The sequence below is a fragment of the Rhyacophila brunnea genome, unplaced genomic scaffold (genome assembly GCF_057557595.1).
Source record: "Rhyacophila brunnea isolate RB1 unplaced genomic scaffold, BYU_Rbru_1.0 scaffold_22, whole genome shotgun sequence".
Taxonomy (NCBI): domain Eukaryota; kingdom Metazoa; phylum Arthropoda; class Insecta; order Trichoptera; family Rhyacophilidae; genus Rhyacophila; species Rhyacophila brunnea.
Window position 1 is genome coordinate 36091171 of NW_028232882.1, and position 288358 is coordinate 36379528.

At 34.8% G+C, this 288358-nt stretch overlaps 3 protein-coding genes and 1 non-coding gene across 5 annotated transcripts; 2 read left to right on the forward strand and 2 right to left on the reverse strand.

Moving 5' to 3' along the window:
• Nucleotides 1-9250: 9250 nt before the first annotated feature.
• On the reverse strand, nt 9251-223380 carry ckn (CRK like proto-oncogene, adaptor protein). Of its 2 annotated transcripts, XM_085949782.1 has the most exons (11): nt 223076-223380; nt 157514-158493; nt 33172-33426; nt 32134-32345; nt 31340-31531; nt 23330-23542; nt 22487-22750; nt 15532-15747; nt 13997-14575; nt 12335-12643; nt 9251-10984 (listed from the first exon to the last, which is right to left on the reverse strand). In XM_085949782.1, exons 2-11 carry the CDS (start codon nt 158352-158354, stop codon nt 10619-10621), a joined length of 3447 nt encoding a protein of 1148 aa, XP_085805908.1. In that variant the 5' UTR covers nt 158355-158493; nt 223076-223380; the 3' UTR covers nt 9251-10618. The 2 variants fall into 2 exon arrangements, with proteins under 2 accessions (XP_085805908.1, XP_085805909.1); XM_085949783.1 differs by lacking the exon at nt 223076-223380 and having other exon boundaries at nt 157514-159539.
• Nucleotides 38160-40081, forward strand: LOC147070510 (uncharacterized). Its single transcript, XM_085949788.1, has 2 exons — nt 38160-39305; nt 39616-40081. Exon 1 carries the CDS (start codon nt 38795-38797, stop codon nt 39176-39178), a length of 384 nt encoding a protein of 127 aa, XP_085805914.1. The 5' UTR covers nt 38160-38794; the 3' UTR covers nt 39179-39305; nt 39616-40081.
• Nucleotides 194435-194857, reverse strand: LOC147070511 (uncharacterized). The gene has a single exon (XM_085949541.1). It carries the CDS (start codon nt 194855-194857, stop codon nt 194435-194437), a length of 423 nt encoding a protein of 140 aa, XP_085805667.1.
• Nucleotides 223381-267920: 44540 nt separating the features above from the next.
• LOC147070512 (U5 spliceosomal RNA) lies at nt 267921-268037 on the forward strand. Its single transcript, XR_015071055.1, has one exon. It is a non-coding gene; the product is annotated as a U5 spliceosomal RNA (small nuclear RNA).
• Nucleotides 268038-288358: the final 20321 nt, after the last annotated feature.

Consider the following 288358-nt stretch of genomic DNA (forward strand, 5'->3'; position numbering starts at 1 on the left):
TAAATGCGTATTTTAAGATAGTATGAAATTACAAACAAAATATTAAGTAAGTTATCTGCTAAGTATAAATGTTTCAGTAGTTTGATTGATAAACTACTTAGGTACTGGGTGCCGGACGAAATCCCGAAGGCCAAAATCCCGAAAGCTGAAATCCCGAATACCGAAATCCCGAAAAATAAAAAAAATACAAACATCAATAATTGCGCAATTTTTGCAAGAGACACAAAAACCCATTTTTGTGGAAATATAAAAAAATGTAAATACAAACATCAATAATTGCGCAATCGTGAATTGCGCAATTTTTGCAAGAGACACAAAATCCATTCGTTCTACGAAATGGTCTCTCCTGAAAATATTGCGCTCACGATTGCGCAACTATTGATGTTAGTATTTTACATTTTTTTATATTTCTACAAAAAATGGGTTTTTGTCTCTCTTGCAAAAATTGCGCAATTATTGATGTTTGTATTTTTTTATTTTTCGGGATTTCGGCCATTCGAGATTTCAGAATTCGGGATTTTGGCCTTCGGGATTTCGTCCAGCACCCAGTACCTAAGTAATTTATCAATCAAACTACTGAAACATTTATACTTAGCAGATAACTTACTTAATATTTTGTTTGTAATTTCATACTATCTTAAAATACGCATTTATGCATAATAATATACATGTTTAAGCTTTATTATTATATTATGTCGATAAAACGCTGAAATATAATGTAATTTTCATTCTAACATGTAACATTATTTTTAATATTTGTTGTAAATATAAATAAGTAGCCATGTATAGACAATAAATTAATTGATTATGGACATCTTTAAGTAAGGTACAACTACTGAGAAGATAGAAGCATATTAAACTGACTTGCTTATTTACTCCAACAAATAGTAACGTACGTCTATTCCTTTGCGCATTTAATTCAACTGTGCGGCGTCCAATCCTCTCGGAGGCCAATTGGGTCGGCGTCGAATTGGGTCAGCGTCCAGTTGGGCCGGCGTCCGATTGTACCGGCGGCCAATTACCGGAGGCCAATCGGCGGAGGCCAGTTCGCGGTGCCAAATCGTCCTAGACCCCAGAAATAGTCAGTCAGACCTTTTTTAGGTACCTGCTTTGAAAGGGACTGCATTTCTTTGCTAGGTAGGTACATATTTTGAAATATTTGAACTAGGTACAAATACATATTTTTTCAAAGTAATCTCAAATCAGATATTCTAGGTGCTAGGTACATTGTATGGCTGGGAGCTTTGCTTTCAATATTTATGTAAGTAAGTGTATGAATTTAATACCTATTGGTCAAAATTGGATGAAGGCTAATGTAGGTAATAATATTAAAAATGATATTAATAATTACTATTTGCTTACGGGCTAGAAATTTGCCTCGCAGTCGATCTGTTCATGTTTGCATGAATCACCCCAATGATGATTCAGGCCTCATGGCCTTGGATCCTCTGAGGATGCCATGGTTTAGGCGGTATCAATGTATTATCCTGCAGTTGCAAGCTTGCATGCATGAATCAAAAAAAATTGGAAGCTTCTGAATTTTCATGTGACAGTAAGGATTTTTTCGATCTGCGCCTGCGCAGTAGACCAATAGTGGCGAACCTGCCGGGAAAAAAAACTATGAAATAATTTTCAGGTTGACCGATTTTCACTACCTGTCAAATAGTATGAAATAGTATGGAAATAATACCATAAAATGACAACATCGCGTCTCGCTCACTCTTAAAGAATGAATTGGAGAGACAGTCAGCACCTTTACATGTACAGGCGCTATTATAGCACCAGTACACGTGCATGGATTTACTTGTAGCAATAGTGTGTATTTTAAACTGTTTACATTTAATGTTGCTGATAGTCCAATCTCATTCTTCAAGCATAAGCAAGACGCAATATTGTCATTGTATGGTGCTATTTGACAATTCAGACAGGTTCGGACAAATTCGGACAGGTTCATAGATAATCGATGAATATTAAAATGTTCTGTGCGGTGTAGTTCGTATCTCTTCTGGCAGGTTCGCCACCATCGTTCTACTGCGCATGCGCATCCGCATCCATCATGGAAGTACCAATTATTGCGTGAAAATTCAGAAGCTTCTGAACTTTTTTGATCCATGCATGCAATTTTGCAACTTACACGATAATACGTGTTTACACATGCATTTTCTTGTTATGGCCGTGATAATACGTAGGTATTGTCAGCAGTAAATCCATGCACGTGTCAACGGAGTACCTATAATAATATGGTGTTGGATTTTAATACAATTGTGGAGTAAATTATAATGTAAATTAAATTATAAAATGTTAACGCAGGTTTTCGCAAGTGAATCTAATTATTACCTCAATAATAGCTTCGATGATGACCAAAACAGTTTCGGCACTTTTGTTCATCAAACTCGTCGGACCACCTTTGTCAGTTTTCGATCCTTCAAAATGTGTTGATTGGTGGTTCCTCAGAAGATTTCTCAGGTCCTTCAGCCATAGATACTAACACTAAAGCCGCGTTGACACGATCCGAGTACACTCGGACCAAGTGCACTCGTACAAGACAGTTTCATACTAATTACTCCTATACGAGCTAGCTCGGAAGAGTAGAACGCGGTCCGAGTAGCTAGCTCGTATAGGAGTAATTAGTATGAAGCTGTCTCGTATGAGTGCGCTCGGATCGAGTCAACACGGCCAGACGAGAATTGGAGAAAACTTTGGAAATCACTATAAACTTTTATTCGAATATACCTATTGTCATCTCCCATCAAATGCGAGAGAGAGAAGATACATTCTCCTTCTCACTCAGTATGCTGGTTGCTGGGCATCGTCTGTTATTTGGGACTTTGGGAGTGATCAAAATAAACACCTCGGAATGATAGTCGAAAAAACGGCGAAATTAATTTTAACTATACTGGTTACTACTACATTTTTATACAATTTTATCTGATTTTGCGGAGGGCAAGATTTATGCTGTTTACAGTTTCAATGGCTAAAAGATTCTCCCGCCAAAAATCTTTCGCGTTTCCTATATTCCGGAAAAAAAAAATTTATGCTTCTTTGAGATCGGAAAAGCTACTTTAAATTTCATTTAAATGATATTTGAATATAATTTTCTTTATTAAAAAGCTTGACAAGAATTGAGTACTGGCATCTTTTTTTTACTCTCTTACGGACTTATGACTGGTCTCTACCAGTGGCGCACCCAGAATTTTTTATTGGGGGGGGGGCCAAGTAGGAGGGTTAAATATAGTTTTCATGCAAATGAAAAAAAACCATTTAGTAGGATTTGAATATTTTATTTACAGAACAAAATCAAGTTTTCTTTTCTTTTTACAAAGCTCTTGAATTACTTCGGCCGTGATTACTTTAATACATTGGACGCTAAAGAGGCGCCCAGCGCGTAACGATTAAGGTGGTCATTCGATATAATTAGCATGTTATTTAAATGTGGTAATTATCTAGTCAGCAGTCAATGTGTTTTTGTGTATATAAAGTAAGGCCAGTCCATTTAATCTTGACTACGTCATGGTATGTCACGTTATGTGTGTCACCATGTACACCTTATATAATGTATGTTTTTAAAAGGCGTAAGGTTAAAAATGATCTTTCACTGACGCATGTTGTGACGGGAAGTGTTTCACATATTTTAAAAGATGTTAGGGTAAATCGTTTTGTCGCATTTTGATATGGCATCAACAGCGTTTCTGCATGGAATGACTGCATTTGATTTATCGAACTTTTTATACCATAATTTCACTTCGGCATTCAAAATTGCAAGATTTATAGAAGGCATATCACGGTCATAAAATTCGCACAGCTCATGAAATTCTTGCAATGCACTTTCGGTTGGAGCATCTTTTCCGTTTGGTAGAAGAGTTATAAACAACTGCTTCAGTACTTCGCGATGTCGCATGAGATGTTCATTGAGGTGATTTAATATTTTGTCAATAAATGGAACAATGATAGTTCTTCTGAAATACTCTTCTACTGAATCAGCTGGAACATTACACCTCAATGTTTGTTTCGATGTAATTCGCCGCTTTTTTATTTCAACATTAAAGTTATTGGCTTTGCACATGCTTCATCGCAATTGCCAAATTCAAACTGTGTGATGCACAATGAACATATAAAACTTGTGGATATAATATGGCGGATATATGAGATTGGACACCATTAAACTTCCCGCTCATTGGTATGGCACCGACATAACCATGGCATCCATGTAAATATGACAAATCAATTCCATAATTATGGAAACTTTCCAATATTTTGTCAGATAAGCTTTCTCCTGTGATGCTTGTTACAGGAACCAATTGAATGAATTGTTCACAAATTTTGTTGCTATTTTCGTCGTCTATGTATCTAATACACAAAAAAAATTGTTGCGTTGTCGAAATGCCACAAGTTTCGTCGGCAAGGATTGAAAAACATTTTTATTAAATTGGAGGCATAGTGGCGGTAACCGTGTCATCAGCGACTGGCGGATTGGAAGTGACTAACAGCAACCATGCTGGACATGTGCGCCTAGCATGCTAAACCATTACTCAAATAATATCGGCTGTATTACCAGCTTGGTCTAGAGCAGTGGTTCTTAACCTATTCGAAGTCACGGTGCACTTTTGATCATAAGAAAAAAAAGCAGTGCACCAAAATCAATCGTTTTTTCCTTGAATGCTTGTGTTAATGTTATTTAAGTACTTAATTAAAAGTATCTGCTAAATATGCCATTTTAGCACACCAATCATCATCATTCTGAAGACGTTTTACAAAATCATCCATACTTTGTTATCCATCCTTAATTTTGGAAAAAAGATTAACAATTCATTCTTAAGTTCTATGAATTGGCATAAAATTGAACCCCTAGATAACCATCTCACTTCAGTGTGAAAAAGCAAACATTCGTACTTAGCTTCCATAGAAATGCAAAGTTTTTTAAAAATGCCTGTTTTTAAAGGTCTGGATTTGATGAAATTTACCATATTTACAACTTCTAGTACAGGTTTTAGTGCTGCGGTAATGTTTTCGAAACTATAGATTCCCTGTGTAAAAAAACAGTGCGTAGATATAATATTAGGGTTTCTTGTCTTTGCGAGGGTAAAAAATCCTTTAAATGAGCCTACCATTGACGGAGCACCATCCATACAAATTCCTCCATGATATTTTAAATTATTCTAAATATGAAGAAATAGAATCAAAAACATCTTGTCATTTCGTACGCTCGGTGAGTTCTTTGCAGCATAGATATTGATTCACTATATTGTTTTCATTTATGAAACGAAAACCTGTGAGGCCAACGGAAAATGCGTGCGATCGATTCGGCAACATCAAAATCACATTAGATCTTTCATCGGCTTTCATAATTTCACGAAGGACTTTTTCGGTTTTCACTATTTCACGGATTGTTCTGCTTTTATCATTATTTTCGCGGTGCACTTGCAACAAGCCAGCGGTGCACTGGTTAAGAACCACTGGTCTAGAGCTACAATATTTATGCCGAATTCCACCGAAAAAAATGTTTTTTTAATTTACACCACCACCGACTGTGGTGGGCATGGCCCCCACATCATGAATCGGGCCCTTAGGCCAGGATGTTTGGCGGGCCGCCTTACTTATCACCAGGGTTAAGGGCAATGTGATGTTCTACAGTAGTGTTCCCAAATGGTACTCTGTGGATTTATCTATATTTTTAAATAATCCCCTTGAATTATTGATTTGTCGGACCTCATATCATATTATCGATCGTTATCATACTATGAATCACTGGTCGCGACCCCCTCTTGTGGTAGCAAAGTAGCTTCGACCCTTCGATATTGGATAAAATAACCATTTTTATTTTTCTAGAAACACTAAAAATAATTGTAATATAAAATGATACACGTGAAATATCATGTAGTTACGTATATTATATTTTCATCATATGACATATTTTTTATGTTAATTTTGATGAAGTAGCATAGCGCCACATGCGATTTTTTTAAAAATAAAACAAATTTCTGGTGTGTGTTTATCTCACAATTGGACGAGCCGCCACGCCGGACCCTCTTAAGCCCGGGCCCCCAGGCTGTAGCCCTGTCAGCCCATGGTGGCCATGTCAGCCATGGGCCATGGTGGTGGGTGTAGTCGTTCTTTTTGCCGAATTTTTATGGTCGATTTTGGATTTTTTACTAGTGAAGTTCAAAAATATTAATTGAAAATGGAAAAAAAAAGTATTATTGCATTTAACTTATACACAAACCTACCCAACAGAATACCAACAGATAAGATCGCCTTGATGGTGGCCGACCTCCGCTACGGGATGGCACAATAAGAAGAAGACCCAACAGAACACAGCCTAATTTCTCGTTTATCGGACTTTTGTCTATTGCATTGAAACCACTACGGAATTCGGGTGGACACCGAGAATTTTTTGACATTTCCATTAGAGATTGGGTTTCTAAAAAAACCCGACATTAGTGTTTTGAAATTTTTGTGTTAGAAATTAAAATCTAAGAAATTTTTCTAAAGAGGGTGCTGTTGTATTTGAAATCATTTTTTGCCATGTTTTTATTTGTCTAAGCTAATGGCTTTCAATTTCAATGTTTTTGGGGGGTGCCAGGGCCCCTTGCCCCCCCCCACTGGTCTCTACTACACATGTAAATTTTCATTTCCTTGGTTCCGCCTCGTGATTTCTGGCAATCTGGTTGCCGGAAACCAGTCGACAAGTGTATAAGGGACATTTCACTAAAATATTTTTTCTCATCCAAATTCAAGGACCAATTTTTTCAGTGAAAGTATGGAATGTTCAGCGGTGCACACTTCGGTAACCTCTATGTCATATCCAATTTTTATGATTCTTTAACTAAATAATAATGTTTCAGTGTAATAAACTGCAATATATACACATCTTGTTTGTATTATATGTTAAATACACATATTGTTTTTCAATTTGTGTTTAGAGTCGGAGTATGGATCTAATAGGCTGAGCAAATGGCTAATATTCATTTCTCGTAAAAAATTCTGTTAATGCAACCTCCACTCTGTGGATACCCATATGATCCTCTCAGGATTAAACATGGTGAAGTAAGTAATAAACTGCCTAATTGATGCAGCATGCCATGCAACAGGTATTTTTTTATACCATGTCCGACCCTAAAAAAAACATGAGCCTCCACAGTTATCACGAGGAATGGATGTTAGCCACTTCCTCAACCTATTACGTCCATAATCTGGGTCGAAACACACATTGAAAAACAACACGGGATTATTTTGCCAGACCCTTGATTCGAATCCGGGACCCACAATATCATAGACTGACACATTACTCACTCGGTTATGGTTATCAATCAAGTTTCAGGGTTTTTCTTGATAATGCCTGCACATTTGATAGTTAGCGGAATTGACTGTTTCAGTGAATCTTTTCGAGTAATACGGGTGCTAATGGTGTCTAAATTTGTTATGGATCAATCTGCACTGTGAAATGATTTGCGACTAATCTAATCATCAGTCTTAGTTTACTTTCATACAATTATTTAGGTTCCGTCCTCTTAAGAAGGTTTTCATCAATATTCTTTTTTGTACCATATTATTCAGGTCAGCAATTATAAAGAAAACAAAATCAGTTCAATTCTATAAAGTGTTTATATATTTCGTTACAAAATAATCATATAATAAAATTATAATGTAATTATTGGAAATCATAATTGTAACGACGCAATATTAAATGTCAAAGTTCCATGACTCGCTACGTCATAAAATTATTACATATTTCATGAAGTTTGTGTCGTGTCGTGGCAAAAACTCTTGACACATAATTTCATGCTCGGTACATTTGTAGCAATAGTCGTCGGTAATTAAAAAAATCTTCAAAAACTAAATTAAACATGTCAATTCAACATTATTTAATTTTCTGCGTTAGCACAATGAAATAAAAATTTAAAAAATCACTTAAGTATTTAATATTTAAGAACACAGTCTATAAAAAAAAAGATCATATTGAAATATATTCCACATAGAATACTATTTGAAATGTCTTTTTGCCGAAACAATCTTTAATTTTTCAATGAATTTCATTAAAAAAAAAAGCGAAATATTTTTACAACGCCATCTTTGCAACGTCCAATAGCCGATGGCCCGATTGTGAAACGTAACTCTTATTTTTAAATTCATACAAGGCTTTCATTCAGTTTAATGAATAGTTAAAGACAATAATATGATACTATTACAATCCTTTTTACGATGCAAAAACTAATTTTCTATCCACATATTATTTCATTACATAACCGTATACTAGATTTTTTATTATTTTTATTTCATTTCTATGGAAACTGTACAAAATCTATTGCAGGAATTCGTGAGTTAATGCTTTTGACATAAATATAACAATAATAGTCGCAACGCTATCATACATTATTAGTTTATTTTATTTTATTTTATTTTATTTTATTTTATTTTATTACATACAACAACTAATTATTTATTCAACTTTCTAAGTTAAACATAGTAGTACATTGTTATGTTTTAGTAAATTACAAATTTAAAAACTTATCCTTACAGTTATATGCTTATATGCTTATATGCTTACTAACGACATGGCCAAATCAATCACTAGCTACATTCAAGACAAAGCGAACATATTGTTGCATCTCGCGTCTCGCTAAAAAATTACAAGTCACATTCAAAGGTGTTCATTCGAGTGAACTCTCCACCAGAATCGATGACACAGTGTTGTGACATTATAAAAAAAAGATCTTAAAAAATATCAGACATTTTAATAGCTGTAAAATATTAATATAATAAACAATTAAAAAATAATTAAGTCATAAAAAAATTTATAAAACTGCATACCGTAGCAAAATAAAATCAAACATTTTTATTTGTAATATTTACAATATTTATTAATTGGAAGAGCTGCATAATAGAATAATTCATTAGTTACATGATTTGATTAAAAACTAAAAAAAAAAAAGCAGACGAATGCCTGCCGACTAAAAACCTAAAAAACATTAAAGTTAATATTTTACCTTTAATATTCACTTTAATTAAATTATAATAAAAAATAGTTTATTCTATTTAAGTAATAATCAAACATGAATTTGTAACTATATAATAATAGGTTCTTTTAATTATGTATTACTGAAAAAATTATATTAAAATCAAATATAAAATAAATATAAAATTACTAAAAAGGCTTACAGTAATGATATAATTATTATTACAGTACAAATGCTTACTCCAAGAATTGTGTTCGTCGTTTAAAAATAAAATTTCGCAATAATTTTTTGCATCATCAAAAAATACGATTTCAGCTTTGGTATGTTTCGTAGAACGAAAATAATTTCCACAAATAAATTTAAAACATAAAAACGGAGATCCTTTCTAGATTTACTGTTTTACGATCTATATAAATATAACATAATAAAATAAAAATATGATACAATTTGTGCAAGTATTCATTTATTTATAGATTATTTAGAATTGGATTCTGCGCTATTGCAACACTGATGAAAATGGTTGCAATAATAAAATAAATCAGTTTATTTTGTTTCTTTTGAGTAGGATGAAAAAAAAATAGATTTTGCACATTTATTATAGATTCAAAATAATCCAATCACTTAAAAATGGATTCTGTAAACAATATTAAATGTAATCGCATATTATAAAAACACTGGCAGCAAAAATATTTTACAGTAAATTGATAGTAAATTTATCAATTGAAACCGGGCTATAAATATCTACAAAACATATTGCGTGAACGATATAACATATTAGATTGTTAGCGCATTCACATTATGTTAATTTGATTCGATTTCATTAGTATGATTCATTACAATCTTTGATGTTCATTTTCTTATAAAACCTCCCTAGGTTAGTGATGGTGGACACTAATATGTACCGACGGATAACGTGTTATGTACATTTTTTTACGTAGTTCTATGGTTATGTCTGCATTTGATCACTTCAACTTTTAAATTCTGTTTTTAATACTTAGTAGTTTTGCGCATGCTTTATGTTGAAAGCGTGTTATGCACTGCGTAACTGTCTTGTACGTCAAATAATTTTTAATTTTTCGCGGAAAGCAGTGCTATCATATTTTTATAACGCTGATTTAAATAAAACAATATAATTATAGTATTTTGAAAAAATTAGAGTAGGTACACAGAACATTTCTCGTTTTGAATCCCTGTAGTAATTATAGTATTTTTGGTTTATTTGGCGTAAAATTGTAGTACAATTAACTATTTCATATATATTTTTCGTGGAATCCTTCGGTTGATGTTGAAAAGAAGTTCATCAGTGTTGGAGACAGGATTCCGGCTGGTTGCGCTTTGCCAATTTTGTTACCTGTGTCCTACCTAATTATGACAAAATTAACTAATAGTCTTGCATCTGAGCACTTGAAAATTGTGAATTATTCATTGAATAAAAAAAATAGTATGTTTTACTAAAAATGTTCTGGAATTGTCATCACGTATTGTAATACGAAAAGTTCATATTACTTCATCTATTTCAGTAATTTAATCTCTTTCGATTATTAATTAGTAGTAATGAATTTTACTGATGAAATCGTTCGTACAGTATAAAAACACATCCCTATTGACCAACAGCCATCACGGCTGACCGAGAAGAGTCTTTTAGCAATTGGGAGAGGCGAGATTCAGCCGTCAGCCAACCCTTGCCGCTTCTCTTCCTCCAGCATGGCATCCAGCTCATCGGTGAGGTTGGCCAACATGTTTCCGATGTCGTTCAACACATCCCCGGGCTCCGCTGACAGGTTCACCTTCTGCTTGATGGAGCCGGTTTCGGAGCCGCCGCCAGAGGAGTCATGCGAGTTCTGATTGGCGGGGGAATTGTTGGCAGGGGTGGTGGAGGGCGGGCGTGGAGGCAGAGAGGAGAGGGGCATCCCTGCGCGACCAAACTCCGCGGTGTGCGGCCTGGAGCCCATCTGACTTCGGTTCTGTTTTATGGTGCCGGCGTTTTCATTCGCGAACGGCAGACTATCAGATTCTGTGCTCGAACTCGACTGAAAATAAATAAATTACATTTGAATATGATGACTGAATTGTTTTGGATGGATTTTCACAAATGGCATGTGTCAGAACGTGTCGGAACTCGTCAAGTACCCACCTATATGTATATAATTTGATCACATTCACAAAACATTGATGCACGTTATATTATGGTATTCTGTATTTTCATGATTCTCTGAAACATTCTCTGCTAAATCCATAGGTATCTCAATTACATAGATATTCATTTAAAACAAGTACGTATGTGATAACGGAGTTGTTTATACTGTCAGTCTTTGAAAATGAAGGCTAGAATAACAATTTCATCATATTGTGGAAATATTACATCGACTATTATTCTAAGCCAAAGGTAAAGTAAATACATTATGATCACGTTATGCGACGTCAGTAAGCTGCCGAAACTGGAAAAAAGTATTTGTCGTTTTTCTTGGTATTTAAAATGATAACAGACTGATGTTCCCATCCCGTAGAACATTTTGAACCATTAAACCATTGTCAGTTGGCAAAATCTGCCGAAATCACCAGAACAATGAGGTCACCCCACGCAGACCGCTCTACATCGACACCCGCAAGACTCGATGAACGGTTTTTTATTATTTTCAACATGCGTACACATTATCGGATCGATCACGTGTTTTTTGTTTTTAGTGGTTGGCACTATGTATTTTCTATGAGAATATTGTCTATTATCTATCGACTGCAGGTTGGGTTGTGATCAAAATATTATCTATGGATGCAATATTCTGGAAAATTTTCATACTTGTTTGCGCCTATTATCTATGGTCTCACATAGAAACTGTTAAAATTAATTGAAATTAACATGAATAACGAATAATAATTCAAAATACTAATACATTACAGTTGGCACTCTCCATCATTGAATTTATAGAGATAGTGATCATTAAAATATTCTGCGGAATGACGAAACCATAGACTAATATTAATACTATCAACCGATGGTACTTGATGGAATTTGAATTTAAATTCTAATGGATTTAACACATTGATCGCCATGGGGGTCACCGGTGACCGGCATTGGATTACGTTAAGGGGGCCATGATGTGACCAGCAAAGAAGACCTACCTTAGAGTTGTTCTACATGATCATAATGTATTTGAACCTTTAATGACAAATCATTATTTTACAGGTCAATTTGAAATAAGAATATTATCAGTGTTGTCATATATTTTTCACCAACTACCCTGCCAAAAAATAGTTGTACCCTCTCATCACGGAATAATTCTTGTTGATGCACTTTTCGGACTAATCTAACTACATAAATACCATCTGAAACGCGCTATTTGACTAAGCGCCCTCGATATGTAATCATATTGCTTAGTCACCTTAAAGCTAGCGTCGGATCCATTCCGACTTTGCGCTGCAAGTGAGCAATTGACGGGGGTGTGGGATGAAGAAGAGGAGGACCAGCGCGGCGGGGAGGCGGGTGCTGGGGCCGGGGGATCGAGGCCGGCGGAGAGAGCTGCGCCCTCCAGAGAGACACTGCTAAGGCTGTCAGAGCTAGGGTAGGCAGGCAGGCTGAGCGGCAAGCCGCGCCGGACCCCAGGACTGGTCTTCCCGGAGCAGTCGGCGTGCTTCTCTGCGTGGATTTCTACTGTGGTTTGGTGTGTGTTCCCGTAGCCGTGTTGCACGTACTGGAGTCAGAGATATATCATCAGACATTAGTAAACATTCCACATTACTGTGTATAGGTTATCCATCCTCTATGTTGCTATATTACATTTCTAAATAAGCACTGTTGAAAATAGGTAGGTTATAAAAACTTTTTAACCATGCACCTATTATAGTGCATTTGGCAAATTTACCTCTTACTTTATGAGTAGCTGGATACAGAGTATGGACCAGACTAATTGAGTTAACAGCTAACAACCATTTCTTGTAATAATACCTCTTCGACGGGCAGCCAAGATCCGTATCAGATTGTAGAATGTGTTTTTAGGAAACCCAAACAACAAACAACTTTAGTTCAACATCACCGACATGATCAATGTAATATGTTATTATACCTACAGTAGATAGCAGTAGAGAAGGGTGGAGGTAGGCTGTTGATCCGCCATAAATAGTCCACATTAAACTTTGTTAGTTATACGTATTTGTTTTTATTGAACTAAGACTACAATTTACAGATGGTATTAATTGGTTTTTAAAAATCAATTAAACCCTGCCAAATCAAAACCATAATAGTTTTGGTATATTTTGAGTGATATGACAAAACTATGTACCCTTTTTAGTTCATACTTATTTGTTTTCATTGGATTAAACATTAAACATATTGTTGGTTATTTTTTTTAAATTCATTGAATTCACCAAACTATAATAGATAAAAAATAATATTCTATCTATAAAATATTCAAAGTTATGTATGATTTAATTGGATAATTTAAGATATTTTATAGATAGATGAGTATTTCTTGACGATTATTTATAATAGCTTGGTTTCGCAGGGTTTAATTGAATTTTAAAACTAACCAACACCATCTGTAATTTGTAGTCTTATTTCAATGAAAACAAATATGTATGACTGACAAAGTTTAGTGTGCATTATTTATGGCATATCAACAACCTACCTTCACCCTTCGCCACTGGTAGATAGTAACGCAGAGTAATGCACGGCAATTTTACCTGACATATATAATAAAATAATGTATTCAGTTTCTTTTAAATATTATTTTACTATAGAAACAGAAATGTGTGCCGCTAATTAATTACATACAAATATTAGTTGTGATTACAGCCTAATAATTTCAAACTATTCAAAATGTCTCTAGTTATAGAATAATTCACACTAATACTGTGATAATTGTAGTGTATTATATCCAGCAAATTCTGATTTACAAGTTTTAGAACCTACTTCTATGTTATTTATTAATTATTTCTATGTACTTGCTTCTCAATCTGTCGAAACATTCAAACCTTACAAACCGTCAATCTGTAATAATTAAATAAAGAAGATCCATTTGAATGTATAAAAAGAACAAGGGACTCACGGGATGAGTGTAGCAGCCCATGTTGGCGAAGGCAAACGGCTGTCCAGTGAGGGTGACGTGTTCCATCTGTGTGGCGACCTGATCGATACCAGGGTTGGAGCTCTGTCTTTTGGGCGGCTCGGGAGGCATCTTCTTGCCCATGTGCGGACTTACAGCGTACGCCATCCGCATCTGCGTCACATGCTGTGGCTGCATTACATAATCAATTTTCTCAGGATACACGTTCTGGAATCCGTCCATAGTGTACTTGGGAGATTTTTCATTTACGTCTTGGAATATGACGTTTTCTCGCACGGGTTTAGTGGTGGCAGACACCTTCGCTACGGGTCTGGGCTTGACGAGACCGCGCGGCCTCGGGAGAGTTCCGCCGCCTTCGTAACTTCCTAAAATCGCCGCTTCATTGGTGGGGGTAATGTCGCCGTCGTCGTAAGACCGCCGCCACGTCTGCAGGTTGGGTTGATTCATGTTAACGTGAGTACAGTAATAGGTCTGCGCGCTCTCCGGCGAGAACGTCATGTGTGTCGAACGTTCACTGGCATCTTCCAAGCTCTCCAGTGATTTACCGCGGGGTTGTCTGATCTATAATGTGAAAATTTACATTAATATCTCTCTCCAAACAGTTGTGTTCGTCTGAAATATTTAAATATATTTTTAATCTAAATTTAACTGCAATTTTTGTTAGTATAAAATTTAGAATTACTTTAATTATTGCGGGTTTAATATAGGTAAATCAAAGTTATCTAACGTATTATGATTAATTATATTAAACTACGGTTAGAAAAATCATGCCTCGCAAGCTCTATGCAATTAATTCAAAAAAATCTACAGCCATTTTAGTAGAAACAATTTATATTTTGTAATAATAGAAAAAAAACATTCCTTTAAAAATAATCGACAATGTTCATAAAAGCAATACATCTTTGAAATTATTTCTTGATATTATAAAATATTGAAATTACCTAAGTCAGACTTATGATAACATGAAAATGATTATGGGTAAAATATTTCATGAAATAATTGACGGTTTAAAGACAGAGAGTACTGAAAAGAATTCTGTCTCTCATTGAAATTTGACATAATAAAAACATTTTACTTTTGACTACTTTGACTGCGGTTTTACAGGTAATCAAATAATAATGGAGCACGGAAGGAAGACTAGTACAGAGCTATACAAGTTTTGCCGCAAACAAATTATATAATTGTGTAAAACACATCGCATGTTTTTCGCTTTAATAAAAACAACAGTGAGTGACAAAACATTTACACATGTTTTCCATCCGCCGTGGAATACAAAAAAAACATTGGCACAATACAAATGTTTATAAACAGTTTTTATACGTTTGTCTATTTGTTTGCGGGCAGTCTGTAATAGGCTTTATACTGAACATTTTACAAAGGCGGATGAGACATTCGTTATAAATCGATTATAAATATGGAGCGGGATGACGATGATGAAATAATAATAGTACGACAAGTGACATCCAGCCAACTAAGAGAGGGTGACGGGTGACGAGAGATGAGGGCGACCGGCATACCTGAATGGGCACCAGGTCGGCCCCCGTCGTGTTGAACGGGATCCCCGGGTGCTTGGACTGATAGAATTGCAATTGCTGCTGATGATGCTGGTGTTGGGTGATGCTGCGAGACTGCTGTACCTCCCACGGGTGCTGGTAAGCGTGCACGGAGCCGTGGACGTACGAGCCCGGAGTCACGTCGCCGCCGCTCATCGGCGAAGGCGTCAGGAGAACCTCCTTTAGTGGTGGCGTCATTGCCATTTTCAAATCATCCGATCCGTTCGTGATTTTGTCAATGTTTTTTGTTTTTTTTTTTTGTTTAGCCAATCGTGTTCGGTTTTTGTGGTGATGTGGGTGGTGATGAAAAAAAAGAAATAAAACATACACATGCAAACGGATGCTTTCGAGATTCTTTCCGGAGGTACACACACACATAGTTAACATTGTCGAGGTGGCAAATCTTACTTCAATATCAGGGGATCTATTATGTTTATCACGGGGTAGGTACACATTGATCAATAATATTTTACCAATAACTGTCAGTAGTAATAAGGAGATATTGAATCAGTTTTAGTATTGATAGTTCCAGTGGCGAAGGGTATAGGTAGGCTGTTAGGATCAACCATAAATAGTGCACACTAAACTTTATCGGTCATACGTATTTGTTTTCATTAAAAATAAGACCTCAATTTACAGACAGTGTTGGTTAGTTTTTAAATTCAATTAAACCATGCGAAACCAAGCCACAATAAATAATAGTCAAAAAAATACTCATCTATCTATAAAATATCTAAAATTATGCATTAATTAAATCATACATAACTTAGGATATTTTGTAAATAGAATAATATTTTTTATCTATTATAGTTTGGTTTAGGCAGGGATTAATGAATTTAAAAAAATGAACCAACAATAATACGTGTAATATACGAAAACAAATAAGTATGAATGAATGTGTCGCCCAAAAAAGTATACCAAAACTAATATGGTTTGGTTTAGGCAGGGTTTAATTGATTTTTAAAAACTAACCAACACTATCTGTAAAGTGTAGTCTTAGTTTAATAAAAACAAATATGTATGACTAACAAAGTTTAATGTGCACTATTTATGGCAGATTTTAACAGCCTACCTCCACCTTTCGCTACTGGATGGTTCAAAAAATTGCAGAGTGATTCTATCATCATGCAATTTTATCGCTTGCAAACTCTTTATTAGATTTTGTAGTAGTATTTTGTTTTAACCTGAAGATCATTGTGAAGAATTCTTTGTATTTTTTAAAAACAGATTTAATTAAAAAACAAAAACAACTCTATGAAATTCAATTATTTTCAATCGATATTCTATAACAAGAAAAATTTATTAACTAACCTGCACTATCAAAAAGGGAAATTGAATTTATAAGAATGTTGTATTTTTCTATAAAGATCGCATTTAGAATCCCATGTTTTTAGGAATAAGAAGTTTTGATACAACGGTATAGCGTCGCGCATTAAGGGGCAGGGAGGGTATCTGGTATAATGTGACGATTTGTAATGACAGGGATAGGGGGAGTCGAGAGGAAATATGTCCAAAATCAATAAAATTTAATATAAACATATTTTCAGCATGGAACATGCTTTTGTCTTGACCACCCGGGCGGATTCGTTACAAAAACATCGCACAGGTACACAGCAAAACGAAAAAATAAAGTCACGAAAGTAGCGCGGGCGAGTGGCTTTAGAGTTTAGTCGGCCGCGAACAGCGCTTCGGCAATGATGTGTAATCCGCGCCCAACAACCTCAATTTCTTTGACAAAATTGGTTCAAAAAATTACATAACTTATTTCAACTATCATAAACCCATGTCCATTACTTCTAACGATTATGTGGAGCAAAAAAAAATAAAACCATTTTACGTTTTTTTTCGAATTTGGACAACTAGCATTCAGAGAGAGAATCAGTAGGCAAAGCATGTTCCATGTTTAATAATTTTATCTGTCAGGGTTTAATTCATATCAATGATTTTTTTTATACAAATGGAAGGGGAATACAAAAATGTGACATAACTTGTGTGACGATGAGAGGTGAAAAACACCGAAAATCTCCTGAAGTCATCTATGGATGACCCCTCAGGTAAATTACCAATTTCGCTTCTAAGCATAGTAGTATACAGGCCTCCACAAAGTTGAGGTTTTTTTTTAACAAGCAATAGTTGTTAGCCCATTGTATTCTTGCCTTCACATTGAAAAAAACAACCCACATGGCTTCAATGACTAGCATTCTGGCACAACTCTATCGTTGTTGGAATATAGATGCCGAAAAGCAAAACCATGGTCGCTAAAATTGATGTTTATAGAAAAGTACTAAATTCTTAAGTATTCTTCCTTGGTCCCTATCAATACTAGGTGTAATCTAGATATCGGCTAGGCTATACATTTGTGCTACATGATATTGTGTATAAAAATTATCAAAACAAATGAAAACTAGACACCGACATGAATCAAAAGCCTCTGAGAAAAGCATTTAAAATAATCATATTCTTATGAGTCAATCATGAGATAAAGCGGAGAAGTAGAGAGAAAAGCTAAGACCACTCATCTAATAATTGAATCAGCACACTAGAAAATATCGGTGTATTGTTGCCAGCTATAAAAAATAGAGCCGTGAGAATGATTTTCAACACACAACAGCCATAATCATAAATAATTATTTTATATAATATACAGTACTCTCTCAGTAATCCGCCACCCCAAAAACCAGACAAGTGTCCAATTAGTGAAAGCGGCGAACAAATGGTAAAAGGTAATACAGGTACATATTTCGTAAAAACAGTGTTTATTGAGAAATTGGTACTAGCAAGTTACGGTTTTATTTATAATCAAATGAAATATGTATTAAATCATATACAACGTCAATCCCAGCCAGTGCATCTTCTGATTTGACTGTATGAGCTGCAGTCGGTTGACAATTATTGTCTTCATCCTCAGAATCCAAGCTTCTCTATATATTTATGAGCTCGTAGTGGCGCATACTCCGAAGAACTTTCGGCTCTATGTTACGACCGTACACCCTGGATAAACGTCAGATTTTTATAGTCAATACTTGAAAGCATCTAAGCGAGATTTTTTGAGCATAGACAATCATCGAAAAAACCGCTATTATATGGCGAAAACGCTATTATAAGCGTAGACAATAAGTAAAAATATAAAAATCATTTACAATGTAAGTATAAAATTCAAACATTTTAAATTAACAAAATTCGCTGTTTTCAAAAATCAGTATAGCATAATAGAGTTCGCCAATGCATTTCATAAAATTTAAATAATTATAAAGTAACCTAAAACATTCGTGCACACACCAAAGCGAATTATTCGCCAATCAAGCTCGTATTGGCTTACGGGAAAGAGCACGCGACGTTCAGATTTCCGAAAGGAATTAAGTTATTATCTTACAAAGTTCAATATGGAGAACTGCGATTGTTTGACGTTTCGGTATCGAGCATTCAAATAATATATCAATAATTTTATATTATCATTGATACAATTATTTGCTCCGACACTGCCATCCATTCGCATTTACCACGTCAAAATAACCCGAAAAATGCACCCGCATCGATATGGAAGGTCCGGTCAAAAGAGTCTCAAAAAATAGCCAAATATATGACAAATTGATGGCTTTCATTGTATCTTTTGATCCCCTGCGTGAATAAATGTTACGTTTGTTCATTAACAAGAGGTAAGTAGAGAGCATTACAGCGACATTGGCTTTTTTGAGACTCTTTTGACCGGACCTTCCGTACCGATGGCGGGTGCTTTTTCCGGGATATTTTGACGCAGTACTTGGTGAATATTCGCGTTGGTTTGTGCGAGCCTTACCTTCACATAAAAACGCTCTAAATAGATAAGTAGGTATGCGAAAATAAGGAACATTTTTCAAAATAACGTTATAGATAACAATATTTTATATATAAAATTGAGCCGTGTTAACACGTGCGACATTGTTATAATTTCTTTAATGGCTTTTATTTACTCTTTGATTAGTGATTGTTCTTATAAGATTGTAATATTTATATCTATAGTCAGTATTCCGTATTAATGCATAACCGAGAAAATTAAGATTAAAAAAAAATACGAGGTTAGTTTGGTATAATATTTAATATGAAAGATAACACGCTTCATGCATATTTATGATATGTATATTATGCCGAAAGGTAAGTTTTATGTAGGAAAAGTGGCATTTTAATGAAAACCAGTGACGTTTAATTTCAATCAGTGTGAGCTGTTTTATCGAGGCTATTTGACTGGGCCATTTGTTTGTGGAAGCGAAATGTTAAATATCATAAACTGGAGCCTGTTTTATTTATCATACATTTAATTAAATGAATACAAATTAAATACGGAATACTGACTATGGATAAATATTATTATCTTATAAAAACAATCACTAATCAAAGAGTAAATAAGAACGATTCAAGCCTTTTCAGAGCGTTTTAGACGAAGGTTTAAGCACGAGTGTCTTTGTGTCAAAGGTTACTTTATAATTATTTAAATTTTATGAAATGCAATGGCGAACTCTAATATGCTATACTGATTTTTGAAAACGGCGAATTTTATTAGGTAATTGAAAATGTTTGAATTTTATTCGTCGTAAAAGATTTTTATATTTGTCCTCATTGTCTACGCTTATAATAGCGTTTAAGCTTTAAGCCATATAATAGCAATTTTTCCGATGATTGTCTATGCTCAAAAAATCTCGCTTAGATGCTTTCAAGTATTGACTATAGAAATCTGACGTTTATCCAGGGTGTGCGGTCGTAACATAGAGCCGAACTTTCTGCTATCCATTCTTCTAAAACATTTGGTGTTAGCTCTGAGTTTTCAGTCGCCCTGTGAATCAATGCTTCTAATGGAACTAAGATCTTCCAGTTCTCAGTTTTCATCATCTTGATTCATGGAGGGCATCAGTTTTTTTCCATGATGAAACTATTGCTCGTCCCGGTAGGTTGTTCCATGCGTGAAATACGACCGTGGACAGCTGACATAGGCACGCGGCGGACTACTGAATTTGACATACAAATACCGGCAAATTATAGAGCTTGTTTTTGTGCTTTCAATAAGTAAAAATAACGGCGGATTATAGTAGTAGTCGGATAATCGAGCGGCGATTTACTGAGAGAGTACTGTACATCTAACAAGAACATCGGAGAGTTATAAAATAATAAATACAATAGGATTTGGGAGTAACAGGCGCTAGCAGTTTGAATTGAAACCCAAGAAATCATGAACAAAATTTATTAATATACTTGCATGGCTACTCACAACTAAGTGTCATAAATACAATTGTAAATGTCACATAATGAATCCATAGACTAAGTGGGTACGCATATAAAAATTCAATGCAATCATAACTCGACTTTATCTTTGAAATTAAAACACATGTAACTTACGCGCTGCTAATTACGCTATTCCGGCCATCGTGTGTTCGATAATTCGTATCAATATCATTTTCTTTCAGATTCAGATCAGGCAATTATATACCTTGGCTTCGTCCAGGATTTGAAACTGAGGCGTGAACACTTGTTTTTAAAAGTTAAGATTAAATTGAAAACGTGTCGAGAATGTGTGCCTTAAAATGACATTTTCTTTTTAAAAGTTTTGTAAGTTGGATATGGTGGTTTCCATATAATAAAGGTCTTACTCAAATATTCTATAGATAACAATATGACCAATTGAATCTAATAGAAATTTATCATTACTGACTTCACAAATAATCAGTGATCACCGGTAATTTATCAATTCAAACTGCTAAAGTAATCATTCAGAGATGCCGATTCAAGTCATGTGAGTTGAATAAACATCTCTGAATTAATATTAACATTTTTTAAAAAACGGACCAATGAAATGGTCAAACAAACATCATGGAATGGATACACGATAATAATAATTAGGGTTGCCATAATGACAGTTCGATGAAGTGGGGATTTTTTTATTTTTCACTGGGAAACCATGGGCAACACTGTAATATTATCATTTTCAAGAATGATTTCATTATAATTAAACACACACAATCAATATTAATTATTACATCACAAAACTAATGCCCTTATAGAGAAAAAAGTTGTGTATCAATACTAATAATCTGTGGAAGAAAAATGCAATAAATTAAAAAGAGCTGCGGTGCAAACAGTTTTCTGTTTTATCAACTGAAATAAAATAGGCATTTAGTATATTGTATGTCTTGCAAAAAGTCAAAAATTCATTCAAAAGCAAAATAATTATTTATCTCTGGCAATCTCATTATAAAGCGGTGTTTCTATAAAGAGGAAAAGAGTTCTTGAAAATATTTTAGTGAAGGAAAACCAGAAGAAACAGAGTAGTTAAGTAATTGTGACAAATATAAAATTGATTATGCAGCGTTTACCGAAAACTGCCCATGGTTAGTGAGTTAGGTTGGGTTAGGTGAGTAAAAGCAAACATATCAACCAGAAAGGACACAAGCTTCTCTTTAATCCAGTAAACGAAACTAAAGCGAACTCGTAAAGCACTGTTTAATATGAACTGAACCGTTTACTTACAGTCTGCGTAGAAATACAGATGCAATATCTCCTTCAAGTGTCATTATAAAGGCTAGCAGGAATAATACTTGGTAGAAAAATAAAGTCAAAGATCATCTTAAGCTATCTGCGTTTTTTTTGTTGCGTAGGTACATTTAATTAAATCAGGCTCTTTCAATGCTTGTAAAATATTTCAAATGGACTTAGACAGTATAATATGATAAAAAATGATACTGTAATGGAACACTGTCTCTATATTATAATCCCAAGAAAAGGATAGTACGTCACTTATGTCATTTGTGAGCTTCAAATCAGTTTGTTCATATGCATCAGCCAATGCCTAGAATCTGTGCTTTGAGAGTTCGCTGTAATGGATAATAAAGAAAGCCAACGAAAAAATCTACATTCTATATTGTAAAAGTGGATAAAATAAAATTGCACAAACATGAGTCTGCCCCGGATGGTGGTGGTGATGATGATGCTGGTGGGGATGCGGGGGGGCGACAGCGCGTTTCCCCGCACGGATGTCCTTCACCCGCTTGATGGCGAGCAGGAACTTCTTCTGGTGGCCTAGCCTGACGATGCCCGCGTCTTCCAGGTCCTCCCACGCCAGTTGTGTGGCATCTTGCACTGTCGTATAGCCCTGCGACGCCAGCGCCGGCCCGTACTCTTCGAGCCGCAGAAGGCGGAGCCACTCTTCTAATGAGCCCTAGAAATATATAATCCAATATTATATAACAGTTAGCGCACTCCCCGGCAAGCGGAAGATTTGTGTTTGAATCACACACGGTCCATGAGTTTTTGTAATTTTAGAAATAATACAGTTGAAATCAAATTTGTTGCAAATTTACATTCAAGGTCTTTTGTGACACAAAGTTTCATTCCTGAAAACGGGAGAGGCCATGTGGCTATAAAATTTCTATACACAATAAAATGGTCTCAGAATACGGCAATAATTGATGTATTATCACTATTATCGATCTACTTTCGAAGAGAATCAAAAAATAAAATAGCTACCTATATCAATTGTGAAATATTATTAGATACGATTTCGTACATATAAAAAACATGTTTCTCGCTTTTTATTTCCTTGCAAAATTTGATATTTTATTTGCAATGAGTTAAGATCTTCTGAATATTGGATAAATAAACAAATATATTAAAAAAAAAAAACTTAATATTGACAGAAATATATCTATCTTTTGAAACAATCATATTATTATTTTGATATATTCATAAGATGTTCGTTACATATATGTTGTATTCATGTTTTTTCTTTGAATCTCACCGGGATGAAGTCAGGCAAATTCTCAGGCACGTTGAGGTTGGCCATCTCAGCCTTGAGTCTCTTTCGGTGGTTGGGTTTTTTGATACCGATGGCGGTGAGGTCTTCGGGCGTCATACGGGTGATTGTGGGCAGGTCGTATCCAGCCGCCGCAAACAGACCTGCATACTCTTCAAAGTGCAGCTCCGATAGCCACTGGTGAATTATGTCGTGATCCTAGACAATAACAAAACCGATTTCAACATGACTTCCAGCGGACCTTATCATCTAAATGAGTGTAATAAAGAATGAAAATCCTAAGAAATCAGAAAGATAAAAGATTCTACTTTTGCTAATTGACACAGCGAATGATTAATAATGAAAAAACAATATAAATATTTTTTTTAACACTACATCAGGTCATGAAACCCAATGACAGTAATGTTGTGTTAGTAATCAATCACAAATTTCTCAGGCTTTGAGAAAATCACAAATATATTGTAACTTTAACGTGTAAATACACTAATGAAAAATTCTTATGGGAGAATTTGGCAAGATTAAGTCCTGGAAAAAGAATAAAACACTTTCGACAAAAATTATAACCATTAAGTCCTGGAAAAAAAATATAACACTTTCGACAAAAATTATGACCATTAGGGGAGAGCAGGTAGGATTCGTACACAGGGAGCATTCGTACAGTGGCGATATCTTCACTATCCAATTCATTGGCGTGCTCACGTTTGTGTGTAAGACTCCCGCTCATACGCATAGTGTAACCGCGGGGCAGGGCATCAGTGCGGCCAACAGCTTCGACGGAGCACGCCGATAGGTGTTTTTGCTCTACGTAAGTATTTTTTGTATTCACTTTTGAACACGCTTAACTGTTATAAGTTTTGCACGAATGTTATACGTGACTTAGTATAGTTTATGAAGTGATAACTTTGTTTAATATGTAAATAGTCATTTTAGGCTAACTATAGCGGTTATTTTTATTTTCAATTAATTTGTTGATTTCTCGGTTTGGGGTACCTTCGTGCAGTTATGAGTGGGGTAGATTCGTACTGTACGAATGCTCCCCATTCCTAACTGCGTGGCAGTAGAAAGATTGTTCACCAAAAATATTATTGTTACAGAACCATGCCGCGAATATATGTGAAAAAGGGGACCGGAACAGGAGACGTTGCCGAAGATACAATGATGCAAGATGGAGCCGTTAGAATCCACGTAAGGTGGACAATCAACTTCTACAGCGGGCCAAGATGCCAATGTGCCAGAAACTCTACTTGCAGAAACAGAGATTACTCAACAAGATCTTCCATGGAGCTCAGCGCCAGTATCACCCTCCTTGCTATCACCTACAACTGCACCTGCATCTTCATCAACTGTAGGATTAATAACTCCAGAAATTATCCGGCCCTATCCCAGAGTGGACAGAAATGCGTTAAAAAAGTCGAAGAAAGGAAAACTACCAGAATATATACCGATACCCCTGAAAAAAATAGACTAGAAGAAATAGAAAAAGCAAAACAGTTGAAGAAGCAAGAGCAAGAGAGGAAGCAATGGGCTAAGGAGATGAAGCGAGCATTACATTTACTGTCAGATACAAGAACCAAAACAAAGAGACAGAAGAAAACTTCAGGGACAACTAAACCAAAGAGGCAAAATAAAACTGTAAAGACTGATAGTCAGGATGAAACTGATTGTGAGGATGAGGCTAATATGAGTTTAAGAGAAATTTCTTGTTCTCTCATCGAAGAGACGTCTGAAGGATCGGATACTGACAATGAAACTCCAGTTACGTCAGGGAACATCAAAGAAGAACGCTTTGTGATAGTAGAGCTCAAGAAAACAAAGACCGTTTAAATTATCTTGGGCAGGTGCTTAAAATATATAGTCCCGTTGAATACAAAGTTTCATTTTTGAGGAAGAAGCCTCATACCTGGAAATTTGTCTTTCCCACTACCAAAGATGAAGGAATCGGAAGGAAGGGATGTGGTATGTGTTTTTCCGCTATCAAAATCTGCTTTTACAGCAAGAACAGCCCGGATAATATTTAGCTTCGAAAAAGACCTATCTATATATAATGTTGGATAGTACAACTATTAAATACGATTAAGACCTATTAATTACTCTAATGGTTAATTTTAAAATGTTGGTTTATTCGTTCCTTTATTAACAAAAAAATAAATAAAAGTGTTATGTTTTTATTGATAAGTAGTTATAAGCACTTTAAAAACAATAACTGTTAATTATTATTACATGAAGGCTGATTCTGTGTTAGCTTTGATCTCAATACATGTTTATATTACATTGAATAAATAGCATTTTCTTTGACTGTACGAAGGTTCCCCATTATGTACGAATGTGCCCCACACTATGTACGAAGCTACCCCACGTGTGGGGTAGTTTCGTACGTTTTCCATTTTTCAGAAAAGTTACCGTATCTTCGCCATGCTGATTTGTATCTAAACCATACTTCACTATTATTAAAGCCAAATATATTGGATATATAACAGCATTGAAGTTATTTAAAAATATCTTACAGTTTTGTTTTTATACGGCTTAGAGTAAAAAGTGTACGAATCCTACCTGCTCTCCCCTAAGTCCTGGAAAAAGAATAAAACACTTTCGACAAAAATTATGACCATTAAGTCCTGGAAAAAGAATAAAACACTTATTTTGACTATCAAATCCACTATATCAGTTTTTCTTAATATTCTATTAGTTATAGGCACAGAGACTTTCTATGCTTGATCATTGAATATCCATATCCATTAATGGTCTTCACTAACAATAATCTCGGTGGAAACAATATTGTATTACTTGATTAAAATAAAACAAAATAATGTAATATTACTTATTTTAATATGAACTTATACCCCCTTTACACGTGCATGGATTTACTGTTGACAGTAAGTATTATTGCGGTCATTACAAGAAAATGTATGGGTAAACATGTATTATCCTGCAGTTGCATGCTTGAACGCATGAATCAAAAAATTTTGGAAGCTTCTGAATTTTCATGCGACAGTAGGATTTTTTCGATCTGCGCCTGCGCAGTAGAACGATAGTGGCAAACCTGCCAGCAAAAATCGTACTACGAACGAATTTTCAGGTTGACCGATTTTCACTGTCTGTCAAATAGTACGAAATAGTACAATAAAATGAAAACATCGCATCTCACTCACTCTTAAAAAATGATTTGGAGAGACAGTCAGTACTTTTATGTGTAAACAGTTATTGTCACAATAGTTTAAAATACTCACTATAATTGCTGCCAGTAAATCCATGCATGTGTACAGGCGCCATTGTATTAAATAAAGTCATTTGACATTCCGCAAGAGAGATTTTATAATCAAATGCAAATTCTTGTTCGAATTTGGCTGTACAAAAACGGTATAGTAAGTTTATGAAGAACCGAACCTTTCTCATGGTAATAATATATTTGGCTGCAGTCGTGTCCAGACAAAGATGATTTGTTGAGATGCAGAATGAATAAAATATGAGTATGCCGGCCGTATCAAATATAATACGGGCATAATCACCAGACAATATAATCCACCGCGTTCGCATAACAAACTAATGTATGCAACGTTTTGCATATCAACATTTTTGGCAACACAATAAATTGTACACACTGTTTCAAAACAGAGCTCATTTTATGTGTGATAGGTATTAGAGATATCTAGTGACGGAATTAGAATAAATATATTTTAAATATAAAATTGAATATGCCACAACACTAGGCAAAATAATATGATTTCATTTCATGTTGTTTTTCATTGTGTGTTTGGACCCAGAGTATGAACCTAATAAGTTAAGCAAGTGGCTAATATCCATTTCACGTAGAAAACAAAATCTGTTATATATTCTTTTTAGCACTACAGCAGGCTATTAGGCCCAATGACTGTAGTATAGTAATAGAAGTAAAACAATCATAAACATCCAGATTTTGAGAAAATCACATAAATATATAGTGACCTCACTGGGAATCAAACCCAGATCCCCGGATGAAAGGCCAACACCTTAAGCACTGGACTACAAGGGCCGGTCCACTCTCAGCGAGACCTCACGGGTCGCGCCGGCATTGTGGACACCCATCTGATCTTCTTAGGATGGATTGGACATGGTTTTAAAAAAAAAATTAGCTATGTACGTACTAAGTATTAAATTTTTAAAACTGTTTGCATAATATTTAAAAGACGATTTTAAGGAACAATATTAGTAGAAATATTAAAACATGGGTTCTCAAATTTGTAATATGAAGGTTTCGGTTAAGAGGTCAGGGTTCAGTTCCCCTGCTGGGCCCCTCTGGTTCGAAAATTGAATTGAAAAATTGTATACATCATGTTGGTAGTGTAGAAATTCCCTATTGAATAATGTTGTAGGCCTTGTCAGATAAATAGCTTCTAATTTGGGATTTCGAAGTTTTGCACATAAACTTGAAACAGCAAACAATATAAATTAAAACAACATGGCTGCTGGGAGCAGAACAATGGGAACAATGCATGTTAATAAAAGAGAAATGCATGAGTAAGAAGCATATTGGTTAAGTGAAGTTCAACCAATGTTTGGGAATGATTTATGTTCAATACCATATGGAAACAGCTGCTCGCACATTTTCAAACACCCAACAATTTAAATGAGCTTTCTTATTGCCATTTTTTTTGGATTATTCATATTGATTCAGAATTATTAAAATGCTCTACTCCAGTGATTCTCAAAATATGGATTATCTCTTTTCATTGCTTACAGGAAGCCAACAAATATTCCAGTAGGTATTTGAAAAAATATCTGTTTGTTTAAAATCACCTCAGAGAAAATATTATATACTTTAAATAGAAATACTCTTATAAGTACTTTTCACAATAAATATTTTTTTATTTAAACAAACAAGCACTCTTTGTTGTTCGCATTAATGTTGAAAATTTACTATTTTTAGATAGGATTGTATGCGTACGTATACGTACAAATATACGCTCATCGGCTGCCAGGTATTTAGTATGGCTCCCCATCCGCACGCACACCATCGACCAACCGAATCATTGTTTTGTTTTTACTGTACCTGCACCTATATGAATTTCACCTGTTCATTATTTTTTTTAGTGAGTAACATAATAAAAAGTTTGAGAAGTCTTCTACTCATCATAAGCGACCGCTGTAGATTAGTGAAAGAGCATTTGTATCTAAAGCTGTGGGTCGCGTATTCAATTCTTGCATCTGGCAAATTGATAAGTTGATCTTTTACATAGCTTCACTTAATATGATAAAAAAATATGGTAATTTACCCATTTACTATTCATAATTATTATTGTGAGTGCGGAGAAATCCAAACCACTGAGCATATCTTTGCGACCTTTGTCCTGAGAAATTTCTGCCGCCACTAAGATAATGAAAATGGGCTCAGAATTTACCGATGCAACACCACGGTATATACACCTTGCCGGCACTGTAAGGCCCGTTTCAGATAGGACACCGGTGTCGCGCTTGATATAATATAGGAGGCCTTTGTATTATGTTAATGAACGCCCCAGAGCTAATGAGTCAACGCATAATTTCGCGTTATAAATTAGAACATAAAACTGGCTGCAGTAATAAAAACAAGCGTATCGGCGGCTTGAGAATGTAGCGGCCGACGGAAAAGTGTACCGGGCACGCGTTGACTCATTAGTACCGGGGCGTTCATAAACATAATACAAAGGCCTCCTATATTATATCGAGCGCGACACCGGTATCCCGTCCGAAAAGGGCCTAATATGTGAGTGAATAAATTGATTACTTAAAGTTGTACAACTTTGTTTATGAAACTGGCCCTGATCGTAAAGGATAAATAATTAATATGTGGATGAGTGTTCTTTTGTCCATAGATGACAACGGAAACATTAGACTAAAATGGGCCTCCAAGTTTCTACTTCAAAATTAATTGGGAGTTCAAGCCGCAGCTTTCAACCACACTCTCCCCAGTATGTCATCTCATCATATTAATAATGAAGAACAAAATATGATTTGATTCATATGAAGATATTCCATTTATTAAAATTTGATTTCTGGGCTGAAGAGAGAATGGAAACAATGACTCTATTGTTTATTGAAAGGTTTATGCATGAATTGAGTTTTTGGCAATTAGCCCAAGCAGAGCTTCATTGTTGGTGTTGTAAATATTGTAATGGATTCACAATTTATTATTTTATTTAGGGCAGGTTAACAACCAATAAACACATATTAATCTTTACATTGTGACTGGTGTTGGCCCAACTCAAATCATTTTTAGAAATATAGAGCCATTCAAGGTGGCTGAGTTATTTTACCTGTCACATTTTTGTCAAAATTACATCTACAAATAAAATCATTATGAAAATACACTTAGGATTATAAAACCCAAACCACAGATTAGAACAGTGTATTCCTGATTGACATATGATTGGTCATATGTTGGAATCTCATATACTGAGTTAAAATTTACTGTGTATTCACAATATTGATGAAAGAAGTCAAGGGAATGACTTACAATAAAATCTCACAAGAAAATTCAATTAAGATTCCTTGTGTTCATGCTCCATCTTGTAGTGGAAATAATGATTTATCTATGTTTTTGTATAAGAAAGTGTGGTTTAGAAATAAAAACAAAACCATAGGTACATAATATTATTATAATATGGAAGTATACCCGAGTTGGTACTTATTAGTCACTCTTTGGAAAAAATATTATGACAAAACCTTTAGAAAGTCTTGAGTTTGTCAAAGAATGAGTGAGGTCAGCTGAGCATTTCCATTCTGGAGTTAATCCCTAGTACTGAAAATGGAAAGTCAGACTGAGAAGTATGGCAGGGTTTGAGATATGGGAGATTTTTGATGACCGAGCCTGCAAGCATGGCGAAATACAAAGCATGGAACGCTTATTTTCATGCAAGGTATGCTCACTAAGATGAAATTTTAAAGGGATTTTGGGATTTTAAATAGTGCTGCCTTTGCTTCTGAAGCGATACCCTGTTGCCATTAAATACCTGAATACGTTTATATTCACATGGAATAATATCATATAAATTGAGAAGTTTACATGTAGAAATTGCTGAATTAAAAAGAGTCGTCCTACAAATTAGAAGGTTTTTATTTTACAATAAGAAATCATAATTAAATATGTCTCTTAAAATCTGAAATCATCTACTTCTACAAGAAAGTAACGTAATGTAAATAAAGTAATGTGAAGTCTAATGCCTGGTCCACATTGGCAACATGTCGCCGGCAACCTCGTTAAATTTTACAATAAGTATGATAATTATCGCAAAATTTCTTAAGCAATTATGATAATTATCGTAAAATTTAACAAGGTTGCCGGCGACATGTTGCCAATGTGGACTCGGCATAAGGATCCAAAGGGAAGATGACTTTCGACTGCTATTGAAGTTGAATAAAAAAATGAATAAAATATAATTTGACATATTTTCAAAAGAACAATCTATCAATCGAGTTTCATGGAGACAGCTATAAAAACAAACATGGTAGCAAGCAACTGGCAACATAGCTAAATAAGAATTATTGATTCAACCAATCATTGTTCTAAGAATTGTTTTCCTCGGGTTGATTGATGATTCTACATCAAGTCAAGTGAATAAACTGTCAAAGGAACATTATTATCGATCAAGACCAAATAGGAATAGTGATTATATCATTACATGATGTTTACTTTCTATGTTCAAATGTTGTTTGAACTTCAAAGCAATAATTACCATTTCCTGGTCAATATTGATCGTGGCAACACTGGTAGTTTCACTCTACACAGGCATAGAATAATATTATGAAAATATGAAATTTAATGAAGTGTATTGTTATAAATAATAGAAAATAATTAACAGTTCAATGTATTTCAGAAGATTCAAGCCTCAAAAAGGAAAAAAGGATCCATAAAAGTGTTGTCCACACATGTCATCAGATTTTAGTATCCCTCCCCCCTACTCTCCAAAACTGTCACATTTCAAAAAATATTAGGTACCATTGTTGATGTTTAAGTTGATGTGAACACAAAAAGGAACTTACGGGTAGTCCTTGGCAAAGTAATCTATCGAGTCGGGTGTGGTCAGAGCTGAGGGAACACGAGCTGAGTGAGCATCGGGCGGCAGCAGGGCATCCGGAAGCTCTTCCGCTGTCCAGCGACGCGCTGCTGTGGCGGGATCCGGAACCTGAGCCCGCAGACCCCGACGATGAGCCTGGACTGTCCCGGCCTGGGCTCTGAGGATTAAACGCAATATACAATTAAATGACAAGTATAATAATTTAAAAATTAAAATAAAATCATTTTCCTTGTGCAATATGGTGTTCCAATTATTAATCATAATCACAATTCTGATAAGACGTGGGGTGTCTCCTATCGTTGGCATAGTATCTGCATCCTACTGCAAAACCCTCTCAGTTCGTCTTCATACCGTTTTGTTTGTAAGCAGTATGCTACTGGGGCAAACGGAGATGCAGCGTCTTACGAGTTCTGTCCCAGAGTAGTATGGCGTTTTCCCATATCAATATATGCGTTGTATCTCTTCCAACAATTAATTTCGAACATTCATAATTTATCTATAAATATATTCTATAATAAACTAGGACAATGCAACAATTGAAGTCGATATATAAAGTTGGTGACATTCAAATATTAACAGTAAAAAAACATGATGATCTCTGATATATAATAGTACAAGAAGAAAACAACACAAACATAGAACCTTTCAAACCAATCCGGCCCGTACCACACTCGGTATTAATCGAGAGTATCACTAGGCCCTACGTTTGGCTGGGAATGTCTCAAGTGTGTGTTTATGTGTTTTATGTGTGTTTCTCACCTGGGTCATGTCGATTCCTTGGTCCTCTTGCAGAGCTAACTGGTGGTGGTAGTAAACAGCCGCCTTGTGCGTAAGCGGCTGCTGAGGCATTGGGAAGGTGAAAGTGGGGGGGCCCCCTCCGGGACCAGAGCTGACCACTCCTGGACTCTTCCCACTTGAACCACTGCCGCCACTCGCACCGCTCACCGTACTGCCATAATCTGAATGATCATCTGGAAAAGAAACATGAAAATTCCTTAGTCTTAGGAAGGAGGTAGCTACATTAAATTTAGTTCTAGCGCCCGGAAATTTTCGGTAATAGATGAGTTTCGTTAATCTTCGGTTTCATATTTGAGTTTGATTGGAAATAACGATGCGTGATCTTGTGGAATGTTATTTTGATTAAAGCGTGCATATTTTTACAGTGTGGACTACTAGTCTGAACTAATTTTTTTGAAATAAAGATTAAAATATTATAAATTTATTTTATGATGACGCTGTGATTGCAACTTACATTTACATCCTACATTTTTATTCAATGAATTCCCTATAATATTTTCAAATCATAAATGTCACCATCATCATCCTCATCATCATCAGTCTGAACCTATTCCACTGCTGGACAAAGGCCTCTCCAAACTGATTCCACTTCTCGCATTGCTTTGCCACGTACTTCCGCAGAACATTATCATTTCATCGATCCAGTGGCCTCTAGGTCTACCTTGCGGACGTTTTGTACCTCTTGGATACCACTGGATGACTAAATTTGTCCAACGATTGTCTCTTTTTCGAGCCATGTGTCCAGCATATCTCCATTTGAGGCTTTTAATGAACTCTATCACATCGCCAACCCTTGTCTGCGTCCTTATCCACTCATTCCTCTTTTTGTCCTTTTGTGTTATGCCCAGCATGCACCTCTCCATACCACGTTGTGCTACTCTACCAAGTTTCTGGATCTCTCTTTTACTTAGGGTCCATGTGTCACATGGGCAATTAATTAGGTCAAACTAATAAAATCTGTATAGTTTAAAAAAAACTGTCAGCAGTTTCATTACTGACCTCTAATAATAGGCAGGGGTGTATCTGGAGCGTGTCCCGCATACCCTGCATCTTCACTGCTGGCGTATCCTTGGGATGATCCGAAGCTGCTGCCCGACAGCCTGTGCTGGGGACCCACCACCGTCATGACGGTCATGGGCGTGAGTCCCGGAGGACCTCCCGTCGGCTGAGGCCCTCCGAAGGCGTCGGGGACAGCCGGAGGGGCCACCCGCTTCGCCTGCTGGGCGGGCTTGCCGCCTCGCGACATTCCGCCTACTGCAAAGAGAAAAATAAATGATAATCAGACTTTACGTGGAACTGAACATTAGAACATGGATATTATACAAATAAACACATTTTATAAAACTACATAACCGTTGAACGGTTGTCAAAGACACACATAAGATCACAATCCGTTCTCCCTGTATAAATGTTACAATAGCGATTTACGCGTTGCAGGGTTGACATGGCAAAAGACACGACTTCATGCTTGCGGAATGCTCGGAGACTGTTTTATGTGTGACGGTGTACGTTTTATTATGTGTGTTAAAAACAATGAATGAAATCTTAATATTTTGGTGGAGACTGGATATGTTATTTGACACCCACGATGGCTGCGCGGCATAAGCGTCGGCATATAGCGTCGTGGGTTCCAGGTTCGAATCCTGGGTCTGACAATTACACGTCATATTGTTTTTCAATTTGTGTATGAGTCAGAGTATGCTAATAGGTTGAGCAAGTGGCTGACATCCATTTCTCGTAAAAACAAAATCTGTTAATACAAACATCCACTCTGTGGGGGCCCATATGATCTTATAAGGATCGGACATGGTCGGATATGTTAAAAAAATTAACGTAATTTGCAAAAATCATCATGCAATGAAGGCATAGTCAATTACATAAAATCCTTACATTAATCGCGTAAACACGAAAACGTAGATTTGCCATGGGTCATAATTGAAATGCAGGTGATATTAATTTCATTTATACGTACTTATATACATAATAATGAATTTAAATGAGCAGATGTCTATTTATAGGCAGCTCATTTTTATATTTTTATGTGCTAGCTAGTAATACCTACAATGTCTCTAAATAACTAAAGAAGCCGAAACAGTATGTATCTCACGCCTTCGTGGCTGGGGGGAAGATCTCCTCAGTCATGATAAATTCGACGAAGACATTCATTGCATGACGGTAAGTATGAATCGACAGTCAGCAGCTTGAGTAGTATTCAAGTAGAGTAAAAAAATGCCTGGTATTTGATTCGGAGGGTTGAAATATTGTCAATATGAAAGAAGGGGTGAAAATGCGAGGAGTGACTGGGAGGGTGATAAGCTTTTGCACCGCCACTTACATCACTCTTCCCTTCAGTTGCAGATTTTTTATAAGAGTGGCTAATGTTAGGAGTAATTAACACACGACGTGATGATGCTCCAACTTTTCCGATAGAGTTTGAGAATTAGAGACGACTGATTCAACGGATTCTTATTAGGCTTTGGAAATGCTTCGCCAGGAAGTTAAGGAAATCGAAAATTACCGACTATGGAAAAATATTATAAATAGAGATTTATTCTTTTCCATTCAAATAAAAAAAAAATATCATGGCAAAAACAATATTACGTTAAGTTACAGGTCAATTGCAAATTCCAAATGAACGTTTACCAATAACAATTAAATCTAATGTATAATGCACGTGTTGATAAAAGAATAGATTATTATTTAATACGTGCAATAGCGACGCCCCGTAAACCAAAAATGGGTTAATATGTATTCTCAATTTTAGATCGACGGAGTTTACAATAATATTATTATAGGCCTATCTATGAGGAGAAAAGACAAGGCACCATAATGACATATACTTTCAAAAATACATATCGTTATCTCTACGGCATCTCAAAGCAAGAAAATAAATTATTGGCATATTCAAACGAGCTCAAATTTTCAAGGGCGAATAATCACTCGACTTAAAACGTTTTTAAAGTTGAAAAATATAATTACATATTATCGTCAATTGGAATTGATACCCAATATACCCAAAAAAATTGTCCCGTAGATTAAAAATGTCTATTCTCTATTATTATGTTTTGAAACTCGTCAATTACATTCTTGAGCGACTGGATAAAATTTATGAAACATCCAACTACAATAATATAAATATCAATTGATTTATTCGTATTTTAAGGATCTTTGGTGTAAACGTCGCAAGCAGCAAAAAAGCCTCCCTATATTTTTTCGAGTGGCAACCCTTTCCGAGTGAGGGTGTACAACAAAAGGAAGAAAGTTTTCCGATTTCACTCATTCCGTCCAGGTACACGGTGATTCAATAATCGCACTACACACGTATACATTTTGATTTAAATGTTGGTTGATACGAAACCGATGTAAACATGTAACAAACAAACAAAGGGCTTGTTTATCAATCAAATAAAGTAGATTTTACATTTTAGGTGTGTATTTCAATTGCCATAGCATGAACTATGAAAGATTGCTAGATTTGTTTATTGTATGATGTCAATAGAAACTGTTTAGTGTTTACTATGGATAGACGTGAATATTTTGAACTGCTTCACTAATTTTGGTTCTTCAATATCTCAGTTCATTACAATAATAAGTAATACCCACCTCTGTTCCAAACCGTAACATCAGTGTAATTCTTAACGTTTTTCATTAGTCGTTATCTGCGCCGTGTTGGCAACCGTACAGTTGGTACATCTTGGCGGCGCCAAACCTTTTTAGACCCGTTAATGCTTTTTTACCTAGTGGCCTGAAGAGTGTATCAAACTTCTGTGTCTTCGATAATGAACGCCGAGCCCAAAGAAAGACTCGTGTGCGGCCTTCGTAAATTCTATCAGTGTACCAATTTAAATCACCTGTAACTTCAAAAATGCGACCCTCGTAGCGTTAGTCCATTAGCTTCTCACACCGGGGCGCCGGGTTCGAATTCCAGTGAGGTCACAATACATTAATGTGATCTTCTCAAAGTTTTGGCGTTTATGTGATTGTTTCAATGCTACTACTACATTACTGTCATTGGGCCACAGGGCCTGTTATAATGTCATAAAATAAAAATAAGGGCTGTAAATCCTCGATGCCCAGGGTCGAGATATTGGTTCGGTGTACTTTCCACGATATCCCCTCCAGTCTTCGCCACCACGTAAAATAATATATTTTTTTCACCTACCACCCGTACTTTATGAACAGACTGTGGCACACACAATACTATAATATATTATTATATGAACGTAGGTATATACGTTCACAAATTCGCGCCGACTGTCTGGGCCGGAACAATGCATTTTCCGAACTTCGATTCAAGAGGCAGTAGTAAGTATTATAGCTTAGGTAGGCTTTAACTTCGACTGCAAAGCGTAGAGGCAGTAGTAAGTATTATAGCTTAGGTAGGCTTTAACTTCGACTGCAAAGCGTAGTAGTTGTTTTTATACGATTTAAAAGAATGAACGTGCCATCCGGAAGGTCCTTCCGCTAAGTGATTGATTCCACCGAGTACTCAACGAAATGCTGCAGCATCATTAAATTTATATGTTGAAATTATTTAGGCTAAGGTTGAAATATGGTTGAGATATGATTATGGTTGTATAGATGTATCTTTGAAATCCTTGAAACTGACACGGTAACTAGCGGGGACGTTGTCAAACGTATGGGAAAGGTTCTAGAAGTTCTGCTTGGTATCACATCTAGAAAATACAGTACGTTAGTTACATTATGAGAGGACGAAGATATAGTAATCCCTAACCCAGTATTCAAGGAAAGCTCAACGGTATGCGTGGCAGAGAAATAGGCTCCGTTTTGTGACTGAAGCTGTGTGAAGATGAACGCTATGGACGCCGACGTCTGATAGGCGATAGCACAAAAAAAGAAAATTATTTAGCACATACCTACCTGGTAATTTTAATAGTCAATATTCTTCATTAAAGTTTGATTTGAATAGTTAGAAGCTAGGTACAGTTGATAGCGTGACGTCTTATAAATATTCTTCATGACAAATTTAAAAAAAAGTTCGCTATTGTACGGACGACTTTTAAACTACATTTGATTGACAAATAATATGTAATTATAAAAAATAAATAATAACCGAACGACTTTCAAAAACTTTAATAACAGTTTTCATTTGAATTGACAGTTCGGTTTATTAAATTAAAATAATAGTTATTATTTTCCTGATTGTTGTATTGATTAATTAATTAAAATAATTCACGAGTAATTTCTCATCATCATCATCGTTACTATAACACAATGTGGGTCATGGCCATCTCTACTTCCTCCGTCTGCTTTAGCCTCAGGGTGTTGCGTGTTTTTCTACACGATCCAATCACCGCAGACTAATAGCGCCTGTACACGTGCATGGATTTACTTACAGCAATAGTGCATAATATTTAAAACTACACGTAAAAGTGCTTAACTATCTCGCCGATCTCATTCAGAGTAAGGGATATTATCATTTTATAGTAAGTACTATTTGACAGGTCGTGAAAGTCGGTTAACCTCAAAATGAGTCTGCGCGGTATAGTTCGTTTTTTTTACCGGCAGGCTCGCCACTATCGTTCTACTAAAAGGCGCAGATATAAAACAAATCCCATCTGTCGCGCGAAAATTCAAAAACTTCCGAACTTTTTTGATACATACATGCAATCTGACAACTTGCATGATAATACATGTTTACACGTGCATTTTCTTGTTATGGCCGCGATAATACGTACATTCAGCAGTAAATCCATGCACGTGTAAACGGGGTCTTTCCAGCCTATTTTTGCCGTTTCGATTTATTGAAGAGGGTCTCTTAGATGGCTGGGTGTCTTCCATCCTAGAGACACGGCCTACCCGATGGAGTCACTTATTACTTCCACGTGCTGGATGACAGCCATTTTGGTCGTATGTCTCAGGCTACCTTTCGCAATATCTTCCTTATAAATATAAATAGACTTCAACCGTCCACTTCGCTCCATGGGTCTGATGAGGATTTTGAGAGGTTTATTTTAGTTTTCTTTGATATGAGTAGATACTGTTAAGTAGTGCCTTTGTAAATCGTAGTACCCACCCACGATTTATTTGCCAGTGTAATTATTCTACTGACTTTATGGCTGAGATTGTGTTGGAGACGGGTTGCACGATTCTAGACACATACGTATAAGCATGGCCCCCACGAGGGGAGGCTCTAGCCTGGGTGGCTGGCGTGGCGGATTGACCTGATAAGTGAGATAAACACACATCACAAATTTGCTCCAATGGAAAAAAGTCGCCTGCGCTATTTTACTTTAAGAATATTAACATTTTAAAATATGTGGATTTGTGATGAAAATTTAAATTAGTGTGTCGATATTCGAAAACTCCACAATTCAAGTGGATTTATTCAAAGATACAAAAAATCGATAAAAATACACCGATGCCCTTAATTTTACCTGGAACACCATTTGGAAAACGCTTCTGTAGAGCGCTACACTGCCTTTAACCATAGTGATGGGTAGGGGGGCCCACTTCAGAATATGGGGGCCATGCGTATAAGTATAATATAAATTGGTATTTTTTTCGAAATGTGTATATACGTATTTTCATTTCTCGTAATTTCGTCGCATAAGTCTCTGTCTCCATATTGTACTTGATCAATGTCGGTTTCTTCTATGATATGGAAGTATGGACGCTAAACCAAGAGATGTCACGGAGACTTGAAGCTTACGAGATGTGGCTGTATAGGCGCATCCTCAAAATTCCTTGGACTGACCGGGTGACAAATGTTGAAGTTCTCAATCGAATGGGGAAGGAGCGAGAAGTTCTACGTAGTATCAAAACCTGGAAACTACAGTACCTCGGCCACATTATGAGAGGACAAAAATACAGCATTCCCCAACTTGTCATTCAAGGAAAGATCAATGGGAAGCTTAGCAGAGGACGGCGCCGCATTTCGTGGCTTAAGAACCTCCGTGATTGGTACGAGTGCAGCTCCACTGAACTGTTCCGGGTAGCAGACGACAAAGATAAGATCGCCTTGATGGTGGCCGACCTCCACTAGGGGATGGCACAATAAGAAGAAGAATGCCGGTTTAAAATTATATAATCCGATTTTACAAAGATACTATCATTATAAAAATGTTGGTGAACAAAACGTCTGGTGTAAAAAATAAAACCAATATAGTTCAGTGGGTCTATTCTATACTTATCGAACACTAAATTGATAAATAGTATCAAACTTAGGGTAGGTTTGTATCAAAATATTAGCACTTATTGTAACAATTACACGAAGCCGGTTTTTATTGTTGCAATAAGTGCGATATTTTAACAGCAGCAAGATAGGTGCTGTTAAAATATAGCACTTATTGCAACAATAAAAACCGGCTTCGTGTAATTGTTACAATAAGTGCTAATATTTTGATACAAACCTACCCTAAGTTTGATAATATTTTTCACTTTATCACTTTAGCGGTCGATAAGCATAGAATAGACCCACAGGAATGGCGCCTGTGCATTAATATCAAAGGAAAGAGAAAATTAAAGCAGTATTAAAAATAGCTGCAGCATAAAAATATGGCTTCACATTTGTCACTCATCTAAATAAAAAAGGGAGACAAAAATAAATAATAGGCATCCATTTAAGACCGAAACACGAGAACAGAAGCATCGTAACTAACTTCTTGCTTACATATTTCACTAAATATTATCTACACAAGACACTGACGAACTAAACTAGATAAACAGTGCCAAAGCACGGCGTACACACAACAAAATTATAGATATAATTAAATAGATACGTAAATAACGTTCAACCAAAGTTGTGCCAAAAAAAGAAACATGGAACCTCAGTAAGACGGTGCATATTGGACAAAGGTAATAAAATGGTTGAAATAATATAAGTTCAAAGAAGTACACCGAGTGTGTTAAGGAGACCCTATTTTAAGAATTTATAAACTAGCGTCCGCCTAAACTCACCCTCACGCAAGTGGTATATATCAACACCCGAAGTAATTTGGTTGAACATAGTTATCGCCCTCCAAATTAGCATTACCTGTGGCAGGTTGGTTCTGCACCTTGGGAGAATAAACAGCTGATGCTCCCTATTTCTAAGATAGTTATCAGGGACATACAGGACAATACTGCCCAGAATGGCAGAGTTCTCATTTATACCTCGTATAAGTCGAAAAAATACACAGCTGATATAAAATCTCTTCTAAATTGCAGACTGCAGTATGTAAGCATAGGTACATAAGATAAAGTCAGTTGGATAAAGCCACGAATAGTATCCATACAACCTCAAGTAAAGGAGTCCCAAGAATTTCTTCTGAACCCACTCGACTATAAGGTCATACTTCAAGCACCCTTATAACATTCAATGATATACCACAGTGCAGTGACGTCGCGTAGGGGTAGGCAGATTGAGCGTCGCTTGGGGGCTGCAGTTACTCAAAGGCCGGCAAATCGAGGAGCATCATATGGTATATATAGAAATAGCTAAAAAGTACACAATAATGAAAATATCTTTCCATAAAAAAATCAGCTCACTGGTTGGAAATAAAATGTATTAATTAACATAAAAGGTTTAACAGGACTATTTTTTTTGTCAGGTTCGCGATGGCTAGTTTACTTTCGTTGCCCTTCGACGTCCTTGGTGACCAGAAATGACACGAAAAATGGGGCGTTATGATGACGTTGCCCAGGGGCGGCATTTTGTCTAAGGACGTCACTGCCACAGTGGCACACTTCCCTCGGGATCGTTAGTCTCAACGGTGGTATTGAAATAAATAAAGTAACGTTACGTATGCACCGGGCATTACTTCCGTAACCGCCCATCCAGTATGACAGATGAGATGACAGCGATGGGCTAGCGAAGGAAAAATACCCATCCATTAAATATAAAATAAAATGTTGTGGCTAAACTGGCAGCCATTTATATTTTATTTCGGGCTCTCGGGCAGATGTCGGGGCAAAACCTACCAACTAAACGGCTCAAATAGATCTTGAACACCGCGCAAATTGGATACGGATGGAGGTGATTCGAGACATGGGAGCATGCCTAATTATCAGGTGTACAATTGAAAATAGTATACATTAAACATTACGTTGGGATATTTTAACTCGATTTGTTTAGTCTATTTTAAACCGTAGTTATATTGTATACATGACAAACTAATAATTCAGATTATCATAATATAATCAAGTTATAATAAAAATACAAAGCAAAGAACAATCTGAGAGAAAAAAAGTTAACGATATAAAATTTAAAAAAAACACGCATAAAGTATCACGGTACTGTTCGGTTACACCGGAGGCAGCGGAAAACGCATTTTGAAAATAGTCGATAAACTGGATTATTTGTTAGTTTGGGTTAGTTTAGGTTCGGTTAGGTTAGGTTAGGTTTGGTTAGGTTAACCTAACAAATAATCCAGTTTATCGGCTATTTTCAAAATGCGTTTTCCGCTGCCTCCGGTATAACCGAACAGTACCAGTATCACTGAAAATATATGGGTGTCTGGTGTCTACAAAGCCGACGATGTTCAGGTCGTATCACGCCTTGACTATAATAATTGATAGTGGGCATTGGGATTTCTAGGAAGTGGATAAGCCAGCAGCGCAGCCTCAGCCTCAGCCCTCACTGCCTGATAGCCTGGCACGAGGAAGCAGTTTTGATCCTGTAAGGGCTATTCTAACATACTATTATCAGTTAACTCCAAAATCAATAACAAAGTATATGTCGTATTCAGGCTGTTAATTATTATGCGTGATATTTTTTAACCGCGAGCTGTCAAATGTCGTTGACTAACACAGTTAACAAACAGGTCTTACTTGATTCCAAATGCATCCGATAAGATCAAGTAAGACGCAGTGCGGTATGTTAACAATTATTATTGTAAATAACGGCATTGTTTATGGAATTGTTCCGAGAGAAATTCGTGTTATTTTGAAGCAAACGGAAACGTGTTAACTATTTAGATTATTTAGAATAACCCACCCAGTAGAAAAAGAAAGTTCAACGTTTTTCATTAAACTAAGAATACAATTTGCAGATGGTGATTGTTAGTTTTTAAAATACAAAAAGTGAATCAAGCCCTGCGTTCAAATAAAGGTCTAAAAAAAATCTTTTGACCTTCGTCAAGCGGCATCTCGAAGAGTATCAACTTCTGCATCCTATCACCAAGGGAAGATTTCCGGCGATGCACTGTCAGTTGAAGAGCGTTCTGGTTCAAGAATATCGGAGACTAGTCCGAGATCATCACTACATAGTTGTTCAGAGCAGCCACAGACAAGGAAACTATGGTTATTAACCAATGTCCAATCTATTTGAGATATTCAGTGCTTTTTGCTTCTAGGGACATAAAATAACCGCCCCAACGATTCTTTTTTGTGAAATTTATCGCTGAATGCATCTCAAGCCATACGCAATAATGAATAAGCATTGTAGGTAACGTGACTTGCAAGAAAAGGAAACAAGTAATAATTATGGATGGAAATAAACTGAAAATGCTTGCACCTGGCATAATACAATATGAGAATGAGTTACAAAGTAAATTATGTATATCGTCGAATTATGTATATCGTCGAGACGCTTGCTGTTGATGTCAAGCACCGGACACGGACAAAAACGACAATGTATCAATATCACAATTAGAGCGAGAAAAAGAACCCTGCAGTAATGACAATTTACGCAAGTTTGTCTCTTGGCACATCTTTTTGTTATTGCATATAATAATATGTAGATAATCGATTTCCAAACTGGGAGGCGCGAAAAGTTTAACACAATTAATGTAGCCACAGGTTTGCAGTTTGCAAATGCATAGTTTATCAAACGGCCACTAGTAAGTTATAAACTACATAAAAAACAGTCGTATAAAAGTTGGATAATGTTGAAATTTGAAGCAAATTTGTTTAGGAACGATAATTTTGTTAAACTTTATTTGGTTGACATTTAAAAAAAAAAATGACTGAATAAATCAATGCAAGGACCACTAATGCATCCACTGATTTAAAAAGACAAAATGAAGGCATTCATAAAAATTGGAACTTTGGAAATCAAAATTACAAAAAAAAAAAAAAAAAGTTCGCCACGTTTCCACTTTTAAATGATTTCTGCGGCAGATATATTGAAGCAAACAAAAATCTATTTACCGAGTTCTTGGTTAGTTTGCTAATGCACTTTACACATTATTTTATTAATAGTAAAACAAAGTCGCATGCGGCGGTTTGTTTCAGGGCTATTAAATATTTTAAATATATGGTTGTGCGTACAACTTGATGTGATACCTAAATGATGATTGATATACTTAAATGATAACTCCCGTGTATAATTTGGGAAACCCTACATTAGAGCACCACACTACCCTTAACCTCAGCGATAGGTAGGTGGGCCCTTACAGCGATGGAACGGTTTCAACGATCGATAATATTAATTACTAGATCGCACTATATAGACACTTATGTGTTAACAAACCACCCTCTGGCTCAGGACGAATACAGGAGAGTCGTGGGAAAGAAGAGGTGGAATGTTTTTGGTGAAGGAGGGTTGTCAGGATGAACACTGATTTTTCAAAAATGATTTATTATCACATAGTCATTACAAAGTTTACAGTATAACAAAGCATATCTGTGTGCCAGTTGCGTTGGCTGGCATAATAGTGTGACCGTTATGAAAAAATCTCGCATTAGTTGAAATTTATGTCGAACTATTTCGTAGGTGATCCACCAGTATAAGGTGTAGGCTGACCGAGGGCGCCACATGCTAACATTAGACACATCAATCATTCAATACTTCTTATACTGTGATGAGGTTAGTTCTAAATTCGAACACCGGACAATTTATGATGGTAAATCTAGAGGATTTATCTACATATATGAACACTACAGTCTGTCTTTTATAAGCTGGCGTGCGGTTTCCCCTCACTTCAGCATCCTAACACTGCATTCCCTCTCATTGAAAACTTGCAACAGTCGAACGCGATGGCACAATGCTTTCCGTCAGCAAACGATGTGACATGAACGCCAGCTTATAGACGACAGACATTACATCAAGTTATTCGCTATATCAATGAGTATGAAATTCGTCTGCACATCGCGTGCAAAATGTCTAGCTTTAGGGCTGAGACACACTACACTGAAATTCGAGTGCGTCGACGCACGTACTTGATTCCAAACAAATCCGATTATAATTGAGTGAAATCTGTGTCGACGCACTCAAACTGCAGTGTTGTCCGTCTGCTCTGAACACAACACGATATGAATAACAAAATGCATGAGCATCTCGGTTTGGTCTCTTTATAATTTAATTTCCTGCACAAGTTTAAACGATTTCCTCGAAGCAAATCGCGAACGTACGCCTGTTTTACACCGACTTAATAACCGTGAATTATCCCAGCCGGCGTATTCCGCCGAACTGCATTGAAAATAAATCACGATGTCAATATTAAAATAAGTCGCAAAAAAAAAATAGAGGAGATTTGTCACTCTATTTCCTCTATCCTGAGAATCGATATCGATGTGTCATGCAAATTCTGTTACAATATCTTTTACACGTCATTTTTGAAAGACGGTCATACATTTTTATAGAACAGGATATTAAGGGGGGATATGCTCGTCGAAGGTCAAAATTGAGTTTTTATTGTATTTTCAAACCATGATCCTGGACACTCCTTAAACGTTGTAGATATTCTATTTATATAATTTTGAAGCCTTATTATCCTTTACAGTTATTTCAAACATTTGATGACTGCATGAAGTATTTTTGTTACATAAAATAGTATTCTTTTAAACCTCTCGCTCTAATGTTTTAGAATATAGTCATATTTCAGTACATAACTGTGCAGTGGTGTTAAGATTTTTTACATTTATTAATTTTTAAACGCATTTATAAAACCATTAGTATAATTTATTACGAGATAATTTTTGTAAAATATTCACGATAAAAAAATATTTTGATAATCTCTGTGATCCCAAATTTGACAAGAATTAGGCATTTTATTATTCAAAAAATCGGCAAGATTAACACATTTGAAGATAATTCTAAAGATATTTATTATAAGCTATGTTTTTGACCATTCAAGTGTGATAAAAATCTTATGAATAATGATTGCTTTATAATAATTATTGACCTAAGAATAAGGTAGTGTTTTTTTGAAATACGCCATTTCTTTTGTCATTCCCCAGTGGTTAAGCTACAACATACGGCCGTAGCCATAAAATGACAAACTATAATTAAAGTAGGAAGTAAAATTATGTTAACGCGCGTGTTTGAACATGTACCTAACCGAATTTTTTTTTATTTTTTTTAAAACGGTACATGTTCAAACACGCGCGTCAATATCATTTTACTCCCTACTTCAATTATAGTTTGTCAATGTATGGCTACGGCCGTATGTTGTAGCTTAACCACTGGGGAATGACAAAAAAAATGGCGTATTTCAAAAAAACACTACCTTATTCTTAGGTCAATAATTATTATAAAACAATCATTATTCATAAAATGTTTATCACACTTGAATGGTCAAGACATAGCTTATAATAAATATCTTTAGAATCATCTTCAAATGTGTTAATCTTGCAGATTTTTTGAATAATAAAATGCCTAATTCTTGTCAAATTTGGGATCACAGAGATTAGCAATATAATTTTTTATCGTGAATATTTTACAAAAATTATCTCGTAATAAATTATGCTAATGGTTTAATAAATGCGTTTAAAAATTAATAAATGTAAAAAATCTTAACACCACTGCACAGTTATGTACCGAAATATGACTATATTCTAAAATATTAGAGCGAGAGGTTTAAAAGAATACTATTTTATGTAACAAAAATACTTCATGCAGTCATCAAATGTTTAAAATAACTCTAAAGGATAATACGGCTTCAAAATTCTATAAATAGATCATCTACAACGTTTAAGGAGTGTCCAGGATCATGTTTTGAAAATACAATAAAAACTCAATTTTGACCTTCGACGAGCATGTCCCCCCTTAATAAAGAAACAAATAGTAACATGATTTTGTATTGCTTTGATGCCAGTGGCAGGGGCCCGTGTACGAAAGCTAGACTAATTATAAACATACATAATATTATCTAAGTAATTGAATTACAAGAATAATTTCAATCCCATTCATAATACCTATGCATTGAAATAATGTGATAAACTAGGGACATCTACAGATAAAATTAATAGTACAATATCATAGTATGTCACTCTGTATTGTAATCTCAGAGTAATAATATAAAGAGAGTCGGTATTGTTTGGCAAAATGAAGCCGCGAATCTTGCGTATAACGCACAGTCGAATCTCAATTTTATTATTATTAACTTAACTATGAAACGTTATACAATCACGTTGCTTCTCAGTACAGGTACCAATTTTTTCTACTAAATTAACTAAAAATAATTACTACTGACTTCATATTAAACATAAAAACAATAAATTTCAGCAATACGTGCTCGCAGTTTTTAAATGACTGTAGGTATTCATTCAAATCAATATTCATATTCACCAGCGACGTTTACAAAGAAATATTTAATTCAGCCGTACAGCTTCTATCATAGTCTAACGCATATTGCCGAGAATATAAGCGTGCGGAATGCTTTCTCACTCGCACGTATGGTTCGTTTGTGTTCAGACCTTGATTGTCATGATTAAATATCAAATGTATGAACATGAATTCTGACTCAGAATGTATGGAAACAACTTACTTGAGGGTTGGAGTGCTGTGTAAATAGGAAAAACGTATAGTATGATAACTTGCATTTTCTCATTTAGAAATTAACATTTAATTACCTATAATGACCACAAATTCGACGTGTTACAGTCGAGAGTCGAGACTAGTTTGTATATGCGACAGGGTTTAAGTTAGAATTAACATTCCTTAACACAGTATTTAGTAATATTCCTATATAAGAAATACTATATCTGTTAATTTACATTTAATTAGGTATGTACTACATAATAATATATAATGTCATCTATGGGCTCCAGCCTTGTTTATTGTATTCTTCGCTCTAAATTAGGCTATACTTGTGTGTATATACTTAGTGTCCTACTGTTTTATTTTAGATGATAATGAAAGAATTACATGAATATTATTACAATGATGGCAGCGGTTTCCCGGTGAGCATCGACCTCGTTTTGCGGCTGGTGCGCACCGACCCTTAGGCGACGATTCGGGAGCCGCTAACAAATAAAAAGTTAAAGGTCGAAAAGGCGATTGCTTTTTATGGAACAAAAACCTGCGAGACGAATAAAAGAATATTTTCGTCCGTTTTGTATCAAACAATTTCATCGGGAATACGCAAATGTGACGACTTCATTGAATTTCAACCCGCATAAAATTATACATAGTACAATATACCTACAGAGTACAGATCCAGCGGATTCCCAAAGAGGGGCGCGTAGGGCAGAAATAATTCATATACATATCGCACATGTATTAGAAAAGTGACTTAACTCAAAATTTGCAATTATTCAGGAGACATTTTAGTTTTTATTCGATCTTTGATTCTCCGTAGTTTCAAAACAATGAGACAAAAATATAATAAAAACAGTTCACGTTTTGAAGATATTTCTCACATATGCGTACTGGAAAAGCGACGCAACTAAATAAATGTCACTGTTCAAATTCATACAACGTCAAACATGGCCCAGTGGAAAAGTGACACTTGTGAAATCTAGGGATAAAAAATAAAATAAAATACTTTCGCATATACGCACATGTATATGGCGCTAGCGAGGTTCCAGTGATGATGATAACTGAAAATCGACTGAGTTAGGTCTCTTTTCTAATACATGTGCGATATTACAATATAGGTAAAACAACCAAACAACCATCACGATAAAATATTGCTTAAGTAGTTAACTAAATTCCATCAAGTACCTTCGGTTGATAGTATTATGAACTTAGTTAATTATTAATTAAATTAGAATTATTTTATTCAACAGTAAATAGGTAGGTACCTACTCTATATAAAGGATTTACGATTGATATAAAATTCATAATCATTCTCTGCTAAAAATAACACTACATATTATTATGTGCGAATAGTGCACATCATTATCAGTGTCACATTTTTATGGTATCTACCTAGATATTTGGGGAACAATAATTTACCGAAGTTTTGGTGGTTGGCAGTGTCACCTCAAGCGTTGAAATTTTGGAAAACGCTGTTTTACGGTTATAAAATAAATGCGACCTTTCTTCGTTCGGCCGAGGGAATTGTGATTTGTTCGAATAAAATTTCACGAAACATTTCATTTGGGAAGTTTTTTTTTGTTCGACGAGTAAGGACGGAACGACCCATTGTGTTCGCGAACTTTCGCAGGGAAGTTCATTTTCTTCGCGCGGAAAACTTTTCAAACGTTCACTCAACAAATCCATTTCTACACAATTAATTAATTAATTACTTATTACTTAACTGAAACGGACAAACATAATGCGTATCTAATCATATTGTGTTTAACGTTGAATACGTTGTTTGTCCACATCAATTTTGCAGATCCGAACCTTGGCCGTAAAGATTACCAATTGCGTACACTACTAATACGCTATTGACAATACCGAAAGAAGATCATTTGGCATGTATTTAAAACTATGTACGTACTATATTATATATAATAAATATATTAAGTATTAGTTTGTATTAATGATAAGAAATCAGGATTATTATGATAATGATAATCAATTCTTCTTTTCTATTTTCTTCTTCGTGGGTTCATTTAAAATCCGTCGATACAAGTAAGTATCCATTTTCAGGTTCCCACCAATATCACTCGTAATTCTGCGGTCTTCATGCTACTCCGCCGCAGGACGGATGTAATGTTTCATGATACTGTGTATTTGATTCCACCACAAAGGTTGATTAAATACATTACAATCATTACATAATATATTAGAAATTTCATGTTCTCTAAAATAATAGTTATACTTTTCGATATAATCATAGAAACGGGCAGATAAGCACTAAAATTATCAACCTACCTAATATTAAATGAATGGTAACGTCTCCCCGTCTTGTTCTGGTCTAATCCCGGGTTTGGTAAAAAAAACATGTTGTGCATTTGGACCCAGCGTATGGACCTAATATGTTGAGCAATTGGCGAACATCCATTTCTCTAATACGACCTTCACTCTGTCAATGGCCATGATATGGATCTTTTTAAAGATTGAACATGGTAAAATAAATAGTACCGATAGTATTCTTAATATATGTACCTACTTATGAATGTCGTACTATTGTCAATATGAATAAACGTTGTTTTAAAAAAGAAAATGTGTTACATAATATACATACCTACCTATGATTTATTAATGAACACCGTATTTTTTCGTCTGAAATTTCAAGAAGGGAAATAATGTGAAGAAGGCGCCGAACAGGACATTAAAGTATTTGAATACCTCTTACTAGGTAGACAGATGATATTGGAAGAGCCGCCAGACTGATATTATAGATGTGGAGAGCTCAGGAGAAGGCATATAATATATTATAATATATTCAGCAGTCTATGCCTACCAACACTCTACAGACTGAACAAGAAGACTTTAATTAAGCGCCCCTTGTTACAAGGCGATTGATAAGCACTTACCTAAACTATAATATTATTGCGTACCACAATAAGAACCTTCACCTTTTGTAAAGCCCGCCTAACGCGAATGTTACTTCTAAAGCTTGATTTATAGCCGCAAATAAAATGCTAACAGGTGAATAATAGGAAACAGACTGAAAAGGTTATGCAAATGTTTATTCATAAATGAGTATATTATACTATATAAATTATATGAATAAATGTAAAACAGTGATTATATTAGCTTCCGTGGCTCTATAGTGAGCGCTGCGAGTGTCTTAGCTTCTTTCAAAATCCACCTGCTTTTTATAATATATATATATATATATATAGTCAGAATATACTGATGTAATTTTGTAAAGGTATTTCGGATGTAAATTATTATTATTTTGATGGTGAAGGTAGTGATAAGAATAGGAGGGCCCTCGCAGTCCAGTGCGGAAGGCGCTGGCCTTTCATCCGTTCGGTTCGATTCCCGATGAGGTCATAATATTCTTAAAGCTTGTGTGATTGAATTACACTAGTGTCATTGGGCCCCATGGCCTATTGTGTTGTTAAAAAAATAAAGAAAGGAAAGGGAATGAGACATGGTAGTACATGCGGCGACCATAGTATCGTAGAAAAAAAATGGATAAATCTGAAAAGTGTTTTTTGGAAAGTGAAAATCAACTGAATATAAAATGGATTTACCTATATTTTATTATTAATGATTGCGTGACTAAAAATCTGGTAAACATCTGAAGTTTTATATACGGATTTTCCTACTATTTGTGATACTAAAACATTACATAAAACATTTACTAAAACATTATTGATTTCTTAGTAAAAAGAAAAAAATCTTATTGCTACTTTACTGTGTAACCCCCCCCCCCCCTAGATCCGTTATCCATCCACCATCTTCAATTTACAGTCCACTGCTGAAAGCGCCACCAATAGTTTTTGCATAACACAAAACGTTTTTTTTAATTTCGCGGAGTTTATATTAGCTCAGTGGCACGTTACTGGCCGACCGAGTGAAGGAAACCAACAGCGAGTCCTACAAGAAACGTAGGTAGGTACTAACTGACAAATGTAATCGATTAAAATTTGTTGTGCTGCATACTACATGGACTTTGATAATTTCATTCCTACTAGCTAAACTTTTTAAAACGTTCACAGGTTGTGCAAGTACGATTCAAAATATTATCAAAACAACTAGGCACCGGCCTAACCAAAATGGTAGAGTATAACGTAATATTATATAAGTTACTGATCCATTATGGAGATTAAAAAATTGTCTTTATCCAGGCACGAAATAAGTAATGTATTTGCAAATATCATACAATACTAATAATTCACATCGCAGATAACCGAGGAAATAAATAACGGAGAATTTGCATTACATAGCCGATAGCAGAAATGTCTCGGTACAAATTTGGTAGGCGAGCCGATGTGAGATTTACCGGCGAGAGAACGCGACATAATCGGTTAGGTACTTTTTTAGCGCAGAGAAACACTTAGGAGATAAACGACGTATTTGTATGCAAACTAAGCGACTGGTCTATATTATAATAACTAATTGCATACATATTTAAAAAAAAAAATGCTGAATATGCTTTCGTATCGTTCAGTTTGCCATAGTAATGGAAAGTTTTTTGTGGGGTTTAATCTCGTCCCGAATCATTTAACTTGTGTAATCTAACATGATACAATCTTCTTCCACGGCGCTACATCCCGGGGTGGGATTTGGCCTCCTCCACAACCGCTCTCCACTCACTCCGGTCTCTCGCCACACTTCTCCAGTTACCGGGTCTTCCTATACATAACTACTAATACTATAACATGATACAATCCAAGGGCTATATTATTGCTTTGCCATACTTACATAACTGCCGTTTTTGGAACTAGTCACTAGATCAGGGGTAGTCAACTTTTTTATACCTACCGCCCACTTTTGTATCTCTGTTAATAGTAAAAATTTCTAACCGCCCACCGGTTACACAGCAATGGTGATTTATAAAATGCGGAAGTAACTTTACTTTATAAAATTTTAAAGCAGAGTCACAGCAAGTTAAACCATATAATAATAATTACTTACCAAATACTCTATGTCAAACTTTCGGTAAGTTTGGCAGAATAAATCTTTATAACTTATTGTAGTTAAATCTATCTTTTTATTTATACTTTGCATACATAGAAGCATGCAGTCTGATGAAATTACATTTATTGAATTATTAATGAGATCGCTGAGGCTGATGCACAATCAAAATGTTTTTAAAACCCCTACCGCCCACCATGAAAGCTGGAACGCCCACTAGTGGGCGGTAGGTAGGGATCAGGTTGACTACCCCTGCACTAGATGAACCAAATAATAAACGTGGGAAAATAATGAATATGCACGCGACAAAAAAAACGGTAACAAACACCCTTTTACAAGAATTCATTTTTTGAAGATATATCAGATAGCTGATATCATAAGAAAAAGAGATAATAATTAATCAACGTCGTGTTTAAAACTCGGACGTCTAGGGACGACTGAGGTTAACAAAGTCACGCGCAGGAATCAGTGATAGCTGACTAGATTGACTGGTAATGGCTGTTAAAGCGTCAATTACGTTGAGCTTCTTTACGAGCTGTTTGCTGGCGAATTTAAAAGCGGGCGATTCAGCTACTGCGATTTGATGATTACACACAAAACTTTCCATTCGCTACGAAGCCACAAGCCAGCGACTATTTTGACAGAACGTAGTTCGTTTTTTTAATGGGAGGTTGCTACTGCGCTCTACTGTGCAGACGCAGTAGGCCCACACGCCGGCGTGTAGCGTGTAAAGTTGACCGGCTTTCAACTTTTCTCGGTAGAGTGTTTACAACCTGCTTGTTAGCTTGTTCAATGATTACACTTGGCGACTTTACAGGCAGATTGTAAATTCGCCAACAAACAGTTCGTAAAGAAGCTCAATGTAATTGACGCTTAAGACATTTAAAATAAGTTACGATCCCCAATGGCGAGGGTAGAAAGGCAGGAGAAATTTAAATATTAAAAAAATACTATTTATAAATTTTATTAAAATTTCTCAAATATAACATTTTATGATTTGATTCAATATGCGTAATGTTGTTCCATTAACAATTTTAACCTTTTTGCAAACTCCGTTTATACGGGGTACGCAGAAAGGGTTTCCAAATTAAGTCGCTCGTTTCTCTCATCAAGACTAAAGGAAAAGGGTCAGTAAATAGCATTTGAAAACTATTTGAATCGTAGATAGAAAGTATTTACTGACTTAAACTACTGCATAACTATACCTATTTGATGGGTTTAGACAGTTGAACGTAGATTTTAAAAGTAATACAAAAATAACTACATAAGGCTTGACCATCGCGTCAATCGCGCCATGGGTACATAGGAATATAATCGTGAAATTGGAAAAAGGGTGTACCAGGTACCTAAATTCCATCAGTTGTATGTTGTATGTAGTATTCGTACACTTGCGGTATATCGCAGGAGTGAGAGAAATATATAATTATGTGAAACCCTGTGCTTTATAATGAGGCGTAGTTTTTTTCTCATTGTCGCGCAATAGGCTCTTTGCACAGTACGATAATAGTTTGACAATGAGTGCCTAAAAGAAAATGCTTGTATTTTTTTTTATCTTAGTCGAACATAATATGTTCCAGCCAAGCCAAATACCTATATAGGGGTTCCGCGCAAGATTTTAATGCTTTCTCCAACTAAAAGCCGCTGGGAATTAATGTGGTAATAAAAAATCCAACATTCTTTTAATTTTCTATTCGTCAAAGCCGTAACAGCTTTGACACCCATGGGATTACAGGCACCTACATTTTACTACGAGATATCTTTGTTATATAGAAATTATAAACAGATATCAATAATAATAATTATTTGTTGGCTATTAAAAGTTTTATAATTTATTATTCATCGATTCGGTGCAGTTATACTGATTTAAAACTGATATCAGGCGCCATCGTTGTAAATTAGATCGAGAATAATATCAATAATATAGACGTAAAATGCTTTACGAGAGTGTTAATTTAATGGGCAGGCATGCCATTGGGCCAGCCTCTGTTAAAGAAGTGATGACCAACATTTTACGGTTCCACCGCAAATAGGTCATACTGCTCGCTGCTACCACAAAATAAATATCAACATAAAAAAGTCACATGCTCCCCATAATTCAGTCAAAACACTTGAGTGCATGGCGACCACGTCGTGAGTAATTGCTCCCGGGACATTCCCAGTCAACAAAATACTGATGCTTTACATACGAACGTAGGGTCCCGTGATACGCCCGATTATGACCGGGTGTCGTGTGAGGCGGATGTGGTTTGGTGGGTCCATTAACTTTAATGTCACATGTACAGTGATAGCTTACGGAAACAAGCCGTGAACTGCGTGATACCTTTGAGAGGAAGATTCGGCGGATAACGAACCCGTCATGTGAGGATGGGGTATGAAGAATCGGATATATTTATGAATTATGTTATGAGACCCGTCCCTGTACCGAGATGGCTAATTCTCTCACACCATTTATAAAACTCCCTAGCCTGAACCGTCCAGGCCATGTCAAGTGCATGCCAGAGATACACGTACCAAAATTTGTTCTAATCATTGAGAAACCAGAAAGGAAATCATCGGTCAGTAGTCCACCGATTCGCTGAGAGAACGGGAAGAAAAGACTCAATTGAGCTGTAGAGCAATATAAATAAACAATATGTACGTGACGTTCTTAATATTATATTATATCGTTTTACTAAAATTACAAAAAGGTGAGAGTCGTACTTATTTCAGTAACTTTTCTCGAACAAGCTCGAATAACTCTGGTTAGAGATCACTGCGTTATAGGGACCGCAGAGAACAAGATTTGAGATAATAGATCAATTTGCATAATTATGTTTTATTTTGAAGCGAATAAAATGCAACGCAAGAAACAGCATTGTTAAAATAATTATTAGCGAGATAATTTAATTTGTCACTTTAATAAAGGCGATTGGAGCCAATGGATTAGTGGCGCCACGGTGGACTGAGAAAACTTTAATTCACGTCTTTGCAAATTTACCCACAACGCATTTGCACGAATGACAGTTAGGATTATAAATACGAATAGGTTAAAATTTTGTATAAAAAGTATCGATACTCGGTATATGTATGGAATCGAAAGGATTAATATAATATATACCGAACCGATATATCGGACATAGTTCATCACTTTCCGTCGGGATAACCATTTGCAGTGGCTTAGTATTTTAACTTGGTTTAATTTTAATTATGGATACATATTTGATTAATAAACATAGAACTGTTTTTATGGTCGTTTTATTGTATACACTTGTACCACTGTATATGTATTACATTTTCGGGATGTATGTATTTAGATAATGTTAATTTAGTTATGTACCTATGTGAATTTGATATTATTTAATAGTTTTACGTCATTCTCGGATAAATACAGTATGCGTGGAATGACCATTAATTTGAGAAATTATTTGTGAACTGCTTGATTGAAAGGTTTGATATCGACTAAGCATTATAATATCTATTACAATGTAAGTTCGAGTGACGAGTATTTACTATATTTTGTGTTGATAGATGTTACTATATATCGCTCATGAGAAAAGAATATCTCGTATACCTACCACAAAATATGAGATGAAAAAACTCTCTATAGTCACTATTAATACATAAAAATTCTTAATTTTTTGTATTTCACTATTAAGATCAAAAGTCATGTGAGTCATGTGGCATACGAGGTATTCACGATCGATATATATATACCTATATGGAAATATGGATATTTATTAAATATTACAAATATATATAGGCATGCAATGTGTGTAAATATCCCAATTAGATTATCGTTTAAATGAGCTAACGTTCTAGAAATGATAAAAGAAAGGTCGATAATATTTTTTTTATAGCCGTGCAACGCGAAAAGATAAGTTATATAGAAATGTTATCTGCACACAAGTCAGACGCCATCACTCAAAGAGCATTGCAGTGACAGGTAAAGAGAGGTAGACATAACAATTCAAACCTCCAGACACCATTTTACTCAATGCAAAACACTAAGCAACGGACAAAGAGCTATGATAACTAGGATTGCCATAAACAATTTGCAAGGATACGGGGCTTTGATGAATTTGTGGATAGGGAGGTATGACTGTAGACGACTGTGGAAGCAATTTTAAATAGTAATTACTTAAATTTTAAAAGATTTTTTTACAGCGATCGTGGTTATATGTTTTATTCGGCAATGCTATGTTTTTATAAGGACATTCTCTTGGCAGGAATATTGCAATAATTGTTTTAATTTAAAATGTCACTAAATATAACTTAAAAAAAACATACATACTCGGATGGCGACTTAGATTAACAACAATCGAATCTGAAAGCAGCTGTTGACTCCAAAAAGTAATCCAGTAACTTACCTGAAAGAAGAGAGGAAAAAAAGAAATTAGTACATTAAGTAAGAAACTTTAATTTTATAATTTTAATTGAAAGTATACGCATGAAGAGAACCCGCATTTTAATAGATTTAATGCAATGATATACTTCTTCACATGTGAACACGAAGAAAGTGGACTATGTCTACAATCTACACAATATGTATATCGTGAATTAAGCTTCGAAGCTCACTCTTTGAAAATGAGCTTTCACCACAAGTAGACAGCGAAAAGCTTCCAAATGCGAATAGTCTTCGTACGAAGTTAACAGTTATTGATTCTAAAAGCTTAAGTGCTGCACAGCTCTTGAGACGGCCTTGCAATTGAAAGGAAATAAAATGCATTCGTGCCATTTTTTTACCAGAAGTCTTTTGTTTTATAGCAACATACCTATTATGCAGTATGTGGGTACATCGTAATAGGAATAGCAGTATACCGCACGACGACCAATAATAATTAAACCTAGTATTTGAACCAGAGCAGGGAAACAGTTTTTTCATTAAAACGGAATGATGAAGAAATTGGAGGCACCGACAGCTGTGATTTAAACCATTCATTATAATAATGTAGTGGTAAGACACAAAAAGAATTGCAATAACTTAAATTAATACAACATGAAGAAGGCTCTTCAGCTGAGGCATGGTCCAACTAAAAAGATCGTGACTGGGCGATGCGCGGATTGTGCAAATGACGCGAGCCGAACGTAATATAATTTGTCATAAAAATTCAACATGCGTCCTTTTAATGTTATGTTTATTATTATATTTGTAATAATAATAGTATATTCATTGACATGTTTTCTTTTTCAAGTACATGCGGAACGTATTTTAGTCATCTTTACACGATTTAAGAATATATTCCTCCGACTCCATCACAAAACAAATTGACGTGCTTAGACCTCCCTGTCAGTCTCCGATCGGCGACGGCTGCGAAATTTCGTCGCACCTACCAGGTCTATTCTCGGTTCAGCAAGAAACCAAGGAGTATGAATAAAGTAAGGACGGTGAACATTATAGAACGTATCATCAATTATTATCATCTCTGCCCAGCATCCATTGACTGTAAATATAGGCTTCTCTTCTGGCCATCTTTATGACTGTTCCCAGTCAGTCCCACGCAAGTGGATAAAATCGTCTTCGAAAATAATTATTTGATGCCTTTCATCCATCTTACCGGCGGACTGGCATTAGTACGATTAGCATATTGACCATTTCAACTGCAACCAACCAATCTTCTCAAATATCACAGAATATATTAATTAATTAATTAAATTAATTAGAACATTATAATATTTGGTAGGTTCTTGAATGACTTCCGCCACCCTCTCTACAGTCTACAATACATATCGCTAAATCTGAAGGTCATTATTTGTGTTAAAATATTATCAGATACGGACATAGTGATAAAATATTATGTAAATTCTTGACGTAAAGTATTTACAATTTATTACCCTTTTAGCTATCACATGTCCAGGTAGATATTTTTATTGATAACAACATTTAGCAACTGAGGTGGTGAATAAATTATTATAAGTAAAATAATAAGTTGCACGTAGTATAGAATAAATATTATAGAATAAATTAACGCTCACATTTTATTTGGCTAATTTAATACGGTTTGTTGATTGAATATTTTTATTTTTAATTATCCGATCCTAAGGATCGACCTATGCAATTGTATATTTACATTAAACGTATTAATTATTCTTGAAATAGGATTTGCCTATTTTTACACAATGCGATTTGTCATTTATGCATGAATTTCGTCGTTACCGTTTGCGCATCAATTAGTAAACATGATATGAAAAACTGAAGAAAATACGCATGGCTATTTCGTCATTATTTTGTAATATTATATATAAGTAGGTAATTATATATAACATTTTTTTAATGGGTAGGTACCTATAAGTATATAAAATATTAATTTCTTTTCTCTTCCAAATGAAACATCCACGTGCCATGCAAAACTATCTCGCGCGCCACTAATGGCACGCGTGCCATAGGTTCACCATCCCTGCAATATATATTACTGCTTAAAGTAATACAATGTAACATTTAATATAGAATTTAACGCAAGCAAACTTTAAAAAAATCACATTTTGTCAGGGGCAGATATGTTTGAAAGGACCACCATGGGCTAATACGTATTAAAGGGCACAAAAATTGTAGTTTTAAAATACTATTAATTTTTGGTCGGAAAATCACTAATTCATCAAAATTTATTATTTTTAACATGTCTATATTGACATTTATTTTGGTCAGGTGAATTTATTCGATTTTGGCCAATGGTGTTTCTAAAATAATTTTTATTTCGTGACAATCAGTGTAGGGAATGAATGATCTTTCGTTATTGAGCAAACTTCTTAAAGTGATTTAAATATTTTGAATTGTACTTAGAATTAACCTACCTCCAATCTTATAAAATTAGAAGATCGTGCATTTGAGCATTTCTATGTCCCTACTAATTTGGGGGGCCCTTTAGTCCTATGACAAACCTGGCCCTGCGTCTTGCATTCAAACGTTTTATCTGGATAAAACTTTTCAAACTTATCTGCAATCTGCGCCGGTACCTAGTCACACATTACACAAAGCAATTAATAGGTGTACCGTCAAAACGCGTAGTCAAATGTATACCATCATCATCATTAGACTTCCTCCGACAACGCACTTACACACCCGCCCTCTCAAAAGTTACCGTTTTCCAATACCCGAAGCATAGCATACGACATCATCTAAAGTTCTATCTGACCAACGATTTCTTGGCCCGCCTTTTTCTTTTGCCATTATCTGTACATACGATGCACGTGACAAAGCCAGCTTAAATCCTACCCTTAACACAATCATTACTGCTGACCTATTAATTAATTTGTAACTATCATGTTAATTATATCTAACGGTCAACTAATGCAAATGCGCCAGTCGCGTGCGTTGTCAGCACTAAATAAACCCTGATGCAATTTTCGTGCAGGGACCTCAGCATTGAATATACTCTACTAATACTTGCCACTCTAGCGTCTTTATTCCTCTGTACCCACCGCGAGTGGAATGTGTCGCGCCGGGATTATTGAGTTGCTGTTACCTTGGTTACACATACACACGCACCTATCGTAACCAAAGTAATAGCAATTTAATAATCACGATATATTCCACTTACGGTGACTACAATTAATGCAAGGCGCTGCTTGCCCATATACTTATACAGCGGAGAATTCCTCTTTTAGATATGTATTATGATTAGGGCTAGTTCTCTCAATGTCCAGTTTAACGAACCGTAGGTGAGTACAGTATTTACGATGTCATGTAAACCGTGTTTCAAGTTTAGCAAGATACTATGCGGGAATGAAAATATTTCCAGAGTCGCGTAATCGCAGTACGTATTTCATAATTAATACAAACATATTTAGACAATTATAACATTTTATTTGCATACAAATTAAGATGTTGATAGCAGTTGTCGCTATAATTTTGTGATTTTATTTGCAAACACATGCGTTTGCTGAAGAACATTGCAAATCCAAGAGCATTATTAATTTTAATAATAAAGACAACATTATACGGAATAAGATAACATCTGTAGATATTGGGACGCGTAGTCAGTTCAGTGGTCAGGCAGTCACGTAATAACTAACACGTGAATGAACAACAAAGTTAATACTTTAATAGGCAAAAACTTAACCAATAAACAATGGAGATAGCGTCTTTTATAACAACTTGATGGCTTAATGAAGAGAGGAGCGTGTGTGCATATTATTATCTATATGCAGCCAAGATGGCATGTTACATGCTACCTTGTTTATAAAACGCATTTTCGTGTGAAATGAGCTGTGAAAACGAAATTATCAATGTTTTTTCTCACCCTTGTAAGTAAACAATTTAAATATGTACAAATACGCTTAAATGTGTTGATATAGTCTTCTGACGTGTTTCACATTGAGATTAAAATTATATATTAAGATATTTTTATATCTAGCGTCGTCTAGATTCTAGAATAATGAAAGATGTTCAAGAGCACATTTAGAAGAAATGAAGGAAAAAAGACTCACTCGTGGTCTAGTAATTTCAATACAAACTGAAAAATTAAGTAAACCACGTACCTACGGTGCTATCTTCCGCATACATAATTTTTGAGAATGCAGTAAATATGTATACAACATGAACGAGCGTATGTCGCATGTGTACCTTTCATTGTTTCATTATATATGACAGTGTCACCCACCAAAGTTCTCTATAAGTGCGTCAATATTCGACAAGTATACCAATGGCTTATTAGCCATTCCTTACACATTTTAAAAGTTACATTCGATAACTGGGAAGACGTCATGATCATACCATATTATTATATTCGCAAGATGAGATTCATCGTATGAAAAAGTTCGTCCATATCCAACCTAATTTTGTTTTCTACCTCATTTTGCGGCTGCATTATGTCTATAAAAGCTTAATGAAATATTAGTTATTGAGATACCATTTACTTGGCGGAATTACATTATTAAGACAGTTATCGCAGGTACCTTGAACTCTATACACGCTTTGACGTATTAATGCTATCAACTACACTTACAAATTATTTTGTGGATACTATACAGTGTTGCCATTTTTTTCAATGCTGATTATAGTACAAAGGCGTAAAAATTATAGTATTTCTGTAAAAAATATAGTACAGGAACATTTTTCGTCTTGAATCATTTAAAATTATAGAATTTTGGCATATTTGGGGTAAAATTATAGTATTTTACATTTTTAGCGGAATCAAAATTATAGTATTGTACTATAATTATAGTACGGTTGGCAACACTGATACTATACTTATACTTGGCATAATTTTAATACCTACAAATTGTAAAACAGAACTAAATAGAAATGTTAAACTATTTTATGATCGATATAAGTAGACCTCAACTAGTGAAGGCGCTGTGCATAATTGATAATATAATTATTATCATTTAGAAATAATTTCTTGCAGGTATTCTAAATTAAAGAATCAGCATTTTAGACAAAAATAATACGAACGGTATTAATATTAATTAGCCGATGCAAACGATTCGCAATTTATTTTGGGATTTTTTGATAGTGTTGATTTTAGTTTTACTTTCAGTAAAGAAAAACAACTTCAACTCAATTAATAGTTCATTCGTTCTAAAAGATGATTTATATGACAAGTTATTGATAAATTACGACATCAAAATTCATAATCATAATGCACGACTATAATAAACAATAATGAACATTCGGTCATCATTCTATACAATTTATAATATAGGGCAATATACCATGTAATAATAATATCTCAATCTATTTTATACTGCGTTGACAAAGAATGCTATGAATTTATTTCTTTATGGAAGGTTCTAATTTAACGAAGAGGCAAACATTGAAATTAATACCGTAGGTAGATAGTAGATCAGTGCTTCTCAATTTTTCCCCCCATCACGGTACACTACAGTAATTATAACATTTTTACGGCAGTCGTAGAATAATAGCTATCAGTTTTTTCAACCATCAAATTAATTAGGGAACACAACATATTTCAATCCAAGACACGAATGCATTCAAAAAATATAGTCGGAAATACTCGTTTGAGGAATTAGCAAAAGAAAAATATTATATGAGTAGGTATTATATAATAAAAAAACCCATACTTATATATACCTAAGCATTATAATTGATGTTCAATATTATTATGAAATTCAACAGTGGCACCTGTGAACAAAAACTATAACTATTCTGTCAGTACACTTTGTCCACTGCAGAAAACTACAAGACTTAAAATATAATTTCATTCACACAAACAATAAGAAGAATAATACAATCTGTTGCTGAAAGGCAACAACATACAATTAAGGGTTAATTAGATACTTGCGCTCGTTGAAAGAGCATATTAGCTTTATTTGTGTCTGAGAGAGAGAGAGAGAGAGAGAGAGAGAGAGGCGCTTGTAAATTCTGGTCAATTTTTATGATCCATTTTTAATGGTATAAAAGTGAATCTCCAAATATATGGAAGCTTTTATTTTATAGTCTGATACCTATCTGACATATTGCAGTATACTTACCAATCGTTGGTAACACACCCGTGTTGGGAAGCTCTGTCATAGATAAATCAAAATGGCGAGTGTCAGGCCCGTTAAATTAACGTTAATAATCAAGAAGATAAATCAAAAGTATGCCTCGCTGTCACGAATGCTCTATGCATAATAAATGATTAGACCATTGTCCAAAATGCGCAGAGAATAATATTTTATATGAGGTAGGTGCGTTGTGTAAGGTAATGGTTTCGCTCGATCAAGCCTGGATTAGGTAAATGAGTGAATTGGTTGGTAATTTTCGTAGAAGCAAGGAGTAAACGTTCAGAGGAAGAATAACAATAGAGAGATGATATCGCACATGTATTTCTAAATTGGCACAACTCAAAAAACGGCGTTTTGAGAAAAGGGCCAAAACTGTTTATGAGCTATGTAGAAGAATATCTGCAAAATAAATAGTGTTTCCAAATGTAATGGACACTATGAAACATTGGTCAAATGTCATTTTTGAATATTTCGATTCATCAACCTTGAAAATTCCTATTTTTGAGATATGACGATTTTGATGTTCAGTGAGCTCACAAAGGACCAAATTATTTTGAGTTGTGACACCTTTGATTTTTATTTGTATCAGTTAAAATGACAGAATTCGAAATAAAACATTTTTTTTTCATGCTTCTACCAACAAAAATGTCTTAACTTTAAATGTTGCGTCTAAAAGTTCTACGTTTCGCCTATATAAATGACCAAACTCAAGATAATACAGTTTTGAACATTGATCTGAACACAATTTCACCACGGGTTTGAAACAACAAAAATGCCACATGCGCCATCTGTCCGGCTATTTCTGAATGTAAATTACTACGGTTTTGATGAGTCATAGAGAATCGTTTCGCAAACTCGTGCATAGTGATAAGATAACTGATGATAACAGTGATCACTAAAAACACGATTATTGAGTTGTGTCACTTATATATTATGTGCGATATTATTATTGTCTGGTTTATATGTGCGTATTGAGCGTAAAACCCACAATATAACCTTAATTAGCCGGATTTTGCGATGAAAGTAATGATCAAAGAGATTATACCTAATAATAAATTCGGACACTGGAAAAATAACTATAAACCATTTTTCATTGAATTTTTTGAAAATACTAATCTTTTTACAATGCATTTTAAATCAAACATTGTTTATTATACAAGTGATTATCGTAGTGCTGAAAACAACATAATCGACGTCCGCATACTCAAATATCTACAGTAATCTAAACTTCGCTACAGAGCGTAAAAATATAATCTACGAAGCTAAATAAAACAAAATCTATGATTTTTCATACTTTGTTGCAGATGTTGCAGTTGATTTTCCTCGGGAAAGCATTTGAGGTTGGGAGTTATTTAATACAATGTTTACTTGCAGAAGACCGAAAAATACAAACCCTAGTTCAGTGTCTTAAAAGTATCTGATTTATTGCCACAGTCAGATATTATAATTCAATTTCTTTTATTTTGTTAACTGACAATTCATGGTGGAACTGCATTGTATTGTTTTTATTTAATAAAACGCAATTTTATTGTAGTACTTTAGTGAAATAAGTACTACAAAAAAATGCGTTTTATTAAATAAAAACAACAATTATAATTCAAAATGATACTCATTAAAAACAATCTAAATTGAATTATTCAAGTTCAAAGTCAACCTTCCTCAATGTCTATAGGTTAAAAAACCAATCTACAAGCGGAAATTAATCCACTGCAAGCATAATTAAACTGGTATTGAATGAATGGCAAGTTTATACATCGAAATAATTAATTCCAAATACCAATTTTATTTTACTTCGACCGATTTACCTCAGCTCAGAATGCAGGGACAGGTTGTATTAGTAGAGGGCAAAAGTAGATTCTTTTAGATCCGTAAGTGACTTGATATACTGCTACGACCGGCCAAGGATATGGAGATGTACTTATTGCAAAAGAAAAAGAGTAAAATTAAATTCTGCCAAATAAATGTCATCGCAATCAACATAACACTAATTATCATTCATTAAACAATGTTATGTTGATAAAATATAAGTTTATAACTCGTATATTTATAGGTAAGTTTGCATAAATAAAAAAAAACTACTTTTAATGGTACACTGTGAGGTTGGTAATTATGCATCTTTCGCTTCCAGCCCACGTTTGGTATGAAGAGGGGACTACGCCCGAGGCCACAGCGAGGGCCTGCGACCGAATTTCGCCCACTAAAACCCTTTCCCTTTATACTTAATTGATTCAAAGTAAAATAATTACAAAAAGACCTCAAGTTTTTGGACAAGCGATTTATGAACGTTGAAAAGGGTTTCAAGTAAAAAGAAATTCATAATCACAATATAAAGTAGGTAGGCACAATATGCTTACCTGTATTTAAATAACCGGGTATAGTTAGCACAAGGTACCTACCAGCATAGCACCACACTACAAAAATGTACACACACGTCTCTTTTTACACAGTATTGTTGATCATGCATGAAAAAAGATGAGTATTATTTTATTTTTCCGAAAATTAAAAGGTGCAGTAGTTTTAACAAGCAGGTGTGAATTGTAAAAATGTTGCACAGCTAGCCATTCTTCAGGAGCCCCCCCCCCCCCCCCGCCCCTTGCAATGGACCAAACATTTTCACTTTCTTTCAAAGGAATCCAAAATTTCAGTAATTTCTGTTGAACGTGTATACTTTATTGATTTGATGTTGAGTTGTATCTAGTGTTAGTTATCGTACTGATTTACAACACACATAAAAACTTAATGAAGTAGGTAACTAAAATTTATTTCGAAGGGTAAAATAATCCTTTTGTGACATGTCTTCGCTATTGCAAGATAATATGCATCATTGCTAGCATAAAACAATGAAGCGCTTCAGACATGCGGGAAATATTCAACCTAACAAAATATAAAGTTCAACGCGTGGGAATTGAAACCTAAAAATTCACGAGCGATAATTTAGTAAAATATTAGCATAATTAGTATAGCGTCAAAAACAATATTCAATATTGCAGAGCCAAAAAATCAACATACATAAATCAGCATTCGAATAATCATCATTATTATGAGAATAATATTGACTGTAGATTATATTTTATGGCATTGCGTAGGTGTGTGCGTACTTGAACAAAACAATGAATTATTGTAAAAATAATTATAGTAGTAGTTAAATATAATTTTATAACATAAACAATAAACTATAAAATAATGGCATACTGTTTACTGTGAAAGTTATTGGGTTAAAATATAATATCTTAAAAAATCTAGCCACAAAGGAAGAGTTTTAGCAGTTTTGAAAGAATATTGAATATTCAATCTGTTTCATATAAAAAAAATATATTATGCAATTATAATATAGACTTCTTCTTATCGTGCTATCCCATAACCGTTAGCTGATCTTTGCATATCATCTAATACCTACCAGGATTTGGATGACAAGTTAGGGAATACTGTACTTTTGTCCTCTCATAATGTGACCGAGGTACTGTAGTTTTCTGGTGTTGATACTACGCAGAACTTCTCGGTCCTTTCCCATTCGATCGAGGACTTCAACACTCGTCACTGTCAGTCCAAGGAATTTTGAAGATGCGTATATACCAGACATATTACAAAAGCCTGAACTCTCCGTGACATCTCTTGTTTTAGCTTCCATAGTTCCATGATACAAAAGAATTGGGAGAACATAACAACGAACCATACGCAGTTTCAGACCTAGGTTAAGGTCTTGATTGCCAAAGAGGCGTCTCATTTTGAGAAAGACACTCTTTTCGATAATACTTGCACATAGGTATTATAGAATATTATTGATATTATGCGAGAAATTTCCAAGCAAAGACAGTCATGCAGGAGATGTTGTTAAAGTAGGATTTATTTAGGTACTAAGTATATCAATGCATTCGACCCACAAACTCGTTACATATAAAAAAGTTGATTGATATAAATGATGGACGATTAACTAAATAAATTGTATAGCTATAGTCCGTCTACTAAACTAAGGCTCGTAGAAATTACTATCATAATATCTACTAGCTCGATGGGGTTGACATAAAAGTCAGATACAAGATACAATCTTCATTCTGATTTCTGGATAAAATGCTTTCAGCTAATAGAAAAGTAATTAATTATGTACAAGAATAATTATTGTAAATGGACTTTGTAAGTGCACATTATTACAATCGTCGCGACGTTTTCCTGTTTTTGTTATCACATGTTTGCAAATGTCATATTGACATTATCGATTGAACTATAATATTTAGATGCATTCAAAACTAGTGTTGTATGCAGTGATTCAATTATTAAATAAACGATACGGGCGTGTTATCATTAAATAATACACAACTGAGTGATTTACAGTATGTATTTAATATAGGTAATAATCAATGCATTCAGTGATTGCATTTAGCCATGTATCTACTCTCGGTGAGAATATTTTAAATAAATATAACTTTATTTATTCTAAAATCTATACCTACGCAAGTTCGCAGCATAGTTATAATTTTAGCATGCCATTATCCCTGTCTAAATTCGTGAATTTTTTCGTTCGCTCAAAAGCGATATCGACAATGGCGGATATATGAAGTGAAGATGGGCAGGGCACATCGTTCGAAAAGAAGATCATTGCTGGATAATGGCCGGATAAAAGTAAGTGAAAGTGAAGCGGAAGTAGACATGTCAAAAGGAGACCATCATCCAGCAGTGTAACGAGAATAGCAGATAGTTTAAAATTATTGTATTCATTCAAAACATAAAATTGATAATATGCAAGTGACGAAAGTAGCTACGTGCATATTATCAAATGTTGTTTTTAATAACTACTCACCTGCCCGTTTTTCTCATTAAAAAAACTTCCTTCAAATTAAATTAAATGTCGAATGACATCAACGTGTAGGAAGGATCATGGCCCCCACAAGTGGAGGCTGATAGAGCTCTACCTGGGGGGCCAGGCTCAACAGGGACCCGACGTGGCGGGTCGACCAGATAAATGAGATAAAAACACATCATAATTTTCCTCTTATTGGAAAAAAAAGTCGCCTGCCATTTCACTTCAAGGATATTAACAGTTAAATAATTAATATGGTTTTGCGATGCAATTTATGACTGTTTTGTGTAGATTACCCGACATATCCATAATTCAAGTAGGTAGATGTATTAGAATACCGCTAAAATATACCTACTGAATACCCTTAATTTTACTTCAAACACTATTTTTTGGAAAACGCAACTGTTGAGTGTTACACTGCATTCAATCTTAGCGATAGGTAGGGAGGCTCGCCAAAAATCGTGGTCGGGGGGGGGGGGGCGTTTCAGGATGTGAGGGCCATGGTTAGAGTATAATTCCCAATGGACACACAGGCCGACTCTAAAATTCATAAAAAAATGTACCTATTGATGTGAAAGTAAAATGATCTTAAATTTCATTACTTCGAGTAAATTTAAAAACCATTCGAAAAGTTTTCTGAAATTAAAATCAGTATTTGACTAAATGTGGAAGTTTTTTCGTCAAATGAAGTCACACTGAAAGAAAATGCACCCATATGGCATGCTTACATATTACTGGTCAGTTGTAGGTAGGTACACAGTACACACGCCGTCTGAAGAGGGAAAAGTCGACGTTTCGGCAGAGGTTTGCGGCTCCGTCTTCAACAGAGAAGACCGGATTATTTGTATCGGATCGGAAACTGAACTGCAAATAATGCGCCAGCGCATGGCGTCTGTCAGGCGCCACCTCCCCTCCTCACCCTGCCCCGCGTACCCTTTACTTGTGACCTCCCGCAGCATCACAGAACCTGCACGTTTTCTTCTGAGGGCCACTAGAAGGGTGCAACACGCGTGCATGTGTCTCGCTCTTCTAGTCTTGTCATGTGGGCGAATGAATGTTGCTAATAATTCACTCTGGCTACGTGTGTTTCCATAATAATGGGCTAAGACAATAAAAATGTAAGTACATTGTACCTACATAATGTAGTTAATGACATAATTTATAATTCCTAAAAAAACAAATTCAAAACTGAATACAAATGCCATGATCTTATATTATAATTATTCGTCGACACTGACGCAATGAGCAAAGAAAGGTCCTCATCTATTGGGTGATGTAGGTACCTTCTTACGATGGGTAATTTATATCTATTTGTCTAGGGAAAAAATTCGTCCCACCTACTGTTGAAAATTATTTGCCGTTTCACTTATGTATGCTCTTAATAATTATTTTTACATAATATGAACATATTGATTAATTTACAAAATGGATGCCGAAACCAACGGTAATGTAGAACATGTTCCGTAATGGATAATTTTAGAAGTTCCAAATTAGAGGGTAGTTTTGGATTTGTTAGCGGCTACTAAATTGGAGAAACTCAAAATAAATGTCGCCATATAAAAATGGAACCGAAGACGATTAATTAATATACTCCGGTATAGTCAGTGCAAACAGTAGTAGGTACAGAGTGACAATACATAGGTAGTTGCAATTTGCAATGGACAACGCAATGATACTATACTCATACTGGCACGCCAGGCTTGGCGCTATATTATAGTGTTTCTGTTTACTGGACAATAATTGACAACCTGCCGCCATGGTCTTATGAATCATGGGTGTATTGATTGAAACACCTTTGAAAATGTATTTAATTAGTTAGATGTCTTGTACATAATTCCGTCGCCATATAATAAATTATGTAAATAATTGCTTATATGCTATTAGTAGGTAACTGTCGATACAATACAATAAAATCAAATGACATGATAATAAAATAATACCTATATAAACGAATCAATGTATATCAAGTGATGCTTTTTATTAATTTAATAGTATCCACCATCCAGTAGTCGGTTGCTTGACAATATAGTTAGCGATCGTACTATGATCGTGGTCTATTCATCAAAACTAGCTAGTCAAGAATCGTGCTCTCATTTTGCCAATTCATTGAACTGCATAATAATAATAATTTAGCAACCTGTATACGTAGTGGTTGCTGCTTGTATTTCGACAGACAATTTAGTATAGTAATTACATTTCAATTTCATTCAAAAAATACTAAATCAATCAATTGGATGCGATAACGAAAACCAACGACCTACGCCCTACATTAGTGTACAATTAAATGTATGTAGTAATAAACCGCCCTTTTGCTCCGGATAAATCGCATTAGGGCGGGGGGTGGAATATTTGGAGGGGGGTACTTCACGATGAACAGTTTTGGTGAACCGATTTATTAACAGTAGAATTTACAAAGAAGGTGTACAATATTGTTTTTACACAACGTGTGTGCAGATAAGAGTTTCAGAGGTCGGTACGGTCTAAAGATCGCGGCGTCAATACTACCTAATTATTATTTCTCTCCTGTACCCGCGGTGTATAAGGAGACAAATAATAATAATATGTTATAGGTAATAATATGCGACGACGCAAACTTTAAAGTGTACCTACCAACATCCTTGTCGAAGCAGCTATAAATGACACTCTTTCCCAGACACGCGTTGTGCAAACAAAATAATATATCCCAACCTTGTAATTGAGGCATGTATTCCACTTAAACAAATTTTTGGCAAAAGTCAAAAAACGGTGTTGATGTTACACATGCTTTTGTATTGTTGTACTAACACCGATTTTGAAGTTGATTTTTCTACTGGATTGAATGCTATTAGGTTATTCAATACAAAAAATACTCGTTCAAAAATTTATCCATTAAATTCTGGCATTCACAACTCATTTTCGTCAAAATTGCAAGTAGTGGAATAAGTTGACTTTGAAAACACACCGCTCAATTTACACTGTGACAGACATGACCACCCATTAAACATTCCACCCCTTCTATCCATCGATTCCACACGGTATTCGTCCGTAGTAAGAGGCGGTTAGTACGTAAACTATTTATATAATTACTTACTTACTAAATAAGCAGGAAGGGTAATTTGTAAAGCATTGAAAAGCCACTGTTTTAATATAAACACTAAATAATACAAAAAAACTACACCAAAGGCAGTCGCCGTGATCGTTATCGATCCGAAGATAGATATCGCGCGATGCGAATCGATCCAACATCCGATGTTTTTTTTTTGTTCCTGACCAGTAGTTGGGTCGCTTACCTTTGCCAGGTACAAAAGACTAGAATAATAGACACAAAGCGATTAAAAACGCACCATATGGTTAGCGAAGTAATAACATATAACATATAAATATAGAGATGATTACCATTAAACAAGGGAAATTTGATCGCTCAATTACTGTTACACGATTAACCCTAGACTTTTATTGAGAAAGGGGGCAGTGCGCCCACAGTACAAAAGAGTTTGGACTAAACACTAAATTATTTACTAGAGAATCTTATGAACTTTTTTCTATTACAACACATAGTAAAATAAATATTTTTTATACATAATTCTGAAAACACTTCTGAAAAAATGTATTATAACCAATAGAAAAAATCTTTTTGAAAGACACCCTGCAGGAATCGAACATGCATCTCTCGAACTATGAAATATTTTTTTTATTCAACGAATAAGACACAAGATTTCAGAATGTACCATTATAGTTATACTTACTGAATATACATAATTTGAAAACATACCATGGAGTAAGCCGCGACGTCGGTTAGTAATTAAGGAATCAATTGATACATACCTTAATTTAATAAACCAAAACCGATATCGCAATTCGATAAGCATTTCATGTAACAACTACTAGTTGAAATCGTCGCAATTATCCAAGGCGCCCGTAGTTTAATGGTAAAACATACTGACGCGAATCAAGCAGATCCAGGTACAAGTCCCGTCGGGCGTCGTATTTTTGTCTGCAAAAACGATTTTTTCTAGTGTGTATATGCATGAGATGTTCTCAAATTATATATATAAAAGTTTCGTCATTATAAAATACAAAATGCACAAGCACCAACCGGGTCTATTATTGTACATACGACTCATATGAGATATTATGCATCTGAATATACCTACTTCCTTCCCAATGATCGGTGCCGCTGAGCAGAATAAATGACATCAAAAGCTCATATATTGATACTAATATCAGGCCACACCATGGTTAAAAGATTTGATGTTCTCATGGGGAGAAGCCATTCGTAGGTCTGCGATCAGGGAAATCTGTTCTGTGTCTGCGATGAACACATAATGGTATAATGCCTTATATTTAACGACATAGAGTAGAGAAGCGACTGGCACATGTCAAGAACGTCGAGGAGCTCAAATGTGCACTGGCACTGGGAAGAATGGAGGAGCTGGGTAAAATTGTAAAGTTTTTTAAGAGAACTGTCATGGTTTTCATAAATGATCGATGAAATACCTGAGCCGAAAGTTGTTCTGTTCAGTTATTAAATTGTAGCTATCAATGTGATTGGTTATCAAAACTGAGAATTTATATTCACAAAAAGAAGAAAACAACATTCAATTATTACCGAATACAATGAATAACTAACAGAGATATTAATAAAACTTTGATCGATAATAAACAGTTACTCAGTCGGTGTTCGAACTCCAATCAACACAAAATTCAAATTAGAATCGATTACACTGTCGTACGGTTACTTTCGCAGGTAGGCAGGCGTATCGAGAGTGTACCATAGAGAAGTGATACGAGAACGTTCAAATAAAAGCAATGATAATAATGCAACCACAGGTAGAGGTGGTGAGAGACATCAAGGTCACGCGGGTTCGGAGAAAGAAACCGAACTCGATTTTCGAGAGAGTGCCATTGTCTGCTTTCCCATTGCGCCACACAGCCTCCGAGAACCACCTTTATCACGGACAAGCCCACACATCCATATTATGATATTATTTTAATTAAATTCGCCGAAGTACCTACCTGCCCGTATACCTTTTATTGTATTTATCGAAAGTACCGGCTAAAATCAAGCCATGCCCTCCTGAGATCGCACACGACTGACTATATACCCCATTTAGATTTACTATAACGAGCCCGGCGGGACCGTCCTTTTAAAGTGCTATTTTTGACGATTCATACGCATTACATTTCGCCATAACACAGTTCACCGTGAGATAAGAGATGGCTGTATAGCGATGGAAAAAACAACGCGTTGTTCGTGTATAGCAATGATACTCAACCTTTTTTTTCATCGGGCCAAATACATATATTTGTAAAGTAACGCGGGCCGCATCACTACTGGTGTGACGAAAAAAATCATGAAACCCCCCCACTTTTTTACAAAACATTTTTGAAATTTTAAAAATTATACGTGTTTTTTAAATTAATCTTGTGCAATAGCAACACTCTTATACCAGATCTGATGTGGACCATAATGACAATCCTCTTCGGGTGTCACTATCTGTTCGTCAAAGTCAAAACGAATCTCAAGATATACGAAATTCCTGATAATAAATGTGTTTCGGGCCGCAAATAAAAGCTTAAAGGTCCGCATGTGGCCCGCGGGCCGCAGGTTGAGTATCGCTGGTGTATAGTGTACACTCAGGGAACTCAGAAATAATTCTGTTCTGTGTGTATATTGCATACGGTTATGATCATGGCCCCCACATCCTGAAAAGGAGCCCCAAGCTAGTATCATTGGCGGGCCCCCCTACCCATCGCTAAGGATAAAGGCAGTGTGACGCTCTACAGCAGCGTTTTCCAAAATGATGTACGCAGTAAAATTAATGTGTATATTTAGTGGTTTTTTGTATATTTTAAATTTGAATTATGAGTTGTTGAGTAATCAATACACAAATAAAAATTGTTTCGTACAACCACATAATTTTAAATAATAATATTATCGATGGAAAATAGCGACTACATATAAACTTTTTAAATTTGTGATGTGTGTTAACATCTCACTGATCTGGCCGACTCGCCTCGCCGGGCCGCTCCTGAGCCCGAGCCCCCAGGCTAGAGCCCTGTCAGCCCCCTTGAGGGGGCCATGGTTATGATTGTAGTAATTTACTAACCCACCTATTTTCTTCTGTCCTTGTCTTTCACTTGTATTCCGGTAGGTTTAATCACGCATTTTAAGTGTTTTATTTAGACATTAGTTTGATCTCAATAGTAAACGGGAATAAGGTACACTACACACATATAAATTTCAGGACACGATACACACATCATAATTTTGCACGATTTATGAGTTAAGTGTTACGTTAGATTGTTAGACTATATTATATAGGTACCTGCTGGATTAACTAGTCGACACAATATAACGAGAGTAATAAACTAAATATGGTAAATATTTTGTAGATGTAAACATCGAGGTTGTATTGTTACCTAGGTATAATATAAAATATCCGTTCGCAGAGATCTGCAAACGTGATGCTGTTTCAATTTTGTAAAACAGCGTATAAAATCGGAATCAAAGTGTCCAAAACACTCTTGCTAGTTTGCTGGGGTCTATAGAGTGTAGTTTGGTGTGGTCAAAAAGAACAAACAAGTAAAGTAAGTAGCCCACAGCGAGACAATGACCCCCTTCTCGATATTGAGATCGAGATTCAAGACCATACAACCGAGCGGAATTGTGGAGAGTTTCCGATCTTCCATTATAAACAATGTTTCCTCTTCTTCTTTGTCGTATTCCTTCATGTCGAGGATCCCGACTCCATTCAAAATATCCCGTCATTGCAAACACCAGCGGTTACAAAAGAAATTGGCCGAAATCATTAGGCCGATTTGCAAAAAAACTGCAGAAAAGAATCCAAGCCGATTAGAATTTTCACCGATTAGCTGTTTGCCAAGCGTTAATTTGTACGAATTAAAAAAAAAAATGAGTGGCATTTTATTTAATTCATTTATTTATCACCTCATTATAACGATCAGAAATTATCAGAATTTATTAGCAAATTTCAATAATAGCATGTACCTACTTTAAAAATGATTTCTATTGTCACACAACACGGTCCCCTCGAGAGATCATCGAATCGGATATTTAGATCACGTCCTAATAATTCTTATCCGTAAAGTTTTTTTTTCGACCATGTCCGATCCTAATACTACCTACCATTTGGGCCCTCCACAGAGTGGAGATTTGTATTAACAGATTTTGGTTTTACGAGAAATGGATGTCAGCCACTTGCACAACCTATTAAGTCCATACTCTGACTCATACACAAATTGAAAAACAATAAGTATAATATGTACTTGTCAGACCCAGGATTCGAACCTGGGACCCAGTCCAACGCTTAAGCCGCGCGGCAAGTAATAGTAAATACTGAACATGAAATAAATATGCTGTACATAATTTGGAATAGGTACTTCAGAAACTTACCCATTAGAAAAAAAATATGTTTGATTGATTAAACATCAAAAAAGATGGTCGCCAATATTACAGACGCGTAATTATCGTAGGCGTTATTATATTAGCCGGAATCCGATTAATCCGACAGGTTCGAGGCCCGTTGGAGAATAATATTTTTTTTTCTCTAATGGGTAAATAAATGTTAGAGCTAAAACAATTGGGCGGTTAGTTGTTCAACGAATCTCGTTTTGTATGGCAGAGTATCTGCTGAATAGTCGCCAGACGGTACGGACATGTCGAAAGTCGAAACCATCTGTTCACTTTATTGAGCCGAAGTTCATAATATCACTGGACCCGACCCACTGTTTACGTTTACGTTCACTTGCTCGCGTGTGCATGATATCTACTCTTTCTTGATTGAGCATCTTATGCTATTTTATTCGCGCAATTCGGACGAATCGATTGTTTCATAAATTGGGAAGACAATAAAGTCTTGCCCGTTATGCCGGGTCCACACCGAAAACAAGTCGCGCGACAACTCGTTAAATTTTACGATAAGCATGATAATTATCGTAAAATTTAACGAGTTGTCGCGCGACTTGTTGCCGGTGTGGACCAGGCATTAGAATTACTGATTACCTTTCGCGTTTTGGCTTCACGTGGAAGTATTGCAAAATAAACCAATGATACGGAGGTACATAAAGTCCAGTCAATACATGCGGTAGCGGGTAGAATGTAGATAGATGACTGCTCAAATTTCAATGAGTTTTGCTGTCAAATGACGGGAAATACACGGATATCAGCTACACTTCTTTATTGCAAATATCATATCACAGAATTTGCAATACTGCCAAATGTTGTGTTTATTAGATTGTATCATCCCCAAAACCGAAGAACTTTAAGACAGTCGGATAATTTTATAGATTAAGATTGACTATTATTATTTTGGTCGTATCGCCCACATGCCATTTGATCAGGCCGAAGGTCGGAAGGGACGAGGAAGAGTTCCCTCCAGTCGGACCAAATCAAGACTGCCACGACGGGGTTTCCACTGACACAAGCAAGGCCTGAACAAAAACGATGCATGAGTGCGAGTGAGAAAGTATTCGGCACCCTTACAATCTCTGCGACACGCGCTAGAGTAAGATAAAAGGTCTACTAGCTACAAGCCAGTTTCCAATAGTATCGCCATCAAATCGGGGCAAAACGCTTCACGTAGCGTCGATAACTTGCGAGCTCGTGTTGCTAAAATTGATATTTTTGTGTTAAACATAAAGTCAGTGGTAAATATTTTTAGTTAATTAAGTAGAAAAGATGGTTCTGTGTGTTGTGTTAAAATGTGGTAGCCGTACTGATAAGCAAGAAGATGGTATTACGTTTCATAAGAAGTTGATACATGTTCGTGATAATTTATTTGTATTTTATTATATATTTTAATATCAGTGACCTAGTGTTTCTTTAAAATAACTTAAATTATGGATATCTTTATCTAATGGTTGCATTTTGACCGCTTAAAAATACTATATAACGTAAAAAAATAGAAAATTATATTTTAATTCTGAGCGTCTAGTGCGAGCACTTTGGGCGAGCACTAGCGAAATGGTCTATGGTCTCGAACATTTGTAGACGAATGCGTTCGCTCGCTCACAAACCGAACGCAAGGCACGCGGCTTCATTTAGCAATGCAACGGGTGGCGTCTATATGTATCTATAGTCTAAGGACACAAGCTTTGCCAAGTTAGTGCCAAGAGGGATATAGTCAAACCGTGGAGACATCTGTTAAGATTGCCAGATAACGACATTTAGCCATGTGTACCTACCAAAAAATAAAGAAACTAGGTGAACGTTAACTTTTGTCTCCATTTAATTTTGGACAAATCCGGATTTATAAATTTTATATTGTCATATTCCATCAGTCTGCTACAATGCGTATTGCAAATTCGTGTGCAAGTCTTTTTCTAAGTAATATAATAATAATATTATTAATTAAACATTGATTTTAATAAAAGAAAATGTAAAGTTAAATTCTTAATAACAGGTTTAATATCACGAGATGACTGGAGATCGCAACGACAGTTTTATGACGAACTACTAGTACATAAACATCAATAACTTACTCTCGTGGAAATCGATAACGTAACATACACATGTTCGTTTAACATACCAGTTACGGTTTAATTTTATTAAACGGACGGGAGCGTTTCGAATAAATCAGGCGTTGAATTCACTACAAATCGATCGGTTAACTTTTAACATGCAGGATTACAGGACAGGGAAGACATCAAAATTAGAACTCGTATGCACAAAACTATAGACATACCACACTGAGTTTTGTCACGTAACAAGACACAGTCAGGACGGCGCCGGGCGAGAGAAAGGGATGCAACGACTTGTGTACACGGTCGACAATATCAACCGCAACAAAAATCACATTAGCCCTGCTCAATTCCTGCGTACGAGAAAATGCGCATCTCCGGATATTCATGGTAAAACGGTTTCACTATAGTACGAGGGTGGGTCAATAAGTCCTTAGAAAAGCCGACAGGTGGCGCGACTAGTACTGTAAGCGGTTTGTTTTCATGCAGCGGCACTACCGATTCAGTATGCTGCGAAGTTTCAATCAGATTGGTCGGGTTGTTGTTTTTTATTTTCGTACATTTAAAAAAAAATTGCTTGTTTACAAAAATGGAGAAAATTGAGTTTAGAGCTGTTATTAAACATTTTAATATAAAAGGGTTAACAGCAAAGGAAATAAAAAATGAGTTGGATTTAGTTCACGGCATATCTGCTCCTTCACTTGCAACTATTTATAACTGGTTAAATGAATTTAAACGTGGTCGTACATCAACAAAGGATGAACCACGCTCAGGACGTCCTGTAGAGGTGACTACACCAGAAATGATCAATAAAATCCACGATATGGTGTTAAGTGACCGAAGATTAAAGTTGAGTGAGATAATTGAGGTTACAGGGATCTCAAAAGGTAGCGTCATTTCTATTTTACATGACAAATTGGGCATTAAAAAAGTTTCTGCAAGATGGGTGCCGCGTTTGCTCACAGTCGACAATAAACGCAATAGGGTGGTGGCCTCTAAAGCCCCGTTGTCGCTCATGCAACGCAATCCGGATGAATTTTTTCGTCGCTTTGTGACTGTAGATGAAACATGGATACACCACTATACTCCCGAGACGAAAGAACAGTCAAAGCAGTGGATTGCAAAAGGCGAACCATGTCCAAAGAAGGCGAAAACCGTAAAATCAGCTGGTAAGGTTATGGCTACTGTATTTTGGGATGCACGTGGAATTATTTTCGTTGACTATTTGGAAAAAGGAAAAACAATAACAGGGGATTATTATGCATCTTTATTGGACCAGCTAAAAAACGAAATTGAAGAAAAACGGCCTCATTTAAACAGGAAAAAATCCTCTTTCATCAGGACAATGCCCGTGTTCACACATGTTTACGATCAATGGCTAAAATTGAAGAATTGAAGTTCGAATTGGTCGACCACCCACCGTATTCGCCAGATTTAGCCCCCAGTGACTTTTTCCTTTTCCCAAACTTAAAAAAATGGCTAAGTGGACAACGTTTTTTTTTCAAATGAAGAAGTCATCGATCGGACAAATGCTTATTTTGAGGACCTTCCGAAAACTTATTTTTCTGACGGTTTAAAAAAAATTGAGAAACGTCTAACCAAGTGTATTGAGCTCCAAGGAGATTATGTTGAGAAATAAAAAAAAATACAAAAATAAAAACTGTTTTAATGCTTTTTTCTAAGGAATTATTGACCCACCCTCGTAAGAAGTCGAAGTACAACCAATATGCCATTATTATATTTTTATAATGTGTAGCCCGCTCCAAAAACAATTTAGTAGTGCAATCTATAAAAAATCTTATGAAAACGAAAATATGGCACGCGCCTCAATCAAGGTCAAAAAGGGGTAGATGAAACTCCCTGTGGAAACAGTGAGAGCATCCCGAACGTCAAACATGTGTGTGCTCGAGTAAAGGCGCCGTGCCGTTCCTTCGTTATTGTATTATATTAGTGACTGCAATCTGCACATGAGATTATAAGCTATTCTAAGAAAATGATTTTCTACGTTATTGATAACAATGTTTGATTATTACGTCAACCGTTATTTTACGCATTTACGGCATGTCTGCCTAATCGTAAACACTCACGCGCTATGTTTACGAGCAACCATAAGCTAACTAATAGGGCTCATTATTTTTTATTATTTCCAGATGCAAATATATTGTAAATTGGCGTTCAAGTTTTGACCTAATCTGCCAGCGTGTTCCCTGGTACCTATTGAGAATATAGTGTATGCACATTGCACTACCTATGTATGCATAAATTTGAAAACTGCTTATATATATCGTATTGAATGTAGATAGTGATATAAATTTACGATTTATGCAGTAAATGACATTATCATTCCGTGGAAAATAATTACAAGATAAAAATAACTTTTTATATACTTAAGTACCTACTACGTTTTTAAATTTTCTGTTGAATCAGATAAACTTGACAATTCTATGTATTAATAAAAACTTTTAATTGTACTTGAAATACTGAATAAATATAGAATACTGAAATGTTATTTTGACATTTCATATTGATCTCCATAGTAACGCACGTATATATTAATAATTTAATTGCTAGGACCCCCTTAGCAACCAACAATAATAACTTTCCATACAAAACAGAATTAACTGAAAATGAATTCAATTCTGGTTAAAAATTGCTAAAAGTATTAAAAGAATGAATTGTCGTCGTGTTCCGATATATTCTAAAAGTTTCAAATGTCTAGCTAGTCGGGAAGTTAGTTAAAAATCTTCAATCGTCCAATACAAATCTTGGACAAACAAGAAAAAAAATGTGCTGGAGACACAAGATAAAATCAGTACAGGACAACCAAGAATACAAGCTAATAAAAACGTGGTGATAATATGTAAGTATGTTGAAGAGTGGATTATTCCATTCAAAGATGTTCAATAGAGGTGGGAACTTAACCGCCATGATTGAAATGATCACTGATCTGATCACAAATTTTCATATAAAGAACACGGTTGTTCAGGGTTCCCTTTGTTTTTGCAAACTCAAGTGAAACTTTCATCAAAATGAAATTGCCTTCAGCTATTTTACAGGGAAATCAAAGTATGTTCCATCTTGAAGAAAATTCATCATCTTTGGATTCAATATTTTTTATACTTACAGCCAATGACATTAATATGGACGAATCATCTGGAAAAGAAAATGACACTCACTTTATTGTCGGGTCTGCCGAATGGCATAATCTGTTCTAACGCCATTACAATAAAGGTGATATTGCTATAAATTCCTGATGCTTTTTGTTGGATCTGCCGAATGGTTCGCTTCGAACGGGTTCGCTCAAATGAACATTGACATTAGAAACACTGCTCTAACGCCATTACAATAAAGGTGATATTGTTATAAATTCTCGGTGCGTGATATCGCATAATTGAATTGCGTGACGTCTACCTATACATGCGAATGCGCGAATTTAATGCTAGCTACTGTATTGAGTGCGTCGTCCATTAATAATGTCATTGCTTACAGCAGTCAGCAAGTAGGATTTGGTGTTGTCTACGGACTGTTCTAAGAGATGTGCAGTTATTGCACAGTGTTGCCATCTTTTCCTGCGCTGATTATAGCATAAAGGAGTAAAAAATGTAAGTAAGCTTAGTATCTATTTCCGGAAAGAAAACATAAACATTTTTCGTATTTTGGGCATGCTTTGTGTAAAAATATATCTGAACTGACAATTTTGCATTATTCGCGCGAATTCAAAATTATAGTACGTATTGAAAGTCCAGTAGAACACTGGTGCGGTTATAATATGGCTAGAAAGAAACAAAACTACAGGAAACATAACGTATACGTTATAACGGAAACATATAGATGACATTTATCAGTTACCACCAAAATAATATATTTTATGGAAATGTTATGTTACGTCTATAATGACGTACGGCGTCGCTAGAATTGCCAGCATGCCGTAATGCACGGTGTTATATTGGCGAAATGGCGTCTGTCAGGTCGTGACATATTGCGGAGGTGGCGCCAGCCGTCATCTGCGGCCGTTTAGTTAACCGTAATTAACTGCGGTTGGGCGGATTAGCTTTTACTTACCAATAAAATGATATGTATGCCTATGTCGCTACATAATAGTATAGCCTTGCGATTTGGATGTACGTAATTCTAAATCGCTTATTAATTCCACACAAACAACATAGATACATGGTAACATTTAGTCATACTAGATACCTGACAAAACTAGACCACAATTAAATTTAGTAAATTAATTTGCACAGTACGATAATTAGTCCTGTGATATTAACATTTCACCTGGAAATAATTCTCTAAAGAGGAAACTAACTGAATATGTATAGCGTGAGACAACATATAACAAGACGGGGGGCGACAGGGCTCTGGACTGGGGGCCCGGACACAAGAGGGATCCAGCGTGGCGGATCGACCACATAAGTGACATAAACACACGTCACAAATTTGCTATAATAGTAAAAATCCATCTCACTTGAGGGGTTATATTATATAACATTTTTAAAAATTAAAACATGTCGTTGTGCAATGCAATTTCTGATAATTATTGTGTGTCGATAATCGACTACCTACTTGAAGTGGATTTATTAAAAACACTGAATACCCTTAATTTTACCCTTTTGTAAAATTTGGTTTTTTTGGAAAATTCGGTTTTATAAAACATCTGCAATTACTACAAAAGTCGCAAATGGCTCCGTAATTCATGCTTAATACAATACCTACATAGATAATATAAATAGCGTGCCTAGTGGGATAATTTGAATTAAAAAAATAATACAGATCTACTATTTCTTAATTCAGGCGATCACCCCGAAATTTCTTGGCGGACCATCGGTGGATCACGATCGAAGTCTTGACCAGGCCCGATGTGGGGTGGACATATTGGTTTCATTGATCATAAAAAGGCAATTAATTACATTATAAAATATTTGAAATTATATAATAAAATTGTAGCTTTATAAAATCTTAATATGTATTGTATTAGTTAAGCACATAAATGTAGATACACTACCTATTATAATTTATACAAACATGATTGGAAAGGAAACTTGGTGAAAATAGATCGCCATGTACGGAAGTGGAAATAGATATCAAACCGATCGACATTCCCAACTTGCACTTCTGATTATTGTAAACTAGGCTGAGAAGTCGATAAGTAGGTTAAATAAAAGTACATTTTTGTCGAGTCCATTTTTATTGACACGGCAAGCTTACTTTTGTAACGTATTTACCAATTGACACGTAGTGACATAGAAAGTTGAAGAATTCATATATTGTATACATGGCGTACCTATACTAGGCACCGAGAAGAGAGGAAAAGATTAGCTATGAGGAGGCCTTCATACAGCAGTGGGGTCGATCCCGGATGATAATGAAGTAGTTATGTATAATATATACACTCACCGAAGCTTAGTCTTAAAATACATTACTAACTATGTATATAAAACTATAAATAAAATACAACACAAAGTTAAAGCCATTTGGTCCATATAGCAAAATAAATATGTGTTTTGAGTGAACTCTAGGGGCGGCAGGTTATATGAAAGTATGGTGAAGCAGGCTAGTATGGTAAAAAAAGTATGGTGAGGCGGGCTGGTAATCAATTTGTGGCAAAATTTCCACGTTAACATTATATAATATGGGTACGTTATAATGACCAAAGTAAATCCTACGTGATGTTCTGATTTTTTTTTATCGCGTCGCTATTTCTCGTAAGTTGTCAGCTATTGTTGGCCTGCTTCATTCAGTTGTATGAGAAAGCCGATTACTTGCCCCTCTCTTTATTTAATACCTCTATGGGTAAACTATATACTTAATATAATTTGAGTATAAAACATTCTTAAATCCTCCTTTGAATAATAATAATTAATAACTATCATCAAACACCACTAGAAAGTATTTTTTTTTTAAATTGAGGAGTTAATATAAATTTAGTCAAAGGATAAATTTAATATAATGCACGAGTCTCAAGATCGGCGTCAAGCGCTTTCGGAACCATGTTCAAGTATCGATGTGCGAAGCAATTTTAATTGTCCGTACCGTGACGACTACCCACGGAATCCAACACCTTCAATACGGGAGTAACCCTCGGCACTCATCAGTGTAGACGTGCAAGAAAAAGACGAGAAAACATTTTAGCAGAGTGTGATTTTCAAAACGCGAGGTCCAACCCTTTGGATAAAAACAATATTTGACTAAGCGGTAGGTATATAAGATATTATACGAACATAGTAGTACATAATTTTGAAACACTTCTGGAGAAATATATATTATAACCAATCGAACCTGCATCTCTCGGGTTTCGCGCCCATGCACATATATCATAATATGCTCTATGCGCCATACTTAATTGCGACAAAGTATAACTAATGGCTCTTAAAACTCTCTGAAGCACTTTCAAAATTGAAATACTATTGGCGATGGGACTTTAGGATGGGCAGCAACGAGCATTATGAACTGTTTGCGACGAATATTCTGTTTTACTTCTTCAATTTCCTTGTTTTCTTGTGCAACAAAAGAGTTATATTATTGAAATTACGCAAAAAGGCTAAATTGTGTCACGTCATACAGTCGAAATTTAATAAGTATGCGAGCCAGAGCGAGTGCGGCGGTTATTTATGTAAACATTATTATAATAATGCCAATAATCATAACATACAGGTTTAAGACAATTTATTCAAAATACTAACAACAAGAAAAGGTTGGTCAGGTGTGGGATGTGTCATTGGAGTTGCAAACCCACGTAACACATTTTTAAAACATTATAACACTTTTGCTATTGAAACAGAACCGGCAAAAGTAACACCGATCGCATTCATACTTTGCAATATAAACGTTATTGTAGTGAAAAATAGTCGTAACAAACTTTATTACGGCTCCAATTACTGCCATAAATGAAAATCACGTAAAATAAAAACTGTAAGTGTAAACAGAAGTTCAAACTATGTACAAACATTGTATAAAATTATCAACGATAAGTTGAGCAAAGTTTACTTATTGTCATAGACGGTTATATTTTTATCGTGTCCGTAAACTTGTACTTATGCAGTTCGTCGTATCACACTTCACCGTGGAATTTTAAATCGGAAATAATATGGCCGTATATTAAAGACCAACTTCTTTGGGTCTAAATAAAACGTGGTACTTGTCGGTTTACACTTTATAGGAAGTCAGCAGCAAACAAATTTTGAAAATAGCCGATATACTGGATTATTTGTTAGGTTAGGTTAGGTTTTCATTCTTCAATTCATGAATTTTGCCAAAATCAGCTATGTAAATTGAATTAATGTTCATATTGAATCAAATAAAATTGGAGACCGTATAGTATAATATGGTCATGTCTTTCCGATAAGAAAGCTGACGCCGAACTGTGCCACGGTGAAATGTTTTACGTACAATTTACATGTAACCACATTAAATTTTATTGCTAAGTAATCATTGCAGGCCGTACGTATGGCGAGGATGTGTGAAAAATAATGCAGATACCTGCTTACAATGTCAGCGAGCCGAAAAATCGCCTTCATGAATTTGCATGTATTTGCAGTTGTTCCCAATACGATCGTGTTCGTCACGCAAAGCCTTATTTGAATTAAGGTGAAGGAATATAAACACATAAAATTTATGTCGATTGCAACATCGGACAGAAGGGACAAGAGAAAAATATACCTTGTCACAGATATTTACTGCATTCGACAAGAAAATTGAGTTTTCATCTAAATGCATATACCTAGGTACGCTATAGATTTGTGTAGTCTATCTTTCTAGGTTAGATCGTTAAAAAAACTGAAAAACAGCGAAATAAGGCGAAAGTTTTTCTAACATTAAATAGATCTTTGTTTATTTATTCAATATACCTATACAAAATATTCACAAGATTCGAAGAGATCAAACCCTTTATATCGTCACTGTAGGTACAGGCCAATTGTCGTAACCTCAAATATCAAATTGTTCAGGAAGTGAAAAAAACTGTGGGCATTGGGTCTACTTATTATTTTATATAAGTATATAATATTATTACAAATTGAGTGGCTTACTCTGTACGTACGTACTCTGTGGCTTACGTTTAGAGAAGGTTACGGCATTTGGCTAGTTATAGTCAAATAACAAATGGCCAAGAATTTTTTGACATGAAATATTTTTTTGGGATTTATGATACTTGGCAAGTTCGTATAAGAGTATGCAACAAGTCCATTACCATCAAAATGTCACTTTGGTGAAAAGTGAGGGTTACGCTACTTGACCTGTAGAGTGACGAAATATGTATTAGTAAATATAGTAAAAAGTTGGACCTAGCGGTCAAGGACTTTTTCAATGCCCGGGTGAGTGTTGTGATAGTATGTAATATAATACCCATGTATGAATATTTTTGTTTCTTGTAATATATAGGTACTTGCATCGTTGTTACTTAGGATTTAATTCCATGTATTTATATGTATGTGTATGCCGTGAATAAATAAATAAAATATGCATGTACAAATTATAATGCCTTAAAAGCACACATTTTATTTATTTATTTAGAAAAATAGTATTACGGCATTACAGTGATTGGCCAATGCGCCATAATACATAATAAATATAAAAATATCTTAATTACAAATAACAACTAATATAACAAGAAAGTAGAAAAGACAGCATGTGTATATGTAAATATTAAAGAAACAAGATAATATATACAATTATACGTCCACAAACATTATATAGTTAATAAAAAATAAATCAACCTTTACTTATGGTGTCATCAAATAAGTTAATTGCACGATACACAGCATAATGAAACATAACATTTGTCCTGCGACAAGGTATCTTGAAGAACGTAGAATTACGAGTGATATTGGTGGGAACATGAAAATTAATATTCGCCAGTAAATACGGACTGTAAATGAACCCACGAATAAGTAAAAAGAAATGCTTTAAAATACCAATCACTCTTCGGGTGGACAGGGATTGCATTGATAGAATACCCTGAAGAAAACGAGTAGGGAAATTCATTCTATTATCATTATCATAAGGAAAGAGCCCGTATGTTCTTAAGTAGCAATCTATTGTGGACTCGATCCAACTTAATTGTGTGGATGTTCCTATCAGGACTCCAAATAATGCTGGCACATTCAAGAATAATCAACGAATTGAAAGTAGTAAAGAAAAATTTGTAATAGTCGCAATGATCGAAATGCAGTGACGGGTTAAACTGTTAAAAATTGAAGGCTGTGAAATTTGAATGCAGCGGCAAAGTGCGAACCGACAATTTAATTTCGCAAAAGGCGAGAGAAACTTCCCGTATAATAATTAGTTGTAATTTTTTCACGAATTTTTCGTAAAAAACGGAAATACGGAGTCACGAGAGTACCGTTTAATGTAATGATGATTGTCGAGTACGTAAACAGAGGGCGTCGAATTGAGCCGACGTTTTTACGGGCATTAAATAAATAAGTGATATTAAAAATATCGAGATTTTATTTCAAGGGAAATTTGTTTCCGGGTCACATAAGAGCTTTTATGGAGTGTATTATGGAGATTTTATTATTTATGGAGAGTACATGCATTGCATTTTAAAGATACGCCAAGTTGACACTGTAACGAATTCAAACACAACCAATTTATGACCAAACGCAGGTCGTTGGAAAGTAGCGTATTAGATGAAATCATGAATTATTGTATACAGTGTCATTGATGATGGGTACCACTGTGCAACTGCATTTATCCAGCGGTCGTTCACTCGCTCAGTGACATGCCCGGCCGATTGGCATTACATCAGCTTACGGAAATCCTAAAACGCCGCTGGATCGACAACTCATAAAGTTGGGTTGATGTACGTGGCAGCGAATAATATGGGATGAATGGCACCCATATCACGAAGCGGGCCCCCAATCCAGGATCTTTCGCGGGCCCCCTACCTATCGCTAAGGTTAAAGGCAGTTTGACACTTTACGGTGACGTTTTCTAAATGATGTTCGAGGTCAAATAAAATTCAGTGTATTTTTAGCGATTTTTTAAGTCATCGAACTATGCAGTAGTCGAGTATCAACACAAGACAACCAAAAATTGCATAGCATAATCATATATTTAAAAATGGTAATAATCCCGAAAGTAAAATAGCGCGCAGATGACTTTTTTTCACTATTAGAGCAAATTTAAGATGTGTGTTTATTTATCTGGTCTGCTCCCCCTGAGCCCGGGGGCCTCTAGGCCATGAGGGGACGCCTTCATCTACAAATGAACCGACAGCGGCTGGTGATATGTATTTTATTAGTAAAATACGTCAGCGTACAATATTAAATATAATCGTGTTTTATTAGGTCAAATAAGTCAAAATCTACCTATATATTAATTAGGCATTAAGCACTCTGTAACAACAAACAGTTGGTAGGTACAAATGCATCATCCCATCGTAAATGCATACAAAGAGTGAGTAATTATTTTTAATTGATAGCTAATAATCATTAATCACAAGTGAGGCCCAGTTTTCCTTTACATAGCACCGCGAACTGGACTTTCTAAAAATGTCAGCGCCATTCGGCGTAGGAGGACAATAATTTATTTAATTCCCAATAAAGGGCACGAGAATATAAATTCATATTAAATCGACACGCGTTAGATTCTACGTTCAGATGTAGAAATTAATTGAGATGTTAATTCCAGGTAAAACTAACCGACGCATCATTGGCGCCAATTACAACAAATACAATCTAACTTCATAACGGGGTGCTTGTCTTCTATCAAAGGTAAAGCCAACTTTTTTCAGGCCGTGGCACTGACTTACGAATTACCACAGTAGAAGCTAGTTATTGATTATCTGCCAATGCAATGCGGTAACTTGATCGCAATAAATGATGGTTTTCTATTACACATTTGAATTTGAAACAATCATAATTTTCATCTAAACAATTATCATATGTAGGTATTCGAAGTACGATTAACTAGCAATATTTTTTAATATTTTCAGCCGGGGTGGATCCACTGCTGGATGAAGGTCTCCCTCAGCTCCCTCTACTCTTCTCTGTTGTTTGATTATCTCTGCCACGTACTGCCACCAAATCTGACAAGTTCGTCAATCCAATGGGTTTTGGGGCGCCCCTATGGCCGCTTTGCCCCTCGGGTACCACTGAATGACTGTATTCGTCCAGCAGTTATCCGTTCGCCGTGCGATATGTCCGGCCCACCGCCATTTCATCAATTTGGTGACCTCTATCACATCCCTCACTCTTGTTTGCTTCCTTAGCAATACCTGACTATATAAATAGTATGCCTTGATTAGAGGTAGATGCTTAAACGCAAAACGCGTAAAAATGACATGGAGGTCTAAAAAAGCAGAGGGGGTATGTTCCATGATATAAAAATCTATACGATAATATGTTTGAAAAGTATTTTACCAAGCTCGATCCTAAACAGAGCGTAATAGGTACGAGACTCCACAGACTGAAGGTTATATTAAAGGATTTATTTTTATTTACAAGAGATGGATGTTGGCCGCTTGCTCAACCTATAATGTACATACTCTGGGTCCAGATAAATCCACATGTGAATGAGTTGAATCCAAGACCCACGACTTTAAATACCTACAAGGAATATAATATGAAAACAACTGACTTCTGACTTCATTCCGTTTTCGGGTTCCTCGCTGTTTAAGATTGTGACATTGTAGTTAGTTTTGTTAAAAATTCTATTACTAATCGTGGTAGTCTTATATTTTTAGGAATATTTAAATGAATCTCTTCTATTTCGTAAAACTATCACTTGGTGGCTTAATCGTGTTTGGTTTCAATAATATAATATTATTAATATATTATGTACTAATTATATTATTAATAAAAAACAATGTTAAATTATGTATAAGCAAAATTGCATTTAATTTAATTTTAAATTGCAATGAATTCAGATTTTAGAACATTTATTGACCAGTGGAACATCACCGAAAATTATTACCTACTTATTACATTGGCCTCTCGTGTCCAAGATATTATCTTGAAAATTGACAAATTGAATAAATAAAAATGATAGTAATTCCGTTTGCGTCCTACGTAAATGATGTCAGTGCACTGTAAACGTGAGAAGTATGAATACATTAATAAATCTGTTAGCTTAAAGCTATATAAAACTTTATAATTAATATTAAATTAACCCAGAACTGGTGCACCCACCAGTGAAAACTGGACGGATGTAGTGTCAGTCAGTCACGTGTCGTGATGGTCGCCCACGTGCTATTCCAGGGCCGCTATAATTCAAACGGTGCAGTGCCAGTTAAAATGTAAACAAAGATTTATGTCGGCCACGAATTAAAAAAACGAATTGTTATCTACTTTGAAATAGGACGTTACTAGCTGTGCGTTATGGGTCTGCCACCAACGGTTGGGAGGTCACACACAATTCGTAGCGTTTGCCTTTCTGCAGGGCTATTCTAAAATACCACATAACTCCAAAATCATTTTCTAAAAAAGTGATAATTATTATACTGTAGCAGTGTAGCTGGTGTATCGTATACAGACAGTAATTCATTATCAAGAGAATGTGAACTGTCACACGTGATGTTCTCTAACACGGCCGCTCATGACCGTGTTTTAAAGCGAGATAAAGAGTTTTTAAACACCACAACAGGTGATAAGGCTCACTGAGAGTATTGTAGTGAAACAGTAGTGTAGTCAGTACCTAGCATTAGCAGTGGCGCACCCAGGGGGTGGGCCAGGAGGCCCTGGCACCCCCCAAAATAAAAATTATCAGAATGTAATTCACCAGCACACTTATAGAAAAATTTCTTAGATTTTAATTTCTAACACAAAAATTTCGAAAATGTCGGGTTTTTTTAGAAACCCAATCCCTAATGGAACTGTCAAAAAATTCTCGGTGTCCACTCGAATTCCGGCCTGGTGTACACCGAGTACAATAGACAAAAGACCGATAAACGAGAAATTAGGCTGTATTGTGTTGAAGAGGTTTGTGTATAAGTTAAATGCAATAATACTTTTGTTTGTCCATTGTCAATTAATATTTTGGAACCTCAATATTAAAAAATCGACAATAAAAATTCGGCGAAAAGAACGACTAAAACCACCACAGTCGGCGGTGGTGTAAATCAAAAGATCATTTTTTTTTTGGAAGTTGGCATACATATTGTAGCTCTTGAGTCTAGACCAGTGCTTGTCAAACTTTTTCATATCACGGGCCCCCGAAATCAGAAAATAAAAATTCAAGGCTCACCTCCCCAAAAATTTTAGTTTTTAGTGACCAACAGTCAGTGGCGCACCCAGGGGGGGGGGGGGGGCAAGGGGCCCTGGCACCCCCATTTTAAAACATTTTAAACTTTTACCAAACTTTAACAAACCCCCGTTTTAAACATTGAAATTTAAAGCCAATAAACTATACCTTTGGGCTTAGACAAATAAAAATTTCTTAGATTTTAATTTCTAACACAAAATTTCGAAATACTAATGTCGGGTTTTTTTAGAAACCCAATCCCTTATGGTAGTGTCAAAAAATTCTCCGTGTCCACCCGAATTCCGGAGTGATGTAGGTCATAGCTTGGGAGGGCTGACAGGGCTCTAGCCTGGGGGCCCGGCGTGTCGGGTTGACCAGATAAGTGAGATAAACACACATCATAAATTAACTTTAATAGTAAAAAAAGTCGCCTGCGGCGCTATTATTCTTCATGGCCATGACCATTTTCAATTACTTATATAATTGTGCAATATATTTTTTGATTATTATATGTCGATACTCGACAGCTCCATTATTAAAGTAGGTGTATTAAAAATCGCCAATAATTCACCGTATAAGTACCCTTAATTTGAACTAAAACACAATTTGGAAAACGTTAATTTAGTGTTTCACACTGCCTTTAATCTTAGCGGTAGGTAGGGGGACCACCAAATATCCTAGCCTGAGGGCCCGTTTCAGGATGTTATGACCATGGTGTAGGTACACCGAGTGCAATAGACAAAAGACCGATAAACGAGAAATTAGGCTGTGAAGAAGAAAAAGAGCCTATGGGACTAATTTACATTCTCCTCCTTGCCCCCCCCCCCCAATATTATATCCTGGGTGCGCCACTGCATTAGTGAATCGATCACAAACACCCAGGGCGTTTGAGAAAATCACCATAAATATGGAGACCTCACCTGACATCGAACTCGAAGCCCGCGAGGAGGACAACGAGTATCACAATTACATATTGAGAATTGAGATGCAACAATTTTACCAATTAATCGTTGAGTAAGTACTGCAACATATATTTTTTAAATAAATCATACTGCAATGGCAATGTCTTACTTGATTCCAAATACATCCGATTAGGATCTCCAATTGGACTGTGGTACCAATAATTATTGTAGATAACCGCCTTGTATACGGAATTGTCTTTGAGTGATATCCGTGTTATTTTGAATCAAGAAATATAAAAGAAATATATTATCGTGTTAGGTACCTAACTAGTTATAATCGCTGAACCGTACATGGCGGGCAGAGCGGGGTTCCCCTAGATTTAAAAATGTTCTAAGGTTTCCACCAAACAAAAAAAATGTTAGGAATCACTGCTTTACGCCTTGGAGTCCAAATAATTCATCTGCAAGCAGACAAAACAAATTAACCATCACCCTTGTACAATGGACGGAAAAAATAATGAATGCTTCATTCACAAAATATAAATCTGAGAATATTCACACAAAAGATCCGCTTTCAGCGAAAAATACCCCGAACCGAATATTACGCACTAAATGGTTATTTTTCAATTATGTTTGTGTAAAGGAACTTACATTAATTATTCTTAGCGGGCCGAGCGATAATGTCGGGGATTTTAACGCGAAGCCAAAAATTATATTCATACTCTTTTTCGACGAAAGCGGTTTTCTTTCTAGAATTTAAATAGCGCGCATACAAATAATAAAAAATCTATCTTCAGCATTATGCCAAGGGATGGGGGCGGTAGTGGATGTAATGCCATAATTAAAAGGCGAATTGCGAAAAGTGATTTTATGTTCGCCTCCAAACGAAAAGGTCCCGGTCCCGTTTATGATGACATTAAAGAAATGTCACCCGAATTTTAAACTGGCCGAAAGAATTTAAATATTAATGTTGTATATTAAACATTTTTTTGATACAATCTATACCTTCAAAACTATTATTAAGTTCTTTGTGGCGTGAGAGTAATTTTGGCCAATTTCGAAAACAGGACCGACTATTTGTCATTTATTTTTAAAAGTAACGCGATTCATAAAATTTAAATGAAACTAATAGTTGCATTAGAATATCAGATTTTAAATAAATAAAGAGTTAATTGTCTATCAATTCGTTTAAACCGTGCTTGGCATATACATGTTTCCGAGAAGACAGGAAAAAAACCGGTACAATGGCTTATGTTTCATAACACTACTTATTAAAATGACAGCCGTCGTTGCTACTACCCTGCACATACAGATTTAATTCACAACGAACACGCAAATGGTCGCAAAAAAAAATCTGCGGGTACAATGTAATATACGCGATAGCCACTTGCCGGTGCCACAGTAGTATTGACTCATATTGACTCGAACGACTTGAGACACTCTACGGCAGTGGTTTCCAAACTTTACGTTACTACGCCTCCCTTTTAAAACAATTTAAACTTGGCGCCTCCCCCCCCCCCCTATTTCATTAAATACATTTTTACACAAAGTGCTTTTTTCGACTAAACGGGCTCGATATATGGATTTCATTGCATATAATGCAGAAAATTCCGTTTCGCATAAGTATGATGGTAGCAGTACCTACTTGCATTGCTTTTCTTGACTAGTATTATATTATTCTTCACTTTGATTCAATCAAAATTGAACAAAGGTTTTTGTTTCCACATAGCCATTTTTATTAGTCAGGAAATACACCACAAATAATTATAAAATAAAATTATACGTGTAAATTATCATATATCACACACCACACAATCACATCAAAATTACACAGACACATTTATTATAGAATGTTAATATTTTGGCGCCGCAGCCGACTTTTTTTACTGCGTTTATCTCACTTAACTGGTCGATCCGCAATACCGCGCCCCCAGGCTGGAGCCATGTCAGCCCCCCTCTTGTGGGGGGGGGGGCATGCACAATAGTATAGAAATGATGTATAACAAAATTAGTCTCCATATATTCATACAGGTTTGCAAACAACCTAACATTTATAGGACTGTTTTTATGTAGTTTATAACTAGCTGCCGTTTTATAAACTATGCACTGCAAACCTGTGACTACATTATTGTGTTAAACTTTTCGCGCCTCCCTTTGCAACAGTCGGCGCCTCCCCAGGGAGGCGCGCCCCCCAGTTTGGAAATCGCTGCTCTATGGTAATAGGTGGGCTGGAGAGTAAACGGTTCAGCAGAGAAGTTGAAAATTCCCACCCCGTCCCCTCTAAACAATAACTTAAATTTGAATTCTTTTTCCATATTACGTATTTCCTTTTCTACCCTAAGTAAGTATATAATAGTGACAACAGCTTTACCATTGAAAAAAATCAACCGTAGATTTCTGTACTCATACTTGAAAGCTCAACGTGTAAGTGCAACACGTCTGGTAAAATTTAAGATTTAATCATGAATTACCCTCAAATATACACTAATAAGAATAAATTAAATCATGTTTGTAATGTTTTCGGGATGAAGGCCTCAAAAATAAAAGATGGGCGGCTTTATTGCGAAAATCGCTGGCGACGCCACTTAGGTACGAAGCGTTGTAATCACAAAGCTTTTTGTAATAATTCAACAAAAAGGATTCCCCGATTATTTCTAAATGTATTTTACTTCCCGGAAACGAAAACCAAAGATACGAGAATTAGAGTTTTTAATAGTTACCTACTTAATTATCTGTCAGTTTTATTGGGTCAACCAAATTGAAACATTCATATTATGTTATATGTACGTAATATCTTTGACCATATAAATAGCTGTAATATGTATTGTATTGTATATCGGTTGATGAAGCGGACGATACCGGTGCTGAGGATTATCAAATAATGTGGATAAAGTACTACAATACATTGTGTTTTATTTTAATTAATGAGTTAATTTTTATTCTCGATGCAATTGATGAAAAGATGATGTTCTGAAGACTAGTTTGTATATACGATACAATATTATTTTCTACTACCTATCCCGTTTGTAGTTAGCAGTGGCGAAGGGTGGATGTAGGCTGTTAAGATCCGCCATAAATAGTGCACACTAAATTTTGTCAGTCAAACGTATTTGTTTTCATTGAAATAAGACTACAATTTATAGATGGTGTTGGGCGAAACCAAGCCATAATAATAATAAAACACTCGTTTATCTATAAAATATCTAAAATTATGAAATTAAATCATAGATAATTTTGGATGTTTTACAGATAGAATAATATGTTTTATCTATTATAGCTTGGTTTAGGCAGGGTTTAACGAATATAAAAAAATGAACCAACAATATGTATTCTTAACCCAACGAAAACAAATAAGTATGGATGAAAAAATGTTCACATTTTTGTCGTATCGCCCAAAACGAACCAAAACTATTATCGTTTGGTTAGGCAGGGTTTAATTGATTATTAAAAACTAGCCAATACCATCTGTAAATTGTAGTCTTAGTTCAATAAAAACAAATACGTATGACTAACAAAGTTGAATATGCTATAAATATATGGCAAATCTTAACAGCCTACCTCCACCCTTCGCTTATAAAGTACAACATTTAGGGCCGTCAAAAAAGAATCGACAATTTTAAGTATCGATACTTGTATTCCGATATGTCAGTCCTAAGTAGGTAGGTACCTACACTAGACAAAAAGAGATTCATATTATAAAGAAATAGCAGTAAGTAGCAAGAGCTCTGCTGTAACAACAAAGGGGATGTAAAATATAAACAGGGTAGGTTTTGAAACAAATTGTTGATGATTTACGACCCAAAGAGCGGAAAAACTTTCGATAGATCCCTCGCCAACAACGAAAAGGCAAACTACGACTATACTCCTAGGTATTTGTAATAAATCGACATAGTTTGGGTATATGACATCCCACAGGATGGGTCGGGACTGATTGAATTTTCCCAATTACCATTATTTTGACGAATCTCTTCGGCAGGGGCGGTGATCGGCGGTCCTCGAGATCAGTCACGTGTCAAAATGAAATGCACTTCTACGGCGACCCCTTCTGTGACGTATCACCACCATGACACTCTCAGTTTCGAAAGATGGATTACCCCACATCAATTCAACACGTTAAGTTTTCTGCGACAATAAAATGCTAATTATTTCGAAAACCATCTTTCTCTTGACCATTTCGATGGGTTTGTTTAATTTTGAATGTTTTTAGACTGTACGTATTATATATTGCCGTATCACACTTCACCGTGAAATATCGTACCTGAAAGAGATGGCCGTATAGCATCGAGATAAAAAAATGACGCGTTGTTTGTGGAGCATTGAAGACGGTAATATTCCAAATTTATTAGAATCAATAAGAATATTAAATTAATATTGATTGGTCTCAAATTTCTAATAATAACGCTGTCATTATTATGAGATATTTGATAGGTACGACGTGGTATTTACGAGCAGTTAGGTACCAGAATTTTATATAAACATATACGATAATATGATTGTATTTTCAATTTGTATACCTACCTACTCATTTTATACTGTCTTTCTCTTGTATTCCGGTGTACGTATTTTTAGTGTTTTATTTAGACACGAATTTTATTGCAAACGGTTTCCGGTACAATATCTCATGGTGAACTGTGATACGGCCAACTGCATACGTGCAATTATCCGTGGCTTTATCCAACTGACTTTCCCTTAGGTATGCTTACATACTGAAGTCTACAATTTAGAAGAGATCTTTATTTAGCTACCTACGTATTTTTTTCTAGGTATAAATGAGAACTCTGCCATTCTGGCCAGTGTTGACCTGTGTGTCCCTGATAACTATCTTAGAAATAGAGAGCATCATTTTATTCTCCCAACGTGCAGAACCAACATGCCAATGGTAATGCCAATTGGGAGGGCGATAACTATGTTCAAACAAATTGCTTCGGGTGTCGAAATATTCCACTTGCGTGAAGTGAGTTTAGGTGGATGTTATTTTATATTCATAAAATAGGGTCTCCTTAGCAAACTCGGTGTAATTCTTTAAACTTCTATATATGTATAATTGTATTTTCACTGCTTTATTATGTTTATAATATTATGTTCTGTTTTTATATTTTCATTTTTATCGTTTTTATTACTTTTTTCTTTATAATAATGTTTCATGTCATGTTGTGAACGTCTTAAACTTATAATTTGTAACGTCCACAATATGTTGAAAAAATTAATTGAAATTGAATAATCTGTGAGTGAAAAGGTAGAGGGCGTTAAGTCTAAAAAATTTAAACACACCTATGTTAAATACGTATGCCAAATGAACACATATTAAAAAAAATTTGCGTCGAACCAACACACCTGAATTCCTAAATTTAACGCAGAAACATTACAATGGTGCAAAAAATCAATCTTATTTTGGCTCTGCTGAAAAGTAGTAATTTTAGACGTCTTCTTCCTCCACAAAATAACTGAAGTTTATGGTTAATGAACTACGGCAAAAAGGTCCTTCTGGCGAGTCGACCAAGTTTTGTATACCTACCATAATTTCGTTATATTTCATCAATGCTGTCAGAATATAGAATCGGTTGACGTCGGCCATCTTCCATTATTGAATATTAAATAATGACAGATTCGTTTGATGAAGGACCGGCTGACAGCTGTCGGGTCATCCGGAACATCCATGTTGTGAACGTATTAAAATTTGTAATGTCCACAATATGTTAAAAAATAAATTGAATTGAATTGAGACCATCAAATATTTACCTATTACAAATAAATTAAAAGAGACCGGAAAATTCGTTCACCTTATGTTGATAGTCACGTAAGGTGTTTTCTACAGACTGCAATCAGAAGGCGATCGAATTAAAAAGGCACCGCCCACTCGCCGCCGGAAGACGTCTCCGAACCGCCGGCGGACGTCGCCTTAAAACAGCGGCACCCAATCAGCGTGGGCGACCACGATCGAGCCTCGCGTGGCCCTTAAAGCATCGCCACTCGAAACAGTTGATATCTAATCCTGGTAGAGTGCAATAATAATCGTATTGTTGCGCCGGATAAGCAATTGTTAATAGCTTTTATAATGGACTTCCGGCGTCTGCATAAAGATTAGGAAGACAAAAAATGATGACGCGTCAGATTTGAGCTTTTGAGACGACACGTGAATAGGTGTTGTTTGTTGATGCAGTTTCTCAATTTCCGCACAGGAAATAAGATAGCTGCATGATGCTTGACTCCTTCGTGGGCAGATATAAGTTTTCTTTATAGATATACCAGCTGAAGCATACGGCTTCGCTCTAGAGGTCGCTTTGTTGATCGATATATAATATTACTAAACAAAATAATAATAGTGAAATTTTTCAATATCATGATAACTGTTTAACGTAGGCGTACGATATGTTAAAATTATTATAATTATAACAGTAAAAGTCGAACAAAAGAACACCCAATCAAAATCGAATTCAAAACTATGTTGAATTTGGAAGGAACAAGCAAATCGAGCGAGTGAACAACTACGTCTATCTCGGACACTGAATGTCAATAAATGTGGTATGTATGACGAGATTGCTCACAGAACAAAAAGCAAGGCATTGAGTGCATTTTGGCGCCAGAATAGTGTCTTCAAAAGTGATCTCCAAGTGTCAAGGCGTAAAGTGTTCGACCAATATGTGCTACCAGTTCTAAAGTAAGTGTGAAGCATGGATTCTTAATGTAGAAGAATATCTTTAATACACAGTTGAATTAATTAAAAATGTAGTAGGCACTTACTGTACATAGTTTATTATTTACTATTTAAAATATATATTATATAGGTATGTAAATAATGAAATAGGTATATAAATCATGAATTTTCCACCAATATTTTAAACTAAAAGCTAAAAGAATGTATAATTGGTATTAAAGTGTTTATTACGATAAATTAGTTACCTACCGCATTTAGTTATATTAATACGTTTTTCATATTATTATGAATGTAAGTATTTTAACATTGAAACAATGAACTTTTTAGGGTCGAAATCAAAAAATTGTAAGGTTGTTAGATATAAACTCGTTAAGATCACAAAATAAACCGATGGTTAAGGAAGCAGACAAAACTATACGATGTAATAGAGGTCCCTAAACAGATGAAATGGCAATGAGCTGGAATGTCGCTCGGTGAATAAACAACCAATGGACAAATCCTATCATACAGTGGTATCCAAACCCGCTGGATAGACTAAAGTTCGGTGGATGTACGTGGATATAGACGCGAATAACTAGTAACCGAGAAGAGTGGAGAGAGCATCTAGCAGTGGATCGACACCGGCTTATGATGATATAATATAATAATGGTTACAAACATTTTGGTACACTTGAATATCAATAGTATCAGGTATTGCAGGGTTGTCTGGGTGGCAGATATGCACCAGAAGTTCTTGACTTAACTTCTAGAATTTTATTATATTATAGGAGATACAAGACTATTTCTGAGTTCAAATATGTATATTAATAATTATGATCGAAGTCCTCGGTATTGGTTGCTGACAAGATAAATTAATGTTGACGGTATTAATTTGTAATTTATATTATATTCTGGATTGCAAAAGAAACAGTGGGTAAACAGTAGTTATTTGGCCCGCGGGCCGCATTACATGAGCTTACGGATTATGTACGGTTGAAGTTAGACACATTATTACGTTGTAGGTGCAAAAATCGGCAGTGCAAATCTTGAATATACAATATACATACCAGTACAGGGATGGCGAACCTATGGCACGCGAGACGATTTTGCATGGCACGCGAATGTTTTATTTTGAAGAGAAAGGGAATTACTACTACCTATATATTATATATTTAAAAAATAATGACGACATAGGCATCTGTATTTTCTTCGGTTTTTCATATTATGTTTACTAATCGATGCGCAAACGTAAACGACGAAATTCATGCATAAATGACAAATCGCATTGTATAAAAAATAGCAGGCACATCCTTTTCAAGAAAATCATTACGTTTAATGTAAATATACAATTGCATAGGTCGGTCCTTAGGATTTGGCAATTAAAAATGAAAATATTCAATCAACAAACATTTTGCAATTAATTATCGGCAGTCATTAAAATATAATAAACTGCTTGTTATTTTGACTCAAACATAATCTCTAAAAATGGAAAATCGTTCAGTGATGGAGAATATAATATTAAAGAAGAGTGGTTCAAATGCTTCAGCGATCTCTTTGAGAATTTTGAAAACAAGACAAAAATATTCAAAGAATAAAAGATATGCCTTCGACTAGAAATACGGTGAAACATAGAATATCAATAACTCAATTATAATATTTAAACTTTTTTAGAAAACTTTTAAAAACTTTTTTTTTGATACGAAAATCTGCTTGGCACGTAATACAGTCGAAAAATATTATTTAGGAAAGTTTGGCACGCGTTCGTAAAAAGGTTCGCCATCCCTGTACAAGTATATTAAATACCGTAGGTATATAACTACAGTTAGTATATACAAACTAAACTTGACTAAAGTTTGAGGCTATTCTGGCACAATCTATGACACAAATTACCTTTAATATTATCTATTTATTTTATTTTCATTTAAATGAAAAACATATTCACACACTCGGGACGGCATTTTATTGGATACACTCGCATAGCAAAAAAATGGGTTTAATTAATATGTTTGAATTGAATCAAAAATGTTCCTTGTTATGTATATTTTTAGGCTTATCCAAATTACATATTTTCAATAATGAATGCCAAGTACATTCTTGAATATTGTGTATACTGCGTGTTCAAACGAATAATAATAAAATGAACATTTTTATAGTATGATATTGTTACGTCAAATGATAACCTAAATCCGGAGAAAACAAAACACGAGATGGTGGCAGATGCGGTAACACGCCTCGCCGCCAGAGGCGCAAAATTTCCACTCACTGGTGTTGACAGTCGAGTCTGCGCCAAATGTCCAGCTAGATTAGCGTGAGGTCAATTGCCAATCTGAAGCCTACCCTTGTAATGTTGTAATACAATTTTCGGATCAGTGAGCCCTTTGTCACGGGGCAAGATTACGAAAAGACTTTACCAGAGTAAGTATCTGAACAGACCGAGCCCAAGGCGTATTACCTAACATTAACCTATGCTATGACTAATTTGAGACAATTACGAATTGACATATTGTCACATTAGTGGTTAGCTAACAGAAGAAAACAAATACAACCCCATCATTAATCAATACGAAAAAATACGTTTTACCAGGCTAAAAAAACTAAGATAAATCTTTAATAATTTACTTAGTTAATATTTAGAAAATTAACATTATCGACAGACAATTCAACGTAGTTGATGTATGTTTTGTATTTTTTTTATTCGTATACTTCGCTATGGACCGATCAGGGATGGCACCAATTGGAGGAGAAGATATAATGCTGAGCTCTACGGGCTGTACGAAGATTGCAGCGCAGTTCAATCAATTAAGATTGGGAAACTGCGATGGCTAGGTCATGTGCACCGTATGAATGACAATGAACCGGCAAAGAGAGTGATGTCCAGCAATCCAATAGGACGTAGAAGAAGAGGGAGGCCAAAGATTCGCTGGTTGGATGGAGCTGCCAGTGACTGCCGTATTCTGGGGGTACCAAATTGGAAAGCGGCCACACTGGATAGGGACAGGTGGAGGAAGCTGTTGGAGGAGGCCAGGACCCACACCGGGTTGTCGCGCCCCTGACGATGATGATGATGATACTTCGCTATGCGACCGGCGATTCGTCTTTCGGCATATTCAGGCACTGTGCACACTCACCAGTGGTAAACGGACTTTATTGATAAAGACTATTCTAAATCAACATGAGGTTTCTTATAAGCTAGTTTTAGAGCGTGTCCAGAACAAATTTCTTCAACATCTTTATTTCAATGGATATAACGAGTATTTTCAAATTAGCTTTCAAGGTATGCTTTGCCTATGCGACCGGTGATTCGTCTTTCGGCATCTTCAGGCACTGTGCACACTCACCAGTGGTAAACGGACTTTATTGATAAAGACTATTCTAAATCAACATGAGGTTTCTTATAAGCTAGTTTTAGAGCGTGTCCAGAACAAATTTCTTCAACATCTTTATTTCAATGGATATAACGAGTATTTTCAAATTAGCTTTCAAGGTTGCCTATGCGACCGGTGATTCGTCTTTCGGCATCTTCAGGCACTGTGCACACTCACCATTGTTAAACGGACAACTGTATTGATAGACTATTCTAAATCAACATAAGGTTCCCTATAAGCTTGTTTTAGACTTTTAGAGCATGTCCAGAACAAATGTCTTCGACATCTTTATTTCAATGGATATACTATCTCAAACGAGTATTTTCTGACTAGCTTTCTTCAAGGTATGCTCTGCCTTTCGTTCTCTTGAAGCTCATATTTCACTTCTGTTTTTAAAGCATTTAAGTACCTCGTTCTCACGTGGTATAGTTTCCAATCCTGAGATTCTGGAAAATTTGAATTTATATGCACACCCGTGAGACCACGCATGACCTTTTTTGAATGAAAACTGTTTCCTTGTGACAGGCCTATCATATCAGGTACCAATAGCTAGGGCTATGCGGCTGGTCAATGCACTTCCAGAGACGTAGACATTTTTAGTGATGCGCTATGTATTTTGTTTTTAAAATTATACTTAATTGTTTAATTTGTTTTTTTTTTTTAATTTATTTGTTTACAAAATTATCTAGCAACTACTTATAGGCCATCCATGGACTGAAACCGTATGCGGTTTCGAACCGTGTGCCATACTAAGCTTATCTTTTCTGATCATGGAAATATATTTTCACAAAGTATATTATAAGCATCTGATCGTATCCGTTTATACCATACACTTACACTTACAAATTTAGTGAAAATATATTTTCATTAACACAAATCATAAGTTTAGTAGATATGGCACACGGATCTAAACCGCATACGGTTTCAGTCCATGGATGGCCTCTTAGTCTATTAGGTAACATGATCTGCCTGTTCTTTTCATTCTAAATGATGACATTTGAAACTTGAACGTCTTGAATTAATAATTTGTTATGTATTCAATGAGTTTCCTATAAATAAACATACTTACCAACAATAAAATCGCCGGAACCGGAATAAAGCCGGGTCGGAAATAACGATTCAAATGAAAAAGCTGATATATAGGTAATATAATATATTATTGATGATGTGCAACATCATGCCGATAATTGGTGAATAAATAAACGATTGTGTCAAATGAGTGTCATGCGAATAAAATATGTATTGCATAATATTTCATACAATAAAATTGGTAAAAACATCGTTATCTACTCATATTATATTAGACGTTGTCCACTTGAAGTCCAAGTATTTCTACAGGAATGTATTTTAGAGGAAAACTGCACTTTTTGAAGAAAGCACGAAACTTGGTATACGTCATGTCCACACTCATCGTTGACGTTTAGGGAGGGGAACCACCTGAAAATCATCTCCACAGCAAAATGGCAGACATGTTTCCCAAATTACGCTCCATAAAATTTTATCATTTTAATATTTACAAGTTAGGCATCAAAAAGGGTCCAAAATGTTGTTGGAAATCCATAGGACAAGATATCCTAAGATGGCGACGCAAATAACCGCAGTGTAATAATTATAATGGTGCAATCATGCATTTTTTTATATAATATGTATCTTGACTTGACGATGGATGTGAACATGGTGTATCAAATCCCAAAAACAGGTACATAAATATGTCACTATATTCTTGCATGCATTTAAATCTGTACTCGACGAGTCGACGTATGGCATAGGAGAGAGTATACACAAGAATATTTCGTCGCCGTAGATGTCAAGAGAGCCAGTCCACAAATTCATAATGCTGAGAAACAGGCGTGCAAAGATTTTGTGTGACAAATAAAAGTAACAATTTTTTATTGAACTTTTTTGTTTTTAAAGATACAACGGTGAAACTTTGAACATATAATATACTTTATGGTGTTACCTTATAATTATTTTGTACAAATAACTACAAAAATAGTATCTTATAAGTTATGTGTGTTATATCTCTTGACCACTGAATATTGAAATGTACAAAAAATGTAGTCAAAAGAGTTTTGTGGCTTAAATCCATTGACCACTGCATCTTTGATGATTTTAAAATGCTTTTGTATACCTTACTCATTTTCGCCAAATTTGTGGCTTGGCTCCCTTTACATCTACGGCGACGATTTGCGAGCGACGATGATTCTTGGAGGCGTCGGGTGGTTTCCGTAATATTCGAACACGAAGAAGAAAAACCTATGACTTAAAATGTCAAGCCCAAATCGGAGTATTCTTCCCTTAGCGGCGTAATCCCGTAAGAAACCCAACGAGGAGAATTAACGCATTTATTTACGTCCCATCCTAGCAAATGATAAACAAACAAACATCGTACGCAGCAAGATGGCGTCGACGCAGCTTGAGATGACAAACAGCATCCAAAGAGAATGACGCTGTGTATTTTCATTTATTAACATTATTCGGGTTCGGTCGTTTGTTATCTTTCGACTGTTATTTCCGAGCTCGATCTGGTGTTAGGTTTCGGCTGCCTCTAAGTAAATTGGAAATATAAACATTAAACACACAACAAATTAAAATAAACATAGCACTGGGAAAACAATTGAGTTGAAATCAAACTTCAAGCTCGCTACGTAAGTAAGCATAATATACATACATACATAGTGCATGAAATGTGACAACATAATATTAATCTTGAATTTTAAATATAAAGTTTAGATGGTTTTGTCAACTACTAATTCCTATTTTAAATTCCGTAACTAGCTTACTTGAAAGTAGTTTTCAAATAAACCATAAGGAAGCCCACATGACTTCGTCGTATTACTAGATTAAAACCCATTCGCTGCGGACCTTTTAATTAATATTTAATTACCACATTTAAATAACATGCTAATTATATCTAATGGCCACCTGATGGACAACGCACCACCTGTGGCCTACCGCCGGGGTGAGATAAAGAAACGACGTGAAACCCCACGCTTTAAACAGGAGGACAGTTTTCTTTTACCGTCACGCAGTAGGCTCTTTGCACAATAAGATAATAATATGACAATAAGTGCAATGGATGTTCAAAAGAAGACCACAGCTTATCATTTTCACGACGCATTGAAAATTTTGTATTTCTTTATGACGGTCGAAGACAAAAGTGTTGTTTAATAATTATTGTTCTCAAACAAATATAATACGTTTTTTTTCAAGTTGAAGACTGACAACGGGAGGTCTGTGTGGTAGATCATTGTCAATTGTGATATAGGGAAGTAGATCACATTTGCCTATTCGAAGTAGGAGATACCTGTTATAAAGAATACATATAATGAGAGAATATGCAACATCAGCTTATAAATCGAAATAAATACACCTGTATAATAGGTATAGTACTATAATAGATTCAAGTGAAACATAGGTATTTTTTTTAAAGATAAATCATATGTACTGACTTCTGCATTATGTGCCGGCGTAGGCTAACATGTTTCTGAGAGAGATTATTGTTAGCGTAGCAGTAAAAGCTGCTAAGTAACTTTTCCTTAGAAAAACAAATCTGCATCCGTTGTCGCTAGTCGCGCACAGAAAATATTTATAGTGGGTGAAATGTATCAAACTGGAAGTATTTATTTTTTCATCGACAAACAGTAAAACTAGATTTGTATTAGGCACGGAAGCCAATAGAGAATGAATACTCGATACAGCACTGTATTAATTTATACGTGGTGGAAATGAGAGGACGTGGCAAAAGAAACAACGCACAGTGATAATACAATATTAGCGACAAACCTTATACGCCATAGACAGGTATATTATATCAATGATATTCGGGAATGCCAACGTAGGTATCGAAGCCAAGAAGGAAATACATACTGTGGCATTGTAGATCGACTTACCTGCAACAAAAAGAGAAACAAACAATATTAGTTCAATTTCAATTTTTTTCAACATATTGTGGACATTACAAATTATAAGTTTAAGACGTTCACAACATGACATGGAACATTATTATAAAGAAAAAAGGTACTTAATAAAAACGATAAAAATGAACATATAAAAAGAGAACATACTATAAACATAAAAAACAGTGAAAATACAATTATACAACTACATAAGTCCAAAAAAGTACACCAAGTTTGCTAAAGAGATCCTATTTTAAGAATTTATAAAATAGCTTCCACCTACACGTATCTCACGCAAGTGGAATATATCAACACCCGAAGCAATTTGGTTGAACATAGTTATCGCCCTCCCAATTGGCATTACCAGTGGCAGGTTGGCTCTGCACCTTAGGAGAATAAACAACCGATGCTTTCTATTTCTAATATAGTTAACAAGGACACACAGGTCAACATTGCCCAGAACGGCAGAGTTCTCATTCATACCTCGTCGTATAGTCGAAAAAATACGTAGCTAAATAAAGATCTCTTTTAAATTGCTGACTGCAGCAAAGTCAGTTGGATAAAGCCACGCATAGTATCTATACGACCTCAAGTAAAGGAGTCTCAAAAATTTCTTCTGAACCCTCTCGACCATAAGGCCATACTTCAACTGATGCGGTGCACAAACAATAGACCCACTCTCAAGACTGCTTCGAACGAAAGAATTAAACAAAGTTTTAATACCGTAACATCCGAAAAAAACCGGGTAGTACACAGCATGACGAAGCCCAACATCTTAAGCGCCTTGTTACAAATGGCAACTATGTTAACTAGGGTAATAATAATTATACAAGCGTAACATTGCCCGAAAGTCCCGAATTAATACGATTAGCCTTTTGATACATTGATATATTTAATTTATTAATTAATCGAAGGCTTCTTCCTATGCTGTGCCGACATCTCCACCAGTAGGTACATCAGTGAAGATAGTAAGACCATGTATCTAGTTATACAATGATCATTGCAAAGCAACATAGTCTCTCGCATCGTATAGTCAGTGGGTGTAGCGGTTGGTGACTGAGATCAGATACGACGGTACAAACGGGCGATACTCCGTACTCAATACTTAGTGTGGCACAGGCTGAATATCTACGTGCGGCTTACAACCAACCTGTCCTTCCCACGTGGGCTCACTCGAATCTCTACACTGTAGTCTACAGAGACTTTCAATCATAGCTATTAACAATGATGAATACTGTATACCTGCATATTATGTTAGTTATAATTTCCCCCAAAAGTATGGGTAACGTATCCGGACAATTATTGTAGCGTCGACGAATTATTCTGCTAACGTATCTGCTTAAATATTGCCACACAACATTAATATACCTATTGTGTTGTATGGTAATGTATGTGGTATTATAAATACATAGGTGACCGTGAAGTTAGATAGTTTTGACAGAAAATATGGCGTAGTTAGAGCGCCGCCGAGCGAGAGGAAACGATGCAATTAGGCTTCATGTAAGAACAGTCAGGAAAGATAAAGATAACAATAATTAAATTTACCCTATGCAATTCGTGTGCATTAGAAGAAATCGCAATTTTCGCAATTTTGAGGTTAAGTTGTTTAACTATAATATGTATTATTCTACAGTCTAATGTAGTCAAATTTTGATAGCGTGTCACTAATTGCCAGAACGAATGTTTTATCTCTGATTCATGATGGACTATAAACAGAGTGGAGGTTTGTATTAACAGATTTTTTTGTTTTTATGAGAAACGGATGTTGGCCACTTGCTCAACCTATTAGATTCCAACTCTTGACTCCAAACACAAATAAATTAGAAATGTGTTTGCCAGACCCAGGATTCGAACCTGGGACCTACGGCATTATAAGCCAACGCGTAAGCCGCTCGGCCATCGTCCTATTATAGGTCCTTTAAAACAATGTAGAACCTATTTTATCAATCCGTGGAAAGTGACAATGATATTCGTGTTCATGAAGTGACTAACTAGGCTGTGGGGACTATTGCATGGCTGCAATTTCATAGCGATGTCAATAGGTACGTGAAAAAGGAATAAAGGTCCGCAGATCACCGCTAAGGAGACGGAAATCATGTTATAATGATAATATTAAGATTTTCGTATCGAAGGATAAGTCTTAGTAAACCTGAGGCAATGATTTTGGTCTTTTGAAAGTCCGCTGTCCACAGCTTGCAAAGCGCTGGTCAACCCAGTCGCACTGCAATATTATTATTATTACGTGCATACAAATTATATATTTATTATTATCGTCCAAGCTGGTGATAAGCCAACGAGCTAACTTGCTTTTGCATATACTCTCACCTCACAGGTATCCATAGGCACTGCCCACACCACTGCACATAATACAAACTACTCATGTAACACTCAATCCTTTTGTTTGGGTGAAGAAATGATATCAGGCAGATTATAATGTATATTATATACCTACGTCGACAGTAAAATATTATGTTCTACTTAGTAAATGTATAACAACGAAACCCGAGATAATCTACGTCATACTACAACAACACATTACATGGCATTAATAATTACACACTTACTCAAGATTGGTATCGCCTGTGGCGCAAACTTTTTTGTAACAAATTCCCACCCTCTCGACAGTGAGTATACGTGATTTTACAAAGATCCATTTGCTGTGTCCATGAGACTTTGTATGTGAAGGGTTGTCCTTGACATACGTGAATATATATATATATGTATTAAGTACCTGTTAAACTTACAGGTTCAACGGGCTCTACCAATAGCGTTCTCCTTTCAGTCTTAAATTACTACTATCCACGTCCAATCAATCTATCAGATTTCACACGATATTCTAAATTTACATTGTACTTATCTCAATTTGATAACCTCATCTCCTTTCCATGCGTTAAATACTTCCCATTGATGATCCACCCCGCCGTGTGACCATTTGACCAGCTGTCTCGGCTTAACAAATTAGCACACTGGATACAAAAATATATTTTGTAAATTACGCTCATTCGGTAACACGATTCACGATGTCATTGCACTGCTATGTTACGTTGCTAATGGAAGAGGATAATATATAATATTATTTTTAAAACCAAGTATGTACACGACACCGCTTCCCACTATATAGCGACATGGCGTGTTTTCCCTTTTGTTTTTCTCGGAACACCAAACAAATAATATTGTGTAAATGACAACACTGGTAAATAAAATTATGGACATCACCTGATTTCCGATGAAATGACACATTTACCTATCGACACGCTCGATAAGAAACGCAAGATAATCATTAATTTAGATATTTTATAATCAATATAATTAGTCAGGTTCGAGTTACTTCTTGGTGAAGGCCTCCATAATTTCCTCCACTCTTTATGGTGCCTAGTTCTTTGATGCCAACGAACTTCGGACGAACTTAGAGATTTTAGGAAATTTAGGGAATACTTGGGTGCCATTACTAAATTTTATTCACGAGGTTAGGCCTCTACCACATCGCATTCTTTTGTCTGCCATCTTATCAATCAGTTTGTTTTTTTGGTCTTCCATGCTATCCCCAATATCCAACTTTCATGCTATATTCTACGAGTTTTTAGGCATTAGGCATGTTTTAGGATTTCTCTTACATCAAGGAGTCTATGTTTTGCATGCATATGTGAGTACGGTGCATTGATATATTACTCATTGGTACGGTGCAGTATAAATATTGATACCTGCTTCTAAAATCTTAAGCCTATAGGTATAGTAATATATAGTATTTTATGAGATGTCATCATATATCATTATTTAATTTTGGCCATTCAAATCGAAACACACCGCATGTGAATTTGGATCCGAGCAAATACACATGAGCCATTACTCAACTGATGGTACTTGATAAAAAAGGTGGTACAATATATTTTTAATACAAGTAAACTTGCAGCCAAACGTAGTAAGAGATAGGTATTAGAAAATGTATAGATATAGCATCATAAATCGTCCGGTGTTCAAATTTAGAACTAAGCTCATCACAGTATAAAAAAATATTCAATGATATATTGTCAATTAATGTTAGTATGTGGCGCCTTCACTCAGCGGACAACTTATACTGGATAACTATAGTATCTACCCACCTAGTTACATGATGTAATGCAATATATACATACTCATGCAATGTTACCACTGCAAATTATAATATACTAACAAGATATTATACTAAATACCTCAGTATGTCATTAAATTAAGTACTAGGAAACGACAACGATAAATTAAAGCAAACGACGAGGTGCATAAATTATTATAACTTATAACTATAAGTAAGGAGACGACATAATGAGATATTCTTATTATCTCAATGAAACTAGATTTCCTCTTTCCGCCTTCGAATTGTGAGATAATTCAGCACCTGGAAATGGGAATTAATAATGCATCCTAACTGTAGACTGGATTTATCATTTTAAACTGTTATTGCACGATTCATTCAACGGTAGGTACTGTCGATGCGTTTTTTTTTTAATTAAAACATCCTTATATGTGGGAACTAGAGAAAACATACTTGAAGAAATGGAATGAGATATCAAAAGTTCACTGCTGGATGAATGGCCTCTCTAGGCTAACTCTATATATTAAGTTTCAACGAACTTCCGCAAAAATTAACTATTTCGCAATAGGTCTACCTTTTGGACATTTTCTACCTGTTGAGTACCACAACGATTATGTCTTCTTCGAGCCATGTATAAATGGATGTATAGATAGATACTTGATGTATTCGCAGAATAAAGCTGGCTGCTGGAATGCTTTTAGGCGTCAGAATACTGTCTTCAAAAGTGACCTTCCGTTGTACCTACCTAAAACGCAACGGGTTCAAGCAGTGCGTAGGACCGGACCGTAGGTAGTAATTCCCGTGATCACATGTTCGTGCAAAAACGTGTTCAGATTGTACGTATGCAGTTGGCCGTATAGTATTGAAATCAAATGCATGTGTAAATAAAACAGTTAAAAAGGCGTACTCGAAACAAAAGACAGAAGAAAAAGGGTAAGTACCTAAGTAAATTAAAAATACAATCAATACCGTAGGTATACGTTCAGAAAAAAATCTGGTAGTTGCCCGTAAGTATCAAGACGTACCTACATATCAGATATCTGATAATGATGATTATCAGATATTTGATACCGATCAATATCAAATTATTGTCGGCAATGCTCCACGAACATCGCGTCATTTTTTCATCTCAATGCTATACGGCGATTTCTTTCCGATAAGACAGCTCACGGTGAACTGTGCTATTGCGAAATGTACCACGTAAAATGTACATGTAACCTTGCAAAACACGGACCCTCGGTAAAACAGAGGTGGCACAGCGTACCTAGTATTGCGGCGTGCTTCAATAATTGTATCAATTTACTGCAAACTGGTGCATCTTAGCCCAAGTAAAATACGCTAAAAACTCAAATGAAACTAGGTTGGACGTCAATATAATATTAGTAAAAATATAAAATACACAGTATGCCATAGTCTCCATTTTCAGTTCGCCCGGCAAATAGGTCAGCCGGATAAAGTTGGAAAGTAATCCTGCACGAAGGTGAAATATAATCAATATCCATCTCTGTGATCGATCCTCTGCAAAGGTTGCAGGCGGTGGAAGGGTTCGGCATTAGGTCTGTGCCCATTACCCACTGATATTCTAATATTCTAAGTTGAAGGCTCATTTTGGAATTTGCAATTTGTTAATGGCATGAGTCAGCAAGTCGCTAAGTAATTGGTGTATTGGTTGCCCCACAAGTCGACTGCTCGCATGCCGCAAAATAATAAGTAAGTAGGTAGTGACATGACCCGGCTCACGGCTAGCTCAATAATGCTACCGGGCCGTCACTGAGGAGACTAGTGATGAACTAGGAGAGGTGGATCTCCTTTGTAGTATCACAACTTTTGAATTCCCGAATAAAACTCTCAGCTGGTGTGGTGCCGAATTTATTCAGGTACTAGAGTTCACGGTCACACAATAAGGTTAACTGTCATTGTTCCCGTAATTAAATCTCATTAAAGTATCAGCAAACTATTTATTTGTTCACTATAGGATCTCTGTGAAATCTTTCACGAGTTCCCAAAAAGTCACACCTAATTCAGAGAATGTATACGCCGATATTCTTTGGATATTTTTAATTCATGAAATATTTTCCCATAAGAAAGAAAATATAAATTATTCTTTGGTCACACAGTATTAGGTTTATAAAAGAATAGAATTATTTTATTGTTGTTTATAAAGTTTATTTATGTTCACAGTGTATTTACAAATATTTATTTGTGTTTACAGACTTGTTTACAAAAGGTTTGCTTAATGTTTACAAATTTATTTACTAAAATTTGTTTTTATGTTTATGAATTTGTTTACTAAAATCTATTTTATGATTATGTTTACTTAATAAAGTTTCAAAAATTTATTTTATAATCCCGAAAAGATTTGTAAAATTTATTATTACAGACTGGGTTTATTAATTTGTTTTTATAAAACAAATCCGATCGCGTAATTTATCCCGATTACGTCACCTCGTAGGATGAGTAATGAAAAATAAAGTTACTCCGCGTGTACGTCACTACCGGCAGATACGTGCTATTCGCGCTGCGTTTTAGCGGCCGACGTCACTACCGACAGATACGTGTTATTCGCGCTACGTTTTGCCCGTCGAAGGGGACTTACTGGTACGTAGGAATCGCGAATGTACTGAGAACCATGTCTCACAACTTTGCAGTGAGGACTGCTGCTTGCTGAAGATCGCTGGTGAAGAGTGTAGAAACTAATAATTTTACGGGAAAAGTGGTCGCCTTTTATACCCTTCGGATAGAGGTTTAACAGGAAACAGTCCGTAAGGGATAGCAGATGTATATCTTTCTCTCACGGGATGAATTTACGTATATCTCCCGTTCCTGGCAACTTTCTAATAGAGATATCTTCTAATTTAGTCGGGTTAAATTTACTCTACTTTATTTTCGCAAAATTAAGACTTAATAGGGGTGTTTTAAGCACCCTCTAGAACATGTCCCTTAAATGCGCAGTTGGGATGACGTAAGCAAAATAGTTGATTTTATATGATTTTTCGTGTTCAAACGAAGGGGAAAGTTTCTAGCTTTCCAACGAGGTATCGGAATAAGTATTCGGGTACTAAATAAGGGAATGGCAGTCTTTAAATTTAAAATGTCAAAATGAAAGGTTGACACCCACGTACTAGTCCTTTCCACCACTCTTGGCCTTTTTAGGCCAATAGAATTTTACTAAGTTTTAATAAAACTGTTTGGAGCCGCAGAAACTTTCTCATTCGATATTTAGGTACTTTTCGGACGAATATTATTACGAGAAAATACTATAATATTATACTTAACATTTCAACTTAAATATATAAATGCTTAATCCTAACAAGATGTTATACACGAACAGTTACTAACTTATTTAATCTTGCATAGTGACTTTTACATAGTAATTTGAATGTAACCTTGAATCTATTTTTACCTCGCGAGCTAGCACAGCTGGGCCGTGCTTTTGCCAGAAATAGATTTTCTTTAAAGTTCAAGGTTGCGTGAGAATTCGTAATTTTAGTTGTAATATTTGATTCTTTTATTACTTAGGATGTGATTAAGATTTATTATTGTTTATGGGTAGAAACCCATCTATACCAGAATCTTAAGTTTTCCCAATGGCTACTTTTACAATATTCATTACAGTCAGCAAGTTATAGCATTAACAAAATCTATAATTATAATTACGCGTCTATAAACATAGATACGCGTTTACAGTATTTTTATAACGGTAGTTAGCTTCTATCTTGTATTGATAGAATTAGTATAAAAATTCTTTATTCACAATTATACAATATATAAATTCATAAATATTCAATTTTCTTTTCCAATTTTCATACACTTCCATTATTGCTATAAAAGTTATTGAAGCATGTACTTGCTAAATTTTACGTAAACAATCTCTTCCATAACTTATTTTCTAAGTTTAATGGAGATTTCCCGGAAATTATTTTCAAAAAATACATCGCGCTGAGCTTACGCGGTGTGACATTCGAGGCCTGTGGTCACAGCGTTCCAATTACACTTTAGCAGTCTCGATTTTTCGGAGGCGAAATTCTTTACGTAAAATTTTATTACATTTACAAAGAAAAGGTTAACAACATACATTTTACTTCCTATTACTAAACGATTACGCTACTGGTTACCTGTGCATGGTCTCTTTCGACCATTTCTTCCCTGCTTCTTCCATAGTTTAGAACCATGGGACTTATATATCCTGTCTGAACCGTGTCGTGAGGTTGTCGCAAGGCTATTGAGAAGTAGAATTGACTACAAGGCTAGATTTGTATAGTTATGTCGTTAAACCATACTCTGCCACAAACACTAACTGAAGGTCGGCGTTTTTGTTCGTGTCAGTAGGTACCTAATGGAACTTGTGTGAAAAACGTACATATTTCAGCCAATGCAACAATACAAATTGTGTATCTTAAAAAATGTAAAACAGGCGTATTAGGTAATTGAAATTAACTCAAATATAATATTATCGGCGTCCTACTAAAATATAGCATAATCAAAACTTCGGATTATTTACATATTAAACAATTATTTTCAACCAAGATCCGCTATTCTACATTTTAAAAAATCCAGAATATTCCAGATTCCATAAAATTATCATTTTCCCATTATATGTCACTCATTTCTGCCTGGTGACCGCATTTTTGGTTCCAATATGTGGAAATCACAACACACTTAACAATAACATGGCAGAATTCCCAGTAACAATGGCCATTTCTAAGGTTAAAATTAATGATAGAAAAGGCTTGATAAAACATATTGATCCAACAGCACTTGATTTTACAATGAAATCATTAACTGGGAAACGACAGAAGTGAAGAAAGACAATAAATTGAAGATTTAGATTTAATATGTTACCAAATTTATTAAAAATGATTAATAAAAGTAGATAAAATTAACCACTTTTTATTACACTATAATTTTTGGTTGATTATTAAAACGTCCAGTAGATACTTTTAAACGACTCTATAATAATATGGTGTTGATTTTTTTTAGTAAAATAAACAGTCTTCCCTGATTATCTCAGAATATGCTTTTATGGACTCGAGTATCTTTAAATAATCAGTGATTCAATTATTGACAATACAACTGTATGAAAAATGTATTAAAGACAATCTTAATTAAAACCTGTGTTATTCAGTAAACTTTTACTATTGCACACTTTTAAAACTATTATTTTTTCGCGGCAAACTATTTCTTTGGAGTAAGCATGTGTAACATTTCACGGTGATTCTACGACGTTTTCTGTGTGCCTGAGTTGATAGGCATATTTAATGTATTGATATTGAAAGATGCCGACAAATATAATAGTAATCACATAAATACGTCTACTATGTTTTATTCATAAGAATCATAAGAGTGTCGCTAGATTTGAAAATCAGCCAAGTCCATAATGGATGAATAGGAGAAAAACAGCTTTTTATCTCAAGTACACAGTCACAACTCACAAGGGTGATTGTTTATATTATTTCGAGTATAGAATATTTAGAATTCCACATTTCGATAATGCAGTAATATTAGAAAGCAGTAGTTCTTCAGCAATTCACAAAAAAGTCAAAAATACCTAAAGGTGGATGGACGTGGCTGATTTTGAAATCAAGTGGCACTTGTTGTGAGAAATATTTCTGAAGTTTCCTCTTAAAGTAATCTCGTAAATCTATCTTTACATACTCGTAGATATTACATTTCCCCAATAACTGCGGATCAGCACAAGAAGTACTCGGGGAAGGTAAATTAAATTCCGCTTTTAATATTTACAGCCGCTAACCTCTTCCATGTGGTATGGCGGTGGGAAAACAGGTTTCGAAATCTCCATAAACGCCCTCTACTTTTCTTTGATTTAACACAAAACATATTTCAGGCAACGTTGCGCTGAATTAAAAGCCCTCTTCTATAATACAGACCTGTTCAAACTCGCTACAAGTTTGTTCTTAGAAACTTTGATGTCCGGTTTACTCAGTTTTGTAATACTTCAGCGCAAGAGAGAGGTACGTCTTATCAATGGTTTCCCCATTTCTGAGGATTGTGGCCATCATAAGCATTCCTTATTATGTGATTCCGCCGGTTGTCCCTGGACTTGGCTGATTAGAACCAAATGCATTCTTCAAACGTTCTTTCTCTGCACGTATCAGTTATGCTGCAAATAATTGCCAGTCTCACTCCCCTCTGAGTCACAATATGACCAATGATTCGAAAATCTTATCTCAGACAGATGGTTGATAATCTGTATTTTATCCTTAGCTCTTCAAGGATGGATGTGTTGGTAACACTGGCAGTCCAAAGAATCCTGAGCATTTACCTTTAACACCACAACTTCAAGTACCTTTTATGGTCCATGTTTCCGCTGCGTGGAAAGATACATATGTCATCGGTAAATCTTGATGGTAACCTAAGTTATCCCACCTGTCAATGTGTCTTTGCCCAGATATTTTGTTCGGGCTAAAGGTGTTTATAAGCATAATGATTATAAAACATCCATACAAATAAACCACCGGCAGACTTGCTAATCACTATTAATAATTCATCTTATAGGAATAGATCAATAGTCAGGCCGTGATACGAGGCTGTAAACATCGATTGTAGCGCTAGTTATTACTCATACTTCGAATGCAGGTTACTCATAGCGTTTGAAGATAACCAATAACTAGAGCTAGAGTGCGAAAAGTTTACGGTGATGGGCGGCGCATTGGAGAACTAGATCCCCTCCTCTGGCGTTTCAGTATTCATTCCCCTCACCTTGAACGCATTTGTCGTTTCTTATAAGTGCGCGGTATCAGTCATTTAGACGTGTTAATAATGGCAAAAGTTTTGAAAAGTGACAGCAGGAAGTTTACAAGTCATCTTATCTCCTACTGTGAAGAACAAAATAACCTCATTCGGCTCTTCAACAACGTTATCGAAAGAGTTGCCGCGATGACAGCTACAAAACACACTTAAAATTTTAACGTTGCCTTATAATATTTATCTTAAGTTATTGGAAAAAAATGTAAGTATATCATTATTTGAAATTTGCGAAAATATATACCTATTTGGAAGTGGGAAATAATATCTTCCAATCCTGGCAATACTAATGGTACGTTTACATCTGACACTTATACCATTATACTTATTTTATGTGTCGGACATAAAATTTCATTTACTGTTTACACCTGCATGGATCTGACATAAAATTCTGGTATACTTCTCGTTGAAATAAAGTCTCGACACTTTATTCAATGGCAACATTGGAATAAATATATGCGGTGTTTACATATGATATTGTAATTTATTCGGACACTTATTTTGTATACTTCTCAAAAACGTTATGTCAGTTGTCAATATGGGAATGTTAAAAAAGAAAGCAGCGAGTGTTATTATTTTAAGTCTTTTGGCAACAAAAAGGAGGAAAAAATGGTCTAGATTGGTGCGGGAATGGATTCAGCGACGAGAAGAACTAGGTGCCTTCCGTTTAATGTCAGAGTTTAAAATCGAAGATCCAACTCAATTTGTGAACTTTAGTTTGCAAGATTGGACCTTTTGCCAAAAAAACAAGACACACAATTCAGAAATGCGTAGAAGAACGATTAACAGTAACATTGCGATATCTAGCACTTGATCGTCATTGCATATTCAATATAATATTATCGTACCTAATACGAGTGCAGGTGTGGGCCAAAATGAATTAGGTAATACCATTTGAAGCGCATTTTTTCTTCACAGAGTGCATCAGAATTAATCGTATGTGCCGAGAACAAGCGATATTTTATTTTCGAACAAAATCCATAGAACACGGCACATCCGATTTATTTCTCATTGTCTATGATTTTTGACAGATCGCTACAGTACATTTATTAACGTAAACGTTGGGCATACATTCATGGTGTACCTATGATTATTGATTGTCCGTTGTTTTAGAAATATACATATGCAATTCACTAGGTACCTGTCAAACTACGAATATTGTGTCAGGTACTTGACATAAAAGTAGACGGTGGTCCAACTTCGGTGATATATCGCTCCAAGTTCGAACTTGTCGAATACGCGGTGTTTACATTTGCGTATATAAGTAGATTGAATAAGTGGTAGGTGAGAGTCGACACACGCAAAATAAGTGGCAGATACAAATATACTTACTGTTTACACATAAGTGAATATGGTGTCATACATAAATATGACGACATTAGTGTCAAATGTAAACGTACCATAACAATACTTCGAAATCGAAAACCATAGATAAGATACAACACGAGCGCCGCTGCCAGGCCTCACGTTAAACCTTTCGGTCTCTACCATCGTAATTCGGAATTCAATGCGACGGCCTGAATATAATCAGCCTTAGGAATAGATCACCAGCTACCTAAAACCTTACTAAATTCACACATTATCTAGTTAAATCTCCAACCGCGAGTCAAAATCAAATTTCGTGGCTCTTTGCATGTAAGGGAACCGAGATTAAATATTAATAAAAGATTAAAATAAACAGAGATAGGTACATACTGTTTCGGTACGTACCTATCTCTGTTTATTTTAATCTTTTCAAAATAATAATCCAAATGGCGGATTGCTGAGAAGACCTTAATCCAGAAACGGGAAAACTGTATTTTTAGAATCGATTTACATACGTCCAGAACACTTTTATAGATTGTCTCCAGCAGGCCGCTGCCCCGCATTGACAGCACATGGTCTGGACTATTAAACCGTCTTTATAACTCTTGCAGTAATGATTGCTGTAGAGACAGGAGTCGTTTATACTTTATTACCGAATAAAATTGTAATACCCGATGTGTCGTCATTAATTAGAAATAATTGCATTTCTAACTCGCGCTTAATTGGCAGAGGCTTGTGACATGTCTCTATTACTGCAATATCGTATAGAGTTGGCAACACTATTTTATTTGCACATTAAATATTTATTATCATCCTCAATTCGGGCCTGGGATCTGTATTCAAATGTAAGTACTATAATAACTATAAATACGTTCACATTGACCGCTCATCTTTTAAATCGTTTAAATTTTAAATCACTCGGCTAACTAAAATTCAAATGCTATTTTTGTTAAAATTAGTCAATGCGTATTTGCATTGCATAATATAATCAATTAATATGATTATTGATTAGAGTGATAAGGCAATTAAAATCTTCGTAAAGGTATTAACGATGCCTTTATATTGTAGAGCTCACATACTTAGATCCCAAAATGTTGATAACTACAGTTTATTAGCCATGAATCGTTCATAATAAAATAAGTAATATTATGTTTGTATGCTTGTGACTTTTTAATGCAAGATGCAAGGCTTCTAATCCAGGGCTTCCGACCAAAGGGTGTTACAATGCCCTCATATTGTGGGATCTCATATATTATTATGTACCTACTTAGATCCCAAAATGTTGACAACAACAGTTTATTAGCCATGAATCGTTTATAATAAAATAAGTAATATGTTTTGCGACTTTTTAACGCAAGGCTTCTTTATTTAGAAAATCATTTTAAAGTAAGTATAAAGCTCACTACAGATGTCAGTAAACTGAAATGAGCTAATTTAGTAATTCGATTTAATAACATTATTAATTACTGGATTCACTTTCATAATATGCACGGTCAATCTGGATCAGCGTCGATTTTTTGACGCACATGACGCAATTGATTCGTCAAAAGATTTAAAAGGAGGCGTCGAATTCGTTGAATCCAGAAATGTAATTATTAAATGTTATCCAAACTATAACAGAATCCCTGCAGCTAACATAAAAGGGGACCATAACATAATCACTTAAACATATGTATAGTGTAGTTATTTATTATGTGCCATCGCACATCACTGTTATCTTCATTAATAATTATTTTTAGTTACTGATTAGTTTGTGAATTTAGGGAAAGGTACAATGTTGTTAATTGAAATTTATGATTTATAGCTTATGTTTTATCGTAGGGGGCGCAAATTCACCCAGTCTTCGGCCGCACATGTCCCTAAGCCCGCCACTGATCTGGATAGAAGACGACATTTCTTTGACATATTCGGGTGAGACTACAATATAGATATTGTATATCGTAGTCTGGCATCGACGTATGAACCGACCAGTGTTTGCATTGCATAGAAGGCATCGAATACATTATTTTTAAGGGCGATAGGCAGTAGTAGATGGCGCCGTCTCCACAGATGCAATGCAGAATCCTGCCTACTGCGCCGTTGCAAGTCTAGGACCCCAGACCTGCTTAGCGTCTACCCACGGCTTGACGGACAGGTACCGCCGCTTACGTTGCACCGGCCGGCAGATAGATGCACGCTGCACGGACTGCACTAGCTGTGAATATTATGCAACGACTCTACTGAGGTTAGCAACGGTTCTTTCAATTATTTAAAGTGTATTATTTTTATCAACAATCTGCTATAATCATGCAACGAAAGTGATACAAGTCAAAATATTAGTGTCTTCTACATTTTTGTGACGGACCAATAATTATTCTAAAGGCATTCATTTATAATATAAAAAATAGTTGTATTACAAAAGACACTTTAAAGTTTAGAACAGTTAAAACCATGTGAAAATCGTTGACAAGTTGACTGTTGGTGTCAGAACTCACATTTTTCAATGAATGATGTGAGTTCTGTCATCAAGGCCTTTTCTAACCAATAAGGGAGCTCTATTTATCATACTGTGCTGTGTGTCTGCATCTTTAGGAGTATTATATACATTTAAAAATAAAAATGTAAATCGACTCACTAACTTATTAATATTCAAGGGAGTTCTATACTGGCTTGTCTTCCAATTACAAAAAAACAGTGCTCTGGTGGTTTCTTGCGATCATCTCAAAACTCCATTTTTGGAATATGGGAGTTATGACTCTTAACAACTCATATTATAATGGTCAAGTAGTGATTGATGGTTATGGTAATATTTTATACACAATCTGTGATAAATACGCATCCTTAAAGATAACGGTATATTTCAATATTTGTTTCACTGTTTCGAGGCTTCCTTTTAAATCGTCTGTCATCCGAGTTCAAGAAAATCGCCCCACTGCTCCCCACTCGTCAGTGTAAATTTAATTCAGGTAAATTGATTCTCAAAGATGTGTACCGAGTACAGACTACCGAGTGAACACAAAATGGAGGTTAACATTCCCAGAGGCGCAAGTATGTTTATCATTCTCGTCCATTGTGTGCCTACCATATTTACTTTACGACCAGTTCTTTAATTAAATATTGCCTCCAAAGAATTCAGTTGTTGGCGATAAAACAATTGAATTCCGAGAAGGACATTTTCATATCCGAGTACCCCGGCCTAATGGAATTCCAGTTAACATAATATCCAGTATCTATTTACCTATGTACATACCGACTGCTTATTGATTTTAACTTCCATTAACATAGCGACACTGCCAATTGAGCCTATTAAGTAACACAATTTAATTGAAATAATTGATAAATTCGCAAAAGTCACATGTGACTCTGGTACACACGTGTACATACTATTAAAAGGAATGATAAAAAAAGTTACTTGTATTATATGATATGATATGACTATAGAGTATAGAGGCATCTCATAATTTAGTAAGCAGTGATCTAACAATTCAGTATAAAAACTAACGGTGGTCTAGCAGCTTACATGGTTTCTCGAACTTTTCCTACGATGGATGAGTGAGAAAAAACAATAGGTAGATAATTATTTTTACAACATAACATATAAAAAATAATTGAATGATCCAATCCAATATACCAGTGCTCCGCAACCGGTGTGCCGCGATACACTGGTGTGCCGTGAGACGATGCTAGGTGTGCCGCGGTGCAATAGCCAAATTTGCGTACATGGCTGGTAATATATTTGAGCACCTGCATGAACTTAATAAAACAATGCAAGGTCAGAATGAAAATATATGGACGTGCTCTGATAAATTAGCAGAATTCAAAAATAAACTCGAACTTTGGCAGGAGTTAAGACAAGGTCCTCTACAAATGTTCCAAAGGAACTACCAGACCACCACTGAAAACAAGCAATCAATTTTGGTTCCGTCTCAAAAACATTTTACTTTGCTGCAAAAGAAATTTCATCAGTACTTTCATACAATCAATGCGACTGGATACGAAACCCTTTTGCAACCAATGCATGCAAAATTCTATAAAAGCGCTTTTCCTATAAATTCGAGAGGAATTTGTTGAATTGATAAATGATGGGACGCTAAAACTGAACTTCGCCGATGTTCCATTGGTTATTTTCTGGACTTCGGCTATTAAAAAATATCCTCGGATTTCCGACAAAACTATCGCAGTTCAGCTCCCATTTTCGAGTCAAAAAAAGTCGCCTGCGGTACTATTTTGGTACGCTAGTATTAATATTTCAAAACATCTTATTGTAGGATACAATTTATTATTATTGTGTCAATACTCGACAAATAATTATTCCTAACCCGACAACCAACCATAATTATATTAATATAATATAACCATACGAAAAATTGCTAAACATAAAATCAATACCATTAATTTTACCTCGAATACTATTTTTAAAATGCTATTTTAGAGTATCACGCTGTCTTCAACCTTAGCTATAGGTAGGGGGGCCGCCAAAGATCTTGGTCTGGGGTCGCCCTTCAGGATGTGGGTCCATGTTTTGGTGTATAAATTGTTTTACGTGTGGTGTGCCGCGGAATTCTGGGAAGACCTTTGGTGTGACGTGGGTGGGAAAAGGTTGCGGAGCACTGCAACATACGATCCGGTATCTCTAATCGCAACGATTGACACATTACTCTAGCTAATCGAATTCCTTTTGGCATTCTTAGAGCGACGTTTGCATGCATACTTCATCATAACACATATCTATCGATAATGGCCTCTGCAAAGAGCCCGAAACGTCGAGGAAAGAAGGAAGAAGTACACGTGGTGGAAACGCAAAAATCTTTACGATAAAAAAACAATCTTGAAAATCTCAAACATTATATAATTGAGTGAAGTTCTTATGACTTCGATGATTTTGGGTCCTTGAATTGCAAATTTTCTTAATATCAGGCACAATATTAGAACGTTGAATATATGTATATCTGGTGTGGTGTCGAGTCTGTTCCTGGACTTTAACTTTCTTGTGGCATAATAAGGAAATGCTTCGCATAAATATATCGTAGTAAACGGAAGTAAAACAATAATACAAAGGTAGCTTGTTTTGCACACTGGGGTAGTCTTCTAATAAATTCGCGGAACATAGTTTTGCAAACCCTGGTCTAGCACACTCTCTTACTCTTACTCTGTAATTCTTTACATCAAACAAACGTGTTATACCTATTTGTTTGTCTTTCTTAATCACAAAGAAATCCTATTCAAATTTCCCATGTCATAAAAATTACATGTTTTGATCTTTTTTTGGGCAGGGCACAAATTACACTAGTTGTGCAACAATTATCTCATTGTGTAAAGAGCCTGCTGCACGACGGTGAGACAAACCTACACATCATTTTAAAGCACGGGTATTCACATTTACTCTTTCTCTCACTCCTGCAGCAGACCGTGAGTGTACGAATATGTCACTCGGTGTTTTCTCAATTAAAACTCAAAATCATATTATATTACAACGAATGTACACGTATTTTACTACTCAACCAACTGTTGACCAAAATCCCGGTTTTTAGGTTCAATTCCCGGATTCGACAAAATGATTTAATTTTTACAACGACTGTATTTGAATCCACGACTCGTGGAACAAGCAGTAATTGTTTTCGCATCTAAACATGTACGTATAATGTGAAAGGACTATCAAATGAAATCGAATTAAAGCTAAAAGGTTTATATTAACCAATTTTTACATATTATTACAATAACATTAAAAGTGTGAAAATTATCCACACCGTGCTAATAAGATACACAATGAAACGATCTTTGGTGCGTCGCGTAAGCCCTTTCGTTTTGGCGACCTCATCCGCCCACCTTGGTTAGACCACAGGCGCCAAGCGTCTCACCAGTGTCATTAAATCACAAACGCCTCGGAGTGGGCACACAAACTTGCGCGAGATAAAACGATCACTTTTGCCAATAATAAATGCAATAACGCGGCGGTGCAGCCTAATGAGCGGTGTTTTGCAGGTGAGCGCTGATTTAATTGACTATTACAAATTAATATTCATGTTACCTACTTACTACATGTACGTGTTCATTTAAAAAAAAGTATAAGTATGAAATGCGTTAATTTATTAGATTTGTAGGATTGAATTCAGTAATTCTTATTGAGAAGCGAACGGAAACGGGGTACACATATTAACTGAAACCGGAAACCCTTGAAAACACTTTACGAACAGTTCTACTAGCTTTAAAAACTAATTTCACTCTATCACACTCCAACATCGGAGCAGAACAGGCCAAGCACAAGATTGCTCCTGTACTATCGCTGTAGGATGAAGACTGAGAAATGCTAGTTTGGCTACACTAACAATGCGGAGTGTCACACTCGCAAGTGACATCGGCGTACATGTCCCAACTGCGTGAAGCGCCTCTTCGTCATCACACATATCACCAAGGTATGCCTAGTTTGCTAACGAATGCATTTAAGACGTGACCACAGAAGAGACAATGATTAGAATTCCGATAAGATATATACTAATACAGTACATTTTGACGCAGGGTTTTGAACGTGTGAGTGTCCTACGAAAATGTACCGCGCATTATAGACGTGCCGTAGTGTGTGTAATACACCAATATTAAATGAGCGTCAATGCATAAACCGAGAGCAGTTGTCAGTATTCGACGTATGACGTATTCTTGACACGTGTTTAAGTTTATCCCGTATTATTCCTTACTCGAGATCGGTTGTCTGCTTCTCCTTACCCGGTCCCATTATTTCAGAGTTCCCTGGACGTGACCGTACTAGTGGACTCAAGCTTCGGTGGATACATCGACTCTCAATACTAGTAGGTATTGATTCTCGAATCACATACGGTAGCAGAGTAGTTGTCAATGTAACCGAGGGTTCGATCCCGCGGCTGGACAAAATACAAACTTGTTCACAGTCGTTACTTTCAAATTACACTAATCGTCGTGGCCAGAAGAGCCTTGTTCTTCCTCATGTTAGTAGCTACAATTCATGGTTATTTTATTTTACAACGTGGGGGGCCGCAAAATCTGTCAGTGCTTCGGGCCTCCACCTTACTAACCCCACCATTGGTAGGGGGCGTAGAACGTGAATACCACGGAATGAAACAAAATTTTACTAGGTGCAGTCCTGGTTATATTCCCACATCGATCAAGAATTTGGTATGATTATTGTTCATTAAAATTAAAATATGATGGTTGAAGAGATAATGATATAGATAATAATATATTAGATTGGGGCAGGCGTAATAAACTGGACTTCAATATTGAAAAATGCAATATTTTATCATTTACCAGAGCCTCGCGAGTATTATTTTTCCGATATTCGATGCATGGCAGAGTTCTTTCGCGAATACCATCTGTAAGGGATCTTGGCATTACGTTTGACAGTAAGCTGTCATTTAGTGGGCATATAGCTATCAATTTGTAAAAAGGCGCTACAAATGTTGGGCTTCGTCTTGGGTACTTCCCGGGTCTTTTCGGATGTTACTGTATTAAAATTTTTCTATATAATTCCTTGGTGAGAAGCCGGCTTGAGAGTGGGTCGATTTTTTGGGCCCCGCATCAGTTGAAATATGACCTTATGGTGGAGCGAGTTCAAAAGAAATTTTGAGACTCCTTTAGTTGAGGTTATATGGATACTATCCGTGGCTTTATCCAACTGACTTTCTCTCAGGTATGCTTACATACTGTAGTTTAAGTGCTAGAAGATATCAATATTTGGCCACGTATTTTTTTCGACTTATACGTGGTGTGAATGAGAACTCTGCCATTCTTGGTAGTATTGACTTGTGTGTCCCTGATAACTATCTTAGAAATCGAGAGCATCAGATGTTTGTTCTCCCGAGGAGCAGAACTAACCTGCCATTGGTGATGCCAATTGGGAGGGCAATAACTCTGTTCAACCAAATCGCTTAGGATGTTGATATATTCCATCTACGTGAGGTGGACGTTATTTTATAAATTCTTAAAATAGGGTCTGCATAACTCATCCGGTGTACTTCCTTGTACCTATATACTTAATATTTTTTGTATTTACACATTTATACTGTAGAATAACTTAATACTGATCTATCTCTTGTGTTATGTACATAAAACTGTTTTAATAATATTTTTCTTTGTTTCTAAATGTCATGTTGTGAACGTCTTAAACTTATAATTTGTAATGTCCACAATACGTAAAATAAATAAATAAATAAATGAATTGAAAATAAATTGAAAATGTATCTGAATGAATGGTAAGGAAGTACAATAAAATATATTGTATTTAATACTGTCATGATGTGAATTGTAGATTGTAAGAAAGGTGCCTACGTATTTTTGCACTGGCATAAAAGAGGTTACAGTTAGAATTCGTATGAAAATTGTTGGCTGAAACCTTGACCATCTAGCAATTCACTTTAAACTTCCAACAAAATTGCAGACCTGCAGTTGTTTTTGTAATTTATTTTTCATCTGGAACTTCACAACTTTTCTTGGTGAAAACAAAACTTCGTGAATGTAAGCAATTCCGCAACTAAGCACAGTGCACACTACTGACTACGTACTGTAGTACCTGCTGTGCAAATAACCCTATCTAATAATAAGTATTCATTTTATATGATATCATTATAATCATACCGATATAAATAAGAAGGATTTCAAGTTATACCTACACATCATTATGATCTAGAATCTAGATTATTGAAGAATAATTATTATTGTCGTTTGTTATAAATAAAATAAAATTAAAACCCATGCAAACCCAACCAATAAAACCCATCCATTTCTCGTAAAAAACAAAATCTGTTAATACAAACCTCTACTTTGTGGAGGCCCATATGATCCCATTAGGATCGGACATGGTCGAAAGAAAAGAAAATTAAAACTATGCAATACTCAACAATATAAAAACAAATTCAAGTATATATAATTTAGAAAAACACTTTCTGAGAGAGTATATTATAACCAATAGAAAAAATCTTTTTCAAAAAAGTAAGCCACCCCGGCCGGGAATCGAACCCTGCATCTCCACGGGTTTACGCCCCATTCCGTCGCATTTAACCTATATGCTACGGCGTGACACACTAATTGCGACAAATTTTAACTATTGGTCACTTTTAATACCTACTCATCAGCGCTCTTCCAAATCAAGCTACTTTGGCAATCGATTTTTGTTTCTTAAATCAAAGTAGGTAACTATTTACTATTACTTTGATTACTAACCGACGTCGTGGAATTTCTCCAATATATTTTAGTTGTAACTACTTGCACTTACTAATAATTTATAATTAACTATTTAAATAGTTAATTATACATTCAAGATAACTGATTCGAATACATTTTTATGATACGAAAACCATACAATAATATGTAATAGTAAGATAAAATCATTTACCATTATACACATTAACATTTTTTTGTGGTCGGTAGGTTTGTCTTTGAATTTAAATATTATTTATCAGAGTAAAGATAAAAAAATTGCAGATTTTAATGGAATATAAACTAACTATACTTTATTATCTACTACTATTATTAGGACAGACGAGTCGTCGATTTACTTTTAGTTGTACAGAAAGTAATAATAATATGGTGTCCAGAAAAATAGTATTACAAGTACCTAGATCCCTGCAGCGATTCGGCTACTAAAGTTGGATCGTCAAAATTGATGTTTTTATCGGAACAACTTTCTGCCGATGAACTTTCGGGACTGCGACGCTATGAACATATCAAGTCAATAGAAAAACAATTCTCGATCTTCGTTTTTTTTATACGCGACGTCAGAGAAAGAAATATTATTTATAAAGGTTATTGGACATCGATAGTTTTCATGAAATTGATTAACATTGGCAGGATTGTATAATCTAGGAGAGGCTTGTATTCACTAGCATAGCCGAAAGGCGAGGAGGGCTTGGAAGCGTATCCCTACTCGCTGGAGTCACCACTCACCGGGTGAAGAAAGTCGGGAGCTTTTCTTTATTATAAATGGCATTTACTATAGAATGCAAAGGATACGTAATATTGATTGTGCACCATGATTTCATATCTCTTGTTGTATCTACATATTGTGTCTGATTTCTATTATTGGCACCAAATTCACGAAAACTGTGGTGGTTCTTACTTGATTACAAAAGAAAGGTTTAATTTATAATTACGCACGAGAGTTAACATTTTGCAATGTGCAAGCAATGATTTTGGAAATTAAGTAATTTTGAAAAACGTCGGTATGCGATGGCTCGGATTGACAAGAGAATGAATTCTCTATCAGTGATTAATAAGTGTTTATGGTGTTAAGGGTAGTGAGATAATTATTATATAGTTGTAACAGAAAACTACTGTAGAATCAATACTTTGAACGCCTTCATGTCAATAGTTGAGACGCATACAAATGATATGATTTATTATTATTCAAAGAATATATAATAATATGTATATACCTACTATATATGGTACATAATATATTGAAAAACTGTTCAATGTTTAAGTTATGCATAAAAGGCCGAATGAATAAGAGAAAAATATTGGAATCCCAACGAGAGAGCACCCGAGGAAAAATCTTCAACGCGCAAAAAAAAACAATTCTCCTCAACAGAAGTTAGTTGATATCAAAGAAAAGAAAAATTGAAAAATACATACTTACGGAAAGTCGAGGGGAAAGAGAGGTTCGAGTGGTGGGACGGGGGTGGGGTTAGTGGCACGGAGCTGTTTCATATCAGATTGTTTTCAACTGAATATTAAAAGTGGGAAAAGAATAAGAAAGACTTTGCGCAGACTTACAAAATACGAAAATAGTATGATATCTACATACTTTCTATATTATCTTTTGCCCACACAGTCAAAAAATAGTTTTATTGAATTGACATCCTACATGGGACGACTCAATTGTAAGTGTGAGATAAAAACTTACATTTTTTTTAAATACGGTTAAAAACATGAATAATCATAGCAGCTTAAGAGCGTACTTCACAATTTCTCACTAGTCACCAATCGGAGACCGATAGTCGAGGTGTCCGCACGTCGATTTTTGTCATGGCGTCGGATGAAAATATTCTTAAATCGTGTAAAGATGACTAAAAAACTTTACGTATATGCACTTAAAAAAGAAAACGTGTCAATGAATATACTATTATTATTAGTAATATAACAATAAACAACATTAAATGGACGCATGTTGGATTTTTATGACAAATTATATTTCGTTCAGCACGCGTCATTTGCACAATCCACGCGTCGCGTAGTCACGATCTTTTAGACAATGCCTCAGCTGAAGTATAGGCTTAAGTACGCATTGAATCCCCAAGTCGGTGTCCTCATGTGCAAGACAAATCTGAAAATAGCTGGGAATCTTAATCGGTGAGGACGTTTCAGGTGAGCATGGTGGGGTGCAAGACACCAGTTATAAAAATATATATGATGCTCTCTCTACCCAGTAAAATGAAGAAGACCCACTGAAGGCGAAAGGCTACAGTATTTTGGAGGGAAGTTATAATTATGATTCCAAGCACGTTAACGTCGGTGTTTTGTAAAAAGGGCGAATCAACCATTTTGGCGAAATCGAGATTTTAATGAAAATAAAATATGTACCCCACTAGCTTTGTTGTGGAAAAACGGCGAATTTCTATCTCTACAGGAAAGTACTTAAAAACGATAATCGACTAATATTAAATTAATTTAAATTACGAAATAAAAAGCAAATGTGACATATTAGTCCTTTTAAAATATTATATAATAATACCTATTATAATGACAGTATTCTTGCTAAGCTTTATTATAAACTTGTTAGATATTTATAATCATCTACAGGTAAAAAACAAATAAATGTCAAAAGTTAAAAATCCTCCTCCTGTAAAGTAGCATTTTGGTTAATTCGCCCTTTTTACGAAACAACGACGAAAGAAAGGAATGTCACTTTTTACGAAGAAGGATGTAAGCAGTTTTCTAAATGCATTTGGTTCCTTCTCTGGATCGAACACATATTGAAGTCAGTGGCGATATACGAGCCCGTGACCCATGACTTCGAAAGCGGGATAAACGAGTTTTTTATTCAGTTTAATTTACTTGGTGCGGAAATACAAAATTCAGACATGTTTTTAAGTTTATACTACTACTTAATTAGTATTTACAACATATAAATTATTATTAAATTATATTACTTAATACGACACGTCATGTTTTTCTCACAGCTTAATATTGTAGTAAATATCTACAAAAATTTCACATTCAAGTTTATAAATTTTATGACAAACCTGTATAAAATATGAGAACGGAACAACTGATAAAATTTCCAAGACAAACTTATCGAGTTGAGTGAGAATAAATAAAGGTAAAACAGTGAAAAAGTAATCATTAGGATTTTAAATAATCTGTTAAGAATATTCTGAAAGATTCTGAACAATTCATTTTTGAGTCTGCCATATTCACATGATGATTTTTATGATTAATAATTGTTAAGCTATCGTTTATTCATATGCATCCAACCAATGGTATAATAAATGCAAGCTGTATATATAGATATCTATCACGCTACACCACTGTAAATAAATGCTTGTTTGCACGGGCTTAGTACTAATCATAAGTACTCGTTACTCGCACTAATACCGACACGTGTAAACGGGTAGAATAACAATCGTTAGTAAAAATGCGAGTGAATAGAAACCTACCCATCGTATTTACTAATCGTTAATACGTACTCCCACCACAACTCCACTCGTAACAACGTGTAAACCGCCCAACTAGTAGGTATGTGGTGATAAATTAGAATACGAGCAGAAAAATATGTACCTACCTATTAGTTTTTATTTTTTGAATTTGTAAACACTACTCAGCGTTTTCAATAGCTTAGTGGTTGGTATCAAGTACTTACTAATCAATACTACTAACGGGTGTAGTAAACAAGCCTGATGCCACGCGATGTTTCCATCTTTCCAATATAAACCGCAATACCCACTTTCAATTCGATAGGTACATCATGTTAAATTATATTTTATTATTTCTCTTCTACTTCTGACAATTTATTGAAAATAATCAACAATTTGTGCAATAATTAAATACTTAGGTAATCGTGTAATAAAATTACCCATCGGTGCGATTATTAATTATGTTTTCCATTGCAAAAATACGAAATCAGTGTAAGCATTAATATGTTACCGAGAAATGTTTATAAAGGTAAATTATCTTTCGATAATTAATTATTTCGTAATGTTCAATTACGAAACCCTCCAATCCGATAACGGATAAGTGTTCACGCATTAAATAACTACACCGCAATTTCATTTCATTTACTCGATACTGATGTTGTAGTAGTTAGGGAGAGAGGGTACCTACACAGTCGGTAATGTAAGGCAACACTCTCTTGGAAATATATTTTATTTCGCGTTTAGCAGGAGAGCCTTGAAAAGCCTTCGGAGGACGGAGCTCCCGGGGGATGATTTTAGCCCGCTGAATGTTTCATGCGCGCGAAAGCCTCATTTATTCCCATGTAGTTCATCGCAACCATTTCGGTGCCCATCAACCATAGAGAAAATAAAACACCAGATAAGAGTATATTATATTGTCTTTATAATACAATCACAATTTCAGATTGTTTAGAATACGTATGTATATTTGCAATTATCATCCTCACCTCTCTCTACCCTTCTCGGTCATTACTTCATCGCTGCCACGTACAGCCACCGAACTTTATGAGTTCGTCTATCGTTACGCTCGCTTCACATTAATACGGTTTTGACCGTACGGCAAAAAATCGAACGGTCAAAATCCGAATCTTCACGCCAGTTAAAGAAAGTCGCCTTTCGGTTGCCGTACGGTCAAACCCGTATAATGTGAAAGGAGCCTTAGGGTGTAGTGCACCGTGGGTGCCACTATATAACGGCATTTATCCAGCGGTTGTCCACTCGTCGAGCGACATGTCCATCCCATTAACTACTTGATAATGGGATGACACTCTGACATCTGCTTTCGTATCCATTGATTTCCATCCCACATTGCGCTAGTCGTGAATTTTGAATTTCTTTTACATTATGAGTCCATGTTTCACACGCATACGTGACCGTTGGTAGCACACATTGGTTGAACATTTTACGCTTAAGACACAATGGGAAGTCACTTTTGAAGATACTATTCAAATACCCAAAAGTACCCTTTTGAGCACGACTATATTAATAATAATATATTACTCTCTCGACTATTCATCGACTCCACAATGAGCGAACTTAAGGACACGAGACAGACTCTTCTCGGTTTGCCTTCGCCGGAATCTCCACTTGTTTAGAAAAACTCGTAATGTTGGGCTGTGTCAAAGGTAGGAGATGAATAGGAAGAGCTCCTTACAGATGGATAGACCAAATCAAGAGTGCCACATAGTTTCACATTAATGTAGGTCCTGGGTGCCGGTGAATGCCGAGAAAGATAGAACAAAGCCGTGGAGAAGGCTGTCAGATGGGCAAATCATCTGGTAATCAAACAATCGATGTTATGACGTGCCGACGAAGAAAAAGATTCTTTTAATATTTTATAGGTTGTGAAATGTATATGCCATTTTTTTTATTTAAATCAACCATCAAAGTAAAGAGGCTGCATCATTCATTTAAAGAAGACCTGCCTCCAAACTTGCAAACTTGTAGTCTCCCAATTTTCACGAGTGTTTTAATTTAAATCGACTATCAAAATAGAGAGGCTGTATTATTCATTTAAAAAAGACCTTCCTCCAAACACACACTTCTCATCTTCTTATAAGAAGCACGCAGCTATCTAGGAAAGTTTTGAAGAAATCTGTGTTAGAATCAATAAAATAGCATACGAATCCAAAAAACGGACGAAATAAAAGCATAATAGAGTGACCACAAATGTTACCCATCACTCTGGGTACATACACACCCCTCGCTTAGGCATACTTTCAGGGGTTGAAATTAATGACTACTTTGCGAATGGTCATATTGATTGATACAGCCAGACCATTCCGCTTGAAGGTGAATTAATTCACCAACTTTGCCGGCTCCACTGCGCGTTTTATTGGTGCTCCTTGATTCCACGTACAATTTTCACTACGTCTACATAAGCGAACCATTTATAGTTTGAGATTATTATATGAATGTAATCAACTACTAATAACGCGGTCATATTTATACATTAGCAATCCATACAGAGCAATTTTATTGCGTAAGAAGCGACTGAAAATTCATACTGCAAACAGTCGTAATACGAGATAAAATGAGGTTTCTACCACATGGTTAGCAAAATACTAAAAATAATTATCATTGACACCCGTTAAATTCCTGAAATATTATCATGTCATCAATGAGACGAGCTTAGCGGAAAGCAGTGGCGAGTATAAAATGTTGAACGGAGGTAAATTATAAGAAAAAAAAAAAAAAAAAATGCACGTCGGAAAATATGTAAAAATCTAACTAATGAAGGCAGCATCTGAATAATGAAAGATAGGTACTGCTCATAAGTCTAGATCTGCCCGTCAAAACTTCTTTTTTTCACAAACAGACAAATAAATACAAGTGAATGTGATCAAAAGTTTAACTCTACCAGGAAGATTCTTATAACTCCGCATTCATATTGTCTTTACGACGTTTTTGTCATATTCTGGTAACGTATTTTGTCATATTATAGTGCTAGGTATATAGTTGAAAAAATATAATATATATTATAGTCTCGACATATTGTATACAATGTTAACATACACACTAGTTGCAAACGTCATAAAAACATACCTATTCGCAAATAATCAAAATGATTCTTATGCCGGGTCCACACTGGCAACATGTCGCGCGACAACCTCGTTAAATTTTACGATAAGTATGATAATTATCGTAAAATTTCTTAAGCAATTATGATAATTATCGTAAAATTTACGAGGTTGTCGCGCGACATGTTGCCAGTGTGGACCCGGCATTACAACTACACTAACAAATTTAAAGATAAAAGTTATTTTTAACAAACTATTTTTATATTCAACGAATTATACACGAGATTTAAGAATGCAACATTGTAATTATTGAACATACATAATTTTGAAATCACTTCTGCGAATATAATATATTATAACCAATAGAAAAATCTTTTTGAAAAAAGTAAAACACCCCGCAGGAATCGAGCCTGCATATCTCGGGTATCGCGCCCATGCACATAGTCCACTATGCTAAAGGAGTCATACTTAATTAAGACAAATTTTAACTATTGACCTTTTAATACTCACTGAAGCGCTTCCCAAATTGAGCTACTATTCGGCGATCGGCTATTGTATTTTAAATCAATTACATTAATTACTAACCGACGTCACGGAACACTTCATGATTTTTTTTTGCCACTTCTTGCAAGCTCAAGGAGATGGCGGACTATAGCTGTTAGAACTGACAATGTAAAATTAAAGCAGATAAAAGAGTGATCGTTATTAAAGTATGTAGAACAAGTACCACATAATAATATAGTGTTTTATTTTAATTAAAATATTGGTAAAGTTAAATATAATCTTTGCGAATAGTTAAGTAGCGAGTGTTCGTCACTGGTGGTCAGAATAGAATAGATGAGGCTGCTGTCCAACACAAGTCCACCATTAGCAGGTGATCATGTAAGTGCGCAAAACCTACCGCAAATAACGATTTGTTTGGGTAGAAGCCAGTTGCCAACATAACGACTTCAAGTTATATTACAATAATATTATAATACGAACCAGGTAATAAGTTCGCGTAGTTTACCGGCGGAGCGCGTTCGGTTGCACTTTATAATGTGTTTATTTTGGGAAAAGGGGGAGAGAATCGAATTATCGAAACTGGAAATATCAATTTTAATTAGACGGTGCACACGACACGATTTGGCGGATGTGTTTTTGGTAATTTTATGTTTCACTCTCCGGGTAAGTATTCAGTTTGCTATAATAAACGATGATTTAATGCACATCACAAATTAATTTAAAATAAACAAACAATAAAATTGTGAGATAAAAGTTTTCGACATACCTAACTATATCTTTGTTGTTTAAATAGATACTGTGTAAAAAGTTAATAATGGTAAGTACTTATTTAATTAAATTATTTTTTATTCAACACTGAGTGACAAGAGATTTAAGACAGTAATATTCTTAATAGTACATACCTACATAATTTAGAATAGCCCCAGAAACATACATATTATAAAAATCAATGAAAAAATCTTGGACCGAAAAGCATTTTAACAACCCAGATTAAGCCAAGAATATAACAAAATTCGGTTATTTAGGATCACTACAAACTATCACAAAAATGCATATCTTGAGTTAGCCCTGGTTTCGATAATGCCGTAGTCGTATTTATATGTGAGAAAAAGCTCTATATCGTACATACATATATCCGTTTACAAGATATAGTTAAGTAAAATATGCTATATTTAATAAATTCCATTGCAGCAAAATCTTTATTTGCGTTTATCTCAAAAACCTGAAAATGTGTGTGTATAAAATAAGTAATTATAAAAAATAAAAATAGCTCTTTACCCGTATCGATTAAAATATCAATTGTTTTAAGAATGTTTGTGTGTATCGTTTATTCTTTTATTACCTTATAATATTATTTATAATATTTGTATTGAATTATCTTTAACGCATGAGAAAACATATGAGGATGTGCAAAAGGAAGCAAGAAATGGAGAAGGCGCAATGACAGTAATTAAACATACACGCATAAACGCAAATTATAACTTTGAAAAATAGATGGAATCGTTTATTTTAATCGGATCGTGAAATAAAAAAAAATCATGCTATAGTTTGACATATTGCTTACAGTGCGGTAATAGCATATCGAGGGATTAAAGTATCGAGAAATTAGTGTGTTATCTAATAGATTTAAGGGTAATTATAATAGGGATAAGGCGACATACACATCAGTCATAACATAAAAACCTTATGGATGAGGAAGAAGCGTCGCGTTCAGCGATGGCGTGCTCGGAAAAGTCAGGAGACTACAAAATAATACTCCACCAGGCTGATGCAGCAGCTCACAGACAAATAATTCTCCGAGTCTTGCCGCCTGGTAATAATACTATTATTAACACATTGTTGTGTGGAACATTCCAAGGCAGTTTCAGAACAGTTACTCGTAATGTACTTTTAGAAGACGTTTCGAATTTCCTATGAGTACTTATTGTACCTCATATTAAAAGCTATCCATAGTTTATATTATATTATCATTATAAATTATAAATTATAACATTATTATAACTTGGAATTCACAAGCATACATATTATTTAAATGTGACGATGTTATCTCAAGAAGACAGAAGCACTTGTATTTCGCAATGTAACATGACTCGCGAGCAGCGAAAACACACAAACATTAAAAAACAAAAACAAAAAAACGGACAGCATATTTTTTTGCTCTTGAACTAAAGCGCACCTCCGAGATTGTGTCAAAGCGCCTGTTTTAATCAGTTTTTTTTTTCAACAAAAAGGGAATATAATTTTAAGTTGGAATAAAAAGAATTACAGCCCCATGCGCGAAGGGAAATGTTTGTCAGTTTTCTGGCAATAATTCAAACACAACACGTCGCACCGCTATATTACGAGAATTAACTTGGTACTTATACATAATTATTACATATTATGTACTTTAAATTATTATAGACTTATTTAGTAGCTTTTCAGGGAGTACACCGGATAATATAGCACGTAACTCCAAAATCATTAAAAGCAGTGTGTTATTTATAGGTCTCTCAGCCAGAGTTGGTGTGAACACAGATACGAAAGATTGTGTGTATTAGTGCATTTCTGAGGCAACGGGCATTGCACAACGTCTACGAGAAACAGCCGTTTGCCTTGCTTACGCCTAGTTATTGCACTTATAGCGAAAAGAGGACAATATGCGTATACGTTGATGTCGTTGAAATATCCTTTTTGTAAACAATGCGTCTGTGTGAGTATTGCTTGGCCTCAACTTGTTAATACATCTATAGCGATTATTTTGGATAACCGCCTTATATGTATGTACATACAGAATTGCTCCGAGAGGTATCTGTGTTGTTTTGGAATAACGACAACGTGCTACCGTGTAAACAACTTAGAATAACTGCAGGCTAAATAATATGTAAAAAAAAAAATAGAAAACATTTGAGATATGTAAGAAATACCATGAACCATCTGCGAACTGTAGCAAATATATGTGTCATCATTATAATGCTCTAATTTATCTTATCATGCGAATCAATATTATGATCAGTGATCACACCTAACCATAAAAGAATTAAAAAAGAAAAAGAGAATGAAGTCACAATAAAATTTCAGTGACTAAAGCACTTATTCAAAATGGTCTTTATTCAAAACAAAACTTTTTATCGGAGTTTGCCATTGACTTCTAATGTTAGAAAATGCAACATTATGCAATCTATATTAATTTGTCATCTTACATAATAGATTTACCGTATTTACACGATAGTTTAAAAAAATCAATTATTTCCCAGTTAATTAATTTTTATGCTTGATCCCTTTAAGTAAACTAAAAGAGGGCGCATTGCTGACAACCACTTCTCAAAAGAAGGGGGAGCCTGCTAAGATACATTAATCCAAGATCCAGATCCGATTGCAACGCAGTAGTGGATAATAAGTAAAGTTTGTAAGGATCTATCCATGAACCTAAGCCTGGTTAGTCATAATCCATTATAATATTCCAGCAATGAACGGATCAGGATTAGACAATTTCACAGATACACCGTCACATTTCAACCACTTCCGCCTCCCGTATAACTAGAAAATCTATTACATTCCTTAACAACCTGATAAAAGGTCAAGCATTATCCTGGTAATAACAGAATTAGATTGGATACATTATAATTAAAGTGACGAGGCAGTGACGGGGCGCGAGAGGGTTGAAAAAATAAAAACTCGTAGCGTGGGTGTCCGAAGAAAGAGACGCGTCGACTTGCTCTCCCATTGCTGAGATGATAAATCCAACACATAATTCACTCGCCCAAATTTCGCCAACGACCGCTAAAATGAAGGAGATCGCGTGGGATTATTTCTGAAAAACTAGCACCCCTACCACCCGACGTCACTATACAAAATATAAGTAAATAATAAACTGCTTGCTGAATTGAACACGGTTCAATGGCATTGCTAAAAATAACAGTATTAAAAAAACAAGAATATGGGTAACTTAAAGATTGAGTTATAATTAAACAGTGGCGAGAAGCATATTGGAAGTATAGCGTCAATCATTGAGTACCAGAATAATGACAGCAAATGAGTCCAGTTGTTATGTAATAGTTTATTTGCACTTTTCAGCAACGGCAGCAGTGTAGGTCAATGCAAAAAAAGTGTTGCAGCAATGGAAACTTTGGTGGTTGCAATAACTTTTCATTATTATATTTTAAATTTTTGTAATCAATATGTAACTGTTGTTTCCTTAATAATAAAAAAAATATTTTTATTAAAACATTGACAATTATTTAATATCAATGGCAAGTATTAAAACAATCAGTTGCAAGTATATTATATCGTGTTAAATTTAGTAGACATTTAATTATTGTGCTTATTGCGTTAAATGATTAGCAAATGTGTGCTACCAGTGCTCATATATACATGTGAAACATGGATCTGCTATGTAATAGAAATCCAAAACCTAAGAGTAGCGTAAACATGGCATGAAAAAGTGTAACTTGGGAAACACCACAAAATTAACTTATGGATAACGAGGCAAACAAGAGTACACGATGTGATAGAGCTCGCCATTATCCATGTCCTATGATCACATATGACGTAGTTAACACAGCAAGGACACTCAAGTCGTTTAATCAGTTGAAAGCACTCATCTGACAGAAGATAAGTGTTCGAATCCCTCTCAGTTCAAGATTTTTCCCAGGATTTATTTAACAGCTGGTGTTTTTATGAGGGTTATAAAAATGACATACCTATGTGGTACGATTAAAAAAAATGCCTATTGTTGTCCACAATATAGATTGTATTTTATGTAACCACTGGTTACTATTATTTAATTATTAGTATCTAAGTAGATATTCGATTATCAAAAAATATACTTATCTACATTTTCATCATATTACAGAGATCTATAAAATGAAATAATTCAAATGTAATCTGTTGATTATAAAATGAAAACAATAGTAAAAATTTTAAATATAAATCAGAGCTTATCTATGTTTTATAGTTTTACATAATGTTTATTCCGCATAATAAATAAAATCAAATAAAGCTTCCATTAAAGAAAAACAATCTAAAATATATCTTGTAAACTGCATGCAACAGGTATTACAGAAATTTATTGGAAACAAACAAGTGCATCGATCAATAGAGATTTTCAGAAGGTCTTCGGGGTTTTCGCGAATTGTATGTAGGCTTCGCGTTAATCGCGTGCACCGACAGTAGAGCGGCGCCTTCAGATTCTCGGAAGACGTCAGACGGAATTCAAAATCTTTTTAAATTGCCGATCTTCTCGTCTCCCGTTCGATAATATTTCAACAACCAGACATAGGTATACAATGTTTTGCGCATATGCAGGAAAACAAAATAAAAGTAGGTAGGTACATAACCTCACAAAAATGCGACCACGTGGGTGAAAAAGAAACGAGAAATTCGATGGAGTTAATAAAAAATAAAATATGCACATGAATATTTTGTGCCTACGCCCATGGCATATTGTCACTTAAATTTGATTAAGGGGGGACATGCTCGTCGAAGGTCAAAATTGAGTTTTTATTGTATTTTCAAACCATGATCCTGGACACTCCTTAAACGTTGTAGATAATCTATTTATATAATTTTAAAGCCTTATTATCCTTTATAGTTATTTTAAACATTTGATGACTGCATGAAGTATTTTTGTTACATAAAATAGTATTCTTTTAAACCTCTCGCTCTAATGTTTTAGAATATAGTCATATTTCGGTACATAACTGTGCAGTGGTGTTAAGATTTTTTACATTTATTAATTTTTAAACGCATTTATAAAACCATTAGTATAATTTATTACGAGATAATTTTTGTAAAATATTCACGATAAAAAATTATTTTGATAATCTCTGTGATCCCAAATTTGACAAGAATTAGGCATTTTATTATTCAAAAAATCGGCAAGATTAACACATTTGAAGATGATTCTAAAGATACTTATTATAAGCTATGTCTTTGACCATTCAAGTGTGATAACAATCTTATGAATAATGATTGCTTTATAATAATTATTGACCTAAGAATAAGGTAGTGTTTTTTTGAAATACGCCATTTCTTTTGTCATTCCCTAGTGGTTAAGCTACAACATACGGCCGTAGCCATAAAATGACAAACTATAATTGAAGTAGGGAGTAAAATTATGTTAACGCGCGTGTTTGAACATGTACCTAACCGAATTTTTTTTTATTTTTTTTAAACGGTACATGTTCAAACACGCGCGTCAATATCATTTTACTCCCTACTTCAATTATAGTTTGTCAATTTATGGCTACGGCCGTATGTTGTAGTTTAACCACTGGGGAATGACAAAAGAAATGGCGTATTTCAAAAAAACACTACCTTATTCTTAGGTCAATAATTATTATAAAACAATCATTATTCATAAGATGTTTATCACACTTGAATGGTCAAAGACATAGCTTATAATAAATATCTTTAAAATTATCATCAAATGTGTTAATCTTGCCGATTTTTCGAATAATAAAATGCCTAATTCTTGTCAAATTTGGGATCACAGAGATTATCAATATAATTTTTTATCGTGAATATTTTACAAAAATTATCTCGTAATAAATTATGCTAATGGTTTTATAAATGCGTTTAAAAATTAATAAATGTAAAAAATCTTAACACCACTGCACAGTTATGTACCAAAATATGACTATATTCTAAAACATTAGAGCGAGAGGTTTAAAAGAATACTATTTTATGTAACAAAAATACTTCATGCAGTCATCAAATGTTTAAAATAACTATAAAGGATAATAAGGCTTCAAAATTATATAAATAGATCATCTACAACGTTTAAGGAGTGTCCAGGATCATGGTTTGAAAATACAATAAAAACTCAATTTTGACCTTCGACGAGCATGTCCCCCCTTAAGCCAAGAGATAATTTCGACATCCAGCCAAAGGTATTTCATTCTACAATAATTTTGGGTATAAATAACGGTGAAGACTTATAAATTGATGCAGGTAATAAAAATTTACGCACAGTAAGAACACAACATTATTTTGCACTCCTTATCTATATCTAAGGCGATTTTTGTGATAAAGATTTTGATAAAATTTGATAAAATGACACTCATACATTATTTCGATACGTCGATATTTAAGATAATATGTTGGTTGATCGGTATCTGTTAATAATTGTTTAATGGCATTGGAAATGCATATTAATCCTTCTTTAACATATTATTAATTGACGATATGAGAGCATTGCGATTGGTTTAATTACAAACTAAAAAAATCTTTTTTTTTCGACAGTTCAGGTGGGTTTATAATGTGTTTTTACTTATATAATAATTAAAATGTCATACAATACGCAGTAATTCTACTTTCTTAACATTATTCTGGGCCGGTTTCGTCTGCTTCATAGGTCAATTAGGTCCATAATAACATAAAATGGTGGGAAAATATTGAGATTTATTTTAATTATTAATACAATGCATTTCCACTATGAATTGACAGTTTACACTTTACACCATAAAATAAATTACTAATATAACTCGGAAAACCCTCAGACACATGCTTATTACAAAAACCGAGTGGGATTAGATCACATATTTAGTGTTATTCTGGTGAGTTGTATAACAAACGACTAAAGGTACATTGCGGATATTTATAAAAAATATACAATACGATTGTTCCTAATTTCTACTCATACGTGCGGAATCAGGATTACTCCAAATGATATTTTATTTAAAGACTGAATACCTACATAGGTATGTACCAGTAACGAAGGGTGGTAGTAGGTTGTTAAGATCCGCTATAAATAGTGCACATTACACTTTGTTAGCCATACGTTTTTGTTTTTATTGAATTATTATTAAGATTACAATAATTTACAGATGGTATTGGTTAGTTTTAAAAAAATAATTAAACACTGCCTCAACCAAACCATAATAGTTTTGGTATTTATTGGGCGATACGACAGAATTGAGCACATTGTTTTATTCATACTTATTTGTATTACACATATTGTGGGTCATTTTTCTAAATTCATTAAGCCATTTCAAAACCAAACCATAATAGATAAAAATATTATTCTATCTATAAAATATTCAAAGTTAAGTATGATTTAATTGCATAATATTAGATATTTTATAGATAGACGAGTATTTTTTTACCATTATCTATTATGGTTTGGTCTAGCAGGGTTTAATTGAATTTTTAAAACTAACCAACACCATCTGTAAATTGTAGTATTATTTCAATGAAAAAAAATACGTATGACTGATAAAGTTTAGTGTGCACCATTTATGGCGGACCTTCAGCCTACTTCTACCCTTCGCCACTGATACATACCATATTAAAATGTAGCATTTTTCTTGAAATGTGACGTGCCTTTGTCAAGACTTCAACACACTAATGTCCGGACAACAGAGTTTAATTATAATTAATCGTGTCGAGTGGGTTGTCACGAAATTCTTCCACATTAAGACAAAATTGCGAAATCTAATTGATTAATAAATTATGAAATTCGTTTCATTTTTCTCGACTTTCACGACTACTAGAACATAATCCCCACGTTGTCACGCGAAAGAATTTTGCGCTGAAGGCCGCCTAATGTAATTTATAATGTTGTAGGTGTCTGAAAACCCGAAAGAGGATGGCACATGAAACAAAGGGGTCCGAGATATAAGTCAAAATTATATCGCGACGTGGAATGCTTACGGCGGACTCCTCTTTAAAATAGAGCCGCGATAAAATTCGGGATACACGTGTAGGCATTTACTGCGCGCTCAAAATGTAGAAATTACGCCTAATTAAAAAGGATAAAGCACATTTAAGGGGAGGGATGTTTTTATTTAATCTAATTTATAATATTTTTCCGCCACTTTGCTTTCCCCGCCTGACTAATTTATATAAAAAATCGCCGTAAATATCACTAATTATTCATTCATTTTAATCATACCAAATGTATTTATTTTACATGGAAATGCGGTCAACTTCACAAGTTAAAAAATTCAAGACGTTCATAGCATGAGATGAAAAACCATTCCATAATATTTTTTATTGATTTTTAAGACTGCGTGAAGGTGCAGGTTACCTTAATTTAGCAAGAGCCGCTGACGTCCATATTTCGTCGCCTGAGAACTGTAGTGGGAAATCTAAAATTTTTTTTATCTGCTTATGAAATTCGAAATTTTTCATAGTGTAAAGCTGTACTGCGATATTTGGTCTTACTAGTAAAATTTATTTGTATGAGAAATATACCACTATAACATTGAATAAAAAATCCCACCACGTTAAATGTTAAACTGGGGTAACACAAATGTTCAGAACAATTTAATACAATTATGTTATTAACGAAATATATAGTATGATTTTCTTTATAAATATATGATGATTGATGATGAGATGATTAACAAGTTTTAATTTTACTAAGAATATAAAATACCTAATGAATTTCTTTAAACCTCAATATCTCAATACTACCTATGTGTTTTAGATGTCCCACTACAGTTCTCGGGCAACGATTTGCGCTTAGATTCTAGTCGCGGAACATAGTACTATTACAGGTGCATTGCCCATACCCAGACACTCCACACTTTGATTCAAACAATAAACATCCGACCTGCAGGTATAACTAAGAGTGTTCACCAATGAGTCATTTCGAACTGTTGCATCCACAAATGGTCATCGAATGCGCGTGGCTTAACGGTCATAATAATTAGTGTGAGGCCTCAGTGCCAGCGTTCGGCGCAGCGTTGAGCGTTATGCGCAACTCAAACGTATAACCGTTTAAATGTATAACCAAAAAAAGACATTGTCTACGAACATTTTCACACACGGTTATACGTTTGAAGTTGCGCAAAACGCTCAACGCTGCGCCGAACGCTGTCACTCAGGACGTACACTTAGGATCCCCAGTGTGCATTTGTATCGTCCGCTCTATCATGTCTTTCGAAATATTGGATTCAATTTATGAGTGACGCGGGTCTTCCAGTGGCCACAAGTCTTGATTGTCGTAGAATTCCTAGAGAAGTGTGGCTAACCCGTGGAGAAGGACAGCCAATTGATCTGGGTCACGTACCTGACGAAGAAGAAGAAGAAATAGAAGATATTCCATTTAACTAAATAATTTGTATTTTCTTGTTTCTGAAGGGGGGAGGGGTCCGGACCCGAAAACCAATCCCTTGTGTGCACGCCTGTATAGGACCACAGTTTCGGTCTGCGGGTCGTGGGTACGAATCCAGAAATTCCGATAAATCTACACTGGCCTGATACATGGCGTAATACCTAAATAAGAGGCTCGGTTAATTTATTAAGATTGGCGGAAAACTCAGGAAGAAAACTGGTGGATATAAAGGGAAACATTCATCTGAGATAATATGATAGACCCCAGCTAATATCGAAGATGATGATGATGAGTGGTAAACAACGAGTTCGATATTATAAAATAGTTATTATCAATATGAAATCAAAGAACGTCTGGGTGTTGGTAAATTAGAGAAATGCAGTAAATAATTACATGAACTCACCTTGCGTTGCATTTGTGAAATTGAATTACATTTGAACAGGTAAGTAAATTGTAATATCGTGACTTAAAAAATCATTACACAAAGGGAAGCAATTAGGCAATACAAATCGCTTTCTTAACCTTTGAACGCTCACTTCAATTAAAAATAATCAACAGTGAAATATAAAATGAATTGCGTAGTCGTTCGTAGTAAAAGCGAAGTGTATGTAATACGTGAGACCGCACGCAGTCGACGTGAGGGAGGTGCACGCAGTCGACGTGAGGGAGGTGCACGCGAGCACGCAACGCACGTGACGCGTTCTCGTAAAGGAGAGATCGTCGCCAGGGTCGCCTCAGGAATATGGGTTAAATGGGCACTAGTGCGATTCAATTACAACAAAATAATACTATCGACATTTTTTTTTATGTCAATCATAATAATATTGTCCTATTCCATTTAAGACTTTTTTTGCGTTCCGGGTTTCGCCTTTCGGCATCTTCAGGCACTGTGTGCATTCATAAATGGCAAATGTATACTGACAGTTAAATCCTCGTTTATATAACATATTATAACAGTTAAAAAAACGTCAAAACCTTATTACCAACTAACGGAAGCAAGTATAAAAAGTAATGTTAGAAATTTAAAGCGTTTGGAAAAACTCCACAGTAGGTAGAGGAAGCACAAAATCTACTGGCATTGTGGCCACGACGAAATCACTTTGCAGCGGTGTTAGTGTCATTTGACAGTAACGATATCAACGCCTCAAATAAGTTGCCTGCACTGCTAGAATACATTGATAAATATCTACATTAGATAGGTAGGTACTCATTATTCATACATTGAGTAATCGCATACTACCCATGGTTTCCATAAGTCATCATAACCAACGGAACTAGGTAAAGGGTCGGTAATTTAATTTAGGTAATGAGAAATGTCACTAAATTATATACATTGATATAAAAAAAAACCTGTAAAATATCTACAGACTGCTGTTAAGCTAGTTTAGTTGAGTAGGTACGTAACAACGCAATACACAAATACACAGGATCGAGAAAAATGAGATCCCATTGAATAAAGCTTTCAATAAACATGCGCGATAAAAGCTTTGAGCTTTTACAGTGTTTGTGTAAAATAATAAGTCAATAGAATAAAATAATGTCTACTGCATCTTTATTTTAATTTAATTACTGCATGGTACAATAAATATGGTTATTTATATTTTAAAACATTTATACTATATTAATTAATGTTAAATGTGATTCATAAATAGAATCAACATTACTCCAAATGTATATTTATTATAAGTATTGTCATGACATATATGACGTATAAACTCTAGTAAATTATAACTCCATTTCAATATCAATCAATAATAAACATTTTTTGTTTATTGTTTTCCCTGTTTTTCCAATCATGTCAAAGCTTTGGTTAATTAGAGCGGGCGCAGAGATTCCCTATGAAGGCCCTGACGGCGGCGCCAGGGTTGAAAGCTCGTCGAATATTAAGCTCGAAGCCTTAAAGGGAATAATTAATTAGCGACGCAGGCTAATTAACTCGGCGTAAATAGTTTGCCTTTGACGCGAGACGTTTCCGCGGTTCAGTTATTAAATAAACAACGTTTATGTGTTTTATTAATTAATAATAAATGAATCACTTAAAGAGATAGACATACTATACTGCTGAAAAGACAACGATACATTAAAATTCATAATAATATGCATGAAACGCAAAGCTCGATCAAATTATAAAAAAACATAAATAATGTCGAATTATTAAAGTAAATAATTTAATAGTCACTCAAGCAAGTTTATGAACTTTTGTGCTGGGTAGACCTTCAAGACCCACGAGAAACTTCCACGGTTGGTCACGAAACACCAACCTTTCGGTTGATAGTCGAGTACGTTACCGTTTGTCCCGTTGAGGCCGTGGCAAACGTGATAATTTTAGTGAACACTTCACTTGCATACTACTCAACAATTTCGAGTCAGCCGGCCAACCGCGTAAACCGGACACTTAGTACATAATATGTTGTAGATTGTAGATAATATGTTGTCTTATGGTACGTTTACATCTGACACTTATACCGTTATACTTATTTTATGTGTCTGACATAAAAATTCACTTACTGTTTACACCTGCATGGATCTGACATAAAATGCTCGTATACTTCTCGTTGAAATAAAGTCTCGACACTTTATTCAATGGCAACATTTGGAATAAATATATGCGGTGTTTACATATGGTATTGTAACTTATTCGGACACTTATTTCGTATACTTCTCAAAAACGTTATGTCAGTTGTCAATATGGGAATGTTAAAAAAGAAAGCAGCGAGTGTTATTATTTTCTATCTTTCTATAAGTCTTTTGGCAACAAAAAGGAGGAAAAAATGGTCTAGATGGATGCGGGAATGGATTCAGCGACGAGAAGAACTAGGTGCCTTCCGTTTAATGTCAGAGTTTAAAATCGAAGATCCAACACAATTTGTGAACTTTAGTTTGCAAGATTGGACCTTTTGCCAAAAAACAAGACACACAATTCAGAAATGCGTAGAAGAACGATTAACAGTAACTTTGCGATCTCTAGCACTTGATCGTCATTGCATATTCAATATAATATTATCGTACCTAATACGAGTGCAGGTGTGGGCCAAAATGAATTAGGTAATACCATTTGAAGCGCACTTTTTCTTCACAGAGTGCATCAGAATTAATCGTATGTGCCGAGAACAAGCGATATTTTATTTTCGAACAAAATCCATAGAACACGGCACATCCGATTTATTTCTCATTGTCTATGATTTTTGACAGATCGCTACAGTACATTTATTAACGTAAACGTTGGGCATACATTCATGGTGTACCTATGATAATTGATTGTCCGTTGTTTTAGAAATATACATATGCAATTCACTAGGTACCTGTCAAACTACGAATAATGTGTCAGGTACTTGACATAAAAGTAGACGGTGGTCCAACTTCGGTGATATATCGCTCCAAGTTCGAACTTGTCGAATACGCGGTGTTTACATTTGCGTATATAAGTAGATTGAATAAGTGGTAGGTGAGAGTCGACACACGCAAAATAAGTGGCAGATACAAATATACTTACTGTTTACACTTAAGTGAATATGGTGTCATACATAAATATGACGATATTAGTGTCAAATGTAAACGTACCATTACGTACACAAATTTGTCCCGAAGACTGCAACTGAGACGTGACATGTAATAATCATCGATCGACTGATGGGAGGCCTACAATAATAAATAATAATTTCTTACCTGAAAGTCCGATGGGTTTTTGTAGGAAAAAGGTCAAGAAAACGTAACAGCTAGTCAGTACTCACCTGAAACAAAAAGAAAACATTATATGAATTATTTACCTAAATATATTTTCTAAATTAAATCAAACCGTATGGAGGTAGAAAAAGCAAATAATCTGCTAAGCCTATTAACTTTTAATAACCTCTTTTATTTTAATCTAACAATTAACTCGACTTGATCATTTCCACCCACTGACCTGACCATATGTCTTACACCCGGCTGATTGCTGTAAAATTAATTAAAATCCACATACAATACAATATTACTAAATGTTTTTGATAAAATTACTATCGATAATCAGTACCTAAATTCTCAGTAGAACTGTGGCAATAGGGGGAAGGTACTAAAAATATAATAATCGATTAGCGCTCCAGGATATTACAATAAAAGCTACATCATAAACTTAACGTAATATAGACGTATATAGTTAAAAAAATAACTCTAAATCTGTGTTGGAAAATGTTCACATATTGTAAAAATACATAATAGTATGGGTAGGTACCTTGTTAAAATTTAACTCTACTTTAGTATGTAATAATAATAAAGGTGAAATATTGTTTGACAGATATATTTGATTTTTATGGAAAACGTGTAAGTATACTTAAGAGCGTACTTCAGTGAAACGGCAAATAATTTTCAACAGTAGATAGGTGCGACGAAATTTCTCATTAGTCGCCAATCGGAGACCGACAGTCGAGGTGTCTGCACGTCGATTTGTTTTGTCATGGCGTCGGATGAAAATATTCTTAAATCGTGTAAAGATGACTAAAAAACTTTACGTATGTACTTTTCGGCACGCGTCATTTGCACAATCCGCGCATCGCCTAGCCACGATCTTTTTAGACCATGCCTCATCTGAAGTATATACAGCCTTAAATATCGAGATTTTGTATGTGACTGTATACTCCGATACATAATATATTAATGCATATTATTTACGAGTATAGGTACCTATACCGTCTATAAAGTCGGTGTAGAAGAGACCTAATAAAAAACTATCTACACCTACACAAGTGATTACTAACGAACATTTATTATATTTACTTATACATATCTAATTATTTTAAAACAAGTCATTTATCACTCCCAAAATATACTGTTTGGTGGTTATGATTACAGTGAAAGTCCAAACTAAACTCTGAGATAGATTACCGAGAGGTTAACTTTATCCGGTGGTCGTGTACTTATGTGGGTGATCCGATCCCACAACGGGGAATCGGACACGTCAAAATGGTAGACAGCTTTAGAGCTATTATTCACAAGGCTGTAGAAAATTATTTATGGGTGTTTAATAGCATATAAGGCTGGAGGTAATAATTCACGGAGACGTCTGTTCACGTGAACAACAGGAAGAGAGGCTGAAGAAATTTGGTGGAGCGCATCAATCACAGATGAGCACAAGCGAAGACTGATGAGCCTCGTAATGTGGACGCCACAATGAAATCAAACAAAAGATTGTATTTTTGACGTAGGTGGGAAAGCAGAGACGCCGAAGAAAAGCCTTCATTCAAATCTACGCAGAGAGCTTTTATACATGAATATAAAGTTGAATGATTTTTAAAACACTAACTCTATATAATACCAAAACTTCTCGAAATAACCATTTTTTAATTGAATCAATATACATGACTCATTATTTTCATAGAACGTGTTAAATAAGGATTAACATACACCCCATCGTAAATACTGCATCATGATCAGCGCATCTATTCTATACACAAGACTGTTATCGGCCGCTATCGGCGGTTATCGAGGGTAGGTATTGAGGTATTATAATTGTCACAATAAGTTAACCGTCATAACACTCTAAACAGTCAAAACTGTCTATCTCGCTCAAAACACAGCGCAGCCAAGAGAGGTGCTGTTAAACCATAGCACTTATTGTAACAATTACAACGAACTTCTTGTAAAAATTATAATACTTCAATACAATACAATACGATAACAGTCTTGTGTATAGGAATAGATGCGCAGGGCTGTCCATGATAGAGGATTACATTTCTTTAAAATATGGCATCAGGATCAAGTGAACATAAGAGGTGTAGAATGTTTATTTAATTCAGAACTTATCATAGCGGATGAGATGTGTGCCTAAAGAGAATAGGAAATGATGACGACCCACCCAGATACACAGTAATCCGGTAGCAATTGAAATGATATGCATACAAAGCGCAAGTTAAGTAAATATACGGTTAGTACAAAGGTTACTAATAAATTTTACTACGGTTAAAGATTTGCAGTGCACGGTGGAATAGTGCCAGAGTACCCGTATCCGAATCCGTGAGTGCGGGGTTTGAATACGGTGTCTAGTTAAAATACATAGTAGGTACCTAAGTCTTACGTTTTTTTTTTATTATTTTTGAAAATCTTTTTTATTGTGTTAAATTTCTTCATTGTGTTAACTGTCAAATCATGGTGGAAATGCATTTTATAAAACGAAAATTATTATAATACTTTTTCCACTTTTAATAAATAAATCTGGACCTGTTACGTCTGCCTCAGAGAGACATTTTCAACTCAACTTAGAGTGCTCAACTTGCTGTCAACTCAAGTTGCTACAGTAGGTATCTACGTATTTATTTTCGACTGACCTCAGTAATTTCATATTAATCAAGTAAATTTTGAAGTTCACATGTTCGACTTATATGTTAATGCACTTAATTATCTTAATTCATGGAAATAAGACGGTTTGATTCAAACATAAATTGCATATAGACTACATACATAAGACATAATAGAAATTACTGTAATGTTCTAAGCCTAGCGAATTGATATTTAAAAATAAATAAATAACTGTAAGCACCACATGTCAAACCAAACGTCAAACACCTGAATTTCGATGATAAATGAACCCGGAAGATCGTGCCTTTAAAATCCTTGGTCAGAATTACTTCTGCATATTGTGATAGTATCACTATGTAGAGCTGCATAATATAATAAGTACTATCGACAACTGATAATAGCAATTAATAAAATTACGATTTACTAGTATCTAAAAGTAAAATAACACCTTGAGTTCACAGTTAAATTTAATTCGCAAGGTAATATTTTTAAACATTCCCTTCAAAATATCACACCAGACTCTAATATTGATCAACATATTATTTGAGTGCTGAACATTTTTGAAAGGAAGATGCCAAGAAGAGTCTTCGGAGAAGATGCCACGTCTTGGCAAAAAGGTTACAGCCAAGGCGTACGTTGCATAGTGATCCCTCCAAGAGTATGTATATCGTCTTCACACGTGAACATGGACATGAACCTAGGGTAGGCCATTCAATGAAATACATTCACTAATCCACTCAATGGGCTAGCCGCTAGATTAAATAGAAAGAATGGTAAACTCATGTGGATGGATTGTATAAATAAAAAAAAGATACAGCAGGGGGCATTTCCTGGAGATGGCCAACACCCACACATCGGTTTATAGTTCCGATAATTATTATGGTAACTGATTGATAATAATTAATAATCTGGTTTTAACTGAAAACTATTTATTTTTATGGGGTTCTTCCATTGGTGAAAGTATTAGCAATCGGGTGTGCTGTTGTTTCTAGAGGACGTATGAAAAATTCGGAAATCATCACGGGGCTCCTTTTATATCCCTTTTGCGACCGACAATGATCTCCGTCGCAATATCTTAGAGAAAGTGCTATACCTAATTCAGGACACGACAAGTAGGTAAATTATAATAATTAGGTAGGTGTATGGTTATTTATAATAAATAGAGAAAAAAATAAACGTCTTTGATCGAGAACTTCTCACTTCTAGCTGTATATGTACTGGCACTTGATAATTCTCTTGTCTATCGATAAGATACTAGCTGTTCATTTGTTTCAACTACAAATAATTGATATACTTAATCAATAATTGCGAGTTTTATTCTTATCAACAATATTTAATTATCTTTTTTTCTTTACAGTCAAAAAAACTTGTAAACAAAAATTAACCGTATTTAATAATTATCTAAAAAACGGACTTCTTGACCTAAAAAGATAAAGTTAGCTACCCAATTAAGAAGTCAAAAAGCTATTTAATAGATAGTAATTTTCGTATATCATACAAACATGATTATTTTAATTGACAAACTAACTTGGAATACTTAAATACCATCACAAATTTGCAGTATTGTTGTTAGTAGTTGCAAGTTTGCGGTTATATTAGGTCTGTTTTATTCAAATTTTTACGAAACCGAATTCCAGCTGAATCAATGAAAACTGTATCCATCCGTCAATAATTTCTATTTTTGTTGTGAAACGATGCATATATTGTGGTAATAAAATATATGTGTTTTTTTACGAGAAATGGCTGCTCGTAATTTTCCGATCGCTTTGGGTTCATTCATGGTTTGGATTCAAATTGAAAAAATGGCCTGGGTTGAATCTGCATCCACGGCTTCATAGACGGTGCTCCAACAACTAACTACTTCACCATCGGACTGAGATATTCATGCGTAGAAAGAAAATAATTCTGATAAATAATAATTGAGATATAAAATAAAAGAGTTGTTTACTGTCAATCATTGCGGTAATGTCACCCATTATGATAGGATTATCATTTTATCAGTTGATTATATTTTTAAAACATTGAATAACATACCTAAGTACTGAAAAATATGTGCTAAATGTAAAAATATTTGCGAATAATACAATTCATTGCAAAGGGAACTTTAAACGTAAAGTAAAGTTAATTATATGTTTGAAATATGTATGTAAAAGTACCTAAGTAAATAATATAAACACGAACAACGCCTCATTGTCTTGATAATGGTGTTACAAGCGAAATAGCTATATAAGAAAGAGAAAAAATAATATTGTTAATAATTAATAATAATATACACAGCTGAATAAACATGTTAAATAAAAACTTAGAAACAAGTAGTGATCGGGTAGGATTTAATTGCAAATCTTTCACAGTTCGGCTAAGTGCTCTCGTACATTTAAGCTAAAAATCTATCATTAAGCATTAGATACTAATAATACTACCTACTATTAACTGATTTAAATAATTAGATCCCAGTAAACTCTGCCACCGGTAAATAAAATATTCCACTAAAAATCACATTACCCAAAATCTAAAATTATCAATTTAATCAATAGTACCTACTAGTGGCGAAGACTCCATACTAGGCGATTATTTGAAGCCTACCTTCTTAAGAAAATATTTTTTAAATGCATATTGACTTATTTATATACTCACTTGATTATATATTCTATAAAATAATTTATTTTGCCAATGAGAGATACCGTATGTTTAGGAATGTATTACACAGATAACTACAAAACAATCTTAAAGATACCACAGCGCGCCATCTGTGTTGACGTAAATAAAGGTCGGATTATATTTCAAATAATTCTCAATTTTTTTAATATGGACTTTACGTCACGTAGCCATGAACTAAGGTAAGCTCCGATCGCAGAGCCTAAAACCGTTTTAGGTCGAACGAGAGTAAGAAAATAATAAATAATTAGATGAAATAGTTTCTATGGTGTTTAATCAAATATTAATAAATATAGACTGTTTTTAAAAATAAAAAGAACTTTGTATAGGTACTGGTTTTGAAAAAAATACGTAATTTAAACTGATCGCTTAATTTTATGTCGTCAATGAGTTTTTGAAGTTTCATTAAATTAGTGTGTCGTTATCTTTAGTGTGTACCTATTCATTAGTAGTAATATCGTATTATCTTCTTATTTCTCGTAAGTATACCTGACAAGTGTATTCTTTTTGTCAGATCTCCACAGCCTACCTCATTACAAAAGTCACCTTTCGCCACTGGTACCAACCTACATAACATTATGCACTATGAGGGTTCGTTTATGATCGTGGGGGTAAGTCATTATCACATAATGTATTTTTTTTTATCTACATGATAATTACCAAGCTTTAAATTTATCTAAAGAGAAAGGTAATTTTTTGCATTAAATGTACACTACTCACAATTATTATAAGTATCATTTTTTTTTTCAATCAATGGACTAAATTAACATGCAGTCATTTATTTTAGTCAATTAACTTTTTGCATATTATGTACAGTTAATTAATAATAATATTGAATATACTTTTGATTACAAGGTCCCTAATGGGTAAGGCCAAACGAAACAATCAGTATTATTGATCTCCGGAGGTAAGCAATCATAGTTGCATTAGACTTGCAGTTAACTTCGTTTATATTGAATGCATTTTAATTAAACAATAATACCGAACAACAAATGATAGAAACTAATGCATCGAAGACGATAATCTATTGTTAAAAGCCAATAATACCTATGTATCGGACAATACAAGTTTACACAAAAGGAAACCATTTCTAAAGAAAATTATTAAATGAAAGGCGTTCGTATAATATTAGTACATACCATCTGGATTGATCAGAATTCGATTACATATTATATTATTTTTATATAACGGGTAGAAAGAGAATAATATCCAATGTTATTAAATAATCTACAACGAATAAAAACTTTCCATTTTAAATTAAGTACTAAGGGTCTTGCCGGATGCGGAATTGCGGAATGTTATTTCCACCAACACGTACGAAATTACAAAACGAACAAACATAATATTTAGGTATTTTTAAAGTAGCATTTCGTTTACTCGGTAGAAACAATTATTAGAATTATTGTTTTATATTAAATTCATTCGTGGGCACCGGCTTTAAATATGGATATTCATTCGGCATGCATGTTATATGAAACAAATTAAACGAGATTTACTAATCATGGTCAAGATTCTGGACAAGATCTATCATGACTTAATAGCTTTGACGAGAAAATTAACAATAATTTAGGCACATATAAAAATAAAAACAGTAAAGTTAAAATCAACAAATTTAATCAACCTTCGCAGGTCGCAACGTTCATAAGGTCCGTTTCAGACGGGACAACGGTGTCGCGCTTGATATAATATAATAGGAGGCTTTTGTATTCGAATAAAAGGGGCCTTTGTATTATGTTTATGAACGCCCCAGAGCTAAGGAGTCAATGCGTGTCCGATACACTTTTCCGTCGACCGCCACATTCTCAAGCCGCCGATACACTTGTTTTTATTACCGCAGCCAGTTTCATGTTCTAATTTATAACGCGAAATTATGCGTTGGCTTATTAGATCTGGGGCGTTCATAAACATAATACATAGGCCCCTTTATTCGAATACAAATGCCTCCTATATTATATACGAGCGCGACACCTGTGTCCCGTCTGTCCGAGGAGTTTGGGATCTGATACGACTGGCTCAGAATAGGCAGATGTACCCACTGCAAGTTGGCCGCCAATCTTCGATAGAAGACGGCACCAAAAGAAGAAGATTGATCACTGAGTGTACACAGATATGTGAGCAAAACAGGTATCGTCAAATATGCCGATAAATGCACTTTATGAAGATCGTATATCATCTTCAAAAAAGGTAGTAACTAATAAGAGTAGAACTTAAAGAAGAGGCATACAGAATAAAAACAGAGACTTCACTGCCGCTGGTACCAAACCGGACTCTCGATGGAACGCCAGATGAGATAAAATTTATATTAAAAATACGAGAAGAAAAAACATACTAAAGTGGAGTCGAAAAAGCCAGAGGCAATGATATTATGAAATTAACGCGATGCGCGCAGGAAGTGACTCGGCCTTGCAACCGTCCGTCTCGCCGCGGTCTGGTTTTTCATTCGAGTGCGAGTGTGACGAGCATTGGATGCAATTTTTCTTCTACCGGTCATGCGCAATAGCCAACTAAAGTGCACTGGAAAAGGGAGGTTTAAATCCCACAGTGTGTAATTATATTAGATTTTACAGTATGTTGATTTCGTAAGATGATAATATTATACTTCGTAAAAACACGAGTAATATAAATAAAGGTACCTATCTATAGACAGTTTTCAATTATTTTCAGTTGTTTCCTCACATACACTTCTTTAATGTAAAATAAAACCAAAAAATATACTTATCATACATAATACGTATTTCATCCGGTTGAATAGGACATTCTCAAATAATAAAAACTGCCTATTTAAAAATTAAAAATATTTATCGAAGACACCAGATACATACTTTATCCTTGTATTCTTATCAAGTACCTATTAATAAGCAGCATAATGGATTTCTGATAATGCGTTTGATAAAGATTTGCTTTATCGCACCATTGTTCTTATCAATCTAAACGACCAGACTAACATGAAACGCTTTATAAAATAATAGGCTTATTGAGAGCGTTTTATTGTTTTATTCAATTTTATTTGATTCATTCTTCTTATTCCGTGACATTAAAAAAAACAATAGAGTGCATGGGGGGGTGGCTTGTTTCAGACGCCTGATACTCCTGATTAACGGGTGTTTTACAGAATGTATGATAATGTTGCATTTAAAAAACAGCCTTTCTATAAAGATACTGTATAGTAATTTTGAAGTGGATGAATATTAGTAGTTTGTAGGTAGATAAATAATTCTCATTTCCTCATTTGATACGTGCTGAGGCCAAATCTATTTCTCTTTTTAGGGACCATATGTTACAAAAAATAAATACTAGTTGTACAGTGCGTAGGACGATACAAATTATAACAACGACCGATACAAGGCTTAAGTAGTACCTACTCTCACAGAGAAATCTTCGAAGCTTTTACGTTTGCTTTCGAAGGAGGAAAAAAATGAACTCTGTGGGCGGACAGGAATCGCGTTTTGATTCTATTGTGCTCGTTGTGTGTGTTCCCTAAAGCCGAAAACTTGTCCCTAGTGAGAAATGTTTATGTTAGATTCATTATTACAATATATTAAGTATGTGGAAATACGCCAGAAGATAAATATAAGGCGGCTTAGGGGTCAAGGTACTCGGGAGTTCCCGAGTGTTATTAACCCTTCGGTTGCCGAGCAGCGGTGTTTCACTGCTTTGTGCCAATGCGGAAAATACCAAGGGTCAAAACATCGCTAATCATAAACATTATTTACTCATTTTCTGTGTTAGATAAACCTATTGAATAACAACATTGTTTTTGTGTATTTGTTCCGCTGATTTTCTTTTTGAAATCATGACTTGATGTGTGATTTGCAATCGAGTAGTTAGTTTAAATGCTTCAACTTTCCAACCGTGTGGAATGACATTTATTCACTAGTAAATAAAATAAGAATTAATACAATGTTACTTAGATATCCTACTTAAATACGGTGTTTTCGTATCTTATTAGATAATAATACAATAATTGAAAATTAACACGATTAATGAAATTATGTACTACTTAGATAAAATAAATATTAATTATGTAGGCTATGGACTGTAATTCCAGGATTAGTAATCTCGATCCCGGCATGGTATAAACGTAAACAAATCGTTATTTTTTTACTGACTATTTTTCTACCAAAAAACCCCTCGCTCGAATGATGAATTCCACTACCAAACGAGAACGGGGACGATTGCTCTATCAGTGATTAATTGAACGAATTGACACACCGTGTATACAGTATAATACCAGTGCTGTGTATTTTTTCATTCGTATATTTTTATTGGCATGGCAAGAAATTCGTAATACCGTGTCAAGATGGTGCTTGTTTACGAAAATGAATGTTAACGGTGTTGTTAATATTATAATACGTATAATGTTTGAGGCTTTCACGGTTGTTTTATATGATAATGGCCTCTGCAACGAGCCCGAAACGTCGAGTAAAGAAGGAAGAAGGAGACATTATAATACGTGTTTAACACTGCCAGTATTTCGTTAGCGTATATTATGATCTCTAGTCAAAATAATTTTCTTTTGTCTGAAACAAATAAACAACATTAAAAACTGTTTATTTAATTTTAAGTTAAAATGAGACAGTAGTTATCAAATTTGCAGGTTGCTCAAAAGGTAACCGATAATTACCCGAAAAACGACTAATTAGTGTTTAGTGTTCAGTGACATTCTATGCATCTCGGCCTTTAATGTACAACTGCATTCTTCTGTCAATATTCAGAATATATTACTGTATTATTGATATGGAAAAAAGTATGTATAGAATATTCTACATGGTGTACATACGCGACAGACAGCACGTCGACACAATGATGCCAACATGTCATATAATAATAATATTATGTACGTAAAATATATTTATGTATCAGTTTTGACTCAAAGTGCAGTTTTGCGAATTGTCACTTAATACCCTGTGATAAGATAACACGCTATTTGCTTTGCGATTATCCACCAAGACTGAAGCCAACAAGTAAACAAATATAAAACGACGAGATAGATAATATTACGAAACTACGATCATGTTTTCTATAAGCAAAATAAGTATTAATACATACTTCTATTAATAAGTATTCAATAATAAAATATTATCAGAAAAATGATTCAATCATCGATGAAATTTGCTAGAGATTAGTCAATATTATTAATTTATGACCATCATGCCAAAGAATGCGATGACTGAATAAGCTATTATAAAAGTATATCGAATTAATATTCTACTGAAAAAAACTACATGGGTAGGTTATATGATTAAATTTTTTTGGACGTGAATCGGCCAGGTTTGGATTTGTTTATCAAAACAGGTAAAATAATATAAGAGCATATTTCAGTGAAACGGCAAATAATTTTCAGCAATAGGTGGGACGTGATTTTGCATGCGTTGCCAGTCGGAGAGCGAAAGTCGACCTGTTTGCACGTCAATTTGTTTTGTGATGGCGTCGGAGGAATTAATTCTTTAATCGTGTAAAGATGACTAAAAAATGTTACGTATTTACTTACGAAAAACAAAACACTCAATGAATATATTATTATTATTACTTAAATAACAATAAACATGACATTAAATAGACGCATGTTGAATTTTTAAGACAAATTATGTTTTGTTCGTCACGCGTCGTTTGCACAATCTGCGCGTCGCGTAGTTACGAGCCTTGAGATTTTCATGAAAAGGATGATAATAGACACTTACGCTAATTCAAATATGAATAAGTCAACAGTATAAGAGCGTCCACAGCTGGTGGCAACCTGTAGTTCATCAGCAAAGAGTTCGATAAGTAGGCCACTTATTTTTTTTTTGATACAATTTAACAAATCCTAAGAACGTAGACAATAAATAATTCAACTCACATTGAAAGAGGTTTCTCCAGCTGCCGCTTAGAATCTTCAGATATTTGTTGATGGCAGTCTGTCCGGGTGGAGCTGTAGGCGAAGGAGGAGGTCTCCACGAACCCAGAGGACTGAGGCTGAGCGGCACCTCCGAATCAGACCACGACGACACATCACCTTCCGAAGAACATCTTGCTAACGATAACTTAGGATTGCCGAACACACGGAAGTTTCTAGTCAAAGAGTTTGTATGAAAGCTTGCCCTGCCGACTGGATTCGATCGAGCGAACGGAGAATTTCTTACTGTGGCGAAGGAGGATCTTGAATCCACGACTGTTAAATCATCACAGCCTTTACTGAAGGCTTCACTGAAAGTCTTTAAAGGTATTGCGTCCCCAGAATCATCAGGAGAATGCAGAAAATACTCTTTATTTAAATCGGTACCAGAATTTAAAGCTTTGTTCATTTCATGGGCAGAATTGTCATGCGAATAGCTTCTGTCAATGCCATTTACAAGAGCACTGCTTTTGAACGAAATATCACCATCTCCGCTCGATTTTTTTGATCCTTTATCTTCTGATCCAAACTTTGCCAAACTTAGGTTAAGTGCATGTTTGCATTTCTTGAGGGAATTCTTTCTTTTATGATGATGGTGGTGTTGGCACTTCTTGGACTTTTCTCCGGACGGAGGTATATCTTCAGAACTGAGCACCAATATCTCATCCAAGGGGTCTTTGAAACTCATATACGTAGACGAAGTATGACTTGTATTGCCTTGATTGAAACTGTTTTTCTTCTGCAAAGCATCTTTCCCTCGCTTGTTCGGGGGCAGAGGGGGAGGTCCGAAGCACGTGGTCGCCATTGTGGAAAAATGTGTTCCCAGTTAGTTCTCACACTTACCACATTTCGGCGTAGCGTCAACACTAATGTAACAAGAGTAATTAATTAACTAATGATCTTTTAAAATTGTTTTGCTGGCTTCACACAGTTCATAGACGTGCCTGTGGGACAAATTTGTATGATTTATGAATGTCTTTGTGGATCACTGAAGTTAATGTATGCCGTCAAAAATAATAAAAAGTCACCGCAGTGAAAGACAACATGTTTTGTGACGTAGTGTAACTAGATTTTTCATGTTTAGAAATATTCCGTACGCACTAACTAACTTTATGGCTGCTATGTTTAGTGGGCCTACCCGCGTAACCTAACCTATTATGAGTAAATCACCACAAAGCAAAGAATAATATAATATGTAAGAAGTATAACTAAACTGACTTACTAAAATACAATGCAAATGGTAGCATATTGGATCGCTCTTCCGTAAAACCCACGTATAAATACAGAATTAGAACATTTTAAGAGTTTCAGAAGATTTATGTATCAATAGCTCAGTTCCATAGTGCTACAACTAGGAAATCGTAGTTTTGAGTAATGGCTGATCAAATTTTTGATCTATACTGACTTGTAGAAATGTGACAAAAACGTCAGCCCTACGAGGACAACTAGTATTTTTGTCGAGTTGTAATTTTGTGGAACTGAAGAGTAGCGATATACGAATATGGCTAACATAACTCAAAACTTGACATTTACGAAAAGCTAAATGTATCACAACATTGTCTATCGTTTAGGTACATTTCTTACGTTTATACAGCAAGAGGTGCAGTTATCTACTTAGAATATAATGCAAAACAGAAATAAAGTATAATAAGTACGAATTAACCATTTCAAACACGTTATGTGTATTTTTTTTAATCTCAAGCTTACAGATTCTCAATAAATCATATGAATTTTAAGACAGTCAATAGTATGAGCATTTGTGTTGTAGTCAACTAGTTGACCTGTCGGAAAATTCATTTCACTTGTTTTTAGTTTACCTAAGTATCAAACACCCACCCTCTCGCTTATTCTGATACTCACTTTATTTAATTTCGTAAAGAGAAAAAGAGTTTTACTTAAAAAGAAAAAAGATAAACCTACAAGCAGTGACGATACACGTGCCAAAGGTTCTCAACAGCAGCGAAACCGATAGCAACGGTTAAGTCGAATGCATGATGAAGATTAATTCGTTACAAACGGCCACTTAACCACAAAGACCGCCTCACATACAATGAAGGGGCCGACCGCGACGCTCGAAAATGTTGGACCAACTACATATTACATTACAATTACGATAATATCACCGGACATCTTCCATTGCCGTTATACATGTCGACGTACGTACACAAGAAACCAGCGTACTAACAACAAATACATCATTGAAACAAAATGTGTAAGGCGGGTCCGCCGCGCACGATAATTGACGCAAACCTCAACCTGAAGGCTATAGCATGGTTTATGCATGTTTAAGCATGGTCTAAAATCTGAATCTAAAAAGATCGTGACTACGCGACGTGCAGATTGTGCAAACGATGCGTGCAAACGAACAAAACATAATTTGTCATAAAAATTCAACATGCATTCATTTAATGTCATGTTTATTGTTATATTAGTAATAACAATAATATATTCATTGTCATGTTTTCTTTTTCGAGTAAATGCGTAACGTTTTTTAGTCATCTTTACACATTTAAAAATATGTTCCTCTGACGCCATTACAAAACAAATTGACGAGCTCACAAGTCTACTATCGCTCTCTGATTGGCAACGAATCCGAAATTTCGTCCAACCTATTGTTGAAAATTATTTGCCGTTTCACTGAAGTATGCTCTTAACTTAATCGGAACATAGAAATGGTAACAATAATGCTATCCAGATCACGGCGAATCACTTACTTCTTTTAAAATTTGCTATACCAATAGAATGCTTTAAATGTCATGTTCATGTATACCAATGGCGTGCGGTGTCTTTTGAGATCGGGTATGCTCTTCGAAAGGATTTGTCTATAAAGCGGTATTTTCAGATACATATAACCAGGGAACTCAGAAATAATGGGAACTGAAATACATAACGGGTAAGGCGATAGCAGGTAACCGACTCGAGTAAGGTAGAATCCTGGTTAAACTTACACACGTGTCAAGAATACGTTTTACGTCGAATACTGAAAAATGCTCTCGGTTTATGCATTCACGCTCATTTAATGTTGGTGTATTAGACACACTATTGCACGTGCATAATGCGTGTTTCATTTTCGTAGGACACTCACACATTGAAAACCCTGCATCAACATGCGGCGTATTGAATATAGCCTATCGGTAATCTATTTATTATCTGTTCTGTGAATATAACTTTAATTTATGATAACTTGGATGTTCCTATTTTGAAATATAATATATTTTAAAGACAAATGAATGTCGTCTTCTATCATCAGCTTCTAATTAAAGTATATGTTGACAACGTTCTTAAATAATGAGGAACAATGGAAATGATACCACCAAATAGCAAAGTCCCACACCACACCATATTTACTCCCATGAGGAGCAAGCATTACCGGGCGGGCAATTAGTATGTGATTAAATTTATTTATTGGTTTTATGGATACCTACTTAAGGGGGGACATGCTCGTCGAAGGTCAAAATTGAGTTTTTATTGTATTTTCAAACCATGATCCTGGACACTCCTTAAACGTTGTAGATAATCTATTTATATAATTTTGAAGCCTTATTATCCTTTATAGTTATTTTAAACATTTGATGACTGCATGAAGTATTTTTGTTACATAAAATAGTATTCTTTTAAACCTCTCGCTCTAATGTTTTAGAATATAGTCATATTTCAGTACATAACTGTGCAGTGGTGTTAAGATTTTTTACATTTATTAATTTTTAAATGCATTTATAAAACCATTAGTATAATTTATTACAAGATAATTTTTGTAAAATATTCACGATAAAAAATTATTTTGATAATCTCTGTGATCCCAAATTTGACAAGAATTAGACATTTTATTATTCAAAAAATCGGCAAGATTAACACATTTGAAGATAATTCTAAAGATACTTATTATAAGCTATGTCTTTGACCATTCAAGTGTGATAAACATCTTATGAATAATGATTGCTTTATAATAATTATTGACCTAAGAATAAGGTAGTGTTTTTTTGAAATACGCCATTTCTTTTGTCATTCCCCGGTGGTTCACCTACAACATACGGCCGTAGCCATAAATTGACAAACTATAATTGAAGTAGGGAGTAAAATGATATTGACGCGCGTGTTTGAACATGTACCGTTTAAAAAAAAAATAAAAAAAAATTCGGTTAAGTACATGTTCAAACACGCGCGTTAACATAATTTTACTTCCTACTTTAATTATAGTTTGTCATTTTATGGCTACGGCCGTATGTTGTAGTTTAACCACTGGGGAATGACAAAAGAAATGGCGTATTTCAAAAAAACACTACCTTATTCTTAGGTCAATAATTATTATAAAGCAATCATTATTCATAAGATCTTTATCACACTTGAATAATCAAAGACATAGCTTATAATAAATATCTTTAGAATCATCTTCAAATGTGTTAATCTTGCCGATTTTTTGAATAATAAAATGCCTAATTCTTGTCAAATTTGGGATCACAGAGATTAGCAATATAATTTTTTATCGTGAATATTTTACAAAAATTATCTCGTAATAAATTATACTAATGGTTTTATAAATGCGTTTAAAAATTAATAAATGTAAAAAATCTTAACACCACTGCACAGTTATGTACCGAAATATGACTATTTCTAAAATATTAGAGCGAGAGGTTTAAAAGAATACTATTTTATGTAACAAAAATACTTCATGCAGTCATCAAATGTTTAAAATAACTATAAAGGATAATAAGGCTTCAAAATTCTATAAATAGATCATCTACAACGTTTAAGAAGTGTCCAGGATCATGGTTTGAAAATACAATAAAAACTCAATTTTGACCTTCGACGAGCATGTCCCCCCTTAAACTATCGTGTGAATATCTTCAGTAGGTAATCAAGGCATGCGCTGCACCCACAGCATATATATGTAGATATGTTACATAATTATTATGCATCCAAAATGCACTATTTCAATTAGTCTTTTTTAGTCTTTCTTACATTACTTTACTTTACTTTACTTCTTACATTACTTTCTTACATTAGTCTTTCTTACATTTTTAGTTATCAAAAATATTTGCCAATTATGGTGGCGAATATTCCAGTCGAAGAATTGTAGATCAAAAATTTGTTGGCAAAGAAAAAGAATATCACTAGACCACTCAATACCGTATAAAAACACTAAGCCAAATGCGAATGGTAAGTAGGTACCTATGCATTTTTACTAAGTCCTTAGGCATAAAGCCCATTGACGCAGCGAGTGAGGCGCTCGCGCAAAATTTCTACAAGTGGCGCGTAAATCATCAAAAATACAACGTAATCAAATACGCCAGCGCCCACTGGACTTAACGATGCCTTGCGCGCCGCCTGCCGCATGAGTCACCGTTTTTCGCTTCTCGGCGATACGATTTAATGAAAATACAAAGAAGTCCATTCATTGAACACGGCTACCAAAATTACGCTGCTTGAGGCGTCGTCGATCGACGGGCCAAAAGCAATTATTTAATAACAGAGAACCCATTGTTTTATTTTATTCCGTGTCATTATATTTCGCTGGTTGAATAATGTCGTCGTAAATATTTATTACAAGCCCCGAAATAATATAATATTTTTATTGCTTTGTTATGAGAGACGCTGTAAAAATAATTGTTTTGTGCTGCTTGGGCCGCTTATTACATAGGTGAAGGGTAATGCGCGGCGAGAGACGTGTGATTATGGTTATGAATACGCCGACTTCGCCCGCTCGACGCGTTCTGTGGGCACCATCGCTTAGAGACAAAGCAGGGTGAGTTCCGATAGTTAGTTTCGATAAGCTTTAGATTTTAAAATAATGAACAAAACGCTACTGGAATACGTTTTACAAGAAAGTAGCCTTGGCCCTAGAAGTCATCCAGGTACATTCGAGTGAAATATTTTGTGTAGGAAGGTATCTTAGGAGATAGCGACTCATAGAAATAAAGGGCACTGAAGAAGGAGAACAAGACGGTGACAAATCAGAGTATGTTGAGTCCGTAAAATCGCAATAAAATTAACGTAGCAACAGTGATAAAATTAATCATTTTGCGGAATCTCAATATAGCTATGTTACTGAACTTGAATCATTTCAATAAAGAATCAAAATAAATATTAGCATGCACACGCAAATTGAGACAAACAAAAAGATTGCTTTGATGAAATGACTTGGGCGTGATTCGCGACACTAAATTTTGCATACAAAGACGGCCAAGTATGGAGATGCAGATTTAATACGCCAATTACTGGGTAATAAATCCAATTCCTCTTGTGACGGGCATCGGGTCCGCATAAAACAATAACACAATAATTCTAAATCGCAACAATAAAATCAGACCTTATAAGTCAAACGGCAAATAATTTATTGCGATTTGAACAAAGGGCATGTAAGTAAACAATCAGAACACTGTTATCGCTTTGTGTTTTTCACTTTCTACAGATGCTTGATGACCCCAGGATCGAGGAAAGGTTGGGATGGTAAAATTAGTTTATACTAAGGTGTAGTAAAATACAGAGCAAGTTTGCAAACTTTCGCCACTGGTGTGGTGGATATAACTTCGTCAGGAATGAAACAAAGGAACGCGCAGTCTCACATCACGATGCGAAGATAGACCTGACTCGGTCAATTCCACAGCTCTAATCTTAACGGATGACATTGTAACGTCTCATTGGAAGATCGCTAAATAGGTACTGTGCGATGGGAAACATAGGTAAATCACTTGGTATCTATTTACCAGTGCCTCGCTCTGGGCATGAACATGACAGAAGAAGATATAATTTGTATAACCCAAAACTCAAAACAGGTTCACGATTAGAGTATCCTCCACCTAACCTTGCCATTTGGAATAGATTTTTTTGAATTAAAACGTGAGTAAACCAAACAAGTGCCTGGCTTTTACTAATACAATTATACGGTTGCGCATACACACAAATCCTTGTCACTGTGTACAATGGCAAGGTTACGTGGAGGATACTCTAATTTAATGGTCTATCTCAGGAGTAAATGAGGTACAGTTTAAATGGGGTAAAGTGCACATTTTTTGGGAAGAAATAATATAATATTTTAAAAAAAATCGGTCTGTGTGTACGCGCGTTAGAAGTTATACTTCTTTGGCGTAACATAACAAAAATAAAACTTGTGATAAACTAGATTCTTTGACTAGCTCTTAATTATCTTGTTAAATTACACACTCAAGAAAAGGGACCGCTTATTGGAACGCCGTTGGTTTATTTTTATCCACTTTAACTTATATTACTAAATTATATAATGGTTTCTCGTTGTTTTTATTTTTAAAGTACCAACTGTCACTCAGGAGTTTAATCGTTTGTTTACGTAAGGAATTGCAAATGGCCGACAATAATAAATTCGCTGCCTAGGCAATGGATTAATTCTAAGCTATAATATTATACTGTATAATCGTCACGATTGCAGTATCATACTATGGTGTAAAGGTAGTGCGTTCGGCTGATAGCCGAACAATCGATGGTTCGAATCCAATCGAGTGCGATTTTTTGTGTGAAAAAATAAATTATGTGTTACATGTCACACGCCAAAAATACACTCTGACCTGATTTCCCAAAGATTCAAAAATTCGTGTGCATGCAAAGTATTCTTATTGCAGCATATTGGGGGTATTCATTTAGTAATAATATAAAATTCAAATATTGTTTCGGTAATACTCAAACATTCTCGACCCGAAAATATAAACGAACTCTTTAAAATCGAGAGATTTTTTTAGACCACGAGTTGAAATACCCTGTTTGTAAAGAGCGCAACTAGCGAATTAGGTTGAGCTGATATGGATACCTAATTGTGCAACAATAATAATTGAAACAATTCTTAAGTACCTATCTAGGTGCTGTCCATGTATGATTGGCTTTGATGCATCGGCCATGCCGCAAAGATGATTTGCGTTTCATTACAAATAATTAATAATATTTTAAGTAGAACTCGTCTTATCGAGAACTCTCGAAATGATAAGGCAGGATTAATAATAAATAACAATAATTTATTTATTTATTTTACAACTGGTTGCTAGGCAATAATGTATACTGAACAAAGAGCAACGAGATAAATGTATTACGACTTACGATATCATACATATAATAATATTATGCATTATTGATTCGTATTATTAATTCAAAATACACACATATTAAATACAATTACAACGTTTTACTACGAGTCGATATTATTATTACAATATACCTAAACGTCATATAAACGGTGCATACGTGAGAACGGCCAATGGCGAAGACTGCATGTTGGATACGGGAGATAAACGATTCGCGGTAGAAAAAAACAGTTACACAGTTGAAAGTGTAGTTGCAGATTGCAGGTACCCAAATTTAAGTACTTACCTACTTTCCCAAAATACTATTTTGACATTGCTATATTTAAATTTTACAGGAAGACGTTTAAACGTTTAAAGCAGAGTAGTCAACCTGATCCTACCGGCCACTAGTGGGCGTTCCAGCTTTCATGGTGGACGGTAGGGGTTTAAAAACAGAAACTAGATATGATGAAGAAAGTAAACATAAATTCGATAGTCGTGAATATGAAAACCTATGGCAAAATAAAAAGTGCTTTGGTGCTGTTAATCATATTATGACCAAACAAGAACTGCCTGAATATTTCCGAAAGAGGAGACCTTCGTTTGTGACTCACAAAAATTGAGCCAGATATCCAGTATTTAGTTTCGCAGCATCAGCCGCAGGGATCTCATTAATAATTTAATTAATTAAATGTAATTTCATCAGACGCCATGCTTCTATGTATGCAAAGTATAAATAAAAAAATGATTTAACTACAGTAAGTGGTTTTATAAAGATTTTTTCTGCCAAACTTAGCGAAAGTCTGACATAAAGTATTTGGGAAGTAATTATTATTTAGTATAGGTGGGCGTTGCAAAATTTCACTACTAACAGAGATACAAAAGTGGGCGGTAGGTAGAAAAAGGTTGACTACCCCTGGTTTAAAGTATGACACGAGCAAGAGCAAACAACAATATTGTGCTACACTGCAATATTTCAATAAAAACGGCATAATATAAGCGCAGGATATATTTTTAATGAATTAAATTAAACAAAATACATACATTTTACAGCAACTAACAAAATTATATGCTAATTATTTAAGTAAATACAATATTCTAAGGGTTCAATTAAACTTACCATACTTCAAAGAATACATTAATATAAGTGTGTAGCCTAGTCAATCAGAACCAGTGCATAAGTAACACTAATTTATCAGTTCAGAATGTCTAGTTAAGCGGACAAAACTAGTAATTTTAGTTAGTAGTAATATTTTATATGAAACAAGTAGGTACCTACTTTTCTATTATCATATAATTATAATAATAATTATCTAGCAGTGGCGTGCGGTCCATAGATGCTATGGATGCGGAGCATGCCCATAAGTACTCGATAACATAGTATGCAAAAATATTTTGTATTTAATATGCAACACTGTGCAAAACGCCCGCGATGGCCGAGCGGCTTAAGCGTCAGCTTATAACGTCGTGGGTCCCAGGTTCGAATCCTGGGTCTGGCAAATACACATATTGTTTTGGCGGCCCATATTATCTCACTAGATTGGACATGGTCAAAAAAAATGACTGTGGAATTTTATTTAAATGCATTTTTTAAACAGCATTTTATGCAAAAGTAGGTATCGTAAATTTCAATTATATAATGTTGTAATTATAATTTTGTGTGTTACGTTAACATAAATTTTGACTTTCAGCCTCCCAAATGATATAATTGAATACCTAAAATAGTTTTATTTAACAAAGTAGGGCCCATTAGGTTCAGGAGTGAGAATTAATAGTCTGTCGTAAATAATGATTAGGAATAGCTATCTCAACAGTATCCCTTATTTCACACTATACGGTTTTAACCGTACTAATAACCGTAAAAATCCGAATCGGCAACAGTTGTTCAGGCTCTATTCACACTATACGGTTTATGCACGGTTTTTTTCCGTCACAAGCTCAGTTTGTGGTTGAGTGTCGTGTTGCCCGTACGATTTAAAACCGTCTAATGTGAAAGCGTGCATTAGGTCACGTACACCACTGAATCATCAGTGGCCGTCCGGGCGCCGTGAATACAGTGAAATGGACGGCTGCTATACGGCGCCGTTTCAGTTTTTAAAGTGAAAAGGGCCAGTCGGAAGAATGTCGACGTTCGATTTTTTGCCGTAGGGTCAAAACTGTACACATGTGATAGGACCGTATGACCACAAGCAAAGCACACCGCACGGTACTGATATATAATGTGTTTTATTTAATTTATTATTACAATGTCTTCCCACCAAGAATTGACAGCTGCTGTTGACATTGAAAAACGAAGAAAAAAATTGCATAACAATATAATTTAACATTTTGTAGATGGAAGAACATTGACTTAAATTGGTTCAAATTCGCTAAACGTTTTCCGAAACGCTTCCACGACGATGCGATGATGATTGATGAACGATGATGTATGTATTATCATTATCGCAATGTTAATAAAATAATTTAAATATTAGAATGGCAGGACAGAGAGTACGGAAAGTAGTGCCCCAACTCGGGTGCTGACATCATCGTGACTTGACCCCTGGGTCATGCTGTGTTGTACGTACATCTGTTACGATATTACGCGATGAGATGATCAAAAATAATTCATAATATTATTATGTGTAACATAGTACAGTTCCATCACTAATAAAATTATTAAAAATGATTACATATTATTATAAACATAATACCTATAAACCATCGCGCCGTTTCACAGCAAATGGAAGAAAAACTACAAGCTGAATGGAGGTTTCATTGATGCTGACTAATTTTACATTTTGAAAGTTAATAATATACAGGTACTCACCGATTAGTAATTGAACATCGGTATAATAAATATTTTCAATTTATTTTCAATTTATTTTTCAATTTATTTATTTTTTTAACATATTGTGGACATTACAAATTATAAGTTTAAGACGTTCACAACATGACATTTAGAAACAAAGATATATAAATATAACAGTATTACATAAAATAAGCGATATATCAGTAAGTAGATGAATTGGATATGTACAAGGAAGTACACCGGATGAGTTAAGCAGACCCTATTTTAAGAATTTATAAAACAACATCCACCTAAACTCATTCTCACGTAGGTGGAATATATCAACACCCGAAGCAATTTCGTTGAACATAGTTATCACTCTCCCAATTGGCATTACCAGTGGCAGGTTGGTTCTGCACCTTGGGAGAATAAACAACTGATGGTCTCTATTTCTAAGATAGTTATCAGGGACACACAGGTCAACACTGCCCAGAATGGCAGAGTTCTCATTTATACCTTGTATAAGTCGAAAAAAATACGTAGCTAAATAAAGATTTCTTCTAAATTGCAGGCTGCAGTATGTAAGCATGCCTAAGAGAAAGTCAGTTGGATAAAGCCACGGATAGTATCCATACAACCTCAAGTAAAGGAGTCTCAAGAATTTCTTCTGTACCCTCTCCACCATAAGGCCATACTTCAACTGTATTTGAGGATAATAATTACTAATTAGTCACTCAAAACCAGTTTAAATTACATGATTTTTAATAAAGAGAATGCAATTGATTAACGAAAGCATTCAACATTTTGAATATGACATGGATCGTAAGAAGACGATACAATATATCATCAATCAGTAGGAAAGACACGATAATGAACGAACATTTACTAGCATTTATTAACCACACTATGAAACTGACACCCACTAACTACGAATAATGCAATTCGATTTATACTGTTTGACCGTAATATTCGCGTTTTAAATTAATACCGAAAACGCTACCGTATACCGTACCGAAATAAAAAAAAATCGGCGTGTAATTATGTACGCACGTTAGAAGTTATACTTCTTTGGCGTAACAAAACAAAAACAAAACTTGTGATAAACTAGATTCTTTGACTACCTCTTAATTATCTTGTTAAATTACACACTCAAGAAAAAGGACCGTTTATTGGAACGTTGGTTTATTTCTATACACTTTAACTTATATTACTAAATTATACAATGGTTTCTCGTTGTTTTTATTTTTAAAGTACCAACTGTCACTCTGAAGTTTAATCGTTTGTTTACGTAAGGAATTGCAAATGGGCGACAATAATAAATTCGCTGCCTAGGCAACGGTACAATTCTAAACTATAATATTATATTGTATAATCGTCACGATTGCAGTATCATACTGTGGCATAAAGGTAGTGCGTTCGGCTGATAACCGAACAATCGGTGGTTCGAATCCAATCGAGTGCGTTTATTTTTGTGTGAAAAAATAAATTATGTGTTATATAACATGTCACACGCCAAAAATACACTCTGATCTGATTTCTCAAACGCGCCAAAAGAAGTATAACTTCAAAAAAGTCACCTTCCCGGTGAGGTCACAAATATGTGATCTTAATGTGATTGTTTCACTTGAATTACCAACTGCACTACTGCCATTATATGCTTCATGTCTTCATGTCTTCATATTTTAATATACAATTTTATATTCATATAACTTTACATTGTATCGATTAGTGTAACCGTAACGTATGATGTAGCATGATTCATAAATAGTAATATCAAAATATTATTTTACCAGCTTTATATAATTTCACTTTTAATGCATGTACCTAGTGTTCATTTCTCATACCTATACATTAATCGTTAATCTCACTTCAATAACCTAACCTACACGTGCCAGTAGCTGACAGTACTTCATTATACGCGAATTAAGGCGAATGATATATTATTAAATAATTAATTAAGTATGTAGGCTGAAGAGTAGACGTGCAGATTAAATACTAAAATCTACTTCTTTCTATTTTATTTTATCGCTGTCCACATAATAGCCGATTCACCAATGTCAACTACACTATACTTAATAAATACACACCGCAAATTATGCACATCCTTTCTTTGTATGAAACACTTTAAGTTAATTTTGACTGATCATCAGTTGATACTGTCTGGTTGACAGACTAAGTACGCGCGATTTCTCAAGTGACTGTTGGGGTATTTTGAGATAATACTTATTTTATCGCCGGTAAATCGATATCATTTATAACATGATATTGATAAGAATGTTATTGATAATGATAACATGATAACAACCTACTGGTATTGTATTTTCTGTCAGCGTCGTGCACGATAGATAAAAAAAATACGTATTATATAGGAACGGGACATCATTTTCTGATAATTTATTGAATACTTAATTACAAAAATAAGCATAACTGTAAACAGACACCTTAGGGGTTTAGGTCCATAATTCCAAGGAACGGTGCAGAAGCATCCCGTAGGTTCCGCTATTACTTAATATTTTAAATCAAAGTTAACATTTCCTGGAGGGAATTGGTTGCAATCTAATGCCGTGTCCTCACTGGCAACCTCATTAAATTTTACGATGATTATCATAATTGCTTACGAAATATTACGATAACTACGTAACGATAACTATAATCTAAGGATAACTATCATAATTATCGTAAAATCTGACGAGGTTGCCAGCAACTTGCTGCCAGTGTTGACACGGCATAACCCTAATCTCACCTAGCATAACTCAACCTAGACTCTACTAGACCACAGGTTCTCAAAACTTATTTCGACCACCGCCCACTTTGAGTTTTTAAAAAAATCTAGTGCCCCCCATATTCTTTAACTAAAACCGTAACTTTAACCAAAACGCAGTTTTGGTCAACATCCGGAAATTCATGAAATAAAAAGCGGGAACGAGACTAGTGCATGCGCAAGCGACTCTAGTTTTTTCGTCTATACGGGTCTCCAAGCATTCAAGCCTAAAATCGCATCTCAAGAATTTCGGATAGGGATATGGGATCGGCGTGATCGACCGAAAATTTTTGCATGAAAAAAAATATCGGAAATCAGATAATTTTATTTAGTTAAATTAACCATGGACTATGTACATGAAATATAAAGCTGCATCCACATTATTATATGCGTAAGCGACTCTAATTTAACCATCTATACGGGACTCCAAGCATTCGAGTAGTAAATCGCATCTCAAGTGGTGACGTGTCTAGATTCCGTCGGATTTTTATAGATAGAATTTGTCTGGCGTCGCCCCTCTAGATTTCCTTAACGCCCCTTATTTTCTCTGAGCCTTTTACTGCCCCCACTGAAAGCCTCCAGCGCCCACAAGGGGGCGTTATCACCCACTTTGAGAAAGACTGCTCTAGACTGACATAACGTAACCTAATGTAACCGATGTTTTAGGACTTTGTTTGTCTCCTCTAATTTCCATACAGATCCCTCCTTGCATTAATAAGTACAATTATTTTTATACAATGAACAATAAGTATTTAAAAAAATAAAATAGGTAATTTCGAAAACACCTAGAAAAGGTCTGGGACTAGCAAAATATCTTGTATGACTGTTCATAAATAATTATAAGAATCACACGGATTATAATGGATATGAATGACAACTATAAAACCACGTTAGAATATTAGTTAGATAGGTTTATTCATTTCCAAAGACTGAATATCGGTTATTTTCCTAGCCAATATTTACCGTATGGACTTTTACTTTATATCATAAATTGATAAGAGACAAAATTAATAAACTTAGTTAATCTATACGCAACTATGTTAAGTCGTCGAGGAGTCTATCAGGAAAAGCGATAAGATTTCTCTAAGTATTTAGAGTACTTATCGTCAATCGATAAAATTATTTTTATTGATATTGATTTCGCAGGACGTGTGCATAATGTTATATATTATTTTCGAAACTAATAATAATACCAAGATAAGATAATATATATTTCTTTGTATAATAAACCAATAACAAAATGAGGGGGGGGGGAATCCGAAAAGCGGTGCTACTGAATCAATGCTGACTCAAGTAGTAATTTTTATTATAATTCAACTTTAGATTAATAGTATTACCCTAAAGATGGCGCTGACTGAATACATAAAATAATATAATATTGTAAGTAAGCAGGTATACTCAAGAAGTCATTACGTTAATAATTAAAAACTACTAAATAAAAAAATCTATTCTTGGAAGGTAATTATTAAAATTACTCGCCGATACGTGTTTTTTTGATATTAATATAAATCTATCAGCATAATATAATTATACTTACAATCATTGTCAGGCTACGACTCAACTTGGTCATATATGACACTTTGACACGTTCAGTACCACCTCAATAATAAAGTAGGTAATTGAATCATTCTCATAAAACGGAAGGCTAGGTATTCGCCGAATAGTCATCCACCTACGTGCCAATTTATCTACATAATTTTGTTGACATCGTGGCCGATTTACAACTGCAATGTTTGACATAAAGAACGGATGTGATATATAGATAAAAGATAAGATAGTGACATCTAATCGATACTGAAATGCAAATACATATAGTACTGAAGTCTGATATCATTAATAAACAGACGAACCGGTCAATCATTCAGGGACTCCAGATAAAGGAGCGGCTCTCGGTACACATTATTGGAACGGACACTCTGGAGAGACTGATGATTTTGGATGGCCTCCAAAAAATACGTAGGTAGGTAGCAAAGAAACAACATCGTCACGCTGGAGTGACCTAGTAAAGGTGCTTACTGGGGGCAGTCTTCAGTTACTCTGCACTGAGAGAAGCAAAAAGGGTAGACAGTCTTGATCCATAAATTATTAAATAATGTGCATATTGTCGAGATAAACCTTACGACTAGAACTAACTGAATTTACCATTATTTTTTTTAGATTTTAGTTAAATACATCGATAGCAATAGGTACCGAACAAGATGACTGAGCACCTACGTGTGGGCTTATAATGTCGTGGATCCTGGGTGCGAATCCCAGATCTGGAAAAATCCCATAGCTTTTAAATGTATGTTTGGACCAATGACATTAACATTGCAAGAAATGAAAATATAATTAATATGAAATTCTACAGGTTTCAAGAATACACATAGAATTTAATATTAATTATATTTTCATTTCTTGTAAAATGGAATTCTACCAAGTAAATGCTTACTCAATTAATACATTAATATTGGTTTGGCCCTAATAGGTTGAGCATTTGGAAACATCCATTTCTTGCAAAAACAAATTGGTATCTGTTCATACAACCTTCACTCTGCGGAGACCTGTATGATTTTAGTGTCGAATATGATAATTAACTTATAATTATTTACATTAAAAAAAAAGGAGATTAAAGAAACAAGAAATTCAAAAATGATCACCCATGTATGTAAGTAGGTACTACCTATAAAATAAATAGCCAAGAAAAATAATAGAATTTAAGACTATAATTATTATTATTATCAATTTAAGCATACTGTTTTATAGGTAGTAGGAGCCAGGTAGGGAGATTTTATAAAATGTCTCAAGGGTTCCACCGTTCAAAAATGTTTGGAATTACTGGTCAATAGTAAATGCACACATTGAGTTGCATGTGTATACATATAATACATCAAATGCGTGGAGAAAAGTAGGTGAAATAATCACCAAGTTTTTTTGTTATTCTGGATACTACAAAATTGTCATGAAAAATAATACAACAGTCTGCGAGAGCGAACTTCGAGTTATGACATAATGTACCATAGGTATGACCGTCACATCTGTTGGCCATTCATTAGGAGGAACATGTCTATTATAGAGATTAGCATCAATAATAATAATTTACACAGGAAAATATGCTTGCAAAAGCTCTCCATAACCATAAAGCCTCAGAATGAGATCGTAGTAAAAATGTGGCGTTCATTGAAAGTTTCAAAGATAATAATATGTTTATGGTCGACGTTAATTTTTATTATATTATAATTTATAATAATACGGTGGTAACCATCAAATCTTGCTGGAAAATATTAAATATAGTGTGTATCTTCTACTTACTGAATGCATATAATTAATATTAACAATAAGTAAAAACGAACAGGATCATTTTCGATCGTTTAGGTTGTTAAGAAGGATATTACTTAACTAATATTATTTTACTACATTACGTGGATTAAGTAAAGACTATAATATATAAAAGATATTTAATTTTAATCAATAATATAAAATAAACGTTTGACGTCTATATTGTATGTATAATACCTATTCAATCTAGATTCCAGACATACGTAGATTAATCCGAACATGATAGCAATCTTTCTATGCACTTTGCCAAAATTTATAATATAAACAAGCCGAGGAAGAATGGTGAATTATTATGTAATTATTATAATTATGTAAATATTATAATAAATTATGTATTAATAACTAGATGACAAAATGTTTAAAATAAAAGGTACATTCTACCCATATAATACATAATGTAACACAATATAACGTAGTCAACCAGAATCCATCCACTCATGAAAATGTCATTCATTTGATTCCTACGTAAACAAATAAATACATAATATGAACATGGCTGAAAATAGTCTCTACCTGCATTTTGATAAGAGCCAATTTGCAAACTGAGTTAATTACACGTTAAATTAGATATAATATATTGCTAGCGCGTCTACAGCAGTGGCGAAGGGTGGACGTAGGCTGTGGCGATCCATCATAAATAGTACACACTAAATTTAGTCAGACAAACTTATTCGTCTTCATTGAATTAAAAACACAAATTGTAGATTTTGTTTGTTAATTTTTCAAATTCAATTGAGCACTGCCTAAATAAAGCCATTAAATCATACATTAAAGTTTGGGTAGGCAGGGTTTATTTGAAATTTTAAAACTAACCCAACAACATCTGCAGGTTGAATTCTTAGTTAATGAAAACAAAATAAGTATTACTGTCAATGTTTAGCGTGCACTAGTTATGTCAGATCTCCCTTCGCCGTTGGACTCCACAATACAGAATGTACTTGAAAATGCACTTTTACTAGATTGCAATGTGGAAAATTCTTATAGATTTTCATCAGATGTACATATATGGCTAGTTTTGTAAAACAAGTTGACTTTATTGGTAAAACGAGTAGGTACCTATGTGAATAATTTTTAAGATTGAACAGGACGCGTATATGCCTCCGGATAAACACTGGAGTACCAACATGGACATGGACAGCATCCAATAACCGGACAAGAATATTTTTATTCAAATCAACGCTTGTCATAATAAAATATCCCCGACCATCGTAAATCGACGACAGTTCAAACGTCACGTGCAACTTCAAACATCCATTTAGACAAGAAGCCGAGTCGCTATCAGACCGATGTTTACAGATAATTAAAATTCACCAAAATTGCAAGCGGGTTACAGAAAAAAATCCCCAAAAAACAGATGCCCGGTGCCACAAACCACTCCACAGTAGAACATGTGGCGGTCGTGTGTAAAACTTTCGCACGCATTTTCTTCCCAGACACCTTGCGACAGAGAGATGAGTTTTGCATGGCGAGCAATAAGACGTAGTAGTTATCAATATTTTTATCCTTAAGCAAAAATGAGCGTGCATCTTATAACAAGGGTGTGGCCAAACTAGCTGGACAAAAAAAATGTAGTTAAGTTTGTTGAATTAACTTGCATAATTTATACTGATCAAATAAATAAGGGAATGTGTATTGTAGATATTCTTACTTTCAAGACCATATTGTCGTTATACCTAAGGCGCGCATTGTTGATTATGACAACAAACTGACAGACGACATTATGTTTTATATATACCTATCTAGATTGATTTTTTTAGAGGAATCCTCTATAGGTCGTCCATATATGACACCACATTCTAATGGGGGTCTGATATTTGTGACAATTTGTGACGATGGCGTAGGGGGATTGTGGAATCGATCATTTTTAAACGGTTTATTTTTAACGAATGTGACGTAATATGTACAAGACAACGTAAATAATTATAAAACTATCCAACAAAAGAAATAAGGATAATATTCCTTCCTCTGTACGCATTACATTACTAGAAAAATTGGCATTAATTCACGAGAAAGTTACGGTATAGTAAAATAGTACATGTGGTACTACTATACAGTCCGCATATTAAATTTTATATAGGTACCTTCCTTTTTCATCTATTAATATTTAGCTAATTAAAGCTTATGTAGATAACCCTTAAAATAGAAGGATTTTTAACATAAAATAGAAACGGAAATTATTATTTATAATAATAATTGAATAACTGTACTTTTGATAGGTAGGTAAGTACAATGTATAATTAATGGTATTTGAAGTACGCAGTGCTGCATTTACTTTTGAAGCCTGGGATAATAGGTACGTATTGGCAGCCCCAAAATCCCAACGTATTCTGATTGAATTATTTGTAATTGCAACGTGTATTATATCGGTCTAATGACAGAATGGTCCCACTGATGCATTTATGCCGCAAAACTATTACATTTAACTGTGTACTTAGTTGTTATGCTCCTGATGCAAAAACAACAAACTGAAATGCAACATGAGCCCTTCCGCAATAATATAGTAAATTTGATTCACTCACAAATTGTTTTTTTAGCTGTATGATTATATGAACAGTGAAAGCGTCTGATCGGATAATACATCTGTGCGTTTGATGTAACACTTGATTTCAATAATATTATATTTTAATGAAATTATCTTCCCACTTATGTCAAGATTAGCGCGGGAGGCAGCTGCTTCCTCCACCTCGAGATAATATGATTTTTTCAGGCTCTGAGCCCCCTACTAATTCGTAACCTTTAGCGGTAAATGCGGCCCTGGACGTAAATAAGTACCTTCTCAATATGATTTTGGTCAAATTAGGATAAAAATCACTGATTGTTAATTAAAATACTTAATGAAGATAATTGGGAGACGATTATACTGATAATTAATGATGTGTATAGTATTATGGAAGAGAATAATAATTAGTAAGTAATTGCAGTAGTGAGTAGAGATTCAAACTATATAAATGTAAGGGAAGGCTTTATCACTAAAAGCGGCTTAATTAAAGTTCTTAAAGCTTACTACTGATTACTTGTAATGTAAAAAAATTTCCACAAAGACACTACGCTATGTAATATAATGCAAAATAATCTCGATACCTGGAATAATTTCAATATAGGTAGGTGTACTCGTAGAATGCACCAATATGAAATATTAAAAAATGGCACATTATTTCCCTCAATAAGAAAACCACTTGATATGAACAAAAACTGCACTTTCACCCACCCGCTGTATAAAATTAATTAATTAGCACGGTATTAATAATAATTGTGGGTGAATAACTCAGACTAGGTAGGTAGATACTACGAATTTCACATATAAAATTAACACGAAACTTGATAATAAAATATGTAAGTAATTATACAGTTATTGTCATACTAACACATATAAATTTAATTTTTAATCTTTTAGAAATTCTGACTATTGTACATTGGCAAAAATAAAACGTATTCTTGCAAACTTGAGCTAGTTATTCAAAAGCTCAAAAAAGCCCGCCAGAATACACACTGTTTTGAAAGCTTTTAGTAAAAAAAAAAATCGGCAAAACACGGCTCACAAACAGAGCTGCAGAGACGACGCGCCTGCGCAGTTGTCCGCGACAAACTAAATTGGAAAACCGTTTTAGTTCAGACTTCAGTTCAAACGACAGGCAGGCACTCGGGAGTATGTAGTATTATTATTTTTAATTCAGTGGGTGTTTAGTTAAAAAATCAACCAACCGATCGCAATACCGATAATTTTATTACCATTGCCTTCATAAGTTATAACTTATAACATAACTGTTATGTTATGTTATAATATAACCATATAAGTTATACTACTTATATGATTGTTATTATTATTACTATATTACGTTGTTTGTGAAAAGATTGGTAGTGCACACACACATAATATGCCATGTTTTTGTCCTTTAGTTTTATGCCCTTGATGCTGTGAAAATACTGTACGTCACGATGGAACTTTTTTTTCTCAGAACATCACATCGATGTTTGCACTGGGCAAACAATGTATTAATAATAATGGTCACATGAAGCATTTTTTGTAAGATATCGACTGTAGAAAAGAAAAACTACAAGTGACTATTGCTGAAATTTCAACATTAGCAAAAACAATTAATTCCCAACCCAATCATAGGAGGCATTTTCATTGACTTTTTGACAAACCACAAGGAGAAATTATGGACGCGCCAAACGGCGGTTTTAATGATACGAAACACCCGGGCGGCATGATTGAAGGGGCGGTAAATGTCCGATAAAACATTTTAAATACTTTTATTTAAAGATATATCTTATTAAAATACGTAGTCTCCATAATTATGATGACATATATGAAGTACTTAAACACCCTGCCTACTGCCAAACGGCGGCAAATCGATGAGTTATAGCGAATCATACAACTATTACCTACATTTATATTCTTATGTATGACATTTCAATCTACGATCTATCACTAATGCATCACGGTTGTATGAAAAATACTGATCAAAGAGCATTGATGTGTCAAAAGGATGGGTCAGTGTCATAGTATAATAAATAAAATGTTTCTGTGAAAATAAAAATCCTTGTAAGACAAAGGACGCGCCAGAAAATTAACCGAGGTATAAAGCTACAACGTTTTTATAAAAAAAGATTTGTCTTATGAATTTGTTTCACAGATAGTAAAAAAAGTCGCCTGCGGTGCAACTTTATTCCCTGTCAATAAATATGTATTTTATAAACTGTGCTTCTGTACTCCATCGAGACATTTCGATCGTGTTAAGTAGCTTCATTCATAATTTTATAGGGAGATGTATTTAAAAAAAAAAACAAAAAAAAGTCATTATTATTATAATATGAATATTTTGATGACGTAAAATAATTATTTCATTTTTATTGCTTTTCTTTATTCCACTAAAATATATACATATTTATATTTGGGGGGGGGGCTATTTTGGTCTGGACCGGGCGGCAGTCACCCTTGGCACGGTCCTGACAAAAATGATAAGTGTGGGTTTAAATCAGTGTTGCCATCTTTTTCTATGCTGATTATAGGACAAAGGCATACAAATTATACTATTTCTGAAAAATATGTAGTACAGGAACATTTTTCGTCTTGAATCCTTTAAAATTATAGTATTTTACATTTTTCGCGGAATTAAAATTATAATATTACGGTTGGCATCACTGGTTTAAATTTTAAAACTAAAAATCGTAAGAAAAAACTCTTACCTATGCGGTTTCGCTTTTCAAAATCCTATCACTAAATCGGACCCAGACAATATATTGACAGATTATATAAAATATTAAAAAAAAAAAATCATTACCTACTCAGTACCCCTGAGACATAGCAAATGATTAATAACCACTGTGATATTACAAAGCAATAATTGTGTATCCAACGATCATTTCGTTTTATTAAATTTGAAATTAAAAAAAAAAACAACTGATCTAACTTAACTGGATCAGAGGAAATAATTAGTAGCGCATTGTCTATGCCTATGTGTGTAAGTGAAACAAGTAGATATGAGGCACTGTCTTGTCATACATTGATTGAAAAGTATGATCGATCGACGAGACGATATTGTGGAGCTTCTTATGAAGTCATGGCAGATCAGGCCGCAGCATGTCCCGTAAATCATCAGGTTTTACTCGTATAGCCAGTGGCTCGACCATTCTGAAGCTGAAGTTAAGAGAGTTGAATGATACGTCGTACGTAGGCATTGTACCGTTTTAAAAAAAATATTTTTTTTTCGGTTAGGTACATGTTCAAACACGCGCGTTAACATGATCTTACTCCATACTTCATTTATCATTTGTCAATGTATGTGCTATGGCCGTATGTTGTAGCTTAACCACTGGGGAATGCCAATAGAAATGGCGTATTTCAAAAAAATACTACCGTATTCTTAGGTCAATAATTATTACAAAGCAAAAATTATTCGTAGAATGTTTATCACATTTGAATGGTCAAAGACATAAATTATAATCAGTATCTTTAGATGTGTAAATCTTGCCCATTTTTGAATAATAAAATGCCTAATTCTTGTCAAATTTGGGATCACAGAGATTATCAATATAATTCTTTATCGTAAATATTTCACTATAATAATGTCAACTTAAATTATACTACTTAATGATTTTATAAATGCTTTTAAAAATTAATAAATATAAAAAATCGTAACACCACTGCACATGTATGTACTGAAATATGACTATATTCTAAAACATTAGAGCGAGAGGTTTAAAAGAATACTATTTTATGTAATAAAAATACTTTATGCAGTCATCAACTGTTTAAAATAAATATAAAGGATAATAAGGCTTCAAAATTATATAAATTGATTATCTACAACGTTTAAGGAATGTCCAGGATCATACTTTGAAAATAGCATCAAATTTCCATTTTGACCTACGCTGAGCATGTGAGCCACGTGGAACACGTGCTTTACGTAATATTGGCCATAACCGCTATGATTTTCGGGGACTTTAGCAGTTCTTAAAACTATTACATTAAGAGCATACTTCAGTGAAACGGCAAATAATTTTCAACTATAGGTGCGACGAAATTTCGGACTCGCTGGCAATCGGAGAGCGAAAGCGAGCTGTGAAGACGTCAAATTGTTTTGTGATGGCGACGGGGGAATTAATTCTTAAATCGTGTAAAGATGACTAAAAAACGTTACCCATTTACTTGAAAAAGAAAACATGTCAATGAATGTGTTATTATTATTACTAATAGAATGATAAACATAACATTAAATGGACGCATGTTGACTTTACAAATTATGTTTTGTTCTGCATGCGTCGTTTGCACAATCTTCGTGTCGCGTAGTCACGATCATTTTAGACCGTGCCCCAGCTGAAGTATTATAACCTTAAGATTCCTCCAAACGTGCAGTTAGCCCATACAAACGCTGATATAAATAAAATAAACACGGGATTTTACACGACAAACTTCAAGTGGTTTATCTCTACTTAAATATATTAAAAGAAACGAGTACATATATCAACTTTCTCAAATGCGGCTGTATTTACGTCTGTACGTGCCTTGCATAAAGTGATGCATTCTTCGCCGTCCAAGAAACTGCGCCGCGCCGGACCAACGACTGGTCACTAACTGGCTCGTGGACGACATGGACAAAATTTTCTACGGTCGAGTTTCGTTTCAAGACCGACCTCAACAATATACGAAAATAGATCAAAATATTATTTTATGGAAAATATCTAATTGCCTACATATACTAATAATTAACAGTGTGTATTTTATTGAGCATTTATTTTTATGTTACCCACACAACTGAAGAACATGACGTCTGCAAAAAGTGTCTGGACATGAGGAATGTACGGGAAAGTATGGGGTCTTGTGGATTTCCGAACCCCTTGACTATTTATCATGTGCTTGACTACTTTACTAATATAAATTATTGAAGTTCTTTAGGCGCGTTTGGAAAATCAGATCAGAGTGTATGAACCACCGATTGTTCGGTTATCCGCCGAACGCACTACCATTACGCCACAGTATGATTTAGAATTGTTCCGTTGCCTAGGCAGCGAATTTATTATTGTCGGCCATTTGCAATTCCTTACGTAAACACACTATTAAAAGTCATAGTGGCAGTTGTTACTTTAAAAATAAAAGCAACGATAAATAATTATATAATTTAGTAATATAAGTTTAAGTGTATAGAAATAAACCAACGGCGTTCCAATAAGCGGTCCTTTTTCTTGAGTGTGTAATTTAACAAGATAATTAAGAGCTAGTCGAAGAATCTAGGTTATCGCAAGTTTTGTTTTTGTTTTGTTACGCCAAAGAAGTATAACTTTTAACGCGCGTACATAAGTAGACAAACCGATTTTTTGTAGGATAGAAATGCGAGTCAGTCGCCACGCCATAAAGCAAGAATTTGACGTCAGTTTTAGTTTACGACTTAATGCAAGCCATAGAACGCAATAACTACAGCCTCCCCCAGATGATACACTTTAATGCATATTATGGCACATAGGTACTACTAACATAATTTTTAACTCGAGTCGAAATTTATCCCATACTAGTCGAAGGACCCGGCTTTGCACGAGATCGCTACATTGATCGATATACCTACATTATCTTACTTTAAAAAATATCTAATACTATGTAATTACATTCTTCGATATTCAAATATCTGGATCTATGTATTAAAGTTATACAACATGTCTAAATGAAAAACAGCCAAATCAAACAAAAGAACATCAAATTAAAATCGAATTGAAAATATTTTTATCTGTCGTGAAAATTCAAATTTCAGGTACGATTTCATCCGCTTAGCAAGACATTCTTAGCTGAACTAGATTCTGAATTGACTGACCCTTATCTATATACATAATAATTATATTATAATGTATTGTGTTTTTATTTTCAACAATGTCTTTCGACCAAGAATTGACGGTTAATGTTAATACTATTGAAGTACTATATTATTACATTGTATCCCATTGACTTGTATCACGAATTCATATCTCTATCACAATAATATGACAAGAGGTGTTGGATCGAATAATGTGGTGCAATAATGAGTTATAATAAATAGTAGGTATTGATAAGTTTATTTTAGATTCAATAAAGGTTACACTACACAATTAGTGAACAAGGAATCTTGCAGTATGTACCCAGTTGTATTTTCTAGGGTAAAGTAATATAATGTAGATTGAAATCTCCAGCGATATCGCAGTCGAGTAAAGTACCTATTGCAAGCGCATAAAAGCGTCGACTATCAGCCAATAAAACCTATGACTTTACAATAGAAACAAACACATACGTAAAATGCACATGGAATCTCATGCGGTGTAAGGTTTAATAACCTAAGTATAAGCAAGAAAGGCTTGCATTGCCATTTGCCATATCCAGTTTCTCTAACGATGTGGTTAATCCGTACTCGGTTCCTACATCTCGCGTTTTTCTTTCTCAGGGAAGGAATTGTTTGAATCGATACAATATTGCATAGGATACGAAACACATTCAAGACGCTACGCGTAGGGAACTATTAAAAATATAATATAGATTATAACTTGTATATAATTGTATATTAACAGTTTCAAAATTGGTGGACCGACATGTATGGTGTGTCAATGAAAACAGTGATAAACCATGTGTGTCCTATGTTCTGTGAGTGGCATCTAAAACATCGTTTTTTTAATAATTTTTTTTTAAACTATTTTTCCTTATAACTGCTCGGCACGTAAGTCATTTGAAAAATAATATTTGGGAAATTTTGGCACGCGCATGTAAGTAAAAAGGTTCGCCAACCCTGTATTATAGCGATTCAACAACGTTTTTAAAATGGTTGAATCGGTACATAGTCATAAACTCTCGTCTATATCCGTCGTCTTTTGATGTTTCATTAAAATGTAGGTGTGAAATACTTACTAAATTCGGTAAGCATTTCATGTAACAACTACAACTAGTTTAAATTAGCTTAATAGGAAAGCATACTGGCGCGAATCCGGCAGATACAGGTTCATGTCCCGTCGGGTGTCGTATTTTTTCTACAAAATGATTTTTTCTAGTGTGTATATGCATGAGATGTTTTCAAACTACGTATATTCAATATATAGAATATTACATTCTCAAATATTTGTTGAATAAAAAAAATAGTTTATCACTATTATTTAAATCTAAAATGATTGTTCATAGAATTAAAAAAAATGTTTCACCCCTATAGCACGTATTCAAAGACTTATTTATGTATCTCTAAGTAGGGCTCGTGACATAGCGGCGTTGACGCTTTTTCATTGTTTATCGTTAATGATACGAGTTTACGTGATTATTTTTATAATTCACATCAAATTCTACTTTCAGGGCCTTTCAGTACATATACGTAATATGAACGATATAATATAATACTTACATATTATAGGTATTGATTTTTTAACGCATGCATGATAGTGGATGAATAATCCTATTAAGTATCTAATATTGAACGGCTCAAATAGAGATCCACATATTATGTGTGGTTCACAATAATTATGGATAAAGTCCATCAAAATGGAATCTGAGATATTTGAACCTTAAGTTAAAACTCCTTTTGTAAAATTCAGGAATGTTTTCACTATATAGGTATACTTACCATATTTTGATAGCAATTAAAATAGATACCTACAGTCGAAACATAAAGTATATTCAGGCTTTATTAATATTAGCAAATACCTCTTTATACTGCTGAAGGAGCTGTCAAAATGGACATGTATGCGGAAAATTGTAGAGCAACGATTGTGATGTTAACACACAATACAGAAATCTTTTTTTTCTAGTCAATGAAATGAATGAATTTTATGAAAATTGGACTTGATCCATAATTATTATTGTGAACCACCCATATGAAAAACACGACACGAAATTAATGGTTTTGAGTAAAACCAAGTAAACGCCAGTTCAATTAATATGCGTAAGAAACTATTGCGTATAATATAATTCAAAATTTGGACTCAAATTAATAAAAAACTTGCGTTGTTTGTCTAAGATTTGTGTTGAAAATAATTAATAATGTAGATAAATCTACATAGGTATTTGGGATTCGTCGGTTCCCCGCCGGGCCAATCCGCCCCTGAATTAATAAAACCTACGTCCTGCACAATCCACATAACTTTAGATAGGTACTGGTCATGTATTCAACAAGTCCGTCATATTGCTCAGAAACGTTGCCATTCGATTCGAGTTTCGACCAATGGAAGATTGTATGCATTCCGAATTTCTACAACACATCAAAAGAGCGAGACAGCCACAAGGCCGCGCAGTTTCCTGTCGTCTGCATTGTTTGAAATGGACGAATAAAAAAACACTGCAGGTGAAACAAAGGTGTTTGTTTACAAATGTGTACGGAAAGGCGCAGGAATTATCTAACCCACCTACCTGCAAGGTGGATAGGCCAGCCGGACCCGTGTCAGCGGATTAAGCAGCCTTTAATGGCTTTCGAACGGATCCTATTCACTTTTCTACGGATTAGCACTCAGGATGTTACGTTTTGATGGACAGGTATTTTTTTAACTGCTATCGAAATGTGTATTTACTTCAGGTATTCACGGAAATTATTTGTGGAAAAAATATTAAAAGCCATTCAACAGATTACCATTGCAGTTGAATGTTTCTTTTATAACCCTTCATTTATGATTTAAAAATAGTAATAGTCGATATATAACTACCTGCTTTCATATTTTCAATGCCGTCTTGATTATTAGCATTTACTTCATATGATAGATTTCAGTGTTACAAGATGATAAAAAATATAAATTTTTATAAGGTGGCTTTATTGCTAATTATGAATTTACGACATTTAAGTAGTAACTAATTCTTACCTAGTCTGAATAGGTAAAAGAAAAAATTCTGTATATAAATATAATATGTAATATATAGACCAGGGGGCGGCAAACTTTTTGGATGGAGGGCCAAATTCAAGAATTAAAAATGAGCGGCGGGCCGCAAGTAAAATACCATTTTTAGATATACACTATTTATTATCACGAAAAATAAACATTACAAAAAATTAATGAGAAGAATGAAACTGATGTACATTTTTTAACATTTTTTTAAATTCAGGTGTTAATTTTGTAGTTGATATTCTCAAAGCTGCTTCTAAATGGGCATCGGAGATATTTGATCGTAAAGAATTTTTATTGAGGTTCATGATCGAAAATGTTTGTTCACATATATAGGTTGATCCAAAAATAACGAACATTTTTCTTTCATAATCTTTAAGTTGGTCGAAATTGTCTGAATTAAGGGCATTGTAAAATTTGGAGATTTCTTCACGACGATGCAATTCTCTTAAATCAGTGTCACACTGCAGATCAATAATCTCAATTTGTAGCTCTGTCGGCACACTATCAATATCTATTGAAAGTGATGTTCAACGTAGAAAATAGTGGTTACATATTGTGAGACGAGACGCAAGGAAGACGAACTGAGATAATACATTTACGAAACAAGAAATTCTTCAAATTTTAATCTATTGTCAATATTTTTTTAAAAATATATAAAAAAAAGTTATTCGTAATCAGAAGTACAATTAATGATGGCGGGCCGCAAAAAAATACCCGGCAGGCCACATGCGGCCCGCGGGCCGCAGTTTGCCCCCCCCTGATATAGACGAAAGCAGGGATAAATAATATGTTACTAAAACTAATGATTAACTTCGCCGGGAATGGAATTTGTTGCGAATTACAAACTGTACAGACTTCACTTTTGCATCTTTGATAAGTGTCACTCAAACAGTCAATTCTACAAAACTTCACTATTATGAAGAAATGGAATTGCCTTATACATTTTCTATACACATATTGAGACATATTATTCGGCGTGTAATTAATACAGACATATCTGTAATTGAAATTAAAGGCCTCACCAAACCTATCCGGTCCTAATCGGGTGTATCACGGGACCCTATGTTTGGATGTGAAACATCAGTATTTTTTATGACTTGGAATCTCTCAGAAGTAGTTATGCAAGACTGAGGACATAGCGTACCAATATAAACAATCACGAAACGTCAAAACAAGCAGACATCTTAATAACATATTTTTTTCTATTACTAAGAAAGCGAAAAAGATTATTATTGAATAGTCCCTAGAAACGATTGATTAACTAAGTTAAGGACAATAATTGGGTCACGTTGGAAGAGCACGATGTCAGTTTAGATTGAATGGAAATATTAGGATTAATCATTTATGAAATATGAAGATGACTGAAGGAATTTTCTGGTGAAGCACGAGAATGATGTAACCGAATTAATTGCGAGTAGGTATCTACTTATTGTTATAAAATATCAGTCATTTATTAGTAGGCCAAATAATGACTATTCATACAGTGCAATGCACCGTCCAGTAAAGCTTACATTAGAATTAACGCTATTTTATATGGGTTTATTATTAATTCTTACTCACGTATTGTTTTAGTTAGTTGCATTGAATTTTTTTAAATGTAAAATAATCACGTAACACGTCTAAGCAATGTTTGATTTCGATTTAGAAGATGAGCGTAATATATCGTATAGGTACAACAACTGAAATTTTGAACTATTTATAAGAAGTTTGAGTGATATGGTTCTTCTGCAATAAAGGTCATGTCATATCATAAAAAATATAACTGTGAAGGTGTTTGCCTTTTGGTGAGTGTACGCCTGAAGATGCCGAAAGGCGAAACCCGGGTCGCAAAAACGACTCAAATGGAATAGTACAAAACTTAAATCCATTAGAACATAAGTTAAATATGTATGCCAAATGAACCACAAATGAAATAATTACAAGATAAAAAGAACTTTTTATATACCTACCACGTTTTTAATTTTCTGTTGAATCATATAAACTTGACAATTCTATATATTAATAATTTAGGACAAATAAGGCAATTGTTAATAAATTATTTTTTTGCTCTTTTGCAACAAACAAAAAATATAGAATACTGAAATGTCATTTTGATTTCCATTTCCAATAATTTAGTTGCTAGGACCACCCTCTTAGCAACCAATAATAGTGGATTGGATTACGGATTTCTTCCGAAATAACTTTTCATACAAAACAGAATTAACTGAAAATGAATTCAATTCTACTTAAAGATGGCTAGAAGTGTTAAAAGAATGCATTGGCATCGTGTTCTGATATATTCTAAAAGTTTCAAATGTCTAACTAAATTAGTCGGGAAGTTAGTTAAAAATCGGTTGCAAGATTTGTACTGAATAAACAACCACCGGACAAACGAGAATACGAGCTAAGAAAAACGTGGTAAAAAGGATGCGAACCCATCTGAATTGCTAAATGTAACGCAGAAACATTAGAATTCCCACATAAAATGATCCAAAAATTAATCTTATTTTGGCTCTGCTGAAAAGTAGTGTTTTTAGACGTCTTCTTCCTGCACACAATAACTGAAGTTTATGGTTAATGAACTACGGCAAAAAGGTCTTTCTGGCGAGTCGACCAAGTTTGGTACATCATAATTTCGTTATATTTCATCAATGCTATCAGAATATAAAATCGGTTGACGTCGGCCATCTTCCATTATTGAATATTAAATAATGACAGTCTCGTTTGATGAAGGACCGGCTGACAGCTGTCGGGTCATCCGGATACTGTAATGTAACACAAAAGTAAGTAATCGCGCGGTGGTATCTGCGAGTTATCGAATAGTAAATAAGTAAGGATGTGTAAGTAGTCGATTTGTGGAAATCCGAATAAAGTTATCGGGCGAGGCGAGGCGTTAACAAGGAGCTTTGGGAATCGCCTCGGGGAATAGAACAGGATCAATTTGGGCCAACTGCGGCGCCCAAACTATAGCAAAACAAAACACAAATACCAAAAACTACTGGATTAAGTGAAATGATTAATTTATAACAATTGTATCTATAACATGCCTACTACTTACTATAATAAGTAAGCTATTTAAAAATGTATCATGCCACAGTATTATTAATTGAATTGGCGTATAGGATTCTGAGCAGGGAACTTAGAGATAATGGGAACTGAAATACCTAACCGGTAAAGAGAAGCAGGCAACCGATCTCGAGTAAGGAAGAATACGGGATAAATTTAAACACGTGTCAAGAATACGTCATACGTCGAATACTGACAACTGCTATCGGTGTATGCATTGACGCTCATTTAATATTGGTCTATTACACACACTTAACGCGTGCGTGCTACCTGTGCTCATGTATGGCTGCTGTGAGACATGGCATCTTACTAAGCTCCAAGAGTCTCGGCTTTTGAGCTTTGAGAATCGATGTCTCCGCCGAATCTTAGGGGTACATTGGCACGGCCGCGTTACAAACACCCGAGTTCATGAGCAGACACAACAGCCTTCGGTGATTGAAGTTATCACGAAGAGACGCTTTACGTGGCTGGGACACGTATTCCGGATGCCGCCAAAGAGTGCGGCACTTCGTACCCTTGTGGCACAGCCTCAAGGGTTCCGTCGCCCTGGCCGGCCCTCCCTCACCCTGCAGCTGTGCTACAAAAGCGACCTACGTGCTGCAGGTCTGACATGGCGGGAGGCGCAGGACTTGGCGATGGACCGAGGGAAGTGGCGCCAACTTGTGTTTGCCCTACGCCCCAATGTTGGGACGTGACAGGGTGGAAGAAGAAGAAGACACACACTATTGCACGTCTATAATGAGTGGTTCACTCAATGCGGACACTCACACATTTAAAACCCTGCGTCAAATTTTACTGTATTGGTATATAGCCTATCGGAATTCTATGTATTGTCTGTTCTGTGATTCTGAGACATTGCATAAGAAGTGTGTAGTAATCTATCTTCTTTCCATCGCACAACAGTGGCGTATCTATATTCCCTAATGTGTTTTAAATTAAACTAATCGATATTAACGATGACCGTCTAAACTAAATATTGACTGTACATAGTTGAATTATATACCGTCACGCTATAATATAACTTACTGAAGATCTAATAGGTATAAAAAAATAGTGAGCATAATATAGGCCTCCACAGTGAGGGTTGTATTAGAAGATTTTTTTTACGATTTTTTGAGAAATAGTTATTGGCCATTTGCTCTACCCTTTGGGTACTGGATCAAGGACACATTTTGATCGGGAATGGGACAACTGGGCGCCAGGACAATTGGATGCCGCACTGTCGTAGACACGTAAACAGAACGTAGACAATGAATTTTAATCAGTTTCTATCTACTACTTGGTAGTTTTAATTCATTTTAGTCTTAAAATAATGTTTTTTTATATTGCGGATTGAGAATTACCATGCCTAAGGCTTTATATAAAAATAAAACTCTTTTTTCGTTGGAACTTAAACATATGCACGATTAAATCATTATTTACGTGTGCATATTTAAATTCTCACCAACTATTAAATCATAATAAAATAATTTAAATATAAATAATAATGTTAAATATATTTTTTTTAAAGTACGTATAAGTACCTAACGTCTATTTATTTTCGAATTGCGTGGCGACCAGTTGTCCCGGCGCCAAATCGTCCTAGACCCATTTTGATCAGCTACTCATACTCAGCTACGCATTTAAAGAAAGACATTATCACACCTCAAACTGTGTATTGGTCCAAGATCTCATCTAGGAATTTTATAATAAGAGTAATATATTATATTAGTTTCGGACACTTTTAGAAATTATGTATTTTTAATTAACGCATACATTGATAATAAAATACATAGTGATTGATTAATATAAATTTACAGATTGAGGGCCGTAGTTTTAAGACGGTTAGTCGATAGTGGATACATTGATAGAGATGAGAAGAAGATTAAATAAGAAAGAAAGATTCGTTTGAGTTGGAAGGAAGAAAATAAATCTTGCCAGAGGTAGGTGAACGAATTCCACGGATTTATGGACGCTGTACGTACAACACAAAGAAGAAGATTTGCTGTGAATATACCTATATATTATATAACATTTTTACATAGTTTTAGATCAGAGGAAAACAAATTAACACTAACAAGAATGGCACATTTCTTAGTGTCGTATAAGTCGCAAAAAATAAACAGCGAAATAAAGATCTATTCTAACATCTAAACTTCAGATTGTACAGGACATTCGAATGTGTGTTATCTAATCTTATATTTCCGTTTTTAACTACTTATATTATGTTTTTTTTATATTCATCGAATAATTCAAAAGATTTGGGAATGTAAAATTCTAAATTGAACATACATAATTAAACGTAACAGGTAGGGATCAAGGTAAGTATCAATCATTGGTACCTTGATTTAAACCACATAAGCCGATTGCCAATATTAACGCAATTTCACAAGCGCTTCAGGTGGGTGACTACTATTTAATTTCGCCGTACGCAGGTAGGAGTACGATTGGTAAAACACATTGGCTGAAATCCAATGGCTGAAGATACGCGTCCCACCGGTCATTATGTTTTTCAAGATTTTTCAAGTGTTTTCAAGTTATGTATGGTATTCTGTGTTTTGTATTTTCTCGTTATGTCTCTTTTTATTGAGGATGTAATAGACATCGGCAAAAACCCTTCATAAACTGGACACATCGCTCGAAGTAGGTGCAATCAATGGAGATATCTAATTATTAAGTGATACCCAAGAGGTGCAAATTGTCCGAAGTTTAGTCCTAAATATCCGCTGGATTAATGAAATAGTTAAGTTCGGCGGAAGAATGTCGCAACGAAACGCAGGGGAACAAAAGGAGTGAAAGCATGTTGGAAAAACCTTTATTCACCAGTGGGTAGATCCAAGCTGATGATGATGATGTAAGCATGCCAAAGAGAAATCAGTAAGATAATGGCACGGATAGTAGTACATATTATTATTATCTAACCACACCGCCTCCTGAAAATAATTCTCAAAAATTTCTTATGAACCCTCTCTACCGTAAGGCCGTACTTCAGCCGATACGGGACACTGTAAAATCTAGCAAGATAAAGGTTCCATAATGGTAATCGAATGGCCACTAAACATTAGTTTCCTTCAGAAATGCATCGTATAACACTGAAAGATATACGGATATGCAACAAGTCGATACCGGCCTTAAATTATCGAAGTAGAACAAGCATGACACTACCTTAGGTTAGGTAGTTAGGTACCATTAGGTATTTGCAAAATATTTATCCACGTCAGCACGTCAGAATATGACGGAAGACATTGTTGATTGCATAAACCTAGCGCATGTAACACACTGATGGAAGTTTCCAAGATCAAAGGTGCTGAGCTCCACCGCTCAATTGAGATGTTTTAGAGAGCAACAAGTAAGCACTTAGTCAGTTTGCAAAGTAGTTACTCATTTAGTTGGATCCATTACGTGTGCAACACAGGGCTCGAAATGGACCGGAACGCACCGGAGCGCCGTTCCGGTTCATACAATCCCCAAAATTATCGCTCCGTCTCGTGTAAATATTAATTTGACCGTCTGTGCGACATATGTCATATTATTATAAAAAAATCTAACAAAATCGTTTTTTTAAATACATATATGTATAGAATTATATAAGTAACAGTGTTAATATTTTCGTAAAATTATCAAGCGCTCCGGTTCGTAAAATTTTCCATTTCGAGCGCTGGTGCAACAGTAATTCATCAACTTGTGTCAAGATTGATGACGAGTCATATAACATAGCGATCTAATGTGCCCGTAATAGACCCACAATTGAACGAACCTACATCTCCGGTAACAATGAACAACTCATGAATTAGTATGATGATCATATTTTGAAACCATTTTTATGATATTAAAAGCACGCACAAAGGCACATTTCGAAGGATGACCCACAAGAAAGGGGCTGACAGGGCTCTAACCTGCACATAACACATATCACAAATTTTATAGTAAAAAAAGTCGCATGCGGAACTATTTTCCTTCGGTGATGGCTATATTTTGAAATATGTGGTTGGGTGATGAAATTTTTAATTGTGTGTCGTTACTTAAAAACTCCATAAGTGAAGTGGTTGTAAGTATGAAAAATACATTAAAAACTCTTAATTTTACACTGAACTTGGAAAATGCTACTGTAGAACGTCACACTGCCTTTAACCTTAGTTATTATTAAAGAGTCTAGTCTTGGGGCCCGATTCTGGATTTGGGGGCCATGGCTATACCTATATTTCAATTGGACGTAGATGATGTAAAATCAGATGTCGCCCTTTAGTATTGATTTTGTATCTACATTTAAAAAAAAATACAGCTAAGTAGCTTCATAAAAAATGTAATTGCTTTAATACAGTTTTTGGTTTTCATGTGTATTTGTCGATAAGCATAATATAATGAAGTAATATTCTATTCGGAATTATCTGAGACCATGCCATATTATGAAGATTGAAAAGGTTGAAACTATTTATATGACGATTGCATTGTGGTGATAAAATGGGGAGGGAAGACATGACGAACATCCATGACCCGGATTATTAAACACGAATTTTTGACCGACGATAACATAGTAAATTATGCGTATTCAAATCCCCCTCGGTTTAAGAATTTCTAGAATTTCTTAATCCGCATGTTTTGATGCTCTTCCAAATTATGTACCTACCGATATATATATATATATATATAATAATAATAATGAATCATTTCATTAACGTATTGTATGCTTAACTAATGCAAGGATCCGTATGTAAATCTGGGAATGGGACGACTGGACTCCGGACAATTGGACGCCGCACTGTCGTAGACACGTATACAGAACGTAGACGAGGTATTTTAATCAGTTTCCATCTACTACTTAGTAGTTTTAGTTCATTTTACTCTTAACATAATGTATTCTTTATTGCGGATTGAGAATTACCATGCCTAAGGCTTTATAACTCTTTTTTCGTTGCAACTTAAACATATGCACGATTGAATCATTATTTACGTCTGCATATTTACATTCTCACCAACTATTAAATCATAATAATTATAATCATTTAAATAAAAATAATAAAATTAAATATATATAAAGTAGGTACCTATAAGTACCTAACGCCTATTTATTTTCGAATTCCGTGGCGTCCAGTTGTCCCGGTGCCAAATCGTCCTAGACCCGTAAATCTTGGTGCAATAATCGGAATCCCTAAATATCAGCTGGGTTAAGCCTCAATTACATTGAGCGAGTATACTAGCTGCCAGCCGGTGAGTTTAAAACCAGGCGAGTCAGCTAGTGCGATAGTGATGATGACACACAAAACTTTCTACTCGCTCGGAAGCCAACTAGCCGTTAAACTTTTCAACTAGAGTTGAAACCATGTGTTGTTTCTTTAATTTGCTCATACTCGCAGCTAGTTCACTAGCAACTATGATGACACACAGCTAGTTTACTAGTTAACAAGCCAACCCGCCAGCGAGTAACGAGTAAAGTAGCCCGGCTTTAAACTTTTCTCGTAGATTGTTTACAATCTGCTAGTTAGCTAGTTAGATGGTTACACTGGACGAGTTTATTAGCAGATAGTGAATTCGCCGGCCAGTAGCTAATAAACTCGCTTAATGTCATCGAGCCTTTACATTATAGCATTCTCTAGGTTTAGTAACCTTATGCTCGGTTAAATTAGGTTAGATTTCAATGTTGATCGCTTCTTCTTCTTTGTGTGCCATATCCGTTATCAGACGTCGGCGATGAATTTGGCCATTTGGCCCCTGTCCGTCGCTGCTCTGAATAGGGATGGAGCGCTGAGCTCAAACCAGTCCCTGAGGTTTTTGAGCCAGGATGTTCTTCTTCTACCAGGGCCTCGCTTACCGGAGATCTTCCCTTGAATGATGAGATGTAGAAGGCGATACTTCTCGGGATGCCGCATGATGTGGCCAAAGTATGCCAGTTTCCTGGTTTTTATTAGTTTGACTATTTCTTTGGTCTTTTTCATCCTTGACATCACCTCGACATTTGTAACTTTGTCCTTCCAGCTGATACGAAGCATGCGCCTATACACCCACATTTCAAAAGCTTCAAGTTTTTTGAGAATCGTTTCTGTGAGCGTCCAAGCCTCTACTTCATATAAGAGGACCGAGAAGACGTAGCATCTCACCATTCTAGTTCTGATTCCCAGGTGTATATCATGGCTACATAATACTTTTTTTAGACGAGTAAACGCCACCCTGGATTTCTCGATTCGGCATCTCAATTCCGTGGTATGGTTCCAGTCATCATCCAGAGTGCAACCCAAATATATAATGGAATGTGTTCTCTCTAATGGGACTCCATTCACTGTGCACGTTCTGTCATATATATGGTACTTACTTACACTCATGTATTTTGTCTTTTTAATGTTCAGATTGAGACCGTATTTATCACAGGCCTCCGTTACCTTGTTAATGAGAGTTTGTAAGCCTTCTCGACTGTCTGCGATGAGCACTGTGTCATCTGCATACCGCAAGTTATTGACAAGGACTCCATTTACTTTGATCCCTTCTTTTGATCCCAGCAGTGCTTCGTCAAAAATCTTTTCAGAATATATGTTGAAGATCATTGGGGATAGTATGCAGCCTTGTCTCACTCCTCTTTGAATTTCGATGCTTTCTGTCATTCGCATGTCATCGCTACATTCTTAAATATTCTGCAGACCTGTATCGAATAAAAATAATTATATACAAAAAATACTATAACTTACTAGCAATGTGGCATATCCATCTCCAATTTTACTTACCTAATGAAAATTATACAATATTATATTATTATCTACTCATCAAGTAAGTATTTCGTGCCTCCTGAGATAACATTTGGTTTGTTGGCATGGTGATTAATGGAGGGAAATACAACCTTTTACCTAGTACAGTCAACACAATAAGCTTGTTAGGTAGCATCTGCTGTCACCAGCATTATCGCGTTATCAGGCATATCAATAAATTGATAACAGAAAAGGATCGATCCAGGAATTGTTTGTTTACGTCCGTCTGTCAATGATACCTCACCCGGAACAAAATATATGCATCACAATAATATGTAATATTAATGTTACATAAATAAATAGTATATTATCTAAATTCTAGATATTGCGTTTTGAAATACGTATGTATATATTATAATTTATTATAGTTATTTTTATGCGGCCACCAAGAATAGGCACATCGCAGTGGCAAATATTACCTGTTGAACCGTTTATCAGACCTAAATATTATATTATAACTGATAACCAGGGAACTATTTATAACGAACGACACAATACTGAATATGGGTAGACTTAGGTGCCTTGGTTCGATCCCGTGGCTGGCAAAAATATATTTTGTTTTAATCCCGTGATCTGGTTGGTTAGTCAAATGGCAAATAACCATTTCTCGAAAATGATCGTTAATATAACATTGACCATATGAAGGCGCATTATGTAGTTTCCTTAGTTTACTAGAGTTTAGAGACAGTGATCGACATGTTGTTAATAACTGTTCGTATTTTATTGAAGTCAGTGTAAACGTTTAGTATTAAGCATAGATTTAATCGCCACAGAGACACTGGATATAATGCAACATGGATGTATAATATGTATAATACAAACTGAACGTAGTTATGCAGAAAGCAGGCAGTCCACAATTACTAATCGAACCTTTGCCAAGGTGTTGAAAGACAGATGACATTAGCTGCTGGTCGTTTCACATTGCGGACTCACATGTATCAAATTCCACAGTAGTGGTATATTTGTCAAGGCCGCACTGAGATTTAAAAATCGTACGAAGGAAGAGAAAAAAAAACTCATCCAAATAAACTTCATGCCCATAAGTGTTGAAATATTTGTGTAAGCATATTGTTTATTCAGAAGTATGTTAACATAATATATGTATATACAATAAACAAATTTATCAGAATTACTATGGAAAAATCATCCATCTATCTATATTGTGTTCAATGCCATTGATTCAATGGCTATAGGAATTGGCCAATGTTTTATATTTTTAATAAGGAAGAAATCAGTTGGTGCAGTTCACACAAAATTATCATAAACGTGTTTTTACCATGTTCTTCCATTAAAAATACCAAATAAAATACGTCTTTTCTACTTTCAAATCATAATATTATTAATATGTACTTATCCACTTCCGTGAAAAATCAGATTTAAAACAATTTTACCACGCCAGAGGCGGCGCTCGAATGAAATGATTTGATCATAAAAATTGGACAACACAAAAGAAAAGATCGTAAATCAATATGGCAGAGCAGAGGTGTAAAATAATAACAACGTGTCGGTTTTCCAATTATTAGTACAATGCCAACAGCTTATAGCTTTTTACACGGTTTTAAGGTGAATTTTCGACCAATTTTAATTGATTTGTTGTATAAGTAAGTATAAGGGCAACGTTAAAATTATTCTAATGGAGGATTTTCATATTAACAATAATGTCCAATGCAGGATTCAAAAGTCATTATAAATATTCAATCCTAGGAAAGCACTTCAGATAGCAAGTTGATTTATGCATATGACACGAGAAGAAAACTGTACCCACATGTTAAATAAGACCATTTATATATTATTATATTATATATAATTTATAAATAAATTTACCTTTTATCCATCTTGTAATTAAGTTAGTCGTATATTACAATTATTTAACTTAATCTGAGATGAGTGCGACACTTCGTACCCTTACCCTTGTGGGACAGCCTCAAGGATTCTGTTGTCGTGGCCGGCCCTCCCTGCAGCGGTGCTACAAAAGCGATATACGCGCTGCAGGTCTGGCATGGCGGGAGGCGCAATAGTTTGCGATGGATCGAGGGAAGTGGCGCGAACTTGTGCTTGCCCTATGCCCCAATGATGGGCCGTGACAGGGTGAAAGAGGAAGAAGAATAAGAATCTGTGATTACAATATACCTTTTATAGTGTTAACTGTCAATTCATGGTGGAACTGAATTTAATTAAAAAATAGAATAAGTACTTACTATTAATTGTTTTTCATTTAATTACAAATAATAATAAAAATATTACAATATACATAAAGGAGATAGGTCTAAAATCAGTACTATTCCCGGAGAGTCGTAAGAAAACTGAGTGATGGCCAAATTTGTATGTTACCTACCTCGTTTCTGTGAGAAATTCACTGAATCGAATCATCATAAGTTCAGTAATTACGACGAACTTTTTTTTTGAAACATCGATAATCACTTGGCCAAAACTTATAATATTATGCTCTTCTGGCATTTTTAAATCGGCACGGTGTTTTCGTTAAATTTTCCTTCGTACAAGTGTTTACATACAATTTATTTAAAACCCTTAAACCAACATATTTTTTTTTAAATATTTTTGGTTATAAAACTTAAATAATTTAAAAAATAACCGAACACTAGACAATACTAAGCTGTCCATAGTTATTCATAAATGTCAATCGATTTAAGCTAGGATAGGATCTTATGCACTCTTATGATAATTTGGCCAAACTATTGGGGTGTTCTAGGTACCTAATTCTTGATTACTTTTCGAGGGTGACCAATTAAGATATAGAATATAATATGAAGTAAGTATCTATAAATAGTCAACCAAGCTTTTGCTACAAATATCTGTTTATTGATTCACCCGAATAAATTTTAATTTAATTTTGTAACACAATATCTTATTATACAACAAGGATTGATAACTGGAGGGTAAAAACATATTATGGAAACCATCAAAATTCACAGTGCGATCGTAATAATTACAAGATTAATCTTTAGCCGTAAATTTCTAAGCAAAATAGGTATGTCAATTATTCATACCCTTCCATATTCCATACTAGGCAGAAGAGAGACGTCCCACAGTAATATTATTATAATCTAAAATAATACAATATTAATTGAATGGAAAGATCTTGTGCGAAGATAGGGAGTAGGGACGGAGGAGATATGATCTTGCGATTCATCTGAGTCGAGAAAAGGCAAGAAGGACTATTCAGGCAAAGGTCTGGCGAGCATTCCAATGACATCTGCAGACGAGGGGGGAGGCCAGCTGTTCATTGATATCCGATTGAGATTAATATCACTTTTGAGGAGACTGCCATCAAAGTATTACAGAGGTGTAGGTAAATGGAAGTACGTATTGAAGACATTGGCTGATGAATAGGTAGGCAGGTTAATAGGGATTGCAATACCGGTATTTAAAAACCGGTATTACAGTATTTATCAATACCGAAATACCGGTTTTAAAAATCCAAAATACCGGAATTTTTGGTATTGAGAAAGCACACTCGTTTATGTTTTCGAAAATGAATTATAAGTTATGTGCTGCTAAAATACAAATATATTGAATGAATCCGACAGAGGTGAAAAAATAAAAAAAGAAATTTCATCAAATATATTTATATAAGTAAGTAATTGTCGGGATGAATTATCACAACTTTATTTCGAAATAGAAAACATCCGTGACAAAAATGTTCAATTATTTTATAATTATTGATGACTGTACAAGCGTCGAATTTAAGAAGCTTTTCCTGCAGCCGGACTTATTTACACTTGACGAACTTTTGAGGGTTTTAGTTAAAATTATCAATATGTTATTTGTAAAAAATAACTAGTTCTACTAGTATGATCAATACATACTTTTAAACGTCAACATAATAAAAATATAGTGATGTAGTTTTTTTTTCTATAAAATAATATTTTAAAATGATTTTAATAGCTATATTTATTGATAAACACCTACTTCTCTTTTTTTAATGTTTAAGAAATACCGGTATTCATGATCTTAAGCTAACTACTGCGTGCGTTTAAATTTTATATCAACTTCAAGTAAAACCTTTATATTAATGGCGATTTCCCATATATGTTACCTAGTAAATAAAGGATGACTATTACCCTCTTTTTGTTCCAAATCTTAACCAAAACCTTGACTAAAATATTTGTGTGGCTCATAATGTCATCGGCCTGGGTTCGAATCCCTGGTCCACATCGAATTCATATGTAGTTTTTTTTCCAATGTGTATCTATTTGGACCTAATAGGTAAAAGTTATTTATTTAATCTATGCACCTAAGTAATAAAAACAAAAAAAACAGTCACAACTACGTACACTCTGTGGATGCCCATAATATGATTTTATTAGGATCGAACATGGTATAAAAAATATTTAAGAAAATTAATAACGTTCTAAGTATATTTGGACAAGCCTCGTCAAAATCTAGTACAAATTAATATCCATGAAAAAACCATGGAGCCACATTCGGAATAGGGCACAATTAATAAGGTAAGCCACGAAATGCAGCGTTTCTCTTTGCTACGTACACTTTCTTGGATGGCCAGCTGAAGAACACTTGTCTTCTCATAATGTGGCCAGGTAAGTTATCTGCTGTAGTTTTGTTTTTAAGGAGTTTGGCCAACTCGTTGAGAAAGCTGTCCGACGGCCAAATTGTCCAAAATATTTATAATTTCCATCCTTGGGGGAGGGGGTCGGGCTTGAAACCCCCCACCCCCCAATTGTGCGCGCGCCTGGTCCAGGAAAGTTTTATTAAATAATTAAATATCATTAAATTTATTATACTTTTCGAAGGACTACACACTTATTTCATCTCTATAATGATGACTGCCACTTACCAACCCACATGAACCAAATCAAACTCAATTAAGAAGTTATTTAAATTCAACGTAAAGTTTTCGTAAATGTTAATGAAGTTATAATAGTGTTGTAAATTTCGTAAACCCTCTTGAATCTTGATGATGAATATTATATTTATTATAAATACACAATAATATTACAGAAAGAAAATAATGCAATTGCCTGCAAATGTTTCTTGTTGAATCATCATCGAGGAGTATTGTGTGCTGGTTTGGTCTGCCCACAATCGTCCTCAAGCGAAGCGAAGAAACAATCTCTAAACAAAACGCTTCCCACTCACAAAGAACACATGACAGCAGGTAGAACTGCACTGCCTGATAGAAGTTGCTCGTTTCGCAGAGGTTTTCAACGGAATCTGCAGAATTACTATAAACCACAGAGAAATAATTGATTGAAGTAACAATTAATGACACTGCAGAATACGATGATGTGCGTCATAATTTTGTTTTGAATCCTTCTTTCATTCATGCCAGATCAGACTCAAAGACCGTGGCAAACGATTTTCGACTACCGACATATTGGCTTTCGGCCTCAGAATTGTCGCACGGACTTTATTCATTATTTGAAACAAAAATATAGTTAATACTTGTAGAAAATATTTGCTTATGACTCTAGTCAATTTGAAGAGTATCCGTCAAGCTGCACAAAAGATATTTAAGTTTTAACACTACTAGGTACTCAAACAAGCAAATTGTCTTATAAGGCAATTGCAAGTGTCGAGATGATTCAATTAGCATCTGAATCATTATGTGTAATAATTATTTATGAAGATTACATTTTCTGAAACTCCTTTACTTGAGGCTATATAGATATATACGACTGACTTTATCTTAGCTTAAGTATGCTTACATACCTACTCATAATATTTAAAAGTAAGAAGACAACTTTATTTGGCTACCTACGAATTTGTCCCGACTTGCTATTGTTCATCTGTTATGGGCCTGTTATTATCTAAAAAATCTAGAGCATCAATTGCAATACTTGCAAAGTGCAGAACTAACCTGGCATTGGTGATGCCAATCGGTAGGGTAACGCTTCGGAAATCAATATATTATACCACTGGCGCGAAGGCCCATTTAGGCCAAGGCCTGAACAAAAACAAACCGTAAGTGCGAGTGAGTAAGCATTCGGCACGCTTATATCTCCGCACTATGCGTTAGAGTAAGATATAATTTCTAAATGGCTGAATTAAATATTTTTTGTAAGCGTCGCCGGTAAAAATAAATTTGACTGATTACATTAATTTAAAAACTTAGAGCACGTGTTGCTGACATTTATTGTTTTTTGTGTTAAATATAAAGTTAGTGGTAATTATTTTTAGTTATATTAGTAGAACATATTGTTTTTTTATTTATTTATTTATTTGAAAAAGACACGTTGAGTACATAACAAATTATCAATTCAGGACGTTCACAGCATGTCATTTAGAATAAAAATTACAAGTAATCAGTTAGGAAAATCAGAAAAAACAAAGTGGAGGAAAAAAAGAAAGCAAAAATAGTTTTATACAAAAGAAATAAAATTTAAGAAAACAACAATGATTCAAAAAGTACAAATTAAACAATAAAATAGAATTTAAAAAACAGAATATATAATGGATCGCCAAAAATATCTACATCTCTAGGGAGTGCATTGACCAACCGCACAGCACTCGCTATTGGTGCCTGGTGAGCCTGACATGAGGAAACAGCTTTCACCCAAAATAGGTCATGGCTGCGACCACGCATGTAATTGACAGGTGTGTAAAAATTTAAATTTTCTATAATATCGGGATTGAAAATGATACCACGTGAGAGCTAACTATGTTGTGTTTAAATTTGGTAGCCGTACTGAGAATCAACACTATGGTATAACGATTTCATAGTTAAGTTGATAATAATAAAATCCAGGTTCTACTGTGTTAAATAGGTTATATTTAACTCATTAAAATTAGGTTTTCTTCTATTATCTACACATTTATCATTTTATAATTTGTAATGTGAACGCATATAAATGAACTTATGACTTTAATGCTTTTCGATTGCTCACGATAGTACTTGTGTTGTTAAACTGCTGAATTGAATTAAGCCACTATAATGGTGAGTAAAACATTTTTGGGTACAGTTCGGTTATGAGGAATACAGCGGAAAATACATTTTGAAAATACCCGATATTCTGGATTATTTGTTAGTTTAGATTAGGTTAGGTTGGGTTAGGTTAGATTAGGTTTGGTTAGGTTAAGGCCATGCATTAGTTGAGGCACGGTCTAAAAAGATCGTTGCTAGGCGATGCGCGGACTGCGGGTCGCGGGTGCAAATGACACCTGTCAAACGAAATATTATTTTTCATATAAATCCAACATACGTTCATTTTATGTTCTGTTTATTGTTCTATTAGTAACAATAATAATATATTCATTGACATGTTTTCTTTTTAAAGTAAATGGGTAACGTTTTTAGTCATCTTTACACGATTTTAGAATTAATTGACCCGTCGCCATCACGCAGCAAAGTGACGTGCTTCTCGCTCGAGATTCTCTCAGTGAATGGCAGCGAGTCCAAAATTTCGTCGCGCCTACAGTTGGAAATTATTTGGCGTTTCACTGATGCGTCACCTTAACCTAACAAATAATCCAGTACATCGGCTATTTTCAAAATGTATTCTCCGCTGTATTCCTCATAACCGAACTGTACCCATTTTTGTTTTGTTTGTGGTGATTATTATAATATATCAAGTTTAGTTATAAAATTTAATAAAGTCCTTTTCTATGTAGGAAAGTTTTTCTTTGTAAGAAATCGAACATCACATTTGAAGACCGCAGACAACGCAATGCAAACATCTCCCATTTCACATACGGTGCCCAAAATTTCTTGCACGCCCCCGGGGCCACTTTCGTGGGGTACCCCAGCCCCGCGAGCGAAAGGGCGCGCGACGGGACACCGACCCCGAGCTCCCATTACTTATTTATTCGCAGTGTCCCGTGAAAAGAAAAATAAAAAGGTCCGGACCCCGTGATTTATAGACAGATTTAATGGGACCCTTCTTGTGGTCGTTCACAATGGCCGAGGATTGCAGAACAAGACTACGAGACAGCCAGATAATGGCCGAGTCCAAAAAGCTAACCGATCAATCTCAGATTATATCGGTGTTTAACATGCATCTATATGCGGTTATCTGTCAATATTTTATACGACATGTTGTGGCGAAGGGTGGAGGTAGGCTGTTAAGATCCACCATTAATAGTTCACAATAAACATTGTCAGTCATACGTATTTGTTTTCATCGAAAGAAGAATACAATAATTTATAGATAATTTTTAAAATCCAATTAAACCCTGCGAAAACTATGCCATAACAGATAATAGTCAAAAAATACTCGTCTATCTATAAAATCATACAAAACTTTACATATTTTAAGAATAATATTTTTCATATATTATAGTTTGGTTTAGGCAGGGCTTAATTATTAAAATGAGCCAACAATATGTGTAGTACCTATGTATTCTTAATCCAACGAAAACAAATAAGTATGAACGAAAAAGTGTGCACAATTTTGTCGTATCGCCCAAAGTATATCAAAACTATTATGGTTTGTTGTAGACAGGGTTTAATTATTTTTTTAAAACTAACCAACACCATCTGTAAATTGTAGTCTGAGTTCAATAAAAACAAATAAATATGGCCAAGAAAATGTAATGTGGACTATTTATGGGGAATCATAACAGCCTACCTCCACCCTTCTGGTATGTATATTAGTGAGTATAATATCTATCATTCTGAGTTCCCTGATATCTACACATATCCAAAATAAAGTGTAGAAGGATCGCTCGTTTTAAACGTGTACCTACTGAAAAAGAGTTAAATCAATACCCTTCCGAATCGTTGTGCGGTTTATCAAGCTATGTATGCCAACCAATGCCAACAGTCCAATCCGCAGGTGCAATTAATTACTAATCACGTCGAATTTTATATGAAATAACTCATCAGATGCTATTAGTTTAATTGGTAAAACGCAACATATGGACTGCTGAAACGTGGGTTCAAGTGCCATTCCGTAAAAAAAATTCTAAGATTTTTTTATTAAACAAGTAGTAGGTACTTACTATTTATGTTTGCAAAGTTGTTCAAAATTATGTAAGTACTTATAAACTCTTTTATGATTGGTGATTATCAGGAAACACAAAATTAATGGAAACTTGCCTACCATACCGGGTGTGGTATACTTAGGGTTCGGATCTCGAGTGTGGAAAAATATGGGATAAAACTAAACACGTGTGAAAAAATATGTTACTTTAATTTAAATAGTTACTTACGCCTGTCTCATTCATCATACGCATTAATTTTTGTCACGTAAACATAACGCGCATTCAATATTTGAAGATGGTCGGCATGCTTTGTCTCTTAACTTAAGTAATAAAGCGATCCCTGCTTCAAAATTGCTACCATGCCCAGCCCAGTAGGGTAAGGCAATTCCCATTTACTTTGTGTTCCCTGGTGATGTGTGTGTGAACAATGTTCAACAAAAGCTCTTAGGATATTGACATATTCCTCTCACTTGAGACGGAATGCGTTTAGTTGACATTTGTATATTTAACTAGCTCACCTAGCTTTCATTCATGTTGTGTCACTACACTCATTATTTTTTACCTAACTTAATTTTCTTTATAGTATGTATCATGCCATTAGGTACGTCTTGAACTTGTAATTTTTAAATTATATTCATGACAGGTGGGTATTATTAACAACCTACCAGGCTGTGCTTTGTAACAAAGTACTTTGACAATCTGTGAACATACGTGATCAAGGTTAGGTTAGGTATGTGAAATGTCAGCCGAGAGGAGAAAAAAGCAATATTATGAAATAAAATAAAATAAATATTGCATCGAAAAAATGCCCGGCTGCAGATGACAGTATCAGATTTCGTGTTTATTCATGCACCCCTTCCTTTTGAGATATTGTAAGGCTTAAAGCATTTTTCTCCATTGAGGCATCAATATTATACTGTAGACTAGACTAGTGGATTTAATACAGTTAGCTATTTACTTATTTACTAAGAAATATTGAGCAGATGGCGAAATCCAGTTTACTGAGTTATTTTATTTCGATACATCTCGATCTCGATAGTGTAGGACGTAGTTTGCAGATACCGAACGTTAGGAAACTACTGTATAGTCTTGTAGTAACAGTCATAGAAAGTGTTGAAAGGTAAAACAATGCATATTTACACTATATCTAATCGGCTGTATATGAACATGGTCAAACACTTTGCTATACCAATGATTCGATTTTGCGTGAATTTACGACTACCGAATCAGTTCCCGCTCCATTTTTTAAACTTGCAATCATGAAAATGCTAGCTTTCACTTTTATATAGTAGATAAGTAAGTATGAATTAGAAATAATCTATTTTTCTGAATAAGGACATAAAGAAAATTGCTAATCAATGCAATAATATTAGAAAACCATTATTTAACCAACTTTTCATTGGCCGAAGAGGTTTTTTAAGTGAACTTGCCAGATGCAGTGTTAGAAACCGCGATTTGTAGATGAGTTATAGGCAATGAAATTAATATGGACGAAGCATCTAGAAAAAAAAATGACACTCACTTTTTTGTCGGGTCTGCCGAATGGCATAATCTGTTCTAACGCCATTACAATAAAGGTGATATTGCTATAAATTCCCGATGTTTTTTGTCGGTCTACCGAATAATTCGGTTCGAACGGGTTCGCTCAATAATGAACATTGACAGTAAACACTGTTCTAACGCCATTACAATAAAGGTGATATTGCTATAAATTCCCGATGCGTGATATCGCATAATGGAAATTGCGTGACGTCTACCTATACATGTGCGAATGTCGCTATGCGCGAATTTACTTGCTAGCTACTGTATTGAGTGCGCTGTCCATTAATAATTGGTTATAGGTATCACTTTTACATAGTTAACGATTTGTCGCTGACAGCAACTACCTATAGAATCACCGAAATTCAGATTCAAGACGGACTGTCCTCTATTTTCAATCGCCTAACTCTTGGTCATAAAAATATGATGACAATCTGGAAGTAACCATGGTATTTGGTCAGATCAAAGATGGTGAAGAAGAGGAGAAACAATGGTATTTAATAACTGGCGAAGAAGAACTTGTCGGTACGAAATAAGTACTATGGTTTTTTTATTTATTGAAAATAGTGTAGACAACAGTGGCGAAGGGTGACTTTTGGAAAAAGGTAGGCTGTGGACATCTGATAAAAAGAGCACACTTGTCAGGTATACCTACTATCTATTATTCAATTCATTTTTTTTTTTTTTTTTTTTTACATATTGTGGACATTACAAATTATAAGTTTAAGACGTCCACAACACGACATAAAAAAAGAGATAGATAGTATGTTATTAAACAGTAGAAATATGTACATACAAAAATATTAATTATATAGGTACATGGAAATACACCGAATGAGTTAAGCAGACCCTATTTTAAAAATTTATAAAATAACGTCCACCTATACTCATTCTCACGTAGGTGGAATATATCAATACCCGAAGCAATTTCGTTGAACATAGTTATCGCCCTCCCAATTGGCATTACCAGTGGCAGGTTGGTTCTGCACCTTGGGAGAATAAACAACTGATGTTCTCTATTTCTAAGATAGTTATCAGGGACACACAGGTCAACACTGCCCAGAATGGCAGAGTTATTATTTTTTAAATTTTATTCGCAGTCATGACAACAATATTATGCGCGAATGTTTTAGGCTCTGCGAGAGGAGCTTACCTTATTTCATACAATTCGACAGACTTACGAAGGTTACGAGATTTACGTCCATACGAAGAAAATTCAGAATTATTTCACACATAATCGGACCTTAATTTACGCCAAGATAGATATCCTACATATAAGACATCTCTCCTTGGCAAAATAAATTATTTTTATAGACTATAAAATAATGAAGTGATCAAGTATACAAATACCTATGTCAATATGCAATTAAAAAATATTTTTCTTAAGAAGGTAGGTTTTAAATAATCGCCTAGTATGGAGTCTTCGCCACTGGTAGACAATAATAATTCTTGAATGTGTCTATGTATGGCAGTGATGGCGAGCATATGGCATGCGAATGTTTTATGTTGAAGAGTAAAAAAATGATAGATACGTCTTATATTTCAATATAAAAAAGTGGGTACTATACAATATTAAAATAATTACTGACGACATATCCATGCGTATTTTCTTCGGTTTTTAATACAATTTTTACCAACAATGTTCACCAATCAATGTGCAAACGAAAACGACGAATTCACGGATAAGCGACAGATCGCATTGTATAAAAAATAGCAGGCAGATATTACTCATCACGAATAACCATTACGTTTGATTTAAATTTCATAGATTAGTCCTTATGTTTTATGCGTCAAATATAATATTATCGCACTGATCTCGTCAGGCGGCGGTGCAAACCGCGCCGCGAACCTCTGATTTTGATCGATTTACAATCACTTTAACGATGCTTTAGACTACTTACTGTAGCTAGAAAATGTCTTATATTTATAATTTGTACGTAACGAACCAAACTAAATAATACAGAAATTCTCAAGAACCCAATTATTATAATTTTTGAACTTTTTTAATAGAATTCTTACGACTATTTTTTTCCCTATGAAAAACTGCTCAGCATGTCATGTATGATACCTGGTGTAGGGAATACTTCAATCGCCTGACCAGGATTAAAGAAAATATTATGGTTCCCTCTATTCTACAACATCTTCTTGGCTACGTGAAGGAAGCGCTGTTGGCGACTAAATGGGAGGAGCTTGTTAGTTTATAATGGAAGTGCGGTTAATAATGGGAGGAGCATATTAGTTCACAGATTTAACACATATCCAAAAAGATGTTGTCGTAGAGTAACTGAGAGGAGTAAAATTAGATATTTGTTGGTGTTTTCGGAATTACTGGATTTAATCCATTTGTTTTCATGAATACTAACTACATAATTCCTAAATTAAAATTCTGTCTGACATTACAATTCCTCTTGCCAGTATCTCTAACCATGGAGACGAATAAAGAAACCGCCATAAATTTCGTAAAATCGCAGAACATCAATAAAGTTCTATCACCACCGTGGCACCGACGATCATTTATCATATCTTCGTTTCCATGGCGACGAAACATCAACAAATCAATCACTAAACGCTCGGTTACTTTCTAAAGAACCAAATCTAAAGGAATCACAACAAAGAAGGATCGCACTCCTTTATTGTCGCTCGCATGTTGCTTGCGCCAACACAATACCCAAGTAATTAATTCGCCGATCGCTTCACTCCCATTGTTCACGTAGGTCAGGGATGGCGAACCTTTTTGCGAACGCGTGCCAAAATTTCCCAAATAATACTTTTCGACTGTCTGGCGTGCCAAGCAGTTTATCATGGGGAAAAAATGAAAAATAAAATTAAGAATTCTGTTAAGAAAGTTGGAAAATCACGATTGAGTTCTTCAGATTCTATCTTTTGCTGTGTTTTCACATCTTTTATTCTTTGAATAATTGTTTCCATGTGCAAAGAGGTCATGGAAGCATTTTAACCACGCTTCCTTCATATATTCTTCCTTTTTGAGCGATAATGTTTTGAGCCAAAATAACAATCGGCTATTTGTATTTGAACGAATGTCGATAAATTTCATCAGGTTTGTTGATTGAATATTTTCATTTTTAATTGCCTTGTAAATCGATCAAAATCAGAGGTTCACGACACGGCTTCCCTTGCCGCCTGATGAGGTCAGTGCGATAATATTATGTGTGACGCATAAAGCATAAGGACCGACTTATAAAATTATATATTTAAATTAATTTTACAAACGTAATGCTTATTCTTGAAATTAGTAGTACACATTTGCATGGTATTTTTTATACAATACGATCTGTCATTTACGCGTTTTGTTGTCATTTTTTCTCTTAAAAATAAATCATCGGCGTGCCATGTAAAATTGTCTAGCGTGCCATAGGTTCGCCATCCCTGACGTAGGTACTCGCCAGGTTACTGCTCTGGATCATTTTTGACAGAGAAGTACGACGTACCATTGAATTTGATGGTATACAATGTTATTGTATGTGCAGTTAATTTAGTAAAATGATGCAGTCTGCAAAGTAATAATATGCTTTTTATTGCAGCGCGAGGCGTTCCCGGCGGAAGGGTGCAACCAGAGCTGCATATCATATCTTGTTAAACTAGGATGCTAGTTGAAAAAAAAATATTAATACGCCAGAATATAATTATCTCACATGATAGAGTTACAGAGCTAATCGTTAATCATGTAAATAAAGATGAAGGAATGTCTATGCAGGATGACGTAGATAGCAGTGACGTACGGTTCATAAATACTGTGGAATTGTAGATGCGGAGCATCCCATGAATCATTCGATTAAACTATAATAATAGTTTGTACCAATGTATTATGCAATAAATTCTTTAGTGGTAGGAATAATACAATAATATTTTTAAAATTTTGTAGAACTAGATGGGTACCTCTCCACAAAACCAAACGCCATATCACTTCATATCACCTCATTACCACTTCGCCCGCTCGCTAAAACTAAATATCTTTCAAATCACTACCTATGCAAGAATATTGTGGGTATAGTGAGTATATATTTATTTTTCCAATAGCGCTCCTTCCAGCACAAGTTAAAAACATGCTACTGGTAGATACTACATAAGAAACAGTATTAATTTAATAAATATAAGATATACATATACTTAGGTACTTAGTTCACATTTCGTTATTAAATTATGTGGAATTATTTTACTCTTCATGTATTACTAAGAGTAACACAGTGCAGTATAGAGATGCATGTTGGACATAATGTACAAGGATCCAAAAATAAGTAAACGGGGAGGGAGCAAACAAAGGTGTTGGACATTGCGTGTAAAGACATGTAGCGCAACAATTAAAATAAGTTAGCCGTTTAAATAGTCAAAACTGTCCATCTCGCTCTAAAATTCAACATAGCCTAGAGAGGTGATGTTAAAACAAGTGCTAATACTTCGATACAAAAATTTAAAAACTAGCCTTGATAGCTGCCGATAGCAGTCTTGTGTATAGAATAGATGCGCAGAACAGGCTATCTCTGGATAAAACTCATTATCCAGTGGTAACTAAGAGATATTAAAAGATTTATCTCATAATATATTAGATCGATAAATAATCACATTTAGCAGACGTACATGACAACGAAAAACTACGGACTGAAATGAGTGGAGGAGATGTTTTTATCCAGTAGTGGATTGACGGTGGCTGACGTGATGATATTAAATTTTATTTTGATTAATATATTGCCTCTGCAGTCTACGTCAAGCGGTGACAGTTAACACTATTCCAGTGATGAATTCAGCTGATTAAGCTTAATATGTTAAATTTAAATAAATGTAAAATGCACAAAATTACATAAAAGGTACCTCGAGGAGAATAGTTGGAGAATTCTACAAGCTATACCTAGTTACGTACGCTACACATACGTATTATGGGCAAGTCATTAATGAAGAGTGGCGCTACCGGCAGTTTTTAAAAATGATTTTAGGAATGCATTTGAATACCTAATGTTTCTGCGAAATCGAATTTTCGCATTAAAATCCCAAATCAAGTTTCATTACCATTGCTATTTTTTATTAGATAAACCAGTTAGTGATTCACAAAACACAAAGTAGATAAAAATTCGGAAATGACGAATTTTCTGAAAATGTGATTAAAACACATTTACAATAATATAAAGGGAAAAAAATATCAATCAGGTGCCCCATTTTATCCTCAAATTAAATTAGTTTAAAATTAGTAAATGGCTAGATTTATGAAATAATAAGATCAACACTACATTAGCAATCGATCCAACTGAGTCTGTACCGTAGTTATGTAGGTAGGTACTATCTACCTACATAAAATTTGAGAAAACCTTTATTTTTAATCGAAATCAATCCACCATAAATATACCATCGATGCTTCCATGTTGCCATTGCCATATTTTTGTCACACAATAATATTACAGTATTAGGGAGGTATATATTTATTATATTTGTAGAAAAGAGAATAAAAATAATAGTTTGTAAAAAAAACAATATGTAGTACATACCTACTTAACGGCCCATATGCGCCACGTAGGTAAAAATGGAGATTTTTGGGATTTTCAGAGCATAAGTCTGGACATTCCTTAAACGTTGTAGATAATCTATTTATATAATTTTGAATCCTTATTATCCTTTACATTTATTTTAAACATTTTATTTTATTTCACTATATAATGTTTCTAATGGTTTTATAAATGCGTTTAAAAATTAATAAATCTAAAAAATCTTAACACCACTGCACATGGATGTACTGAAATACGACTATATTCTAAAACATTAGATCGAGAAGTTTAAAAGAATACTATTTTATGTAATAAAAATACTTTATTCAGTCATCAATTGCTTAAAATAAATATAAAGGATAACAAGGCTTCAAAATTATATAAATATATTATCTACAACGTTTTAGGAATGTCCAGGCTTATGCTCTGAAAATACCATAAAATCTCCATTTTGACCTACGTCGCGCATGTGGGCCCCCTAAGTACGTGATATTCGGTCAATAAAATTATTTTATTACAGTACTAGCGTTTGTACACGTACATGGATTTATTCGCAGCAATAGTGAGTATTTTAAACTATCGTGACAATAACTGTCTACACGTAAAACAGCTGACTGTCTCACCAATCTCATTCTTCAAGAGTATGCGAGACGCGATGTTGTCATTTTATAGCATTATTTGACAGGTCGTGAAAATCGGTTAACCTCAAAATGAGTGCGCGGTGTAGTTCGTTTTTTTACCGGCATGCATTACATACATTTTCTAGTTATGGACGCGATAATACGTATTATCAGCAGCAGTAAATACATGCACGTGTAAACGGGGTATACAGTTGACAACATTTGGATCAACGTCATTAAATTTAATGTTTTGTCGACACTGGTGCAATCCGCAAAGATATGGCCCACATCTATAACAATGGGCTAATCATTTGGTCGTCATCTTTCTTGTTATCTAGTCATGTGTATTATACAGTATTTCTGTATCCGGTTATATATGAATAGAAAATGAGAAATAGACCGCTAATTTTCTAATAGATCGCATCAATAATTTAAAGACGGTACTTCAGTGAAACGGCAAAATTTTTTCAACTATGGGTGCGACGAAATTTCGGACTGGCTGGCAATCGGAGAGCGAAAGTCGAGCTGTGAACACGTCAATTTGTTTTGCGATGGCGACGGGGGAATTAATTCTTAAATCGTGTAAAGATGACTAAAAAACGTTACCCATTTACTTGAAAAAGAAAACATTTGAATGAATATATTATTATTATTACTAATAGAACAATAAACATAACATTAAATGGACGCGTGTTGAATTTTTATGACAAATTATGTTTTGTTCTGCACGCGTCATTTGCACAATCTTCGCATCGCGTAGTCACGATCGTTTTAGACCGTGCCCCAGCTGAAGTATAGCCTTAAAAAGCCAAATTCAAAAGAAATGAAATCCCCAATAGAAGAAATTTCATTGAATTTGCGACATTAAATTCGCCATAAAATGATAGCAGAGTTAATTATTAACTGAAGCATAAAGATGGAAAAAAACTCGATACAAAAATAGAGGTAAGAAGGACGTTGACCCTTCCGAAGAAGTGGATACTTATTACTTGAAATCCATTTCTTATGAGGTGGACTTTTCTAGTGAGGCGGGCTGCGTAAAATCGATCGCGGCGTTGGAAGTAAATGGACTATGGCTAACGAGTTGTAATCTACACGGTTTTCGGGAACGTATTACGGGATAATATGGAGAGAAATTAAGAATATCATTAAATGATTTATTATTAGCCATTCGCTTGTCCTTTGAATCTAATTGTCGGAAAAATGTAAGACATTATACAGATCCTTGGGTCAGCTTAAGGCTATAAATTCAGCTGAGGCATGGTCTAAAAAGATCGTGACTAGGCGATGCGCGGATTGTGCAAATGACGCGAGCCGAACGAAATATAATGTCATAAAAATTCAACATGCGTCCTTTTAAAGTTATGTTTATTATTATATTCGTAATAATAATAGTATATTCATTGACATGTTTTCTTTATCAAGTACATGCGGAACGTTTTTTAGTCATCTTTACATGATTTAAGAATATATTATCACAAAACAAATTGACGTGCTCACAGGTCGACTATCGCTCTCCGAATGGCAACGCGGCCGAAATTACGTCCCACATAGTGTTGAAAATCATTTGCCGTTTCACTTATGTACGCTCTTAAGAATATCATTAAGTGATTTATCGTTAGCTATTCGCTTATCCTTTGAATCTAATTCGAATTGTCGGAAAAATGTAAGACATAATACATTATGTAAAATAAGACATCATACAGATCCTTGAGTCAGCTTAAGATATATTATTAACTATTATTGGAATATGTACTCTCAACTAGTTCTTTCAACCAGTTATTCGGTTACATGTAAATTGTACGAATTACATTTCACCGTAGCACGGTTTGCCGTGAGCATTCTTATCGGAAAAAATGACCGTATACTTTAAGGTCATCTCTATAGCACTAAAATGAAAAAAATACGCGTCGTGCGTGCAGCATTGCAGACAATAATTTTCCTTCAAAAATGAAAACCTAACCTAACCTAACAAATAATCCAGTATATCGGCTATTTTCAAAATTTGTTTGCCGGTGACCTAAGTGTAAACCGAGAAAAACCGTGATTTATTTAGACAGGAATTTTATCTCAGTACTATACGACCCAAAGAGGTTGGACGGTCTTTAATATACGACCATATATTTCCGATACAACATTTCACGATGAAGTGTGATACGGCGAATTGCATACATACAAATTTCTGAACACGCAGCTACGCACCGAATCTAAGAGCTCAGTACCTACCATTAAACTAGAATGTAGATACAGAAATCTTTTGATTATCCGAATATAGCTAAACTAAAATTAGAATAAATGTTTAAATAATTTAAAGGTTAACAAAATTATCTTGAGGACATATAGAATTTTCGGTGTGATTGGAATTGTACACATTGCTTAATTTGGTAAAGGACATTGGTCAGAATTCGATTGATGCAAATGAAAGTCTCGCGTGGGACAAAATTTTTTCAAGAATACATTTTGTCAACAACCAACGATTCAATAATTAATGAAATCCAGATCCAAGACGGGACCGTCACTCGACTATTTTTTTGGTAGGATGACCGCACGGAAGATGAAGATGATGATGAGAAGAAGAACATAATATATTTGATCAGATTAATGGTTGGAGAGGACGAGGGAGAGCTCTTTCCAGACGTACGGATCAAATCAAGAATGCCGCGGGTTTTGCATTGATACATGCCCTGCGTATCGCTGAATACCAATAGTGGCGAAGGGTGAAGCCAAAGCTGTCAAACGGCCAAATTATCTGGGTCAACATCATCAATCATGAGTCCTGATGAAGAAAATGTAATATACCATTCATCTAAATTATTGGTATATTTTTCGTTACAGGGAGGGGTCCGGCACTGAATCCCTCAGTGCTTGTTTGCGGGCTTGCCATTTGGGCAAAATATAATATTATGATATATATCGCGGACTATCACGTGACATCACAGTAAGCCGCCGCTACGGGGAAAAGGTGTGTGATGTCATTTTTCTTGGTGTTTAAAATGTTGTCAGACTGATGCTCCCATCCCGTAGGCCATTTAGAATCTTTAAACGAACACTGACAGTTGGGAAAGTCTGCCGAAATCACTAAACTAAAACAACAATGAGGTCACCTCACATTGAACCGCCCTGCATGACGTTTTGAACGTTTTTATCATATCGTCGATGCACATCAAATATGGTCTATGTGACTCTGAGTACATTCTAAGAAAATCGATAAAAACTGTTTAAAAAAAAAACGGAATGGAAAATAACACTTCTATTAATGGACAAATTAGGGAAAAAATATTTATTCAATGTGAGAATACATTTTATTGCAAATATTTACTATTTTGAACAAGAAAATGGCATTTTACTGCGTTTTTTGCACATGGTTCATATTCTATGCACAGTTTTCGTCACATGAACCATTTTTAATACTAGCTATCAAAATATATCATTCAAAATTATTCAAATTTGATAACTAGGCACTAGTCTAGTGTCTAGTTAACAGAATTAAAATATGAGATTCTATTATCACAAAATTTATGTGAATGTTATGGATATACTATGCAATGGAATTGTGTAGTGATATGCAGAGGATATGAATTTTTTATTACAAAATAATTAATTAATTTTCTGTTTTGGCAAACATTTATTTGACTTCGACTGATAATGTTTTTTCCATCTTCCCATGAAGTTTAACACTTATTATTGGGTCATCACAACACCCAGGCTTACAGCACCAGCACCCATATTTACACAGTAAAAACATCCATGTAAAACATGTTGGCGGTGTAGCGGGAATCAAACCCGTAACCTTCAACTCAAAGTCGAGGCCTTCATTTAAATTTTCCCTCTTTCTTTAAGAATAAATTGTTATTCTTTAACAATATTGAAAGCATGAATATTAATCATTCTTTATTGAAAAAATAAACACAACTTCATTTTAATGTTATTTTTATTTCAAATCGTACATACTACATCAAACAAAATAATAACTATAAATAAGACCAACAAAACGAAGTGTTTTTATACAACATTGACATTATTAATTTGAACATAATTCACAACACACAAAAACTAAATTAACGTTTTTGCTCCAATTCCTACATGGACATTAGGGAATCATAAAAAGGGTGATGAACTTTGTCTATCACAAGTTTTAATTCTTGCAAATGCCTAAATTTGGAGTCAGGCAAGGCAAGGGGTCTGTTATACAGTGGCAATGGGAGAACATAGCCAGTCTTGCGGCGTTGAAGCAACTCTTGCCATATTCCAGAGCCCTCAAATCTGTGACAACAGGATCCCCTACTTTCTTTCCTGGTCTTAAAGAAGTTAAATTCGTATTTAAAGTTTCGTAAATTAAAAAGTAATTAAAATGAACATTTTTAATATTATACAGCTGTTTGGGTCGAGCCATTTGCATGCGTGATAAATAATCACTTGGATAATATATTGGGGGCTTGAAGTAATGCTCCAGCACATGGACATTATCGGCTTCCATCATAGTATGGTCAAAAATATCTGTTCTACAGTGACTTATGTCATTTTTGAGTAGTCACTTAAAGCTCTTGCCAGTATTCGATTCCGATTTTGGTAATTACAACCATTAGAAATTAGGATGATCTTATTATAGTTACGTGGCTTGGTCCCTAAATAGTTGATAATATAACTTGTGAACTCGTTAGAGGTCACACCTCCACCTGTTTCGTGCCACACGTAGGGAGTCACGTCCGCATTATTTAGGACATATAAGATGAAATTATGTAGTTGTAGTTTCTGTTTGTAGTAAACAGCAGATGCCAGCAATTTAGTGCATAACATCACACTCCGCAAGTCCATTGTTAAAACTAATGTAGTCTCGCTGGTAGATTCTTTGGCAGTGTTCTTGGCCTTTTAAGCTTGCTCTTTTCGTGTTATGAACATCACACTCCGCAAGTCCATTATTAAAACTAATGTAGTCTCGCTGGTAGATTCTTTGGCAGTGTTCTTGGCCTTTTTAGCTTGCTCCTTTCGTGTTATGAACATCACACTCCGCAAGTCCATTATTAAAACTAATGTAGTCTCGCTGGTAGATTTTTTGGCAGTATTCTTGGCCTTTTTAGCTTGCTCCTTTCGTGTTATGAACATCACACTCCGCCAGTCCATTGTTAAAACTAATGTAGTCTCGCTGGTAGATTCTTTAGCAGTGTCCTTGGCATTTTTAGCTTGCTCCTTTCATGTTATGTGTTGGTCGTAAATTTCTTTCCCAAGAGTTTCACATTTAAATCCTACACAAATATCACATTGACCTTTGCGTGGATGGTGAATAGAAACTTTTTTAGCCTTTAAAACGTTGCTGGAAAAGTTTTTGTTCACAGTTAGCACATTGTTCTCTGTGCACCACATATTGAAGACTGATAGCATGTTTTGGGTTGATAAAAAAGACGATTCGACATATAGTCGTTTTGTTTGAGACCGAGAATAATGACTTGGAACAACTGGCAGAAGATTTAGCCACTTTTTTACATTCTCCACAGTTTCAGTTTGCTTGGCCACTCATTTATTTGTATTGTTGAGGGGAACATTTTCGCCGTCATTAATAATAATGTGTTGCTGATAACTCCATCTTATGTTGGTGCTTTGTGTGATGCTCAAAGTATTTATGAACATTTTGCGGCACACTTTATGTTTATCCCCGTCCTTGGTAAAAAGATATATACCGTGCTCTTGATTCTTCTTCGTGATAGCTGTACTTTCACTGCAACGCTTTCTTACAGCACGTGTTGCTACAAAGCCCAGGAAATATGCTTTTTTCTCTGACCAAGTTTTCAACATCCAAAAATTGTGAAATATGTGCAGGCGATCCTCTTCTGTTATTTTCTGACAACTTAAAGAATTTTTATATGCCACCTTGGGTAATTTGTGTGAACATCTTATTCCCATAGACTTTGCTTGCTTTGATTGGCTTTGTTGATATTTTCCGCAATGTTTTTTATAGCCGACATACCCTTTCCCCAAGACTCTCCTTTTTTTAATTTTCTGAACTAGTGAAATATCAGAATCCATTGGTAAAGAAATATCCATATCACTTTGTGGGATCCACTCTCCAGTTGATTCGCACAGCATATTTACATGAAAATACATCAAATTTATTTAATAAAATGTAATAACTTACCGCTAATTTATAAACCAAATGATCACAGGTACTAAAACAGTGATATTAGGTGTGGTTTATATAGTTTTACACTCCAAAAACAACTAGGACACGTACAAGTGAAATCATGATGTAAAATACGGACCATGTGACCATAAACCCGGTACTAGCCACGTAATCAATATGACGCATGTGCAGTAAGATCACATGGTTCATATTTAAATGCAAAGTTTTGAATGTTGGCACATAGTTTGTTTTCTATCTCCCTTAATTTTTGTTATTATCACATGGTTCAAATTTTACAAGGTAAAGAAAAAAAAAAGAAAAAAAACTGTATATTTAGCTCATTTTCGTAAAATCGTCACATAGACCATATTTGATGTGCATCGACGATATTCCACATGTCTACACATTTTCAGATCATGTCAAAATCAGGTTTTTTTGTTTTTAGTAGTTGGCACTATGTATTGTCTATAAGAATATTGTCTATTATCTATCGATATAATATCGCAAGTAATTTAAATGTACACACACGTAGAACCTGTTGAAATAAGCATGAATAATTATTAATAATACTTAATTAAAAATACGAATACATTAAAGTTGGCACTCTCTATAATTGAATTTAGAGAGGTTGTCATCGTTCAAAATATTCTGCAAAATGTCGAAACCATAGACTAAATTTGTCGCCGTGACAGTGTGACGGTGACGTAACATGCATCTCAACTTGATCACAACTTTAGAAACGACATCGTCAATATAAGTATCGGTAGGATCAAGCATTCGTACAAATATTTGGTTGTGCATAAATGATTTTGTGAATACACTACCGATACTATCTTTACATCGCCGTTAATAACAATCAAACATAACTTTTATAGCATGCAATAACTCAAATTAAAATGTCCGGTAAAACTTCAACAACTATTCACAGTGAGATGGATCGATAGATGCCTACTTCTTTAATTAAAATTGGTCGCGAGGAAGTCATTATGCCATGATTGTAGTTTGCTTTCGATGCAAATGTAAACATGCCTCGGGAAACAAAATTCAGACCATCGCTATTATAGTGGATACATACATAAGTAGTATTATTAATTATTATTATACACAACATTTTATCGTAATTATGAATTAGGCTTGTTAGGAGTTCCGCCAGTTGGTGTTACCAATGATATTCACAGAAAATTAAAATACAATACATAATTATTACATCTCAATGTTTCATACAAGTTTTTTTAATATAATATCATTATTATTAACGAAACCCGGGTCGCAAAAAGTGACCCAAATGGAATAAGTAGTACAAAACGTATATCAATAAGAATTTAAACTAAAATTTTATCAAGTATCCTCAAGCCTACAATATATTTTTTTATTAATACCTAAGTATATTTATTTATTACATGATACTATCTGTCATGCCAACAGCTAAGCATCAATTACAACGACTTTTCAGGAGAGAAATTTAAACACATAAATACATTTAATTGGGTGATTTAAAAGGCAATGAAATAAAACGTAAATTTTTAAATGTGCCATAATATATTTAATTGTTAAATTACGCTGTATCGGCGATGTACGATGAGAATTTCCTGGGTTGATCATATTACCAACAAGATTTTAAAATGACCCAATAAGCCAAGAGTGCTACTATCGAAGGCTTCATACTTTGATCCAACGCGTATTGCAGAGAAACGTAGAGGGCAGCAGAAACGTGGGCAGAAGGAGATTCTCTTAGTGCGTACGGAAAGGGAAGAGCTGCTCAAGTCGGTTCAACCAGCTGTTGGGCCCGTTGGACTGTCCTACTTGGTCACTACAAAGGTCAATTTTGTTGCATTTAGAAAAAAATTGCGGCGTCGAATATTGCCAGCACGAATATCTCTTCATTTAGATTGTTCAACCGTTTTGTATTTGCTTTGTTACTTATTACAGTTTCTCTTTATTTAAAGTCATGTAAATTCAGTCAAAGCACATTTGAGTGCATGGCGACTTAAGTCTTGTGTGCTAAAATGATGCTTCACATCCAAACGTACGGTCCCGTGATACACACGATTAAGACCGGGTGTGGCTTGGTGGGGTCATTAACTTCTACGACTACCCTACCTTGTAAATGTCTGAGGTGTCAATGATGTGCGACTGGCCCAGGATAAAAGGATTGTATGTAGGTACACACCTACTGCAAAACACATTAACTATTACACTTGTGAATTTTCTGCGAATTTATATATTTTTTATTGTTTCAAATTATGGGTTTAAATATTCAAGTTAGAATTAATAAAATATAATATATAATTGAACGCATAAAATATAATAAAACGTGAAAAATCTATACTTAATATCTAATATCTATTCGTAGTAATTAAAATGGAAGAAGAAACCATAAGTGACGTTTGTCACAATAAACTTGTATAGCATAACAGAACACACCCAAATTCAACACGCGATACTCGAACGGACACACCCACCAAACAATACTTGCACGTGGAAAAGAAACTACCTCCCGATATAATAATAATAATGAAAGAAAAACAACAAACCAACGGTGCACGATATTCCAATGGCGCAAAAAAACAAAAACAAGCAGGTCACGGCACGCGACGTTCCAAATTCAAACGTGTTTCCCGCGCTTTTCTTTAATTTTCACTCTTTCTTTCGAATTCGAATCGAATAGTATTGTTTACTAAGCATACTGGAACAGATCGATGTGATTGTTATACTCGACGGTACTGATTCCCAATGGAGATATCCGAAAGTACTATGGCGCGACTTTTATATTCTGTCCGAAACGTCTCGAGCGGTTAACGTAAGAAGCGGGGACTAGGATGTACAGATGTACGTTAAAAAACAAGAGAGAGTTTCAGTTTCAAACATGACAGAGGTGACGCTCTGTAGGAAGGCAATTTCATGCACTCTAACAAATACACAATAAAAATAATAAAAATATAAATAATATATAAACGTTACTGATTTCCATATTGTGTGTAGAGTTGGGATGTGTGTTGAGTAGAGATTTTCAATCCCGAATCTCGAGAATTTAAATTTTTAACATTTCGGGAAATCCCGGATCTCGAGAATCTTTTCTCGGGATTCGGGATTTCTTTATTATCAAATATTATTTGAAAAAAAAAACGATTTTCTATATGAAAAAAGTGGACAGAAAACACAAAACGTTCAAAGACTGATCGGGGCATTTAACACAATGAAGCCAACGTCGACTTAAAAAGAGCGCAATTTTTGCAACATCAGGGAATTTTGTGTATCAAAAGCGTACGCGATTGTCAGTCTGTGTTTTTTGGAATTCCATTTTAATAAGTATTATTTTGAAATATTTTCGTTTTCCTAATAGGTACTATTTTGTTTGTCTTCTTACATAAATAAAAAAAACATATTTTTTGGGAATTTGTCTGTTTTTACACTGATTTTAGGATTTTTACAGGTTTTTATAAATTTCCCGATATCTCGAGAATTCAAAATTTCATCATTTCGGGAAATCCCGAATCTCGAGATTGAGATTCTCTCGGGAAATATCCAACTCTAATTGTGTGTGTGTGCCTGAATTTCATAACCCATTTATAACAATCTAATTTCAATTTATAAAACACTAACCACTGTTTCATAAAGTAAGTAGATAGGTAGGTACGTAAAATGCTATTTATTATTATTATTCGAACGTGTCTGATCCTGATAAATCACATGGGCCTCGCCTCCACAGTGTGGAGGTTTGTATTAACAGATTTTTGTTTTTACGAGAAATGGATGTTAGCCACTTGCTCAACCTATTAGGCCCATACTCTGACACATGCACAAATTGAAAAACAATATGTGTATTTGGCAGACCCAGGATTCGAACCTGGGACCCACGAAGCTATAGGCCGACGCTTAAGCCGCGCGGCCATCATGGGTATTATTTAACCATTTACAAATTTATTTTCTCATTATGAACTATGTATACTTTTTTCCATTTTCTAATAGTCAGTTACTTCATCGAATTACACTATTTTGTGAAAATATTGTTGGAATAGGTATAATTCGATACGTGTTTTTTTTTTAGAATTGTGGAATCAGAAGTAAAAAATAATATTTAAAAAAATTCATAATAACATGCCATCATTTAGGTACATGAAAAATCTTCATTAATTTTTTTTTGTTACTAATTTCAATATTTCCACCACTCTCGGTCACTGTAAATACTAATCCCGAGATACACCCCTTTTTCGCCGTGGCCCGATCCATGGGCCGCCACAGAGTGCAGGTTGCATTAACAGATCTTTCTTTTTACGAGAAATGGATGTCTGGCACATTCTCAACCTATTAGGTCCATACACACATCGAAAAACATCCAGTTTCACCAGACCGGGAATTCGAACCAGGGAACCACGACAGACATACCCCTAGGAACGGTTAAGGCTATACTTCATTCAGTTGAGGCATGGTCTAAGAAGATCGTGGCTAGGCGATGCGCGGATTGTGCAAATGACGCGTGCCGAACGAAATATAATTTGTCATAAAAATTCAACATGCGTCCTTTTAATGTTATGTTTATTATTATATTCGTAATAATAATAGTATATTCATTGACATGTTTTCTTTTTCAAGTACATGCGGAACGTTTTTTAGTCATCTTTACACGATTTAAGAATATATTCCTCTGAAGCCATCACAAAACAAATTGACGTGTTCACAAGTCGACTATCGCTCTCCGACTGGCAACGCGGCCGAAATTACGTCCCACATGCTGTTCAAAATTATTTGCCGTTTCACTTATGTACGCTCTTAATGTAATACACAACAATCAATTACAGTAATAAAAATGCTACACCTCTAAACTATTAACGAACACAACACAAATTAAAAGTACCTAGTCAAAAATTGTCATTTATATAAACGCACTGTTTTTAATTTTGAAGAAAAAAATTACCTCAAACTTCATATTTCACATTTTTTTTCGTGCATTCGTTTCGTAAGTTTAATCAACGGATACCATTCGTAAATTTCACGTATCCGTAAACATTTTTTTTGTCGGGTATGTTTCACGAAAAACTTCACTGTTCGAAAGAAAATCCAGCGCGGTGCCGAGGAATTTCCCGCGATTTTTCCGGTCGTGTTCGTTGGAGGTCGTAAAACGTCGGCGACGGAGGGAAGGAAAGCGACGCGAAGTGAACAGCCGAATCGACGGCCGGGGAGCGGAAGACGTCCGCTCTCGATGAGAAACGTTTTACGACTACTCTCAACTCTGAAATCTGAATGAATACTCTGCAATCTGCACTGATCGTTTACTATTTCTACTTGCGATGTTGGATTTACAGTTTACACGGAAAATTTTGATGGAGCTGCACATTCAGGGAAAATGTATTTCAATTGGAGTTTCTGTAGACAACGTATAGACGTACAACCAAGCCAGTGAGTGATCCTTGGTCGCTCGATGTAATTAAAATTCAATAAAAACTAAAAATATTAAAAAAAAAAATACCTGCATTTCTCATTACATCTCTCTGATTTGGTCCACTCGGATCCATCGCAACATATGTTCTAAATAACAAATTATAAATAATATGTACCTACATACATAATTTTGAAAATATATTATAACCAATAGAAAAAATCCTTTTTGCTGCATCTCTTGGGTTTACGCCCCGTCCGTGCATTTATCCTTTATGCTACAAGGCGACGTACTAATTGCGACAAATTTTAACTATTGGCCTTTTTAATACCTGCTCATCAGCGCTCTTCGAAATCAAGCTACTTTGGCAATCGGCTTTTGTTTATTAAATCAAAGTATATACCTACTACTTTAATTACTGCGACGTCACGGGTGGCTCACCTAACTTTTTTCAAAAAGGATTTTTTCTATTGGTTATAATATATTTTCTCAGAAGTGTTTTTCAAAATTATGTATGTTCAATAATTAGAATGGTACATACTTAAATCTTGTGAATTATTCGTTGAATAAAAGAAATAGTTAATTAATAAATAATATGTGTTCAACCATGCCCATCCTTAATTCGAGCATAATATGGACATCACATGGTGCCTCCAAGAATCCTAATCGCTCGCCAGTCTTCTTGTGTGATTCCAGGTTATGTCAGCATCCCGTAGTTCCGCCATATATACTCTTCAGATAGAATTTAGCGGAATTTCAGGACGCCGGAATCCGGTTGATTTGAAGAACAAACAACCCAGGTTGGAATTCTCTTCAGGCGTCCGCAGCACGTGGCCGAGCCATGTCCAACGTCGCCTATTCGCTCTCAGCGTAATCTCTCATCAAGCATCCTCTCATTAGAAGTGTATAGACTTGAAAATACATCATTTTAAAGTCTCAGAAAAAAATAGGATAGAGAGTTGGATTCAATCATACATCTCTCATTTTCCTGGTGAGTGATTTTATCTATCCGTCATTTAAATTTAACCAACATTGTAATTTAAATCAATGTAATGATGTTACTGGCATGATTCATAGCTGGAGTCAGGAGTAATCCCAAATTTAAATTTTTACATAATAATTATGTACACTAGGTACATAAGAATTTTCATTTTTTCAAACAGGACATAGATTTTTATCGAAACTATATATTTTTGAAAGAGGTTTCTGAATTGAACATAATTATCGTTTATATAATATTACGTATGTCTATTTTGATAGAGCCACGCTAAAAAGAAAAAACGTATTGTCTTTTTGTAAAAACATGTAAATTAATAGGTCTGTCGTAAAATCTGAATAATTTAAAGAATGGTCGAAAGACAGAAGGAGATTCTCTTGGCTATGCAACATCCGCAGACCACTCGATGTCGAATGCGTCGGGGAGCACATACGACTGACCTAGAATACGGAGGTGTACCTACTTCAAGTTGGTCGTCAATCTTCAATAGAAGACGGCACCAGAGGAAGAAGAGCCAACATTGACATAAAGGTACTTATTTATTTCTCACGATATTTAGCTGAATTGTGATTATAATTATACATATTTTTAATACATTAATGCTTTAATAATAATACCTACATGTATATATTATGTAAGTAAGTATAGCTTATTCCTTAAAATTAATAGTTTTTTTTTTTAATATATTTTTACGTAAAATATGACAGATATCTTGTCTCGATAACTGATATCCCAAAACTGCCAAACGACCATTTTTCATTGTAAACTATGAATTCAGACGGCGATCGATTAGGCCGCAAGATAAAGGCAGATTGATGACACATTTTAATATTAATAACATCGTAAATTTTATAATAGTACCTTTTAAAAGCGGCGAAGATTTAATCGGGGCACGGGTGGGAATCGATCATGGATGCACGGGCAGCAAAAAATAATATAACATGTCGCTCGCTTACCTGGAAAAAAAGAACGTGCTTGATTAAAAATATGTTAAGGGTCACTTAGTACAATAATTTATCTATAGTTATTTATAAGCGTGTGTTACGGTAATGACAACATGTAAGTAAAAATTATATTGAAGGCAATCATGTGTTTTTTTTAAACAATCACTTGACAATGTTACCATTTCATTGGGAAATTTTCGTTTCGTAAAAAGAAGAGGAAGCCAAGATATAATTTGCAAACTGATTCTTTTACTAAATATAATAAAATCAAAATTACAATATTATGCAATTAAATAGATCATAGTATTATATTACTGGAGGTACAGCAGATACGGGTAACTTTGCACATCGGTCTAGAATTGACTACTACAAAAAAATTGTCAACTGTCGGTTTGGATGTCTGTATTTCCATTTAAAATCCATGGATGGTTAGTAATTATTATGAATAATTAGTATCATGGGCCAAAGTTACCCAATCTGGAGTGCTAACATTGGCCCGTATAGTTTAAAAAAACTTATAAAAATTAAAGCAATAAACGTTTTTTGGAATGTGATAGCTAATGGATATTTATATTAAATAATATGACATAACTGTAATGACGATTTATGAAAAAAAAAAAAAAAACGTTAGAGGCGGGCCAAAGTTACCCGTGTTGACTATACGATTTTGTTTTACAGGTATTTAGAAAATTTAGTAAATCCCACTCGGCTCAATATTTTTGAGCGGATTTGAATGTCTCTGGGGTTTTAGCTTTAGCTAAGTAATAAACAGTGTTTTTGGTTTTAGTGAAATGAGAACCCAAGTTTTAAACTACCGTTTATCTTATTTATGTAAAATAAATTATTGGATTGTTTCGAGATAATCTCCAAATAATATACCTGTACTGTATTTTTAGAATTTAGATGGAATTTGACAAACACTCACTCTGTCAATTTTTTTTACTATGATTTTTATAATAAGTATACCTACACGTTACTAAACCTTTTCAATGAGGTACTTACGTCATGATATTTAATGGAAGTAAATTGTCACACGGCACTGCAGTTCGGGTGCGTCGATTCAGGCCTTTCTTTATTCCAAATGCATCCGATTAGAATCTTCAATTGGATAAAAAAACAATGCATTTGGAATCAAGTAGGAGCCTGCGTCGACGCACTCGAACTGCAGTGCCGTGTATCTCAGTCCGAAGCGGAGCATATTGGCACCCGGAGAACAGAGGTTATACAAGCAAATTTTATACAAGGAATGGTTGTTACACACTCGCCAAATCTGCTGCGTCCAAATGATTTTTTTGTCACTCCTTTATCAGGAATTCTTCACCGTCGGTATGAATGCCGTCTTAAGATGCGTAATTAATATGTTATACTTACTTTACTTACACACTTATATACCTACAATTATTATTGTATTCTTAATGTTTACCAATGTCGTAATTGCTTAACTACTTAGTTGAAAAATTGATAATATAATGTAACACATCGCTCCGATTCAAATATTAGTTAATAATAAATAAATATTGGTTTTACAAAATGGCCCACGCTCTGCACACAATGGGCCAATGTTTGGTTTGCCAAAATATTATTTTACCGCCTACCATCTCTCCGTAATTTTGAAATATAACCTCTATTAATACTAAATGATAAATATAATAATCAACGGTCATTAAATCGGCCTCTCGATTCATTTACCAGCTACCTATCGAAATATTGGTAATATACAATATTATTTTGTGTTTAGTATGTTATTTTAATGACTCTATTCTGTGTCATTGTTATTTCTTAGGAATATCGATATTCGATATAAGCAAATTTAATTTTATATTAAGTTAATAATATGCATAATGATAAACATCTTGGTGAATCATATCATAAAAAATATACCAGTAGCTAAAAATGTTATACAGCAGTGGTAGCGAACCTATGGCACGCGAATGTTTTATTTTGAAGAGAAAAAATAATACCTATGATAAATAAATGACAAATCGTATTGTATAAAAAATAGCAGTCTAATACTCTTCAAGAATAAGCATTAAGTACGTTTACTGTAAATATATAATTGCATCGGTCAGTCTTTAGATTTTATGCGTCACATATAACATTATCGCAATAACCTCATCAGGCGGCGGGGAGTGCCGCACCGCGAACCTCTAATTTTGATCGAGTTACAATACTTGAGACCACTGTAGCGAAAGAATACATCATCTGATAGGAGCAATTCTAATGTCAATTTGTGCGTAAATAAGCAAACTAATTAATAGATTAACAAACAATTTCATTTCTACCCACAAAAAATTACTAGTGAAACTAGCAGTCGTAATTCAGGCAGAGTTTCAAAATTGGTGGACCGAAATGTATGGCGTAATTGAAAAAAGCAATACAGCTATAATATGTGTGCTATGTTCTGTATCTAGAACATCATCATTTTTTTAGAATTTTTAAAAACTATTTTCCCCCATAACTACTCGACACGCCAGACAGTTGAAAAATAGTATTTGGGAAATTTTGGCACGCGTACGTAAAAAGGTTCGCCAACCCTGTTATACAGTAACAAATTCCCATAAACAGCAACTCTATCATGTAATAGTTTCCGAGACAACAGTTAACTGATTCGCAACCTTTTTGGAATCGTGGCCCTTAGTAGGTACCTATATCCTAAGTAACCTGCGACGCTTCGCCATATTTACGTAAAATTGTATTTTTGATAGAATGAAGAAAATAAGTGAATTAACAACTTTTCACCTTGTTTTCATTGGATTAATCGACGTTAATTGTACGCGGTGTCCTGGTTAGTAGAGCGTCACTCTCTGGAACCGTGCGTCGCGGTTCGATGCCGCAGCTGAGCAACAATGCATGTTGGTTTTGGTCTTTGGAGGATGGTAATTTAATCGAATGACGATTTTCCGAGTGATACATTTCATAGATAATGTATAGGTATACTTAAATATTATGAAATTGCAACCGTATTAAAATTGACAGTCTTGTTATTCAAACATCGATACTGCGATCAAACATGAATTTTGCATAATAGTATTATTTGTTCCCTTGGATTGGGATCCCGTAGAACAATGTCAAGTAAACCCAGTGCTTTCATTTCAATTTATTGACAGGTTGAATTCGTTTCGATCGTTGAATTAGTAAGAATCGTTTTCAAAAAAAAAAGTGTCTGATAGCGAGCGCCATACTAATATGAATTTATATAAAAGCACACTCACAATAAATCTTATATTAATTATTGATTGTTGATTTAGTTAATACGATAATCATATTATAAAGCTAATCCAGAAATGCGCAATAAACAGTTTCAATAATACAATATTTATATTGCAAACCCTGCTACATAATATAATAGATATATGTGACAAATTCTATAGCACAAAAGCTCGACATTCAGTTTTTCAGAAGTTTTTGTGTTTATATTGATTATAAATTAAAACAATACTATTAGATACCTACCTAATTGGTTTGTTTTTGGTACATATATTATAAGTAAATAAAGTCATCATTATATAGACTAAATAAAAGACTCGAATACTTAATAAACATGTCATCCAATAATAATTTACGACATGACTTGATCGATGTTTTTTTATTAATAAAAACAACATGAAGATATCACGCGAGAGTGGCAAAGCCTTGACGGGCGATCGGAATTGTGTGACCCGCCCACGTCCAGCTTAATTCCGCGCCGCAGCTGTGACGAGTGGGCACGCGTCGCTCGATGCAACAATGGAATCGATCCAAGGTACCTAATCCGTCCGACTCTTCGAAGGATAGAAACATAAGTGACAATCTCACACAAGTGGAATGTGGTAATATCCGAAACGATACAGTTGAACACAGTTACACCCTCCTCCACCTCTCAAATTAGTCCTAATTCAATTTGATTTTTAATTTATTGAAGTATGTAGTGCTTAGCACCAAAAAGGTTGGACACCACTTATATAGCTACCTATAGTATATATAATTAAAAATTACACATCTTTATGCATGTAAAATTTGTAGAAATACGTTTTCATACTGAATGAGAATCGTGGAAAATATTTGGATCCGTAGTACCTAACTCAATAGGTACCTGCGTACGTACACAGATTCGCGTAGCACCCTTAGCATCTGTAAGTATGCATTCATGATAAGACATCCGAAAAAGATGTTGCATTATATTTGGAACAAATAATGCCATACAATTCTAACAACTAGTAGACCAGTGGCGGCTCTACCTTGGGGGTTCAAGGGGATAATACCCGCTAACAGATAAATGAAAATGACGAAAGAAAACAACGATTAACTTCATTAAAATCAACGGTTTCTACTATACGACATATTTATTTTACTGTATAACAAACAAATCATAATACTGTAGTAATTAAATAAATAATATGTAGGTACCAGTAGCGAAGGGTGGAGGTAGGCTGTTAAGATCCGCCATAAATAGTGCACATTAAACTTTGTTAGTCATACGTGTTTGTTTTCATTGAACTAAGAATATAATTTTCAGATGGTGCTCGTTAGTTTTTAAAATTCAATTAAGCCCCGCCTAAACCAAACCAAAATAGTTTAGGTATGCTATGGGCGATCCGACAAAAATAGTGCACACTTTTTCAGTCATACTTGTTTGTTTTCATTGAATTAAAAATACATATTGTCACAGATGGTGCTTGGTTAGTTTTTTTAAAATTCATTAAGCTCCGCCTAAACGCCCTAAGGCCTAAAACAAACTCTAATACTTAGATAAAAAATATTATTCTATCTATAAAATATCCAAAGTTATGTATATTATAATTGCATAATTTTAGATAGTTTATGGATATAGGTACGAGTATTTTTTACTATTATCTATTATGGCTTGGTCGCAGGGTTTAATTGAATTTTAAAAACTAGCCAACACCATCTGTAAATTGTAGTCTTATTTCAATGAAAACAAATGCGTATGACTGACAAAGTTTAGTGTGCACTATTTATGGAGGATCTTAGCAACCTACCTCCACCCTTAGCCAATGGTAGGTACCTACATAAAGTCATTATATATTTTGTCAATATATGGATAGTTTATTATTTAATAATATTTAGTTCACCCATTCCTTTCATTTTTTTAATCGATTCCTTTTCTATTGACAGTTGACACCGATAGGACATGATTTGACAAATATAATCAACGATCAACGGAGGAGATTTCGCTGGCCATCCCAATCTCACACGAATCTGCAACATTAATGTTTGAATGTATTATGTACAAGTGACATGGGTGTATTGAGCTTGAAAGCTTCGCATGCGTTGAGTTGATGCCACGATGGTACTTTTGAAAAAAACCACCGTTAGTGTCATAGAGCGGAATGCAGAACCTTCCGTCATAACTAAAACTTCCTTGGTACAAAACACTATGCAGAAATATCGTCCTTAGTTATGGGCATGTTGTCTATGGTTCACCTTGTCTTAAAAGCTTCGTTCGCTTTTTCTATTAAAATAATACCATATTTAAAATTTCTCTTTCATTGTTAATTGTTAAACGATTGCAAAAATATGACAACTGCAGTTTATAAATGCAATAACTATACATACACAATTAATATTTAATTATAATACTCATAAGTTTCCGTTATCAGTCATTATACGTGATTTCACAGGCCCCGCAAGATATTTTTTTAACATGGTAACATTAGCGTCAAGACGCTGAACGAAATCATTTCTATCTTTGGCATCTTCGTATTTCTGCGTATGTGCAAACTGTATATGCATATTCTGCATGTGCATGCCAAACGAATTAACACTATCAATATCCATATTTAAATGAATTTGTGTGTATGGACTGTTTTATAGACACGCAAATTTATTTTGACATCTGTCAGTGGTAATACAGAAGGGGGCGTGTTCATAACAAAAGTAGTCTATGGTTAAGGATTCCTTAACTCTATAGTCAGTAGGTATAGTCTATAGTTAAGTCATCCTTTTCGGCAACTTATCCTTAAGATCGAAAAATTGGATTGTGCATTAGGCTCATAGTGTGTAAATAATTCGTGAACATATGAAAAGCGCCAGCGCCGCCACTGATAGGCTATAAGTCGTGGTACGAATTGGCGCCGATTGAAATAATATAATCGATCTGAAGCACATCCGTAGCCATAGATTATTATGTCACCTTTCCAATTAGGTGTTTAAAAAAAAATATTTTCATTCATACGTCAAACGCGTAGGATAATAATTACACATAGGTGTTTATATTTGAAAAGCAGCCGTAAATATATGTCAAATATTTTGTGAGTAGGCAGACGGATTGATTATTAAAAATGAATTAATTATTATCGGAGATTTATCGTAAAAATATTTACAAATAAAGCTGGTGCTTTTATAGCCTACAATATCTACATTTTAAGCCGCGCTAATAATATGTATAACCATTTGTAACCATTCAGAACACATATTATAATATCTTGATAATGGCCTCTGCAACGAGCCCGAAACGTCGAGGAAAGAAGGAAGAAGTAGGTAGGTACACACGGTGGAAACCCAAAAATCTATTACGATAATAAAACAACCGTGAAAGTCTCAAACTCTGCAACGAGCCTGAAACGTCGAGGAAAGAAGGAAGAAGTACCCAAAGTGGAAATCCAAAAATATATTACGACATTTGTAAGGCTTAAAGATAATAACACTATATATTATAACAATTCAAATGATCAAAACAATATTTGGTATGTATCAGAAGTAAGTACAGTAAGAATGCTAGTAACACCCCCTTCGACTTACACCAAGTTTGACACTTTGACAATTTGACCACATATTGCATGTAGTGTAGACCGAACAAACAAGTGAGCTGATATGCGATTAAATAATTAATTGTTATGGTAAGGAGTTCGCAAAGCAAAAATGTGCTTATTGAAAAAAAACGTTCTGTGTTCTTATGTACGCGCGATAGAAGTTACACTTCTTTGGCGTAATTTTTGGCGTATGAAACATAATAATTATTACTGTCTTCAATTATTATAAACCGCTAATAAATAAATTGACATGGGATATGCGACAAATATTATCCTAAACTGTAAAAGTATGAAGTGTCTAAATATTGAAAATTTACAACATACCATTGTTTGAATTATTTACCAACTCAACTTACAAAATTTATTTATTGATATATAATTTTACTCATAAATAATACTTACATAAATATAGCCTCAAATCTTAATGAATAATCGTAATAAAATCATAATAAAAGTTGCAACATTATTTGGAACACCCAAACGTCGCGGGCAAAATAAATTATGTTGCATCACCGGGCAAAACTTCCGTCCCACGTACGTAACGTTAATGCGTTACATTTGCGCGCGTCACACGCCAAAAATACACTCTGATCTGTTTTCCCAAACGCGCCTTAAAGGTTCAAATAGACTATATTATGACGATCGGGCACATATATGCTAAGAGCGTTTTAGTGTCTATGATCAAATCTATGCCATTCCGATATTTATACATTCATATTGTATGACAGCTATGGCATCGTATTTACACTCTGTGACACAGGACGCCAACATAAGAAACGGGTTTTTCGACATATATATGACCGATCGTCATAGAGTGTATTTGAAGCATAAGAAGTGTAACTTCAAAAATATTCTCACACGATGGGGTTGCGCGTGGTGCGGGCACGAAGCAATCGTTGACGGCTATGTTATCGTAAATTACGCTCTTTATAGGTATAACAGGAAAATTTGACGACCCACTAGGAAGATAATCTCGGCACACCGGTTGAAAAACACTTGCCGTGGTATTATATTATGTTTGTACCACTGCGCAAATAAAATTCGATAAAAAACCAATTCATACTGGCAAATTTTATCTTCATTACACAGCGATGCTGTGAATTGTGACAATGAAATAATCATGCATGGGCAAAGAAGATAAAGCACAATTTGTTGAATTTAATTACGGGCTGATATTAATCGTCGGCTGGCAGAATTTACAATATGTACTCAGTCGAAAGCTAATAATATAATATTATAAAACAAAATATCCCACGGATTTAGAGGATTGATAAATATTTATTTACGAACCAGATGTTCAGACTATTATGTTCATTTTTAACACAATAACATCGTAAAGTCGCCAAGAACAGGTCGATATTTTTAACGATATTTACGGCCATTATGTTAGCCCACACTGCTCGAACAGGACCGTCCCGTAAATGTGTAAAAAAGTGAATTGCACGAGGGTTATTTTAATGGAAATTACCATGCCCTTGCTTTTTCCTACAAGGTGGTTGGGAGGGTTAGTTGCATTGATGTGTAGTTAATTATGTTCCTCCATTTATATATTTATTTTCTTTATGGCCAGAATTAAATATTTTGTGTAGTGTTCATGTGTTGTTTTATTGTTTAGTATTGACTAAGGTTTTTGGAGGTCAATTTCATGATTATGCTGTCTACATAGAGTCCTGAGAGGCCATCGCTCCCTTTGTTGTAGCATATGACAGTCGTTGATAACATGCCACACGGTTTGAGATGTGTAGCCGTCACATGGACAACAGTTATCGTCACTCAATTTAAATCTTTTAGATAGGCTTACACTGTTCCGTGGCCTGTTAATATCTGTGTGAGTTCGTGTGATATTTTTATGTTCCTGGCAAGAGTGATGGCAGAGGGTTGCAGATTTTGAATCAAATCGAATTTATAGCGTGGTATAAAAAACAAACAATGCACCCACGATGGCCGCGCGGCTTAAGCGCTGGCCTATAGTGTCGGGTACCAGGTTCGAATCCTGGGTCTGACAAATACACATATTGTTTTTCAATTTGTGTTTGAGTTAGAGTATGGACTAATAGGTTGTTGAGCAAGTGTCTGACATCCATTTATCGTATAAACAAAATGTGTTAATACAAACCTCCACTATGTGGAGGCCGATATGATCCTATTAGGATCGGACATGGTCTAAAAAACAATTATTACTCAATTACTTAGTTATTAGTTTTTAAGTATTACAACTCAAAATGGTTGAGCGGACGGACCACTTTTCGAAAATTATGAAGTTCAAATTACATTGGCAGATTTTCAGACGGACTATCTGGCCCGATCATGAAAAGTCACTTTTGAATCGTTTCCTGAAATCATAACGGAATTGAAACAATTCCTATTTTTTGGGCACGATTCCGCCCGACGATCATGTCGAAGATTACCGAGAACGTACAATAATATCTGAGTTAACTTTGAGCTTCCGAGTATGGCCGGACGTGGCGTGTCCTGTCTTGCATTTGACATAACATAACACAAATTTGACGTTTACAGACAATAAAAATACAAAGCATAAATTATTACTTATCTAAATGACATCTCCAATGGAAACAATTGGCATATAAAGTTACAAAATATGAGAGAAGACGGTTTTGTTTAGTGTTCCCACTAAGTTAACCAATAGATATGTTTTGGTTTATTTATACGGTTGCGCCAAATATGGCGGCCGTAATCCTTTATTTCCCTACCTACCTCACATCCTTATTTATTATTGTAACCTATCATCATCATTCAGCAACCTCATATCATCCATCAAAGTGTATCGTCCGTTTACCAGTGCATGAACACCGAACAGCGTAATTGATAGGTACATATTTAAAGTCGGCGATTGTTCACGACGATCGTTGAATCTGGTTGGATCAGCGAGTCGGCTGGTGTAATTGGGCATATTTTGTAAGTGTTTTATTTAGACATGAATTTAATCTCAATACTATACGTACAAATTTCCGGACTCGGTCTGACCCCGAACCATTCTGTGACAGGGTCACCAATTCTGATTCAGCCTTCGCTATTCTTATACAGGGTTTAATAAAATATATGCAACCGATGTGATTTTTTTTAATTTGTTTTTGGGGATGTGTATTTGTGTGTCGCACGGGGGAGGCCCAGTGCGTTAGGACGGGCCTGTGCTTGAGTAAGATTCGCAGTCCGAAATTCGCAACGCGCTTTGCTAATTTATTTGACCAGCAATTCAACGCAATGCTATCTTGTCCGCAATTCAATAACTCACAACACGTCTGAACCGCGTGGGAGGACCCACATTACATATATGTGGTAATATTCGAATCAATTATTAAAGAGGCAGTCCAAATTACAATAATATCACCTATTCATGACAACATACTTAACGCGATATATCCCGGCGTAAGCATCAACCTGCCTACATAGAAATTCTTTGCATATTTCGTATGGTTGCGTGTACGGATGACTTCGCAAAAATCGTTGTAACAGGTATACTAGTATCATAGTTTAAATAAACAACTGTTATACACTATAGCTACAATTCGGCTGAACATTTTAAGTATAAAATTAATGAAAGTACACCGAACCAATTATATTCATTATTCATATAATCAAAAATAACTGTGCGGAATAAACAGAAACTAGTAGAGTGAATGAAAATATTGTAAAAAATCTTAATCGAATTCTTCTTCGTAATATACTTACGTGTTATAGATGTAGATGATTGCTTACGTGTTGCAGACCAGTGGTTTAAAAACTTTATGTAACAACGCCCCCCGTATTTAAAATAAAATCTTCAAGGCCCCCAATACTATTATGATAGAAAAATGAATAGGAATTATGATTGCAAACAATTACTTTCGTTGATGAATTATGTGAGATAGAAAGTATTTATATTATAACTTGTGTATGATTAAAAGTCTCTTATTATTTATTATAAACCACAAATAGATATAAATAAAAATAAAAAATAATAAATATCTCACAACATTGAAACAAATATATTATTTATCTAGAAGACAAGGTAGGCGTAGGTACAAGGAACTCATTCTTGACACAATTCTGTATCAAATTTAATACACAAACCAACGAAGGATTAAAAGTTAAAGTTTTTTGAACTAGTACGCGCCCCCCAGTTTGGAAACCGCTGTAATGCAGAAGGTTAATCCGGTTATTATTACCTACATATCGTATTGTATCAACATTTGTTTTGCAGTCAAGTCTGTAGGGTAAAATTTAGTTTGTGCGAAAACACTTAAAAAACAGACTACGTTGAGTTTAAACAAAAAAAAACTTTGACAAGCCACCCCACGCTACAAATATTTTTAACATAACCTTAAAAAGGTTCGCTACCCTTGTTATAATGTACCTTGTCATAACTATGTGTCGTTATCGAGTGCACACGAAGCATTTTTGTTTGGGCATAAATACAATTCTGTCCGTCTCCAAACTCTCTGCCAAAACGGGCGCCTCCTGTGCTTTAAACTTTAAGTAAACCGCGACTTGCACATAGAACAAAATCTCAAATTTGATCCACGCTGGGATCGAACGAGTTGAAAAATAATTTATATTTAGATGTTAATTTGGCAAGATACGATCGTCGTAAATGTAAATCGAGTTAATAATATAATAGGCTTGTTGTAAATTATTAATTTGTATGTGTAATAAGTTTAATGGGAGCATTAAAATAAATTATTTAAGTGGCGCATACGTATTAGACCCAATACATTATTAATTTCCATAAAGATTTGGCATCTGGATATAAATTAAAGTTGTAATGATCGACTTTGGAAATTATCACAAATTCATATAATATCTACTAATAGCTACATTACACGAACAGTCTCGACGACTCACAAATTCTCGCGGACCGTTGTGACTGAGCAATCTTCAACACAAAATGATTCAGTTACCAATCGCATCGTCTTAACGCTTGTTCCGATATATAATGTGTCTCGTGTGAATACTAGTGGATCCAGGAAATGTTAAGGCATTTCAGTCAGAAAATCAAATAGCATAAGTCAAAGGTCGGCAAACCTATGGACCAAAGGAGCCAAATTTATATTGTTCATGTTTGAAAATGCTTGTTCACATACATATTATGTAGACTCGAATATGAGTTAGGAAAGCTATTCCATATATTATATGTCGATCTTTTAGACCGCTCCACTTGTGTTGTGAAATTAAATTGCATTTTGCCTCTCCAAATCCTCAATTTTGGTGGCAAGACCTACGAAATTGGAGCTCCATAACTCTTTGCTTGTTGAATCCACCAATAAAATTGTAATTCAAGTGCTCGTGTCGATATCAAATGGTGAAAAATTTTATTTGTCGACTTTTACAATGGGCGGATTTAAAACAACAACAATCATACCTTTTTGCATCAACCATCACGGAGGAAAAATTAGTCTCGCGATAATGTTATTATAAATAATATAATAAGTGTAAAAATCCATGATAAAAAATAAAAATTGTGAATTTTGTAAAAGTTTTTGTAAAAATTGAGAATTGGGAATTTGGCAAAGATCCGCATGGAGCTCGTGAGCTGCGGTTTGCTGACCCCTGGCATAAGTAAACATTAAAAAAATCGGTAGGTAGGCACTTTTGAATGATCTATCAAATTATATGATAATATCCAATCATTTTGGTTGATCACCAAAAATCTCTAAAATGGTAAATAAAAAAAACATACGACAAATACATAGGTGTACATTTATTTACTGTTGTTATTAACCAACAAAAGTCGACATTTTGTTGTATGGAATATTAAGTTTACAATAAGCGTGGAGCATAATACATTATATCGATTAAAAACGAGGCAAGTTTTAGTATGACAATTCCATTGACTGGCATAGTGGTAACGAATCGTAAAATAAACACAGCCCCGGGTGCGAGTCATGGGTCTGGCAAATTATCATGTTGTTTTTTCAATGTGTTTTGGACCCAGTGCATGGACCTAATATTATGTTGAGCAGTGGCGAAGGGTGGAGGTAGGCTGTTAAGATCCGACATAAATAGTGCACATTAAACGTTGTAGGCCATTCGTATTTGTTTTTATTGAATTAAGACTACAATTTTTAGATGGTGTTGGTTAGTTTTTAAAAATCAATTAAACCTTGCCTAAATAAAACCATAATAGTTTTGGTATGTTATGGGCGATTCGACAAAATAGAGCACACTTTTTCATTCATACCTACTTATTTGCTTTTGTTGGATTAAGAATACACATTACTGATATTTGTGATTATTTTTTTTAAATTCATTAAGCCCTGCATAAACCCAACTATAATAGACAAAAAATATTATTCTTTCTATAAAATATCCAAAAATATGTACCATTTAATGGCATAATTTTAGATATTTTATAGATAGACGGATATTTATTGACTATTATCAATTATGGCGTGGATTCAAAAAACTAACCAACACCATCTGTAAATTGTAGTCTTACTTCAATGGAAACAAATACGTATGACAGACTGAATTTAATTTGCATTATTTATGGCGGATCTTGATAGCTTACCTCCACCCTTCGCCACTAATGTTGAGCAAGTGGTTAACATACATTTCCCATAAAACAAAAATGTTAAAACATCCCCGTGGTCTTCTAAAGATCGAACATGGTTAAAAAATGATAATGACACGACTTAATGAATATATGCCAACTTATAAAAATAATTTAAAATCAAGATATTTATGAGTAAAAACTTCAATGAATAAAAGTTATACTGGCCGTCGCACAGGGCAACAAATTTAATGGATTATGCAAAATAAAGATTCCATGCGATAACAGCCCGTCATTTTAATTTTACATAACGCTTAATCTTAATCATAATATTTATAATCTCTCGTGCATAATAATAGTTAATAATGGCAAAATATTAATACACATCTATGTTGGTATAAGATGGTGGGGCCGCGGCCATTCTCGTAGATCCGAAATAGTGTTATAATATCTATAACTGAAATAAATATCAGTTTCAAGAATCACTTACATAGATTACAGACAGATGAGGTGCAAAATTTACACGGAAAAGAAAACCATACATTCGCAAAGAAACACAACACCTGCATAATATGTAATATCATAGTGACGTAACTTCGGAAGTATTTATTATCAAGCAAATAAGTCTTTATTTGAATTCAGAGAATTCAGAAAAATTCAGAGTTCAGTTTACCAAGAGCAGCTAGTGTTTCAATATAATCAGATAACTTTCCTCTGCCATAACCACTGTACGAAATGTGTAGTAGGTATTTAATTCTGTTCGCGGATAGTTGATCAAGATTTTACAATGACCATGCAATTTCATTTACAAAATGCACGAATAATAAATATCTCCTCAATCATAATATATTTCGCTAGGGGGTGGAACGAGACGAGGAGTACTACAGATCAAATAAAGAAAACATCAAACGAATTGAATACGGTTGAGAAGAAAGGTGCTATGTGCCATAAATAGAAAGTGTGTGAAATTAAGAAAAACATTTTTTGTTAAAAACATGTATTCATTTTTGTCAGTAAAATTACAATGCAGCTCCGACATTACGCTTTATAGTTTACAATACTTAAAAAAAGCAATATGATTATAATAGATATGAAAAAAAAAAATGAAAAATGAAATTAAACACGGGGCACTGCCATTTGTTGATCGATCATAAAATGTTTTCTATACTTCTGGAGCCATAGCCCTTTTGCAATTTAACGCATGATAGTACTTGGCACCCATTCCACGTAAAATATGTTTTTTTTATATATTTTTGGTACTTTGCACCTTTCTTCTCAACGGTATTCAATTATTATAGTAGGTAGGTTTAGAATTATAAGGCATTCGCCGCATCTACCGGATGCATGGACGAACCGCCACTGGGGGAATGGGACAACTAGGCGCCATGACAATTGGGCGCCGGACTATCGAATGAAATTAAATAGACGTTCGTTTCGATTTTATACAGAAGGTAAACGAGGAATTTTAATCAGTTTCAATCTAATACTTAGTAGTTTTAATTCATTTTGATCTTAACACACGTAATGTTTTTTTTATTGCGGATTGATAATTATCACGCCTGAGGCTTTATATAAAAATAAAAGAATTCTCTTCGCGTTGGAACTTTAACATAACGAACAATTAAATCATTATTTACGTGTGCACATTTAAATTCTCACCAAGTATTAAATAATAATACCTATATATATTAATTTAAATAATAATATTCAATATATATTTTGTTGCCAGTTGTTCCGGCGCCGAATCGTCCTAGACCCGCTCGTTTTCTTGTTTGTCCGGTGGTTATTTATCCAGTACAAATCTTGCAATCGATTTTTAACTAACTTCCCGACTAGCTAGACATTTGAAACTTTTAAAATATACCAGAACACGATGCCAATGCATTCTTTTAATACTTTTAGCCATCTTGAAGTAGAATTGAATTCATTTTCAGTTAATTATGTTTTGTATGAAAAGTTATATCGGAAGAAATCCGTAATCCATCCACTATTATTGGTTGCTAAGGGGGTGGTCCTAGCAACTAAATTATTAATATATACGTGCGTTACTATGAAAATCAAAATGACATTTCAGTATTCTATATTTGTTTGTTGCAAATTAGCAAAAAAATGATTTGTTGACAATTGCCTTATTTGTCCTAAATTAATACATAGAATTGTCAAGTTTATATGATTCAACAGAAAATTTAAAAACGTGGTATATAAAAAGTTCTTTTTATCTTGTAATTATTTAAAGATCTTTTTGGTTGTCATTCTACCATCGCAACTTGGGTCTAACAACAATTTGACTTTCCGAGCTGGTCGGTCCATGTCCGGTTGGAAATGAGCAGCCCATTTTAGTTAGATTATGTTAGTCACCAAATACTTGCAAACTGTTTACCAATAAAATTGTGCGATATCAATTCTAACATGATAATTATTATACAATTCAAATTAATTTATATTAAGTACATAATATAACGAGAAGTACTTTCTCACGCAATTGTGAGTGATTGTTCTTTTAAAGCATTTCTTTTTACTTCTTCGTGGGTTCATTTACAATCCGTATAGTTATACTGGCAAATATTATTTTTCATGTTCCCACTAATATCACTCGTAGCTCCACGGTCTTCAAGATACCTCGTCGCAGGACAGATGTTATGTTTCATGATGCTGTGTATCGTGCAATTAGCTTATTTGATGGCACCATAAAGGTTGATTTGTTTTTTATTAACTATATAATGTTTGTGGACGTCTTAAATAGGCTAAATTTATAATTGTATAAATTATCATATTTCATTAATATTTACACATGCTGTCTATTTATTGTTATTTGTAATTAAGATATTTTTATACATTTGTATTTATTATGTATTATGGCGCATTGGCCAATAGCTGTAATGCCGTAATACTCTTTTTATAAATAAATAAATATCCAAACCGATTTGGTTGAGCACAGTTATTGCCATCCCAATTGGCATTGCCAATAGCAGGTTACTTTTGCACCTTGGGAGAAAAAAAAACTGGTGATACCGATTTCTTAGATAGTTATCACAGGGCAATACTACCAAGAACGCGAGATCACTCATTTACACCGCGAATAAGTCACACAATAATGAAGACGATGACATACTTAACGGTTTTTTTTAAGAGGAAGTAACATTAACGGAAGTTGTAAGCTGAATAGAGATTAATTCGCAAGTAAAAAGATTGGCTTTTTCTCTTTTGAAATATTGCACGAAACAAACACAACGTTGTGGGAAATAAGTAATCTCTTTTCGCATACGCACGATGACAAATTAATTTTCTTGTGTTCATGTCATCTAATGGATTTCCTCCCGAGGGACTCTTGATATTGAAAGGACATGTGGAGAGGGAGGGGGAGATTGTCAGATTAATGGGGAATTTCTTATTAGGGAGGGGCGCCACGGTCACTTGCCTAATGGTCACTCCGGCGGAATTATATCTGCAAGAATCTCTTTGCGATATTTTCCCCGCACGGATGACTCATTAATCGTTCACTGAAGTACCGACGTGGCCTGTGGATATTGAATATGTCATGTTTCATTATCAGGAGCAGGACCGGTTGCTGTTTAGCCCACACGCACACGATGAGTACTTGTGGGTGCAACATATCGCAACGACCCGTATTTTATTGCTAGAACCAACACGCTGACTGTCAGGGCATTAGAAATATACGCGGGAATGCACTCTGGTATGCTGGGAAAGCCACCAGACGCGGTAGTGAGTCGCGATGGCCAGCTGTTGGCAATCGTTATAGCCGACATACGTTAAGCGGCACTTGTCGTCCCATACATGACCTCGCCTATACGCACGGATGAAAGTTGCAACATTGCACTCAGTTTTGATTTATGATTACGTAATACGTATATACCAGTCGAGACTATGTTCAGTGTGAGACCGGGCTTACTGCTACAATATAAATACTCGGTTACGTATTGAAGTGAAAGAAACCGATCCTGATTATTATTAAATTGTGTACAATGAGTCCTACGTGCTGTGTTTTATTTTAATTATTACAACGTCTTTCCATCAAGAATTCACAGGTAATAACATCATTAAAATGATCAGTTACACTTCTTGCAGATATTTTCTTGTTATTAAAACACAATATTACGATATCAGAGGATCTTTCAAAATTCCATCAACAGATGGCTAAAGTCTACATAAATCAAAGTACATAATAATCATTACATCCTACTAAATTTGATGGCGTCTGGGTTATCTTCAGATATTTGGTGCGGCTTTTGTGTACAACTTGCGATTTTTTAATAAGTACATCGGTCACACAATAAAGAAATCTCCAACCCGTTCAACCTAAATTTTATTCTGATTAGTTCCAAACTCCAACTAGGTTAAAATGTTAAAGCGAAGCCTTACCCCGCTGGCTGGTATAACCTACAGGATAACTACAAATCAGTGCTGTCAGTTGATCGATAAATCAGGAGGGTGTGCCGCAATACAGGTAGGTACAGGACCGCGACGTGTACTGTCTACCTGGTGGTACAGGGTTATTGTACAGGTGAGAGGTGCGGCTTTCGCTTGTGTCGGGGTGACGGTGCATTTTCCCTAATTCATATGAAACTGGGTGAATGTCCCGGAGTAAAGGTATTTTGTACCTTGTTAGAAAGGCGTACGGAAAAGGGGGTATACCTATTGTAATGTTCTCGCCTTCGATTGTACATGACTTAATAAATAATTAATTATTAGCGACCTATTTCGTGCTATCCCTTATTGGAGGTTGGCCACCATTAGGGCGATTTTCACTGTATTCGTTCCACTGTATCACCTGGACATATTTCATTGAATCACCTGGACGATTCGGTGGAGCTGTTGCTCGTATCAATCACAGAGATTCATAAATCATGAAATGCTATGTCGTCCTTCCTCTGGCACTATATGTTTGATATTTCGTAGGATAATGACGTTGGGATGTTGTACCTATATATAATAGATAGGCACCCGTGGTGGAAACTACTTACTATTAGAGCCTACATACCTTAATAAATGCCTCAATAAAAATAAAGTTTAATTATTAGCATACAATCCAAATTGATAGCAACGCATATAAACTTTTAATTTTAACCTTGACTTGTGAGCGGTATAAGAAATATTATTATGTAGCTGAAATTAGGCAGTGAAATCTCGATTATTTATATATTTATTTATTTAAGAAAACAAAACGTTGTTGGACATAACAAATCAAAATTCAGGACGTTCAGAACACGAGATTTACATTATAATAAATATTACTCTGACAAGAGATAAAAAGAAAATAATAATTAAAAAGATAAACAATTTTATACAATAAAATAAAGTCTCAAAAACAAAATGCAAAGTATAATTGAAAATGTCTGTGTTTGGGGAGAGCGTTTACTAATATTGCACCCCTCGTTAATGGTGCTTGATAGGCTTGACTCGAGGAAACAGTTCTGACCCAGAATAGGTCATGACTGCGACGACGTAGGTAATTGATTTTTTTTCCGACCATGTCCGATCCTGATAGGATCATATGGGCCTCCACAGAGTGGAGGTTTGTATTGACAGATTTTGTTTTTTAAGAGAAATGGATGTCAGCCACTTGCTCAACCTATTAGGTCCATACCCTGACACACACAAATTGAAAAACAATATGTGTACTTGCCAGACCCAGGATTCGAACCTGAGACCCACGGCTTTATAGTCCAACGCTTATGCCGCGCGGCCACCGTTCTTTGCCACTCGTCCAAATTCTTTAGGACGCCAGGATTAGAAACCATCCTTCGTGATAGCAGGCAAAAATGTTTCAAGAGCAGAAATGACCTACGAGAAGTAGTCAGTCGGAAACAGTGTTGCCATATTTTTCTACGCTGATTATAGTACAAAGGCGTAAAAATTATAGTATTTCTGAAAAATATATAGTGCAGGAACATTTTTCATCTTGAATCCTTTAAAATTATAGTATTTTGGTATATTTGGCGTAAAATTATAGTATTTTACATTTTTCGCGAAATCAAAATTATAGTATTGTACTATAATTATAGTACGGTTGGCATAACTGGTCGGAAAGTAATCGTTTGACTAATTATTAAAAGAAAAATAGTTATCTGGACGCGCTCTAAAATAAGCTTGTAGGAAACTTAATAAGGACTCCAGATAATAGACTCATATTCAAGAATACTACGCACTAACGAAACGTAGAGTGTACGTATGACATTTGGATTCATGAATGTTTTGGCTTGTCGCATGATGAATCCTAGAAGCTTACTTGCACGTAGAGCTGTAGATGTTATATGCGAGTAAAAAGATAACGAAGAGTAAAAAATTATACCAATATATTTCGCCTCAGATTGGCGCTTTAATGAACTTTTGACATATGATTAAATTATCGCAGCCTTTCTACGTAATCAACAGGGAACAAAAAACTGTTATGTGTCTAAAGACCTAAATATTTTCGATTTATTGTAGGATTATGGACTGTGTTTTTACTCAGGATGTCACTGTTTTCATACAAAATATTAATATTATAATAATGTATGGAACGGACAGAGAGAAATTTGTCGTATCATCGTGTCGTTGCGTGGATAACTAAAGGTAACTACTGCAGTGGGTCTATTCTATACTTATCGAACACTAAATTGATAAATAGTATCAAACTTAGGGTAGGTTTGTATCAAAATATTAGCACTTATTGTAACAATTACACGAAGCCGGTTTTTATTGTTGCAATAAGTGCGATATTTTAACAGCAGCAAGATAGGTGCTGTTAAAATATAGCACTTATTGCAACAATAAAAACCGGCTTCGTGTAATTGTTACAATAAGTGCTAATATTTTGTTACAAACCTACCCTAAGTTTGATAATATTTTTCACTTTATCACTTTAGCGGTCGATAAGCATAGAATAGACCCACAGACAAGGAAAGTAAGCCAAGGAAAAAGATACCTACGGGATGCGTATTAGGACCGCACGAAGAATGGGTGGGTGGTCTAGTTCTGAAGAAATGCACCTTCCGATAGGGTTGATAAAATGCGTCGGCATTTATCGATTCAGTATATCAATGGATGTCTGTAATATTTTTTATTAATATTAACTACACTTTAGTATTTTCATTTTATCTGTTTCCCGTAAACATAGATTCTTAATGTTTGAGGCTTTAACAGTTGTTTTTTTTATCGTAATAGATTTTTGGGTTTCCATCTGATTGAAATTTGACTTCGAAACCAAGATACTGTGTCGGAATAAAGTATATTCGCACGATTGGTAAAGGATGCCATCGAAATCCATTGAAACCCTGAAAATATTAATAGGGTTGACGGGTTACGGTTAAAAACGTCATGGCTTTCGGCACTGTCAGCAAAATCCAGTATTCCATCCGGTATCTCTGGTCGTAACGATTGACACATTGCTCTGAGCAACGTTTGCTCTTAGCTAATCGGATTCCTTTTGGCATTCTTAGAGCGACGTTTGCATCCATACACCTACACTACACTTCATCATAACACATATTATATGCCTATTTGAAATCCGATACACATGTGTGCATTATGTGTTTTTACACACGTTTCCATTCCTACACAGTTCTTGAGAATAGCTAACTTTTATTGATTTATTCTATTGATCAGAAACATATACAATTTTTAATAACTTTCCCACTGTATTTTTCATAACTGTATGTATTGTTTGATCTAATTATGTTTTCTGTGTCTGCCTGTGATTGGCATCATCACTTATTATCTTATTTTACATCTCATACTAATCAGTAATCATATTGTAATTCTTCTGTGATATTATATCCTTTTGGTTGATCTAAATCAGTGATGCACAAACCGCCGCCCCTGGACCGCATGCGGCCCAAAATAACAAATACTTCATCACCAAATTTTGCATTGAATACGACAAAATTCTAATTTCCTATATACTAAGTTATATTGTGCGTAATGCAGAATGGAGATTGATTGGAGTAGCCGATATGTAACTATTGAATTTAAAATAATAAAATGTATGTCTCGTCTAGTATAATATATCATTATTTTTCAACATTTACAGCGGTCGTGAAAAATTAGAAAATGGACAAATTGGCCATTTTTTAAAATAGGTTGTACACCACTGACGTAAATTAAAAAATATTTGAATTAAAAAACTGTAATATCAGCTGTTGTTTTTTCGTTATCCATCTACAAAATTACGATCACCGTTTGACGTTTCGGCCCATTTATAAGGTTAGTGTTTTTAAAACTTGTTTTTTTAGTATTATCGAAAGGTACAGGAGGGGATTATGTTTACGCTGCTATTTTAATCACATAATGAAAACACTACTGAAGAACAAGTGGGTTGGATTTCGGAGTCTTATTAAAATAAAATTTTGGTCATCGTAATAATAAGGCGACCACATTCCCCGGATGTGTCGAATGTTATTATGCGTTATATAAAATCAAAGATGGATCTGCATTATGCCAGATATGCAGAGACGGTATATTTTTTTTCCATCTTATATTATTATATATTTTTTAATATTTCCAATACACAGTCATAGACTCTAAGGCGTATGCCTAGAGATCTTCACGATAAGGTGGTGTCAGTATTTACCTTTTATCATACGACATTAAAAGTAAACTATTCATCACAAGATTTATCACTGCTTGATTTTTCTTCCAGACAAACAGACATGATCGTCGTTTTCGTTCACTGTAGTAAATTGTATTCAAATTTGCGAAGGTGTCATACATACTATTATGGCATGCATATACTATATTTAATTATATGACAACATATTACATAGTTTTATTTGTATACTAACTTCAGTCACCACTGAGTCGTTTTTAAATAACTGGGTTATGCCGGCATTGCATTTCAGTTTTATCCACAATTTATTGATTGGTAAAGTAAATTTGAATGGGACACCCGGTTAAATTTGATTGTAGTATATAGGTGCCTACATAAATTCAAACACAATTCAGAAATGTGCCTTTTACTTAGAAAAACATTTTTACCGCGCGGTAGACTCAGTTCAAATTTATAAGACGGTTTTGTGTAGCTTTTTGTGCTCAAAAATAATAGTTTAAACTAAAAGATTATACACAATAAAATTTAATGAAAATAACTGATAATACTGACTATTTATATCGGCCAATGGGTAGCCATATAAAGCAAATTCTATCGGATAACAAATATTATGTTGGTGTTATTGACTGTCTTAAATATTAAATTCACCCCTTCTAGAACATGCATCGATTGGATTCCGTCCAATACCTATGGTTTAGCAATGCAACCAATACAATACTAATGACACTGTCCAACGATGTGCAATCATATATTCACTACATAACTAAAAAAATCCTTTGAAAAATCCGGATTTCACATACTATAGGATGAGTGTAGACAGGTTATAATTAAAATATTACGCCTCCAGCGGAAAATCAGATTCGATAGGCACTTCACATATGCATAATAAGGTCTGTTATCTTCCTTCGCGCGTGAGAGCCTATTATCCCGTATGTTGATTAAACGCATCCTAATCGGGTCGACTGGTGCTTAAACACACACGTAAACGACAGCGGCGTCGTTGCCATGGCGATCGGTGACGTCATAAATTTCCCGACGCCCGTCCACAGGCGACGCCGATAGCGGTCGCTTAATTGCCGATCAGAATTTAATACAAACCTTTCACTAGCCACCACGCGTAACTTCTGCATTAATATATGGATGGGTTTTTAACGGACGATGATAACACTTCAATACCATTTAACAATATCGAAAAATGAAATTAAAATTTTCTGCAAAAGATTGACGCATTTTACTAAACGTGTTTTCTGTGTATTATTTGTGACGTTATCGGTATGGCTGTTTAGATGGCTGCGATAATCTTGGGGCTTCTATGATTCTAGGCAGTGTTGCCAATTTTGCGTTTTTTTGCCAGAGCGTTTACTAATATTGCACCCCTCGTTAATGGTGCCTGATAGGCTTGACTCGAGGAAACAGTTCTGACCCAGAATAGGTCATGACTGCGACGACGTAGGTAATTGATAGGCGCACATACATTTAAATTCTTTAGGACGCCAGGATTAGAAACCATCCCTCGTGATAGCAGGCAAAAATGTTTCAAGAGCAGAAGTGACCTTCAAGAGGTTCAAGAGAGTGAAAAGTGAGCATGCCTTGTAGAAAGGCAGTCGGAAAGTAATCGTTTGACTAATTATTAAAAGAAAAATAGTTATATGTCTTAAAATAAAGACATCGAAGAAATTTCTTCTGGACGCGCTCTAAAATAAGCTTGTAGGAAACTTTATAAGGACTCCAGATAATAGACTCATATTCAAGAATACTACGCAGTACGCACTAACGAGACGTAGAGTGTACGTATAACATTTGGATTCATGAATGTTTTGGCTTGTCGCATGATGAATCCTAAAAGCTTACTTGCACGTAGAGTTGTAGATGTTATATGCGAGTAAAAAGATAACGAAGAGTCAAAAATTATACCAAGATCTTTCGCCTCAGAGTGGCGCTTTAATGAACTTTTTGACATTATATAATTAAATTATCTATATATATTATATTAATTATATTATATAAACGTGTTTTCTGTGTATTATTTGTGACGTTATCGGTGTGGCTGTTTAGATGGCTGCGATAATCTTGGGGCTTCTATGATTCTAGGCAGTGTTGCCAATTTTGCGTTTTTTTTGCCAGATCTAGCATTTTTCGATAGCCATCTAGCTTACAAAAAACGGATCTGACTTGTGGCGTTACTACTTACTAGCATTTTTTGATGCCTCCAACAGCTTAAAATGTGTTGAACACTGCTAGATATTTAGTTTATTTATATTCATGCGCATCAAATTTATGACTATCTGATATTTAATGCCGGTAGGTCGGTACCTATTTTAGTGAGAAAACACGATAAAACAATATTTAATGTTTTTGTATATTATTCCAAATATCCGAGTATAAAAATAAAAATTAAGCAATTAGTCATCTAAAAGGTATGTTCTTTAATTCTCTACGTCTGTCATACAAGAAAGACACTTCAAACGTGAAACGAAACTTGCCTTGAAATGCCGTTGACACAATATAGGTATTTTGTTGTCAATTTTGAAATATATTTCTGTTTAATGTGTGGTTTTTTCACGTATCGACATTTCTTTGATTTTTGCACTTTTTTCGATAAGCGAAAGCAAAGGTTCCTGGTACTTGGTAGAATAAGTAAATTTACTTGCAATTTTCTTTTCAAAAAATCTATCGATTTTTCCTGCCAAATAGCTTGTTTTCATTCCCCGTCTGGCAGGTTTTTTCAACGACAATTGGCAACACTGATTCTAAGACAGTGGTTCTCATGTGCCACCCTGGTGGCCCGCATGCGGCCATCAGACGACTCTGCTGCGGCCACCAGCGCCTTATAGAATAATATTAAAAAATATATATTTATAAAATTATGAAATTGGTCGAACGCACATGAATTGTCTTAAATTTCTTTCCAAGCTCAAATGATCCATAATGTGTTCTTGTGATGAAATCACTTGTGAAATAGTCCATATAATAAAAATATAATAATAAAAAACCATTTTAATAATACCACGGTTGAAAAACTTTGATCGAAGTTATACGTGTACAAATCAATTCAAAGAATTGGCAACAATTGCTTTATTAACATTGTCGATTTTTTCCTACAAAATGGATAACTGTGCATAAACATTGCGAAGTACTCCAGAGTGAAGTTGATGATACCTACACCAAGAGTGTCACGCAGCGAAACAATGGTACACAACCACTAACTACTTACCTTCCAAAGTGAGAGATGGCTGTTGCTATTTTGGGTGTAATTAGTTAAACAAGTGTTTTTACCTTAACGTTCATTCGCCTTAAATTGAACGATTCAGTTCCAAGTCGTTCAAATAATAATGAGATGCTGAACTCACCTGAAACAAAAGAAAAAAGACAGATTATTGATAAATTGCAGTAGTATTGATTTTAATTAAAAGGGACACTATTATAATATTTATCTCTTCACTTAAATAGATTCAGAATTTTAACCAAGATTCCAAAAGTCTTTCTAGTCGATTACAATAAGCTTTCTGGACATGTGCCAAAACTTAAAAAATTTCTCCAATGATTAATACAAACGCACAAAGTAGTCTTAATTGTTTTATTAGAACTTGCAGTTTTAAAAAACGAAAAGTGAAAATTAACTGTGAATCGGAAAACTTTATAAAACGTCAGCTAGTTTACACCGGAACCTATTTGTTTCGTCAAACTGAATATCAATATTGGTTTCACAATAAATACGATACGCGCGGGAAGCACCGTCGGTCCCTCAGTAATTATTATTTGTTGAAAGTACATACGCGAACAAACATTGAAAGCAATATACACACGTGCACACACGAATGGTAGGTTGTATTAACAAGTAATAATTAATTGAACTGGTTGACTTATCAACAAACTGTAGGGAGAGTGAATTTTCAGAGCTTTAAGTTTTCGTTATAGGTATCCGGGGTTTTCTTATGTTACAAAAGAGCAACAGTATCGTTGCTGTTTCTACATGCTCAATTTCAAACGCATTATCTTGTACCTATACACAATTAGAAAACACCCCAGAAACATACCTATTTTTTAAAGATATATTATACAGGACAATACCCCGCCCTGTTTCTGGTGTTTTCAAATTATGTGTCTAGTGAATTGAATAAAAAAAAATATTAAATTATTAGCAAGTGCGAGTACGTCAAAACTAAAATTTGGAGAGACGCTGGCTTGTCATCAAAGTATTTATGTGCCAATAGGCACGGCACATTGATTCACACCACAAAACCCAGTCGCCAATATTAGTGAAATTTGTAAAAACAATTTCGTCGTAATTATGTGGGACGCAGGTGGCTAAGTTGGTAAAACACATTGGCTGGAATCAGATGGATATAGGTTCGAGAACAGTCCGGCGTCATATTATTTGTTTGAAGATTTATCCTAATATGTGTTTCTGATGAGTTTAAAATTATGTATCCCTCATATGTGTTTTGTAAAAGGGGCGAATCAACCATTTTGGCGAAATCAAGATTTTAATAAAAAAAAACAACATGTTCCTACCTCAATAGCTTTGTTGTGTAAAAACAGTAATTTTGTATCTCTACAGGAAAGTACTTAAAAACGATAATCGTAAAGGCGAATATACACTTAGTGTTGTTACAAATAAAAAGCGAATGTGACATATTAGGGCAAGCCTTTTAAAATATTATATTATAATTTCTATTATAAGGACAGTATTCTTTCTAAGCTTTATTATAAACCTGTTAGACATTTATAATCATCCACAGGTAATTAAAAGATAAATGTCAAAAGTTAAAAATCCTCCTCTTGTAAAATAGCATTTTGGATAAAACGATCTTTTTACAAAACAACGACGATATATTATTATAACAGCAGACAAGGAATAGAAAAATCGTAATTCAGAAAATTTGTATATATGGCATTAGGTACTTCGGATTTAGATATAGTACGAACAACAAACATGAAATATATATCGACGGACTATATAACACAGTTATAACATATTATTGTCTCACGTAAACGTACAAATCAAGCAGAAAATGAAGATGGCAGAAGCAATTTGATGATATTTTGCGGGATTTGATTAGATTTAGATAAAACCAAAAAACACAACAAAAACGAAACCACGAAAAGAAATCTAGACGCGAAAAAAATATATAAATTATGCAAAGCAAATTTAACCGACGTTTAATTTCGTCTCCGGAATTACATTCGCGCCGAGGCACCATCCCTCCCCCCACTCTGCGAAATGGAAGTGACATTTTTTTTCTTTGTTCCGAATTAATGGACAATTAATTTGGTCCTCTGACCGCCGAAATGTTGAATAATGTCACTTATGCAAATTAGAAGCCCCTCCTCCGCCTCGCAAAGTCCTTAATTATATTTCAAATAACAAAAAACATAACACAGAGCACTGGACAGAGTAGACCCGCGAGAGGTAAGCTATGACATAGATACCCAGATGTTTTAAAAATTGCAATTGTTAGTTAAAGCTACAAAGCTACCTGCGACTAAAGTTCTGATCAAATTGATGTGCATGCTACATGTCGTCTGTCATACTGTCGCGGCGACAAATTTAGTATATGGTTTCGTCATTTTGCAGAATATCTTGAACGATCACTATCTCTGTAAATTCACTGAAGAATGACACTGATGAAGAGTGCCAATTATAATGTATTAGCAATTTGAAATATTATTAAATATTCAGGCTAATTTCAATTAATTTCAGTTTAATTAATTTAACATTCTTATAGAAAATACAGTGTCAATCGCTTAAAACAAAAAAAAAACTGATTTTGACATCACAGTCGAAAAGTGTAGGCATGTTGAATATGATAAAAACGTTCATTGAGTTATGCAGGTGTCGATGCAGTGCAGTTCAACGTGAGGTGACCCCTCATTGTTGTTCTGGTGATTTCGGCGGATTTTGCCAACTGACAATGTTAGTTTAAAGGTTCGAAATGTGCTACGGGATGGGAGCATCAGTCTGATAACACTTTAAACACCAAGATAAACGACATTACACACTTTTTCCCATAGCGGCAGCTTGGTGTGACGTCACGTGATAGTCCGTGACATGCACCATAATATAATTCGCGCTTTAACCGTAACATTGTACTTTACAAGTGTTAATGTTAGGTATCATAACAGATATTTAATGAGTAGGTATGTGCTCGTTGGCGTAATATGTTAAGTGGTTCACTGGGTATTAAATAATGTTTAAAATGGCGCAAGTGTGAAAATCGTAAGTGATTAACGATTTGTCTATATATTGTTTTAGCTTATATGCGTATTATTTACATTACAAACAATGCGTCGTATATTGATATAATGTGCGCAGCTCAACACTGTGAACAATCGTAGATAATTCAAAACTCTCGCGATCGCCGTGGTAACCGAAACCCGTGTACCGAAATGTAAGACGTTCTATGTCAAAATATACTAATTACATATTATCATTTCTTCAGAAATAGTACCACATTCAGATAATCCTAAATTGACTTAAGTTTAATTGACCTCTAACTAGACAAAATGCTCCAGGATCAAAAAAGAAATATCTGGATAAGGGAGCAAACGTAAGAATTGACCAATATGTACATAGCAAAACCTTTATCGGTTAAACGAAATATACGGTACAGATTTTTATGTTACATTTAAAAATGCAAATGTCACGAATACCCGGGATTATAGCACCGTCCTAATTGCAACTTGTAAGATCGTTTCATTAGCAAAGTATAGCAAGTATTCGAATATATTTAAAATTTTAATTCGAACGAGCTCGCGAGGTTCCCGCCTCTGCTGAAAGGGACATCGGCATAATAATATGGGTAGATAGGTCTACTGTATGTGATACTTGCTTTTCAGGCTGCGAAGGGATTGTCCGAAAGTGGTCGTCCATCGATAATAACTTCAAAGTGGTAAGTAATTCATCATTTAAATCTATTTAAGTATATAATTTGGAACCTCAGAAATACACTAATCTGTCTTTGTAAATAAATATAACTTATCTAGTCTTCTTTTAAAAAGTACAAAATATGGTCGCACATATAAAAAAGGCACCCCCAGAACAACGATAAGGGGAACATTTTAATAATTTTGAGGAATGAAGAAAAACGTTTAAACAAGTATTTTTACAGGAATGTAATATTTTTTATTTATTGATATTATATTATTAATATAGAAAACACAGACTACAATGTACAGTATAAAAAAGAAATCAAATGATTGTAAAAAAAAAGTTATGCTACAACATTGATAAACAGCATATTGTGCTATTCATTTATTTTTTTTAAATTGGAAAATAGTAAAATAACAATAAAAAATAATTTTAGTATTCTCCAATAAAAAAATTTAAAACTACTAGTCAGCGAAATTTTGATAGAATTCAACATGGCGAGATTGAAGGTATTGGCACATGTCTATCACATCATTCTTTTTTTTCTTGTGTCTTAAATGTCAAAATACGTTTACCACTGTTCTACTCATTTCATCTTGCTCTTGTTTCCCTGGAAGTAGTGATGCTCCCCTTTTGGAAATATATGGTTTTCCGGCATCTTTCAGTTTTGCCTTTTGACATCACTCCAATTTAATTTTCGATGGTAATCTTCATTTCTCTGCATTTATTTAATTGATTTATGCCACTAGATGACAAGCTCACACCACTAACATTCGCTATCATCGTTCTTGGATGAAGCAGTTTTCAAAACCTTATAGCACCGTCTAGGAGTGAAGGATAAACCTTCAGCATCTACTTATCATTGTTCTATACCTAACTCAATAATATGAGAGGGGTGCTTTCATTAATGTATAGTTGTTAAGATATTTTTACACGGATAGCAGTAGTTGTATCGATAGCTTAATCGGTAAAGCTCATCACCCCGATTGCGATATGTACCTACCTACGTAGTTTCAAGTTCCATTCGGTACATACCTACATGATATTGGATAAATAGCTAACGTTTGCAATAGTTTTTTGTCCACATATGCAATTTTTGCGATTCAAACCATCCAGCACACGCACCAGTTTTAAATGGTCATTCGTCCAGGTGAGCGCTTACTCTTTTTATGGCCACCAGGTTGTAAGAAAAAACGGCACATAAGATAGGTCTTCGGGCGAGAAAATCTAATCATTAGTCGATAACTGAAAGAACCAGTAAACTTAATTTAACCACGATTCCATTTCATTGTGTAGGTATTTAGTGTAAAGAACGGAAGTGAGGTTCGAAGAATGTGTACGTGGAAAAGCAACCGGATTTGTGTTTCCGCAGATCGCCGCTCAGTCGACGACAAACATCATAATAATATGGAAAGCATATTGTAGCAATCAGAACTAATTAATTTAACGAATGCCTATGGTTGGCGACTTGTTCGCGAGGGGGGGGAAATGCGGCGGCGACGAGTGGTCAAGCTAATGCAATTAACTTAATTAATCGAAATTTTGTAAGTACCAATGTATTTATTGCATGGAGCGGCGGTCACAGAGAAAATACAAAATCAGGCACTACATATGGGCGAAATATTTAACGTGCCCACCGTATGGAATATATCATATTATAATAATATTTTTACGTTTATTGAATACAAAGAGAACTGTGATTGTTATATAGATAAGACTCAAGTTAAGGGAGAGTGTAATAGGTAGAGACATCTACTGCCAGAATTACGTAACATCCAATTAAACTATTATACAATTACATTTGGCACAAAATAACTAGATGAAAGAATAATATAAATCGTTTTATAAAGTCAAAGTGTCAAAGAAGCGCCAGCATCTGGGGTAGTATTAATAATTATTATGCCAGACAAATTTAATTTGAATCACTGTATAAATTAGTAACTCCATTGATAAATATATAATAACTATCCATAAATTTTATTTTAACACCGTCACCCCATTAGATCTAAATATAAAGAAATTTAAGATTAAAATATTAGTATTTTATTAACTGAACTTACTGCAAAAAATAATTTAGTGCCCAATCAGCGATATCTAGTGGGGGTAGGCAGACCATGCGTTGCATAGAGCGGCACATTATAAAGGGCGGCGAATGTAAGAACGAATACAAATATTACGCGGTTTTCAATTTACTAATTGGTAAACGTGGAACTACCGCATCATTGGAAAGTACTTATTGACATTTCAGTTTAAAAAATAATGGAAGCACAAAAATCCTGGCAACATAACTATTATTGTATTGTAATACCCACTGCAATATGTTTTACTGTCGGTTTATCACACAGGCAAATTTTTACAAGGGTGCCTCCAAACATGTCAGTGCCACAAACCTTCGCCTACGCTCTACATAAAACCACCACTGTTTAAGTTAGTTTAAGAGTAGGTTTCGTGGAACTGCAAATAAAAATAAAATAAAAAATGCAGAATAAAAAGGATTTCAAGTTATACACATTTATATTTTTTATAAAAATCGATGTTTTTTAAAATAGATAAAGGTGTTTTTTTTAGAGGTATAGAACTTTGAAATGGAATAAAACAAAGATGACTTTTTATATTGACATGAAATTTACTTTATTCGAAAGATGCTCTTCTGGCATTATAATTTAAATATGACTTCTGGCATATGACCGCCACGGCTGGCTCGGACGTAGTCTAATCTGGAGGTCCAATTTTCGATGACTTTTTCCAACATTTGTGGCCGTATATCGGCAATAACGTGGCGAATGTTGTCCTCCAAGTGGTCAATCGTTTCGGACTTATCGGCGTAGACTAGCGACTTCACATATCCCCACAGAAAATAGTCAAGCGGCGTTAAATCGCACGATCTTGGAGGCCAATTCACGGGTCCGAAACGTGAAACTATGCGGTTACCAAACGTTTCCTTCAATAAATCAATTGTGGCACGAGCTGTGTGACATGTTGCGCCGTCTTGTTGAAACCACAGCTCCTGCACATCATGGTTGTTCAATTGATGAACGAAAAAGTCAGTAATCATGGCTCTATAGCGGTCACCATTGACTGTAACGTTCTGGCCAGCATCGTTTTTAAAGAAGTACGGACCAATTATTCCACCAGCCCATAATGCTCACCAAACAGTAAATTTTTCTGGATGTAACGGTGTCTCAACATACACCTGAGGATTATCATCACTCCAAATACGGCAGTTTTGTTTATTGACGTATCCATTCAACCAAAAGTGAGCTTCATCGCTAAACAAAATTTGCTTATGAAAATCGGGATCAACGGCAATCTTGTTTTAAAATAAATTTTCACAATTTGGAAGCGTTGTTCAGGCGTCAGTCTATTCATGTTGAAATGCCAAACCAAACTAAACATAAATCACTTAACAGCTGACAAAATGGCCGCCAATTAAAAAAGTGCTGCCAGCTTATACCTCTAAAAAAAACACCCATTATAAGTAAAAAATATTAAAACTATGAATTAGTCAAAAATCTCTTAGGTGATGCTTAGAAAACTTAATAAACTAAATTTTAATAATAAATATGACCATAAAATATGTGTAATAATAGGGTGCGGTCCGATTCAACAAATTCACATTTTATTACATTTTTTACAATTGTAAGTTTATCTTTGACTTAAAATAAAAAATATTTTCTTTTTAATGTTTTTAGATACGTATTTATTAATTAATACAGTTGAAATTGTAAATTATCAAAATTGCAAGCTTCGTATTTTTCCGCTAGGTGCCGCTTTAAAAAAGGCTCAGTAAAGGCTTCACCTTCGAATTTTCAGATAATTTGTAACTAAAAATGTAAGGGGCGGCATTCTAAATACTTTCATTCAAAAGCATAATACAGTCCAATTTTGAGTAGGGTTATTTTTTTGTGACAAAAGTCAAAAAGTTACCATACCTAATAATTATATTATTACTATTACAATATTATAATTTATAACAGGGGAGGGCAAACTGTGGCCCGCGGGCCGCATGTGGCCCGCCGGGTATTTTTTTGCGGCCCGCCATCATTAATTGTACTTCTGATTACGAATAACTTTTTTTATATTTTTTAAAAAAATATTGACAATAGATTAAAATTTGAAGAATTTGTTGTTTCGTTAATGTATTTTCTCAGTACGTCTTCCTTGCGTCTCGTCTCACACTATGTAACCACTATTTTCTATGTTGAACATCGTGACACATTTAAATACTTTTTTTTATTATTACTTTTTAACTCTGCGTTGCAAGGAAAAAAATATATGCCCACGATATGGTGAAGAGTTTGAATGGATTTCAATTAAAACTCAAGTTGTTCCTTCGACAAATATCGAATAAGAACGTGGACCACTTTCCAACTTTGAAGTTGCTGAATATACCAGAATATAAATTTGAAGAATATGGTAAAATTATTAAAGCTCTGAATGACGATTTTTTACAAAGATTTGGTGACTTCCGAAAAATTGAGACAAGTTTAGCAACAGTACGCGATCCATTTTCAATAGATATTGATAGTGTACTGACAGAGCTACAACTTGAGATTATTGGTCTGCAGTGTGACACTTATTTAAGATAATTGCATCGTCGCGAAGATATATCCAAATTTTACAATGGCCTTAATTCAGACAAATTCGAACAACTTAAAGATTATGCAAGAAAAATGTTCGTTGTTTTTGGATCAACCTATATATGTGAACAAACATTTTTGATCATGAACCTCAATAAAAATTCTTTACGATCAAATATCTCCGATGCCCATTTACAAGCAGTTTTGAAAATATCAACCACAAAATTAACACCTGAATTTGAAAAAATGTACAACACTTTCATTCTTCTCGTTATTTTTTTTGTAATGTTTATTTTTCGTGATAATAAATAGTGTATATCTAAAAATGGTATTTTACTTGCGGCCCGCCGCTCATTTTGAATTCTTGAATTTGGCCCTCCATCCAAAAAGTTTGCCCGCCCCTGATTTATAACATCATTATTATAATATTTTTTTGACTCGATAAAGTATCCTAGCGCTATCTATGTGTTGAATTAAAAATCTCAAACGCTCTTGTTAGAAATTCGATAATGTTACAATAGTGACATCTGTGAACTGAATAATATATTCATAATATTATTATCATAGCGTTTGGTATAACAATTATTATTTTTTATATACTATTAATTATTATAGATCTCAAGTCATTTAATTTTATGTATTTTTATAATACTTTATAATTATTCAATATTTATTTGTAATTATTGACATATTGTAACATTATTATTACAAAAATGTTAACCTCGCCAATTTCGCTGATGTAAATTAATATTAATTATTACATTTAGTTAGGTAAACAATAAAGCATAGCACTTTTATTATGGATAAAATAATATATGATTATAAAACATACATACACATAATACCTATTATAATTATTCGGGCATATCGTCGCATTGCGACTGGTGCCGCCACCAGTAGAACCTAGTGGTAAAATACAAAGCTTGCAATTTGAGACATTTTTTGATACGAGGTGGGTCAATAATTCCTTAGAAAAAAGCATTAAAACAGTTTTTATTTTTGTATTTTTTTTTTATTTCTCAACATAATCTCCTTGGAGCTCAATACACTTGGTTAGACGTTTCTCAATTTTTTTTAAACCGTCAGAAAAATAAGTTTTCGGAAGGTCCTCAAAATAAGCATATGTCCGATCGATGACTTCTTCATTTGAAAAAAAACGTTGTCCACTTAGCCATTTTTTTAAGTTTGGGAAAAGGAAAAAGTCACTGGGGGCTAAATCTGGCGAATACGGTGGGTGGTCGACCAATTCGAACTTCAATTCTTCAATTTTAGCCATTGATCGTAAACATGTGTGAACACGGGCATTGTCCTGATGAAAGAAGATTTTTTTCCTGTTTAAATGAGGCCGTTTTTCTTCAATTTCGTTTTTTAGCTGGTCCAATAAAGAAGCATAATAATCCCCTGTTATTGTTTTTCCTTTTTCCAAATAGTCAACGAAAATAATTCCACGTGCATCCCAAAATACAGTAGCCATAACCTTACCAGCTGATTTTAAGGTTTTCGCCTTCTTTGGACATGGTTCGCCTTTCGCAATCCACTGCTTTGACTGTTCTTTCGTCTCGGGAGTATAGTGGTGTATCCATGTTTCATCTACAGTCACAAAGCGACGAAAAAATTCATCCGGATTGCGTTGCATGAGCGACAACAGGGCTTTAGAGGCCACCACCCTATTGCGTTTATTGTCGACTGTGAGCAAACGCGGCACCCATCTTGCAGAAACTTTTTTCATGCCCAATTTGTCATGTAAAATAGAAATGACGCTACCTTTTGAGATCCCTGTAACCTCAATTATCTCACTCAACTTTAATCTTCGGTCACTTAACACCATATCGTGGATTTTATTGATCATTTCTGGTGTAGTCACTTCTACAGGACGTCCTGAGCGTGGTTCATCCTTTGTTGATGTACGACCACGTTTAAATTCATTTAACCAGTTATAAATAGTTGCAAGTGAAGGAGCAGATATGCCGTGAACTAAATCCAACTCATTTTTTATTTCCTTTGCTGTTAACCCTTTTATATTAAAATGTTTAATAACAGCTCTAAACTCAATTTTCTCCATTTTTGTAAACAAGCAAATTTTTTTTTTAAATGTACGAAAATAAAAAACAACAACCCGACCAATCTGATTGAAACTTCGCAGCATACTGAATCGGTAGTGCCGCTGCATGAAAACAAACCGCTTACAGTACTAGTCGCGCCACCTGTCGGCTTTTCTAAGGACTTATTGACCCACCCTCGTAATAATTTACATTATAAATGTTTTAAGATACGAACATATGTATATGTATCTAATAACAATAAAAGTACAAATATATTTTTATTGTATTTAGTATCTACTTCTTACTATCTACATTTCTCTTCTTCTTCTTCGGCCATGTCCGCCTCTTAGTTGGAGCATATGGACACCATGAGGCGCCTCCAATAATCCCTGTCCATTTTTAGGAGGTACCTTCAGTATAATTTTCAAATGAAATACCATTTTTGCTCCTAAGCTAAGCAAATGGTCTCCTACAGAGTGCATATTATAAAAGACTCATTACGAGAAATATTTTACGGCATTTGGCCAATATAATGGAATCTTGGAAAAACAATGCGTAATATTTTTACTGCAATAATCTAAATCTAAAATATGTACCTACGAAAAAATAAAACTATCTTCATGTCAATGTAATCAGTATCACGTCAAACTGGATAAAAATTCGGCCCAATGAAAAAACCATGACGCCATCGTACTACTTACAAAAATAAATTAGACATCCCAGGTGGGTTTCATGACTATAATGATGTATTTCATAATTTTATTAAAATCTGCCACTATTGATTAGGATGTCAAACGATTTCGAAGTTCTGGCGAGGCAGCTGGTTGTGATAGTTTCAATTAGCTAGGGTAATTTTTCGAAATGAACCCAACTCCCATACCATTTTCCTCTGCAAGGAAAGATCAATATACGTAGCAGAAGAACACTTTGTGGTTTAAAATACCATAGGCAGATCCGAGGGGGTTGGCGCTAATGGTCTCCAAACTCCGATACCCCATAGCAGAAGAAAAATAAACTTTTGTCTATTAAAATATTGTGTTGTTTCTGAGCAAAATTTGGAGTTTCATTTATTAAATTTCTTGAAATGAAAACTGGCACTTGAGATTGTCTTGCTACGTTAGCTTATATACCGAATGTATTTCCACTATATCTTGACCCATGCTTATCTCCCAGTCATCGGTGTAATAATATATTAATGTTCTGTTCATAAAGTTATCTTGCACTGGATATGCACCGAAGTTGCACTTGGTATTAGTCCATAGCAAAAGTCGGCACGGTAGAGAAGACAAAGATTTCAAGTCACTATGCTATGCCTACTCACTTACGCTCTTTGGCACCTGAGCCGATCGTGTACAGGTAAATGCAAATTGCAATCTTGAGTGGGTATTTATTGTATTCGAGGAAAGAAAGTGGCTGAACGTACCTGTAAACCTGTGCAGAATATAATCACGACCATATGGTATGAAACACCTCATTATTTCGCGACTTTTACAAATATTTTGTGCAATAATATTAATGAAACACTTCCTAATTGAAGTGAAGACAGTCTGCAATATTTAAAAAAAAATAGTGATAGTTATGGATTTCCCCAGTTTGATAACGACCGGGATCAGGACTGGTTTCATACGGACAGCTACAACCGCTGCATTATAGTAACCCATATTTATAGAAAATCATACAATGATTAACATATTATTACCTAATACAATACCCAAGTATTTAAATTAATCAATACTAAAAATAAAGATAAGCATTTATGATATGGTCCCAATATTTAAGGTCGATTTGATATAAGTAAATAAAAAGGATTTCAAGTTATACACATGTATATTTTTATAAAAATCGATGTTTTTTCAATAAATATGTACTATTAAAACTATGAACTAGTCAAAAATCTTTCCGAGGAAAAATTGAAAACTTAATAAACTAAATTTTAATAATAAATATGACCATAAAATATAATGTAATAATAAGATGCGGTCCTGCGACAAATTCACATTTTATAACATTTTTTTACAATTATTGTAAGTTTATCTTTGACTTAAAACATAAAATATATTTTTGTAATGTTGTCAGATATCTACATAGTTATTAATTAATACAGTTGAAAGTGTAAATTATCAAAAAAATCTCAAATTGCAAACTTCATATATTACCGCTAGGTAGGTAGAAGCATCCCTCTTAAATGGTTAATTATTTTCATCTAGTTTAGCTGTAGCACACTCATACAAAGCTTATAAAAATAGTAACTCCTCTAAAGCAGCGCTGTCCAACTGACGGCCCGCGAGCTGTGCAGCAAATTTTTCAGCAAACACTGGGGATTAAAACTTTGTCAGAATTAAAATTTGACGTGAAATTTCCGGCGAAAGAAAATATAAAATTGTGTTCAGAATTAAATTATTAAAATATGAATTTGCAGGAAAATAATTTATTTCATTTTGAATCTTGCAAATAGTTCTATCAAGAAATGAAGGAATGTAATATAGAAGTGAATTTCGTTTTTTTTTACCTAAATTAGAACCCTGATTGAAGATTTTAATACAAGATTTTCTCAATTTGATGTCCTTAAGCTGAGTATTAATTTATTCATTGATCCATTCAATATCGATATTAGCTCTGTTGACCCTAAATCCTAAAACGTAATTAATTTATGATGAATAAAAAATTTTACAAAAAAAAATAAATAACTTAATAATATTATTGTTTTTATTATTTCTAGTTGTGTTTTTTTTTTAACTGATATTAACTGACTTCATTTATCTATCCTCTTTGGCCCCGAAATGTTTGCTAAAGAAAAAATGGCCCGCGGCCTAAAAGAAGTTGGACAGCGCTGGACTAAAGCACAGGTATGTTGACTATTTCTTGAAAATCGCACAAGTTTAGTGTGAACTTACTACTTATGGGAAGTTCGTGAATAGTGCGGGACTGTGACCATTAAATTCGCGCGGCATAGTTCCGCACAAATTACAAGATTTTACGATAATGTGGGAAATTTTGCGTTCGCGCCATGTTCCGAAGGGCAAAACATGCAAACTTGCAAAGTACTCGACGATAAAGCCAAATGTTATTAAGTGCTTACGTTTTAATTAATGCCAGAGTGCGCACTGTTTGACGCTGACTTTACAACTTGCTTACTGAAATGTACCTACCATGTTTCAATTCGCGCTACCGTAAAGCCGAATTTATTCCGATTAACTACCTACCTAACTATCCATATGTAATCCTTAAAATGATATAAATTAGTATCGAAAACGACTCATTGAGGTCGTTAAGCTTTTACTGACCACAAAATCGACTTTACTCTAGACCATGGTTTCCCAAACTATGGGTCGCGAGCGAATATTGAGTGGGCCTTCGCCACTGTATACATGAATTTAAAAAAATAGGAAGTGATAAATTTGATATTTCATTCCGCTATTTATAATTCCTAAAAATTTAAATAAACTTAAGTTACGGAAAATATTGTGATAAAATAATAATAATTTGAATTGCCAATGCACTACAGATGTTTTGGGGAAGAGATGATAAAGTTTGATTCGTTGCGTTGGATTAAATTTGTAACCCATTTCAAGACGACTTACTAACTAGTATGTCAACAAAAGCAAGTGAAGAACTCATTGATTTATCAGAAGATATGTCACTGAAAAAGAGTTTTAATCGCAAACAGTTAACGAAATTCTGGCTCTCAGTTGCTGATAATTATCCTTGCCTGTTCGATGAAGCTATGAAAGTCCTCCTCCTCTTTACTACCTCATATCTATGTGAGGTCGGATTTTCGGCTATGGTTAACATTAAAACTAAATACCGAAATAAATTAGATATATCAAACTCACTGCGATTAAAAGTAACTAAAGTTGAAGTTGATGCTGTAATGAAGAAAAATAAGAAAAAAATACATCCTTCCCAATGAAATAATTTTGTAAAAAACCTTGCAGGTGTAGGTATGTAAGTAATATTTTTTTTTAAATTTAAATTGTGTTCCTTATTTCAACAGTCTTTCATTCATATTGGTATATTTTTTAATATTTTTTTTATTTCAATTAGAACAAATAAGACAGCATTAAGTAGTTCCACGACTCGCCACTAGGGAATCTGAGCATTACCAATATTTATGCCCTCTTTTCTCTAAGACAGCTAAGAGGTGGGTCCCAAGATTAGAAATTTTTGTTAGATGGGTCGGAGCCCAGTCAACTTTGGGAACCACTGCTCTAGACCTAGACCTAGAGTCCAGTGTCTGTTTCTGTATAGTTATTGAGCAGGTTCTAGGGTAGTTTATTTTTTTATGAAATGACATCACTATTCATTCTGCTAACTACTAGGTATCAAAATTTCAGTAAGATCCATTATACTACTGGATGAATCATATGCTTCTTAAAATGACGCCCGATTTTCAGCGAGTCGGCCTTTGTTAAAACTTACTGGGTAAGCCCGGTCTAGCTTGCATCTTACTCTAACTAATAGTCAGCGCATGACGACTTGCTCTGTCAGTTTTGCTTTGCAGCACCCTTAGGTTCACTATTCCAAGAACGCAAATTTAGTTTTACAGCCAGGGCAATACGGGTGAAATTCGGGAATCCATGTTAATGGTCTTAACGCATTATACCTACAAGGAAATATTATAAGACGATATTCGTTTGTGGTACATTTTTAAAATGACACTTGTATGGGAACTGCTCATCTAGTAGTATATCAATGGTAAGATCACATAATTTACATTTGACAGCCATCTGAACCGTGGGGACGGGGGAGTTGTTATTACAAAAATGTCAACCTTGCGGAAATGGACCAACTCCCATTTGTGTAGGTATGCCCGCCCGCAAGGAGATATCAATATACGTAGCAGAAGAACATTTCGTGGTTTAAAAATCGATAAGCAGGTCCGAGGGGGTTGGTGCTAATGGTCTCTAAACTCCGATACCCCATGGCAGAAGAAAAATAAACTTTTGTCAAATAGATTAAGTATAATATTGTATTGTTTCTGAGCAAAATTTGGAGTTTCATTTATTGAATTTCTTGAAATAAAAACTGGCACTTGAGATTGTCCTGCTACGTTAGTTTATATACCGAATATATTTCCACTGTATTTGACCCATCCTTATCTCCCAGTCATCGCTGTAATAATATATCAATGTTCTGTTCATAAAGTTATCTTGCACTGGATATGCACCGAAGTTGCTTGTAGTTAATTTTTTTTATGAAATTACATCACTATTCATTCTGGCAACTACTAGGTATCAAAATTTCAGTATGATTCAACGCATAATTTACATCTTGACAGCCATATGAACCGTAGGTACACTCACATTTATCGCAGCAATGGGAAAAAACACAAGTTCAGTGTCGTTATATATTATTTTTTACTTCGTGTAGATCAAAGTCGCAATGGCTGAGGTTCACACGGAGAGTGTGCAAGATTTGACAAGGTATATTTACATAAGTTTAAAGGTGGCCAATTAAGGTCACCACGGATGAAATTGTTGAAAAATCCATGGTATTGCCACGGAAAACTGCCGAGTGTATATACGCGAGATTTCCTATACTTGCAACAAAAGCGTTCTGCGCGATAACTGATTGGTTCCGGGATTGTTGACAAACGACCAAAAACGCATTCGAATGGATATTTCGGAGCTGATTTGGCTATATACAAATGCAATCCTAGAAGTCAAGTTCAATAATTACAAGATAAAAAGAACTTTTTATATACTTACGTTTTTAAATTTTCTGTTGAATTATTATGCTCAATATGCTCAAACTTGTACTTGATATGAAGTAAATAAGAAACAAACAAACAAATATAGAATACTGAAATGTCATTTTGACATTTCATTTTGATTTCCATAGTAAGGCACGTATATATTAATAATTTAGTTGCTAGACCACACACACAGGATTTTTCTGAAATAACTTTCCATACAAAACAGAATTAACTGAAAATGAATTCAATTCTGCTTAAAGATGGCTAAAAGTATTAAAAGAATGCATTGGCATCGTGTTCTGATATATTCTAAAAGTTTCAAATGTCTAGCTAGTCGGGAAGTTAGTTAAAAATCGATTGCAAGATTTGTACTGGACCACTGTACATGAAACAACCACCGGACAAACAAGAATACGAGCTAATAAAAACGTTGTAAAAATGGGTGACTGACAATTATTGAGCGAACAAGTAAAACGAAGTTATATTTAAATTCCAGGATTCTACCATTTCATTCATTTTCTTCAGGCTTAGGGATACGCTCCAACTTCTGTTGTCAAACGTTAGTACTATGTAGTGCAAAACGAGGTGGTCAATACGCAATAATTAGTATTTATACTATGTTGTCATAGCAAAAGTTATTAATTTTATTTTTAAAAATGTAAAAATAGTTTTATTAAATTAATGACTTGTGAATACACCAGAGCGTGGAATTGGCAGGGGGGTCAAAAGTTACGATAACTACGATGAATTTAAAAAATATTATTCAATACAACATAAATAAATAAATTCTAAAATAAATTGTATGTCTTATCAACAAAAGTGTAGAAGAATATTATTATTTATAATCAGACAGGTACCTACATAAATATAAACAAACAAGACATAGGTACAATATAGAGATAATAAAGTCACAATATCGGTAGGTACGTAATGTGGTGAATTATTAAGCCTAGTCCCAGATAAACGTGATGTTTTCCATTCTCGCCGGAAAACCAAAATACATAAAAATGTATTATATCAGAACAATGAAAATAGTATTGATATAACTTTTGAACAATTGTATACATACAAATACAATGTTCAATGTTTTCCGTATCATCGATAAATAAAATAATAATCATCGATATAATAAAAGAATGATGTCACAAACAAAACAGGTTCGAAGCCTCGCTAACAGTCATACAAAGAATGCGCGCCGCGATGCCGATAATCAGAATATTATTGTTATTATAAATCAATTATTTTTGGAAAATAATATTTGTATGGATAGTATGAATAGCGTGGGTATAATTCAGAGAAAATGTTATTATGAAAATAGAGCGATGTAAAATATATTTTGTTTCTTGTAAAGCAAAAATATTTTTCTTAATACATTATTTCGACGATAGATGGCTGTACTGCAAAGCAACGAATTCGTACCTGAAATGCCGACTTGATGTCATTACTTTTCGGCATTTTCTATTTTCGGTACTCTGGTTTCCCTTCAATACGTATAAATCTTTCGCCTTTTACTAAAGATTTCCGTGGAGGGGAGCACTCAAATGAGTCTATAACCAATTTTTCGAATCCTGCCTCTGGCAGGAACTAAAATTCAAAGTTACATCGTTTGCGATCGCCAGCAAAGCGCACTCGGCACTATAGAGCACTACTAAAAGCATATTTTACTAAAATAAATATTACGCTGCTGTCACTCGCACTACCTGTAATTTTGGTCTAAAGCCGATATAATATAGTACAAAGGCGTAAAAGTTATAGTATTAGCTATGGGAAATGAGTCACTTAATGAGGACTCCGACCGAATAGGTTAATTACGGATAGTGATTTGTTCGGACAGATTAGGTCAATTGTGTCTTTTGTTGCTGTAATAAAATGTATAGTACCTACTAGCGCGTACGAATTACGGAATCTCGTCGCAACCCCACACGTTTCTTCCAATACTGCGCGCGCACTCTCGCGAATCTCGTTCGCCTCGAACGACATATTCCGTTCGCCGGGCAGCGTATCCTTCGCACCCACGTTTCTTCCTATACTGCGCGCGCACTCTCGCGAATCTCGTTCGCCTCGAACGACATATTCCGTTCGCCGGGCAGCGTATCCTTCGCACCCACGTTTCTTCCTATACTGCGCGCGCACTCTCGCGAATCTCGTTCGCCTCGAACGATATATTCCGTTCGCCGGGCAGCGTATCCTTCGCACCCACGTTTCTTCCTATACTGCGCGCGCACTCTCGCGAATCTCGTTCGCCTCGAACGATATATTCCGTTCGCCGGGCAGCGTATCCTTCGCACCCACGTTTCTTCCTATACTGCGCGCGCACTCTCGCGAATCTCGTTCGCCTCGAACGATATATTCCGTTCGCCGGGAAGCGTATCCTTCGCACCCACGTTTCTTCCTATACTGCGCGCGCACTCTCGCGAATCTCGTTCGCCTCGAACGACATAAGCGCCACGTGACTCGGGACCGATTTGTTCGCTGGCTAAAGATTAGTTTTAAAAGATACGTTCGTTCGAGAACGACGCATGTCTATATAGTATAGTATTCTGAAAAATATATAGTACAGGAACATTTTTCATCTTGAATTCTTTAAAATTATATAGTATATTTGGCGTAAAATTATAGTACGGTTGTCATCAGTGTCTGTTGGTGATATTTTTTTCAGAACGGTTCGATTAGCACACGACTAAGAGTCCGCGTACCAACTTTACTGGCAACCAGAAAGATTTTGAAATTCGGAAATGCTCCTACCTACATTACAGATTCAATTTCAATTAAAAAAAAATGTTTAAAATGGTCGAAACGAAACAGATTTGCCGGTATACTTTTTTGGGACAAGAAACAACCAGCGCTCGAAAGTTTTCTGTAGATAATATTTACATAGTTCAGTGTTGCCAACCGTACTATAATTATAGTTTTATTTGTACTATAATTTTGGTCAGCGTATGTACGATATAACAGGTATAAACGCCAAAAATACTACAATTTTGAATATCGGAAAAAATACTAAAATTTCGGTATTTCCATTCGATAAATTGGTGCAAAGTACTATTATATTTCGCAATATAAGAAGATTTGGAGAACTTAGAAAAATAGCTCGAAAAACGTAAAAAAAAACCCTTGACCGGTTTAAAAGGAAATTTCTTGAATTCTTCGGTAAGCATTTTTGGTCGGAACAGGTACCTACCTAAATAAAAAGGGGTCTCGGAGCGCGATGCTCAATCGTCTGTCATAATTACAACAAAATTACAACAAAACACTATCCAGAAAGCCTTTCATAGTCTATGGTCCACCAAATCTGCAATAGCTTCGTTCTGTTTTTCTATTGAAAATATTACCATATATAAAAATTCTCTTTTTCATAATTTAGGTAAATTATTTTGTAATTGTTAAACGATGACAAAAATATGAAAAATATACAAAATAAATTCAATAACTATAAATACACAATTAATATTTAACTAAAATGATTAAATGTCTCCGCAATTAGTGAATAATATAAGTTATTTGTTGACCCATGTTTTTCCCGATACGGTAACACTTGCCGTTGAAATGTCAGATTTTGTCATTTACAATTATTACAAATATGAATAATTATATAGAGTGATTAAAACTAATATTACCACGTTGGTGTGTAGGTAACTAAGTACTTATATATTTTAACTACCTATCTATTGGTTTAATATTACATAAATATCTAAATCCGAACAAGAAAAGTTAATTCATAATTCATTGACACTGACATTTCAATTCGATAATCGGTTTTACTAAATTAAGACATGTACAGAATCAAGAAAGTAAAGGAAAATATGTCGTATTAAATGTCACGGATATTTAATAGTTGTTCAATACCCATATTGAGATCAATTGTTAAATGAATTTGAGTGTATTGGCCGTTTTAAAGACACGTAAATTTATTTTGACAGCAGCTGTCAGTGGTAAATGGAAATACAGAAGGGGGGCAAGGGGGCGAGTTCATAACAAAAGTAGTGTATGGTTAAGGATTCCTTATCTCTATAATCTATAGTTAACAGATGGATTTCGGCTATTTACCAATTTTACTGTAAGTTTGTGGTAAGTACGAATTGAGCATTACGCCCTCGGAGTTTCTCAAATTTTCCGTTATTTTTTTCTGAGAAACAAAAAACCTATGCATACATTTTAAACAGATGACAACGCGTACTATATTTTTTCCCCAAATACTATAATTTTGGGGGCTCTGTACTATAATTCCATTTTGAAAAGATGGCCTCACTGATTAATTATCAACTTTTATGGTATTTCATAAAAATAAGTGTTAGATTTTCTATTATATGGCCTATCTAGCTCAGACGGTCAAATTATTTTTTCCACGAGACGGAGCGATAATTTAACCGATTTCACGAACAGGAACGGCGCCCCAATGCGCTCCGGTCATTTCGAGCCCTGAACCTATAAATTCCGAAATTTACAAAAAAACCCCTCGGCCCTCGACTTTGATTTGAAACGGAATTTCTCAAATTCCCTGTTCTATTTTGTGTGAGTAATAAAAACTTCTATAATATTGTATTTCTTTCTTCTTTCGACCATGTCCGATCCCAATAGGATCATATGGGCCTCCACCAATGACATATTAAATGGACAACTCACTTCATACCGGCGCGCACGAGAAATTGTGCATGAAAGTCATTCACAGATGTATAGGTAGATGTCACGTGACCATATGACGTTTCCATTTCCATTATGCACAAGCTTCGAGAATTTATAGTAATATAACCTTTATTGTAATGGCGTATTAGTGTCATGACTCATTGCGTTAGAAACAGATTCTCGGTTACTTACGACTTCTCGGAGATTAGACGCAAGTGAGCCAGCGCATCACAGGCGACTGTCCAATGGTTTCTGTCATTCAATTGCATTGAATAAACATTATCTTAAAATGGCATTTTATAAATAATAAATAATACTAACACATGAAAAGTGATATCCCATCTTTCTTGGAGTGTTTAGTAGATTTTTTTTTACAATTTTTAACTAGGCACATTGGCATTTTGTAACACAATAATAACGGTAGAGTCGTAACCTGGAAGTCAGAAATTTTGTATGGGCAGACCCAGCGGTGTCGCCAGACCGCTTGCAAGCAGAATGTTCATTTGAGCGTAGGATACCGATATTAAAATATGAATTTCGCCATCCGGCAGACCCGACACAAAGTGAGTGTCATTTTATTTTCTAGATGCTTCGTCCATATTAATGTCATTGGCCTCCACAGAGTAGAGGTTTGTATTGACAGTTTTTTTTTACGAGAAATGGATGTCAGCCACTTGCTCAACCCATTAGGTCCATACCCTGACACACACAAATTGAAAAACAATATGTGTACTTACAATATGTGTACACAGGATTCGAACCTGGGACCCACGACGTTATAGTATGACGCTTACGCCGCGCGGCCACCGTGGGCGTATTGTATACCTATAGGTACTTCACTTGTTGGACGCGGAGCACTTAATTACTATTTAAATACCGCATTTAAATAACACGCCAATTATATTGAATGGCCAATTAATTAGTGTACAACTGGTGTACCGTCCGCGTGGAAAGGATTTATCTTGACATCATAGATATAAAAAAGACGGCAACACAGTGTAGCCAAGTGAGGACCGAATGGCGTTTGTTCAATGGGTGCGTGCTCCTGCATGGCTGTGAGATATGGCATCTTACCGGCTTCAAATGTCTGAGAATCGATGCCTCCACCGAATCTCAGGGTATATTGGTGCGACCGCGATACAAACACTCGAGTTCGCGTGCGGACGCTGCAGCATGCAGTCCTCGGCAATTGAAGTAATCACGAAGAGACGCTTCACGTGGTTGAGACAAGTGTTCCTGATGCCGCCAGAGAATGCGATACTCCGACCCTCCCTCACAGTGCAGCGGTGCTACAAAAGTGATCTACGCGGTGCATGTCTCATGTGGCGGGAGGTGCGAGACGTGGCGATGGACCGAGGGAAGTGGCATTACTTTGTCCTTGCCCTTTACCCCAACACTGAGGTGTATCGGGGTGAACTAGGTAAGTAAATACCTACTTACTAGGGACGGTTGACATTCATTTGTTTCAATTGGAACAAACGTATGCGTCAAAAAATACTTTTTTAACATTATCAGCCAACAACCGCCCCAATTTATTGTTCCCACTCTATTTGGGTCACTCATTCTACAAAGTGGGGTTGAACAAAATACCTATGCAGGTAGATTACGTTTCATATCAAAAAGCTATCCCACGTTGAACCGGTAGCAAATACAAGGGAAAGAGGGGATAAACAGATTTTTAAAAAATCAAATCATGTGGGGAGGCCCGATTAGGTGGGGAAGATTTGTTTTTATGAAGCAGTCTTTTGGTTGTTGTTTTAGGATGTGTAAATGAGTTCTTGTTCTCCCAGCTCAGATTTTACGAAAGTTACCTTAGTTAATTTTTGAAGGGGAAAGATTTGCATATATATTTTATAGCATGGATGTTTTCTATCAAATATGAAAACCAAACAAAATAAATTTTAATAAAATAGGTTTTAAGCGTAGCAGAAACCACTGAACAATTTACTAATATCAGGAAATGCCTGAGGCCACGGAACTCATCGATTCTGGCAAACAATAATGTATAATAATTAATCACATTAATAATGGTTTCCTACATTATGTACCTAGCAGTATTTCTGAAATAATTACATGAATAAATGAAAAAGAGGATCTCTGAAAATATTTATTTATTGTTAATTGAATCGGAAATAACGAGATTTTCTATAACGAAATTCAATGGGGAAATCATCAATCACTGATCTCCAACAATAATTTCTCCACTAATCTATAATACGGTATGTACATCAGTAGTTTCCAAACTTTATGTTACTACGCCTCCCTTTTAAAAAAATCCAATCTTGCGCCCCCCCCCCCCTTATTTCATTAAATAATACAGACACCTTTTTAAATAGTCAACAATGCACCTACACAATACAAAAAATGAAAAAAAAACAAGGTTTTCCTACTTATACCTACGTATTGTATTAATTTTTAAATTAATTTGTTTTTCATGCGACGAATGTGCTTGTTTATTAGTACAATAAATTTCAATAGTAGTCAATCCAAATTCATTATCGTTCATTGACAAATGGATTCTATCACCATCCTGAAGCGGGTCCCGAGACCAATATCTTTCAACCACATATTTAAAATATTTAATAGTCTAGAAACAAATAGCGCCGCAGGCGACGTTTTTTACTATTAATAAAATAATGTGAAAAGTGCATTAGCAAATTAACCAAGAACTCAGGAAATAGATTTTTGTTTACTTCAATATATCTGGCGTAGAAATCATTTAAAAGCGGAGACATAGCGAACATATTTTTTTTGTAATTTTGATTTCCAAAGCTCCAATTTTTTATGAATGCCTTCACGTTGTCTTTTTAAACCAGTGAATGCATTAGTGGTCTTTGCATTGATTTATTCACTCAGTTTTTTTTTTAAATTTCAACCAAATAGGTTTAACAAAATTATCATTCCTAAACAATAATTTGCCTCAAATTTTATCATTATGATTTGACCCTTTTATTTAATTTTTCACGAGATAGTCAGCGCGCTCCACAATAGTATAGAAGTGAGGTATTATAAAATTAGTCTCCATATTTTCAGACAGGTTTGCAAACAACCTTTTATAGGACTGTTTTTTGTGTAGTTTATAACTAGCGGCCGTTTTATAAACTATGCATTTGGAAACTGCAAACCTGTGGCTACATTAGTTGTGTTGAAAATTTCGCGCCTCCCTTTGCAACACTCCGCGCCTCCCCAGGGAGGCGCGCCCCAGTTTGGAAATCGCTGATGTACATACTCAAGCAAACATCAATATTGAGGTTTGATAATAAATATTGAATCCCGCTTGATTTTTTCATTAATGATATATCTACTTGTTTGTTTTTTGAATGGGAATGAATGGACATTCAGATAATAATACATCAAACTGTCATAATAATAATATATACAAAGACAAAATAAATACGAAACGCAGATTGATTCAATTTTCCAAAAAATACGAGTCGATTACAAACTCTATTGAATATTTTACCCAATATAATATTTGACTACAATTAATTGTTAAATGAAAATTTAAGATGTGTGTTGACAAAATAATAATTTAAAAAGGTGCTACGGGCATGATGACGGGTATTATTAATGTACCAAATATGGTTACATGTAAATTTTAAGTAAAACAATTCACCGTGGCATAGTTCGCCGTGAGCTTTCTATCGGAAAGAGATGACCGGATACTATACGGATACGGTCTCAAATTTTATCAGGTTCAATATGATCCTTCATAGCTGATTTTGGCAAAATTCATGAATTCAAATTTCACCGTGGCATAGTTCGCCGTGAGCTTTCTATCGGAAAGAGATGACCGGATACTATACGGATACGGACTCAAAATTTATCAGGTTCAATATGATCCTTCATAGCTGATTTTGGCAAAATTCATGAATTCAAGAATGGAAACCTAACAAATAATCCAATATATCGGCTATTTTCATAATTTGTTTGCTGCTGGCTTCCTGTAAAGTGTTTAAACCGACGAGAACCGTGTTTTATTAAATGAATTTTATGTCAGTAGGTACTATACGATCCAAAGAGGTTGGACGGTCTTTAATACAATACGGATACAACATTTCATGGTGAAGTGAGATACGGTGAACTGCATACGATCGAGAATACTAATCCAGAATTACTGGAATAGAAAATTCAATCTAGTTCAATGTAGCCAACAACCTGCTTTTTATTTCAACATTCATTCTCGAAACAAAATACAATATGTCCACGTATTCTATAACAAATTTATTAGTGTAAGCATGTTGCTTTTTATGAATATTTAAAACGTGTTTTATACGGTGCTCGCTTGCATTGTCCATCCACCATGCGTAGTAGAGCAAAAGAGGGGGTCGGGGGGGGAGGCGATGAAACAAATCGACGACAGCTGAATTGCGTAAATTTAACTAAATTGCGTACACTTCCTATAAAAAAGCTTAAATTGTGGGGCCCGTGCGCCGCGTGCTTCCAACGTGAGGCCCCCAGCCGAGAGATCAAGCCGGGGGCAGGGGTCCAGTTTCACTTTCCAAGACGTAAGCAATAATTATTGGAGACAAAATACGATTTTCGTATTATGATCTAAATATCATATTATTATCATCACTCGGAGCATAATTTGTTTTTTTAATGTATGCTGCTGTCAATCGACTTTAATTTTCTTCGTCGTGTCAAGTCTTCAAACGCTCGAGGTTAACATGTATGTTAGCTGTAGCAGTTAGTAAAGGCAACACCATTATCCTTAGCTTCTAAGATCGATAGTCTATAATAAGGGAACACAACATTAATGAGAGATGAATTACCCTACTGCAGCGGTCAGCAAACTTATCAGTCAAGAGAGACAAATATCAACAGTACCTACAACGATTGCGATTACTTTTAAGAGCCAAATTTCTTAAACTTAATCTATATTATGTAGGTGGGTAGGCTGCTTATTAACTTAATAAACTTTAATTAAAATTTTAAGTCTTAATTAAACAATAGGTAAGTACATTGATAAAAATTAAATTGTTAATAAGGTATCCATAAAATTGAGTCGTGACAAACACTTAATGTGAACAATTCCCTTCCATCTCCTTGAAAAGTTTGGGTAAGTCAGGCTTGTATGTTGTTTTTAATTTTAGGCACGACTCCAGGTTTTCATCAATAAGACGACATATCAATTTATTCTTGATAAGGTTCATGCTTGAAAAAGATTGTTCGCATGAATATGTAGAACAGGAAAGGGAAAGAACGGCAAACGCTAGTTTTTTCAACTGATCATGTTATGATATACTCCAGATGTTAAAAATTATATGTCTTCATTCTCCATGTCTTTCAAAGTAGACTACTTGTGCTGTGAACCATATTCATATTTGTTTTTCTCCAATATGTCCATATCAGCACAGAGACGTTGAAATTTAGAGCTCCATAATTCATCATTTTTTAAATCCAGGAATTGCATTTCAAAGTTGCCAGTGTCTGTTCTGTTACCGTAGCATTAAGAGGTTTTTTTAACAAGTCGCTTTGCTGTTTCTGAATGCCTGAAACCTGTTGAAAAAAAGCTTCCATCATATTTAAAATTGATGTTTTGTAATAGCAAATGTCAATATCAGAATTATTTTCTTAGCGATGTTTCAGCAGGCTTATAAAGTGAATTGAAGATTCTCAAAAATAACATTAAATTCATTTTCAAAACGTAAACGAGTGTGGTTTCTTAATAGCGAAAATTCCGGTATTTCGAATTTTTAAAACTGGTATTTCGGTATTGATAAACACTGGAATACCGGTATTGCAAGCCATAAGTATATGTATCAGCGTGTAAAAAAAAAGTTAATATAATATTTACCTACTGGCTTTATGCCAATAATTAACAGTTAAACCCATTTCAGTAGTTACCTTTTTATTTGAAGATTAGAGTTAGGAGATAATCACAGTAATTGATGTAACTTTTGGCGTATGACCCTAGTTGGGCGTGCCTGGCATCCACACCTTGCAAGCTTATGCACATTTTTTGGCGCGGTAATGAACGGCTGGCGTTATGAAAAAATATTCGCCCGGAGAGAGAAAAGAATCCGCGCCCCCCGTCGCCAATTTTTAAGGGCAATATATATTCTGCTTTCCCATTATGCCCACCTTGCTGAATGCGGATCTGTACGCGGAAGCTGCTATAATATACTCCCTTACACGTAATAATTCCGGCACTTCTACGTAAACTACTTTAAATTAATCATATTGAAATATTCATTATTTAACTCAAAATAGACACGGAAAAAGATCTTAATGGTATGAAAAATCTGTGAGAATTTTAGTATTCATTATGCAGTTAATATAGAGCTTGAAGGGGATTGATTTGTATGTGAATGGAATCTTTAGGTGAAACATGGTAATCTCAGGTAAACCACCTAATTAACTTCGCGTTCAATAAATATGCGACTTTGCCGACTCAGGTAAGAAGCATGGACAGAAGGGAAAGAAAATAATATCATTTTAATATAGGAACTAGCTAAGTAGCAAAAATCAGCTACTGTATGTTACTACCTATATATTTTACGAGAACGGTTGCATTTTCCTTTGGGAAATTAAATTATATATACTTATTGCCAAAATTTTAATTTCAAATTTAAGTATTGATGTACTATTTCATTTGAGTCGTTTTTTTCGACTCAGGTTTCGCCTTTTGACATATTCAGGAACGAAGCACACTCACCAATGGTCACGGTGGAAACGTCGAGGAAAGAAGGAAGGTACACGTGTGAAAATCTATTACGTGGAATATACGAGTTCTAGTCCCACTCGCGCGTATGTTTCTGGTTTTTCTTAACATTATATAGGTACCTTCCTTGTCCTACAACAAAACTGATAATATAGACTGTATTATTATTTTTGTAAAATAGAATTCTACCATCTAAAATGCTAATTCAATTAACTAGTTATAAATATTATATATCATCATCATCATCAGCCGGGGTCAATCCACTGCTGGATGAAGGCCTCCCCAAGCTTCTTCCAACTCTCTCGGTCCTGTGTCGTTCGCTGCCACGTATTTCCGCCGAACTTTACCAGTTCGTCAATCCAGCGGCTTTTAGGGCGACCCTGTGGCCGTTTCGTGCCCCTTGGGTACCACTAGAAGACGGCATTTGTCCAGCGGCCGTCCTTTCGGCGAGCAATGTGTCCCAACCATCTCTATTTCAGCTGTTTCGCAACGTCTATTACATCGCGTACTCCTGTCTGCTTCCTAACCCATTCGTTTCTCTTACGGTCCTTTCGCGTGATGCCCAACATACACCTCTCCATGCCTCGCTGTGCGACTCTTAGCCTTTGGACATCTCTCGTGTTGAGGGTCCACGTCAAATATTATATATATATATAAAGTCAACCACATTAAACCGTCCTTGAATTGCTGTCAAAGATAGGTACGTAGTACAAAAAAAAAATTATCATTTTTCAACCTATTGAAATAGCCATGGGTTAGCATTGTTAGCAATATGTATATTATGCAAATCTAATATGATATCTTAAAAGTAAAAAATGGTGGTTACAAAATTATAAACCTTTTCCTAAATTAATAATAATTATGCAAATCAAGTGACAAAGATGATTTCATTCGCAAAGCAAACTTGAGAAAATTTGTCACTTTCCTGTGAGGTGTCAAATTGGACTTACCTTGAAACGCAAAAAACACACACATACAATACATAATTTGCATAACCGCTCAATCAATATTGATGTCACCACAACGCAATCAGTCAACACTCACTAATGCCTGTATTAGACTACCAAAATATTTCTTTGACATGAAGAATAATTTATAAAATATTAGACAGTATAATAATAGTCTATATTTTATAAAATGTCTTTTCTAAAAAATCTTTTATGGAAGGTAATAAATAATACAATATAACATTGGAGACTTTCACGATCACGCGGCTCTTTCTCCTTTCAGAGTCAAAATACAAAATGGAAGACTACAAGTAATTAACCAACAAAATTATTGATTAGATTTTTTTTTAAATTGGATTGTTTTAACGATAAAAGATATCAAGAAATAAATATATTATAAAAAACATTATCTGTTTAATTTTTTATTGTGAATAAAAAAGGTTCCATTAAAAAATGTTATAAATATATCGAAGTCTGGAGCCTTCACGCAAAACGCCATGATTGTCAGTGGCGAAAGGTGAACATAGGCTGTTAAGTTCAGATATAAATCGTGCATAGGTACTAAACTTTGTCAGTCAAACGCATTTGTTTTCATTCAACTAAGACTAGAATGTGTAGATAGTGATTGTTAATTTTTAAAATTCAATTAAACTCTGTCTAAAGTCTAAACCATACCATAGATAGATCATAGAAGATTCGAGGTCAAGATTAATAGTTAATTAATAAAATATTTAAAACTTACTTCATTTTATATATTTTATAATTGAGTAGCATTTTTTTTATCAATTATGGTTTGGTTTACGCATGGCTCAAAGAATTTAAAAAAAAAACTAACGGACACCAACTGTACTATGTATTCTTAATTCAACGAAAACAAATAAGTATGACTGAAAAAGTATCCACTATTTTTGTCGTATCGCCCATAGCATACCTAAATTATTATGGTTTCGTTTAGGCAGGCTGTAATTTAATTTTAAAAACTAGCCAGCACCGTCTACAAATTGTATTAATAGTACCTAAAACGAAAACAAATAAATATGACTGACAAAGTTTAGTGTGCACTGTCTATGTCGAATCTTAACAGCCTAATACACCCCTCGCCACTGATGATTGCTTAATACGTAATAATATACAATCATAAGGAATGTTTTTCAGGTAGTCATTCAATTTCTTCATTAAGGACGCTATTTCACACCATTCGATATAATTAGCATGGTATTTAAATGTGGTAATTAAAAAGTAATCTTCTAGTCAGCAGTCAATGTGATCTTGAAATGAAAATCTTACAGGATAAAAAAAACCAGAGGCCAGGACTATATTTTTCTAGAGAGTTGGAGCGGACAGGAAGTGAAGCCGGAGTACCAAAAATTTGTAGTGCTCCACTGCTCAGGATGTTTTTTTATTATCATTAAATTTTCGTCCTAAAATTCAATGAAAATATTATATTTGACACTACAAAACTGGAATTATTTGAAATACAGCAACACTACCGAGAGATATATAACCTCACTTTTTAATAATGAAAATGGCGAATAATAAGCCCTGTTTTAAAACTACAGTCGAACTTGGTTATCACGAGGAAGATGGGACTGACTGAATTTGCTCGTTATAAGCGTTACTCGTTATATCAGAGAATAGGCATTTTTAAAGGAGCTGTCACATAACACAAAAAGTCGAAAATAAAAAATCTGAAAACCATCGTAAAAATCCCCGAAATAAGCATGGCATTCATAAACTACAAAAAAACGCTGGTAGGTACTTACTGACTTCACAAACCTTAGATTTTTTACTTCTTTCAGCTATATGCGTGGATACTTTTTCAATACTGTCGGCGAAAACATCAATTAGGTAGGTACTTAGACACTTAACTATCATAACTTAACTGTCATAAAAGTAATGCGATCCCGGCGGCATCCTGTCCAGTCGGATTTTATTGCTTAGGGTCGAAATGTTTTTAAACGATCGACGCATTAACAGTTTTAAGAAAATTTTTGACGATATTTTAGCCCGGTTTATCCGAGCATAAATCATAAGCTAAAATGTCAACGAATATTTCCTCATTATATCCGAGATCTCGCTATATCCTTGATCGTAATAACCGATTATTTTTTAAATTCATTATCAATTGCATAATACCTATTAAAACTTTTTACCCAGAGTGGAACAGACCCTGGGGCAAGTATTAGGTCCCGAAGCGGAGCAACTGAAAAAAAGGTTCGCTCCAACCCTCTGGGCGATAAGGTACACATTTTTTTTTCAAAATAATACCTTTCCTTATAATATGTATGTTTCTGAAGTCGAATCCTACATTCTTAAATATTACATAGTAATTATTAATCATTGCATAAAAATAGTTTAATTTAAAACTTACGCATTTCTTTAAAAACGCTTTGGAAGAATCATGCCATCGTCTAATTTCCAGCACTTGTGATTCAATAAAGAATCCCCAACGAAGAAAATAGTCGAAGGGGCGGTAATAAGAATATAATTTAGTTTTCATTTCCGATCAGAGAAAAAGCCAGTCGGAATCAGTAACAGTAAGTGTAGCTAATTTAGTTTTCATTCCGATCACAGAGGCGAACGGGAGAGAGCTTTAACCTCTTCGTCTTCTTCGTCTTCTTCTTCTGGCGCGCGCAAATCAATACCCACTTAGAATCCGATTTCTATTTTAAACGGCCCCTCTTGCAAAGGATAACTTTGCTAAGCCCACCTTGGGAGACAGTGGCGTTGGCAGATGCCACTAGGAAAAGGGTCACGACAATAAACGAATTATTAATAAATAATTTAGAAAAACATCAGAAACATATTATTCTTCTTCTTATTGTGCCATCCCCTAGCGGAGTTCGGTCACCATCAAGGCGATCTTGTCTTTGTCGTCTGCTACCCGGAACATTTGCAGGAGCTGCACTCGTACCAATCACGGAGGTTCTTAAGCCACTAAATGCGGCGCCGTCCTCTGCTACGCTTCCCATTGATCTTTCCTTGAATGACAACTTGGGGAATGCTGTATTTTAGTCATCTCATAATGTCTCTCATTAAAAATTAATATGCAATTAATAAAATTATAATAATTACAAGATAAAAAGAACTTTTTATACACCACGTTTTTAAATTTTCTGTTGAATCATATAAACTTAACAATTCTATATATTAATAAATACTTTTTTTTATACTTGATAGAAATACTGAATAAATATAGAATACTAAAATGTCATTTTGTCGTTTCATATTGATTTCCATAGTAACGCACGTTTATATTAATAATTTAGTTGCTAAGACCCTCTTAGAAACCAATAATAGCGTTGTACTTTTTACGATTTTCCGAAATAATTTTCCATACAAAGCAGAATTAACTGAAAATGAATTCAATTCTGCTAAAAGATGGCTGAAAAAAGTATTAACAGAATGCATTGACACCGTGTTCTGATATATTATAAAAGTTACAAATGTCTAGTTAGTCGGGAAGTTCGTTAAAAATCGATTGCAAGATTACAAGAGACAAACAAGAAAAAAAATGTAATAGACAAACAAGAATACGACCTAATAAAAACTTTGTAAAAAATGAACATACTGGGATTAAAAGTAACATCTTTGCTAATAACTACTATATCTGATTTCCGTCAGGAAATGGCTACCTACCAACATTATAATAATTGAAGTCAAGGTACCTACAGAATGATTTAAATTCTAATAAAAAGATTTTTTCGAAATGAATGTCTCTTCTTGGTCGTTCCCTCGTGGCTGAGGATCGTAACCACCTTGAAATTCAGTGATCTTCTGAGCGACCAAGACTTCCTTCCGCCTATTTTGGTCCTCTGCTTCTCTCATGACAGGACTCTGGATACCTAATCCGAATTCACTCAACCGCATTATAGCGCATTACTGTCTCATAATCAAGAGTGCACTCGAGTGTTCTATGACTTCCGGTCAATGGGACGTCATAACTCATCAGTACTGCTGGTTTACATGCACTGTGATAATTTCAAACAAAACACAGCTTCAAAAAGCATATTAGTTGAAGATCCATAGTCCTGGAATATGCACGTCTCTGTGTGGAGGAAAGGAGCTCGAGTAGGCGCTACGCCATAAAATTCAACTGCGTAATAGAGTTGTCAATCCGGGGGCGCAAGTGTGGGCAAACTAGCCTAATAATGGCTCCCTCACAAAGCCAGAGGACTCTGGCCATTTTGCGAACCAAAAAGGTCGTCGCCAGGCAAATAATATCTAAAAATATCAGAAAATAATATCACCAGTATTTGTGATATTACAGTATGCGATGGTAAACAAATGTTAATCTGCATTTCTGCTATACTCTTAAATGAAAAGCTTACCTGGAAATTGTTGCTCTAAATTCAAATTCAAAAACTGTTCAAAAAAAAGTTTTTTACATTTTCCCCGCTGTAGTTAGGTCCCTGCTAAGCTTGATAACGGTTGTAGTTCTTACACGAAAAGTTTATAAAACTGCGTTAATAATGTTGGTTATCGGTTTGTGTGTATTAATCAAAGTAGGTATCAATTAAATACCTCAATTACTAACCGACGTCTGGGTCACTCGATTTTTTTAGTTATAACGTACTTGCACTTGCTAGTAATTTAATAAACTATTTATTTTATTCAAGAAACATTTCATAAGATTTGAAAATGTAACGTTCTGCATACAATGTGTATTGAACAATGAATGCTATGCATTATCACCACGCTCCCCGAACCCGACATCAACATTTCGATTTATAAAGCCGGGTACTCATTAGCGAATCGTAACTGTAAACGTTCCAGATACTGTAACTAACTCTAGATGAGAACTTATAATTTATTAGGATTGCGAACTAATTATTTTGCATCCATATTAGTTACTGTATCTGAAACCGTCACAGTTACGGCTCGCTAATGAGTACTCGGCCTAAAAAAATAATATAACTACATATGAGCCACTTCATATCTACCCCAAATTCTTTGGTTCCGACGTTCCAACATACAATAATAAACAAAACATTGAAGTTAAATTCAATTAGTACAGTGTAACCGTGTATACCTGCACAAGAGCCAAATAAAGTGTCAATAAAGTGTACCTAGGTATTCTAAAAGTGTCGTGTGTTAACATTTATATCGCACCCTGGGAACACTCGACGTCACCATTTAACATCGACACATTAGACACTCACTCCCCGCACCATATGTGACCGCAAAATACAACCACAGTTTTATACAGTCCACTTGATTCTATCACCCAGTATCAGTAGAGAAGGGTGGAGGAAGGCTGCTAAGATACGCCATAAATAGTGTACATTAAACTTATATTGTATAATAATAATATTATCAGCAAGTGTGTAAGTAGGTACATTTGGAAGACGTGATGAATTTATATACATCGCGGCTGAAAACGAATCTTCGGATACTAGAAGTCGATAATTGGGATCAAAACGTGAAATCTACATTTGCCTGAAGAAACCATGGCAAACAAATAATTAAATTCGTGGGCGAGTTGTCGGCGACGCAGGACAATAGGTAAAAACTAAGTGGGTAGAGACGTACCTCCCCTTTCTTCACTAGCCGGGCAGACTTTTCAATTTGCATAATCGCCTTAAGTAAATTAGAGAGTCGCTGGCGGAGAAAGAAGAAGTAGGCGAGGAAGAAAGAAGACAGCCAGCCGCATTCTTTTTATTCCATTTGATAGCGAGGGATTTATCCTGTTTTTTTTTTGTTCATTTCACTTGAATGAATACTCTCCCTGTGGGAAGCGATTCCGAAGCCAGCTGGCCACAGCGGACGATGGGATGATGACGTCTACTGACATACTTTGTGGATACAGGTATGATTTTAGATTATTAAAGATTTTTTTTATAAATTATTCATTACCAGGGCCGGATTTACATATGAAGAGGCCCAGTATTGGTAACGAAAAAACACAACATATTGAAACATAATTGAAAAAAAAAATGTTTGTTTTTGCTTATTGAAAATTATTGCTCAATCTTATTGCAGTAATATATTATGTACTATATTATTTAATTTGTCCACTGATTGTGTGTGTACTTCACCATGTCCTAGCGGGATATATTGATATCTCTCGTGGTGCAGTATGTAAGGCGCTGGCCTTTCATCCGGGACTCCGGCTTCGACCCGGTGAGGACAAAATATATTTGTGATTTTCTCAAAGCCTATGTGTTTGTGATTATTTTATTTCTATTACTAAATATACTACTGTTTAACTACACTTCTCTCCAGGCTTGTTGTAGTTTTTAAAATAATGTAGTACTTATATATAATATGTATAAGTATTTATATTCGGAAAAAAAAATTTAACTTACTTCTGTGCCCTTACCAATTCGCGGACCTGCTCATTACAGTGATGATGGAACTAATGGCATTAGGGAAAACCATCTCTATATAGAAGGAGCCTAAATATATAAAAGTAAAATAGAAACGTGCAGAGTACCTAAATGGGGTGCCCTTGGAGAGATCACATGTCATGTTGCACTCAGGATAATAAATTAGGCCCATACCATTGAACTGAAATGCCGAGTGGAGAGCCAGGGCGGCTTCTACACGACTGAAGAAAATATGAAGCTACAGCCTAAATCTGAGACTGAGACAATGAGGATGGTGACATTATCGGTCCTAATATAGTAGAGGCAGAGGAAACATAGCGATCAGAAGACTCAAAGCTTTCGAAATGTCGAATTGTAGTTAGGCTCATCCTAAAGTCCGGTTTCGATTTTTCAATTTGAAATTCAGCACGCATTTCAATTAGAGTTTTTCGAAAATTTAAAGGATCAATCTATTATAATACCTAGCTGCGAAGTATAATATTTTGTATCTGTCACCCACTTTTAGAAAGGTGTCTTTTGGGAGGAAAGCTACTTTGACTGTAGAAGAATTAAAAATAAAAGAAAAAAGCAGATCGGTGTCACAAAAGGGTCTCACACCTAAACGTGAAGAACGGAGGTCCAAGAGTATAGACCCTATTACAGTAGGTAGTGAAATAGATACATCATATTATAAACAACCAGGAATATTAATATTGTGACCTCACCGGGAAACGAATTCGGAACGGTCATAATGAGAAAACTGTGTTAATATGCGTCTTACTAATAACAACATAATAATCGAAAGCATTAGTTTTTGCTACCAAAATCTTGATCTAACCCATCATTGGTAATATTAAATTTACACTGATGACAAGAGAATGTAATTTATTTACTTATTTATTTAGTACAATTTTATACAGAAAAATAAACTTTTGAAAACAAAAAACACACAATTTTATACAGAAAAATAAAATTTCGAACACAAAAGACACAGCACGTCACGGAAAATATCGACGTCTTTGGGGAGCGCATTGACTAGTCTCGCACCCATCGCTAATGGTGCCTGACAGGCTTGACACGAGGAAACGGTTCCGATCCAGAATAAATCATGGCTGCGACCACGGAGGTAATTGACAGGCGCGTGTAAATTAAAATTCATTAGGACACCAGGATTGGAAACCAACCTTCGCGATAACAGGCAAAAGTGTTTCAAGAGCAGAAGAGACCTATGAGATTCAAGAGAGTGATGGAATGACTTTGTTTAATCAAAATATAGTTTACCTTTGTCACTCAGGTACTCTTCGTCACTAACGAAACAATATATGTTGTAATTATTCAGTGACGAAATAATGTCTCGCATTATTAAATAATTATTACACAAGTTCGCGCGAAAATCCTGGCACTTACCGAGTTAAATATTCATATGCCCGAGTATCAGCCGCGAAACGCATCAAACAATTATTTTCTCTCCCCCATTATGGGCGGGCGTTCGAGCGGGATATCGAATCAGGTGGAAGGCAGAAGGGAAGTATCAGCAAAGTCAAAGTTAGGGGAGCGGTTGAAACGACAAACGCTGATAGCAGAACAAAAAACTTAAGAAGTATCGATTAAGGCGAGTGCTTCCCAAAATATGCAAACCGCGAAGCCCACGGTGAGAATAAATCATTGACTTATGTAGTGTACCCAGGATTCCTGCACCCAAAATCTCGATATTAAATTGAAAATATTAGCAGAATGTCGAAGACGTGAATGCGAATTTACACTATGAGTAGACTTATTTTTCCAACTAATAATAGGTAGGAATATCGTTATTACAATGCATACAAACATACAAAACGTGAATTCCTGTTTCTCGCTCTAAAATACAATTTCAACGAGATCAATTCTGCCATTCACCAAGCTGATAAATACGCACTGACGTTAATTGAGACTGTACCGGTACCTATTTAGTGTACCTGTTTTTTTTAGCATGGAACATGCTTTTGGCTTGACCACCCGGTTACGAAAACATCGCACAGGCAGCGGTAAAGCCTCAATTACATTGAGCTTCTTTACGAGCTGTTTGTTGGCGAATTTATAATCTGCCTGTAAAGTCGCCCAGTGTAATCATCGAACATGTTAGCTTGTTAGATTTTTTTTCGAAATTCAAGAAATCTACTGATATTTGTGTTTCTCCATAATTGTAAATTAACTGATGATTCTTTTAATAATAAACTTGAAATGATTTACGCATGACCTTTTTTGATGTTATACACTTCTAAATTGACATAAAAAGCATTCTAACTCTACCCAAGAGCGCCATTTTACCCATTAATATCATCATTGTTTACAATAAATTAATATTATTAGTTATTGTTATTGTTATTAGTTTTAAATCATATTTAATAAACCACATTTTTCAAAATCTACTGATATTTTATGAAATCTACTGATTTTTTTGTCAAAATCTACTGAAATTTTAAATTTTGACTTGGCAACACTGGTCGGCTGCAAACGGCGCTTCGGGAATGACGAGTGACCCGCGCTCAGCAATTTATTTTATTTTCCTTTCAATTTGGACAACCATCATTCAGAGAATCAGTAGGCAACGCATGTTCCATGTTTAATAATTTTAACCGCCAGGGTTTAAGTAACCATCATCTGAGGGGCCCAAATTTTGTATCGGTTTGTATGGTTTTATTTCTGTGGTTAATTGGAATTTCCAAATGACAAGTTAATTTTCCACCTTGGAAGAACAAACGACTGATGTTAACGATTTCTAACACAGTTAGTTATCAAGGACACACAGATTAACACTACCGAAAATAGCGTGTATAAGTCGGAAAAATTACATTGCCAAAATAGAGCTATTCTGACTACATTATGTAAGCATAAGAGAAAGTCAGTCATGGATAGTATCCATATGACCTTAAAAGTAAAGGAGTCTTTTGTTAGTTGTGCAATTGCAATTGCCTTAAAATGTCGATAGAAGGAAGGAAGATACCCAGGTAGCAAAAAAATAACTCAAATGGAGAAGAACAATACTTATTTGATTATACACGAAAAAATTTATGATTTTTGTGCGACAATAACAGTAGACGTTCAAAATAAATAGGAAATGAGTCCGAACCACAACCGCAGGGTTTAAAAAGCTCTGAACGAGGGATTAGATTGGGGGCGAATACTTCTTATGAAGTGACACCGAGCCGGTTGTTTCCGGAACCGCCGCGAGTCGCAGCTTTATTATTGTTCGGGGATTCCACACAGCGCGACTTCCCACTGAACTGACTGAACTACGCGGGAAATGTCGAAGTCATTTTAAAATTTTATCGCAGACACACACAGACTTCGTACTTACTTGTTGCGAGTTTTGCTTCTCGG

Excerpts from the sequence above, each read along its gene's own strand:
- LOC147070510 (XM_085949788.1), top strand. The coding sequence starts at position 38,795 with ATGGAAGTATGGACGCTAAACCAAGAGATGTCACGGAGACTTGAAGCT.
- ckn (XM_085949782.1), bottom strand. The coding sequence starts at position 158,354 with ATGGCGACCACGTGCTTCGGACCTCCCCCTCTGCCCCCGAACAAGCGA. Across the intron at positions 14,576-15,531 it reads CCGACCTGGTGCCCATTCAG|ATCAGACAACCCCGCGGTAA; the intron begins GTATGCCGGTCG and ends TTCACATTATAG. Across the intron at positions 12,644-13,996 it reads TGGGCTGCTACACTCATCCC|TACGTGCAACACGGCTACGG; the intron begins GTGAGTCCCTTG and ends CTCTGACTCCAG.
- LOC147070511 (XM_085949541.1), bottom strand. The coding sequence starts at position 194,857 with ATGGTGAGATGCTACGTCTTCTCGGTCCTCTTATATGAAGTAGAGGCT.